Below are 249297 nucleotides of genomic sequence, written 5' to 3' on the forward strand. Positions count from 1 at the left end.
ATATGGTAGAGAAAGAGCCAATGCCATACCTTGTTTTCTCTTTCCCAAAGCAGTTACTTTAGTCCACATAACTACTGCACTTCTCCATTGGTCGTACGATTCCCTTTCAGAAAATAAGGGGGGAATAGTCATATCCAGCCATCTTTATCCTGGGTTCATCCATGTATCTTTTTTTTTTCCTTCTCACTCACTCCTTGGTTTGATCAGGAAAAGTTGTATCTTTCAAACCTTCACATTTGCACAGCAACCATCCTCTGCTACCATTGTTAGACGTTTTAGTTGCTGTGAAATGAAGAGTCTAAAGTTCTTGTTCCTTTTCAGCAAACACCATTTATTTAACTTCCACAGCCTCTGCACAAAACTCTTAACAACACACCACCTGACAGAGGCCACCTGAAGCCCCTTTACATATCAGTGTCAATTAATGGATACTTAACATAAATGAGACAACTAATTGCAATGTCTCTTAACCCATTACTAACACTCCCTACCTGTAGACTAGATAGTCTGCTATGGGGCTATGAGGCATCACCATATCATGTTGAGCAGCTCTTTTATGCATGGACTGCACAGACAATGCCCTTGCCACTGTAGCCCATGTCCCCTGCACAATTCAGTGAGGTGAGTGTGTGCAGTGGAAAGATCGTTTACCCTAGCAACACGTATGAGGTCATTCATGCATTTCCGGCACTGCTCATTGGAGGCCGTGGGCACTGACCACCCTGGCAACTTGCTCCCATGCAGGGTTGGTCACATGACTCGGCCTCCTCCTTCCATCCTTGGGGAACAGGACGCTCCTGGCCTCCATGGCATTGAGCAGCACATCAAGGGACATGTTTGTGAATCTAGGGGCCAGAGCTCCCTGGGGTCACTGGACCATGTCCTCCTTCCATGGTGGGTTTGGGAAAAATAAGTTGAAGTCCGGGCGCCCTTTAAATATGGCACCCGGATACGACAGCGAGGCATGCGCCATTCAGCCTGTCCCACCACATAAGATATAGAAAACCTCTGACTACAAAATTAATTAGCCCAGCATTGTGCGATTCAGCACAAATTCCCACAAGGCGGGAAATGCTCTAAATTCCCACCCCCACCACGGGATTTAGGCCCGGAATGGAAAATACTGGCTGTAATCTGTTTGTTACAGTGCACCTTTATGTACAATCCTTGCATCTACCTTCATTCAGGGTTGGCATAGGAGGCATATAGTTGCGTGTGTGATCACAGACATTAGTGTCTTTACGTATCTTCCGAATAATATTCAGATCACAATCAGAAGCAGCCAATGTGGTTGTTTTTTTTGTTCTCTCTGTTTTTTTAGCCCAGGGACATTGATGTCAGCTACAGTTCTTAAACGCTGCTGCAGCTGAAGTCAGCTCGCTAAACACAGGCCAGGGATTAAATTTATCTGAGAATGTTCAGTTAATTTTGTACCAAATTTGCCCCAAGACATTGCAAATCTATTATTCATTGTTGGAAGTCATGTTATCTGTGCATTCAACTCTGAGTGCTACCGGACATTTTAACAGAGAAATTGAGGGACAAAGAGTACTTGGGCACACACTGTACATTGCTATTTTCAGTTCAGTGACAAATTAAAGTGTGTCTGAAGTTTCTGTTTGGGGTTGTTATCAGCAGCTGTGGCTTTGTTATTTGTATAAATATTGGCCTTAATCCAAGTCCAAACCACATACATGTTTGTCATTCATCGTTATTAACCTTCCAATGAAAGCCAAAATGTTTCCTAAATCTTCATGAGTATTACTTCTTCACAAATTGGAAGATTACCTTGTGGCCTACCGTTTCGACCAGCATTACTTCTACATGGGAGTGCCGATGAAGAAGGATTAAAATTTGACACTTATTTGTGGTCTTAGAAATACATAAGATAATAATTTTAACTCTTGCTTTGCATGCAACTGTGTTTCTGGTTGGTAGGGTGGAAGTTGAGGTATAGGACTTTCAAATTGTGGATTCATTTCAACACAGCTCCCAGCCCCTTTTTGATGTTGGCACTGTGGTATTATCAGGTACTGCAGAGAGGCTGAAGACCATTGGTTAAACCTAGGAGTTTACCATTGGCTGTTTGGTATGTAGCTCCGCCCTGACAGGCGGGGTATAAGAACCGGTGCCGTCCCAGCAGCCCTCATTCTGTACCAAAGCTGCTGGGGAACAGTTCTAGTCTATTAATGCCTTCAGTTATGTTACTAGCTCATCTTTAATCGTAATTGATCGTGCATCAGGCACTATCTCTTAAAACATAAACTTTTGGGTAGTTATCTCCACCCTAGCAATTCTAAAGCTTCCTGCCTTTCCATTCTCGATGCATTCATCACCATTACTGCTTTCCTACAACCAAAGTTGGGTTTCAAACCTTGGAGAGCTTCAACTTTAAATGTTTCTCTTTCTGAAGCCCAAAAGATTAAGCACTTAACCCAAAAGTTGACATTCCACATGTTCAAATCCGCTGCCAGACCCACTTGACACTGAGTGTTGCCTTAAACCAAGTGAGAGTTTTGGTGAAGAAATGAGTCTACCAGGAGGCAGAGTCCACTTGGCACTTGCCAACCTGTGGGTTGGGGGAGTCCATACAAGGTAAGGTTGTGCACTGCATATCCAGCAAACAAAGCTAATTGAACGTTTTCTCAGTATTTTGGGTTGGAACACGATGATGGGTTCCCAAAGGCATCAAGTTGACTAGAAAATAAAGGAAGTTGCCTTCTTTGCAAACAATACTCTCAGGCGGTAGTTCTCCATTTATTTAATATGTTTGTTCTTGTTACCACTCATGCTAGTTATTCTGTAATTTATTGCTTTCTATTGCCAACATGACTAGTATCTTACACAGGTTTTTCAAAAAGTACTATCTATAGGTTAATTTGGAGAGTTTGCTGAACAGCTGATGTGTCTTCTACTATTCAATCCCATCGTCTAAGAAATAAAATGTTCTGCACTTTGGTACTTAGCTAAAGGCCATAAGGATCTTCAAAATAGACCCATTATTTGAAGTGTCAATGGCTTCAGAATTTAGGAGGAAACTAGTTGATAAACGATTATGGTATGCTGTAATCCTACTTTAAAGTTGAATGTTAATCATGAAATTGTCTTTCATTAGAAAAAGAATATATTATAAAGATTAGGAAACTCCAGTTCCAGTGGTTAATTTGTATTTCAATGCTGCAGAAAGTTGCAATTTATGTATGCAACATAAAGCATGTAGAAAATTCATAACCCAACAAGATTGACTAAAAACTCAGGCCATTGGTAAAATAAAATAAGAATCGATAATCATATTTTGTTATAATGTCCTTCTGTGGCATTACAAACACTGATATTTTCTTTTGTCAGTTTTTATCCTTCTTTCTTGCCTAAAGGTGACTTACACTGGTGTTTAGTTCTGTGGACTATCGGTGTCTGGACCAAATGGAAACCCTTCAGGCGGAATTTTGAGCCCGCCTTAGCTGTCAATGAGAACGGCAATGCTGGTGCAAAATATGGCGCGAATTGGGAAACGAGATCCCGCTTGCCGGTGAGAGTGCATTTTTCCCTTTTCCAGGTTCCTCACCGGTGACGTAATGTAAAATCTGCCACAGAAGGTCGGGAACTTCATTTAAAAACATTAGCATATCATTAGCAAGCCCTCCGGCAGGGATTTCTCCCTGACTGTATATTCATCATGCCGGCATGATTTACAACAGCTGTATAAAAACGATAACCTGGCAACCTCACCTCTGAAGAGGATATTGGAGATGAGCGCTCAGGTTGGCCATCAGCTTCCAGGGGGAACCAGTCGCAGAGGGGGCAGCAAAAAGCACATGGGGATCCCGTTAAGTTCAATGCGGGCTGTGGAGGGGGGACAGTGAGGAGTTCAGTATTGTCATTTCTGGGAGCGGAGTAACTCACAGGCCTTAGGGACCCTTCATGGCTTTGAGCCTCTCAGTTTAAAGGGGTCTGATGACTGGCTTGCAGGCAGAGCTTCACGTGTACCCCTTGTTGGGCCTGTGGCAATATTACCACTGATGAATTGCCCTTCCAGAGTGATAGCTGGAAATTGGAGAGGAGCAAGTGAATCCATAGGGTCAGCACTGCGGGCGACTGTGAGGTCCCTGGTTGGGGTCCCATTAAATGCAAGGCTTCATGGCAGATTCGGGGACTCTAACAAGGGGTGTTTCCCAGCCTGGTGGGCCTGAAGACCCTCACACAGGAGGAGGGCGACTGCAGTGAGAATTAACACCCACGCTCAGGCAGCACATTGAAGCCAGAGGGCATGTGTTGTATGGAAGTTCAAGGACATTGGTTATGGTTGGAGGCCAGGCTGTCAGGGATTGTGCATGGGTGTCTGGTCTTCAAGTTGAAGGTTTATTTAATGCAGCCCTTGTGAGCTAGGGAAATGAGAGTGCCCTTTAAGGATGAAGTTGACCTACTAATTTCAGTCTCCACATGCATCAGATGTGCCTCACCTGCCACAGGGGGAAGTCAGTTGCCTAATCAGGTCCCTGACCCTTCCTTGACGAGTCATTGGGCAATGTTAGTCAGAATTCAATGCATGAGTGTGCCTCTGTTTGTTACCCAATAGTTTACCCTTTGGAAGCTGAGCTTCCAAGCACTGAAATCCAAGTTGAGAGGGGTAACTGTGGGGAAGTGGCTATTGTGTGACAGAAGAGGCAGTGAGGCTCAGTGGAAAGGAACTCACATAGGGGGATGTGCATGGGTGGATGTCCCAGAATCTGAGAGGGCTGAAGGTCAAGGCATTGTCAGGAGTCCTCATCGCACACTTTGATGTTCTCTTCCTTTCAGTTTTTGATTCAGGAGAATCATGGAGCCAATTGAGCTGGTAATTCTTTTGATTACTATCGACCAGCAGTAGGGACAGCGATGTGTTGCTGTTCAAGGCCGGGACCCGCACCCTGCAGAGGAGGGGGAGGCAGGACCTGTTGGTCTTCCTGGAGTAGGGCCACGGATGGCAGAGACTTGGAGGAGACACTACCTGTCATGGGCATTCCGACACAGAACTTCCTAACTCCAGATGTCAGAGATTCAGTGCTGGAGAAGATTGCACCCATCCTGGGGGTTGCAAGAGTTGGCACCCATTGCCTGTGGCCATGAAAGTACTGCCGCTCTGAACTTCAATGCCAGGGGTTCGTTTCAGGGCTGCATGGGTGACCTGTGCAGTATATCCCAGTCAGCATTGCATAACGGAGGCCACAGATGCGCTATCTGCGATGGCCCACATGTACAATTTGGACCGAGACCAGAGCCATGGGCTTCGCCTGCAAAGCAGACATGCCACAGATGATGGGTGTCATCGACTATACCCCTGTGGCTTTGCATTCCCCATGGCAGCATCAAATGCCATTTTTGAACCGCATGGGATTACATTCCACTCCCTCAATGTCCAAATTGTCTGTGACCACAAGATGCGCATCAAGCAGATGTGTGCTGTTCTAAAGGAGCTTTCATGACAGGTGCATCGTGGGCCGTTCGCAGATCTCAGCCATTTTTGAAGGAGGACAACGGCTGGAGGGATAGCTCCTCAGGACAAAGGGTGACCACTCATGATGTCAGTGTGAAGGCCACAAACACCCCCTGAGACTCGCCACATCGAGGCTCATGCATCAATGCGTGCACTGGTCAAGTACGCGATTGGACTATTCGAGCCGTGGTCCAGGTGCCTGGACAGGTCAGGGAGAGCCCTCTAATACAGCCCCCAGAGGATATCCCGCATCACTGTGGTGAGCTGTGCTCTGCTCAACCTGGCACTGCAACAGGGCAATCAGCTGGGCAAGGAAGAGATTTCCTTCGATGTGGAGGAGGTTGACGAGGGTGGTGAGAAGAAACCCATGGAGGAGGAGGAAGAAACTTGGGCGATGGCCAGGGTCTGCATAGGGTGCAGGGCTATGGACACTTTCATTGACTCAGTTTGTTGACAACCAGGACCAGGGTGTGAAGGTTTCTCCTAACATGGAGTTTCACATCGTCTTTGTGGGGCCTGTGGGAGGTCATCAACGTTAGGGCGTTAAAGTGACTTAACAAACACTGCAGGAAAATGACTTACAATGAGGCCAGAGCGATGCTCCTCTTAACATCTTGCCCAACAGAGCACTAAACACGACGTGCTACTGAACGGGTGATCTTCGGGCCCATAGAGGGTGAATAACACATCTCAGCTACTTCTGCCTCCTCCAAAGTCAGGGGTGGGCACAGGGACTATTGGGGGGATTTTATGTGGGGGGTGGGTGGCACATGACATGTGCTGTGGCCCTGCACGGGAGTGAGATCACCTTGGAGGTTTGGCGGCTGTGTAAGGGGTGCTGTGAGAGACATGATGAAGCAGATTGACCTTGCCTGCACAAAAAAGGTCGTTCATGTTCATATGACACTGCAGCCCAGTGCTCTTTTAGTGTGAGCTGGCGCTGTCAATCACAGCCACAGCCTCCCATCAGGGCTGGACACTTTGCTGGCTGGACATCTGCCTGATCGAGGTAGAGGGTTTGCTGCCTTTGCTCAACCCCATCGAATTGTTTGGTGAGGGCTCCCTCTGTAAAACATGGTGCTGTTTTCCTGGCAGCCAGCCCTCTTACTGGAATTGGAACAAGTGCTGGAGTGCGTTTAAAAGGAGCATCCCACTGGTTGAAGAGATTAACTTTACATGGAGTGAGAGTATCAGAGGCAGACCATCACATGTGCGGCGTGAATCATTGGGGGGAAAAAATTGTTAAAGAGAAGGTTAAAAATATGGTGAGTTTTTCTACCATCGGTGCCAGTGAGATTCCCCATGGTTTTCTCACCAGAGCCAACACTTAGACACCATATGGCAAGATTTGCCTTCCTCGTCAAAATCCAAGTTACTTAACTTTGGGTGGCATTATAAAATCCGACAGTCACATACATGTAATTGCCAGTAGAGCTCAACAGCTAAATCTTTGGTTGGTTTCCTAGCTCAGGAAGCTGAGTCCTCACATTTTGTTACTTTTAATCTTGACTATTGCAGTGCTTTTCAGGTCAGCCTCCCATCTTCTATCCTCTGTAAATTGAGGTACTCAAAATCCTACTGACCATACCCTAACTTGCACTAAGTTCCACTTGCCCATCATCCCCTTGGTTTCTGCTCCAGCAACTTTCAAATTCTCGCCTCTGTGTTCAAATCACACTGTGTCTGTGTAGAACATAATTTTCAGACTCAGGCATTAAATGGTCCCCTGCCTCTAGTTGAGTAATTCTACACGTAGGTCACCCCATACCTTCTGATTAGGCACGGTACAGCCTTCCGGACTGAACATTGAGGTCAACAACTTCAGACTGTGAACTCTCTCCTCCACCTTCATCCCATTTTCACAGTAACTTCATTTGAAGCCCACTTATGACAATAAGCGATTTTCATTTCATTTCATTTTTATTTCTATCAATTTATTTTCATTTCTTCCATCGATCTTTTTTTCCCTCACCATTGTTTCCCCCCCCCTCCCCTACTCCATTTGGACCAACTGTTCCTAGTTGCCCTTTGACACACTGCTCAACTTTGTGCTGCCATTCACACATTCTAATCTCTTTATGTGCCACTATCATGGTTAGCACAATTGCTTTACAGCTCCAGGGTCCCAGGTTCGATTCCCGGCTGGGTCACTGTCTGTGTGGAGTCTGCACATTCTCCCCGTGTGTGTGTGGGTTTCCTCCGGGTGCTCCGGCTTCCTCCCACAGTCCAAGGATGTGCGGGTTAGGTGGATTGGCCATGCTAAATTGCCCTTAGTGTCCAAAATTGCCCTTAGTGTTGGTTGAATGGGGTTACTGGTTATGGGGATGGGGTGGTGTGGGCTTGGGTAGGGTGCTCTTTCCAAGAGCCAGTGCAGACTCGATGGGCCAAATGACCTCCTTCTGCACTGTAAATTCTATGATTCTATGACCCAGGGTCTGCCATCTATTGCAGCCTGACTCACAGAGCAGTCTAACTGGGATAGTTTTCAATGTCACTGTGACATTTTCTATGCCACAGGACCCTGTCAGTTCAGGGAAATTTGGCTGATAGGTCAGTTCGTTCTTGCATCCAGCATGTGAAAGCCATAATTGACCTGGGAAATAGTTTGCAGGAAGGGAGGAGACACGAACTGGAACAGGTTCCAGCCCTTTACCATTGGTAGGCTTCTCAAATCCACAAAAATGATGTAGTCATTAGAATTATACAAGGACAATACCAATGCATAAATGGACAGAAATGTCTGCTCCACTGCTGTGCTGGTGTCGGTGCATATCTACCAAACAATGTCATCCTGCAAGTTGATGTTCAGAATCTCTGAGGTACCTACATTTTAGCAACAATAAGTAATTCTGCGATTTTGAGTAAACAATTATGTCAATTAGTTTGATCTTTTTAAAAGTTTTATATATTTGTTAGCCTTCTCCGTAATAATCCATGTTGTGCAAATGGGTAGTAATAGTAAAGAGCTGCTTCCCCTACAATGTGGCCATAAGTTCTCTGTAGAAAGCAAGTGGACAAGGTTCCCTGTGCCATTGCAAATTCAAATCTCAATCCCTATTTAATTTTCAGGAAGAAATGAAACTCCACTGTCTCCAGGAAAGTCTCTTTAAAAGTTACATTTTGCAAAAGATTTCCGTGGAGTTGTGTATACCTTGTCCACTTTCAGCTTCCAATTCTCCCTCTGTAAAACTCTGTAATGATGTAACTTCTGAGTCGCTATGATGGATGTCATAGTAGGCATGTTAGCATACACTGATGCCACACATATACTTATTTTCTGAGGTACATCAGTAGTTTATGGGCTGGATTTAATGCATCACTCCACAGTGGGAATCAAGGTGGCTGGACCCATTTAATTGCTGGAGAGGCCTCACGTCAGTCTCCCGATGCCAGTGAAACATCCCACAAGTAAGTCAGAGGGCAGAAAGGGTTGGCATTCATGAGTCAACTGACATCCAATATCAATGCACCCACCACAATTTAATTGTAGTTCCAAGCTCAAATAGAAGTAGAAAGTCCACCCAGCAACTCCTATCAGGTTTGCTAGTGCCCAGGGGTATGGTTGCTGAAAGCCATCCTGCTGCAGTTGACGCCGATCCCCCTGTTCCTGCCTCATGCAACACTATTCCACAGTCCCCATCCCAACTTCATTCATCATTGGTTTGGGATCCCACAATTACGCTGGGCCTCTGTGGGTGCATTACCACCAGTTGCCACTGCATCTGCAAGCATTGGTGGCATGAAGACCTGCCGGTCAGTATTGGGCAGGAATTCTGTGGTTGGGGGCTTCAATCATGGGGAAGACCCAGTTGTGGCCACTCGAGTGCCTGAAAGCCACTTGATATTGTTAGGTTTCCCCCAGGTGAGTTACCATACTAAAAGTATCTTTTGAACTTGGTGCAGTTAAAACAATAAACTTTACTTCTTTATTTTTCGAGCAACCAGCAGAAATTTGAGTCCAAAGTTGCATTTCTGTGTGAATGCCTGCTTCTAAAGGATTAAGCAGCCACAGTGCATTATTGTTTTAAAGCACATTTGCGTCAAAGTTTCAAGAATTAGCTGCAATTGTTTAATTCTGAAAAAAAAACTTCTGCTTTATGTTTAGCTACCTAAGTAAAAAGCTACAAACATGATTATTAATGGGTTATTGACAATAAACAGAGTGTAAACCATGGTTCATTTGCCAGCAGCCTCTGCCTTGGAAGGTTCATTTAAATCCCACTCCAGGTCTTGAACACAGAAATGAAGGTTGACATTGCAGTGCAGCACTGAGGGAGCACTGCACTGTCAGGGGTGCTGTCTTTCAGATGAAATATTAAACAAAGACCCCAACTGTCGCCTTGGGTGGATATAAAGAGATCCCATGCCACTATTTTTAAGAAGAGCTGGGGAGTTATCTGGTCATCATCACTTTAATGTGTGTGGGAGCTTGTTTTGCGCAAATTGGCTGTCATGTATCCTACTTTACGAACATAGAGGCGAATTAGGAACAGGAGTAGGCCCCTCAAGCCTGCGCCGCCATTCAATAAGATCATGGCTAATATGATTGTAACCTCATACCCCCGCGGTGCCAGGTGCGCCATGATCCGGCAGATATGCCGTACAGTCCCCCTGCTCAGCGGGAGTCTTCGACGGCATGTCAGGTCCAGAAGGTCCTCGAAGGGCAGGCACTGCCAGTGCACACAAGGCCTAATGTAGCGCCTCCTTCCCAACTTCTCCTTGGCCTGTTGGGTGGCCGGCTCTCTATCCTCACTGGCTGCCACCTGTTCCTCTGGTCAAGCTGCACTGCTGCAGGGTCCTCCCTGAGCAACTCCTGTTCGTACAGCCTCAGTGCATCCCCCAGGGCTGCGGAGGCCAGGATGAAGGCCACCATTCCTGGTTGAATTCCGAAGTCTATTGTCTACAGGGGGTGAAAGGCAGACATGTTAGCATAGTGTGTACCCCCGTGCCCAACCAGGTCCAACAGGCTACACAATGGCCCTAGGCTGCACTGCCGCCCTGCCCCAACATATCCCCCTTCACCCTCTCTCCTCCCCCATTCCCATCTATGGCCATTTCCCCAGCACTTTGCACTCTACACCACACCCCTGGTCCCGTCAGGGGCCTCTGACCCCAGCACCCATCCCTGCCGGAAGGGGTACCAATGGCTGGCTCTACCCATGCCAGGAGTATGCTCGGCAGCCCCGATCCAGCGCCCTCCTGGAGGGGCTACTGTGGTCGCTGCCCTTGGGTGGCCGCGTGATGTCCCGCTGCCAGGCGGTGCCCGATTGTGGTGGGTTGGGGGCACCCATTTGGCCAGTGTCACTCTGCACAACCATGGGTCAGGTGGGGAATCAATGGGGTAGTCAGCAACAATGGCGATCCATGCCTGGACATCCCCGTCTAGAGTGGTTCACTCTGACCTCATGACCCATCCACCTCTACTCCCCCCCCGGCCTCAGCCCTGTCAGACACCCCCAACCCCAAACAGCCCTGCCAGTGGCAGGATCGGCAGCCCAAGGTCGCACCTCTGGGTACATGTCCTACCTCCTCTCTCTCTCCCTCAGCAGCCACTGCGCCTGCTCCCGATTTTTAAAACCACAAGTGAACCTCGCTGTCGGTAATTCCTCCTGGCTGAGGCGGACCATCGGGGTGCCCTGGAGAATGCCGCAGGGAGAGCCCCCAAAATCTCCATGAAGAGGGCCGTTAAGGAGCAGCACTGATCAGGGTGCCCTTTAAAGATAGCGCTTGGGTCTCTTTGGAGCTGATTGCTGGCTCTGAGGCACCATCCTATCAGAGTGATGGCGTAAACCACACCCACATGTTTGTTTTGTCTAAGAGGCTCAATATTTGGCAAGAAAACTGGCCTGTGCAATGTGAGAGTTACATGCCAGTTTTCTGTCTGAGCTTGACACTTTGCCAAATTCTGGATAAGATTCCGCCCATTAACTCTATTTTTTCTCCAAAGGTGCTGCCAGACCCTAGAACCATTGAATATAGAATCCCTACATTGCAGAAGCAGGCCATTCGGCCCATTGAGTCTGCACCGAACCCTGAAAGAACACTCTACCTAGGTTGACTCCCCCACCCTATCTCGGTAACCCCACCTAATCTGCAAAACCTTGGCACTAAGGGTCAATTTTATCATGGCCAATCCACCTAACCTGCACATCTTTGGACTGTGGGAGGAAACCGGAGCACCCGGAGGAAACCTATGCAGACAACGGGAGAATGTGCAAAGTCCGCACATTTACCCAAGGCCGCAATTGAACCAGGGTATCTGGCGCTGTGAGGCTAACCACTGTGTCGCCATGCCGCCACTGCTGTATATTTTCAGCATTTTTTGTTTTTTTATTTAGATTTCAAGCAACTGCAACATTTTGACTCTGTGTAAGAGTCAATGTTACTATTCTAAGTATCTAACCACCAGTTCTTTTCAGTGTTACTTAAACCTAACGTGAACTGCCTTCATGAAATAATAATTGGCGGGCACCTCTTATAAAAATAATAAACAATGTTCCTGTCGTTTCCCACACTCAGCATGATTTTGTTTACAATGAGCTTCTGCTTCTGCCTAGTTTACAATTGTCTTTTTTCTCTCTTTAATTCCACCCCATTCTCATTCCATACCTCTGATGTTTGCATATGACTTTATATGAAAACAAATTAAGGTGATCACGGCGTTAAAATGGAAAATGCTGCAAACTGTCAGTGAGGCGTGCAGATGCTGAGGAGTGAGGAAGGTGGGGTTAACAGTTCAGGTCTGTGACCTTTCATCAGGTGATTGTGTTACTGGAGATTCTCATGCTGGACGCCCAGAATCTGCATCCAAGCTGTAAATGTTGAAATTAGTCTTAAAAAGCGATTGGAACAATAGTTTAATGTGATTTGGCAAGTACTAAATTATAAACTGGAATCCGTTGGGATTTTTTCAGGCATATAGCTGAAAGCTGGTGATCCCCCTCACAGTTTCATTATATACCTATATCACCAGATTCTGCAGCATCTCACCAAAATATTGCTCGTCCCGAAGTTAGAAAGATTAAGAGACTGTTTTTCTGTCAGGAACTGTTCCAGTATTCAGCTGAATTGTTCAAGCACAAATTTAGCGACTTATGCTAATAAGAGAGGAGTGGACAGGAAGTAACACTTTCAATAAAGTAATTCCAGTGCTTTCAGGTTATGCAAGGGCTTATTTGAAGTCATCTCATACTGTGCTGGGCATAAAGAAACAAGTGGGCGCACGAAACAGGATTGCAGTTATTTCTAATGGAGGGAAATATTCTGAAAGGTCACCATGGTTTGCTGAATCTAGGAGAGGAAGGAAAACAGGTAAGTACATTTTTGAACAATATCCTTTGTGAGGGTATGGAGTTTAATTCTAAGGTAACGCATGTGTCCATAAATTTTCAATAACTGTGAGCTAGCTGCATGATGGAACAATCTTATTATAATTGCATACAATCCTCTTAAAGGTTACTGTGGAAAGTTAAATATTTTGTTTAGGATCGAGTTTAAAGCTGTTGAGGCTTATTTGTCAGCTGAGTTGAAGGATAAATTATAAATGTTGTGGCTCTAAATTTGAAGGAACAGATTAAATCTGAAAGGAATACTATCTGTTCCGTACTCTGCTGTGTGAGACAGAATTTCACCTGAAATATCATTTTTCACATCGGATAATATTTCCTCCCAGTCACAAGCGGGAAGATTAAAAAAAGATTGTCACCAAAAGTAAAGAGAAATGACTGAAGACAACAAAATAAATAAAAATAGAGAGGTTGTCAATTGGCTCCCAGTGTCCTAGAATACCATACAGTCCATAAAGTTCCCAGCTCAGTATATGGATTTTCAGTAGAGTTGATCCAGAACAATAGTTGATGATATAATTTCCTTCAGCATCCCGAGAGTTGAGGAATATTAGGTGGCTGTTTCCTCGGTGTTGTTGCTTGAAAAGTTCATATGTGCAGAAATAGGATAAGGATGATAATACATATGTCCAGGCTTCCCTGCGATATTGCTCCGACTACCTTCTTATAGTCATGTAACCTTCACATGTCAAGATCCCCACATGAAGAGGAGCCACTTGGGTGCTATACTTGCTGGTTGTCTGCCAGGACCTATGAAAATATATGTCACCTTCAAGAACAAAATGAAAAAAATGGGAGTGGAGAGAATATCGGAGCAAAAAGAGATCATGCATTCATTAAAATGTTTAAAAATCATTTCTGTATTCACATCGACCTAACAAGGACCAGAATCCATTCATTATGGCATCCTTGGTAGGTATACAACCTACAGGTATGATAGATCTATTTGGCTGCACTCACATTTGTTCTACTCCAGCAATACCATTTACAATTTAATTACAATCATATCTGCTCTTTTAAGTGCACAATTTAAAGGTATGGAAGGAAGAAAGAAACAATCTATCTTGTTTTCTATCCTGGTGAATTGTGTGCATTGAAACAATAGTGCAAAATCAATATTCTGTTCACAAATGTTAGCAGTGGTTTCCTGTTGTAAAGGTAATAGTGAAGAGCTATGATCTAAACCCAACTTTGACAAATACCAGCCAAAAATAAGTTATACACAGTTATTGCAAATATGAATCATTCATAACATTACAGAGTCTAATTAATGCATCTTAATCTATTCTGCATTGAGGCATGCTTTTCCTGTGAAACTTTAGTCCGTTTTAAATTTTGTTAATGTTCTTAATGTAAGGTAGCACGGTGGCGCAGTGGTTAGCACTGCTGCCTCACGGTGGCGAGGACCCGGGTTCGATCCCGGCCCTGGATCACTGTCCGTGTGATGATTGCACATTCTCCCCGTGTCTGCGTGGGTCTCACTCCCACAACCCAAAGATGTGCAGGGTAGGTGGATTGGCCAGACTAAATTGCCCCTTAATTAAAAGAATTGGCTACTCTAAATTAAAAAAAAGGGGTAAAAATGTTCTTAATATAAGGATCATCTATTTTGAATTGGTGACATATAACTTCATGAAATCAATAAAACACACATATATATTTGAATGTTACCTTGTGGCTGTAAACAATACTGATGACAATATCTCCATGATCAGTTGGATAGTTTTAGTCAGCTCTGAAGCTTGTTTTTCAGAACTTATTGAATATGGTAAAAAGAATAAAACTGTTGTTTTAAGTTAAAGTCATACATATTTGTGGCATTTCAAATTTGGAGAGGTTTACGTAGTAATTAAAACTCAAATGCTTCAAGACCTGCAATAAGTAATTCAGTATTTTCAATAAGATTGGGAACCAGTGTCAGGCAGGAATGCACTACAGCTAACCTTAGAAGTCCCTTCCAGTCAGGGAACACTTCAGCAGTCAAGGGCATTCAGCCTCTGATCTCCGGGTAAGCGTTCTCCAAGGCGGCCTTCAGGACGCGCGACAACGCAGAATCGCCGAGCAGAAACTTATAGTCAAGTTCCACACACATGAGTGCGGCCTCAACCGGGACCTGGGATTCATGTCGCATTACATTCATCCCCCACCATCTGGCCTGCGAAATCCTACCAACTGTCCTGGCTTGACACAATTCACACCTCTTTAACCCGGGGTTACTCCATCTCTGGATCTGTAAAGATTTAATCACCCGCTAATGCTCGCATTCCAAGCATTGTCTGGCATCTTTGAATTTGTCTATATATATGTTTCTGGAACATACCTCTTCATTCACCTGAGGAAGGAGCAGCGCTCCGAAAGCTAGTGACATCGAAGCAAACCTGTTGGACTTTAACCTGGTGTTGTAAGACTTCTTACATAGAACATAAAACATAGAACATTACAGCGCAGTACAGGCCCTTCGGCCCTCGATGCTGCGCCGACCTGTGAAACCACTCTAAAGCCCATCTACACTATCCCCTTATCGTCCATATGTCTATCCAATGACCATTTGAATGCCCAATGCCCTGGCGAGTCCACTACTGTTGCAGGCAGGGCATTCCACGCCCTTACTACTCTCTGAGTAAAGAACCTACCTCTGACATCGGTCCTATATTTATCTCCCCTCAGTTTAAAGCTATGTCCCCTCATGCTAGACATCACCATCCGAGGAAAAAGGCTCTCACTGTCCACCCTATCCAAACCTCTGATCATCGTGTATGCCTCAATTAAGTCACCTCTTAACCTTCTTCTCTCTAACGAAAACAGCCTCAAGTCCCTCAACCTTTCCTCATAAGATCTTCCCTCCATACCAGGCAACATTCTGGTAAATCTCCTCTGCACCCTTTCCAATGCTTCCACATCCTTCCTATAATGCGGCGACCAGAATTGCACGCAATACTCCAAATGCGGCCGCACCAGAGTTTTGTACAGCTGCAACTATCTTCCTTTGTTCCCGGAGATAGGCCATCCATATGCTAATGGGCCTACAGTTTCAATCTTGTCTGGGAGCTGCGGCTCCAATGTGCAGACAGGCTCTGTGCCTGCTTGCTTTCTTAACATTGTCCATTTTTTCATGCAATCTTTGCAAATGTCCATTTTGTATTCTGGAAGTGGCTATCCCAGATGGCTACATACCCTCCTTGTGATCCTCAACGCGAAGCGTGAAGGATCAAATAACCGCATCGTCTTCGGTCTCCTCCCAGGTTGGGCACCCGTAAGCACTTCATAGGCTCTACACTGCTCTGTCCTATGAATTTCAACTTTTACCTAAATTATTTATGTACATACACCATTATAAAATTCTACAGGGCGCTATGACATTCAGGCATGCATTACAAAAATAAAAAAACTGGAACCTCTAACTATCCTGAACTAAACTATCCTTACTCAAACAATGAAAAGAATTTACAACATTTTAAACTGTACAAATAGCAGCAACACAGGTCTCTCTGGCTTGGCAGTCAAGCACAGAGTTTTACATTTCTTTTTATTGGAACGAACAAAACACACACAAAAACGGATGCCCTTTAATTCACTTAAAGGGGTTGGGGGGTTTGTTGAATTCCGAAAATAGGGGATCTGAGGGTGTATATTGGAGTGCGAGTGCGGGAGGCTTTCCTCCGCTATTTCCTCAGTCTTCGAGTCTGAACGACACTGCAGAGTATCGCAAGTACTAATAGTGATTCCACAACGTAGGATAGGGAATACCAGGTGATGAACTGGTCACACCAAGTCGGTGTATCGGTAACTATCTTGGGGTTTAGTGTATGGCAGGGGTGGGAAACATTCACTGCCTGCGTGGTAGGGGTCAGGGGGGGTAGTGTCCTTGCGCAACTGGAGGGACCCGCTAAGATCCAACTGTAGAGCATGATGGTTGTCTTCATCTTCCTTTCTTTCTGTCTTCTTTTTTATTCTTCTGAGGTTTCCGAAGTTCCATGGACACAAGCATAATATCTGTTATTATCTTGCTTAAGATCTTGTATGTCTGTCTGTCTGTCCTCTTATTGCCAATTACCCATTATAATTGGTCACCATCTGTGACTCCCTCATTTTTTTTTTAAACCAAATATTTTGGACAAGACATCCGAGAAAAACTGACACAGTGCGAGCCATCTCGCAGCCTGTGCGATCTACCATCCCAGTGTTCGAGGATGTAAATAGCATTTGGAAGCAACCTAAGGGTTGCCATAAAGAAACAAAAGAGTTTTGAACGTAAAGAGCCAAAATGGGGTGCGTATGGGCTGCGGCGGGTAAAAATGGGTGGAATCCCCGGGTAGGACGGTGACCAGTGCCGTGTGTGCTCTACCAGAGCGTAGCTGACCAGAGGGGGGTCCTCAGGCAAGGCGGGGACCAGTGCCGTTTCTCCACTGCCCGAGCGACCGGCAAGAACGGAACGAATATGTGGTCATCTGGGGGGCTGCCTCTCATGATTACCTTCAAATCAGGAGAGTAGTTATGATTGATTGTCTGCCGACAAACTAGTTCCTCTGAACGGTTGTCTGTCGACAAACATGTTCCATTAACTGCCAGTGGGCGTTAAAAGAGTGGTGGCGTGGGGCCATGAAAAACTTTAAATTAACAAACAACATTTAACATTCACGATGACAAACAAACATTCATTATAAACTGTGGTGAATGTGAATACAGTTAATTCACCAGTTGCGTTCTATGTTTGTAAATACAGTTAATTCACCAGTTATGTTCTATGTTATTAACCCTGTGGGTTTTATCTGTGTCCCATTGTATGGCTTCACCCACAGGGGGAGATGTTGGAGGATGTTGGAGCATGTACGGTCTCAGCCCATGGCTCCGCCCCTTTGAAGGAGTATAAGAGTAGCTGGCCTGTGGGACTGTCCTCAGTATGTACCAGTCGCAGGCAGGCAAAGTTGATAGTTAATTAAAACCACTGTTCACTTACGGTTGCGGCTATGTGGAACTAAGTTGCACATTCGGCAGCTCCCGCTAAAAATGGACTTTTGGGCTCTTTTCAGGGCCCCCAACGGCATTTTTCGACGTTTCCCTGTGTGGGAAGGAGATTGCAATATTCCCCCGACAGTGTATGGCTTGGACCAGGAGCGGGGCGACTAAAAAGGTGGTGGTGAGCCCAAACAAGGTGTGAGGGAAGAAGAGCAAAATGGCGGCGGGCGGGGACCAGGCAGCATGGATGCAGTGGGCGCAGGAGCAGCAGGACGTTATCCAACGCTGCTTCAGGGAGATTAAAGCGGACCTGCTGGAGCCGATGAAGGCTTCTATCGACAAGCTGCTGGAGACACAGACGGCCCAGGGGGTGGCGATCCGTGAGGTCCGACAAAAGATCTCCGACAACGAGGACGAGATCTTAGGCCTTGCGGTAAAGGTGGAGGCGCATGAGGCGCTCCACAAGAAATGGCAGGAACAGGTCGAGGAGATGGAGAATCGACCATGGCGGAAGAATTTGCAGATTCTGGGCCTCCCGCAGGGGCTGGAGGGGTCGGACGTGGGGGCCTATGTGGTCACCATGCTAAACTCGCTGATGGGAGCGGGGTCCTTCCAGGGGCCCCTGGAGCTGGAAGGGGCCCATAGAGTGCTGGCGAGGAGGCCCAAGGCTAACGAGCCTCCGCGGGCGGTGCTGGTGAGGTTCCATCAGTTCGTCGATCGGGAGTGTGTGCTCAGGTGGGCCAAGAAGGAGAGTAGCAGGTGGGAGAACGTGGAGGTTCCGATATACCAGGACTGGAGTGCGGAGGTGGCGAAGAGGAGTGCGGATACAATCGGGCGAAGGCGGTGCTGCACAGGAAGGGGGTGAAGTTTGGCATGGTGCAGCCGGTGCGACTGTGGGTCACCTACAAGGACCGGCACCATTATTTTGAGTCGCCGGAGGAGGCGTGGGCCTTTGTCCAGACCGAGAAGCTGGACACAAATGAGGGTCGGGATGGGTGGTCGAGGATTGCTGTTGGGGTGTTATACTTTGAGGGGGGGTTCTTTGCTCTTATTTCTGTTTGTTTCGATGAGGGTGGGCAGGGTGGATTGGGCACTGTTTTGGTTGGGTCTGTCGGGTGGGCTCTTGGAGGGAGGTAAGTAAATGGAGTCGGGGTGGATGGCCGGTAGGGGGGAATGGGGCCCCGCGGGGGAGGGGGAGGCCCGAGTCGGGGGTGAGGGGTCTGGACCTGTAAAAGGAGCTGTGTCAGAGGTGGTGGGGCCGGGCAGGTGGAAAGCGCGGGCTTTTCCCCGCGCTGAAGGCTGGAGGTGGCGGGGCCGGAGTGGGGAAACGAGGGTTGTTTCCCGCGCTTGGGATGGAAGGGGGAGGCAGAGAGCCTGTGGATGTGTAATGGAGGAATGGGTATGTCCCACAATGGGAAGAGTCGAAGGAGAGGCGGGAGTAGCCGGGGTCAGCAGGAGTCAGCTGACTTGCGGGAGTGCAATGGGGGGAGTAAAGCAGCTAGGAGGGATCCTAGCTGGGGGGTTGGGGGTGTTGCTGCAGTTATGGTCAAGGGGGAGCTGGAGCGAGTAGAGAGGGTTGGGACGGGGGTCTGCCGCCGTGGGGAACGGGCCGGACGTGCGGTGCGGGCGCGTGGCTGGCCAAGGAGGGATTATGGCTAGTCGGCGGGGAGGGGGACGGGTAGCCCCCTGATCCAGCTGATAACCTGGAATGTAAGGGGACTGAACGGGCCGGTCAAGCGGGCTTGAAGGGGCTGAAGGCGGATGTGGTCATGCTCCAGGAGACACACCTGAAGGTGGCAGACCAGGTAAGATTGAGGAAGGGGTGGGTAGGTCAGATGTTTCACTCGGGGCTGGATGCCAAAAATCGGGGGGGTGGCAATCTTGGTGGGAAAGAGGGTGTCGTTTGAGGCGTCGAGCATTGTGACAGACAATGGCGGCAGGAACGTAATGGTAAGTGGTAAGCTGCAAGGGGAGAGGGTGGTGCTGGTCAATGTGTATGCCCCGAACTGGGACGATGCGGGTTTTATGCGGCGCATGTTGGGTCGGATCCCGGACTTGGAAGTGGGGGGCCTGATAATGGGGAGGGGACTTTAACACAGTGTTGGATCCGGCACTGGATCGCTCCAGGTCTAGGACGGGTAGAAAGCCGGCGGCGGCTAAGGTGCTGAGGGGGTTTATGGACCAGATGGGAGGGGTGGACCCTTGGAGATTTGCAAGGCCGGGGGCTAGGGAATTTTCATTCTTCTTGCATGTTCAAAAGGCTTATTCCCGGATCGACTTCTTTATTATGAGTAGGGCGCTGATAGCGAGAGTAGAGGATACTGAGTACTCGGCGATAGCCATTTCGGATCATGCCCCGCATTGGGTAGACCGAGAGCTGGGGGAGGAGAGGGACCAGCGCCCGTTGTGGCGCTTGGAGGTGGGGCTGTTGGCGGATGAGGAGGTCAGTGAGCGGGTCCGAGGAAGCATAGAGAGATACCTGGAGGCCAACGATAACGGGGAGGCCCAAGTGGGGATGGTACGGGAGGCGCTGAAGGCGGTGGTTAGGGGAGAGCTGATCTCCATTAGGGCCCACAAGGAGAGGAGAGAGCAGAGGGAGAGGGAGAGGCTGGTGGAGGAGATGGTGAGGGTAGACAGGAGGTATACGGAGGTGCCGGAGGAGGGACTGTTGAGGAAGAGGTGTAGCCTCCAGGCCAAATTCGACCTGTTGACCACCAGCAAGGCGGAGGTGCAGTGGAGGAAGGCCCCGGGGGCGATTTATGAGTATGGGGAAAAGGCAAGTCGGATGCTAGCGCATCAGCTTCAGAAGTGGGACGCAGCTAGGGAGATCGGGGGAGTTAAGGATAGGGGAGGGAGTGTGGTGCGGAGTGGGGTTGATATCAATGGGGTCTTCAGGGACCTTTATGAGGAATTGTATCGGTCCGAGCCCCCACTGGAGGAGGGAGGGATGGGCCGCTTTCTGGACCAAGTGAGGTTTCCGAAGGTGGAGGAGGGACTGGTACCGGGATTGGGGGCCCCGATTGGGCTGGAGGAGCTGGCCAAAGGGATAGGGAGCATGCAGGCGGGGAAGGCACCGGGGCTGGACGGTTTCCCGGTCGAATTCTACAAGAAATATGTGGACTTGTTGGGCCCGTTGCTAGTTTGGACCTTCAATGAGGCAAGGTAGGGGGGGGCTTTGCCCCCGACGATGCCCCGGGCACTGATCTCCTTGATCCTGAAGCGGGACATGGATCCCCTGCAGTGTGGGTCTTACAGGCCGATTTTGTTGGTAAATGTAGATGCCAAGGTGCTGGCGAAGGTCTTAGCCACGAGAATTGAGGATTGTGTGCCGCAGGTGATCCACGAAGACCAGACGGGGTTCGTGAAGGGGAGGCAGTTGAACGCGAATGTGCGGAGGCTCCTGTACGTTATTATGATGCCGGCGAGGGAGGCGGAGACGGAGATAGTGGTGGCAATGAATCTGAGAAGGCCTTCGATAGGGTAGAGTGGGGGTACTTGTGGGAGGTGCTGAAGAGGTTCGGGTTTGGGGAGGGGTTTGTCAGGTGGGTTAGGTTGTTGTACGAGGTCCCGATGGCGAGTGTCGCCACGAACAAGAGGAGGTCTGAGTACTTTTGGTTGCATCGAGGGACGAGGCAGGCGTGTCCCCTGGGCCCCGTGCTCTTCGCACTGGTGATTGAACCCCTGGCTATGGCACTGAGGGAGTCGAGGAACTGGAGGGGGTTGGTGCGGGGTGGGGAGGAGCATAGGGTGTCGCTTTATGCGGACGACATGCTGCTATATGTGGCGGACCCGGTGGGGGGAATGCCGGAGGTAATGAGGATCCTCAGGGAGTTCGGGGATTTCTCAGGGTACAAGCTGAACATGGGGAAGAGCGAGTTGTTCGTGGTTCACCCAGGGGACCAGGAGAGGGGGATTGGCGAGCTCCCACTAAAAAGGGTGGAGAGGAGCTTCAGGTATTTGGGGGTCCAGGTGGCCAGGAGCTGGGGGGCCCTGTATAGACTTAATTTCACGAGGCTGGTGGAGCAAATGGAGGTGTTCGAGAGGTGGGTGTCGTGTTGGGTGTTCCGCTATACAAACGAACCAACACGGTTGTAGATGGTACAGCTCTGTTTTAATATTCTTGATAACATCTACTGTATACTTCTGGCTGTGGTTCGTACTTTACCAGTTAACCTGTGGACCCAGCCCTTGCACTATCTTAGAGAGGCACTTAGCACATGGTGTATGTCTGAGTATGTCAGTATCTCCTGCTGGAATAAGCGGGAACTGTGGTGTTCCCCGTTTTATAGTGCGTGCTCTCACTGGTGATTGGCTGTGATGTTGCATGTCTGTTGATTGGTCCGTTGATCTGTCCATCAGTCTGTGTGTGTGTTTGCACCATGATATGTTTATATGAATATCATGACATCCCCCCTTTTTACAAGAACATGTGCCTATATGGTAATAAATATTGGTGTGTACTGAGTGCAGCTCAATATGTGTGTGCAATATCTACAACATGGACATGAGGCTAAATTATATACATAGGAAGGTGTCAGGTGCAACATAGCAACGAGGTTGTACCACTAACAAAACAAGTGCAATCATCAAACATCGAAAGAGAACTCCTGGAACGACAAAAAGAGAAATACATTAACATTTTTGCATAACAATTCAGTGAGTCCAATGTGCAAACAGGCTCATAAGTCCAGCCTAGTAGGTTGGCGACGAATTCGGGTTGACCGCCTCAAGGGTGGGTCAGGATCCACCGGCTGAGGAATGGGCCTGGCCACGGGCGATAGAGGAATAGGCAGAGTGGCAGGAAGCTCCACAATGTCAACATCAGGGGCAACAGGAGGGCGTGGCACCGGTGCATGATCACGTAACGAGCGCGGAAGCAGCCGAAGGGCCCGCCGATTACGCCGGCGAATGGAGCCATCAGGCATGTGAACCAGGAACGAGCGGGGAGCCACGCAGCGGAGAACTTCGGCAGTTGCCGACCAGCCACCCTCTGGTAGGTGTATGCGGACGTTGTCTCCACGCGCCAGGGCAGGAAGATCAGTTGCCCGAGTGTCATGTGCCACCTTCTGCTGAGCACGCTGCTGTTGCATCCTTTGCAGTCCTGGAGCATGGTCGGGTTTAGGAACATGAATGGACGGTACAGTGGTCCTGAGGGCACGACCCATCAACAGCTCGGCTGGTGAGAGGCCTGTGGACAGTGGGGCCGAGCGATAGGCCAGCAGGGCTAAACAGAAATCAGATCCGGCATCAGCAGCCTGGCAGAGGAACCGCATGACGATATGGGCGCCCTTTTCCACCTTGCCATTTGACTTAGGATGCAGAGGGCTGGGCGTCACGTGAGTGAAGCCATACGAAGCGGCAAAAGACCATTCTTGGCTCGCAAAACAGGGCCCTTTGTCCAACATGACGGTAAGCGGAATGCCATGGCGAGCGAAGGTTTCCTTGCATGCTCTGATTGCAGCTGATGATGTCAAATCGTGCAGGCGTATGACCTCCGGATAATTTGAAAAATAGTCAATTATGATGACGTTGTCCCTGCCGAGCGCATGAAAAAGGTCCACACCCACCTTCGCCCAGGGGGACGTTACCAACTCATGGGGCTTAAGCATCTCAGGGGGTTGCGCCGGCTGAAACCTTTGGCAGGTGGGGCAGTTGAGCACCATGTTGGCGATGTCGTCGCTGATGCCCGGCCAGTACACAGCTTCTTGGGCCCTCCACTTGCACTTCTCAACCCCAAGGTGGCCTTTGTGTAATTGTTCGAGGACAAGCCTGTGCATGCTGTGTGGGATCACAATCCGGTCCAACTTTAGGAGGACACCGTCAATGACGGCCAAGTCGTCCCGGACATTGTAGAATTGTGGGCACTGTCCTTTGAGCCACCCTTCCGTCATGTGGCGCATCACACGTTGTAGAAGGGGGTCAGCCGCAGTCTCCCGGTGAATACGGGCCAGACTTGCATCATAGCTGGCAGATTGGCTGATGTGAAGGCCACATGCGCTTCGACCTGACAGACGAACCCCCCCGATTCAGGCGGTGTGCTCACTGCTCTGGACAGGGCATCCGCGATGATAAGGTCCTTACCAGGGGTGTAGACCAGTTGGAAGTCGTACCTCCGGAGCTTGAGCAGAATGCGCTGGAGGCGAGGGGTCATCTCATTAAGGTCCTTTTGTATGATGCCGACCAGGGTGCGATGGTCGGTTTCCAAGGTGAACTGAGGGAGACCATATATGTAGTCGTGGAATTTATCTATGCCAGTTAACAAACCCAGGCACTCCATCTCAATCTGCGCATAGCGCTGTTCTGTGGGGGTCATGGCCCGCGAGTCATAGGCGACCTGGGCCCATGATGCAGTGTCGTCCTGTTGCAGGAGTACCGCCCCAATGCCGGACTGGCTGGCATCAGTCGAGATCTTTGTATCTCGAGTAGTGTCGAAGAACGCCAATACCGGGGCTGTGATGAGCTTGATCTTGAGCTCCTCTCATTCCTTCTGGTGTGCGGCCAGCCACTGGAACTCCGTAGTCTTCTTTACTAGGTGGCGAAGAGCCGTTGTGTGGGAGGCAAGGTTGGGAATTAACTTCCCCAGGAAGTTGACCACCCCGAGAAAGCGTAGCACTGCCTTCTTGTCTGCCGGCTGCGGCATGGCTGTAATAGCTGTCACTTTGTCTGCATCCGGACGCACCCCTGGCCGGGCTATGTGGTCCCCCAGAAACTTTAGCTCAGTTTGGCCAAAAGAACACTTGGCTCGGTTGAAGCGCAGGCCGTGTTCTCGTATCCATGCAAAGACGTGCTGCAGATGACAGATGTGCTCCTGTGCTGTGTGGACCAGATGATGACGTTGTCAACATAGACGCGCACCCCTTCGATGCCCTCCATCATCTGTTCCATGATCCGATGAAACTCCTCGGTTGCCGAGATGATGCCAAACGGCATCCTATTGCAGCAGTATCTGCCAAAGGGAGTGTTGAAGGTGCACAGCTTCCTGCTGGACTGATCCAGCTGAATCTGCCCAAAACCCTTTGAGGCATCAAGCTTTGTAAAAATTCTAGCCCGGGCCATTTCGCTCGTGATCTCTTTCCGTTTGGGTCTGGGGTAGTGTTCCCTCATGATGTTATTGTTCAGGTCTTTCGGGTCGATGCAGATCCGGAGTTCGCCAGCGGGCTTTTTTACGCACACCATGGAGCTGACCCATGGCGTAGGCTCCGTGACCCGGGAAAGCACTCCTTGGTCCTGGAGATCCTGCAGCTGTTGCTTGAGGCAGTCCTTGAGTGGTGCTGGGACTCTACGGGGTGCGTGAATGACCGGGGTGGCATCCGGTTTGAGCCGTACTCTGCAACTGTAGGGCACTGTGCCCATGCCCTCGAAAGCCTCCTGGTTGTGGGCGAGGAACGAGTGGAGCTGTGCCCTAAAGTCTGCATCCGGGAAATTGGACGTGCCTTCTGGAGACAGAGTGTGTACCCGCTGAACGAGGTGGAGAACCTTGCACGCCTGTGCACCTAGCAGGGAGTCCTTCGAGGATCCAACTATCTCAAAAGACAGTGTGGCTGCGTGTGAATTGTGTATAACCTCGAGCTGGTAGGATCCCATGGCCAGGATAACATTACCGTTGTAATCGACCAACTGACAGCGGGATGGCCGAATCGGTGGTTTGACCTACAAGGCGTAGAAGGCTGACCATGCAATGAGATTGGCGGAGGCACCAGTGTCTAAACGGAATGTGATTGGTGATCGGTTGACCATTAGGGTGGCACACCATTCATCACCCGGATTGATGCTGTGCACTGGCATCGGCTGGTGGGTCCTACTTGGGGACATACGATTTCTGTCAATTACCGCAACGCGGAAGTCTTCCCGGTCGTCAGTATCACCGGTTTGTACGTCGTCAGGGTATGACTCGGTGTATGGAGGCTGAATGGCCCGCACGTCCCTGCGATGCTGGCGGAATTGGGGAGCGTTGGCAGGTAGAGCTGCTTGACAGCAGACAGCGTAGTGGCCCATCTTGCCACAGCGGAGGCATTGTCGATTTTTCGCTGGACATTGCCTCTTTAAATGTGCGGATCCACAGTTGCCGCACGTCGTGACGTCATGGCGTTCGTTGTGCCACCGCGCATGCGCAGTTTGGTCCTGCGTAGAGCGCGCCTGTGCGTCACGTCCCTCTGCGTCGACATCTCTTTTGGAGCGTACAAGCGCGGGAGGCCACGGAAAGCACACGAAATGGCCGCCCTCGTCCGGGCCGCGGGCCAGGAGGAACTCGATGGAGTGGACCCGCTTGACCTCGTGGGATCCTTGTTGTGCCGATTCGGCCGCCTGGAATTGGGAGTACCGGCTGGTCGTGTTTTCGTGGAGGACGCAGGTTTCGATGGTGGTGGCTAGGGTGAGGCTCTTTATTTTGAGGAGCTGCTGGTGTAGGGTGCCCGAGGTGACCCCCAAAACTATCTGGTCCCGAATCATGGAATCGGAGGTGGCCTCATAGCCGCAGGACTGCGCAAGGATACAGAGGTGTGTCAAAAAGGATTGAAAGGACTCATCCTTACCCTGCATGCACTGCTGGAAGAGGCACCTCTCAAAGCTCTCATTCACTTCGACGCTGAAGTGTTGCTCAAGTTTTAGAAGGACCGTCTTGTACTTCGTCTTGTCCTCGCCGTCCGCGAATGCCAGGGAGTTGTAGATGTGGATGGCGTGTGGCCCTGCCGTGGAGAGGAGGAGGGCGATCTTCCTGGTGTCAGATGCATTCTCCCCATCTGTGGCTTCTAGGAAGAGCTGGAAGCGCTGTTTAAACAGCTTCCAGTTGACGCCGAGGTTTCCAGCAATTTGGAGCGGCTGCGGCGGGCTGATGGTGTCCATGGCGCAGGATGGCGGATCGCTGAAGATGTGCAGGTCGGTCTCACAGTTGCTGGGTTCCAATCCTGGTACTATGTCGTGTTGGGTGTTCCGCTATACAAACGAACCAACACGGTTGTAGATGGTACAACTCTGTTTTATTATTCTTGATAACATCTACTGTATACTTCTGGTTGTGGTTCGTACTTCACCAGTTAACCTGTGGACCCAGCCCTAGCACTATCTTAGCGAGGCACTCAGCACATGGTGTATGTCTGAGTGGCACGCTGTGAGCTCTGTGCTCTGAGCTATCTCCTGCTGGAATGAGCGGGAACTGTGGTGTTCCCCGTTTTATAATGGGTATGCTCTCACTGGTGATTGGCTGTCATGTTGTGTGTGTGTTGATTGGTCCGTTGATCTGTCCATCAGTGTGTGTGTGTGTTTGCACCATGATATGTTTATATGAATATCATGACAGTGGGACGCGTTGCCGCTGTCTCTGGCGGGTAGGGTGCAGTCAGTTAAGATGACGGTGCTCCCAAGGTTTTTGTTCCTGTTCCAGTGCCTCCCCATGTTTATCTCGAAGGCCTTCTTTAGGCGGGTCAACAGGAGCATAACGGGGTTTGTGTGGGCGCGAGGGACTCCGAGGGTGAGAAGGGTGTTCCTGGAGTGGAGTAGGGATGGGGGGTGGTTGGCACTGCCCAACCTCTGTGGGTACTACTGGGCAGCCAATGTGGCAATGGTGCGCAAGTGGGTGATGGAGGGGGAGGGGGCTGCATGGAAGAGGCTGGACATGGTGTCTTGTGAGGGTACGAGTCTGGAGGCGCTGGCAACGGCGCCGCTGCCGCTGCCACTGCCGCTGCCGCTCCCTCCAATGAGGTATACCACGAGCCCGGTAGTGGCGGCTACCCTCAAAGTCTGGGGGCAGTGGAGGCGGCACAGGGGGGAAGTTGGGGCCTCGGTGTGGACCCCAATACGGGGGAACCACCGGTTTGTCCCAGGGAGAATAGATGGAGTGTTTTTGGGGTGGCACAGAGCAGGGATAAGAAGGGTGGGGGACCTGTTTGTGGATGGGAAGTTCGCGAGCCTGGGTGAACTGGAGGAGATGTATGGGCTCCCCCCGGGGAACACCTTCAGATATTTACAGGTAAGGGCGTTTGCCAGGCGGCAAGTGGTGGAATTCCCGCGGCTGTTGCCACACACAGTACAGGACAGGGTGCTCTCGGGGGGGTGGGTGGGAGTGGGGAAGGTCTCGGAAACTTACCAGATGATGCAGGAGGAGGAGGAGGCCTCGGTGGTGGAGTTGAAAGGTAAGTGGGAGGAGGAGTTGGGAGAGGGGTCGTGGGCAGATGCCCTAGGGAGGGTGAACTCTTCCTCTTCGTGCACGAGGCTCAGCCTCATACAGTTTATGGTGCTGCACAGGGCACACATGACCGGGACAAGGATGAGCCGGTTCTTTGGGGGAGAGGACAGGTGTGTTAGGTGCTCAGGGAGCCCAGCAAATCACACCCATATGTACTGGGCATGCCCAGCGCTGGAGGAAATTTGGAAGGGCGTAACGAGGACGGTGTCGGGGGTGGTAGGATCCAGGGTCAAGCCGGGCTGGGGGCTCGCAATATTTTGGGTTGCAGGGGAGCCGGGAGTGCAGCAGGCGAAAGAGGCCGATATTCTGGCCTTTGCATCCCTGGTAGCCCAGTGAAGGATTCTTCTTCAGTGGAAGGATGCGCGGCCCCCAAGCGTGGAATCCTGGATCAACAAAATGGCGGGGTTTATTAAATAGGAGAGGGTGAAATTCGCCTTAAGGGGATTGGTACAAGCGTTCTTTAGGCGGTGGCAACTGTTCTTGGACTTCCTGGCAGAACGGTAGACAATGGTCAGCAGCAGCAACCCGGGGGGGGGGGGGGTGTCTATTTTATTTTTGTTTGTTTACCCTGGGGGATCTGAGCGGGTGTATATATTTGCTATGTTTGCTTTGTGTTAACTCAGGGTGTTAATTTATTATTTATGTATGGGGGGAGGGGGCATGGGGATTGTTTTACTTTGTTCTGTATTTAATTCTACTGGGTTTCTTTTTCATTCTGTTGTTGATATTTTGTGAAAACCCTAAAAAAAAAAATTTAAACCACTGTTTTACTCCGACACGAATCCTTGAGTGAATTGATGGTCGTATCAATTTAATTAACTATCTGAACAAAAACGATTATGGAGTCAACCCTCAAGCCTGACAGACTGAAGCTCGATCCACAGGCCGCGGAGGTGAGGGAAATGTTTTCACACTGGCTGCGGTGTTTCAAGGCCTACCTTGCCACGCGTCGACGCCATCGGTCACGGACGAACAAAAATTGAGTCTCCTCCACGCACAGGTGAGTCACTGCATTTCTGTGCAACTCGAAGAGGCCACCTCATATACCGCCACTCTCAATCCTCAAGCGCATCTACGTGCGGCCTGTGAACGAGGTCTATGCGTGACATATTCTCACTACTCGACGCCAGCGCCCCGGGGAGTCACTCTACGACTATCTGCGCGACCTCAAAGCCCTCGCGCACAACTGCAACTATCAGGCCGTTACGGCCACTCAGCACATGGAGTTCGCCGTCCGAGACGTCTACGTTGCGAGGGTCAGATCAAATTACTTGCGGCAACGACAGCTCGAGAAAGGGGCCCAGGACCTGGACGAGACGGTGAAACTGGCGACTTCACTGGAGGTCGCTTTCCAGAGCTTCACTGCATTTCCGGCCGAACACTCGACCCCCTCGTGGGCTCACGACCAGAGACTACCCCAGGCCTGTGCTGCGCGCCCACCCGCTCATCATGGGGGGTTGCCTTGTTATTTTTGCGGCCAGCCTCAACACCCTCGACAGCACTGCCCGGCCCGCAACGCGCACTGCAACAGTTGCGGCTGAAAAGGGCACTTCGCCAAGGTCCGCCTCGCAAAGCCTAAGCACGCGAACTCTCAGACCCGGACTACCGAATCTCAGGCCCGCAGACCTCGCAATGTGGCAGCGTGCCTGCCAACTCCGACTCCGCACAGTACATGCAACTCACGGGGGCCGCCATTTTGGCTATCCTCCCCCACGCGGCCGGCCACGTGCGACCCATGGGGGCCACCATCTTGGACGCCATCTTCCTCGACGCTCGCCACGCTTGATCAACGGGGGCCGCCATCTTGGACGCCATCTGCTACACCGCTCGACGCGTACGACCTGCTCGGACAGTCACCAGGGGGCCGCCCCAGCACAGCCGACCACGCCGCCGGTTACCCTCAACTCAGCGCAGTCACCTTGGACCAGTCGCGACCCAAGCACCTCAAGAGCTCAATGATGGCCGTCCGGGTTAACGGGTATGAGACACCTTGCCTGTTCGACTCCGGGAGCACCGAGAGTTTCATCCACCCGGATCTGGTAAGCCGCTGCTCGCTCCCGATATTCCCGGCGCAGCAAACAATTTCCCTCGCCTCCGGGTCGCACTCGGTACAAATCCGAGGGTGCACTACGGTAACCTTAGCGGTACAGGGCGCTGAGTACACTAATTTCCAGCTGGAAGTGCTCCCAGACCTCTGCACCTCCCTCCTTTTAGGGCTCGATTTTCAATGTAATCTCGAGCCTGACGCTTAGCTTTGGTGGACCCTGCCCCCACTCACTGTGTGCAGCCTAGCCACTCTGAAAGTCGAAGCTCGTTCCCTCTTTGCTAATCTCACCGCTGATTGCAAGCCAGTAGCCACTCACAGCAGGCGAGAGAGCATGCAGGACAGAATATTTATTAGGTCTGAGGTCCTGCGTCTCTTGCGGGAAGGAGTCATAGAGGCCAGCAATGGCCCCTGGAGAGCTCAGGTGGTGGTCGTCAAGACCGGGCAGAAGCTCCGGATGGTGGTTGATTACAGCCAGACCATTAACCGGTTTACGCAACTTGATGCGTATCCCCTTCCCCGGATTGCAGACATGGTCAATCAGATCGCTCACTGCCGCGTGTTCTCCACGGTGGATCTGACGTCTGCATACCAATTCCACTACATCGCCACTACACGGTGTTTGAGGCAGACAGCCGCGTTTTTCATTTCCTCCGGGTCCCTTTTGGCGTCACAAACGGGGTTTCGGTGTTTCAACGAGCAATGGACCGTGGCTGCGGGCCACGTTTCCGTACTTGGACAACGTCACCATCTGCGGCCATGATCAGCAGGACCACGACGCCAACCTCCACCGATTTTTCCAAACCGCCCAAAAACTTAATCTCACCTACAACAAGGAGAAATGCATTTTCCGCACAACCAGGCTAGCCATCCTTGGCTACGTCATGCAAAACGGAGTCCTCGGGCCCGACCCTGACCGTCTGCGCCTCCTCCTGCAACACCCTCTCCCTCACTGTCCCAAGGCCCTTGAAGAGGTGGCTTGGATTTGTTTCCTACTACGCCCACTGGGTCCCCCAGTATGCGGACACAGCCCGCCCACTATTTAAGGCCACCCTTTTCCTTCTGGCAGCCGAGGCCCGCCAGACCTTCAACTGCATCAAAGCGGACATCGCCAAAGCCGTGATGCGCGCGGTGGACAAGTCCGTCCCCTTTCAGGTGGAGAGCGACGCATCAGAGGTCGCTCTCGCCGCCACTCTCAATCAAGCAGGCAGACCGGTTGCATTTTTTTCACACACCCTCGCCGTCTCTGAACTTCGAGACTCCTCGGTCGAAAAAGAGGTTCAAGCCATCGTGGAAGCCGTGCGGCACTGGATGCACTACCTCGCTGGTAAGAGGTTTACCCTCGTCACTGACCAACGATCGGTAGCCTTCATGTTCGACAATACGCAGCGGGGCAAAATCAAGAATGATAAGATTTGAGATGGAGAATCAAACTCTCCACCTATAATTACGATATAGTATATCGTCCTGGGAAGCTCAACGAGTCCCCAGGTGCCCTGTCCCGTGGCACATGCGCCAGTGTGCAAGAGGACCGACTACGGGCTATCCACGACGACCTCTGCCACCCGGGGGTCACCTGGCTCGCCCATTCTATCAAGGCCCGCAACCTGCCCTACTCCACCGAGGAGGTCAAAGCTGTAACCAGGGACTGCCAAATCTGTGCGGAGTGTAAACCGCACTTCTGTCGACCAGATAAGGCCCACCTGATGAAGGCGTCCCGGCCCTTTGAACGCCTCAGTATCGATTTCAAAGGGCCCCTCCCTCGAATAATCGCAATACCTACTTTCTCAATATTATTGATGAGTTCTCCTGTTTGCCATCCCGTGCCCCGATATGACCACCCCCACTGTTATCAGAGCCCTGCACAGTGTCTTCACCCTGTTTGGTTTCCCCAACTACGTCCACAGCGACAGGGGCTCGTCGTTCATGAGCAACGAACTGCGTCAGTACCTGCTCAGTAAAGGGATCGCCTCGAGCAGGACTACCAGTTACAACCCCCGGGGAAATGGACAGATGGAGAGGGAGAACGAGACAGTCTGGAAGACCGTCCTACTGACCCTACGGTCCAGGAATCTCCCGGTTTCCCACTGGCAGGAAGTCGTCCCCGATGCGCTCCATGTTATTAGGTCCCTCCTTTGCACGGCCACAAACCAGACTCCTCATATTTTCCCGAGGGGGACTACCTCAGGGGCCTTGCTCCCACCCTGGCTGATGACACCGGGTCCGGTTCTCCGCCGGAAACAGCTTCGGACCCATAAGACCGATCCCCTGGTAGAGAGGGTCCAGCTCCTGCTCTCAAACCCGCACTATGCATATGTTGAGCACCCCGATGGTCGGCAGAATACTGTCTCCCTCCGAGACCTTACGCCCGCAGGCTCCGCCACCACTACGTCCACAGTACCCCCCGCGCTGTACCCCGCTCTTTCTCCCATGCCCAGCGCCCCGCGCCCATTTGGCTCCCGCGCTCCCTTCCACCTGGCACACCAGTCCGCAGGAATGAAGCTCAGGAAGAGCCGCTCCCGGAGTCCAACCCTGGGGCTGCACCGGACCCACTTCCCCAGCCACCTGAAGCGACTGCAACACCAGTGCTTCGGCGGTCGCAGCGTACGATCCAGTAGCCGGACTGACTGAACTTGTGACTCATCACCCCCGCCGGACTTTATTTTTTTACAGGGGGTGAATGTGGTGAATGTAAATACAGTTAATTCACCAGTTATGTTCTATATTATTAACCCTGTGGGTTTTATCTGTGGGCCATTGTATGGCTTCACCCACAGGGGGAGATGTTGGAGGATGATGGAGCATGTACAGGCTCAGCCCATGGCTCCGCCCCTTTGAAGGAGTATAAGAGTAGCTGGCCTGTGGGACTGTCCTCAGTATGTTCCAGTCGCAGGCAGGCAAAGTTGATAGTTAATTAAAACCACTGTTTTACTCCGCCACGAGTCCTTGAGTGAATTGATGGTCACATCACAAACAGGCTCCATCAGAAAGGACACCGTAACTCTCCATCGGTTCCTTTTTACCATCATCTGGACACCTCATTGCTCAGTAGCGAACAGAGTCGCAAAGGGATTTGTTTGGTGGGAGTCAGACTCTATGTCATCATCTTCTCCCGGCTGCCAGACTCTTGACTGGAGTAGGTTTGCTAAAGCTGCTTGGGGCGAATTGGGGTCCATCTCATCATTCCGGATGAGCCTGAACGAATTGTCTCGGTGCCAGAATCTTGTGTCGAGGTTGGAGCTGCAAGATTTTAATCCATAATTGTCGGGTGGTGGGTCTGGGTTAGGGGCTTTAATGTATGTTATCTCGAAGGGGTCGCTGGAATCATGTTCAGAATTGCTGGGAGTGGGGCTTGGTGCACGGGTGTAATCGTAGCGTGCTGTGCTGGGGCTGTCGCTATCGCTGTCGCTGCTAGTTGAAGGAAGGGAGAGGCGGAGTCGTGCCTCTGGGGGTGGAGTCCAACTCCTGTCTGAGGATGGGCTGGACTGGTTGGGGGAGGGTTGGAATACGTCATTCGTGGGTGGGGCGTGCTCATCTGCTGCTGCAAGCGAGATGTGGTGTGCATGGTTGTTCTGCGTGCCATAGGCCTTAAGCTGGTTTATGTGAAACCACGCAGACTTGCCATTGGGATATGTGATCTTGTATACAGAGGGGCTGATTTTGTCAGAGATGGAGTACGGTCTGGAAAGTTTGGGGGAAAGGAATGAACTGGGGTTTTATATAGGGATAGCATCACTTGCTGCCCTACTGCAAACACGGTGGCGTGTACCGTTTTATCAAAGCAAGCCTTGCTTTGCTTCTTCCGTGTCCCAAGTCTGACAGCTGCTGCGAGCTGGGCTGCCTTTACATTATCAATAATCTGCTGTACTGCTTTTTCATGTGTGAGGGAGGTGACTGTGGGGCTGGCCAAATTCAGTCCTAATAAATATTCTGTCCCTTTCATGGGGCATCTGGTCATGAGGATGTGGGGGGTGTATCCTGTGGATGTGGATACCGTGTTTCTTATGAACATTAAAGCAGATGGGAGAACTGAGTCCCAGGTGCTATTGTGCTGTTGCACCATTTTCCTGAGGGTGGCTTTTAGAGTTCTGTTCATCCTTTCTACAATGTCGCTTGACTGGGAGTGGTATGCTATGTGAAACTTTGCCTTTATTCCAAAAATTGTGAGTACGTTTTTCATCACTCGTCCTGTAAAATGGGAGCCTTGATCGGACTCTATACTGCGTGGGAGTCCCCATCTTGTAAAGATGTGCTGTGTTAGGATTTTAGCTGTCGTTTTGGCCATGTTTGTTCTGGATGGAAATGCTTCCATCCATTTTGTGAAGGTGTCGATGGCCACCAACACATACTTAAAACCATTTATGCAGGAGGGTAGGGGTCCTATATAATCTATTTGCAAATTCGTCCAGGGGCCATTAACGGGGCGGATGTGACGTAGCTGGGCTTTTCTTGCATATCTGTCCGGATTGTTCTGGGCACAGATTAAGCAATTCTCAATGCAGTGAGTTATCTTATTTTTTAAATCAGGCCACCAGCAGAGGTCTGAGGTGGGATAGGGTGGGTTCAATGCCCTGGTGCCCATGATTGTCATGGAACTGACAAATAATTTGATTCCTGTCCTGGCTGGGGACTACATAAATGCCGTCTTTTAAAATCACACCGTCATGTGTGGTTATCGCGTCTTTAAACTTATCATAAGGGGCTGGGAAGTTGCCTTTTAAAACCTCCCTGAGCTTCTCATCTTCTTTTTGGGCCTTTGCCAAATCTTGAATGTTGGTCTGTGAGACCTGAACCCCGTGTACTGGGGCGCTTTCGGGGGGGTTCCAAAAGTGACCATGTCTGGAACCTGCTTTCGCTAGGGCGTCTGCTTTAACGTTACTGGGGGGGGGAAGAACGATGATGACTGTGAACTTTAATAATGCCGTATTTCCTATCTTTAGCTGTCTCTAGGATATGCCGGAGTAATGGGGCTGAGGGTAGGGGCTTTCCGTCTGCGGAAACAAATCCTCTAGTTTCCCACAGGGATAAGTATTCGGTTAAACTGTTGCAGACATATAAACTGTCCGAATATATGTCGGCTGGGGTCGGAACCGAGTCGGGGTGATCTACAATGTATGCTATGGCTGCCAGTTCTGCTGCCTGCGAGCCTAAGTGTCCTGGCAATTTCAACAAAATCTCTTCTAGGGCGCGTCCCTGCACGTCCTTTACATAAATACCGCACCTGGTAATTCTTTTCCCACTTAAAACTGGAGGAGCCATCCACATAGATTCTAAGGGGTGCGCACGTGTCTGTGGCTGGGGTCTCTGGGGTGTAGTACCTGCTTTCCTGGGGACTGACTTTGGTATAAAGGGTCCTGTATTATGATTTGTGGTGATGATCTCACACTCATGTGGGGTACCTGCATGTTGTAAGTTATCGGCTAGGAAAGTGTGGGTCTTGGTTCTTTTAACTGTGATGTCCCGTCCCTGTAAAAGAAGGGTCCAACGGGCTGATCGGATTTGTCTGACTGTGCCATCCTTAAGTCGACCATCTAGTAGGAGCTGTGTTGGGGTGTGTTCAGTGAGAATGGTGATGGGGTTGAGTCTTGTAATGTAGGCGAAGTATTGTACTGCCCAAAAAACTGCGAGCAGGTGCCTTTCGCAGGCAGAAAATCCTTGCTCGACAGGATCTAACACGCGTGAGGCGTATGCAACGGGGCCTAATCGGTCATGGCGTTCCTGGCGGAGCACGGTCGAAAGGGTTCGGTCGGTGCTTGCAACTTCAATTGCATACAGGGAAAGTGGATCTGGGACCTGTAACGTGGGGGCTGTGCTGAGGGATCTTTTTAATGCATCCACGGCATCCGTGTGCTGTGGAAGCCATTCCCAAGGTGCCTGTTTCTTGAGAAGTTCGGATAGGGGCGCTGCTTTAGTGGCTAAACCGTCGATATGGTTTCTGCAGTAGCCAACCAGTCCTAGAAATGGCCGGAGGGCTGTTACGTTATGGGGAAAGGGCAATTTGACGATCGAGTCAATTCTCTTTTGCTCGATCTCGCGATTACCATGTATGATTACTGTACCCAAGTAAATCACTTTTTCCTGCAAAATCTGGGCCTTCTTGGGGTTCACTTTACATCCAATCTGTTGTAGGAGTCCTAAAAGTTCGGCGAGAAGCGAAATGTGCTCCCCCTTTGTGTCCGTCTGTAGTAGCAGATCATCTACATTTTGGACCAATCGGGTCAGGAAAATTTTGCTAATCCATTTGCCAGCTGTTGGTGGAAAATGGAGGGGGAGTTGTGGAAGCCTTGTGGAAGGCATGTCCACGTATATTGTTGTCCCTGGAATGTGAATGCGAATTTATATTGGCACGCTTTATCGAATGGAATGGACCAAAAGCCATTGCAAATGTCCAAAACCGAAAAATTTGTTGACTGGAGTCCCTGTTTGAGCATGGTCTCCGGACTCGTGGCTACGGTGGGGGCTGCTACTAGGGTTACTTTGTTTAGTTCCCGGTAATCAATGGTCAGTCGTCATGACTGTTTAGGGGCTGTTTAGCACAGGGCTAAATCGCTGGCTTTGAAAGCAGACCAAGGCAGACCAGCAGCACGGTTCAATTCCTGTAACAGCCTCCCCGAACAGGCGCCGGAATGTGGCGACTAGGGGCTTTTCACAGTAACTTCATTTGAAGCCTACTTGTGACAATAAGCAATTTTCATTTCATTTCATTTTCATGATCCATCGGGTTTCCCGATGGGCCAAATTGGTGCGTTATTCACGGAGGCTACTGATCGGAGTACGCCTTGATCAAGCAGACTCTCCATTACTTTGAAGATTTCTCCCTCTGCTTCTTGGGGAAAACCGTACTGCTTTTGGGGTCTGGGGTCGGGACCTGTAATGTTCACTAAGCCAGCTATCTTGCCACAGTCGTATTTGTGCTGTGCAAATGCTGCTTTGTGTTGCTGCAGGACTCCCCTAGCTTCTTTATTCTGACTAATGGCCCGGGGGTCGAACCAGAAGTCTCCTACTGCGCTAATTCTGTTTTCATAGTCTCCAACTGTGAGCGTGGCGGGGGCTCGTGCTGCCTTTGCCATTCTCCATACACGTTTATTTACCGGATCAGATGATAGATTGTGGGAGCTCATGAGGTCAATTCCTAAGATGTGTTCGGCTGTCTGTGGTAGATCGACCAGAACTACGGGGTGTTTAGTTTTAATGTTCCCTGCCTGGATTGCTACAGGGGCTGTGATGTGTCCCTGTTGTAAATGACTTGTAAAACCACTGAGTGTAATGGTGTCGGTGGTGGGCCACGTGTCTCGCTGAAACATCGTGGAGGAATTGAGCGTGGTGCGGGACCCTCCTGTGTCCCAAAGGAATTCTACAGGGTGTCCCTGGACTGTGCCTGCCACTACCGGTCTACCAGACTTGTCCCAGAGGGTGTCGCAGACCCAGGTTGGGGAGCCCGAACACCGTCAGTCGGTGCCGTTCATATCTACATTCTCAGAACGGGCGCTAACGCTGTGGATTGGCTTTGCCCTATTTTTATTTAGGGTGCCTGGCTGTTGGTTTCTCTGCTGCTTCTGGGGAGCATTGCACTCTCGTGCATAGCGTCCTAATTGTCCACAATTGTAACACTCCTGGGATTTGGGTTGCTGTTCCTGCCCTCATTTAGCCATGCTGGTGTGTCCTAACTGGATGCATGTCTGCCTGTTCTTCCTCTGTTTTAACAAATGCGGTTTTGCCTTGGATGGACTGTTCCCAAGTGCAGGACAATCTTTTCAAAACCCATTTCTCGTTGTGGGTCTCGTCTGAGGGGTCGTAATTTGCACAAGCTCTCTATCCTGCCTCTGTCGCATGAGAGACTAGGATGCGAGTCCATTTGGCCATATTATCTGGGGACAAATGGGCCCGGGCTAACTCTCTAAATACCGCTGTGAAATTAATCCACAAGCATCCAGCAAACGCTGTGGGGTGCTCTGTCTTTTTCTGCCTACATTTGTTTAGGCCTTCTACGGGGTCTCCTTTGTTATAACCGATCGCATCTAGGATCGCTGTATGCATTTCTTGGAGTGTGCCTCCTCCTACATTCTGTGGGTCGGGAAGGACTGCCTTGACTGAAGCTCGAGGCTTAAAACTGTGAGCTTCACTTGCTCCTTTTCATCCAGGCCGTACATGGTCGCCTACTGTTTTACTCTTGCAAAGTAATGGTGGGGGTCCAATGTGGGTAAGAACGGTGTAATCGTATCGCACGCGTGCCGTAATTGAGTGACTGTTAACGGGGTTGTCTGTAGGAAATCTGGGTCTCCTTCTGTTGTGGCCCTGCGCTGTGTGGTTACAGGGTTCATAGGATTGTGTTCTGCATGTGCAGTCGGGGGTTGGGGTGCTTTTCGTTTCTGGGGTTTTTACTGTGTACATGTCCCATGTACATATCTGTGGGCAGTCTCATTTAACTCCTGCCAATCGGGGCCGTTTTCCTGGTCTAACTGGGGTCCAAACGTGCTCTGAAACCCATTCTGAACTGAAAGCAGAGATTGCAATTCTGCAATTTGCTTCCGGCACTTTGCGTGTTCTACCGACGTGGAAGTGTGGAGTGCTCGTAGGGCTGCTTTTAAGTCGTTGCACTATTTCTGCAACTGCTCAACTTGTTGTTCGGTTTCCTGTCTTACCAAGACTGCGCGTTGCGTGTCTTGGTAGGCCTTATCATATTGGGTCTGAAAACTACTCAAATGGGCGAGACAAGAGCTTTCCCTAAGCTCTTCTTATGGATCTCTGTCAGGTTCTCCCACCAAGTATACCCTATACTCCCAGGACTTGTTTCGTCATTGGCGCAGAATTCACTCCAAAGGAGATATTTTCTGATCTCTTCTTCCCATACGGGACACTGTCCTACTCTACTGGTCGCTGCGACCTTGCATTCCTGGGGGTTCATAAGGCGTTCCATTGCCTTCATTGACATTTTCTCTATCTCTGGGTCCTCTACTAAATTTGGAACAGGGGGTGATAAAGTGGTGATGTAAACACGGGTACGGCTTATGCTAATTTCCAGCCTGCAAAACGCCCGACAGTTTTACGCAACAAAATCTCTCAGGTTTACCTTATATCCCTGTTAGTACGCATGCAATAACACACTTCCGAACCTCGGAGGTTTGATCGGTATCGTTCTTACACTTGTGGTTTTTCTGTTTCCAATTGGATTCCAATTCAAATTTGGGTTCTCTCGGAGTGACTAGGCCACTTTTAGGTCGAGTCCCGTCAGGAGTTGCCAGTAAATGTTGCTCTCTTTGGTTGGCTCTGAATATTGCGGTCAATATGATCGCCTTCCTTAATCCTAATTATGTTTGCTCTAGAGTTGCCAGGTATCTTTCAATACCGCCACAAGATTCAAACCCGAATACTGATCAAAGAGTCGGTACACCAGTTAGTTCAAAGTCAATACTATTTATTTACACACACAGTAATATCTACTCATGCACGAAACATTACAGACTAAACTATCACTGCTGCTAAAGCCTATACTTAGCTTCAGGCGCCCACTCAGTCAGAGGAACAACGGCCATTGTTCGGTTCTGAGGCTGCTGGGGTGGAAGTGGTGAAGGGGAAACAGCTAAGGTCGTCCGTCTGGTAGCGAGCGTTGACCTTGGACTTACTTGCTTCTGGTGCAGCTGGTGGAAGGGTCTCTCCGCTGTGAGAGCCGAGTCCAAGAGTGTGATTCTCTCTCGGGGCCTTCTTCTTATACCTGAAGGGGCTTTGTGCGCTTTTGGGCGGGCCTTGAACTTGGCCCCAATTAATTGGGCCGCATCTTGGTCACTCATATTGATCTTGACCAATAAAGGGGTGGGTGCCCTGATGGCTGGGCGTGTCCTAGGTGGCCGTTGGCCTGCTTTGTTTTCTGCTTTCGGTTTGGGGAACTGGCGCCGCAAGGTCTGGAGCCGGATCGGTTACTTAAGTATTTCTGTTTGTTCCCGGAGATGGGCCATCCATATGCAAATGGACCTACAGTTTCGGTCTTGTCTGGGAGCTGCGGCTCCAATATGCAGACAGGCTCTGTGCCTGCTTGCTTTCTTAACATCGTCCATTTTTCCCTGCAATCTTTGCAAATGTCCATTTTGTATTCTGGAAGTGGCCATCCCAGGTGGCTACAACCCCAGTACAGTGGTGACAATGCTGTATTATTAGAAATGTTATTCTTTCAACGAAGCATTAAACAAAGGCAATTTTCTGTTAGTTTTGAATGAATATTTGAGGTGCGGAGGGGGTGGGAGGAGGGGGAGTGCTATTTCTGTGCCCCCTGCAGTGTGTTTCGTGGTCATGGGAGGTGGCCCTTGATTGGCCAGCGACGGGATATTCTGGTTATGGATGCGCAGGTGTATGTTACAATTTGCTGGCCGATTCTGCAAACTGGTTCTGTCACAGGTGATCTGTTCTGCTGGATTATTCTCAGGTGATGACTGTCAATTGTATATCAATTGTGAGTCAAGATTCCTTTGTTTTTTTGCCTCTGTAGATAGTTCAGGTAGTGTCCTAATGTACCCCCCTCCACCAACATCCAACTCCCTCCCTCCCCACCACCCTCCCTGCCCCTCTCTCCCCAAACCCCCCCTCCTTTCCTTTCTGTTGTTACAAAGGCAACATACCTTCTGCACTGTAAATTCTATGTAAAATCTGGTCTCTCCAGCGCAAAGTTTAATGCTTGTACCATTTGTTTTTTGTACAACTGTGTTGTGAACTGTTTTAATACTCGGAGTATCCTTCCCCTCTCCCCGTACATTGGTACTGAGGGGAGGTTACCCTGTTTCTCCAACACAAAATTAGTGTTGTACTGTTTGGCCTTGTATATATATTTTTCTGTTTTAATAAAAAGATATGGGAGTTAATTGTATTTAACTGCCGAATATTAATAAGGGACACATCTGTGCTCACATATATAAAAGCAGGCTGAAACCTTGATTATTGGTGCACAATATGTTGTGTGTGTCTCTGTACTGGAAAGTTTCTCGGTGAGGACATGTGTCAGGAATTCGCCTTTCTTTCCCACTCCTTGATTGAATATAACAGGTTTTTTTTCTAATTTATAACCGTGAAGGTATTATTCAGTGTCAGTACTTAACCATTTACATGCCAATTGTAAAGAACTCAGTCTGACAGTCTTTCTTGAGTTTAAACACAAAGTGGTTATTTTATGAAGCTAAAATCCCACCCAGATAAAGATAGAAGGATATTTTAAAAGGTAATTTGTTGTCCTGACCTTTGCACCACACACAATCATGCAAAATTACAAGTAATACAGTACAGGAAATAACTTTTGGCCAAATTAAAATTAAATGATAAAAGGCAAAAAATAGATATTTCATATTTCAATGGAAACTGGAATCTCCTTAAAACTCTTAAAACTGTAATCTGTCTTTTCCAAAAGTTGATGCCATTGTACCTGAGGTTCCTTTCAACTGAAATTCTCCACCTCTCTGGTGGATTCCAAGATTTATCAAAAATAGGGCTCTGAACTTGAGAGAGAGAGAGAGAGGATGGTGTTAGTAGTCTATTTGCAGACTTATTCAGATTGCCAAAAGCAATGGGGGGTTGGTGATTCTGATCACATGACCTCTCAATGGTGAGTAATTCACAGAAGGTAATTGATTAATTCATGTCTGGACGAACCTTAGCTATTATGTTATGGCCTCGGTGATTAATTTGTTTAATGTCCTAGCCATCAATGCTGAATAGACCATTCTTCTCTATGATGAACTAGGAAGAACATATCACTACCTTCTGTACCACCATTGTCCTGACAGACTTTGTGATTCCACCTGAAAGGGTAGCTTTATAAAAATATAATTGGTGAGTGCCAGTTACAGGTTTTAGTCCATCTTTGATATAATTTTTGGCATCAGCAGGTGTGAAATTCCATAGGAGGTTTGCCTGGGCATGCCCAATTGATATTCATATTGGAATCTTCCAAACACTATCCAAGTTGTAATTCTACATTTGTCGATTGACCTGCTGTAGCCACTGGGCAGGATTTTCTGGCCCTTCCAGCTAGTGGGATCTTCTGGTCCTGCCGAAGGTGATCCCTTGCCATGGGCCCCCTGGCGGCGTGACCTTGGTGGAATAGAAGATCCCGCCTGCAACTAATGGCCGGAAATTCTGCCGCGGGGGGGGGGGAGGGGGGGGGGGGTGTCTTTCCTTGCTATAAAAGTTCCTTTAAGGAAGTTCAATATATTTTTGATTAGTTACTGAAATTGAAGATTAAAATTACACATGCACAGGTCACATCATCATTACAGTATATCCTGACTATGCTCCTGTCTAGTCACTGGCTATCTTGTTCGAAAGGAATGTTTATCTCTGCAGGAATAGATAACTACATAAAATTATACAGATTGGAGGTCATATACTGTTGCATAACTGTGGGTGTTACCCAACTGTGGGGGGAAAAAATGTTTCACATTTTTCAATTAGCATTTTTCTGTCACGTAGAAAAACACTACATGGGAAAAGCAACGTGCTTCTAAATGACCAGCATTATTAAGATTTAACATTTTTTTTTAAGAGTACCCAATTCTTTTTTTCCTCCAATGAAGGTGCAATTTAGCATAGCCAAAGCATCTACCCCGCATATCTTTGAGTTGTGGGGGTGCGACCCACACAGAGATGGGGAGAATGTGCAAATCTGCTTACTTTCTAACAAAGGGACAGGATAGTATCTGCATCTCACATATAATCCTTTAATTCAAGAACCCATCACATGTTAGGTAGGGACAACACACGTCTATTTACCATTTTATGTTAATCCTTTGAACTATTAAACATCATACAAGCTGTATTTACTGGAAGGAAGATGTCCGCCATGCCATTTGCATTTATTTGCAAAAGATATTTGCAGTCATTGAAAGAAAGGTCTTTCAAACCATTCTGCACTCCAAGGGGGTCAATGTTTATACAATGCCAGTGCCAGTCCTAACCCTGAACATATGTTTTAGGTGCACATCCCAAGACATCATTCTAAACATAGGTTGCTTTCCTCATGCATCGGCCATGAGGTCACTCATCTCATGCTGCTTTTGGAAGCTTACTCTGAAAAAAATGCCTGCTGCTTTTGCCTCCATGATAAGTGACAATAAGTCCTCACTCTAAATCACCCTATACAACATCACGTAATTATAACATGATTTATTCTTTATCGCTCGTTTTTTTGATTTGCATTGCCATTTTTGGTTTTACATCACCTGCAATCTGGCCCCGCTTTTCTCATGTATGTTTGCTACAATGACAGAGCAACTTAAAAATTAAAAGGCTTGTTTAATGCAATCAAATACAAAGTGAATGGAAAATGCAAACTGAAAAATGTAAAACATGTTTTCCCCCCCACAGTTGGGTAACCAGGGCAACAGCATATGACCTCCAATCTGTATCATTTTATATTGTTGTTATCTATTCCACACAGAGGTAAACATTCAGCTTTTCCTTTAGATCTATGATCGCAAGTGACTAGACAGGAGCATAGTCAGGATCTACTGTAACGGTGATATGGTATGTACATGTGTAATTTTAATCTTCAATTTCAGCAGCTAGTTGTCGTGTTGGGTGTTCCGATACACAAACGAACCAACACGGTTGTAGATGGTACAACTCTGTTTTATTATTCTGTACAATAATAACTATTAACTTCTGGCTGTGGTTCGTACTTCACCAGCTAACCTGTGGACCCAGCCCTAGCACTATCTTAGAGAGGCACTCAGCACATGGTGTATGTCTGAGTGGCACGCTGTGAGCTCTGTGCTCTGAGCTATCTCCTGTTAGAATGAGCGGGAACTGTGGTGTTCCCTGTTTTATAGTGTGTGTGCTCTCACTGGTGATTGGCTGTGATGTTGTGTGTGTGTTGGTTGGTCCATCTACCTGTCCATCAGTGTGTGTGTGTGATTGCACCATGATATGTTAATATGGATATCATGACATCCCCCCTTTTCACAAGGATATGTGCCTACATGGTAATAAATTTGGTGTGTACTGAGTGCATCTGAGTATGTATGTGCAATATTTACAACATGTACATGAGGCTAAACTATATACATAGGAAGGTGTCAGGTGCAACAGAGCAATGAGGTTGTACCACAAACAAAACAAGTGCAATCATCAAATATCGAAAGAGAACTCCTGGAACGACAAGAAAGAAACACGTTAACATTATTGCACAACAAATCAGTGAGTCCAATGTGCACACAGGCTCATAAGTCCAGTCTATTAGGTGGGCGACGAATTTGGGTTAACCGCCTCAAGGGTGGGTCAGGATCCACCGGCTGAGGAATGGGCCTGGCCATGGGCGAGAGAGGAATAGAGTGGCAGGAAGCTCCACGACGTCGACATCAGGGACAACAGGAGGGCGTGGCACCGGCGCATGATCACGTAGCGAGCGCGGAAGCAGCCGAAGGGCCCGCCGATTACGGCAGCGAATGGAGCCATCAGGCATACGAACCAGGAATGAGCGGGGAGCCACGCGGCGGAGAACCTCGGCGGTTGCCGACCAGCCACCCTCCGGTAGGTGTATGCGGACGTTGTCTCCAGGCGCCAGGGCAGGAAGATTAGTGGCCCGAGCGTCATGTGCCACCTTCTGCTGAGCACGCTGCTGTCGCATCCTTTGCAGTACTGGAGCATGGTCGGGTTTAGGAACATGAATGAACGGCACAGTGGTCCTGAGGGTGTGACCCATCAACAGCTCGGCTGGCGAGAGGCCTGTGGACAGTGGGGCCGAGCGATAGGCCAGCAGGGCTAAACAGAAGTCAGATCCGGCATCAGCAGCCTTGCAGAGGAGCCGCTTCACGATATGGACGCCCTTTTCCGCCTTGCCATTCGACTGGGGATGCAAAGGGCTGGACGTCACGTGGGTGAAGCCTTATGAAGCGGCAAAAGAAGACCATTCTTGGCTCGCAAAACAGGGCCCGTTGTCAGACATGACGGTGAGCGGAATGCCATGGCGAGCGAAGGTTTCTTTGAATGCTCTGATGACAGCTGATGATGTCAAGTCATGCAGGCATATGACCTCTGGATAATTGGAAAAATAGTCAATTATAATGACGTAGTCCCTGCCGAGCACATGAAAGAGGTCCACACCCACCTTTGCCAAGGGGGACGTTACTAACTCATGGGGCTGAAGTGTGTCAGGGGGTTGCGCCGGCTGAAACCTTTGGCAGGTGGGGCAGTTGAGCACCATGTTGGCGATGTCGTCGCTGATGCCCGGCCAGTACGCAGCTTCTCGGGCCCTCCGCCTGCACTTTTCAACCCCGAGATGGCCTTCGTGCAATTGTTCGAGGACAAGCCGGTGCATGCTGTGTGGGATCACAATCCGGTCCAACTTTAGGTGGACACCATCAATGACAGCCAAGTCGTCCCGGACATTGTAGAATTGTGGGCACTGCCCCTCAAGACATCCTTCCGTCATGTGGCGCATCACACGTTGTAGAAGGGGGTCAGCCGCAGTCTCACGGCGACTGTGGGCCAGACGTGCATCAGTAGCCGGCAGATTGGCCGATGTGAAGGCTACTTGTGCGTCGACCTGACAAACGAACCCCTCTGATTCGGGCGGTGTGCTCACTGTTCTGGACAGGGCATCCGCGATGGTGAGGTCCTTTCCCAGGGTGTAGACAAGTCGGAAGTCGTACCTCCAGAGCTTGAGCAGAATGCGCTGGAGGCGAGGGGCCATCTCGTTGAGGTCCTTCTGAATGATGCCGACCAGGGGGCGATGGTCGGTCTCCACAGTGAACTGCGGAAGACCATACACATAGTCGTGGAATTTGTCGATGCCGGTTAACAAACCCAAGCACTCCTTTTCAATCTGCGCATAGCGCTGTTCTGTGGGGGTCATGGCCCGCGAGGCATAGGCGACCGGGGCCCATGATGCAGTGACTTCCCGTTGCAGGAGTACCGCCCCAATGCCGGACTGGCTGGCATCAGACGAGATCTTTGTGTCCCGAGTAGTGTCGAAGAACGCCAATACCGGGGCAGTGGTGAGCTTGATCTTGAGCTCCTCCCATTCCTTCTGGTGTGCGGGCAGCCACTGGAATTCCGTTGTCTTCTTGACCAGGTGGCGAAGAGCCGTTGTGTGCGAGGCAAGGTTGGGAATCAATTTCCCCAGGAAGTTGACCATCCCGAGAAAGCGTAGCACTGCCTTCTTGTCTGCCGGCTGCGGCATGGCTGCAATAGCTGCCACTTTGTCGGCATCCGGACACACCCCTGACCGGGATATGTGGTCCCTGTAGCGCACAAAAGACTCCGTGAGACGAATAGAGTGAAGTCGATGAGGCTTTATTAAGCGTGTCTGTTCCCCCGCAGCTCGATAGTAAACTGGCCTGCTGGGGAAGACTCCGGCTTCTTATACTCCGCCTTCAGGGCGGAGCTAGAGGTCAACGGCCAACCAGGACCCAGGATCTGTCAGCCAATGACATTAGGGCTTCCAGTCCCACATGACCCCCAATACATACTACCACATTCACCCCTTGTCAAAAATGAACCCGGCGGGGTGACCCTTCGTATGGTGGTAAGGGTTTACAGGGCTGGTCCTGGGAGGAAAAAAAACATTCGCAAGGCAATACAGTATTGTACAATTTTGTCCTGTTGCAACTATTTACAGAGGGTATGGGAAGGAAAGCAAAATGTTCTTGTGAAAAGTCCATATTTAGTTTTAGATCGACGCCACGAGTCGGTCGGGTGGTCTGGTCGTCCGTGTCGATCGCCTCGGCCCCGGTGGTGGTGGTGCTTGTACCGGTGTTGTCGCCTCCAGGAGCCTTACGGTTTCAGCTTGGGCTTTATTCTTGGTCGGTGCTGAGGGGAGGGGAACCGATCCTCCTGGGAAGGGGGTGGTCGCGGGGTGCGGTGGTGGCAGGAAGGGGGGGGGTTGGGTTGATGGTGTCGGGGGGGTGTGCGTGTTGCCGGCGGGCGCCAGATCCCGTCGGGAGACCGTGTCCTGTCGGCCGTCGGGGTACTCCACGTAGGCGTACTGGGGGTTTGCGTGGAGGAGGTGGACCCTTTCGACCATCGGGTCCGCCTTATGTGCCCGCACATGCTTTCGGAGCAGGATGGGTCCTGGGGCCGCCAGCCATGTCGGCAGCGACGTTCCAGAGGAGGACTTCCTAGGGAAAACAAGGAGACGCTCATGAGGCGTTTGATTAGTGCTCGTACATAATAACGACCGGATGGAGTGGAGAGCGTCCGGGAGGACCTCCTGCCACCGTGAAACTGGGAGGTCCCTGGACCATAGGGCCAGTAGGACGGCCTTCCAGACCGTGCCGTTCTCCCTCTCTACTTGCCCGTTCCCCCGGGGGTTGTAGCTGGTCGTCCTGCTTGAGGCTATGCCCTTGCTGAGCAGGAACTGGCTCAGCTCGTCACTCATGAAAGAGGACCCCCTGTCGCTGTGGACGTAAGCGGGGTAACCGAACAGTGTGAAGATGCTGTTCAGGGCTTTAATGACTGTGGCCGCGGTCATGTCAGAACAGGGAATGGCAAAAGGGAAGCGGGAGTATTCGTCCACCAAATTAAGAAAATATGCGTTGCGGTCGGTGGAGGGGAGGGGCCCTTTGAAATCGAGACTGAGGCGTTCAAAGGGGCGGGAAGCCTTAATCAGGTGCGCTCCATCTGGCCTGAAAAAATGCGGCTTGCATTCCGCGCAGATGTGGCAGTCCCTTGTGACTGTACGGACCTCCTCTAAAGAGTATGGGAGATTGCGGGACTTGATGAAGTGGTAAAACCGAGTGACCCCCGGGTGGCAGAGGTCCTCGTGGAGGGTTTGGAGGCGGTTAATTTGTGCGTTGGCACATGTGCCGCGGGATAGGGCATCGGACGGCTCGTTCAGCTTTCCGGGACGATACAAAATCTCATAGTTGAAGGTGGAGAGCTCGACCCTTCACCTTAAGATCTTGTCGCTTTTGATTTTGCCCCGCTGTGCATTATCGAACATGAAGGCTACCGACCGTAGGTCCGTGAGGAGAGTGAATCTCCTGCCGGCCAGGTAATGCCTCCAATGTCGCACAGCTTCCACTATGGCTTGGGCTTCCTTTTCTATTGAAGAGTGGCGGATTTCTGAGGCGTGGAGGGTCCGGGAGAAAAAGGCCACGGGTCTACCCGCTTGGTTAAGGGTGGCCGCTAGAGCTACGTCGGAGGCGTCGGTCTCGACCTGGAAGGGGAGGGACTCGTCGATGGCGCGCATCGTGGCCTTTGCGATATCCGCTTTGATGCGGCTGAAGGCCTGGCAAGCCTCTGTCGACAGAGGGAAGGTCGTGGTCTGTATTAGGGGGCGGGCCTTGTCTGCGTACTGGGGGACCCACTGGGCGTAGTATGAAAAGAACCCCAAGCAGCGTTTCAGGGCTTTTGGGCAGTGCGGGAGGGGAAATTCCATGAGTGCGCGCATACGTTCGGGGTCGGGGCCTATTATCCCATTGCGCACTACGTAGCCCAAAATGGCTAGCCGATCGGTGCTAAAAATGCACTTGTCCTCGTTGTACGTGAGGTACAAGGCTTTGGCGGTCTGGAGGAATGTTTGGAGGTTGGCGTCGTGGTCCTGCTGATCGTGGCCGCAGATGGTTACGGTTACATTGTCGAGATACGGGAACGTGGCCCGCAACCCATGTTGATCAACCATTCGGTCCATCTCCCGTTGGAAGACCGAGACCCCGTTTGTGACGCCAAAAGGGACCCGTAGGAAATGGTATAATCGCCCGTCTGCCTCGAAGGCTGTGTACTTGCGGTCACTTGGGCGAATGGGGAGCTGATGGTAGGCGGACTTGAGGTCCACGGTGGAGAAGACTTTATATTGGGCAATCCGGTTGACCATGTCGGATATGCGGGGGAGAGGTTACGCGTCTAGTTGTGTGTACCTGTTGATGGTCTGGCTATAGTCAATGACCATCCTTTGTTTCTCCCCTGTCTTCACTACTACCACCTGCGCTCTCCAGGGACTATTGCTGGCCTGGATTATGCCCTCCTTTAGTAGCCGCTGGAATTCGGACCGAATGAAGGTCCGGTCCTGGGCGCTGTACCGTCTGCTCCTAGTGGCGACGGGTTTGCAATCCGGGGTGAGGTTCGCAAACAAGGACGGGGGTTGCACCTTGAGGGTTGCGAGGCCGCAGATAGTGAGTGGGGGTATTGGGCCGCCGAATTTGAACGTAAGGCTCTGTAGATTGCATTGGAAATCTAATCCCAGCAAGGTGGGGGCCCAGAGTTGGGGAAGGACGTTTAGTTTGTAGTTTTTGAACTCCCTCCCCTGCACCGTTAGGGTAACTATGCAGAATCCCTGGATCTGTACGGAGTGGGATCCTGCAGCTAGGGAAATCTTTTGTGCGCTGGGATAGGTGGTCAAGGAACAGCGTCTTACCGTGTCGGGGTGTATAAAGCTCTCCGTGCTCCCGGAGTCGACTAGGCATGGCGTCTCGTGGCCGTTTATTAGCACCGTTGTCGTCGTCGTCTGGAGTGTCCGGGGCCAAGCTTGATCGAGCGTGATTGAAGCGAGACGTGGTTGTAGTAGTGGAGTGGGGTCCGTTCTTGCCGTCCAAGATGGCGTCGGGGATGGACAAAATGGCCGCCCCCATACATCGCACGTGGCTGGGGGGTCACAAGATGGCGGCGGGGTGGACAAAATGGCCACCCCCACGCGTCGTACAGGTCTGGGGCGGTCCAAGATGGCGGCGCCCCTCCTCCCCTCGTGGTGGCCGGGACCCAAAATGGCGGCATCTGCGGTCGCACATCGGCGCCCCTCCTCCCCTCGTGGTGGCCGGGACCCAAAATGGCGGCGTCTGCGGGTCGCACATGGTGTGCTGGGGGGGCTGGGGAGCGCTAGGACCGCGAGCGCTAGGACCGCGAGCGCTAGGACCGCGCGGAGCTCCCTCACCGGGGACAGCGGTGGTCGGGGCCCAAGTAGGTGGCGCCGGCGGGTCAGGCGTGGGGCGCGGGGTGGGGGTTAGGGTGGCGTTAGGGACGCGCAAAACTCCCTCCTCTCCGTGGAGAGTGTTGGCCGGGACCCAAAGCGGTAGCGCCGGCGGCGGGTCATACATGGGCTGCGGGGAGGGGGGTTGGGGAGCGTAAGCGGCGTGCAGAGCTCCCAGTTCTCCCGGGACCGCAGTGGTCGGGACCCAGAGCGGCTGCGCCTGCGGGTCGTACATGGCGTGCTGGGGGGTTTGGGGCGCGTAAACTGCTTGCAGGGCTCCCTGTGCTCCTGGGACAGCGGCGACCTCGCGGGACCGGCACACAACCGCATAATGGCCCTTTTTCCCGCAGCTTTTGCAGATAGCTGCGCGGGCCGGGCAGCGCTGTCGGGGGTGTTTCGCCTGGCCGCAGAAATAACAGCGGGCGCCCCCGGTGTGACTCGCCGTTTGGACCGCGCAAGCCTGTGGGGTGTCCGGGGGGGGGGGGGTAGGGGGTTTGCCGCGACGGGTACGTACGGGGCCCAATGGGTTGCCGTGCGGTCGGGGCCGTAGGCGCGGGTATTACGCGCGGCCACGTCTTGGGAGGCTGCTAGGGCCCGTGCCTCTGAGAGTCCTAGCGACTCTTTTTCTAGAAGTCTTTGGCGGATTTGGGAGGATTGCATACCTGCCACAAAAGCATCGCGCATTAACATGTCCGTGTGTTCGTTTGCGTTCACTGACGGGCAGCTGCAGGCTCGTCCCAAAATCAGCAGCGCGGCGTAGAATTCGTCCATCGATTCTCCGGGAGCTTGCCGTCTCGTCGCGAGCTGGTAGCGAGCGTAGATTTGGTTAACTGGGCGGACATAGTGACTTTTCAGTGCTGCGAACGCCGTCTGGAAATCCTCCGAGTCTTCGATGAGGGAGAAAATCTCCGTGCTCACCCTCGAGTGCAGGACCTGCAGTTTTTGGTCTTCTGTGACCCGGCCGGTGGTCGTTCTGAGGTAGGCCTCGAAGCAAGTCTGCCAGTGCTTGAAGGCTGCTGCCACGTTCACTGCGTGGGGGCTGATCCTCAGGCATTCCGGAATGATCCTGAGCTCCATAGTCCTTTTTAGGCACGCTTAATAAATTGTAGTGCACAAAGACTCCGTGAGACGAATAGAGTGAAGTCGATGAGGCTTTATTAAGCGTGTCTGTTCCCCCGTAGCTCGATAGTAAACTGGCCTGCGGGGGAAGACTCCGTCTTCTTATACTCCGCCTTCAGGGCGGAGCTAGAGGTCAACGGCCAACCAGGACCCGGGATCTGTCAGCCAATGACATTAGGGCTTCCAGTCCCACATGACCCCCAATACATACTACCACAGTCCCCCAGAAACTTTAGCTCAGTTTGGCCAAAAGAACACTTGGCTCGGTTGAGGCGCAGGCCGTGATTTCGTATCCGTGCAAAGACACGCTGGAGACGATATCATGACACTAGTCAAATGAAAGAACAAAGAAGAAGAACAAAGAAAAGTACAGCACAGCAACAGGCCCTTCGGCCCTCCAAGCCTGTGCCAATAATGATGCCCTAACTAAAAAAAACTCTCTGCCCTTACTCGGACCATATCCCTCTATTAAAGAACCAAGAAAATATCTATTGAATTTCCTTACAAAGACTTCTATAGCAAGGAAAGACAGTAGCCCTCTGCACCAGCCGCTACCTTGTTCTGATGCTGAAGCCACTGCTGCTGTCACCAAAAGCCGATGGTGTGTGGAGAGAGTGAGGCATGAGACCTGGGAGTAGGAGCACATGGCAGATACGGGAAGCTACCAACCGCCGATTGGGTGGTGACCTGTGAATAGCCGGGTGAGGGGAGGGGGGAGGGAGCTGGTCCTCCTGGTTACATCCACATCCTGCCAGCCTCATCCTCAAAAGCACAAGAGAGAGAGAGAGAGAGACAAAGTGGAAAGGGAGAGATGAAGGGAGAAAGGAAAGAGAGTGAGAGAGAGAGATGTAATGATATGTATAATGCCAGTACAGTAAAGGGTTAATATGTGAATCTATTTGTAAGTCAAACACTAGATGGCATCACTAATTTACTGTATATAAGACAGCATCTCTAGGAATTCTGAAGCTGAAGAGAACATGAAGAGAGCAGAGTGAAAGTTGAATGGAGAAATATAGCACGAGGTCAAGTCATAGTATAGTTTAATAGTTAGATAGAATATTGAATACTGTACTACAGATTCAGTATCATTAATTTATTATCTGTAACTAAGTAGAGTGTGCCAACTTCATTTAGTTTAGTCATGTAAAATAAATTAGTTTTGATTCCAACTTCTTATTTGTATGTTCTTTGTCAACGCTACATATCTGGCTATCTCAGAGAAAAAGGCAATGAATATAACATGTTACCAGTAGTGGTAATATAACAAGAGAAAGACTGGGAACGGTGAGAGCATGAGAGAAAAAGAGTTGGAAAGGAGAGAGAGTGCAAGAGAGAGAGTGGGACAGGAAAGACAGTGAGAAACAAAATGGGAAAGGAGAGAGCTAGCAAGAGAGACACAGTGGGAAAGGAGAGCGAGTGCAAGAATTAAATAAAGAGACAGAGTGGGAAAGGAGAGAGAGAGACTGAGTGGGAAAGGAGAGAGGGAGTGAGAAAGGAGAAAAGACTGAGTGGGAAAGGAGAGAGGGAGTGAGAAAGGAGAAAGACTGCGAGAGAGAGTGACATAATGGGAAAAGAGCGAGAGAGTGTGGGAAAGGAGGGAGACAGTGAGTGGGAGAAAGAGGTGGAAAGAATAGAGATCGAGTGAGAAAGGAGAGAGATAGAGTAGGAAAAGAGAGAGAGCGAGAGATACAGATTGTGAAAGGAGAGACAGACAGACAAAGTGGGAAAGGAGAAAGAGGGAGAGACAGTCTGGGAAAAGGAGAGCAAGTCAGAATGCAAAAGAAGTCAAAGGGAGAGACAGACAGGGTGGGAAATGAGAGAGAGCAAAAGGGAGAGAGGGACAGGCTGAGCAAGGAGTGAGAGAGAGATAGTGGGAAAGGAGAAAGAGAGCAAAAGAGAGACAGAATGCGAAAGGAGAGCGAGAGAGACAAAGTGAGAAAGACAAGTGAGACAGACAGACAGATAGAGCGGGAAAGAAGAGAGAGGGGGAGACAGTGTAGGAAAGTGGGGCGAGAGAGAGACAGAATGGGAGAGCAGAGAGAGAGACAGGCGGACAGACTGAAAGAGTAAGAAAGGAGAGAGAGAGCGACCGAGACAGAATGGGAAAGGAGCAAGAGAGAGAGAGAGAGGATAAAGAGAGAGGGAGAGAAAGAGAGAGACAATCAGAGTTAATTTTTTCAGACTCGTCCGGACCATTTAAAGGTCCGTTGACATGGACGGGAATTTCCAGCCTCGGGGTGGTTGCGACTGATAATCCCACCAACAGAGTGGGAAAGAAGAGAAAGACAGCGTGGGAAAGGAATAAGAATCATAATAGGAAAGAAGAGAGAGTGGTGAAGGAGTGAGAAAGTGGCAGAGTGGGAAAGGAAATCAAGCAAAAAGTTGAGTTTAATTGTGTTTCTGGAGTGCTGTGGGTGAGAAACAGAAGCTGTGCTACTCAGGGTTTGTTTGGGTAATTCATCTTACCTAAATGTGAAGTGATACAGTATTTCTGTTATATTCAGAGATTTATTTTCTTTTGCAAATTATTCCAACTTGGAATGCATTGCTGCGTACGTATGGCACAGTACCTGTACATTGCTTTTTCTGGTCACGGAGGTTCTGAAGGAACGTAACTCCAGCTTTAACTTGGAGTTCCATGGGATCCCATGATTCACTTAAAGTCATGTCATTTACAATCTGTCATTAACTGGAATGTATCTATTACTTTAAGTGAGAAATGATTGTACTGCAATTCAAAGCAACATGCAGGTGAAGCACTTTGGGATGTTTCTGAGAGTTTTTATATAAATACTGATCTGTTTCCTTTCATATAAATTCCCATGGAGAATAAATATTTGACATTGTCATATGTACAATCAGAAAGTAGAAATTATAGAAACATAAATATCTTCCAAATAAATACAGTAACACTGTAAATGGATAGGTCATTTTTAAATGTATTTTTCATCTAATTTCTGATTTCTAGTAAATTGACTAACTAAATGATGCAGCATTTGTTTCTTTCTCAATGTGACACAAATGCAATTTAAGTACTTTTATTTTGTTGGACAAGTGACCAGTGCATGTCCGATGTGGGAGTATTTTTATTCAACTAGTCCATCAGATGAGATAAAACATTCATCATTTTAAACAGAAAGCAGGGACTTGAGCAGTCCCATTTTAAGGAAATATACTCCTGGAAGAATTACTTTGCCTTTCAGGAAAATATTACCAAACTAACGCTTTAATCAGGTATCGAATTTTAGTTAGTATGAAATGTTTTGGCTTCATTTATATCAATCATGTAAAGAAGGAGACAGTTTTTTAGATAACAGCTTGATTTATGTACAAAATATAGGAACAATAAATTCTTACTCAATATTAGAGTTGGTTTTCAATGTACAAATGGAACAAATTTGAACAAACGTAATAAAATGGGTTTAAATAAAGCACTCTGCTCAATTGAGACCTGAAATTAAACATTTTTGTTGATAATTGAAGATGTAATAAATTTCTCACCTTGTTGGTGTGAAATTGGGATCAGTTGGGCGCTATGGGTGCTGTGGTCACTCATACTTCTGAGGGCAAGCTGACCCGCGTGCCATCCTGATGGGGGCATTCATGCTCCTACCATGAGTGGTCGCTGAAAGTGTTCAGAGCAGCTAGATTGTGACGTTAATCATACAAAGCTGATTTGACATCAGACTTACATTTTGATGTTCAATGCTCCAGCTAACACCCCCCCCCCCCCCACCCCCCTTTCATGTTGTGCAGCTCAAGACACATTCAGCAGTGGGATGGGCCTCCACCAGCACTATTTAAATAGATTATCAATTGTGTAATGATTGGTTATTTTCTGCTGGCTGTTGTTTGTTGCAAAAGTCTAGAGGAAATGGTCTGGCAGGTTCTCAAGGAGCTTTTGATGACTTCAAGGCTATAACCCAAACCAGTTGCTCCCAGGCTTGACTGTTTGTAGCCACTACTCTTGGAATACAACATGACTTGGAGAATGAGCAGAGGCCACACAGAGCAGGGCAAGAGGAATCAGAGGGACAGTAGGGGTCACATGAGGCATTATCTGCTCAGCATATTCAGGAGGCAATTCCCCTATCTGAATCACAATATTGCAAATTGTGCAACAATAATGTTGTCCTTAGAAGCCCCAGTTACAGGCTGCAGTATATTGACATGGATGGCCAACAGACTGACAGGCAATGGGAAGGGCACAGGTGGACTGTGAGAGAATGAATGTGGCATTCCTGAGAGAGGACAGTTCATGATCCATGGAGCTACATTCACACCCCTGGGGCGTCATCTCAACAATCCAAGATTTTTAAAATTATTCATTCATGGGATCTGAGTATGCGACTTATTACCCATCCTTAATTGTCCTTGAGAAGCTAATCTATTGAGGACAGATTGCTGGACTGCTTTGGATGTCTTCCAGTCCCTTTTCACAATGCAATCCATAGCTATGGTGGCAACAATCTAAGTGTGAAAGATAGTAAGCTGTCCTTACATGGCAGCAGTCTGACTCCACGTCAACTGAATTCTGCTGGAAGCTGATTGTGCTGTAATGGGAACTGATACGTTGGCCATCAGTTTATCATATTTGGATCCACAAGAGTTCTGATGGAGTTGGCCATTATTTCCATTCTGAAAAGCTTTAAAATCATAGAAAGGTTACAGCACAGAAGGAGGCCATTTAGCCCATCTTGTCCATGCCAGCCAAGGACACCCAAGTGTCCTTTCTAATCCCACCTTCCTGCACTCAGTCCATAGCCCTGTAGCTTAGGGCCCTTAAGGTGCAGATCCAGGTACTTTTGTTTGTTAAATTTAGAGTACCCAATTCTTTTTTCCCCCAATTAAGGGGCAATTTAGTGTGGCCAATTCACCTACCATCTTTGGGGGTGAGACCCACGCAGACACGGGGAGAATATACGAACTCCACACAGACAGTAACCAGGGGCTGGGATCAAACCCGGATCCTCGGCGTCGTGAGGCATCTGTGCTAACCACTGCACCACCATGCTGCCCACAAGATCCAGGTACTTTTAAAAAAGAGTTTAGGGTCTCTGACTCCACCACCAACCCGGGCAGTGAATTCCAGACTCCCACTACCCTCTGCGTAAAAATGTTCTTCCTCATGTCCCTCTACATCTGCCACTTATCTTGCTTGAATCTATGTCCCCTGGTTCTAGAATTCTCCAAGGGAAACAGTTTTATCCCGGCCACCCTATCTCGTCCCCTCACAAATTTGTAGAACTCAATAAGTCACCCCTCAGCCTTTTTTGTTCCAAGGAAAATAACCCCAATCGATTCAATCTCTCCTCGTAGCTGCACTTTTCTAGCCCTGGCAACATTCTTGTAAACCTCCTCTGCACTCTCTCCAGAACAAGAAAGTCCTTCCTGTAACTTGGCGACCAGAACTGCACCCATTATTCCAGTTGTGGCCTCAGCAGTGTTTTGTACAATTCCAACATTATTTCCTTACTTTTATATTCTATACCTTTGCCAATGAAGGAGAGCATTCCATATGGTTTCTGAACAACCTTGTCTACTTGAACTGCTGTCTTTAGGGACCTGTGTACTTGTGCGCCAAGATCTCTCACTTCAACTACCCCTCTTAGTAAATTTCCATTTATTGTGCACTCTCTATAACTGTTTTACCTCCCTAAATGCATGACCACACACTTCTCTGTGTAAAGTTCCATCTGCCACTTTATCACACACTCCACCAATCCATCTATATCATTTTGGAGATTATAGTTATCCTTTACACTGTCCACCACTCGGTCAATCTTTGTGACGTCTGCAAATTTCGTAATCATACTCCCCATGTTCACATCAAAATCATTAATATAAAACACAAACAGTAAGGGTTCCAACACTGAGCCCTGTGGAACACCACTTGAAGCAACTTTCCAGTTGCAAGGGCAGCCATCGACCATTACCCTGTGTTTCCTGTTACTGAGCCAATATTTTATCCAGTTTGCCACATTGCCCTGTATTCCATGGGCTTTACTTGACTAATCTGCCACAATGGACTTTGTCAAACGCCTTACTAAATTCCATGTACACCACATCCACTGCACTACCTTCATCAACCTTTCTTGTCACTTCCTCAAAGAATTCAATCAAATTTGTGAGGCAAGACCTTCCTTTAACAAATCCATGCTGACTAACCCCGACTAGTCCACACCTTTCTACGTGACAGTTAATCCTATCTCTCAGGATTGATTCAACTAATTTGCACACCACTGATGAAAGACTAACTGGCCTATAATTGTTCAGCATTTGCTTCCATCCTTTTTTAAACAACGGGACCAAATTTGCATTTCTCCAGTCCTCCCGTACCTCCACTGTGTCCAATGAGGATTGGAAAATCATCCTCAGAACATCTGCTATCTCCTCCCTGACCTCCTTCAATAGCCTTGGAAACAATCCACCTGACCCTGGTGACTTATTAACTTGCAAGGATTTCAATCCCTCGAGAACTTCCTCTCTCTTCATGATTATCCCATCCAGTATTTCACAGTGTTCCTCCTGGACTACTATATCTGCATTATCCATTTCCTTTGTAAACACGGAGGCAAAATATTCATTTAAAACCCTTCCCATAGCCTCTGCATCTGGACACAAGTTCTCTTCTTCATCTCTGATAGGTCCCACTTTTTCTTTTTTTAAATAAATTTAGAGTGCCCAATTATTTTTTTTCCAATTAAGGGGCAATTTAGCGTGGCCAATCCATCTACCCTGCACATCTTTGGGTTGTGGGGGTGAAACCCACGCAGCCACGGGGAGAATGTGCAAACGTCACACGGACAGTGACCCAGAGCCGGGATTCGAACCCGGGTCCTCGGCGCTGTAGTCCCAGTGCTCCACCGTATTGTTCCCCCACTTTTTCTTTAACTAATTTTTAATATATTGGTAAAACATCTTTGGGTTTTCTTTAACTTTACTTGGTCATCTTTTTTCATGCCCCCTGTTTGATTTCCTTATTTCTTTTCTGATTTCGTCCCTGCACTTTCTGCGCTCGTCTCGGCTATCTGCAGTGCTTAGTCCTTTATGCCTATTGTTTTCTTTTTCTGTTTGATCTTCTCCTATATTCCTCTAGATAACCAGGAGGGTCTAGATTTAGCAGTACCACTCTTATCTTTGGAGAGGACATGTCTACTTTGTACATTTAGGATCTCCCCTTTTAGTGCTTCCCTCTGGTTTTCCACAGATTTATCCTCTAGCACTGTTGGCAGTCCACCTCAGCCAAGTCCTTTCTCATTTCTACAAAATTTGCCTTCCCTCAGTTCAAAATCTTTACTCCTGCTGAACTCTGTCCTTTTCCACGGTAATACTGAATCTTACTGAATTGTGATTACTATCCCTGATATGGTCACCAACTTTCACTTCACCCACTTGCCCTTCTTCGTTCCCCAAGACTAGGTCTAGAATTGCATCTCCTCTCGTTGGTTGAAACATCTTACCTGGACACACTTCATGAATTATTTCTCCCTCAATTCCCCTTATATTGTTTGATTCTCAGTTGATGTTGGGATAGTCAGTCTCCTAGTATTATTTCCCTCTTGGTCTTACAGGCAGATATTTGCTGACATATTTACTCTTCTATCTCCTTTTCACAATTTGGGAGTTTGTAGTATACTCTCAGTAGTGTGATTGTCCTTTATTTATTTATTTCTAAGTTCAACCCATAGATCTTGTTTCTTGATCCGTTTAGTATATCAGCACTTCTCACAACTGAATTGATTCTTTAGCCATTCGTGCTACTCCCCCTCCTTTTCTTAATCTCCTTCTCGGTCCTGCCTGAAAGCTGTATCGAGGGATATTGAGCTGACAATTTTACTCTTCCTTTAGCCAGGTTTCCGTTATAGCAATGTCATCCTGCTGCCATGTGTCTACCTGTGCTCTCAACTCATCTACCTTGTTTGTAATATTCCTTGCACTAAAGTATAAACAGTTTAACTCCACCATTTTCCCTGGCTGAACACCTTTAAAATTTAGCTTTGCCTGTATTTGTCTTGCAAGTCCTTATCCCTTAGTTTACCTATGTCATTGGTATCAATGTGTACCACAACCACTCGCTTTCAAAAGCTCCAAGAATTCTATTTGCAATACCCATCAGTCTTGTTCTGTAGGTGTACCATTAGAGTGCTCACCCCAGTCAACTGCAGCAGAACTCATGCGCTTTTTCCCTTGCTCTGATTTCAGGTCACTCATGCTTGGTGTCTTTACCTGTTCCTTTCTCTAAATTCTACACAGTTTCAGTGTCTGAACTGGTGGCTGCAAGCATGAGAGCGAATGACAGCATCTGAAAGGGTAAAGGCCCAAGGGTAAGGATGGAGCGTGGGACAAGTGAAGGGTGTAATATTTACACGTACTGCAGCTTGTGAATCAGAAGACATTGTGGGGTGAGGATGAAGTGGGAGAAGAACATAAGGAGTAGGATCAGGAGTAAGCCATGTGGCCTACATTTAATAATGTCATGGGCAATCCTTGACCACAACTCTACTTTCTTGTCTGATTTCTGTACTCCTTGGTTTTCCTAGAAACCATAAAAGATGTACCCCCGGATTATTAGTTGATATCCACACCACTCCGTAAAGAAGGGTTATCTGAATTTCTGTATGATTTCTTGGCAATTATCTCATTCTGTTGACCTCTTATTTTGTTCTTCCCACAAGTGTAAACACTCATCCTTTGTCTACTCCATCAAAACCTTTCGTGACCTCTATTAGGTGACATTGAGTCTTGACTTTTCAAGGAAAAGAGATTCAGCCTTTTCATCCTTCCAGATAGTTAAAATGGCCTGAATTATCATTCTTGAGGTGAGTAGAGGGAGCTAGTAAAATACCTATGTTAACCTCGGGAGAAAGTGGCTCTGGAGATCTGATCTTCATTGTTGGGAGGGGAAAGGGGGATGGGTGCAGGCTGCAGTCAAGTTGTGTGACCCGGGAAGGAATTCAGAGGCAGCTACATGGGCTGCCAGGTGCAAAGCTGTGTTGTGGATTTTGACCTAGTTAAAATAAAACACAAAGGCCGTCTGGCACACACCTGTCACAGCCTCTCACAACTTTCACATGATGCCCATGTCCCATCCATGTTACCTCATGCCTTTCCATGCTTGCCCATACCCCCTTATGTCAAGCTATGGCTCTTCCATGCCTATTCACCCACTTTACACTAGTGGCAGTAAAAGAAAAGCTTTAATAAAACAGTCATTCGTTACTTTTCATTTTCTTGAAAAAAACTTATTTTGCTACAATCCAATAAAAAGTGTCAATCATCCAGATCCTTTAAAGTATCAATAGCAGAAACTGAAAACTCTTAAAATGTTTTAATCTTGTATAAATTGATATTGTGCAATTGACAGAAGGGATCAGAAAGCCAGAGATATCAATCTAGTGATGTTTTCCCTGGGTTTCAGCTGTTTCAACAGACTAAAGGATTTCTGAGCTCTCAGCCAAGACTGCATAATGAGGCTGGCACTATTGGGTTCACTGGTTCCATATTGGGATGGCACATAGTGGTGTAGTGGCTAGCACTGCTGCCTCACAGCTCCAGGATACTATGTTCAATTCTGGCTTCAGGTGATTGTCTGTGTGGAGTTTGCACTGTCTGTGTGGAGTTTGCACTTTCTCCCCGTGTCTGCATGGGTTTCTTCCAGGTGTTCCGGTTTCCTCCCACAGTTCAAAGATATGCAGGTTAGGTGGATTGGCCATGTTAAATTGCCCTTAGTGTCCAAAAGGTTAGATGGGGTTACGGGGATAGGGTGGCAGCTTGGGTTTAGGTAGGGTGCTCTTTCCAAGGGCCAGTGCAGACTCGATGGGCCGAATGGCCTCCTTCTGCACTGTAAATTCCATGATAATATAGGGTAGTGTGGGTAAATGGACATGGAGATACAATAGCTTAGCATGTGGGTATGAGGCCATTGAGGTAGGCGGCAGTGCATAGTTTGGGATTGGGGCATGTGTACACCAAATTTATTTTTAAAAAAGCACTCCCAAAACATTGGAAATTAAAGGAATGAGGTCAGGAATCCCGGAATCAGGGCCTACCCTGAATTGGGTGCAAATCGAGGCCAACCTCTCAGTTCTACTCTCCAGGGATTGATAGGAGGATTAGATATGACCACTCCATCATCCTCAATGGTTTCAACCCATGTTATCTTTACATAAAAAACACTGAGAATGACATAATATCATAGGATCACCTTTGAGTATGAATACCTATCTTTGCTAGTTTAGATGAGATGTCATTGATGAGGTTTCCTCCGTGTGCTCCGGTTTCCTCCCACAGTCCAAAGATGTGCAGGTTAGGTGGACTGGCCATGCTAAATTGCCCTTAGTGTCCAAAATTGCCCTTAGTGTTGGGTGGGGTTACTGGGATATGGGGATAGGGTGGAGGTGTTGACCTTGGGTAGGGTGCTTTTTCCAAGAGCCAGTGCTGACTCGATGGGCCGAATGGCCTGCTTCTGCACTGTAAATTCTATGATATGATAATGTCAACCTGTTTAAATAGAAATAGGGCGTGATTTCTAAGTGTAATTTTGGGTGCGATTCAACATGGCTTATCACCATTCCTGGCTGTCTCGCCGTCTGATTTGCTGGACTCGTGCTTCAACATCTCGCAATTAAAAAGGGGGAGCTGCTTTTAAGCGCTCCCTCAACACTCACTCAGTCAGCACACAAGCATGGCAACACATAGACCTGCCCCTTGCTTTGGTGAAGCTGTGGAGGCAAGGTGGGATATCCTATTCTCCTGTGGGGGTTGAAGGGCTAGCAGCAGAGTCACCAATGCCGTCTAGGGACGGGGGCAGCTGCTGCCAATTTGGGCAGCATGACCAGGAGGGCCACCGTACAATGTGAGAAGAAGAAGACCAATGAGCTTCAGCAAGCTGCAAGGGGAAGTTACCACCTCTCTCCTGGCATCTCCGGGCCGGGAGAAGGCAGGAAAATGGAGATAAGGAACATTTCAGCCATGATCGAATGGCGGAGCAGACTCAATGGGCCAAACGGCCTAATTCTGCTTCTGCATCTTTTTTTGAAATAAAATGAGAGTACCCAATTTTTTAAAATTCCAATTAAAGGGCAATTTAGTGTGGCCAATCCACCTACCCTGCACATCTTTGGATTGTGGGTGTGAGACCTAAGCAGACGCAGAGAGAATGTGCAAATTCGACGTAGACAGTGACCCGAGGCCGGGATCGAACTCAGGTCCTGGGCGCTGTGAAGCATCAGTGCTAGCCACTGCACCATCGTGCTTCCCATTCCGCTCCTATATCTTGTGATCAGTTCCGCCTCAAATTCGAACTCCACCCCCTAAACACTGGCTGACACCTCACACCCTCCGCACATCTGATCTTCATGCTTGTTCCTCTGCACCTCCGGCACCTGCCAGCATAACCCCTTCATGTCCAGTTTCGGTACCCATATATGCCACCTGCCATAGACACCCCTAATCCATCAAGCGTGCACCTCATAATGTCCTTTCATTGTTCCCACAGGAGAAGATAGTTTATAATATGCATGAAAGGGTCAAGATGGGGTTGATGGGGTACCTGAGATCCAAGACCTCATCCCCTATGACGAACGGGACCTTGAGGACACGGAGTTGACAGAGGAGAGGGTAGTCATCGACAACAATGTTGGCCACAGCAGTGAGGATCCACTGCCTCTTCACCCAGATGACCTGTCTCAAATGAGTTATTCATGTCAGACAAAATGATCCTTCCCTCTCACTCACCGCATGTCCATTCTCTCGCAGGATCTCCATCTGATGGGTCCAGGCCATCCAGAGTTGTCCCCCTCTCCCCCGCCACCCAAGAGAACACCTCAGAGGAGAGTTCCAAGGAGACCATTATCGAGGCGTCACAGATGTCACCCCTACCTCTGGACAAGGTTATCCCAGAGCTGATGCAGATGCTACGACTTGGCTGTGAGATTCAGGAGGGGACGTCAGCAATAGTCCGGTGAGTGCATCGCTGATTAAAGGAGTCCCAAAGGCTACAGGCGCAAAAGATGATGCCGACAATGTGTGGCACCGAGGCCAAAACTGCTAGGGTGGCTGCAGTGGATGACCTGAAGCACAAGGTCAGCATCAAGATGGGGGTGGCGGGGTACTTCAGATCCGAATCTTCATCCCTTATGAGGAACGTGCCCTGGAGTTCGCAGAGTTGACTGAGAAGAGAGCAGTCAGCAACAGCGAGGTTGGCCTGTGCCACAGAGGTGAGGATCCACTGCCTCTTCACCCAGATGACCTGTCTCAAGTGCGTGGTGGTGTCCAAAGCATGGCTCAGTTTATGATGACCATGGCTGTGGGGCTGGTCATCATATCCCAGATGCAGGTGGGCATTGGCGAGGCATCCAGAGCATGGCCCAGTCACTGAGGACCATTGCTGAGGGCATCAACACCATGGTGCAGAGAATGGGAAGGTGGCAGGATCGGCGGAGCTAGATGGCGCAGAAGCCTCTGGAGCTCACTCCAGCTGCCCCTCCGTCCCATGGAAACCTCCCGGGCTCTTAGGGTACCATCAGGGAGGATTAAGGCTGGCAGTCTACCCAGAGTCTGGCACCAAGGAGACGACGGCAGTTGCTAGTTCTTGCGAATCCCTCTCCTGACACCGGTGCATCTGAAGGGCAGCGGGCAGAACAGTATGGCATGATGATGCCAGTGACAACGGTAAGTCGGCCGGGGCCCTCTGGCCTCAGGCCCTCCAGAATATGGGCATCAAAGGCCACAGGGCACGAAAAGCAGCAGGCTGGTTCCACCTCCAATGTACATCCTGGGAACACACCTAGACATAGCAATAGACCACGTAAGGTCAAGAAGATTGAGCTTCACCTATTGGACACAGGGGGCACTGGGGGTGGAAGGGTCACTAACTGCAGCTAGGGGGAATGGAAATGTCAAATGTTCACAATTAAAATATGTCACACCTGATACTTGTGAAACTCCTGTCACGTTAATCTTCACGGCAGACCAGCCTCCACCCCACCCGTTATCCTCCGCTCCCCCCACCCACTGCCCTCTGCCCGCAATGCCGCCAATGCAGTCCCCATTCAGAGAATGGGTATGAGCGCATTGTCAGCAGAAAGACAAGAGTCAGACTATGGCATGAATTGAGGAGCACTAGAGCTTACCTCACAGTGAGTGATTATCACTCTCCTGCCTTGTATATTGACCCAGTGACAGTGCCGATACAGGCCCATCACCCTGGGGTAATGTTACACAGACCTTTGGAGGGGGGATAGCGGGTTGAGGAATGGGGGGGGGGGGGCGAAGGAGGGGAATGGGGGGAAGCAGGGGAATGGGGAGGAGGGAGGGGAATGGGGAAGAAGGAGAGGAATGGGCTCGGCTGAAGGGGTGAGCTGACAGACAAAGTCTCATCCTATGAGAATCAGGCAATGATGAGTGCCTCCCTAGTCCTCCAATCCCTTGCCACCACCTGTCCTGCATCTTCCGACTCCTCGTGACGGTCCTCCCAGGCTCGTGCACCGTCCACTCCTGATCCGCCTCCTCCTCCTCAGGTGAAGCCCCATGTCCCTCCTCCATCTCCAGCATGTCGCCCCTTTGCTATGCCAGGTTGTGGAGGGCACAGCAGACCACACAGAGCGAGAGACCCTCTGGGGGTGCATTGCAGTGCCGCTCCAGAGAAGTCCAAGCATCGGAACTGCATTTTCAGCATTCTGATGCACCGCTCAATAACAGCATAGGTGGCAATATGGGCCTCATTATATCGGGTCTCAGTCTCCGGCCTCTGCACTGTCGCCATCAGCCAGGACCTCAATGGGTACCATCATCCTGGGTCCTCAAAGGCATTGGGGATCTTGGTGCGTCCTAGGATGTAGCTGTCATGCACGCTCCCTGGGAAGCGTGCACACATGTGTATGATCTGGAGGTGGCAGTCGCTCACAAGTTGAACATTCAGGGAGTGGAACCCCTTCCTGTTAATGAAGGGCACTCTCTGATGACCCGGTGCACACAAGGCAGCATGTATGCCATCAAATACACCCTGGATCTGGGGCAACCCATCAGTGGTGAAGAATCCTACAGACCGAGCATCTTGGTGGGCTTGGGCTCCCTGGGTTCCTGCTGGTCCCGATGGGGAGCTGGATCTTCAGGATGTGCGGTGGCCCCCTGCACATGGGGTGCATCAAAGCTACTGCCTTTTCCAGCTGCTGGCCGCCTGGGCTGCCACCAGCACTGCGGGGGCATCCTCTGCGGGATAAAGACCGCCACTTATTTTGGTCTGCAAGGAATTGGAGAAGGATAGAGACTAACAATCGATTAAGGTTTCCACCCTGGGATCCTCAAACCCCATGCCTCCCCCACCCTTCCGTGGCTTCTATTCTCTCAGAGTGCCATCCACTGAGCTAGTTGCACTGGAAAACCCCGCTGTGCACACTCACCACCGGCCACAGCAGGAGCCCATAGATCCCAGATTCCCGTAACAGCCTCCCCGAACAGGCGCCGGAATGTGGCGACTAGGGGCTTTTCACAGTAACTTCATTTGAAGCCTACTTGTGACAATAAGCGATTTTCATTTCATTTTCAGACACCCAGCGTCTTCTTATTTCAAACCGGATTGCCTTCTGGACTTATACGTCCCCTTGAGCCCAAGTTCCAGGACCCAAGTATCTTAGGAAAAAAATTGTCCTTCTTTCCGGCTGCTAAAATGGAAGGAAACAGCAGCCTCCAGGCATCTGCAGCCATCAGAAGGAGCAAGCAGCAAATACAACCTGCAGCTGTGAGGTGCTCTCACAACTAACAAGGCCAATTCCTTATTAGCAATAGCCTTTAGTTGTGAAGCTGGGGGCTGCTCACAGTCAAAGAGAGTTAAAGTGACCTTCAGCATATAACCAAGAACAGGGCTCTGTCCTGGAAGTGTTTGGTAGGACAGACCAGCAGCTGTAGTTGCCCCGGTTATGGGTATCCACAACATTTAAAGATGGCTTGAAGGCCTCATAGAAGAGAAACCCCTTGACACCATCCCACACCTCCCCCGACCCAGGGACGATCCCCGACCTGGAACGCTTCAGCCCCCCACCAGGCCCAACGCCCCTGAGGGGTCCCCTACCACCCCCAGCACTGGGGCAACAGCTCCAGTGCCCTTGAGCTACATGCCTGAAAAAGAAATGGCTATTCACTTCCTCACTTCCCTTGAGTAGCCATTGTGACAGCTTCAGGTTTTTAAAAAGGAGTACTAAACGACGTCCATGTAATTTCTCACTGAGGAGCTGGTTAATTCCCAGAAGGCTGTTACATTTGACTTCAATCTCACTAATGAGATGGAAATTGGTGATAATTGGGTTCAATGATATGCTCACCATATTAGGGGATGTTTCAGAACTCACCATTGGGAGGGGGCCGGTTACATGGCAAACTGATTCATACCTGGTGTGGATCTCAATTTTGGCCTTTCCCGTTATTTAACCGGCATGGATGGCGCAACACGGTGGTTAACTTGCGCCTATCGTCTCTACTAAAATAACAGTGTAGAGCTTCAGACAAGTATCTTAAACTAGTAGCTCACGGCATAATTCTGTAACACAGCATGTTCTATTCACTTGCTGACTGAGGAACAGAGTGATCAGTCACACTGAGTTTAACATGTTTGTATTTTTGGCAAGCTTTGTACTCGCTCAAGTGAAAGATATTGTATCGGGGTTGTAATTCTTTTCCACTTTGTCCATTGTTAGTATTGAGTATTTCTATGTCAAGTTGACTTGACTTCTGCAATAGTAAATTACTGCGCATGCTGTATATCTGAAGTACAAACCGAAAATGGTGGAAATACTCAACAGGTCTGATAGCATCATGGCAAAAGGAAACATAAACAATGGGTGGAACCCTATGCTGATCCCGGGAGGTCCCTGTGATTAGCCAGATATCTTCATGGGTTTTGTGTCTCTGAATACACAGCCAGTCTGTGATCACCACACTATTCAACAGGATGTAGTCTAGGTGGGAGTGTTTCAGGCTGGGCTTGTTTTTCTTGGACCTGATTGAGGTGTATAAAGTTATGACGGGCATTGATTGGGTGGATAGGAAATAACCTTTCTCCTTAGCAGAGGGGTCATAGATTTAAGTTAAGGAGCAGGAGGTTTAGTGGGAATGTGAGAATAAGCTTTTTCACCCAGACGGTGGTGGGAATCTGGAGCTCACTGCCTGAAAGGGTGGTGGAGGTGGGAACCCTCACATTTAAGAAGTATTTAGATGAGCACTTGAAATGCCGTTGCATACAAGGCTAAAGTGCTGGAAATGAGATTGGAGTGGATAGTGCTGGATGGCCGTGGCAGGATCGAAGGGCTGAAGGGTCTCTTTCCATGCTGTAAAGACTGTATGATTATGACACTGGAATCCGAGTGTGTGTGTGTGTGTGTGCTACCCAGGGAGCTCTCACAATTCACACATCCTCATTAACTTGCAGGTGTCACTTACTTGCTCCCTCTCCTCGAATGAAGTATGGCAGCTTGGCGATGGGGGGGGGGGGGGGGGGGGGGGTCTGAGGCGTCCTGTGTCTCCATTTTGGAGTCGGAGTTCGCTGCCTCCGTCATCTCAGCGTCTCTATCTCCATGCGGTTCTGCAACGACCTGCGCAGGCTTTGAGTGCGGCACCAGAGGAAGATTGTGAGGAATACTCTCCACTGTGTCTGGTCTCTGTGGCTGAAGAGGTGAGCTCCGGGGGCGGGGAATCTTTGGAAGAGATTGGCTTCTGGACTGAACGTGGTCTACATGCTTGCGCTGGAGATGACCCTGGGCTTGCACCTGGTAAGAGATAGGGCCCATTCGGCGAAAGATAACGGCAGGGACCCACTGGTTTCGAACAAACACTGGGTCACCGGTCGCAAACTGCCGAATCGGCCGATGCCGAGAAAAACCATGTCCCTGCTGTTCTTGAGTGTGGCGTACCTTTGCACCAATGTCCGGGAAAACCATGCTAAGGCGGGTGCGAAGTCTCCGGCCCATTAGGAGTTCGGTGGGAGCTACCCCAGTCACCGCATGTGGAGTGGTCCTATATGAAAACAGAAAACGAGCCAGTCTCGTGTCCATAAGAAGACTGCTTCTTTAGGCCTCGTTTAAATGTCTGCACTGCGTGCTCCGCCAACCCATTGGAAGCCGGGTGGTATGGAGCGGTGCGGATATGGCGTATGCCGTTCATCTTCATGAACCTCGCAAACTCCTCACTTGTGAACGGAGTGCCGTTGTCCGTGACCAGCACCTCGGGGAGGCCATGCGTACTGAAAGACAAATGCATCTTCTCGATTGTTGCGCAGGACGTTGTGCCTACCATCTTATTCACCTCTAACCATTTAGACTGGGCATCAATTAATAGAAGGCACATGGATTCTTGAAAAGGGCCGGCAAAATCCGCACCCAAGGCTGCGTTGGCCATTCCCAGTGATGTAGGGGCACGGCCGGCGGAAGCTTCTGATACTTCTGGCAAATGGAGCAATTTTGGGCCACCTTCTCAATGTGGGTGTCGAGGCCTGGCAACCAGACATAACTCCGGGGCAACATTTTCATTTTGGTCACACCCGGATGCCCATTGTGCAAGCCCTTTAGTATCAGCTCCTGTCCTTTTCCCAGGACAATCATACGCGTCCCCCGCAAGAGGATACCGTCTTCCACGCTAAATTCTGACAGCTTGGAGGAAAATGCCCGCAACTCGCCTGGGAGCTGTTTAAGCTGCCCACTGTACAGGACTATGTGCCTAACCTTTGACAGGATTGGTTCCATCTGGGTCCACTCACGGATCTGTGATGCCGTGACAGGCAAGGAGTCCATAAAATTTAGGGTTGCAACCACCTCACCAGTCGTGGGGGTCGACATGGGGCCGGTCGATAAAGACAATCGGCTCAGTGCGTTGGCATTCGCCATCTGGGTTCCTGGTTTGTGCTCCAGAGAATACTCATAGGCAGCGAGCAACAAAGCCCAGCGCTGGATCCGTGCAGAAGCAATGGGCGGTATTGGCTTATCCTCTTGGAAAAGTCCCAGCAGAGGCTTATGATCAGTCACGATAGTGAAGTGGCGGCCATACACATACTGGTGGAAGCGTTTCACCGCAAAGACCACCGCCAGGCCCTCCTTCTCGACCTGCGTGTACTTCTTTTCCGCTGCAGTCAATGTGCGGGAGGCGAAAGCTATCGGTCGCTCGGCCCCGTTCTCCATCTTGTGGGACAGGATGGCCCCAATACCAAACGGGAATGCATCACACATGATGAGCAAAGGCTTTCCAGGATCACAGTGGGTTAGTAACCCAGACGACGACAATTGTTGTTTTACCCGCCGGAAAGCGGTTTCTCGCGGCTGACCTCAAACCCAGGTGTGATTCTTCTTTAGCAGAAGGTGCAACGGGGCCAACGTAGTTGCCAGATTGGGGAAGAACTTCCCATAATAGTTTACGAGGCCGAGAAAAGAACGACGATGCGAAGTGTCAGTCGGGGCGGGGGCCTGTTGAATTGTGCGCACCTTCTCTGCGACGGGATGCACACCGATAACCCAGGTAGACTACTTCCTTCGCCTGAAAGACGCACTTTGTGTGACGTAAATGGACTCCAGCCTCTGAAAAGCGTCTAAGGACAGCCTCCAGATTTTCCAAATATTCCTGCTCAGACGTCCCTGTGATCAAAACGTTGTCTAAGTAGACAGCGACACGAGGTAAACCTCTCAAGGTGCCCTCCATGATGTGTTGAAAAATAGCGCAGGCAGAGGATACCCCAAAGGGCAAACGTGTATATTTATACAGGCCCAGGTGTGTATTAATAGTTACGTATGGCCGGGAGGCAGGGTCCAGCTCCAACTGTAGGTAGGCGTGACTCATATCTAATTTCGTGAACGAGAGTCCACCTGCAAGCTTCGCGTAGAGATCATCAATGCGAGGCATTGGATATCGGTCGAGCCGGGAAGCCGTATTCCCTGTAGGTTTATAGTCGCCGCACAAGCGAACTGTGGCATCTGGCTTCATTACAGGTACAATTTGTGCTGCCCAGCCAGCGAAACGGACGGGCCTGATAATACCCAGGGTCTCCAAATGAGTGAGTTCCCCTTCCACCTTCTCGAGCAAGGCGTAAGGCACCGGGCGCTCCCGGAAATAGCGCGGCGTGGCTCCTGGTTCAACTTGGATATGGGCTATGGCCCCTTTTACTTTCCCCAAACCGTGCTGGAATACATCTGGGTACCGTCCTCGCACTTCAGTCAACCCTCCAGAATCTGTTTGGAGGATGTGCTGCCACTGCAGCCGCAAATGGCGCAACCAGTCCCGACCCAACAGGCTGGGCCCATGGCCGCACACCACGATAAGTGGGAAACGCCCCTCCTGGCGTCCACAAACAACAGAGGTCATCGTAGTTCCTGCAATGTCCAATGATTCCCCCGTATAGGTGGCCAACCTGGCCTGTGTGTTAGTTAATGTAATGGTCTGTATACCCTGCTTGATGCGGTCGAATGTCCTCTGGCCGATCACAGAGACCGCTGCGCCAGTGTCCAACTTCATCTCAAGAGAGTGACCATTGATCCGTACTGTCACCTTAATGGGGGCCACACGGGGAGCTGCCACATGATGTAGCTGCAGGCAGTCGTCCTCCGTCTCCACATCCTCAGGAGTAGTTGCCGCAGGTTCTTCCAAATGGAAGGTATGGCCCCTGGGCTGGCCCCAGATTCTGTCGGAATGACGGTGCCTCTGGTGCCCCCAGGACCGGCACCCGTGACTGGGTCAGCGCCCACAAGTATGACACGGACATGGCTCCTCATCCATTGGTTCTGGAGAAGGCTCCCTTCGGGGAGGAACGTCCGACCGGCCACTGGCGTCGATCCGGACGTCACCTCGCCCAAGGTACCGCAGGGGTGCGGGGAGACACTTTTGGACGGAAGGGGTTGCATCCCAAGGCGTGCACCTCCATTCCCTGTAGCTCCTGCACTCCCCATTCTGCGCTCTCTCGAGACAATACTATTTGAATGGCCTGTTGAAAAGTCAATGTTGGCTCAGCTAACAACTTTCTCTGGGTGGCCGCATTGTTAATACCACAAACCAAATGGTCGCGTAACATTTCTGACACGGTCTCACCAGATTCACAGTACTCCGCAATCCTGCGTAGCCTGGATAGAAACTCTGCAAGGGATTCTCCTGGGGTCCTCTCAGCGGTATTAAACCGGCAACGCTGGACTATCGTGGCCAGGGTTGGGTTAAAATGTTGCCCAACACTTCCGGTGGTGGCTATGAAGGAGTAAGTCGCACATTTGGTGGCTCCCACTCTGGTCTGACTTTTGGACCTTTTCCCCTGATTTTTTAATGGACTTGAATTGTAGAATGGATGTCAGTGGCAATTTTCTCCTGAATTCCCACTTTGGTGCATGGAAAAAAGGACTAGATGTTCGTAAGGGCAGAAGACTTGGGCTGTAGTTGAACAGGGGACAGCATGGCGGAGGGGCGAACCTCTGGCTTGTCGACCCAGCAGTCTATGGAGCAGTTGATGCAAGTCATCCAGGAGGGCTTTGCGACACAGAAACGGGACTGCTTGGACCCGATAAAAGCATCAGTTGAGCGGCTGGAGCTCAGGTTGGACGCCCAGGATCGGGCGATCCAGAAGGTGGAGAAGGCGCTGACTGAGCAGGAGGAGCATCAGACTGCGGTGGAGCTGGAGGTGGGGATGCTGAGAGACCAGCGGAAGAAGCTTCTGGAGAAGGTGGAGGACCGAGAGAATATGTCCCGCCGGCAGAACCTAAGAATTGTTGGGCTCCTGGAGGGGTCCGAAGGAACGGACACTGGGCATACGTTGCAGGCATGTTCGAGAAGCTGCTGGGGGATGGGGCATTCTCCCGGCCCTTGGAGGTGGATAGGGCTCACAGAGCACCTGCGAAGAAGCCGCAAATGGGAGATCCCCCGAGGGCAATGGTGGTGAGATTCCACAGGTTCTCGGATAAGGAGCGTATTCTGCAGTGGGCCAAGCAGACACGGAGCTGGAAGTAGGACAATAGCATCCTGCGGGTTTACCAAGACCTGAGTGTAGAAGTGGCCAGGAGACGAGCAGGCTTCAATCAGATCAGGTCGATCCTTTTCAAGAAAAAGGTGAAGTTTGGACTGTTATACCCAGCCTGTCTCTGGGTCACGCATGAGGATCAGCACTTTTACTTTGAGCCGCCTGAGGACACGTTGGACTTTGCAAGAAAGAAAGGGCTGATGCAGGACTGAGAACTTTTGAACTTGGCTGCAGCGTTCGTGCTTCTATTTTCTCTGTTTTGTTTCTCTGTTTTTGTAAAAAGTTTCTCGTTTTGCTTGGAACCAGCAGTAGAGCTGAGTGAGTTTAAGTTTTCAATTGCACTCTTGGGGGATGGTGGTATGCTAGTTTTGATCTTGGTGTTTTTCTGTTGTGCAATTTTGTGGGGATTGTTTGATGTTGGAGTTTGTTTGCATGAGCGAGGGGGAGGGTGGGGAGGGAACAATAGGTGGGAGACTATCTGGCACCGGGGATGGGGACCACCAAGCTAGCTGGGTGAGTTAGCTCTTGGAAGCGCAGTGGGGTGTGTGCATATGTTTGGTTTAGGAAAGAGCTTGGGTAACAGGGTGTTGTTGCTAGGGGAGAGGAGGGGGGTGAATGTTCTGCTGGCAAGGGAGGGACTTGGGCTGAGGGCCAGAGAGGAGGTCGGGGGCAGCCTGGGGATGGACCGGTGGAGGCGAGAACTATGGGCTGGTGGCGGGCCTAAAAAAGGGGATGAATGATCGGCGGAGGGGGGTGGGCAATGAGCCCCCCAACTAGGCTGATCACCTGGAATGTTCGAGGGTTAAATGGGCCGGGCAAAAGGGCACATGTGTTCACGCACCTTAGGGGATTGAAGACGGACGTGGTCATGTTGTAGGAGACGCACATTAAGGTAATGGACCAGGTTAGACTGAGGAAACGCTGGGTCAGTCAGGTGTTTCACTCGGGACTAGATTCAAAGATTAGAGGGGTCGCGATCCTGATCAATAAGCGGGCAGGTAGAACAGTCTCGGATGTGGGACGCCGGTACATTCTGGTCAGTGGGAAGCTAGAGGGGTGCAGGTGGTATTAGTAAATGTGTATGCACCAAATTGGGATGATGGGGAGTTTATAAAGAGGATGCTGGGGAAGATACCGGACCTGGACTCGCACAGGTTGGTCATGGGAGGGGGCGTCAATACAGTTATGGACCCGGGCTTAAACCGGTCAAGCTCGAAAACGGGCAGGGTGTCAACAATGGCAAAGGAACTAAGAGGGTTCATGGAGCGGGGGGGGGGGTGGATCCATGGAGATTTGGGCAGCCGAGGGCAAAGGAGTTCTCCTTCTACTCACACGTGCATAAAGTGTACTTCCGGATTAATTTCTTTATTTTGAGCAGGGTCTTTCTGGCTGGGGTAGTGGACACGGGGTACTCGGTGATCACAATCTCAGACCATGCACCGCACTGGGTTGACCTGCAGGTTAGTAAAGACAGTAACCAGCGCCCGCACTGGAGGTTGGATGTGGGACCTTTGGCGGATGAAGGGGTGTGCGATCGGCATTCAGAGTTACCTGCAGGTCAATGACATAGGGGAAATTTCAGCAGCGGTGGTTTGGGAAGTACTGAAGGCGGTGGTAAGAGGGGAGCTCATCTCGATCCGGGTTCATAGGGAGAAGGTTGAAAGGGCAGACAGACAGACTGGTAAAGGAGATATTACAGGTCGATAGGAGGTATGCGGAGGCCCGAGAGGCAGAGCTCCTGAGGGAACGGCGGAGGCTGCAGACGGAGTTTAGCTTGCTGACCACAGGGAGGGTGGTGATGCAGCTGAGAAAGGCGAGGGAGGCGATTTATGAACATGGGGAAAAGGCCAGCAGAATGCTTGCACAGCAGCTTAGGAAGAGGGAGGCAGCCAGGGAGATGGGGACAGTAAAGGACGGTGAGGGGAACCTGGTTGGTGATTTGGTAGGGGTGAATAAGGCGTTCAGAGGTTTTTACAGCAGCGTGTACATGTCGGAACCCCCTACGGGGTCGGAGGGGATGTGGCGCTTCTTGGACGGGCTTAATTTTCCAACGGTGAACGGAGAGCGCGTAGAAGGGTTGGGGGCCCCAATCGGGTTGGAAGAGATAGTGGAGGGCTTGAAGGCCATGCAGACGGGTAAGGCCCCAGGTCCGGCCGGGTACCCAGTGGAGTTCTATAAAAGGTTCTCGGAGATACTGGGGACAGTGTTGCTGAGGATGTTCAATGAGGCAAGGGAAAGAGAGGTGCTGCCCCCGACGATGTCACAGGCAATGATTTCATTGATTCTTAAGCGGGACAAGAACCCGGAACTGTGTAGGTCCTACAGGCCGATCGCCATGCTGAATGTGGATGCCAAGTTGCTGGCCAAAATCTTGTCCTCCAGGATTGAGGAATTTGTTCCGGACGTTATTGGGGAGGACCAGACGGGGTTTGTTAAGGGTAGGCAGTTGGTGGCCAATGTAAGAAGGCTGTAAAATGTGATCATGATGCCCCAGGAAGGTAGGGAGGTGGAGGTAGTGATTGCAATGGATACAGAAAAGGCTTTTGATCTGGTAGAATGGGATTATCTGTGGGAGGTACTGGGACGATTCGGATTTGGGCAGGGCTTTATTGACTGGGTCAGGTTACTGTATCAGGCTCCTGTGGCAAGTGTGCGGACGAACAGGACAACTTCGGACTACTTTAGACTGCACCGGGGGACGAGACAGCGATGCCCCCTCTCCCACTGTTGTTTGCGCTGGCTATAGAGCCGTTGGCAATCGCTCTGAGAGCTTCAAGGGACTGGAGGGGACTGGTCCGGGGGGTGGTGGAGCACAGGGTTTCGCTTTATGCGGATGATCTGCTTCTGTACATTTCGGACCCAGGAGAGGGAATGGAGGAAATCATGAAGATTTTAGGGGTATTCGGACGGTTTTCAGGGTATAAGCTAAACATGGATAAGAGTGAGATGTTTGTGGTTCAGGCGAGGGGACAGGAGGGGCGACTGGGGGAGCTGCCATTTAGGTCAGTAGGGGGTAGTTTTAGGTACCTGGGCATCCAAGTGGCACGGGAATGGGACCGGCTGCATAAATTGAATCTGGCCCGGCTAGTGGACCAAATGAAGGACGATTTCCGGAGATGGGACGCGCTCCCGTTGTCGCTGGCCGGGAGGGTACAGACGATGAAAATATTTTTTTATATCTGTTTTTTTATTGGATTTTTGAACAAAGTATATTTGCCATTATGTACACAGGATATGATATATATGTATATAGAAGAGAAGGGCACACACACAGAAATCACAAAGGGAGAGGAGAAAAGAAAAAAAAAACAGTAACAACACGAGAGAAGTACAAAATAAAATAATGTAACTGGTGGGGTATAATGCACCCGCCCAGCCGCAACAACTCTGTACATTTGGCAAAATTATTTACACACGTAAGGAGGCATCTGTTTGTGGGGCGGGGGGGGGGGTAGATATACATTTGGATGCCGGAGAGACAATTCCGAAGGGCAATCCTCGAAGGGTCTGGTGCTGGTGTTGCCTCTTGCATTTCCCGGACGGATTTCACTGCCGTTGTCGTCTCATGCTCACTTCCGCTTCAGCCGGCCCTCCCGTCTTCCGCCTTTTTCTCTCTCCCTGTGGATGTTAAGTTAGTCAACGTTTCCCTGCCTCCCTGCCTCCCCCCCCCCCGCCCCGCACCTACCTCCCTCGCTCTCCTCTATTGTTCCCTGTCTCTTCCCTCCCCCCACCTCCCACCTACCTCCCTGGCTCTCCTCTATTGTTCCCTGCCCCTTTCCTCCTCCCCCCCCCCCCCCCCCCCCCCCCCCCCCCCCCCCGAGTGTGGTTCGCCTATCCTTCCTCTTAGATTTAGCTGTCCGCCCTCCCATCTCCCGGTTTTATCTCTCCCTCTCATGCCTTGGCTACTTTCCCCTGGTTCCTGGCTACCTAGCTATTCTTCTGCTTGTTTGTAGGCCACAAACAGGTCCCGGAACAATTGGTGAATGGCTCCCACGTTCTGTGGAAGGCGTCGTCTGACCCTTGGATGGCGAATTTGATTTTCTCCATCTGGAGAGATTCCGAGAGGTCGGACAACCAGTCTGAAGCTTTGGGTGGTGCTGCTGACCGCCAGACGAACAGGACTCTGCGGCAGGTGATCAGGGAGGCAAAGGCAAGGGCGTCCGCCCTCCTCCCCAGGAATAGATCTGGCTGGTCTGAAACCCCGAAGACCGCCACTTTTGGGCATGGCTCCACCCTCACCACCACCACTTTGGACATTGCCTCGAAGAAGGCTGAACAGTACCCTGCAAGTCTGGGGCAAGACCAGAACATGTGGGCGTGGTTGGCCGGGCCTCCTTGGCACCGTTCACATCTATCCTCTACCTCCGGGAAGAACCTACTCATACGGTTCTTGTTAAGTGGGCTCTATGTACCACTTTTAGTTGCGTCAGGCTTAGCCTTGCGCATGTGGAGTGGTAGAATTTCACCCTATGCGGTGCTTCGCTCCAGAGTCTCCACCCTTTATCGATCCCCAGGTCCTCCTCCCATTTCACTCTTATTGCGTCCAGTCCGGTGTCGGCCTCTTCTACCAGTCGGTCATACATGTCACTACAGTTTCCTTTCTCTAGTATGCTTGCGTCCAGTACCTCTTCCAGTAGTGTCTATCGTGGCGGTTGTGGGTAAGTCCTTGTCCCCTTTCGTAGGAAGTTTTTGAGATGCAGGTACCTTAGCTCGTTCCCCCTGGCTAGCTGGAATTTCTCTGTCAGTGTTGCGACCTTGCCGTCGGTATATAGGTCCCTGACTGTCAGTGTCCCCCCGTCCTGTCTCCACCTTTTGAAGGTGGCGTTAGTCAATGCTGGTGTGAACCTATGGTTGTTGCAGATGGGTGCTTTGTCCGACATTTTGGTCAGGCCAAATTGCTGCCGTAGTTGGTTCCAGGACTGGCGGGTGGCTATCACCACTGGGCTGTTGGTATGTTTTTTGGGCGGCGGTGGGAGTGCCGCCGTGGCGAGGGCCCGGAGGGAGGTCCCCTTGCAGGAGTCCCCTTCCGCACGCACTCACTCGGATTCTGGCTCCTTGATCCATCCCCTTATTCGCTCGGCCGTCGCCGCCGAGTGGTAGAATTGTAGGTTTGGGAGGGCTAGCCCTCCCCTTGATTTTGATTTTTGTAAGACCTTCTTTAGGATCCTAGCATTCTTCCCCCCCTTACGAACGCCATGATTAGTTTGTCTAATGCTTTGAAAAAGGCCTTGGGGATGTAGATCGGGATAGATCTGAATATGAAGAGGTACCTGGGCAGCACGTTCATTTTGATCGTCTGGACTCTCCCCGTGAAGGAGAGTGGGAGTGTGTTCCATCTTTGCAGGTCCTTTTTTACTTCCTCTGTCAGACTGGTGAGGTTCTATTTGTGGATCCCTTTCCAGTCATGGGCTGTTTGCATCCCCAGGTAGCGGAATTTGTGTCGGGCTTGTTTAAACGGCAGTCCCGTTAGTGCTGCCCCACCTATTTGTGGGTGTACCGGGAAGATCTCGCTTTTGCTCATGTTGAGTTTGTAGCCCGAGAAGGCGCAAAACTCTTTCAGGAGCGTGATGATTCCGTCCATGCTGCTTTGTGGGTCCGAGATGTAGAGGAGCAGGTCATCTGCATAGAGTGAGACAAACGATAAAAATGACGGTCCTCCCGAGTTTCCTATTTGTATTTCAATGTCACCCCATTTTTAATCCGCGGTCCTTTTTTAAGCCGGTCAACAGGGTGATCATGGGCTTCGTCTGGGCGGGCAAGACCCCACGGGTAAGGAAGGTACTGCTCGAGTGGAGCCAGGGAGAGGGCGGGCTGGCGCTGCCAAATTTTAATAATTATCACTGGGCGGTTAACATAGCCATGATCAGGAAGTGGGTGGTGGGGGTGGGGTCGGTGTGGGTGCGTATGGAGGCGGCTTCTTGCAAGGGCACTAGTCTGGGGGCGTTGGTAACTGCGCCTCTGCCGCTCCCGCCGGCACGGTACTCCACCAGCCTGTGGCGGTGGCGGCCCTAAGAGTTTCGGGCCAGTGGAGGCGGCATGTGGGAGCAGTGGGAGCATCGGTCTGGGCCCCAATTTGTGATAACCACCGGTTTGTCCCGGGGAGTATGGATGTGGGGTTCCAGGTATGGCGGAGAGCGTGAATTGAGAAGATGGGGGATGTGTTCATAGAGGGGAGTTTCCCGAGTAGGAGGGTGCTGGAGGAAAAGTTTGGGTTGGCCAGGGGAATCGAATTCAGATACTTGCAGGTGTGGGATTTCCTTCGTAAACAGGTGGCAACCTTCCCGCTCCTACCGCTGAGGGGGATTCAGGACAGGGTAATTTCCAGAGCGTGGGTAGGGGAGTGGAGCGTTTCGGACATCTATAAGGAGCTTATGGGGTCAGAGGAGATGAAGACCGAGGAGCTGAGGCCTAAGTGGGAGGAGGAGCTGGGAGGTGAGATCGAGGATGGTTTATGGGCAGTTGAGTTGAGTAGAGTCAACATGTCTGCAACATGTGCCCTGCTCAGCCTGATATAATTTAAAGTTGTGCACCGGGCTCACATGACAGTGGCTCGGATGAGCAGTTTCTTCGGGGCGGAGGACAGGTGCACAAAATGCAAGTGAGGACCAGCGAACCATGTCCATATGTTTTGGATGTGTCCAAAGCTTCGGGGATTTTGGCAGGGGTTTGCGGACATCACATCCAAGGTTTTAAAAACAAGGGTGGCGCTGGGTCCAGAGGTGGCGATTTTCGGGGTGTCGGAAGATCCGGAAATCCAGGAGGAGAAAGAGGCAGATGTTCTGGCCTTTGCTTCCCTGGTAGCCCGGAGACGGATACTATTGGCTTGGAGGGACCCAAAGCCCCCGAAGTCAGAGACCTGGCTATCGGACATGTCTAGCTTTCTCTGTATGGAGAAAATTAAGTTCGCCTTGAGAGGTTCACCCCGAGGTGGCAACCGTTCGTCGACTTCCTTGCGGAAAATTAATCGTCAGCAGACGGGGCATGAGTGGGGTGGGGTGGGGGGGGGAGTAGTTTAGGTTAGAGTAGGGGGGTAATAAGGGTGGGACCTGTACGAAAGGTAAACGGTTTTGCACTATCTTTATGGTTTCATGTATCTTGTCTATTTTGTTGTTGTTTCTATGCCAAAAATACCTCAATAAAATGTTTATTAAAAAAAAAGAATGTTGCCCCACTAAGTTCACAAGTTCATCAAACGCCTTGGTGTCCAGTGAAGCTGGGCACGTAAGGCTCCTAATCACCCCAAACATATGCGGGCCGCAGGCGGTGAGCAAAATGACCACCTGCCGCTCGTTTTCGGTGATGTTGTTTGCCCATAAATAGTCATCCGTTGTGCGTACTGGTTCCAACTTTCCAGCGCAGCATCAAAAACATCCAAACGTCCATACAGAGGGTGTAACAGAAAAATAACTTCCAACCTGTACCCAACAAAAATTCAGGGAGGTGGCTTCACCAACGTAGAAAGCCATCCACTTTACCCCTCGTCGACAGTTTTGTGAGGGCCACGAAGAATCCAGCACGAGTTGAAGGATAGAAAGAAAGAACATTTATTTACAATAACATATATATACAACAGCAGCAGCAACTCCCTTGCTGCTCACTCCTCTCTAGCTGGTTCCATACTGGCCAGCTTTATTTATGCAGGGAATCTGCTAATGATTTCTCCGCCCCCCTCATTGGGGAAGCTCATACTCCCAAGGAATTGTGTCCCCAGCCAGTGGTAAGCAATCAGGTTATAACAGTATTGTGATCCTATTAATGTGCCAATCTGAAATAAAGCATATCCTACTGGCACTAGATATGCCGCTCCAACAAAATCATAGCATCAATGACAGCAGGATGGGAATACTGCCTGTGTAACACTGTACATTCCTGCCAGACTTTGGGGATATGCAAGCCTACATGCACGCTGCAGTGGAAACCTTTTGCACTTGTAATTTAGCAGGCAGTCACACATGGCACAGTGACACATTGTCCCAAAATAATCATATAATTCACAGTACAGGAGGCCAATCAGCCCATCGAGTCTGCACCGGCTCTTGGAAAGAGCACCCCACACCTCCACTGAATCTCCGTAACCTAGTAGCCCCACCTAACCTAAGGGCAATTTAGCATGGCCAATCCACCTAACATCCACTTCTTTGAACTGTGGGATGAAACCGGAGCACCCGAAGGAAACCCACGCAGGGACCCTGGAGCTGTGAAGCGACAGTGCTAACCACTGTGCTATTGTGCTCGCACAGCAGCCTCAGAGGAATGATAATCAGGTGAATACTACATGCTGGTTTGTCAGACGCATTCCAGGCCCCCAACTTTCCAAATGATGTCCAAGGTTTAACCTTACACATGTCAGGATACTCAAAGATGCAACTACTGATGATGGGACACATTAAATGGTGTATCAAAAGATAAAATGCTGGAAAATCTCAGCAGGTCTGGCGCATCTGGAGGGAGAGAAAAGATTCAGTTTGGTACCTTCCCTCTGATGATACGATCAGGCTCATACCCAGGAAGGGCACAAGCCTTATTAGTATATTTTAAAATTAATTTTAATGTAATTATAGGGTCTAATGCCATTGCTTCTGCCCTCACTGTATTGTCCCACCCAGCCGTCGTGACATCACGCCAGTTCGAATTACTGCTAGTTTTCAAAAATGAAAACCACGCCGGAGGCACACAGGTAAGTATAGCCCACAGGTGGTGAGGGTCATGGCCGGGCAGTGGCACCCAGGCACTGTTCCCTGTGGGGGAAGGCTGATGCCTGTGAGAGAGGAGGGTGATGCCTGCGAAGGGGAGGGTGATGGCTGTGAGAGGGGAGTGCCTGTGATACTACCATAGTGGTGGGATGCCGGGGTGGGGGAGGGGGAGATTTCCCATGGTGTTGCTTTGGGCCAGGGTTTAGGAAACTCCAAAGTATATCATGGAGTTTCCCTGACCTACAACTTTTAATAGATTTTGATTATGAGGAGCACAAGGCCTACTTTCCAGGTGTTATGCAACAGAGACCTTAAGTATTTTTAAACAAAACAATGTTTATTCTATGAATTCAGGTACGATTTTATAAACACGCAGTAAACATTTTATCAACTACCAACACAAATACCCCCCACAGATACAGTACTCTACATGTAACCCTTAATAATTTTCCTAACAACATCCATAAGCCAAACACCCTTTTTAACAAAGCAGTAAGTATAAATTCTTTACAAAAGACAGTTATCACTTTTAAATTATCCAGTGATCTGGACAACTTTTAACATACAGAGAGAGAGCCAAAATGAACCTTCCTTGTCTGAATTAAGTTTTCAACTGCCTAAAACAAAAGTAAAACACAAAGCCACAAACAGCCTCCAGCTCAAAACAATGGTAAAAGCCACAGACACAACCCAGTTTCACCTACACAATGACATCCCTGCAGCTATTTGATAAACACCCATTTCTTAAAGGTACACTCCCATGACAGTATGGGGATGGAAAGAGAGTGTCCTCGATCTTGTGTGGTGTGGGAAGAGTGCCTCTGATACGTACGTGGTGGGGGTCACCCTGATGCTTATTGGGAGAGGGGGTCCTTCACATCTGTGGGGAGTGGGCGGAAGTATATTTTAAACACAGATCGGGGCACCCCCAATGCAAACAACTTTTGTTTTTATTAGCAGATTTTCAGTTTACAATGAATAAAATAGTCAAATTCTATATTTTCTAACTGGGATTTCCAGAATATTTTGAGGGGATCTTGCAGTTCCTTCTAATCTTCTGGGAAGCCACATATCAATGACCTTTAGTTATGGCTTGTATTGTACACCACTATATGGCAGTTGGGTTTTTAGAAACGTACTTTAACTTGTGATCACCTGTGGAATTTGATCCTGTTGGCTTGATTTGGAGATGTGCACTTCTCAACACTGAACAATTTGTAACCCTCCCTCAGAGATAAAGTAAATTTGACATCAGGCTTCTACTTACTCATAGTAACTAAACTTAATGGCTTTAAAGGGACAAGCAAGCTTTAATACAGTTTCATTTTTCTGGCAGAATTACATATTTCATCTTATATAGAACATAGAACATTACAGCGCAGTACAGGCCCTTCGGCCCTCGATGTTGCGCCGACCTGTGAAACCACTCTAAAGCCCATCTACACTATTCCCTTATCGTCCATATGTCTATCCAATGACCATTTGAAAGCCCTTAGTGTTGGTGAGTCCACTACTGTTGCAGGCAGGGCATTCCACGCCCTTACTACTCCCTGAGTAAAGAACCTACCTCTGACATCTGTCCTATATCTATCTCCCCTCAATTTAAAGCTATGTCCCCTCGTGCTAGACATCACCATCCGAGGAAAAAGGCTCTCACTGTCCACCCTATCCAATCCTCTGATCATCTTGTATGCCTCAATTAAGTCACCTCTTAACCTTTTTCTCTCTAATGAAAACAGCCTCAAGTCCCTCAGCCTTTCCTCAAGAGATCTTCCCTCCATACCAGGCAACATTCTGGTAAATCTCCTCTGCACCCTTTCCAATGCTTCCACATCCTTCCTATAATGCGGCGACCAGAATTGCACGCAATACTCCAAATGCGGCCACACCAGAGTTTTGTACAGCTGCAACATGACCTCATGGCTCCGAAACTCAATCCCTCTACCAATAAAAGCTAACACACCGTACGCCTTCTTAACAACCCTCTCAAATGATATGTCCTATCATTATAAATCTGCAAGATATCCAACATTTATAGGTGAGCCATTACTCTGCATTGAAATTTATCTCACAATACAATCTATGGCAGTTTCTTCATTAATAGTAAGTACTGATGGACCATTCCGCTTTCCGTTCTGTACAGGACATATTTGGTTATAAGTCCAGTCGCTGCCGCAGTGTCCTGTTTGTCATAGGATCTGTCCTGACCTGTGGATTTCTGCTGCTTCTGTTTTACTGGAAGCCTGAATGGGATGTCTGGGCTAAATGTATTCAGTGCACCCTGCAAGAAGCTGACATTATCCTGCTTAGAACAACGGTAAGTGTTACCCTTTTCTGTAACAAAATAATCAGGGTTATAGAGCCCCTCTTACACTTTGTAATGGATGGGGAGGAATGCACTTGCAGCCATTGGGTGGAAGTATCCCCACTGCAGCACAGGACATTTGAGCTGGTTTTCAGTATGAAAATGAAATGAAATAATGAAAATCGCTTATTGTCACGAGTAGGCTTCAATTAAGTTACTGTGAAAAGCCCCTAGTCGCCATATTCCGGCGCCTGTTCGGGGAGGCTGGTACGGGAATTGAACCGTGCTGCTGGCCTGCCTTGGTCTGCTTTAAAAGCCAGCGATTTAATTCTGCTAGCTGTGGCTGTTTGGCATGATGCCCCAAACCCTTCAAACTTAGAGGCAAGCATTATAATCAAATATCCATTCCCAGTTGCTCCCACAGCCTTGATAGAAAAGTAGAAGGTGATAGTGGTTATTTTTGCTCTTGGCTGTTTACTGCACACAGAAGACAATTAGAAATAATTTCTTCAATATAATAGTTCTCCTAATGCCTGGCCACCAGACAAAATGCTGGGCTCTCACACAATGTTTTGCTATCCCTACGTGACCTTGGTGAAGGCTTTGAAGAATATCAATCCAAGTGCTCTCGAAAGCGTTAATTGCTTTCAGTCAAGACTTTTTCCTTTTCTCAGGAGAAAACTTGCTTCAGAGAGGTGTTGGCCAACCCAATTGGTTGGCAGCCATGTAGTCCCAGAAGGGCACAGTAGCCATTGCTGGGACTGGCAGCCCTCAGTGCTGAGGAACCCATTCTGGCAAGTAAGTCTAGGGTTAGGTGTTGTGGGGAGGGAGATAAATGAGGGAAAGAGGTTGACTGCGGGTTGTGGGGGGCTGAGTTAAAAAGACTGGGGTAGATGGTTAAGTGGTGAAATGTTCTTGAGGTGGTCACCTCTGAAGGATCACAAGGCCTCATAAGGAGGTACCCGAGTGTAAAATACTGGAGGTGACTATAAGGGTGTCAATAGGCCCAAGGGTAGGCCGGAACATTTGATGCCAACCCCCCACCCCCACCACCTAATGTTTCAGGCCGGTCTGGGGCAGGCATAAAGGTGGCAAGAAAGCCACCTGCTTGATTTAATGTGCCCCACCTCTTCAAACCCACTGGTGATGGAGCATAAAAGCCTGCCCATTAGCAATTTGCTCCCAGCTCCAGTGGTGGAATTTGAATTCACTATTAGATTTTTACAAAATGAACACACACATTCGGTAAATATTATTTTTTCCCCTTCTTTTCTGTTCAGGATGAATTTAAAATCTGGACTAAGAAGAAGGTAATGTGGATTCACTTGTCTTTACTCAGGAACCCAGCAAGAGCTGATCAACAACATTCACTTCTCTCTGATGAGACATCACTGCTGCACAGAATCATCATGAAACCCGATTTAAAAGTAAGAGCCACCTTTTAAGTTCTGCATTTGGCCCAGTGGTGTATTTTTTATGTCGTTAAAAATATCACCGCAGCAACATCTCTGAAGCTCTGAATTTAATTAAGACAGAAGGGATCATTTATTATTGCCTGCTCAAATGTTAAATTTCGTTTTTCAAAATATATTTATTCTCTTGGCTGACATTTATAGGTACGGTACATTGAAATTCAAAAGATCAGGTACATCTGGGACCTTCAAGAAAAGCAGTTTGTTAGAGCTGAGTAAGTTGTTGCAAATCCATCTGTCTTTCTGGAATTAAGTTAATTCTAAGATTCTTCAAATGTATTCTTTAACTCATTGCTTTATTCAGAGTGCTGGAAGACAGCCATTCCTGTGCTGATATTCGTTATAAATTTGGCTCTGGATTAACAACCACAGAAGAAACTATCAGGTAGTTAGTAAAAAAAATAATAATTTGGCTTGATAATACATTCTGTTAATATGTGTGTATGAGACCGATTTGTTCTCTTATTTAATTTTATGCCTGTTCTGGGCCAGGGTTTAGAGAATCCCAAAGTGTATCATGGAGTTCACCTGACCCACAACTTTTAATGGATTAATAGCACACGGCTCACTCTACAGGTATGGTACAGCAGAAATGGAAAGTACTTTTTAAAGCAATACAATGTTCATTCTATGAACTCAAATTAACCTTTTTAAAACAAACAGTGAATATCTTAGCAACCATTAATTCAAAGATAACCCCCAAGGAAGTTAAGTAACCTGTAAGCTGTCATTTTAACATCCAAAAGACTTAACAAACCTTTAAAACTGGAGCACATCAGAGTTTACATTCAATACTAAAAACATTTACATTTCTGAATTCACCAAATGATCAAGAGATAGTCCTTCATGGCAGAGAGCTCAACAATACAGCTGCTTTGGCTGACTTCAGCTGCAACACACTGAAAAACGAAACCAAAAAGACAGACACACCCAAGCTGTTCTCAAAGTGAAACTAAAAAGCAGAACCAGAGCTCAGCTCCACCCACACTCTGACATCACTGAAGTAATATGAGCAACTAACAATTTCTTAAAGCGACATTCTCATGACATGCCCAACTAACTTTGCTCGGTTTCATTTCCATTATTGGAGCTGATAAATATTGATTTTGAAAATCTCGTCATAAATGCAAAAAGTAATTTTCCTAGAGAAGATCTTCTGAATGAATTGTGCAAGGTCAAGAAACTTGAATGGTCTACACAAATATTCTGCTGAAATTTTACAAACGTGTGCATGCAGAACAGAAATGAGTGAAAATCCACAAGATGTTCCTCATTTGTAATACCTTACATGCAAACTGCATAATTCAAAAAAAATCTCGAATTTTCAAGCCAGAATAAAGAGAATCGAGATGGGTGGGGTGGAAATCAGGTTGGGTCCTGGTTCCACAAGATCCCCAACTTCTTTCCCACTTATCAAAATTCCTTGATGATGAGGGGTGCGTGTATTGGAATGCTGTGCAAATGATGGAAATATATCACACAATAAAATTATGTCATACAATGTAACTCCTTCAATTTGCATCAACACAAGGAAAATTGGATGCACTGGTGTTCAGCAATGTTAAAGGGGTTTGAAAATTTTAAAGAGCAGGGATTGCCTATTGCAGTTGGTCACAGAGATATTGATTGTTGCAGGAAACCGTTTGATAAAATCATTCTCAGGATTGAAGCCAAGTTTCTAAAAGTTGTTGCTGTTATTGCTAGCTCACTGTGGTTGCGGGCCCATAAGGGGCGAGGTTTCGAAGGGTTGAGTGATCGGGGGGCTGACCATAGTCCTTCCCGGCAGAATCGATCCTGGATATGTAGAGGTTGGTTGCCCGACCGAACACTCTATATATAGTTATTCAAATAAAGAGTTTGTGGTTCTTCAAACACCGTGGTCACCAATCACACAGATATTACCTTGTCGATGAGGAAACTTCGGAAACACCTTCAAATTGCTGCACAAAAGAGGAACATAGAACATACAGTGTAGAAGGAGGCCATTCGGCCCATCGAGTCTACACCAACCCACTTAAGCCCTCACTTCCACCCTATTCCCGGAATCCAATAACACCTCTTCACCTTTTTTGGACACTAAGGGCAATTTAGCATGGGCAATCCACCAAATCTGCACGTCTTTGGACTGTGGGAGGAAACCGGAGCACCCGGAAGAAACCCACGCAGACACGGGTAGAACGCGCAGACTCCGCACAAACAGTGACCCAGCAGGGAATCGAACCTGGGACCCTGGCGCTGTGAAGCCACAGTGCTAACCACTTGTGCTATCGTGCTGCCCAAAGGAAACACACCTTGTGCTCAGATGTTTTAAAGATTTAAATTTGCAAACAATGAAGATAGTAAAAATTTTAACGAAGTAATTCAAAGATTTGATGCACATTAGTCCCCCAAAAATAATTAAATTTAAGAATGCTATGTGTTTAGATCACGTTTACAGAAAACAGGAGAGTCCATAAATCATTTCATCACTGATTTAAAGTTAAAAGCTAAAACCAGTAATTTTTCTGTGGTGGAATCTTCCATGATTCAGGACCAGATTGTGTTTGGTGTGAATGAAAATAAGCTGAGGGAACGGTTGCTGAGGGAATCGGAGCTGTCTTTGGAACAAACAGATAAGACGTGTCAGGCTCACGAGCCGGCAGCACAGCATTCTAAAATGTTCCTCAGTAATGGCTGCATCTTCTTGGACGAAAACACTCCAGTCGCCGCCTCTTTCCAAAAAGGCGGGAAACAAAAGAGGGTGGGAAAGTTCCTGCAATTCCTCGCACACCAACAAAGAGAGTAAAGATTAGGACGAAGTATATCTGTGTAAAAGATGTGGTCGAAGGCACAAATTAAGGCAGTGTCCAGCGTTTGGCAAGTTTTGTTCCAGATGCAAAGGAAAATATCACTTTGGTCAGAATTGTTATTCTAAGCTCAACCAGTCAGTACAGTGGAAAACACAGTCTCCAATGATGAAACATCATTGTTTGTTGGAGTAATAACAGAGAAGAATATTTTTTTGGAGACATCAAAAAATTCTCCAGCACTTAAGAAAATGCAAACTGATACTCCATTTAAAATAAATGTGGTTGATGAGGACAAATGGCTGCTACCACATGAAGTGAATGGTACTGTGGTCCAATTGAAGTTGGTAAGAAGCCTTACAACACCAGGAGCTAGTGATTCGAAACAAACCTGTTGGACTTTAACCTGGTGTTGTAAGACTTCTTACTGTGCTCACCCCAGTCCAACGCCGGCATCTCCACATCAATTGAAGTTAGACACTGGTGCCAAAGCCAATTTAATCAGCATGACTGATTTAAACATTTAAAGATTCAGCCGATTAGAAGAATTCACAAAACATCTCTGATAGATTAACGTGGTTCAAGCATTAAATGTTAAGGTGCTTGTGACCTGAGTGTGGTGGTGAAGAACACAGTTTATTCTGTCCCATTCTGTATTGTATCCGAGGGCTTGGATTCAATATTAGATGATCAGTCCTGTGAAGAATTAGGTCTAGTGCAGTTGGTATATAGCATCCACAAAGGATCAACACGCCAATGATTCTGAGAACATTATCAGCAAATTCAGCGATGCGTTCACAGATTTCGATGCACTAACATTCACCTACAAGATACAACTCAAAGAGGATGCAAAACCTGTGATACAGGCACCAAGAAGAGTACCTGCACCTCTTTGGGATCGCTACAAAAAGGAGCTAGACACAATGACAAAATTAATAGTAATCAGAAAGTTAGAAGAATTTACCGAATCTCAAGCTTTCTGACAACTAAAGCTAGAGAAACGGAGTACAAAATATTGCACTTTTAATACACTATTTGGACAGTATTGCTTTCTGAGAATAATGTTTGACATAATTTCGGCATCAGAAATTTTTCACTGTGCCATGGAACACATAATCGAAGGCATCGAAGGCATATGTGTGTACGTGGATGATATCATCGTTTGGGGCTCAATAATAGAAGAGCACAATACGAGGTTGCTTAAAGTTCTAATGAGCATCAGGAGAAATGGGCGGAAGCTCAACGAGCAAAAGTGCCAATTTGGAGTAACTGAGGTCACATTCCTCGGTGACACGCTCTCACCACATGGCATTGAACCTGACAGGGATAAAATTCAAGCAATTCTCAACATGCCAAAACCACACGACAAGAGAGCCATCTTAAGAGTGAAGAATATGATCAATTTTATAGGGAAATTCATTCCAAACCTGTCAGTAAAAACAACACATTTACGTGATCTCTTGCACAAGATAACGGATTTCACTTGGACTGTGCAACATGAGCAAGAGTGGAAGAAGCTCAAGACTTCATTCATCACCACACCGGTTCTCACATTTTTTGACACATCTAAGCAGATTAAAGTGTCAACAGACATGTCCAAAGATGGTCTAGGAGCAATTCTTCTGCAACTCGAGCATGACGTTTGGAAACCAGTCGTGCATATATCATGATCCATGATGACAAAAGAGCAGTTGCGACAGATCCTCGTCCTTTGGTTAACATCATCAAAATAAATCTCAACCAGATGTCTCCCCACATTCAGAGGTTGATGATGAAGTTACAATGCTATGACTTCAATCTCATCTACATGCCAGGCAAATATTTGTTCTTAGCAGTTGCATTATTGAGAGCACTGATACAAAGTATTAGTAGGGAAATTGCTGAAGATGTAGACCTGCATGTCAATCTTATTTCCACACTACTACCAGTATCAGATACAAAACTACGAGAGATCCAAGAAGAGACCAAGAAGGTGATGAGGAACATCAACTCACACTGGCCCAGAGGTCAATGTATGGAGTTCTACAATATAATTATCATAGAATTTACCGTGCAGAAGGAGGCCATTCGGCCCATTGAGTCTGCACCAACTCTTTGAAAGAGCACCCTACCCAAGCCCACACCACCCTATCCCCATAACCCAGTAACCCCACCCAACACTAAGGGCAATTTTGGACACTAAGGGCAATTTAGCATGGCCAATCCACCTAACCTGCACATCTTTGGACTGTGGGAGGAAACCGGAGCACCCGGAGGAAACCCACGCACACACGGGGAGAACGTGCAGACTCCGCACAGACAGTGACTCAAGCCGGGAATCAAACCTGGGACCCTGGAGCTGTGAAGCAATTGTGCTAACCACCATGCTACCGTGCTGTCCCAATAATATCTGAACTCAGTATCATTAATGGAGTGGTGTTTTGTTTGAACACTATAGTCATACCTCAATCTTTTTGCAAGGATGTACCAAAGAGGATACACTAAGGACATCTCCAGATTGAAAAATGTAAATGGAGAGCTTGTGACTCTGTTTACTGGCCAGGTGTAAAGATATTGACAGGATGATCAGTTATTGTGACACATGCCAGATGCATCATTGCAAGCAAACAAGAGAACCTATGCAAATATCTGATTTACCTACGGCACCATGGCAGAAAGTAGCTATGTATTTCTTTCACTTACAAGGGGAAGATTTTTAATGATCATAGACTATTTTTCGAACTAACCCAAAGTGGCTCTGCTGTCAAGCATAACGGCAAGCATTGTAATACTGCATACCAAGTCAATTTTTGCTCGACACGGAATTCCGCAAGTCGGCGTGAGTGACAACGGCCCGTGTTTTAGCTGTAAAGAATTGCAACACTTCGCAGTCACGTATGATTTCAATCACATCATTTTGAGTCCATTGTACCCTCAAGCCAATGGAAAAGCCGAGAAAGGTGTACATATTGTTAAGCAACGGACAGCGAATTTGATCCATATCTCACACCATTGAGTTACAGAGCATCACCATTGACACATGGTAGAATAGAAGGTTGTGCACCACACTTCCATACTTGGCAAAGAAGGAGGAGAATGCAGTGGTACTGCAAGAAATGCAAAACATTAAAGCAAAACAAAAGCAGTTAGATTATAGAGGGTCCAGAAATTTACCACCTCAGAATAGTGATGACATTATGAGAGTAGAAGATTCAGGGAATTGGTCGAGAAAAGCCATTGTACTTGAAGTAGCACCTCGTTCCTACAATGTACAGAAAGAGGATGGGTTGGTTTTAAGAAGAAATTGTCGCGCACTCTTGAAAACCAGAGAAGACTCTCACAACGTGATGGATGACGGATCTACGTCAGAATCGACGTCAGCTGCAGTGTCAGATAGTTCAGCAGTTCCTGAGCATGAGAATGTCATGGAGAACATTGAATCTACAAGTTCTGAACGGCAAGGTCAAACTTTGAGAAGATCAACCAGAGTCAGAAGAAATCCTGATCGACCCACTTTGTAGATTTGGACTATTTGTACATACTATGCTCGCTGTTCTAAATATATATATATTTTTTTAATTTAGAGTATCCAATTCATTTTTCCAATTAAGGGGCAGTTTAGCGTGGCCAATCCACCTACCTTGCACATTTTTGGGTTGTGGGGGCAAAACCCACGCAAACACGGGGAGAATGTGCAAACTCCACACGGACAGTGACCCAGAGCCGGGATCGAACCTGGCACCTCGGCGCCGTGAGGCAACAGGGCTAACCCACTGTGCCACCGTGCTGCCCTAATATATATATTTGTTGATCCGGTTTTAAAAATTAAAAACAAATTCATATTGTTAGACTCACAGGCTCATCATATCACATGTAAATATACTGATGATAATGTGTTAATTTATTCCTTCAAAGGAAAGGGGATGTGGTGATGTGTTGTAATTCTCCGACTGACCACTAGGAGTCTCATTAGTATATAAGTGAATGTTAGAGTCGGGAGGCCCCTCAGACTGGCAGGAGGGAGCTGGAGAGAGAGGTTGCTGTGAGTGCGGTGTCTAGCCCACTGACCTGACTGGTCTCTTCCAGTTCTCACAAATAACAGTTCTACTTATTATTGGCTGGAATACTGGCTGTGGCTTCCACAATACTACCAGTAAGAAAGGACAGATTATTTAAGACCGTAATCAGAGGTGAAAAATCGGTCTTCTAATTCACTTGCCACCCAACCCACGTGGAGAGTTTGATTTAATATTTAGCAAAATACTACCGATTCTGGAAATCTAAACTAAAAACAGAAATACTCAGCAGTTCAGGCAGAATTTGTGGAGAGAGAAACAGAGTTGGGAGTTGCTGGGGACAAAGTTTAGCACACAGGAATCCTGCCGCAAAGGTTTCCTTCAGGTCCTGTTGAATTTAACACTCATACCTGATTATCAGATCTGGAATTCATTTCCTGGCCACAACCTACCATGTTGACAGACTGTCAGGCAGGTAGGGCTGCAGAATCAATGACGCAATGGGCTGAGAGATTACGCGTGAGGATTTCTGGGGAGGGTGACTTTTGGGGGGCAAGGACGGGGGGCGGGTACAATGCAAGAATTGCAAAAATAATGCTGAGTTAGGCTGTATTAAAAATGTGGTGCACTGGTGGTACAAAGTTAATTACTTTTACAGTTATAGAAAATACTTCAGACGGTGTGAGGAGAGGATCACAGGCCTGGCAGGACATGGGGTGGGTGGGTGCGTGGCCAGGGATGAAATCGCAGAGAGTGAAATGCATCAGAAGGTATCAGGTTGAGGAGTAGTTGGGGGCATCTGATCACAGATGATGCTTACAGATTGACTTGATGGGTGGGGGCTTGTGCTTCTGTTCCTCCTAGCCCACAAGCATTGTTGGAAAGGCCCTTTCCTGTTCTATTGTATATACCTCAGGCAGCCAACACTAAAGCTGGAATACAGATACAAAATGAGGCATGTAGCCTCAGTTCAAACTGGGAGTGGACCCAATGCAGCTTTTTTTAAAAACAATTGTAAACTGAATGTTGCTGGCAATGTCACCTTTTACTGCCCATTCCTAATAGCCGAGTGGCTTCCTAGGCCACGGCAGATGGCAGTTAAGAACCAAGACATTATTGTGGCTCAGGAGCCGCAAATCAGCTAGACCAGACAGGATCAGCAGGTTTTCTTCCTGAAGTGACATTCGTAAACCAGATGGGTTTTTTTTGCCACAATCCAGTAGTTTCATGGTCACTAATATTGATACTGGGCTGGATTCTCTGGTCCCCCAGCCGTGTGTTTCTCGGCAGCGCGCTGTTAGCTGGCGGCGGGATTGTCTCTTCCCGTCACTTGTCAATGGGATTTCCCATTGAAGCCACCCCCACACTGTCAGGAAACCCATGGGCGGTGGTGGGGGGAGGGTGTGAGCTTCCAGCGGATACAGAAAATCCCAATGACGGGAGAATTCCGACCACTATCTTTGCAATTCCAGATTTAATTACTTAACTGAATTTAAATCCTCCAGCTGTTGTGGTGGGATATAAACTCACGTCTCTGGATTACTAGTCCAGTAACATTGAACAGGATTCTCCGGCCTCCCAGCAGCACGTTTCCCAGCAGTGGGAGGTGGCGCACTGATCGTTGGTGGAGGGATTCTCTGCTCCCGCCACTGTCAAAGGAATTTCCCATCGAAGCCACCTCACTCCGGCGGGAAACCCATGGGCCGGTGTATGCTGCCAGGGGGACCAGAGAACCACACCACCAGCGAATGGCCAGAGAATTTTGGCCAGAATTACTAAGCTAGCTTTTAAATTTTGGGGTTAAAATTACTCTCAATTTTTCAGGTTGTTAACCTTTCATCAAAACTGGCAAAAACAAGTAATATTTCAGATCATAACCATTACTTCCATTTTCTCAAAGCTGGCAATGGCTCTGCTTTTGCCATTTATGCCTCCTCTGGAACTCATTTTTTGTTCTTTACTTCCCCTATTACCACTCTTTGGCCTTACAACCATTATCTGTTTGCCACATAATGATGCCTGCCTTCCATTCTATCACAGGCTTTCCCTTCTGTTCATCCCCCTCCCATCCCCCAATTTTGCCGGTGCTCGCTTAAAGACTGTTACATTTCTAATTTCTATAGATCCTGACAAAAGACCACGGAACTGAAACAGAAGTTAAATGAATCGGCTTTTATTTATTTAACATTTTTTGGACAGAGGACAAAAGTTATATTGTATACAATTGATGACAATTTAAGTGTTTGTCTTAATTTTGAATTTGTTCAGTTTTTCACATTGTGTGAACCTATGTCAAATATGTTAGTGTTTATACCCCTCATTTCATAGACAAAGACCTAGCAATGTAGTAATTTATGTACATTTCCAACATCATTATTGCTTAATATTTATATGGCAACAAAATGGAGATGGGTCCTCTTTTTAATAACCCTATAATGTTTAAATGCAGGAGATTAATATTTGGACCTAATACAATTGAAATCCAAATTGTTCCCATTTGGAAGCTTCTTTGTAAAGAGGTAAATTTTGTTTTATGTGTTCTTTAATTACTACTTCCAATTTAAATGTAAACAGATAACCTTTTTGCCTTCTTTTTTCTTTTGTCACAGGTTTTAAATCCATTTTATACATTTCAAATATTTAGTGTGTGCCTGTGGCTTTCAGAGGACTACATAGAATATTCAGTCGTGCTCATAATTATGTCACTCATTTCCATTGCCTTTTCTGTGTATGATGTGCGTCAGGTGAGTTTTAAAGCAAAGATAGCATTTCAAGCTCTTCCCGGCGTTATTTTCATTCATATTTTACAATGCCGGTGTTGCGATCAATTCACCTGCCTGAATCCAACCATGCCTGAACTGTTAAACCTTTCATTTGAAATTTGTTAAGAAGATGCACATTTAATTGGCATTTAAACCTTCACTGCACCTTCTGAGATCTGACTAATTAAATGCAAAGATTTCATTGAATTGGAAAAGCCAATAGACTAGGGAGAGCAAATTCTTATGTAACTTTACTGTTTGCAGCAATCTATGAAGTTGTACAGACTTGTGGAATCTCACAATAACATGATGGTCACCGTTTGCAGGAAGGATGGAGGTGAGCCGTTTTCAGTGATTAAAGGCATACTTTTCTGACCATCTTCTACTTCATAGTTCAAGCTATACTTGGACATTCAAATAATGGCTCAGTTTGGCTTGCTTTTGCTTCATAATTCTTCACTCATTCCTTTGTACACATTGAAATATTATTCCTTTTAATGAACTACTCTTGGGTGTGCCAATTCTTTGTCCACCAATGTACCTAATAATGGGCGCGATTCTCTGCTCCCGCGCCGTTTCAGAGAATCGCCTGGGTCGCCAAATTTTCCCGCGATGCTAGTCCGACGCCCTCCCGCGATTCACGGAAGCGGCCAGAATGGCGATTCACCGGTACCCCCGCGATTCTCAGTGCCGGATGGGCCGAGCGGCCTGCCCAAAACGGCGGGTTCCCCCTGGCGCCGTCCACACCTGGTCGCTGCCGACGGGAACAGCGAAGGAACGCTGGGGGGGCGGCCTATGGGGTGGGAGGTGGGGATCCTGCACCGGAGGGGCCTCAAATGGGGTCTGGCCCGCGATCGGTGCCCACCGATCATCGGGCCGGCCTCTCTGAAGGAGGACCTCCTTTCTTCCGCAGCCCCGCAAGATCCGTCTGACATCTTCTTGCGGGGCGGACTCGGGGAGGACGGCAACCACGCATGCGCGGGTGGCGCCAGTTATGCGCCGCCGGCCGCGTCATGTATGCGGCGCTGCCTTTACGCGGCGCCAAGGCCTGGTGCGCGTAAATGAGGTGGCGCCGCTCCTAGCCCATTTTCGGGCCCTGAATCGGTCGGGATAGGGATCATTTCGCGCCGTCGTGTACCTCGACGCCGTTCACGACGGCGCGAACACTCTGTCTCCATTTCAGAGAATCGCGCCCAATAGCTTCCAAATAGCTGTTTTTTATAGGTTCCTGCAATGCATTCTGATTTTCTCAGGATCCTTCTCAATTTAGCACTAGAATCATATCACGGAATCCATATAGTACAGAAGGAGGCCATTCGACCCATCAAGTGTGCATCGAGCGCCTGAAAGAGTACTCCACCTTATCCCTTAACCTACACATCCTTGGACACTATGGGGAAATTGACCATGTCCAATCCACCTAACCTGAACATCTTTAGACTGTGTATGGGCAGAGGTATCCTGCAAACTAATACCAAGTAGTTTGATGAGACTGATTAAACCAATACGAGCATTCCCACTGCCAGCCAGCTCTCCCCCAGGTGTGGCTGGGAAGTGAATTGACTGTCTATGTTATAGATGCCAATAGCCAATTAAGATAGTTAAGGTCTAAACTAGGGACACTTTTGCAGCCTTGCAGGCATTTTCCACTGGCGGAACAGCCCCACACCTGTGCAGAGGTTACCACCTCACTGAAGGTGGACCAACTGTGGCAAGACAGGGAGCTATTGGAGTGAGAGGCTCCATGCTACAACAATGGGGCTGTCGGCCCAGTAAGTCACACCTATGGCCCAAATGATTCGTTGAGAGAATTTCCCCATTCTCTCCAAGGGACTGATTCAATTCTCATCATTTTTGATTTTGATCCAAACCGCTAAGTTAAGGCACCCTCGTGGTCTCCAACCTGCACCAGGAGCACTCAGTGGGTCTGCCAACGCCCATATCTGCCAGCCTCCTAATTGAACTGGCAGCATCGAGTCTCTTCAAGAAGAGCAAACTCTGTGACCAAACATATTCTAATTCTGAACAAATAACTTATTTCTTCTCTGACTCACCTTGGAAGTGGACAGGATCGAAAAGCCAAAGTGGATTGAATAGTTTACATTTTGTTGCTTATATTTACAGCATATGAGAAAGTGCCATCGAGCGAGCTGGCACCCGGTGATGTTTTTTTAGTTACGGGAAATAAGCAAATATTGTCCTGCGATGCCGTGCTGATCCATGGGGGCTGCATTGTCAACGAGAGCATGCTTACAGGTAGCAATCTCTCTTTCTCACTTGTGTGATAGCTCATCCTATTTGTTCTCCACTCTGTTATGGGCCAGGGTTTAGAGAACTCCAAAGCGTATCATGGAGTTCATCTGACCTACAACTTTTATTAGATTGTGGTATGGGGAGCACACGGCCCACTCTACAGGTGTGGTAGAGCAGAAATGGAAAAGTATTTTTTAAAAGCAAAACAATGTTTATTCTATGAACTTTTTAAAAAGATACAGTGAACATCTTAGCAATCATTAATTCAAATACAACCCCCAAGGACTACAACACTAAGTAATCCTTTAAGCTTTCCTTTTAACATCCATAAGACTTAAACCACCTTTTACCAGAAGCACATCAGGTTAAAGTCACTACTGTTATTAGTTTTAAATCACCAGGATCAATTTACAGTCTTTAGATTACAGAGAGAGACTCTAATACACCTTCTGGCTGTGATTGCAGCTATCCAGCTCTGAAAACGAAACTAATACACACCCTGCAGCAAACAGCCTAAAACGAAAGTAAAAAACTGACAGACAGCCCAGCTCCACCCACTCTCTGACATCACTGCAGTAATAAACACCCATTTCTTAAAGGTACTCTCACTACAGATACTTAAATACACACCCATTTATAAACACCCATTTCTTAAAGGTACTCTCACATGACAACTCTAAAAAGTGGAAAGTTAAATAATCTTGATTGTCTTGTACATATGCTCGTGGCCACCTCAAGAACAATAAAGCAGAGGACATTAAATGTCCTCAAGGATCGAAAAATTGAAGCAGTGGGGAAACTACCAGATTGAGTCGGAAATCCCTTTCTGTGTAAGTCAGACATTTTTGTCTGAAAGATAGATAGATGTGAAAGATCAGAAAAGTGGAGTTGAGGCAAATTCTCAGCTGTGATCATATTGAATGATGGAGTAGTCTTGAGGGCTGTATGGCTCACTCCTATTCTTATTTCTTATGTTCTCCCCTGAGAACAAGAGAAATCAGAAGAATGGTATTTGAAGAAGGAGGTTATCACCATATTGATAAGACAGGTGACAGGACTCTCCCAACAGTAAGTTGACAGGAGCCTCAAACTTATCATGTGGATGTTGGAATGGATTTGGCTCAGTATAGTTTTAATTTTCTTTATCTCATGTGAGTATTTTAATATTTTTGTTATTATTGAGAAGCGTGTGCCACTCGCAAGTAAGAATTAATTGGCCATCACTAGTTTCCTTGAGGACAGTCGCATTCAACCACATAATGTAGCCTAGAATCACATGTAGGTGAAACCGTGTAGGGGTGAGGGGGCCATTTACCCTGCAATTGTAATCTTTCAGGACGAATGGAGCATACAGTTTTCCCTCCATTTCAGCACTTCACCTCCCCACCCCTCCCACCCCACCACCACGACTGTGGTGATCTCCCACCTGTTGGCAAATCATGTCCGGACCTGGCCCCCCGCCCCCCCCCCCCACCCAATTGATAATGAACTGTAAAAGCCAGCAAACCTGGCACTTGGATAATTCTAGAAATAGAACATTTTCAAATATCTTTACTGCTTGATTGTTTTATCACAAATTTTGGAGTATAGTAATTAATTACTGTTGACTGATTATAACTTTGTTGATTTATCTATTATTTGGTCTTACTATATAAGGAGAAAGTATCCCTGTAACGAAGACGCCATTACCAAGTGTAGCTATCCCTAATTGCTGGAAGAGTTCGACAGGAGATTACAAGCGCCACATCCTTTTCTGTGGGACCCAAGTGATTCAGTCGAAGGCAACATGCCAGGGTGAAGTAAAAGCTGTGGTCTATCGAACAGGTCTGTCCCTTATGAGATAAAAGTAGAAATTATTGGGAGTGTAATTGTTTCTATATAAATGTTGCAGAATCACAGTGGGATTAGTTTCAGATTGATGCAGGGCTATGGGGAGAGAGTGGGGCAGTGGAAGTAGTTTCAGATTGAAACAGGGCTATGGGGAGAGAGTGAGGCAGTGGGAGTAGGTTCAGATTGATACAGGGCTATGGGGAGAGAGTGGGGCAGTGGGAGTAGTTTCAGATTGATACAGGGCTATGGGGAGAGAGTGAGGCAGTGGGAGTAGGTTCAGATTGACACAGGGCTATGGGGAGAGAGCGAAGCAGTGGGAGTAGTTTCAGATTGATGCAGGGCTATGGGGAGAGAGTGGGGCAGTGGGAGCAGTTGCAGATTGATACAGGGCTATGGGGAGAGAGAGGGGCAATGGGAGTAATTTCAGATTGATACAGGGCAATGGGGGTAGAGTGAAGCAGTGGAAGTAGTTTCAAATTGATGCAGGACTATGGGGAGAGAGTGTGGCAGTGGGAGTAGTTGCAGATTGATACAGGGCTTTGGGGAGAGAGCGGGGCAGTGGGAATAGTATAAGATTGATAGGGGGCTACGGGGAGAGAGTGGGGGCAGTGGGAGTAGTTTCAGATTGATACAGGGCTATGGGAGAGAGTGGGGTAGTGGGATTAATTTGGGATTGATACAAGGCTATGGGGAGAGATAGGGCAGTAAAATTGGTTTGGGATTGATACAGGGCTATGGGGAGAGAGTGGAGCAGTGGGATTGGTTTAGGATTCATACAGGGCTATGGGAAGAGAGTGGGGCAGTGGGATTAGTTTGGGATTGATACAGGGCTATGGGGAGAGAGTGGAGCAGTGGGATTAGTTTGGGATTCATACAGGACTGTGCGGAGAGAGTGGGGCAGTGGGATTGGTTTGGGATTCATACAGTATTATGGGAAGAGATTGTGGCAGTGGGATTTGTCTGCATTGATACAGGGACATCGGGAGAGTTCAATTCAGTGAGTTGAGTTTGCGGTTGATACAGGGTTATGGGAAGAGATTGAGTGGTGGCATTATTTTGCGATTCCTACAGTGCTATGGGGAGAGATTGGGCAGTGGGATTAATCTGGGATTTGTACGGGATTATGGGGAAAAAACCAAGCAGTTGGATTAGTTTGGAATGGTACATGGTTAGGGACAAGTGCAGAACAATGAGATTAATTTGCATTAATACAGGGAATTGGGAGAGTACAGGTGAATGGGCCTAGTTGGGGTTGATAGAGGGATATGGAAAGGGTGTGGGGCAATGGGTGAAGTTAGGATCAATACATGGATATGTGAATTTGGAGCAGGACAGAAATGAATGATTTGTGATTGATACTGGTTTATGTGGTTTGAGAGTGGGACAGTGCATTTAGTTTAAAAACATTTCCTTCTGAAATCCCTGGGGAATAAGGTGGAAGCCTTCAGAGATGAGGGCAGAATCACTCAGATTCCGATATGAACACTTTAAGATGTTTTTAAAATCAGCAGTGAAGGGGTTAAACTTAGAATTTCTGACTAGATAATGGGGAAATCATTCTCCTCTTGTTTTTCTGTCACATCACGTGGATGAATCCCTCTACAAATTCCTGAACGCTCGCCAGATTTTCATCTTCAATCTGACCCCCAGATCCAAGAATTACGCTGCCGTTATGTTCTGTAATGGACATTAAAAGATAGATTTTGTTTTGGCAGAAAATCTGGCTGGGTGACAGTGCCCCTTTAAGGGCATAGAGTGTGAAGTGGATCTCATGATATTCTGGGGAAATGAAACTGAAACCTAAGCGAATAACAGAACGAGGAGCAGTAACAGCGATGACCGTCAGTAAACACGTCTTAAACCTGAGCGAGGATTTAACCTGTCAGTCTCTGTTTGTGGAGCTGGTGCGGCTGCAGTATGAACACAACGTCTGTAAATCCTGTATCCAGAAGTTTTGGAGAAAGCAGCGTCAGGCTGTGTCCTGCCCGGAATGTTAGCAGGTTCTCCTCCGGAGAGGTTTCACCAGTAACAGGGGGCAAAATTCTCCGGTATCGGCGCGATGTCCGCCGACCAGCGCCAAAAACGGCGCAAATCAGTCGGGCATCGCGCCGGCCCAAAGGTGCGGAATCCTCCGCATCTTGGGGGGCCCAGCCCAACCTTGAGGAGCTAGGCCCGCGCCGGACTGATTTCCGCCCTGCCAGCTGGCGGAAAAGGCCTTCGGTGCCCCGCCAGCTGGCGCGGAAAAGACATCTCCGGGCGGCGCATGCGCGGGAGCGTTAACGGCCGCTCACGGCATTCCCGCGCATGCGCAGTGGAGGGAGTCTCTTCCGCCTCCGCCATGGTGGAGACCGTGGCGAAGGCGGAAGGAAAAGAGTGCCCCCACGGCACAGGCCCGCCCGTGGATCGGTGGGCCCCGATCGCAGGCCAGGCCACCGTGGGGGCCCCCCCGGGGCCAGATTGCCCCGCGCCCCCCCCCCCAGGACCCCGGAGCCCGCCCGCACCGCCTTGTCCCGCCGGTAAGAGAGGTGGTTTAATCCACGCCGGCGGGACAGGCATTCTAGCAGCGGGACTTCGGGGGGGGGGCAACCGGCGCGGCGCGATCCCCGCCCCCGCAGAATCTCCGGTGCCGGAGAATCCGGCAACCGGCAGGGGCGGGATTCACGCCAGCCCCCGGCGATTCTCCGACCCGGCCGGGGTCGGAGAATCTCGCCCCGGGTGTTGGTCAATCTCTGTGAGAAAACTCGACAACTGGGATCTAAAACTGGAGGAGGATCGCTCTCTGTGTGAGGAACAGGGGAGGAATCTGAAAGAGGACACACAGAGGCAGCAGTCTCTCTCTGTGAACAACACCGGGAGAAGTTTATTTTGTTCTGTGAAGTAGATGAGATTCTGATCTGTGCCGAATGTGTACATTGTTCCTCACATCCAGCCCACAAATGTCTGCCTCTACCACTGGCAGTTGTACAGTACAAGGACCATCTGAAATTATCCTTGGATTCCATGGCGAATGAAAAGAAAAATCAAAGTGAATTAAAACAGCAGCAGAGGACGAAGATTTCAGAACTGGAGGAACTCACTGGATCCCTGGAGAAAGACATCTCCGCACAATTTGATAAAATCCATCAATACCTTCATTATAAAGAAAAATGTTTAATTGAAGAGCTGCGGAGACAAAAGGAGCAAGATCTGCAACCAATGGACGAGAATCTGAAAAGAATTGAAGAGGAACTGGCTTCACTTGAGGAGAAGATATCGAAGCTTTGTGTAGATATTGACCAGCAAAACAGTGTCTCCTTTCTTAAGGAACTGAAAAGATTGAAGGAAAGGTACCTGGATATAGGGGAGAATGGGGAAGGTGCAGAGAGAGAAGATATGGAGATACTGATGGTTCCCAGACAGAAATGCACAGGAATTTGAGGTCTGTTACTGTACACAGTATGGAAGGGAATGAAACAGATCGTCTGTCCAGTTCCAGCCTCACTGACCCTGGATCCAAACACAGCTCACCGTCAAATCATCCTGTCTGAGGACCGGACAAGTGTGAAAACCAGTAAGGGGGAATCCCCTCTACTTCCTGATAACCCAGAGAGATTTTAAGCTGGTTCCATGTGTATTGGGATCACAGGGATTCACATCAGGAAAACATTGCTGGGAGGTGGAAGTCTGGGAGAAGACTGACTGGGCTGTGGGCGTGACTAGAGAGTCAGCCAGTAGGAAGGGAAAGATAATACTGCATCCTGACAGTGGTTACTGGGCTGTTGTGATTGAGAAACGGGAATGAATATGACGCTCTGGAACATTCATCTGTCCTCCTGACTCCAAGTGTTAACCCCAGGACCATCGGAGTTTTCTTGGACTATGAGGGAGGACAGGTGACCTTTTACAATGCTGATGACATGTCCATTCTCCACACTTTTACTGACACCTTCACTGAGAAACTCTTCCCTTATTTTTGGCCTGGGCCCTACAATGAGGGTAAAAACACTGCTCCTCTTAAACTGCAACATTTTAACCATAGATTCTCAACTGTGTCAGAAGCAAAGGGAAATGGTGTTGATTTAAACTCCCATGAGGGACGGGAGGGAACCAGAGGCTGCAGGGGGTGGGAATGGGAAGGTTACAGCTAAAATATTGTGAAACGTGACCCAGCCCATCCTATGTCAGGAACTTTGATGAATCTCTGCACTATCGTTGGTCCTGCCGACAGCTGCCTTGGCCCCAAACTCTAGAATTCCCTCCTTCTGCCTCACCGTCTCTGCTTTCCTCCATTAAGACACCTTAAAATCCAGCTCACTGACCAATCGTTTGGTCAAGTGATTAATATCTCCTCATGTGACTCAGTGCTATTCTCCGTTTCATAATGCTCCTGTGAAGTGCCTTGATCATTTTCACTATATTAAAGGTATTACATGAAAAAAAAAATGTTGCAGAATACAAGCTTCCCCGCCTGCTTCACTTCATTTCAGCAGGGACATGTGTTTGTCTTCACCATCGATGCATTAATCATCACCGAGGCAGAATGCATAAAGGAACTAATGGAAGAAAAATGACTGGGGTTTATTCATTGTGCACAATCTTACCAACCTGACTTTCCTCCTTGCACTCCATCCATGTGATGCTTAATGCCTGAGTGGTATACATGGAGATCTAACTCGATATGTCAACTTGTGTTTCTAAGATTAGATACTCAGGTTATTGATGCTGCAGCAATGTGTTCTGTTATTGAGGAGTAAGACTTTGGCTCTGCAAATTTCAACAGTAGGTTCAGCTACACTACTGGGTAGGAAGACTATAGGCAAAAGCATTGATTCTTCCTCAATGGAGAGAAGGAAATATAGTTAGGAAATTATTGAGATTGAATTGATTCATGTCCTAATAGTATTAACATTGTCCCTGTCAAGGTCTGGAAGAAGATGGCTTATCCATCCACTATGTAAAAAATCTTATTGACAGGAACATAAAGTAGTTTGCAGTCCGCAGTATCTTAAGTAATGATGAAAATAACAGTTCCTCAAGCCAATGGCAATTTATGAATATCAGAATAAAGTTTTGTTTCACCCTTCACAATCATGTTGCCATTGAGAAGAACTCGATAACTGATAATTTAATTAAATATGTCCTTCATAATTTCTCCTCTTTATTATCAATGAAATCACCTCACTTCAGGTTTTACTACGACCAAAGGGGAGTTAGTGAGGTCCATTATGTTCCCAAAACCAATGGACTTCAAACTGTACCAAGATGCCTTTCGATTCCTGGTGTGCCTGACAGTTGTTGCAACAATTGGAATGATCTATTCAGTCTGTATTCTTGTGCTAAATGGGGTAAGTTAACAACAGTTACTGTACATTAATGCACCAGAAATAACAAAATCAATGTTATATTTGTTCTTTTCCTGGATTGCTTTGTAAATTCTCTTCCTCGTTTTCAGATCACAGCCTTACCTGTGGCCTTTTCGAGTCATATATCTCAACTCATACTCAGTCTTCCCCTTATTCCAAATTCCATTTTTTAAATACTCTCATGGGTGATGGGCATCAATGGCTGGGCCAACATTTGTTTCCCATTCCTAATTGCCCTTGAGAAGCTGGTGATGACCGGCGTTTTCATACTCTGCAGTAGCTACATCCACTCTGGTTTTAGAAAGGGAGTTCCAGGATTTTGACCCAGCGACACTGAAGGCACGGCAATATAGTTCCAAGCCAGGATTGTATTTTGCACAGAGGGAATCTTGCAGAGGTAGTGTTCCCATGTGTCCGCTGTTGTTGTCCTTCTAGGTAGCAGAGGTCGCAGGTTTGGAAGGTGCTGTTGAAAGAACCTTGGTGAGTTGCTGCTTGTAGATTGTACATAACCTTCTGCCACTGTGCATTGGTGGTGGAGGGAGTGAATGTTTAACGTGGTGGTTGGGGCAATCAAGTCAGTTGCTTTGCCCTGGATCGTGTTGAGCATCTTGAGTTTTCTTGGAACTGCGCTGATCCAGGCAAGTGGAGAGTATTCCATCCCACTCCTGCCTTGGTGGACAGACTTTGGAAAGTCAGGAGGTGAGTTACTCGCTGTAAAGTTCTGACCTGGTCTTGTAGCCACAGTATTTATTTGGCTAGTCCAGTTCAGTCTGGTCAATGGTAACCCCAAGGAATTGATAGTGGGGCTTCAGTGATGATAATCCCATTGAGTATCAAGGGAGGACGGTTAGATTCTCTCTTACTGGAATAGTTATTGCCAAGTACTTGTGTGGTGTGAATGTTACTTGTAATTTATCAGCCCAATCCTGAATATTGTACTATATGTTTACACTGACTGCTTTAGAATCTGAGGAAATTGTGAATGGTGCTGATCATTGTGAAATCATCAGCAACCAGTTGTATAGTTTTATTTGTAGTGAAACAGCTTGGCTAGCAGTCAGCTGGTTCTGGAACACATGTCTTCAATACTATGGCTGAGATGTTGTCAAGGTCTATCAACTTTGCAGCATCCACTGCCTTCAGTTGTTTTTGACGAGCTGAATTGAATTGGCTAAAGGTTGGTATCAGTGATGCAGGGGGCTTTAAGACAAGGCTGAGGTGGATCATCTACTCGGTACTTCAGACTGAATGTGGTCGCAAATGCCTCAGCATTGTCCTTTGCACTCCTCCATCGATGAGGGGTAATTGTCCTTCTTTGTTGTTCAATTGTTCACTTACATTCAAGACTGGATGTAACAGGAATGCAGAGCTTAGATCTGAATTGGTAGTTTTGGGATCACTAGGCTCTCTCTGTCAAATGCTGCTCCTGCTGTTTGGCATGCAAGTAGCCTTGTATTGCAGCTTCAGCAAGTTGATACAGCAAGCTACTGCTCTGAGTATGCTCTACTGCAATCGTCATTGAACCAGGGCTGATCCCGTGGCTTCATGGTAATGGTAATGAAGGATATGCCGGGTCATAAGGTTACAGATTGTGGTAAAATACAATTCTGCTGCCGTTATTGGCCCACAGCATCTGATGCAGCCCAGTTTTGAGCTGCTGGATTTGTTTTGAATCTATACCATTCAGCATGGTGGCAGTGTCACACAACATGATGGAGGCTATGCTGAACATGAAGATGGAACTTTGTCTTCACAAGGACTGTGAGGTGGTCACTCCTACCAATATTGTCAGGGACAGGCAGCTTGATGAGGATATTCTATTAGTCAAGATAAGCACTTCAATCGATAGCCTTTGCTTTTGGAATTCACTGCAGAATGTACATTATTTCACTATGTTTCTTGCTGCCATAAAAATAAAACTATCAGTTCAAATTTGACATACCCCTTAATTTCCTGCTTGTAAAGATCTCTGAACTGTTTCATGTAAAGAGTATTATTCTAGTGATAGGGTTGGGAGAGAATTGAAACCCTTGTACCATTTTCCTTACCATCCGTAATCAGTGTGGTTTTGGAGAGGGAAATGTATGTGTTTATTGGCTCCCCAAATGTGTGCTCAATTTAAATGACAACAGAAAGCTTTTGTGGGATTAACTAAAGTGGATTATTTATTCGCACATTCATGTAAAACGTCCAAACATTATAATGCACATGTGTGAATGCACACCCCCCCAATGAAAGAATAGTGCATGTATCTGGCAAAGGTGGCATTTTCACTCTAAATGAGTAGTTAACATGGTTTCAGCAACTGTAGTCATATATCAGAGATTATAAGGAGTCCCTTGAAGAGAAGGATGTTCAGCAAGTTGTGAAGTTGGTAACTTTAGTCTCTTCTTATCAGGAGATCAAGTTTCCTTATGGGCTTCGAAAAGCAATCAGGGTTTTTAAGAAGGCAAGGAGTTATTACTTGAAGACAATTTGGGTCACGTGATCAAGTTCTATTGTCTGCCCAGAATCATCTAGAAGTCTGAAGCTATGGCTACACAATGGGATCATGGGTGCGTTTGTCACACTTACTCCGGATAAATTGGTTTCTGCCAGCTCTCATTGCTTGGGTTCAAAGTCAAAGACATGATGGAATCTAGACATTTGTCTTTGGTAAATCTATGAACAATAGCAAGTTGATGCTCGATCAATAACTCCAGAAGCGAGATTGGATGACAATTGAAGGCTTTATTGGACTAGATGTTTCCCCCAGCAGCGCAGGTACAGAATGCAGCTGCTCGGGAGACACAGACTCGTATACTCCGCCTTACTGGGCGGAACCAGCAGGCAGGCTTCACCAATGATCTTCCTGTCTCAGGTACCTCCCACACCAATGATCTTACAGACTCAACCTAGGTACCGTAATACCCCTAATACAGACTACCACATTCAGCCCCTGTTAAAAAAAAGAGTCCGGTAGGGGTGGTGGTCTCGCGTCATACAGTGGTAGAGGTTATGGTGGTACCCGTCGGTGGTACAGTGGTTTGCCTTATTACATGTTACAACTATTTACAGTATTCATTTTACATGTACATATCAGGATGAAGCAATTAGTCGATCGGGGGCCCTGGTCGTCCTCTGTGATTGTCGCAGTTTCGGCGGTGATGCAGGTGCCGGCTCGGGCATCCGTGACTCCGGGAGCGTGACTTTGGCTTCTTCTGTGGGGTGATGAAGAACCGATCCACCTGGAAAGGGGGCAGCCATGGGGTGCGCCGGTGGGAGGGAGGGTGGGGTTGGTGGGGGTAGGGGTGTGGGTGGGGATCCAGCGGGTGCCAGGTCCCATAGGGATACCGTATCCTGCCGGCCGTTGGGGTACGCCACGTAGGCGTACTCAGGGTTAGCGTGAAGGAGGTGGACCCTCTCTCCCAATGGGTCCGACTTGTGCGCCTGCACGTGTTTGCGGAGCAGAATGGGCCCAGGAGCTGCCAGCCAGGTTAGGAGCAAGGTCCCGGAGGAGGACTTCCTAGGGAAGACAAGGAGACGTTCATGAGGTGTTTCATTTATTGTGGTACACAGCAGTGATCGGATGGAGTGGAGTGCATCGGGAAGGACCTCCTGCCAGCAGGAGACTGGGAGATTCCTGGACCGTAGACCCAGTAGGATGGTCTTCAGACCATTCCGTTCTCCCTCTCTACCTGTCCGTTTCCCCGGGGGTTATAACTGGTCGTCCTGCTCGAGGCGATGCCCTTGCTGAGCAGGAATTGATGCAGTTCGTCGCTCATGAAGGAGGACCCCTATCGCTGTGTATGTAGGCGGGGAAACCAAACAGGGTAAAGATACTGTGGAGGGCTTTTATGACGGTGGCTGCGGTCATGTCAGGGCAGGGGATGGCGAATGGGAACCGGGAGTACTCGTCAATTACGTTCAGGAAGTACGTGTTGTGATCGGTGGAGGGGAGGGGCACTTTGACGTCCATACTGAGGCGTTCAAAGGGACGGGAAGCCTTTATCAGGTGCACTTTCTCTGGCCTGTAGAAGTGCGGTTTGCATTTCGCGCAGATTTGGCAGTTCCTGGTGGCGGTCCTGACCTCCTCGAGGGAGTAGGGCAGGTTGCGGGTCTTAATAAAATGGAAGAATCAAGTGAACCCGGGTTGCAGGGGTCCTCGTGGACGGCCCGGAGTCAGTCCACTTGTGCGTTGGCACATGTGCCGCGGGATAGGGCATCAGGAGGCTCGTTTAGCTTCCCGGGACGATTCAAGATCTCATAGTTGTAGGTGGAGAGCTCGATCCGCCACCGGAAGATCTTATCGTTCTTTATCTTGCCCCGCTGTGCATTATCGAGCATGAAAGCTACCGACCGTTGGTCAGTGAGGAGCGTGAATCTCCTGCTGGCCAGGTAATGCCTCCAGTGCCGCACAACTTCTACTACGGCCTAGGCTTCCTTTTCAACGGAGGAATGACGGATTTCTGAAGCATGGAGGGTGCGTGAGAAGAAGGCCACGGGCCTGCCCGCTTTGTTGAGGGTGGCCGTCAGAGCTATGTCGGACGAGTCGCTCTCGACTTGGAAGGGAAGGGATTCATCGATTGCATGCATCGTGGCCTTTGCGATGTCCGCCTTTATGCAGCTGAAGGCCTGGCGGGCCTCTGCCGACAGGGGGAAATCTGAGGATTGGATTAGTGGGCGGGCCTTGTCCGCATAATTGGGGACCTACTGGGCGTAATATGAGAAAAATCCCAGGCAGCGTTTCAGGGCCTTGGGGCAGTGGGGAAGAGGAAATTCCATGAGGGGGCGCATGCGTTCAGGTTCTGGGCCTATGACTCCATCATGCACTACGTAGCCGAGGATGGCTAGACAGTCGGTGCTAAACATGCATTTGTCCCTGTTGTAGGTTAAGTTAAGGGTCTTTGCGGTATGGAGGAATTTGAGGAGGTTGGTGTCGTGGTCCTGCTGGTCGTGGCCACAGATAGTGACGTTGTCGAGGTACGGAAACGTGGCCCGCAAACCGTACCGGTCAACCATTTGGTCCATCTCCCGTTGGAAGACCGAGACTCCATTTGTGACACCAAAGGGAACCCTTAGGAAGTGGTAGAGCCGCCCATCTGCTTCAAATGCAGTATGCTTGAGGTCGTCCGGGCGGATGGGGAGCGGATGGGTAGGCAGATTTGAGGTCCACCGTGGAAAAGGCCTTATATTGTGCAATCTGATTGACCAAATCAGATATGCGGGGGAGAGGGTACGCGTCGAGCTGCTTATACCTGTTGATGGTCTGACTATAATCGATGACCATCCTGTGCTTCTCCTCGGTCTTGACAACCACTACTTGAGCTCCTCAGAGGCTGTTGCTAGCCTCGATAACACCTTCCTTCAGTAGCCGCTGGACTTCCTACCTATTGAAGGACCGGTCCTGGGCACTGTACCGTCTGCTCCTGGTGGCGACGGGTTTGCAATCCGGGGTGAGGTTCGCAAAAAGGGAAGGCGGGTCGACCTTGAGGGTCGCGAGGCTGCAGACAGTGAGGGGGGGTATAGGGCCGCCGAATTTAAAGGTTAAGCTCTGGAGGTTGCATTGGAAGTCCAATCCCAGGAGCGTGGCTGCGCAGAGGTGAGGGAGGACATAGAGTCAGAAATGTTTTAATTCTCTTCCCTGGAACCCCTTGATCTCTACTGAGTGAGACCCGGAGGCCAGCAAGATTTTTTGGTTAACTGGGTGTATGGGAAGAGAACAGTGCCTTACCGTGTAGGGGGTGTATGAAGCTCTCAGTTCTCTGTGATCCCGGAGTCGATCAGGCAGGATGTTTTGTGCCCGTTGATGAGCACAGTCGTCGTCGCGGTCGAGACTGGTCCAGGGTCATCAAGGCGAGTCGTGGTAAAAGTTGAAGATTTTCCTCAGGCGGTGTGTGGTCATCCGAATCGAGGTCCTGAGACTCCAGCCAAGATGGCGGCGCCCACGGGTCACACATGGCTGAGGGTGGGCAAGATGGAGGCGCCCATGCATCGCACATGGTCCCTGGGGAACAAGATGGCGACCACCCGGGGCCCGGACATGGCTGGGGAAAATGAAGATGGCGGCGCCCGCACATGACCTGTGGAGAGAGTTGTGGTGGTGCCCCCGGTTCGCCCCCAGAGACAGCGGCGACCACCCGGGCCTGGCATACCGCCACAAAATGGCCCTTTTTGCCACAACCTTTGCAGGTGGAGGAGTGGGCCGGGCAGCGCTGCCGGGGGTGATTGGCTTGCCCGCAAAAATAACAGCGGGGCCCCCCAGGGTTGCCTGGTAGCCGCGCGGCACAATCTTGTGGGGGGATGGGGGATGCATCGGGGTCGGCCACGGGTGGGTTCCACGCTGCCCAAGGGGCTGCTGCGCGATTGGGGGTGTACGCGCGGGCGTTTCGGCTGGCCACATCCAGGGAGCTATCAAGGGCCGTGCCTCCTTGAGGCCTAGTGTCTCTTTCTCCAGCAGCCGCTGGCGGATTTGGGAGGACAGCATACCTGCAACGAATGCGTCCTGGATTAAAAGTTCTGCGTGGTCGCTGGCTGAAACTTGCGGGCAGTCACAGTTCCTTCCCAGTACCAGGAGCGCGCGGTCAAATTCATTCAGCGATTTCCCCCAGGATTTGCCTCGTCGCTAGCAGATGTCAGGCGTAAACCTGTTTTACTGGGCGAATGTAGTGTCCTTTCAACAGGGCCATCGCGGCCTCGAAATCATCCGCATCCTCGATGAGGGTGTAGATCCCTGGGCTCACCCTCGAGTGGAGAACTTGCAATTTCTTGTCCTCTGTGGGTGCGGTCGTGGCTGTCCTGAGGTACCCTTTGAAGCATGCCAGCCAGTGTTTGAAGGTTGCTGCTGAGTTTGCCGGGTGGGGGCTGAGTTCCAGACACTCCGGCTTGATTCGGAACTCCATTCTTTAAAATCTAGTCCAATAAATTGATGCTCGATCAATAACTCCAGAAGCGATATTGGATGACAATTGAAGGCTTTATTGGACTAGATGTTTCCCCCAGCATCGCAGGTACAGAATGCAGCTGCGAGGGAGACACAGACTCTTATACTCCGCCTTACAGGGCGGAACCAGCAGGCAGGCTTCACCAATGATTTTCCCGTCTCAGGTACCTCCCACACCAATGATCTTACAGCCTCAACCTAGGTACCGTAATACCCCTAATACAGACTACCACACAAGTAAATTCCACAAATAGTATTCGGGTGAAATCTATCTGGCTCACCGGCCCTGACGCGGGACACGACGAGGCTGGCTAATCTCGTGAGATGCCTCTCACGGGATTTATCGGCCTTGTCATGCCTCATAAGACCACTGTTTGGGGGGGAAGGCATGCTGGGGTGGTGGGGGGAGGACCCGCATACAGAAAACTCAGCATTCGCAGTGAAGGCTCCCATGTGCCTCACTCACCACCAATTCAACATTCAGCCAGGACATCATTTCTTGGAGTTCTTAGGCCCTTTTCTCACCATTCTCCAATGATAGTGCTAATTCTATAGCCCTTTTGACGTCTTGGGTGTGATTTGCCAACAATTCTGATGTATCACAACATTATTGATCCCTTCACACTAGCCAGACATGTAGCATCTCGGCCAGGGATGGGACACACTCGCAGTATTCAGCCAGCTTCCTTAACCTAACCATGAATTCTGCCAAGGGTTCCCCAGGGTTCTCCCAGCCGTGTTGAATTGGTAACGCTGGAGGGTAACGGACGGATTTGGTTCATAATGGTCCTTTACTAGATCCACAAGCTCATCGAATGTTTTAGTGTCGGGGGCTGCAGGATAAGTTAAACTCTGAATAATGCTGAACATTAAGGCCCAGCATGCTGTCAAAGGGATTACTTTATGTCTGTATCCCATTCTATACGTTGGCGCGGAAGGCATAGTACATGTGTTCGGTATACTGGGGCCAGTCCTCCGCATCATAAGGCTCGAGCTTCCCAAACAAGGGCATTTCGAGTCTTTCATTTTCATAGAATCACTACAGTGCAGAAGGAGGCCATTCAGCCAATCAAGTCTGCACCAACCCACTGAAAGATCACCTTAACCTAGGCCCAAACCCCCACCCTATCCCTGTAACCCCATCGAGGGGCAATTCAGCATATCCAATCCATCTAACTTGCACATCTTTGGGCTGTGGGAGGAAACTAGAGCACCTGGAGGAAACCCACGCAGACACGGGAAGAATATGCAAACTTCACACAGTCACCCGAGGTCGGAATCGAAACCAGGTCCCTGGTGCTGTGAGATAGCAGTGCTAACACTATGCCACTGTGCTTTGTTTCTTACCGGAGTTGTCGTTGGGGAGTTTCAAAAAGGATGCTCAGAATCTTGTGCTTGATCCTCGTCACCAATGTAATAATTCCTGGAGGTGTGGAGTGAAAAGCCAAACTGGTTTATCCTCAACTGAAAATAAAGTTACTACTGCAGCTTGGAAAACAAATGTCCCAGGACTAACACAAACTGCCAGTCTGGGTTTGGGAGCTATATTTAAAGGTCCCGCCAATGAGCCCCAGCTGGCAGGCCTCCGCCACTCACCATGGGAACTCGTATTCTAGATCAATCAGCGATACCCCATGGTCATCGTAAGGATTATCACAGAACTACACAGCAAATCGGAGAAATGGTGCTGTTGTAGTAATGTCACACCTCTAGTAACCTAGAGGCCCAGGCTGATGCTCTGGGGGAAAGATGCAAAACCCACCATGAAGCTGGTGAAATTTAAATACAATTAATTAAATCTGGAACATAAACCTAGTCTCAGTAATGGTAAGCATAAGGGGCAGCCCGGTGGCACAGTGGTTAGCACTGCAGCCTACGGCACCGAGGACCCCGGTTCGAATCCCGGCCCTGGGTCACTGTGTGGAGTTTGCACATTCTCCCCATGTCTGCGTGGGTTTCACCTCCACAACCCAAAGATGTGCAAATAAGGTGGATTGTCCATGCTAAATTGCCCCTTAATTGGAGAAAAAAATAATTGGATACTCTAAATTTAAAAAAAAAGAAATGGTAAGCATGGAAGCATCATTGATTGTTCTAAAGAAAACCCCATCTGGTTCACTAATATGATTTAGGGAAGGAAATCTTACCAAAACCTGATCTGGTCTTACCTAAACATGACTAGAGACCTACAACAATGTGGTTAGCTCTTTGAAACATTAGAAATGTCCAAGCAAGTTACTCAATTTTAGGGCAATTAGGGATGACACCCAAATCCCATGGAAGTTTAAAGAAAAAGTATTTCTGAATTGCGGTCCTAGTTGTAATGGAGGAATGGAATTACAGCAAGGCAATTTCTCACATTGCAAAGTAATTTTTACGCTGTGGAATTTCAATTTCTTCAGCTTTCAATTGTTTTTGGAGACCTTTAATTTTTAAAACCTTTTTCTTTCTAACTTTATCTCTCTCTCTGTTAATCTAATTTTTCTTTCTCTATTTTTACTTTGCTTTTCATACTTGATTTGACATTAAATCCTAACCAATATTTCTTGTTTTCGATTCTGTGCGGTTTATTAACATGGTTGGTTAAGGAAACTGAAGGCTGCTTGCACTATTTACCCAAGTTCCAGATGCTCTCGGGTATCACCCTGTTTGGGTCTCTAACGTAGAGTAACGTCCAGTGCAAAAGGTCACAGAAATTACATTGGCAGGAGCAAGATTAACAAAAGGCTGGCATGATCCATTCAGCGGCGAGAGAATAAATTCAAGCTCAAAATGAATTAAATCAGTCGTTGGAGTTTACATACTGTGTTTATTGATTAATACTTAGAAATCATTAAATGTGTTTTGCATAGCATCTGTTTTGTTGTAGAAATACTTGTGATTATCCTGATCTGCTATAAGATGACTGACAATATTCTACTCGGGTGACAGGTACCAGCAGGGAAAGTCGTGAGGAAAGCACTAGATGTGATAACTATTGCTGTATCTCCTGCCTTACCTGCTGCTGTGACTATAGGCATAATATACGCCCAAGAAAGACTGAAAAAGAAGGGAATCTTCTGCATTAGCCCACAGAGGATCAATATTTGTGGACAGTTGAATCTTATCTGCTTTGACAAGGTGTGCCTTCATTTAAACTTGATTCTGTTAATTCACCATTTATTGCACAGTAATCACAAAGTAATCCTTCCATTAACACAAATGTTCTTGCTGGCTTAAGCTTGTATTTCACATTGTATCACTGTCACTCAGTTAGATTTTATTTGTAACCATGAATGGACTGAAGAACAGCTGGACGAGATGTAACTCTAAGTTTTGATAAAACTGTAGTTGAATCTCTTCATATGTTTTTGTTTATATAGTTCAACAAATGTGGACAGAGGACAGAAGAATAAAACTAGATACCATTTTACTCCCAAACTCTCATTCCCCTGGTGGTGTTGATTCATGCTGCCTATAGTCTCATCCAGCGGTGCCTGTCTCAGGGAAATCCCTACTCATGCATGTAGGACTGATTTGAAATTTAAGTTGGAAAAAATGGGCAATGTCGCACTCACGTAACTCTCTTTAAATTTGGTGAAGCAGGTTCCCAGGTCTTTGAGGAGAGTATCTCTGCCACAATGTTAGATTGTGTTTTTAAAGTGGTTTAATTTTACCCCATTTTGTTCCACTTGCTGCCCCAAACCATCCTCAAATTGTCAGTAATTCAGAGAAAACTCTGGTCCTTAGTTTCCAGTTTCAGGGATGAAGAATGGGCATTAAAATAAGGCAGGTGGATTGGCCATGCTAAATTGCCCCTTAGTGTCAAAGGATGTGTAATTTGGGTGGGGTTGTGAGGATAGGGTGGGGGAGTGGGCATGGGTAAGGTGCTCTTTCAGAAGGTCGGTGCAGACCCGATGGACCGAATGGCCTCCTTCTGCACTGTAGGATTTTTGATTTCTCTGAATTAAAGGACCAGTAGTCTCAGTAGAGAGTAGTCTCACGACCTGAATTTTAGGTTTGATGGAGTGCAATTGGAAGCAGACGTGAAACAAGCTCGTGCCTGTGATTGGCTCCCGACAGCAATTCTGCGCCGGCTGACCAATTAACTGGCGGCAAGCGTGAAGCACGAGCTGGGAGAGGCTCAGCATTGCCGGCGGGGGCAGGCAACGGGACAAATCAGGGTGTGGGGGAGGGGGTGGTTAAAATGGAGCCCCCTGAAGACTGACAATCAATGTGCAATAGCCTCAGGAAGGTGTTTTAGCTTTCCAGGGGTTTAACTACTTTTCTCAATCATTGTGCTGTCTGTTTGCCTGCAATGTGTCCTCTGAGCCCAGAGCCCATAACAGGTTGCGATGGAAATGCCCAGTGCCAATCGGCCCCCCACTTTTCTGATGAGTGTCTGCAGCTTCTGCTGGAGGCAGTCAGTGCGCGTCAGGACATCTTGCTGTCCCGAGATGGAAGAGGAGGCCATCTCCCTTAGCAAAGAAGGTCTGCACAGAAGTGGAAGGTCAGGTCACTGGACATGATGATGTGCAAAGGACTGCATTCAGTGCAAGAAGAGGTTCAATTAACCTTTGTGCTCTGCCAGGGTGAGTACTGAATCCAGGTGTAACTGTGGAGCGATGTGTTTGTGGGTGGTAGTTGATGCTCATGGGTGTGAAATGCAGAGCATCATTTGGCACAAGTTTTTCTGTCCCGAAGGACCATGGCTGGCATGTTTGTAAGGGTGAGGTGCGGCAATGTGATGGGCACCTGAACCTGCAACTTTGGGGGGCGGCGGTTAGGGGGGGGGGGGTGGTGGTAGGTTGGTATGTTGTATCATGTAGAGGGGGGACTAATGAAAGCACTTTTGTACTTAAAGGAGAATAGGAGTCACAATGCGCAGGAGCGAGGACGGACACAATTTGGTGTCCCAAATCTTCCGTTATTAAGTCAGGCGGAAGAGCAAGTACAGGAGATGGCCTGTGAACATGGAGCCGTGTGCACTGGCCGTAGAGAGGCAGGGGTCTGGAAGGAGGGTAAGAGTCCAGTGAACACAGAAGAGATTGGGGGATGAGAGATGTAACACAGCGGTCGACATCTGACATAGAGAGTTACAGACATGTAGACATGTAGAAGTCTGACATGGGCCACAGTGGCACAGTGGTTAGCACTGCTGCTTCACAGCACCAGGGAACTGGGTTCAATTCCGGCCTTGGATGACTATCTGTGTGGAGTATGCACTTTCTCCCCGTGTCTGCGTGGGTTTCCCCCAAATGCTCCAGTTTTCTCCCACAGTCCAAAGATGTGCAACTTAGGTGGATTGGACATGCTACATTGCCCCTTAGTATCCAAAGATGTGCAGGTTAGATGGGGTTATGGGGATAGGACAGGGGAGTGGGCCTAGGTAGGGCTATTTCAGAGGGACGATGCAGACTCGATGGGGTGAATGACCTCCTTCTGCATGGTATGGATTCTATGTTTCTATGTGAGGTCCTCCAAACCTTGTTGCATTCAGAAGTCTTTGTTCAGCCAGATATCCATTCTGAGAAGTGACCTGATTGCATGCACTCTGAAGAATGCTATTGGAGACTGACATTCTTTCTTCCTCCCTTAGATGGAACATCCCTACGAATCCAGAAGGGCTCTCAAGGGCCGCCGCCCCTTCTCAGAAAATTATCGTGAGCCAGGTGCACATCATGCACCAGTGCAGGCACATCAGTGAGCATATGCATATTGGAGCAGATGGTAGTGTACACTGGTGAAGGTACATCACACTCACTTGAGGAGCTGGAAGAGGCAGAGACCAGGATAGTGCTGAGTCCGAGGCAGATGATGAGCCTCTGGAGTCGTCTATTAGATGGCAAATGCTGGATGTCCAGCAGGATGCAGGTGAAGATTGGAAGAGATCCCTGAGGGTCTGTGCCATGGCCACTGTATTTGAGGAGTACATGTGGAACATTGTATGAGCTTAGATCTTTGAAGATACAGGTTACTCTGTAGATAGAGTGGTGACTCTTATGGAGAGGCAGCTCCAGGAACTCAATCAGGGGTTTCTGGGGTTATATTCAGACCTGCAATCCCACACACTGGCAGTAACCTCAGCAGATGACTATTGACTCTGCTGACATGCCATGCTTCTCTGGTGAACAGGAAGGCTCAAACAAACCTCATGTTGATGGATGATTTGCAGCTTCATGCAATTGGGGTTCCTCTCAGGGCGCTCCTAATGATGGCATCAACTCCTCTGCCTCTCTGCCAGTGACTGTCACATCTGAGGAGACCCCGATAATTGAGGAATGCCCAGCCATGGAACTGGATTCTCTCACCCAGACAGGGCCTGCACAGGCCGCTGCGACCACAGGATGCCCGTCAAAGTCATCAAGGCCAGCAAGGCATTGGAGTCTGAAACCTGGGTGAAATTCTCTGCTTCACGACGCCACAAATGTGAACTGTAATCAGGTGTTCGGCCAAAATCGAGATCCGCGCACTGTGCTCGTCCCTTGCTGGTGGACTTGGTAGTGCTGCCTGCCTCCACCACCACCTCCCAGCCAGTGTTCAGGAGGGCAGGTTTGAGTCTGCGGCCCATCTGGGGAATAAGGTGTCCCTCCGCCCGTCACTGACATGGAGCTGTGGGTCCACCTCGGAGTCCTGATCACGGAGTTAGGTCATCTCTTATCCATCTTGGTAGCTCCAGTGAGTGTGTGGTCAGTGGACTGTTCAAAAACAGCTCCAGCTGCCAGACTCTTTGGCACTAACTCCGGCCCCAGCGGTTAGAACGCCCGCTGGGACGGATACTGCTCGGAATTCACGCTAGCAGAGTGCTGGCCCATTGGCATATCCTGAATTGTTCCAGAAATAGCGTTCCCAACGGGGTCATGAACCGCACGTAATTCAGTCCCGGCATCAACACTTTTAATCTCCCAAACGGAGAATTTAACTGCCTGCCTCCAATCCAGCTAACGGCGAGGGAAGCAGCAAGCACCCAAAAGAGATAATTTAAGTCACTGCGATCACGTAAGATGCCTCATGGGTGAATTGTTTTTCATTGACACATGTGTAATTGTGAATGTATTGAATACTTCAATAATAAAATCTGAGATCATCTGCAATTTCCTTAGTGTGCTTCAGGCAATTGTTGGGGAAGAGGCCTGGGAGTTGTGTGTCACACATAGAAGGGGCTCGAAAGTTTATTTCAGATGTAGAGACATGAGTGGATGGTGACAGGAATACCTCACCAGCTGCATCTCCCTTGCCATCACTTTGCCTCCTTGCTTTGGAGGCCTAACTGAAGTTCCGCTGAATCAAGGTCTCATTGCCTCCCGTATACATCCTCAATTTGGGATCTTGCTTCTTCCTGGACACCTGGTACAAACAAGAGCAGTACCTCACTCTTGTGGCCATACACAGTCTGGACGTTTAGAGAGTGAAAGCCTTTTCTATTCACAAAGACTCCTCCACTGGGTCCTAGATGGGCACACATGTGTAGTCAATGGCACCCTGAATTTTGGGAAGTCCTGCAATTGAACCAAATTCTCTGACTCACTCTGCCAGCTAGCCTCCTGACTTGAATTAAGTTGTTGGTGCTTTGTAACAGAGCTTATGTAACCAGCTTGATGCAGCTGTGGGCAGCGAGTTGCAAAACTCCACAGAGATCTCCCACTGACCACTGGAACGAGCCTAAGGCATAAAAGTCCAGGGTCACTGTTACCTTCAGAGCCACTGGCATAGGGTAGCCACCTACATGGTTTGAGGCTATTTTGGGGCTGATCATGTCGCAGATAGAGGTGACAGTGTCCCTGGAGAGGCAGAGCCTTCTTCTACGGCACTAAATTTCTGACACATCCTGTTGGCATGAACACTGCTTGTACACTCTATACACTCTAACTATTGGTTGATGCCACCTTCCCATGACCTTCTCCCTTTAAATCCTGCCCTCCACCCCTTCTGGCTGCACCTCTTGTGTCCAGATGGCCGACTCTGCGATGGTGCCTGCGGGCCTCCTCTCCCTACTGGCCCCGTCCTCCTCTTCTGAGAAGGTCTTTCAGCAGAGTACACAATCCCTATGTTTGTCCAAATGCTTGCACAGGTTTATGCGCTGAAGAGGCATTTCTGCAGACAGCCTCTGCAAATGTTTACCAATCCGAGAATGACCCAATAAAATCAAAAATTGTTGGAAGCAATCTCTAAACCAAATACAAATAACTCACAGCAAAACCCTTCATCTTACCAACATCTTCTGGGCCTTTTACTCCACCCTGGATGTAGAATGAATGAGAAACGTGAAGGTTGCCTGGCCGATTGGCCCATGCGCCGAGTGTAAAAGCACACAGGCCACTCCACATCCCAGTCAATTGGGCAATTAATGGGCTTAATTGTCGCCGTTGGCTTCCAATTTCTGTGCATGCCTGCCAACTGAAATATCGCAAGGTGGCATGCTGATGTCATCATGCCCCATACACCTGCACTGCAATCATAAAATTTTGACCCGTGTGTTTGTTATGAAGGGAATGCCTGGCTATTAGTCTGATCTTCATACAGTTAGTCTTCTACCCAAGTAATATGTAATATTAGCATATCAGCAGTAGATGGTGCTATTCGCATTGTTCAATGTTATAAGCAGCACATGTCCCTCAAACTAACAAATTGGTTATTTCTATTGCACAGTACCACAATATTCCCCTGAGTAGATTGATGAGGTCTGATTGCATACAGGTAGATTGGCTATCTACACTAACTTTGTGAGAGAACAAAGGGTAGCTATTGAAAGACAAACAGCTGGCTGAATCCATTTTTAATTAGACTTCCTCCATCTAGAATCATACAAAGTAAAGCTAAAACATTATATACATTATAAATCTCTTAATCTCATGTCTATTCTTCTTACAAAAATAAATGGATGGAGTAAACAATAATCAATTGATAGAAAGTATTATAGAAAGCCAACAACACAGGGGCGATTATCCTAAATGGAGCCCAAGTGTTCGCGCCGTCGTGAACGCGTTCAGCCTCCTTTCCCGGCGCCCAATGGGCGCCGCGCCAACCTGCTCTTGCGCGGGGGACTTCTTTAGCGCGCCGGCCCCGACTCAACATGGCGTCGGTGTTCAGGGGCCGGCCGCGCAGGGAAGTAGGCCCGGCGGGGTAGAGGCCGGCCCGCCGATCTGTGGGCCCAGATCGCGGGACAGACCCCATCGGAGGCCCCTCCGGTGAAGGAGCCCCCCCCCCCTTACAGGCCGCCCCCCCCGACCGTTCGCGCAGAGCTCCCGCCAGCAGCGACCAGGGGTGAACGGCGCCAGCGGAACTCTGTCGTATCCGCGCGGCCGCTCGGCCCATCTGGGCCCATCCGGCCCGGCGCGGGGCTCGGAGAATCGCCCCCCACATTTTCTAATATTTGCTTTTAGTATAAATACTTAATATGGTGTTGACGAGGGGCTTTTCACAGTAACTTCATTGCAGTGTTAATGTAAGCCTACTTGTGACAATAAAGATTATTATTATTCATCTTGAAATTCATCTCCACTATTTTGAATAAATTGAATGATGTTTCTACAAAAATAGCACAAAGGAATTTCTGTTAAATATGTTAAACATGAGTGCATAAGTAGCTCAAAGCATTACACAGGGCATAACATATTATGTGTGATGAGCAGCATATTGCTTTACTTCATACTGTTCTCTTCATTAGAATTATTTATTATTTTATGCTTTATACAGACTGGAACTCTGACTGAAGATGGACTGGATTTGTGGGGCTTAGTATCAACTAAAGGGAAAGGGTATGTTCACTTGAAATATAGAACCAAAAACATTTTTAAAACTTTAATTCCTTGGTGCAAGATTGTTTTTAACATCCACACGTTAGCTTTTGTGGGAGGTAGGTTTCTCTGCTGCCCATGGACCACAGGAAAAATTTCATATCAGAAGTCATAGTACTCCAAGGATTCTTATAGTGAGCGACTTCTATCCTTTATCTACATTGTTTGATATATTTGGCAAATGTAGTGATCTAACCAGTTTGTAATTACATTGTTGGACCTTTCACCATGTCACTTTTTAAAACAACATACAAGTTACATAATCTAAATTTTTCGACTGACACATCAAATTTTGAACTACTTTCGGACATGTTTGAGAAATGTTTTCATCTTTCAAAATACTTAAATGGCATGAATGATTTTGATGGTTCAATGTGGTTTTAGATTATTTATGAAAAATGAAGAGAGCTTTAAATTGTTTACCATAGGGGAACAAAACAGGTCAGATTGATGACTAATCTTGTGTGTCTAATAAGACCTTTCTAAATGTCCAGTTTACAGAACATATTCAAGTTTAGCAATGGAGACATGTTACCATGGGGGCCATTCTTTGGTGCTATGGCCAGTTGTCACTCACTGGTGCTCTTAGATAACACTCTTCAAGGCGACCCACTGGATTTAAAAATGTTTGAGACCACTCGCTGGGTAAGAGATAGATGGCACGTTTTAAAGAAACTGCATACTTTCGTTTTCACAATTCAAGACTCAGATTTATTTCTTTTCTCCAATGCTTAGCATTCTGTTTGTCCAAAAGCATTTTTTCAATTCTGTTTATTCCTATCTCTGCATCTCCTTTCTTCCTACAACCTTGTCTCTTGGACTCTGCATTCCTTCGACCTCTTGTGCATATCTCTCTACCTTTTGACCCACCATTGCTAACTGGGCTTTCAGCACCTAGCTGCTCTCTTTGGAATTCCCTTCCTAAACTCCTTCTCCTCCTTTAAAATTGCCCTTGAAATTAATTTGTTTGACCAAGCTTTTAGTTTCCCCTCCTAAAATGTTTTCTTCCTTCCTACTTCCTCAGCATGTATTTCTGATTTATGTCTGTGAAATGCTTTGGGATATTTATCTATGCTGAATTGTTCTGCATATATGAAACTATTGTTTTTGTCATTATTTCAGCATTGTGTTGTGTGACTTGTAAAGTTCCAGGGAGCTTTCAATGTCTTAGAACAGTCCAGTGATTTAAACATTACTTTGACATCTTGGAAGTAACTTAACCAAATTTGTTAGACAGAAAATTGGTGGGATTGAATTAGTTGCGGCTTTTACATCCCATCTGCATTTAAGTTCCATTGAAGGAAATAAAGTTGGGCAGGGTGTGAAACAGGGGACTGATGGAACCTCATCAGTGGATTAGGTCAAAATTCCTCCCAATCCACCTCACTTTGTTAACATTTTGATTTTTAGCCCAAATTCATCATGACGGTTAAGTTTGGCTGTGTTAATTACAAATTAATTGTTTTTACTTTTATGTAGATAGTAACTGTAGTGATATGCATCGATGTAACTGCATGTAGGCTAGCTAGAGGGAGCACAAGAGGCATCACACACACACACTCAACCAATAGATCAGTTAGATAGGACACGACCAATGGACATTCACGATACACACAGAGGTGACACCACTACAGGAGGGCATTACACCAACCCATATATAAAGGACACCACACACATGATCTGCCTTTTTCCAGTGGAGACAATCAGTGAGTAGAGACATAGGGTTGATTCAATATTACACCCACCACGTGGATTGCAGCAACTGGTTAGTTAGTCTGGGTAGCTATAGTAGGATTAGTAGTAGTGTCGAACCTGAGTAATAGAAGTGTAAATAGTTTAATGAACGTGTTGCAGTTATCTCCACGTCTGAACCTTCCTTTGTTAAGTGCACCACAAGGAAGCCGCTTATGTTACACCTAGAACAGAACAAATCATGGTACCAGGACTGAACTGTTTCAATCCATATAGCCATACCTCAGCATACAGTGACAACCAGCAACGATACCCAGGCAAGATGTTCGAGATCCGGGTTCCGCAGCAGCTCCACTGCCATGGCGATCTCTGCGAAAACTGGCCGGTATTCCGGCAAATGTTTGAAATCTTCCTGGTAGCAGCCGAACTAGAAGACGTGGCCGATGCTGAAAGGACAGAGCTTCTCCTTACCATCGCCGGTGCCAGAGCAGAAGAAATCTTTTAAAAATTCAAGTTCTCCAAGGGGCAAAACAGGAGCGACTTCCAGGCTGCCCTGGACAAATTCGACAAATACTGTGAGGAAAACACACTCCAACCAGCAAGAAAAGGTAAGAGAAGCGGCAGTACTCACCACGAGGCCGGGATCTCGGAGCAGAGGACAGTTTTGATCGGCAGCCATCTTTCTAAAGGGACTGCACTTGCGCAGTTGCGCAAGAAGCGCACAGAACGGGAAGGTCCGTTTGCGCATGCGCGAGAAGCCGCGCATGCACAAATGAGAACAAGGCCCAAAGTAAAGGAACAGCGATCTGCGCATGTGCAATCGCTTCCTACGCTCTACGTCACACGAATCATGATGTCAGAGGCCACGGACCACACCCATTTAAAGGGGCAACGTCCCAAATCAAAGAAAAAATCTTTTAAAGCAGTAAAACAACCTTCTTTCACTTGGAATGACAGCACAATGCCTCAAATTGGACCAGGAAATGAAATTGACATCTGAAGAACCCGCCAACAAGCAGTTACCTACGCCCAAACCAATGATTCCGACCTTGAATACTTCGATACCGACCTTTACATTTTCTCTGGACCTTGCGAGCCCAATGCCAGCTCCGACACAAACAGTGATGACATGGTCCCAGAAGACAATGACACAGACAAACCTTTCACCTTGGGAGGCTACCCCAGTACCAAATCCGAACCGCAACTAGACGTGTTGCACATTGACGACCCCGATGACGAGTTCTTCGGATTTGAGGCTCTTCAGCCCAGCAGATATGACAACCCGACTCATGAGTGCAGGATTATGCTGCGGCCTGAAACCAAGAGACAGAGAGCGGTACAAGCCCACAGAGAGTGGCCTGCTGCCACACAGAGCGTGGTCCATGCACTACTCAGGGTTCCCGACTCTACGAAAGGAGACATGCAAGACTCCACACCGCAGTCCTTGCATGAACAAGAAGTGACTACAGTGTCACAAACCTCCACAGCGAGCTCGTGGACAGACTCCACAATTGCAGAAATGCAAGACTCCACACCGCAGTCCTTGCACGAGAAAGAAGTGACTCCAGTGTCACAAGCCTCCACAGCGAGCTTTTGGACAGACTCCACGATAGAAGAAATGCAAGACTCCAGAGCGCAGTCCTTGCACACACAAGATGTGACTCCAGTGTCACAAGCCTCCGCAGCGAGCTTGTGGACAGCCTCCACGATAGAAGCAATGCAAGACTCCGACACGCAGTCCTTGCAGGAACAAGACCATGATGGTCTAGCAACCTCCTCTGACCAACTAGCGGCAGACGATGCAAGTCTGCCTTGCTCAAGTAAACAGCAAGAAGACTATGACAGTCTACCACGCTCCAGTGCACAGCAGGACGACCATGACGGTCTATCATGCTACAGTGAAGAACAAAGCGATGATGACAGTCCAAGCCCAAAAGCAGGACAACACAACGACAATGATAGTCCACCCACATTGTTTGCGCCATCAGATGAAGACTCTGACAATTTACCCAACCCAAGTGAACAACAAGCAGCTACTGAGGATCTACCCATGGTATGTGAGGCGAGTGACGACAGCATCCCACTTCCCATGCAAGATGTGCAAAGTGACAGACCTCAGCTAGTGTGTACAGAGGCACTCGACGATCCCTGTGAGACCACTGGTGACTCCGGTGACACCACGATACTTCCACCCTCATTCGCTTGAACCTCTCCACAAGTCAATGCATTCCTGCATGTTCCGACGCCAGACGTGCAGCTTCAAGAAATCTCAGCTGACTCCAATGAACCTACTAAGACTCCGGACGGGGAGCATCAACAAACCAACACTGACTCAGTTAAAACAGACCAGACTCCAGATGGGGAGCAACCAAACGCCGACTCTGATTCACGTAAGCCGGACTTTACTCCAGACAGGGAGTGCCACAACCTCAGTGATGGGACGCTCAGGGTGTCAGCAGATGCCACAACGACAGGAGATGGATCACTTAACAATTACACTGGGTCAGTAATAACAAGCAGTGGCTACAGTCCAAGAGGAATACACCAATATTTACCACAGCTATATCCACACATTTATTTCCACACCAGCAGTGCAGCCAATGACAGCTCATGATGGACAAACCCAGTATTCAGGCACGCAGCAGCCAGCAGTCTATGCAGCATATTCTCAAACAGGCCAGCACAACAGATTGCTCACTCATGGAATCAAGACCGAAGTAGGACTACCGCAAGCACAATCTGCACTACAGACTGGATGCCTTAGTTACAGCCCAGGATTTGCTGCACCCCAGCCTGGTCAGACGGCATAGTCCTATCAGATGCAATGTTCTAGTTTCACACCATCACCCAGGTATTTATGCGAGCAACAATTCTGTTTCCAATTCGCCAAGCTTCAACGGTTCTCAGCAGGATCACCCTTCCAGCACAGCATGTGGCCAGAACCAGTATGTACAGTCTTATCCAACTTCAACATATGGCACATCCATGACCTTGAATGATACTATTAATGGCACCTCTTCAACGTCAACACCTTATCAGCTACAAGATGCCATCCGACAGGGATCACAAACATCGAAAAAGAAAGGGACTCCAAATCAGACAGTGAAGTGATTTGACCACTTCTTGATTCCTGTGGCACAGGGATGTTGATGGCGTTCATAACCAAGAGAGACATATGACCATGATGATTGATGGTTTTTGGACTCACACAAATGATTTGGACTTATTGTTTAATTACTGTTCCTATGACTTGTATATACCTTACCTTATCTACCTGTTCTTTGTTCAATTTTCTCAAAGTGTACAGAAAATATGTAACATATAAAAAAAGGGGGATGTGGTAATGTGCATCAATGTAAATGCATGTAGGCTAGCTAGACACTAGAGGGAGCACAAGAGGCAAAACACACATACTCAACCAATAGATCAGTTAGCTAGGACACGACCAATGGACATTCACGATACACACAGAGGTGACACCACCACAGGGGGGCATTACACCAACCCATATATAAAGGACACCACACACATGATCTGCCTTTTTCCAGTGGAGACAGTCAGTGAGTAGAGACACAGGGTTGATTCAATATTACACCCACCACGTGGTTGCAGCAATTGGTTAGTCTGTCTGGGTAGCTATAGTAGGATTAGCAGTAGTGTCGAACCTGAGTAATAGAAGTGTAAATAGTTTAATAAACGTGTTGAAGTTATCTCCACATCTGAACCTTCCTTTGTCAAGTGCACCACAAGGAAGCCGCTTATCTTACACCTAGAACATAACAAATCAGTAACCATGAACTGCAGAATTACCCTGTAGCGCACAAAGACTCCCGAGAGACGAATAGAGGTGAAGTCGATGAGGCTTTATTAAGCGTGACTTGTTCCCCGCAGTTCAGTAACAGACTGGCCTGCGGGGGAGAACTCCTGGTTCTTATACTCCGCCTTCAGGGCGGAGCTAGAGGTCAACAGCCAACCAGGACCCGGGATCTGTCAGCCAATGACATCACGGCTTCACAGTCCCACATGACCCCTAATGCATACTACCACATTCATCCCTTGTTAAAAATGAACCCGGCGGGGTGGTGCTTCACATGGTGGTAGAGGTTTACAAGGCTGGTCCTGGGAGGAAAAACTTTTGCATGTCATCACAGTATGTACAGGGTATTTTTTTGTTTTGAACTATTTACAGTATTCGTAAGAGGGAAAAAGGTAAAAAAATTCTCGTTACAGTCCACAACATTCTAGTGTTACACCGATGCCACAAGTCGGTCGGGCGGTCTGGTCATCCTTGTCAATCGCCTCAGCCCTGGTGGTGGTGGTGCTTGTTCCAGTGTTGTCGCCTCCGGGAGCTTTACGGTTTCTGCTTCAGCTTCACTTCTGGTCGGACCTGGGAGGAGGACCGATCCTCCTGGGAAGGGGGCGCCAGTGGCAGGGAGGGGGTGATAGGTGTCGGGGGGGTGTGCGTGTTGCCGGCGGGCGCCAGATCTCGCAGGGAGACTGTGTCCTGTCGGCCGTCGGGGTACTCCACGTAGGCGTACTGCGGGTTCGCGTGGAGGAGGTGAACCCTCTCGACCAACGGGTCCGACTTGTGCGCCCGCACATGTTTCCGGAGCAAGGTGGGTCCTGGGGCCGCCAGCCAGGTCGGCAGCGACGTTCCAGAGGAGGACTTCCTGGGGAAGACAAGGAAGCGCTCATGAGGCGTTTGGTTAGTAGTGGTACACAGTAGCGACCAGATGGAGTGGAGGGCGTCCGGGAGGACCTCCTGCCACCGTGAAACTGGGAGGTCCCTGGACCGTAGGGCCAGTAGGACGGTCTTCCAGACCGTGCCGTTCTCCCTCTCTACTTGCCCGTTCCCCCGGGGTTGTAGCTGGTCGTCCTGCTCGAGGCTATACCCTTGCTGAGCAAGAACTGGCGCAGCTCGTCACTCATGAAGGAGGACCCCCTGTCGCTATGGACGTATGCGGGGCAACCGAACAGTGTGAATATGGTGTTAAGGGCTTTAATGACTGTGGCCGCTGTCATGTCAGAGCAGGGGATGGCGAAGGGGAAACGGGAGTACTCGTCCACCACGTTCAGGAAGTATGCGTTGCGGTCGGTGGAGGGGAGGGGCCCTTTGAAATCCAGACTGAGGCGTAAAAGGGACGGGAAGCCTTGATCAGGTGCGCTCTATCTGGCCTGAAAAAATGCGGTTTGCACTCTGCGCAGATGTGGCAGTTCCTGGTGACTGTACGGACCTCCTCCACAGAGTAGGGGAGGTTGCGGGACTTTATAAAATGGTAGAACCGAGTGACCCCCGGGTGGCAGAGGTCCTCGTGGAGGGCTTGGAGACGGTCTATTTGTGTGTTGGCACATGTGCGGATAGGGCATCGGACGGCTCGTTCAGCTTTCCGGGACGGTACAAGATCTCGTAGTTGAAGGTGGAGAGCTCGATCCTCCACCTTAAGATCTTGTCATTTTTAATTTTGCCCCGCTGTGCATTATCGAACATGAAAGCTACCGACCGTTGGTCAGTGAGGAGAGTGAATCTCCTGCCGGCCAGGTAATGCCTCCAATGTCGCACAGCTTCCACTATGGCTTGGGCTTCCTTTTCCACTGATGAGTGGCAGATTTCTGAGGCGTGGAGGGTTCGGGAGAAGAAGGCCACGGGTCTGCCCGCTTGGTTAAAGGTGGCCGCTAGAGCTACATCGGAGGCGTCGCTCTCGACCTGGAAGGGGAGGGACTCGTCGATGGCACGCAGCGTGGCCTTTGCGATATCCGCTTTGATGCGGCTGAAGGCCTGGCAAGCCTCTGTCGACAGAGGGAAGGTCGTGGTCTGTATTAGGGGGCGGGCCTTGTCTGCGTACTGGGGGACCCAATGGGCGTAATATGAAAAGAACCCCAAGCAGCGTTTAGGGCTTTTGAGCAGTGAGGGAGGGGAAATTCCATGAGGGGGCGCATACGTTCGGGGTCGGGTCCTATGATCCCATGGCGCACTACATATCCCAAAATGGCTAGCCGGTTTGTGCTAAAAACGCACTTGTCCTCGTTGTATGTGAGGTTCAAGGCTTTAGCGGTCTGGAGGAATTTTTGGAGGTTGGCGTCGTGGTCCTGCTGATCGTGGCCGCAGATGGTTACGTTGTCGAGATACGGGAACGTGGCCTGCAACCCGTGTTGATCAACCATTCGGTCCATCTCTCGTTGGAAGACCGAGACCCCGTTTGTGACGCCAAATGGGACCCTTAGGAAGTGGTATAATCGCCCGTCTGCCTCGAAGGCTGTGTACTTGCGGTCACTTGGGCGGATGGGGAGCTGATGGTAGGCGGACTTGAGGTCCACGGTGGAGAAGACCTTATATTGGGCAATCCGATTGACCATGTCGGATATGCGGGGGAGAGGGTACGCATCTAGCTGTGTGTACCTGTTGATGGTCTGGCTATAGTCTATGACCATCCTTTGCTTCTCCCCTGTCTTTACTACTACCACCTGTGCTCTCCAGGGACTATTGCTGGCCTGGATTATGCCTTCCTTCAGTAGCCGCTGGACTTCGGACCGAATGAATGTCCGGTCCTGGGCGCTGTACCGTCTGCTCCTAGTGGCGACGGGTTTGCAATCCGGGGTGAGGTTTGCAACAAGGATGGGGGCTCAACCTTGAGGGTTGCGAGGCCGCAGATAGTGAGTGGGGGTATTGGGCCGCCGAATTTGAAAGTTAGGCTCTGCAGGTTGCACTGGAAGTCTAATCCCAGTAATGTGGGCGCGCAGAGTTGGGGAAGGACGTAGAGCCTGTAGTTTTTAAACTCCCTCCCTTGCACCGTTAGGGTCACTATGCAGTAGCCTTTGATCTGTACGGAGTGGGATCCTGCAGCTAGGGAAATCTTTTGCGCACTGGGACGGATGATCAAAAAACAGCGTCTTACCGTGTTGGGGTGGATGAAGCTTTCTGTGCTCCCGGAGTCGACCAGGCATGGTGTCTCGTGCCCGTTGATCAGCACCGTTGTTGTTGTCGTCTGGAGCGTCCGGGGCCGTGCTTGGTCCAGCGTCATTGAGGCCAGACGTGGTCGTAGTGCTTCAGCGTCTTCCTCGAACCCCGTTGAGGCGTCGATGCTGGGGTCCATTGTTGCCGTCCAAGATGGCGGCGGGGGTGAACAAAATGGCCACCCCCATGCATCACACATGGCTGGGGGGTCACAAGATGGCGGCGGGGTGGACAAAATGGCCACCCCCATGCGTCGCACAGGGCTGGGGGTTCCCAAGATGGCGGCGCCCCTCCTCCCCTCGTGGTGGCCGGGACCCAAAATGGCGGCGCCTGCGGGCCGCACATGGGGCGCTGGGGGGGTTGGGGAGCGTTTGAAACACGCAGGACTCCTTGTTCTCCGGGGACAGCGGTGGCCGGGACCCAAAATTGCGGCGCCTGCGGGTCGTACATAGGGCGCTGGGGGGGTTGGGGAGCATTAGGAACGCGCAGGACTGCTTCTTCTCCTGGGACAGCGGCGACCTCCCGGGACCGGCACACAGCCGCGAAATGGCCCTTTTTCCCGCAGCTCTTGCAAATCGCTGCGCGGGCCGGGCAGCGCTGCCGGGGGTGTTTCGCCTGGCCGCAGAAATAGCAGCGGGCCCCCCCGGGATGACTTGGAGTCTGAACCGCGCAAGCCTGTGGGGTGGGGGGGGGGGTTGTCACGACGGGGGTCCATTTCGCGCGGCTACATCCAGGGAGGCTGCAAGGGCCCGTGCCTCTGAGAGTCCCAGCGACTCTTTTTCCAAAAGTCTTTGGCGGATTTAGGGAGAGTTCATACCTGCCACAAAAGCATCACGCATCAACATGTCCGTGTGTTCAATCGCGTTTACCGGCGGGCAGCTGCAGGCCCGTCCCAAAATTAGCAGCGTGGCGTAAAATTCGTCCAGCGATTCTCCGGGACTTTGCCGTCTCATTGCGAGTTGGTAGCGTGCGTAGATCTGGTTCACTGGGCGAACATAGATGCTCCTTAGTGCTGCGAACGCTGTCTGGAAATCCTCTGCGTCTTCGATGAGAGGGAAAATTTCCGGGCTTACCCTCGAGTGCAGGCTGGTCTTCTGTGACCCGGCCGGGGGCCGTTCGGGGGTATGCTTTGAAACAAGTCTGCCAGTGTTTAAAAACTGCTGCTGAGTTCACTGCGTGGGGGCTGATCCTCAGGCATTCCGGGATGATCCTGAGCTCCATAGTCCTTTAAGCACGCTTAATAAATTGTAGCGCACAAAGACTCCCGAGGGACGAATAGAGGTGAAGTCGATGAGGCTTTATTAAGCGTGACTTGTTCCCCGCAGTTCAGTAACAGACTGCCCTGCGGGGGAGAACTCCTGGTTCTTATACTCCGCCTTCAGGGCGGAGCTAGAGGTCAACAGCCAACCAGGACCCGGGATCTGTCAGCCAATGACATCACGGCTTCACAGTCGCACATGACCCCTAATGCATACTACCACATACCCCTACCCCGATAAATAGACGCAGCCTAGAATTGTGGCTGATGGGTTAGGAGGTGCATGCTTTAATGTGAAACTTTGTAAATAAATGCTTGTAAAAGTGTGCAAAGATTGACTTCAGTTCTATTTTTTACCAATTGACTTTCTGGAGTAAAACAAGCTGTTGGGAAAGAATTTGTGTTGGAGAGGAAACTGATATAATCTTATTCTGTGTGTGAAATAAAACGTCCTTAAAATATTCCCTGATGAAATCCTTGAATATACTATTAACAAAACAATATGAGTAAGAAATTGCGTTCAGCAAAAATAGACATAATGTGGAATTTTTAGCTGAAGTTGTGTTGTTCTGTTGGAGTTGCCGTCTTCAGTTGTGGCCATATTTGCCTGTTCCAGTGGGTTAAGTGAATATTTCAGATCCCAGAACAGTGTTTGAAGAGAATTCTCCCATTCTCCTGACCAACATTTTCCCTCTCATCTAAGGCAGAAAAACTGGTCATTCATCTCATTTACAGTTTGTGAAACTTCATGGTGTGAAATTGGCTATTGCACCTGCCTACAGATATGCAGTGGCTGCAATTCCAAAGTAATTATTAGTTTTGTGAAGTACTTTGGGATGTCCTCAGCATGCAAAGGCTTCTCCGCAAATACAAGCTCTTGCCTTCTTTTCATGTCACATGCTTTGAATCGGTCAGTCTACCAGCTGTTTTAAGATTGAACATCTAGTTACAAGAATGTAAGAGGTCACTGACCAAATATTTTCAGACTGTCTTTTTCCCAACATGCTGCTGGATACAAATATGTTAAGATATATGTGAATTTAAAGCAAACTAAAAGTTTAATTAGCCATGTATTTTTGAATTCATGACAGGAATTGAAAGAAAACACAATGTTAAAACAGCAAAATGAGGAAGCACATTCATTTATTGTCAAACCAGGACCTGGAGCTAATAAGGTACATGATTTTCTTCAACCGATACTTCATGCTTTCCTTCAAACCAGGAACTCAGTTCATCAGAAAATCTCCTGCTTTGCACTCTTAAAGCAATTATTTTCAACTCATCAATTTGTATGCAAATGTTGACAGAAGTTTGCCATTGTTACATGTACCGAGTGAGAAGTATTGTTCTGCTTACAGTCCTGGCAGATCATTCCATACATAAATACCTGGAACATACTCTAATAATTAATAATTATAGAACATACTATAATAACAGTTATAAAAAATGTAGGAAGAGGATCTGTAGGGGAGAGCTCGCAGAGAGTAGCCACGCTCCGGCGCCATAAAATAAATGTTTTAAATCCAGCTGCAGCCTGTTGTTTCTTTTGTGCCCAATGTCAGTCAGGAAGAGGAAGAGCTGGTACGATTCCCTTGTAGTTGTCCCCCTTGGCTCGGTACTGGTGTTTGGAGAAATGCTCAGCATAAAATCCCTGACCTGGGTGCAGGTCAGAGAGGGTGGCTCTTCGGGGAGAGGGGTGATAGTTTGATTATTGTTTGTACACCGGAATAAACCTGTTGTTCATTTCTACCCTACCGTGCTTTCCTGTTGTCCCTCCCATTCAGGTTCTACACAAGCTATTCGGCTACATGGAGAGAGTGTGTAATGGAATTAGCTTTGCATTTCTTTAACACTGACACAACAGACCGAATGGCCTCGTGTGCTGTAAAATACTGTGGGCGCAATTTACCCGAATGAGAACAGTCATAGAGCGTACGATCAGACGGGCGTTTTCTGGCATTCGGAGGGCCGAGAAACACCATGCTATCAAACGGCCATTCGGGTAGATTGGGGGCCTCAGTGTCGAACGTGCGGTTCTGTTTTCTGCACTGAGGATTTTTAAATGGTGTTCCGATCTCTCCAGCCCCCAAAATGACCCCAAACCCCCCCCAAGCACCAACTCACCGTGCAGGGCACCCACAGGCCCAATCTTCGTTCTGCAAAAGAACTGGCATCCTGGCAGTGCCAGGGTGACAGGCCGGTAGTGTCAGGGTGTCCAGGAGGCACCAGAAGTGACAGTGTACCACCCTGCCCAGATGGGAAACACCTGGGGTCCTCCGATCCCCTGGGAGTTCCCCACGGGTGCCGTTCCATTGGGTCAACATTTATGGAGATCAGCACTAAACGGTGCTCGTCCGAGGTCTCCAAGGTGAATTAGTTAGATCCGACACCTTGATTAGATCTTGGGAATGCATATTAGAGTGATTAATTAGTAGCTGTCTCATTCTAATATGCAGATTTGCCAGAAAGTGATCCCGCCCACAATGGGCGGGATTCACTTGTGACATCCCGTGAGATCATATTAGGTCTCGCAAGGTGTGGCAAGCCTGGTAGATACCGGAAGAGGGATTTCCCGGCATCTACCGGCCACGCCACGCTGCATATTGGGCGTAACGCGGCTGGTATGGTCACACCCTGTGATTCTAATACCAGCAAAGTATTAGTACACAAAATATATTTAAGAGTAATTCATTTGTCATATTCCTTAACAGGACCACGTTACTGTATATTACAGGTATCAAAGGAAGGAATTATAGTCCTGAAGCAATATCCATTCTCACCAGCGCTACAGAGAATGTCAGTTGTAACGCAAGTGATTGGAAAAGAAAAACTGACTGTCTACCTTAAGGGAGCACCAGAGACGGTTATTCATCTTTGTAAACCTGAAACAGGTTTGATTGGCTAACCATGAAAATGAAAGTATTTGATGAATCATTTATTGATATTATGATTAGTTCCTGAATGTGTGAAATTAATGATACGTATTGCTGTCAGCACACATGTTGGGAGAAAGTCAACACTAAATTTGATAAGTGCTTAATGATATTTCTCAAAAATAATTCTAACTGCCTCAAACACAATGAATTCCAGTGAAGTGCAGTAACAATAGTCATCAGCAGAAATGCAACAGCTATTTGCACTCAGTATGATCCAACAAATAAAGAGATATGATTTATACAAAGTGGCAAAGATTAATGGAGACTAGAGGATTGGGAAATCTTTAGGGGGCAACAGAAAGCTACTAAAAAAGTTATAAAGAAGAGTAAGATAGATTATGAGAGTAAACTTGCTCAGAATATAAATCAGATAGTAAATGTTTCTACAGATATATAAAACAAAAAGGAGTGGCTAAGGTAAATATTGGTCCCTTAGCGAATTAGAAGGATTTAATAATGGGAGATGAGGAAATGGCTGAGGAACTGAACAGGTTTTTTGGGTCAGTCTTCACAGTGGAAGACACAAATAACATGCCAGTGACTGATGGAAATAAGGCTATGACAGGTGAGGACCTTGAGACGATTGTTATCACTAAGGAGGCAGTGATGGGCAAGCTAATGGGGCTAAAGGTAGACAAGTCTCCTGCCCTGATGGAATGCATCCGAGGGTACTAAAAGAGATGGCTAGGGAAATTGCAAATGCATTTGTGATAATTTACCAAAATTCACTAGACTCTAGGGTGATCCCGGCGGATTGGAAATTAGCAAACATGACACGACTGTTTAAAAAAGGAGGTAGGCAGAAAGCGGGTAATTATAGGCCAGTTAGCTTAACTTCAGTAGTAGGGAAGATGCTGGAATCTATCATCAAGGAAGACATAGCGAGGCATCGGATGGAAATTGTCCCATTGGACAGATGCAGCATGGATTCATAAAGGGCCTAATTTAGTGGAATTGTTTGAGGACATTGTCAGTGCGGTAGATAACGGGGAGCCAATGGATGTGGTATATCTGGATTTCCAGGAAGCTTTTGACAAGGTGCCACACAAAAGGTTGCTGCATAAGATAATGATGCATGGTGTTACGGGTAAAGTAGTAGCATGATAGAGGATTGGTTAATTAATAGAAAGCAAAGAGTGGGGATTAATGGGTGTTTCTCTGGTTGGCAATCAGTAGCTAGTGGTGTCCCTCAGGGATCAGTGTTGGGCCCACAACTGTTCACAATTTACATAGATGATTTGGAGTTGGGGACCAAGTTCATTGTGTCCAAGTTTGCAGTTGACACTAAGATGAGTGGTAAAGCAAAAAGTGCAGAGGATACTGGAAGTCTGCCGAGTGATTTGGGTAGTTTAAGTGAATAGGCTAGGATCTGGCAGATGGAATACAATGTTGACAAATGTGAGGTTATCCATTTTGGTAGGATTAACAACAAAAGGGATTATTATCTAAATGATAAAATATTAAAACATGCTGCTGTGCAAAGTGACCTGGGTGTCCAAGTGCATGAGTCACAAAAAGTTGGTTTACAGGTGCAACAGGTGATTAAGAAGGAGTTTTGTCCTTCATTGCTAGAGGGATGGAGATTAAGGCTAGGGAGGTAAGGCTGCAACTGTATAAGGTGTTAGTGAGGCCACACCTGGAGTATTGTGTTCAGTTTTGGTCTCCTTACCTGAGAAAGGACGTACTGGCACTGGAGGGTGTGCAGAGGAGATTCACTATGTTAATCCCAGTTGAGGGGGGTGGATTACGAGAAGAGGTTGAGAAAACTGGGACTGTACTCGTTGGAATTTAGAAGGATGCGGGGAGATCTTATAGAAACATATAAAATTCTGAAGGGAATAAATAGGATAGATGCGGGGAGGTTGTTTCCACTGACGGGTGAAAGCAGAACTAGGGGGCATAGCCTCAAAATAAGGGGAAGTAGATTTAGGACTGAGCTCAGGAGGAACTTCTTCACCCAAAGGATTGTAAACCTATGGAATTCCCTGCCCAGTGAAGCAGTTGCGGCTTCTTCATTGAATGTTTTCAAGATAAAGATAGATAGTTTTTTGAAGAATAAAGGAATGGTGTTCAGGCGGGAAATTGGAGCTGAGTCCACAAAAGATCAGCTATGATCACATTGAATGGCGGAGCAGGCTCGAAGGGTCAGATAGCCTCCTCCTGCTCCTAGTTCTTATGTTCTTATTATGATGAGGTCATCTATTTTTGATGGTGTTGGGTTGAGGGAGGGATGTTACCCAGGACAGGAATAGAATGAATGAGTTCACAGAATGACTTGATGATGTGATGGAGAGAATTGATGAGACCAGTATGGTTGATGTTGTGCACTTGAAAAAGTGTCATATAATAGATCTGTTAGCAAAATGAAAGCCTGTGGGATTAAAGGGACACTGGCAATGTGGATCTATAATTAGTTAAGGAACAGAAAGAAAAGGGTACTGGTAAACAATTGTTTTCTAAAGGTTGGTACTGGGACCACAAGTCTTTTTAATATACATTAACAGCCTGGACTTGAGCGAACAGATAATTATTTCAAAGTTTTATGATAAAAACCTTCAAAATGTACTAAATAATGAGAAAGATTGTAGCAGATTTCAAGAGAACATTGACAGTTGGTGAAATGACAGATGTAGTTTTAAGCTCAGAAGTGTGCAGTAATGCAATTTGATAGGTAGAGTAAGGAGAAGCAATGCAAACTGAGGAGTACAATTTTGAAGGGATGCATAAAGAAAGAGACCTGAAGGTGTCTGTCGCAGCCCTTGATCAACCCTTGCAAAGCTGGAATAGGCAAAACGGACTAAATGGCTTCCTTCTGTACTGCATCATTGTATCAGCCTATCCCTATTCTTCTTTAAATTATGTCATATGAACTGCAATGTTCTTTGAGAATCTTGTTGCTTAGCGGATTGGACCTCAGTTTAACTGATTTTCTGTACATTTAGAAAGTTGGCCTGTGCAGGGCCAGTGTATACATGCCAATCACCGTAAGCTAAACATGTGTTCAGTTACACGAGAAAAGAACAGGCATGTAACCTGCAGCTGAAATGCCTTTGTGTTATTAATACTGTCGCAGTATTTGTGGGTGTGTTGTGGCTTATTGTGGTTGTTGTTTGGTGAGCCTGTGCATTCACTTGGGGAGGGCGGAACGGTTCATTCACTTATAATAAACCAAGTCTGCAAGAGTTATGGAGAATGTAGTTACAAAACTCTGGGAAACTCTAAAAAGGAGGCAAATGAAGGCTCTCCACGGAAGGCCCTGACCATGGCAGGTTTTCCGACCCTCACCTCATCCAGGAGCACTGGAGAGTTTTGAAGGTATTTTAGACTACTTACCAGAGCAGTTCTTCAACTTATTTGTGCTCTGTTGTGTCCTCTACAATATTGCATCATGAGTGCAAACATTGTTACCAGAAATCCTGAAGTCTCCTCTGGGGGAGAGGCGGAGGAGGAGTAGGCAGGGAGGATACAGCTAGAATCCTTCAGTCTTGATGGGCTGTCCAAGACTTACTGTTCATATTCCGCATCCCTCAGGAAATATCCTTTCACTGCCATAGATTCCCCATTCCTCACATTAGCAGCATATGGGACATCGCATCACTGCGACTCCTTGGCCAGGATCCTGCAATAAAGGCAATCACCAATAACCTTCCATTGCACCTTTATCCCAAAACACATCTTCGTATAAAAACAAGAATGAATTTCTCACATTTATGCATTACCCTAGTGCCTGCCTAGCTGATGCCATTGCCTGTCCTCACGTTCCTAAATAAAGGGGATCTCAGGGAAACTGATAAAATACGAACAGGACTAGACAGGGTGGATGCAGGAAGGATGCTCCTGATGGGAGTACCCCTGCTCCTTTTTCTATGTTTCCATGCTACCCCCTATTGGCTAATAGAAGGCTGCTGACTATCAATGGGGGATTCTGCAGTTGATCTTGGAGAACAATCTTGAGCTGTTCTGGCTTAGAAGGCCCAGCTTTGGACTGCACTCAGGATAGATGGCAGCAATCTGGGCTGGCTGACTGGCAGGCAACAGCAAAGCAAACACCAATGGAGTGGAAGCAGCGGGAGGATGAATGCTGTCATCCTGAGAGAGGGCAGTAGGTTTGTGTTTAATGGAGCTACTGTCATTCCCATGGGCTGCACTGCAGCAATCCTAGCCATCTGTTTGAGGGCAGAAAGCTGGACTGCTGTGAGAGCTTGCATACTCCTTTAAGCAATAAGATCTGCAGAACTGATGGCAACCGTCTGAATGCCCATTGCAGCACCAAGATGCTGACTGGTTTCTGTGTGTGCTGCAGTGGAAGCTGAGAGAGTAGTCACCAGTCACTGTGGCACAGCTGTCATCAAGTTGGCCACCATTTACCACTGGGAAAGGATGTTCTCTGACACATTGAGGCTAGACTCCTCCATGCCCTTTGACATTGACAGAAGGCTGCCTGGCAGGCAAGTCGATACACCAAGCATTTTGGTGTTTGAGGTCATCAGCATTCTCCTCTATGGTGCTCCATCAAAGTCCTCATCTGAGTTTCCAGCAGCAGAACCTGTGCATGGTTTTACTCCCAGAGAGCTGACATGTTCGCTACCCTTTCCCTTCACCTGGCTGCAACCAAGTCAAGCCCAGTGACTCACTCAATTCCCATAATTGTGACACTAATAAAGATTACTATTAGTATAACTTATTATTATAAAGCACATGCAACACCAATAGCTGAGCTTGTTGCTGTGGGTCTCAGAAGGAGTGATAGTGCTTCTTCATCAGTGTTGTGGAACGTATTTCTCTTTCTCCTAAACTGACGTGGATGGACAGTCAGCAGTTCCAGTGCCAAATCCTTGAACTTGGGATTCTGCCCTGGCGTTCCATTAGCTTTGTTTCCAATTGCAGCCTATTGTACTACTGGCAGTCAGCAGTAGCTTCCTTCCAATCAGTACAACTCGCCTTTAAGAGGGTGAAACTGCCTTTAAGAGTTGGGGACTGGCTGGAACACGTACTAATCGTGAACACGGTTGAGCATGAAACCATCCAGCAGCATAGATCACACTTGGCCGCACAATAAAATCAGGGACTAGGCATGGGAGTCGAAATCCACGTCCAAAATCAGGTGCATCTGGATTTTTATCTCTTTATTCTCGTCCTTATCAGTGAAGTGAATGTGTTGTAATAATGATAAGTTAACTTCTAGCACAAATTCACATATTTTGCAGTTCCACGAAGTTTCTCAACTGAATTGCAGCGCTACACAAAGCAGGGTTTTCGAGTTATTGGATTTGCATTTAAGTCTCTTTGGAATGGCAGAGACATCACAGTGGCCAATTTGAACAGGTGGGTCAGGTCAGCACACTCCAATCACTGTGGACGGGGTACTCCTCCTTCAGTGTATTGATCATGCCAGTTTATCATTGGAACAGAATACAATCTCAAAGACGCCTGTAAATTTTTTTTTTTAACGAACAATTTTATTGAGGTATTTTAGGCATATAAAAAAAGTGACATTGTACACTACAAAAAAAAGAAATCAAGACACAAATTAAATATAGTGCAAACCATGGCTCTGTTCACACAAGGATCTGCCTCAATATCCCCCTACTCTACTCTACTGTACCCTAGCCCCCCCCCGCTGACGCTTACTCCTCTGCGAAGAAGTCAATAAATGGCTGCCACCTTCGGGCGAACCCTAATAGCGAACCTCTCAAGGCGAACTAGACTTTCTCTAGGCCAAGAAAGCTTGCCATGTCCGATAGCCATACCTCAGCCCTCGGGGGCTTTGAGTACCTCCATGCCAACAGTATTCGTCGCTGGGCTACCAGGGAAGCAAAGGCCAGAACGTTGGCCTCTCTCTCTTCATGGACTCCCGGGTCCTCCGAAACTCCAAAGATTGCCACCTCAGGACTCATTACCACCCCAATTTTCAATACCCCGGACATGACATCTACGAATCCCTGCCAATACCCCCTGAGTTTAGGGCACGACCAGAACATGTGTACATGGTTAGCCGGCCCTCCGGCGCATCTAGCACACTTGACCTCCAGCCCGAAGAATCTGCTCATCCGGGCCACCATCATGTGGGCTCGGTGCACAACCTTAAACTGGATCAGGCTGAGCCTGGCGCATTTTGCGGTCATGTTTACTCTGCTCAGGGCTTCTGCCCAGATACTGTCCTCCATCTCCACCCCCCCCCCCCCCCCCCCCCGAGCTCCTCTTCCCACTTAAGCTTCAGGGCCTCGGTCTGCGTATTCCTCAGCTCCCATTAGTTCATTGTAGATGTCTGAGACTCTACCCTCTCCCACCTCTCCCCTCGAAACTGCCCTGTCTTGCCTCCTCTTCGGCGGGAGACGTGGGAAGGATGGCACCAGTCTGCGTACAAAATCCCACACCTATAAGTATCTAAAGTCATTCCCTCTCGCCAGCCCAAACTTCTCCTCCAGCGCCCTCATGCTCCAGGAACAGATCCCCATCCTCACAATCCCCGTCCTCCTCCAGTCGATAACCCCCGTCCATGTTCCCCAGGGCAAATCGGTGGTTGCCACAGATTGGGGTCCACACCGAAGCTCCCATCTCCTCTACATGCCTCCTCCACTGACCTCAGATCCGAAGAGCCGCCACCACTATCGGAGTATCGTGCCGGCGGAAGTAGCAGAGGCGCCGTGACCAGGGCTGCTAAGCGAGCGCCCCTGCACGAAGCAGCCTCCATCCGCTCCCAAACCGACCCCGCACCCACCATCCATTTCCTTATCATCGCTATGTTGGTCGCCCAGTAATAGTTGCTGAAGTTCGGCAACGCCAGCCCCCCTTCTCCTCTGTTCCTTTCAAGCATCACCCTCTTCACCCGCGGGGACTTCCCTGCCCATATAAATCGCAGAATAATTTTATATAGCCTCTTAAAGAAGGACCGCGGGATAAAGATGGGGAGACACTGAAAAACAAACAAGAACCGCGGGAGAATCTGCAATTAACAGTCTGCACCCTCCCCGCCAATGAGAGTGGGAGCGCATCCCACCTCCGGACCTCCTCCGTCACTCGTTCCACCAGTCGGGACAGGTTGAGCTTATGCAACTTGCCCCAGTCCCATGCCACCTGAATCCCCAAATATCAGAAACTCTCCCCCACTAGCCTGAATGGCCTACTCTCCTGCCCCCTTGCCTGAATTACAAACAACTCGCTCTTAGCCATGTTCAGTTTGTATCCGGAGAACCGGCCAAATTCCCTCAGGGTTGCCATAATACCCGTTCATCCCCACCATTGGGTCCGATACATATAATAGCAGATCGTCTGCGTATAACGAGACTCTATGTTCCACTCCCCCCGGACCAGCCCTTTCCAACCCCTAGAAGCTCTCAGTGCAATTGCCAGCAGCTCTATGGCCAGCGCAAACAGCAATGGGGAGAGAAGACAGCCCTGTCTTGTCCCACGGTGTAGTCTAAAGGAGTCCGATGTCGTCCTGTTCATCCTTACACTCGCCTCCAGGGCCTGATAGAATAGCCTAACCCAGTCGATAAACCCCACCCCGAATCCGAACCATCCTAGTACCTCCCACAGATAATCCCACTCTACCCGGTTAAAAGCCTTTTCAGCATCCATGGCTACCACTATCTCTACCTCCCTACTCTCTGGGGGCATCATAATCACGTTGAGCAGCCTTCTTAGGTTGGTCACCAGCTGTCTCCCCTTTCCAAACCCGGTTTGGTCCTCCACAATTACATCCGGTACACAGTCCTCAATTCTGGTCGCCAAGATCTTGGCCAGTAACTTGCCATCTACGTTGATCAAAGAGATAGGCCTGTATGACCCACAAGCCTCCGGGTCCTTATCTCATTTCAGAATAAGCGAGATGGTGGCCTGGGACATCGTCGGGGGTAAACTCCCTCTGTCTCTTGCCTTGTTAAAGACCCTGACCAGCACCGGCCCCACTATCCCGGCAAATTTTTCGTAAAACTCCACCGGATACCCATCCGGCCCCGGGGCTTTACCCGACTGCATGACCTTCAGGCCCCCCAATACCTTTTCGATCCTCACCAGGGCCCCCAGGCTGTCCACCAACCCCCTCCCCACTCTAGGGAAGGTCAGTCTGTCCAGGAATCGCGTCATCCCCCCCGATCCCCCGGGGGGTTCCGAAGTGTACAGCTGCCTATAAAAGTCCCTAAAGACCTTGTTCAGCCCTGCCGGGCACCCACTAGATTACCCTCCCCATTTACTACCCTCCCTATTTCCCTAGCCGCTTCCCTCATCCTTAGTTGTTGTGCAAGCATTCTACTGGCCTTCTCCCCATGCTCATAAATCGTGCCTTTTACCTTTCTAAGCTGCACTACAGCTTTGCCTGTAGTCAGCATCCCAAATTCAACCTGCAGCCCCTGTCGTTTCCTGAGTAACTCTGGCCTCGGGGATTCCGCGTAACTTCTGTCCGTCCGTAGAATTTCCTTAATCAGTCGGTCTGTCTCTACCCTGTCTGTCCTGTCCCTGTATGCCCGGATTGAAATCAGCTCCCCTCTCACCACTGCCTTCAGTGCCTCCCAGAGCACCGCTGCCGAGACTTCTTCAGTATCGTTCACCTGCAGGTTATTCTGCATGCATTTCCTCAGCTTCTCACACTCCGCCTCGTCCGCGAGTAGTCCAACTTCCAGCCTCTATGGTGGGCGCTGAAAGCTGTCCTTACAAAACTGCAGGTCTTCCCAGTGCGAAGCATGGTCCGATATGGCAATTGCCGAATATACTGCCCCCACCATTCCGGCCAGCAGGTCCCTACTCACAAAAATAATCGTCAATTCGGGAATACACCTTGTGGACGTGGGAGTAGTACGAAAAATCCCTCGCCGTCGGCCGGCTAAATCTCCACGGATCTGCTCCCCCCCCCCGTTTGCTCCATGAACCCTCTCAGTTCCTTTGCCATCGCTGGCATCCTGCCCGTTCTTGAACATGACCGGCCCAGGCTCGGGTCCAGGACTGTATTAAAGTCCCTGCCCATGATCAGCTTACGCAAGTCTAAGTCGGGGATCTTCCCTAGCATCCTCCTAATAAAATCCACATCGTCCCAATTAGGGGCATACACACTGACCAGGACTACTCTCACCCCTTCGAGCTTACCCCTCACCATCCCGAACCTGCTACCCCCATCCACGACTGTGTCCTCCACCTCAAATTGTACCCTTTTATTAATCTGGATCGCAACCCCCCTCGTCTTAGAATCAAGCCCCAAATGAAAGACCTGACTGACCCAGCCCTTCCTTAACCTAACCCGGTCTGCCACTTTCAGGTGCGTCTCCTGCAGCATGACTATGTCCACCTTCAGAACCCGCAGATGCGTAAACACACGCGCCCTCTTCACTGACCCGTTTAACCCTCTAACATTCCAGGTGATCAGCCTGGTTGGGGGGCACTTCGCCCCCTCCCCTTTGCCGATCAGCCATCCCCTTTCCTTGGCCAGCCCCCCAGCCATGTGTCGCGCTTCATCTGGCCCGCCTCCTGACCAGCTCCACCCGTGACCTCCTCACTGTTGCCATGCCCGTCAGCAGAATGACTCTCCCCCCTCCCCCCCTAGCAACACCATCCTATCACCTAACCCCTGCTCTAATCTAACTATATGCATACCCCCCACCTTGGCTTCCATTGACTAGCCCCATTCAGCTAGCCTGGGGCTCCCAGCCTCAGCGCCAGCACGTCTCCCACCCATTGTTCCCAGTCACCCCTGCCCAGACCCACCCCTACCACTTCCCCAGATCAGCCCTACTTAAGTAAACTCTCTATACAAGTCAAAAACAACCCCCACAATAGCACAATTCATGTTAAACAAGAAAAAAAAGAGAGATAAGAAATAACAGGCACTCTCAGTCCTTCCCATACAGACACAGAAAAAGATTGCACAAAGTTCCCCTGAAGCATCCATCTTCACCCAACCCTTTTTACTGTTTTCTTTATTATTTTCCCCCCAGCCAAACTCCAACTAATCAAAGAGCCCAAAATGGAAACATTCAGGTAAACCATGCAAAAAGCATGCAAACAAAACACATCTCTACCACCTTCCAACCCCCTAAAAAGGTCGAAAAAAGAAACGACAAAAACGGACCCAAACATACAGGCAATTTTCAAAACGGGAGCGACACCACATATACTTAAAAGTTCTAACATGAGTCCAAACGCCGTCAACTCAGGGCCAGCCATTGCTTCTTAATGAAGTCCATCGCCTCTTCGGGTTCCTCGAAATAGTAGTGCTGACCCTCATACGTAACCCACAGTCGCGCCGAAAAAAGCAGCCCGAATTTCACCTTGTTTTTATACAGTATATCCTTCACCTGCCTGTAGCTACCCCTCCTCCTGGCCACCTCAGCGCTCAAATCTTGGTAAACACGCAGGGTGGTATTATCCCAAGTACCGCTTTGTGTGCTCTTTGCTCATTGCAGCACCCGTTCCTTGTCCAGGTACCTGTGAAAGCGTACCACCATCTCTCGTGGGGGACCCTTGTCGCGGCTGCCTCACCTGCACTCTGTGTGCCCTGTCCACCACTGGTGGGCACGGGAACACCTCATTCCCCAGCAACTTCTAAAACATACCCTCCACATACGCGGCAGCGTCCAACCCCTCTGACCCCTCCGGGAGGCCCACGATTCTCACGTTCTGCCGGCGAGATCTGTTGTCCAGGTCCTCCAGCCTTTCCAGAAGCACTTTTTGCTGGTCCTTCAACCTCCGATTCTCCACATCCGTCATCATTTGAAAGTCAGCCTGCTCCTCCACTGACTTCTCCAACTGCTCGAGCTTCTCAGCCTGTTCATCCAGCCTTTTTTCCATCCGGTCAGTCGACTTCTGTAGCGGCTCCAAGTTGTCATGCTTCAGAGCCAAGAAGCCCTCCTGCATAGTCTGCAGCAGCTGCTCCATTGTGGGCTGGGCTGTCGGCGCCTTGCTCTGAAAACCAGCCATGCTGGTCTCTCTCACAGCCTCCACTGTGCCCTTACTCGACCACTTCTTCTGCTGTTTACGGTCCCTCCGGCTTTTTAGGTCCATACAATTCTGTATGGGTCCTGTGCCTGAGTGCTATTGCTTTCCAGTTCCGTGCTCAAAAGCGCAAAAAAGTCGGGGGAATAGGTCCAAAAGTCCGACCAAAACGGGAGCCACCAAATGTGCGACCGACTCCCTCATAGCCGCCTCCGGACGTCCGACACCTGTAAATTTATTAATTCAAACTTTCACAAAACAATTCAATAAATGTTAACAGTTGCTCACCCACAATCTGTTCCAATGTTGTTGAAGCATTCACACTGTTGGAGGACTATACAACTGACACATAACAAGTAAAACGTTGAGACTGGTAAATAGATTTTAAAAAGTTGATGCTAAATGTCAGGAGACACGATCAGTTTTCGAACATGTTTTTATTATTCACTAAGCTTCTCAGATTTTTTATCTTCTTTATAAAAGGTGTAATTTTTCAAACATGTGCTAAACACAAAATATTTACACATTTAAATGTAAATATCAAGTGTTATTGCAAATACATTAGCTCCCATTTTACATAAGGAATGAATTTCATATTTTTTTTAAAATGACTAACAGAGCGGTGAGGCTGTGTAGTTTAGCAAAGTACAGATCTGGGACTGGATTCTCCATTTAGGAGATTGTGGGCTGGATTCTTCGATTTTGAGGCTATCATAGAATATACAGTGCAGAAGAAGGCCACTCTGCCCATCGAGTCTGCACCGGCCCTTGGAAAGAGCACCCCACTTAAGCCCACTCCTCCACCCTATTCCCATAACCCAGTAACCCCACTTGACCTTTTTTTTTAAACATTAAGGGCAATTTATTACGGCCAATCCACCTAACCACCAAATCCACCTAACCTGCAAATCTTTGGACTGTGGGAGGAAATCGGAGCACCCGGAGGAAAACCATGCACACACGACGAGAACGTGCAGACTCCGCACAGACAGTGACCTAAGCTGGGAGTCGAACCAGGAACCCTGGAGCTGTGAAGCAACTGTGCTAACCACTGTGCTAACGTGCTTTGTCCGGAGGAAGTATCTGGTCATACAACCAAAATGCCAGTGCTGCCCCCGCCCAATGCTCATCTGAGGTCCTCCCCGATGCTCCGCCCCCAATGGGCCGACTTCCCGCCGGAGCTGAATCACTTTTGGCTTGAGTCGGCGCTGGGAGTGGCACTCAGAAGCGATTCACTCTCCCTAGCGAAGCAAGTTTACGCTTGGCGGGGAACACAAGGGATTCCATTCCGACTCCCGCTATCTAGCTACCATTTTGAGTGGCCAGCCTGTTAGCAAGGTCTGATGGCTGGCCCCCTTCCCCCTGCAATGCAAATCCTGCCCCCCTACTGACAAGTAGGGGCTTCCTCCCCCCACAACACCCATCCCCACAACACGCACACATGATGGTGACCCGCCCCCCTCACCCAGACGCCCCTGCCAGGCGCCCCCTCCAGACGCCCCTCCGAACCTCCCTGACAAACCCCCTGCCAGTCCCCCCCACCCCTTCATCAGAACCCCCTCTGGACCCCTACCTGAGATACCTCCCATATCAAAGACACCCCACCAGAAATCTCCCATATCAGAGACCTCCCCCACCAGAGAAGCCCCATAACAGAGACTCCCCATAAGAGAGACCCCCGCACCCCCTCCCTCATCAATGACTCCTGCCTGGAAACTAAAGAGCAGGATATATATAGGGGTCCCTCAGAGGAGTAGAGATGGGTGTAAGTGAGACAGGAGGAGACCTCACATCTCCTATTTCCATGGGTGTACAGCAGCAGGCAGAGGAAGACTCAACTAATTGGTCCCTGACTTCTCAGAATGCGAGGTTGACCTAGAATCGACACATATGCATATTTATATGGAATATTGAATCCAAATATCAAATGTTAGAAGTTAACCTCTTCAGGTGCATTACATTGTTGCTCCAATTTGATTTTGCACGCCAACTGTGCAAACAGTTCTGTTTAAAACTTCAGGGTGTGTGTAGAAAGCCATTTTGTACTTCTGAATGTGTGTAACACATATCTTATTGTTCTATATGAGCTGTGCAGAAAGTGAGTGATCCTTCCTTCCATTCATGGCTTTGATTTTTTGGCTTGTTTTAAATTTGAAATGGTGGCTGAGTTCTAATCCAATTGAGAATGGAACCTATCCTAACATATCTCCATTTGCAATTATATTGTTCCAGTTTGAAAGGGAAGCCAGAAATTTGAGAATTGTTCCAAGGGATTTTGCTTGAAATTGGGATACCTTTATATGCACATTGGGAGATCAGAATTCCAGTGTAAGTTAAGACTACACACGTTTCTCTCCATGCAAATACTTTTTGGAGAAATACCAACACCTCTTAACTACAGCTCCTCACACTCCACTTCCTGTAAGGACTCCATCCCATTGTCCCAGTTTCCCCACCTTCGCTGCATCTGTTCCAATGATGCCACCATGCAAAACAGCTTCAATGACATGTCTGCCTTTTTCCTCAACTGAGGTTTCCCTCTCATTGTGGTTGTGGTCTCAAGGGCACACAACCTTGTCTGACTCACCTCCCGCACCTCTGCTCTCACCCTTTCCCCTCTCTCTCAGATCATTATACGGTTCCTCTTGTCCTCACTTTTCACCCACCAGCCTCTGCATTCATGCCCTATCATTTCTGCCAGATCATACCACGAAACACATCTTTGCCTCACCCCGTCAGCATTCTGCAGCAACCACTCCCATCAGAACACCCTAATCCACTCCTCCATCAGCCCAACCTTCATCCCCTTCCCATGGCACCTTCCCATGCAATTGCAGAAGGTGCAATACCTGCCCTTTTACCTCCTACCTCCTCACTGACCAAGAGCCCAAACATTCCTTTCAGGTGAACAGCATTTCACTTGCATCTTCTTGAATTGTCTATTGTTTTCGTTGCTCCTAATGCGGTTTCTTCTATATTGGGGAGACTAAATGCAGACTGGGTGACTGCTTTGCAGAATGCCTTCACTCAATCCACAAGCATGACCCCAACCTTCCCATTGCTTGTCATTTCAACTCAGCAGCTTGCTCTCATGCCCACATTGCCATCCTCAGCCTACTGCAATGCTCCAATGAAGCCCAATGAAAACCGGAGGAATAACACTGCATCTTCCGATTAGGCATGTTACAGCCTTCTGGACTCAACATTGAGTTCAATGACTTTAGACTGCAAACATTCTCCTCCATCTTGATCCCTTTATTATCCTTTGTTTTCTTGGTTTGTCCCAACGAAATCCTCCTCCCCCACAGGACCATTTGTCATTTGTTCCTTAGTTTTGCTTTCACTTGTTCTCCTATTAACACTTTCTATTATCTTACCTTTATGTCACTATCAGCACCTTCTTTAGTCCTAATCCTATCAAAACACTCCCTTTGTCTTGTGCCCTTTACATTTTTGTAGCTCCCACCTATCCCTGACCTTCTATTCTGCTCCACCTTCTCCACTCCAGAAGAGTCATATGGACTCAAAACGTTATCTGTATTTCTCTCTCTACAGATGCCACCAGAACTGTGGAATTATTCCAAAATTTAGGATCTGCAGTAATTTGCTATATTTATCCTATAAATACCTAGTTTTTATTTTGCATAATATGAAAACTCCATTTTATGGATCTGTTATGCACCGGAAGAGATTATGGGATAGATTTTCACCTTTTTCTCATCTCTCATCTGACTGGAACAAAATATATTTTTGAAGAGTATTTTAATCCTTGAAGTGATGTAACCCTAAAGAACAGGCATGAAATTGACTTTTTTGTAGGTTTAAAGAGAAAGAAATGATAAATCTTTGTATTTCACAACACCCGAATTACTTACTCCTCAAAAACACACACAAGAAGAGTTGATTTTTAAAGATGTAATATGAATTACTTAAAGGGTAAAAACAGTCACTTCGAATCAGTCCTCAAGCTGATAGTTGAAGCGTTAGAGGCCTGAATGGTTCGCTCTTGATGTGCTGAAGAAAAATTAAGGTGGGAGGTGTCGTGATGGGCGTAGCACTGCCTTCTTGTCTGCCGGCTGCGGCATGGCTGTAATAGCTGTCACTTTGTCTGCATCCGGACGCACCCCTGACCGAGATATGTGGTCCCCCAGAAACTTTAGCTCAGTTTGGCCAAAAGAACACTTGGCTCGGTTGAGGCGCAGGCCATGTTCTCGTATCCAAGCAAAGACGTGCTGGAGACGACTGATGTGCTCCTGTGGTGTGGTGGACCAGATGATGACGTCGTCAACATAGACGCGCACCCCTTCGATGCCCTCCATCATCTGTTCCATGATCCGATGAAACACCTCGGATGCCGAGATGATGCCAAACGGCATCCTATTGTAGCAGTATCTGCCAAAGGGAGTGTTGAAGGTACACAGCTTCCTGCTGGACTGATCCAGTTAAATCTGCCAAAAACTCTTTGAGGCGTCAAGCTTTGTAAAAATTCTAGCCCGGGCCATTTCGCTCGTGTTCTCTTCCTGTTTGGGTATGGGGTAGTGTTCCCTCATGATGTTATTGTTCAGGTCTTTCGGGTCGATGCAGATCCGGAGTTCGCCAGAGGGCTTTTTAACGCACACCATAGAGCTGACCCATTGCGTGGGCTCCGTGACCCGGGAAAGCACTCCTTGGTCCTGGAGATCCTGCAGCTGCTGCTTGATGCGGTCCTTGAGTGATGCTGGGACTCTACGAGGTGCATGAATGACCGGGGTGGCGTCCGGTTTGAGCCGTATTCTGTAAGTGTAGGGCAGTGTGCCCATGCCCTCGAAAGCCTCCTGGTTGTGGGCGAGGAGCGAGTGGAGCTGTGCCCTAAAGTCTGCATCCGGGAAATCGGATGTGCCTTCTGGAGACAGAGTGTGTACCCGCTGAACAAAGTGGAGAACCTTGCACGCCTGTGCGCCTAGCAGGGAGTCCTTCGAGGATCCAACTATCTCAAAAGACAGTGTGGCTGCATGTGAATTGTGTATAACCTCGAGCTGGTAGGATCCCATGGCCAGGATAACATTAACATTGTAATCGACCAACTGACAGCGGGATGGCCGAATCGGTGGTTTGACCTTCAAAGCGTAGAAGGCTGACCATGCAATGAGATGGGTGGAGGCACCAGTGTCTAAACGGAATGTGATTGGTGATCGGTTGACCGTTAGAGTGGCACACCATTCATCACCCGGATTGACGCTGTGCACTGGCATCGGCTGGTGGATCGTACTTGGGGACATCCGATTTCTGTCAATTACCACAAAACGAAAGGCTTACGGTCGTCGGTATCACCGGTCTGTACGTCGTCAGGGTATGACTCGGTGTATGGAGGCTGAATGGCCCTGCGAGGCTGGCGGAATTGGGGAGCGTTGGCAGGTTGAGCTGCTCAACAGCAGGCAGCGTAGTGGCCCATCTTGCCACAGCGGAGGCACTGTCGATTTTTCGCTGGACATTGCCGCTTTAAATGTGCGGATCCACAGTTGACGCATGCGCAGTTCGGTCCTGCATAGAGCGCGCCTGTGCGTCATGTCCCTCAGCGTCGACGTCTCTTTTGGCGTGTACAAGTGCGGGAGGCCGCGGAAAGCACGCAAAATGGCCGCCCTCGTCCGGGCCGGGAGGAAGTCGATGGAGTGGACCCGCTCGGCCTCGTGGGATCCGTGCCGTGCCAATTCGGCCGCCTGGTATTGGGAGTACTGGCTGGTCACGTTTTCGTGAAGGACGCAGGTTTCGATGGCGGTGGCTAAGGTGAGGCTCTTTATTTTGAGGAGCTGCTGGCGTAGGGTGCCCGAGGAGACCCCAAAAACTATCTGGTCCTGAATCATGGAATCGGAGGTGGCCTCATAGCCGCAGGACTGCGCAAGGATACGGAGGTGTGTCAAAAAGGATTGAAAAGGCTCATCCTTCCTCTGTAGGCGCTGCTGGAAGAGGTACCCCTCGAAGCTCTCATTCACTTCTGAATGATGCTGAAGTGTTGCTCAAGTTTTAGAAGGACCGTCTTGTACTTCGTCTTGTCCTCGCCATCCGCGAATGCCAGGGAGTTGTAGATGTGGATGGCGTGTGGCCATGCCGTGGAGAGGAGGAGGGCGATCTTCCTGATGTCGGATGCATTCTCCCTGTCTGTGGCTTCTAGGATGAGCTGCACATGATGTACATCTTATTTTTACTGAACTCTTAGCAGAGTATTAGATCAAAGCACTTAACTGAAAAAGGTACAGCTTCGAATGTGCTTCCAGTTGACGCCGAGGTTTCCAGTGATTTGGAGCGGCTGCGGCGGGCTGATGGTGTCCATGGCGCAGGATGGCGGATCTCTGAAGATGTGCAGGTAGGTCTCACAGTTGCTGGGTTCCAAACCTGGTACTATGTCGTGTTGGGTGTTCCGCTTTTCATACGAACCAACACGGTTGTAGATGGTACAACTCTGTTTTATTATTCTTGATAACATCTACTGTATAGTTCTGTCTGTGGTTCGTACTTTACCAGTTAACCTGTGGACCCAGCCCTTGCACTATCTTAGAGAGGCACTCAGCACATGGTGTATGTCTGAGTGGCACGCTGTGAGCTCTGTGCTCTGAGCTATCTCCTGCTGGAATGAACGGGAACTGTGGTGTTCCCCGTTTTATAGTGCATGTGCTCTCACTGGTGATTGGCTGTGATGTTGCGTGTGTGTTGATTGGTCCGTTGACCTGTCCATCAGTCTGTGTGTGTGTTTGCTCCATGATATGTTTATATGAATATCATGACAGGAGGGTTCGGGAGATGAATTCACACTTGTTCACACCAAACAACAGCCAGCTTCTTGTTTTTCAATCAAAGGTGGGAAACCCCCTTTAGTGAAGAACTATACTCTGGCAGGTAAAATGAATAAGCCCTATTCTCTGCCTAAGGTGCCTTTTGAGGCAGGGTCCCCCCTTGTACTGGGAACGAGTTGGTTTCTATTTCGTCTTTGTATGCCAGACTGATTCCCTGGCCTGTCCTTGTGGATTAATAAGGTATTTACAAGTATTTCTTATCACAAACCAGTTTCTGTCACATGGCAACAGCATCAATGCTTTATTTCCATTGTCCACACAATAGGTTGATGGTTAGGCAGTTTGCCACACAGTGAAAGGTATCTGCCAACTCATCAACATTCCAGCTATGATTAGCCCCTGAAATGTTTGGAGTTCATCTTCACGGGGACAACAAGACTAACAGCGATTGTAATTTTAAAACTCCTCTGTTGAAATGGTGAAGGAAAGTCAATCAGCATGTAGGAAGGCCTTTTGCATTTCCAGTCACTATTTCCAGAGATATGGTCAGATATCTCTGACTCTATACAGAAGCCACAAAATAAGTCACCTTATCTCTGGAGTCCATTTTATGAAGGTACAGTGTCCGTATTCCATGTCTTTAAAGTAAAATGTACCTCCCCAATAAGCTTAAAATGTGATGTGATTACAACAGTATACAATACCTAAATCTTATTTTTACTGAACTCTTAGCAGAGTATTAGATCAAAGCACTTAACTGAAAAAGGTACAGCTTTGAATGTACATCATGTGCATAACAATTGTAATCATTGCTTTGTTTTTTCTCAATTCATAACAGGGAAGATGTGGAGTCTGACCTGGTATTTCTTGGGTTACTGATTCTGGAGAACAAACTGAAACCACAGACAATTCCTGTTCTCTCTGAGCTGTCCAATGCCAGGATTCGAACAGTTATGATCACAGGTGCTTGGGAAATGTATTATGGCTTACTCAATTTGTTGTAATTATGCTTGTAGATTACCTAATGGCTTATCTAGTTAGGGTAGCGAGCCATACAACTCAGAAAAGTCCCAAATTCATCCGTATGGAACTAGCCAATTCCAAACAATGTAGTGTTGTAATAATTGACTTGAGGTGAAAGGAGAAATTTGGCTGGAGTTCCCATTCCAAATTATTTCTCGTGATTGGTGTGGATGGGAGGTAAAATCACAATTGGCCTCCATGGCCCGGTCCATCGCTGACTCTCACAGCCAAGGCAAATACATTAGCTACAATTTATGTTGAACAGAAAACTTGTCAATTACAATAATTAATTAGTGCATTTCTTAAAATTAAGGCTCATCATGTTCTCCCAATATTGTAAGGATAAGATACATAACTTATTAGAGAAAGCTTTATTTTTACTTTTTCTAATTTGCACATTAATTCTGTGGGAGGAGGGTTTGAAAAGCATGCGACACTAGTGATAGGTGGATGAACTACTCAAGCAATTGGGCAATAATCGGATGAATTTTAGTTATATTTTCTCATTTAACAGTGAGACTGTTACAAACTGTTTTTAAATTGCAGCCACTTTCCACAGGTGATAACTTGCAGACAGCTGTTACGGTGGCGAGGAATGCTGGGATGATTCCACTAACTCACAAAATCATTTTAATAGAAGCCTCACAAACAAAAGAATCTGGTCCAGCTGTCATCAACTGGAAATTAATGGAAAATAACAAGAACGGTGGTCAGATTTGTCCTGATGTAAGTATTGACTGTGTATGAGGGGCTAGTACTCATATCAATGTTGCAGTTAATGAAAATTCTGTGATAATTAGCTGCCAGCGAGTCATCTGAGGAGCATTATAAATTTTGAGAACAATACCTAAAAAGCATACCAACGGAACAAATAATTTGAATTTCTGACTTATAACTCAGTCAGCTATTTCAAATCATTATGTTTGTGTACATACATTGGCCAGTACATTGTAAAATTGGCCTGTAGTTTATGGAATAACGTAACAAGCATTGTGATATTATGAGGATTTTTCAGCACTGGGTTACTGATTTATCAATTTTACGGTTCATAAAATAAATTACTTAGTACTAAACTGTAAAATTAAAGCTTTCAATTCATTATTTATTACTGTAGGAATTATTTGTTCAAATGTTATTTATAGACGACAAAAGTTTTAACTTCATTGCTGCTAACACCGTCTGAACAATTTCACTCTGTAACACACACCAAGGATATTATTATTTCGGTTCAATGATTTTGTCGAATAGCATTAAAAACAAAATAAGTATTTATATGTTCAAGGAAACTAAAATTCCTATGGAGAGGTTTGAGAAGAGAAACTTCCATTTTGTCATGACTGGAAAATCTTATGACATTTTAATGCAACACTTCTATCATTTACTACCTAAGGTAAGTCTTCTAATACAAAGGATATGTGTATAATTATATTATGCTTATTTTTCTTTAATGATTTCCTTGTGCATGTTTCATTCTCAATTGTATTTTTATTTCAGTTGCTTGTAAGTGCGACAGTTTTTGCCAGAATGTCACCAAACCAGAAGGGAAGCCTGATTGAGGAGTTTCAAAAATTGGAGTAAGTTTTATAAACGCATAGAGTATGAGTGCACTTCCGGTTCAATGGAGAATCTCGCCAGTGGAAAATCCAGCCCATAGTTTTTTTTTCAATTAAGGGGCAATTTAATCTGGCCAATCCACCTACCCTGCACATCATTAGGTTGTGGGGGTGAGACCCTCGCAGACATAAGAAGAATGTGCAAACTCCACACGGACAGTGACCCGGGGCCGGGATCGAAACCAGGCCGTCGGTGCTGTGAGGCAGCAGTGCTAACCACTGTGCCACGGTGCCGCGCGATAAAGGCATAGTTTTTGACTAAAATAAAGACGTGCTAAGTCAAAACAAAAAATGGCCTTCAGTGAACCCCATTCGCTGTGAACATTAATTTACCATGATTTTAACTGCATGGTTTTCGGTTGGTTTTCTGTCAGCAAACGCCAACACGGATATCAGATTATTTCATTTATAGAGCAATATAGTTGCAAGATAGATTACTCATTAAGTTTCTAATCTCTGCATAAAAGTTTAGTAAATACTTTACAATGGATTATTGGTTTTTTTAAAATAATATTTTATTAAGGTATTTGAAAAATGTTATAATATAACAAAAACAATGATATCAACATGGCAAAATAAACATTTCCCCCCCAGCCCAATCTTCACACACCTCAACCATACAACCGCCCCCCCCCCCCCCCCCACACACACACACACACACACTTTGGAATATGCATCTGCTGACATTTTTCATTTTCCCGAGAAAGTCGACGAACGGCTGCCACCTCCGTGAGAACCCTAACATTGACCCTTTTAGGCAAACTTTATTTTCTTGAGACTGAGAAACCCAGCCATGTCACTAACCTAGGACTCTACACTCTGAGGCTTCAAGCCCCTCCACATAAATAAGATCCGTCTCCGGGCTACCAGGGAGGCAAAGGTCAGGACATCGGCCTCTTTCGCCCCCTGAACTCCCGGATCTTCCGACACTCCAAAGATCGCTACCTCCGGACTTGGCACCACCCGTGTTTTTAGAACGTGGACATTGCCTTAGCAAAACCCTGCCAAAACCCTGTAAGCTTCGGGCATGTGCCCAAAACATGTGGACATGATTTGCTGGGCTTCCCGCGCACCTCGCACACCTATCCTCCACCCCGAAAAACTTGCTCATCCTAGCCACTGTTATGTGTGCCCGGTGGGCGACCTTAAATTGTATCAGGTTAAGCCTGCCGCATGATGAGGAGGTATTAACCCTGCTTAGGGCACCCGCCCATAGACCCGCCTCTATCTCTCCTCCTAGCTCGTCCTCCCACTTGCCCTTAAGCTCCTCCACCGGAGTTTCCTCCGCCTCCGAAAGCTCCTGGTAAATATCCGATACCTTCCCCTCTCCCACCCAGGTACTGGAAACTACTCTATCCTGTATCCCTCGTGGCGGCAGCAGCGGAAAGGCCGGCACCTGTTTTCTCAGGAAGTCTCGCACCTGCAAATACCTAAAACCATTCCCTGCTGGCAATTTAAATTTATCCTCCAAAGCTTTCAAGCTGGGAAAGCTCCCATCTATTAATAGATCCCCCATCATTCTAATTCCTGCCCTCTGCCAACTCCGGAACCCGCCATCTAGCCTACCCGGTACAAACCTGTGGTTGTTATAAATCGGGGTCCAAATTGATGCTCCCTCCACTCTCTTATATCTCCTCCACTGCCCCCAGGTCCTCAGAGCCACCACTACCACCGGACTTGTGGAGTATCGGGCCGGCGAGAACGGCAGAGGTACCGTTACCAATGCTCCCAAACTGGTGTCTTTACATGACGCCGCCTCCATCCGCTCCCATGCCGAACCCTCCCCCACTACCCACTTCCTAATCATGGCTATATTAGCCGCCCAGTAGTAATTGCAGAAGTTCGGCAGCGCCAACACCCCCTCCCCTTGACTGCGCTCCAGCAACACTTTCTTCACTCGCGGGGTTTTACTCGCCCACACAAAGCCCAAAATAATCGTATTCACTCGCTTGAAAAAGGCCGAAGGGATGAAGATGGGGAGGCACTGAAAGACAAACAGAAATCTGGGGAGGACCGTCATTTTCATGGTCTGTACCCTCCCCGCCAGTGATAGCGGGAGCATGTCCCATCTCTTAAAGTCCCCTTCCATTTGTTCTACCAACCGGGGTAGATTTAACTTGTGCAGTACCTCCCATTTCTGGGCCACCTGGATTCCCAGATACCGAAAGCTCTTCCCTACCATTCTAAGCGGCAGCTCTCCCAGTCTCTTCTCCTGCCCTCTTGCCTGGATCGCAAACATCTCGCTTTTCCCCATGTTCAATTTATACCCTGAAAAATTGCCAAATTCCCCCAAGATTCGGGTCTGAAATGTACAACAGCAGGTCATCTGTGTAGAGCGAGACCCGGTGCTCCTCCACCTCCCCCCCCCCCCCCCCCCCCCCCCCCCCAAACCAGCCCTTTCCAGTTCCTAGAGGCTCTTAACACCACGGCCAATGGCTCTATGGCCAGAGCAAACAGTAACGGGGAGAGGGGGCACCCTTGCCTCGTCCCTCGGTGTAGTTCAAAATACCCCGACCTCAGCCGGTTCGTACGCACACTCGCTACTGGTGCCTGATAGAGCAACGGCACCCAGTCAATAAAGCCCTCACCAAACCCAAACCTGCCCAGCGCCTCCCACAGGTAATTCCACTCCACCCGATCAAATGCCTTCTCCGCATCCATCGCTACCATCACCTCCGCCTCCTCTCCTTCTGAGGGCATCATAGTAACATTTAGAAGCCTTCAAACATTGGCCTTAAGTTGCCTGCCCTTAACAAATCCCATCTCCTCTTCCCCTATCACCCCTGGGACACAGTCTTCTTTACCTCAGCCAGCAGTTTGGCATCCACATTAAAAAGAGAAATCGGCCTGTATGACCTGCATTGCTCCGGATCCTTCTCCCGTTTCAAGATCAATGAAATCGAGGCCTGTGACATTTTTGAGGGGAGGACTCCCTTCTCTCTTGCTTTGTTAAATGTCCTCACCAGCAGTGGGCTCAATATCTCTGAAAACATCTCATAGAATTCCACCGGGTATCATAGAATTTCATAGAATTTACAGTGTAGAAGGAGGCCATTCGGCCCATCGAGTCTGTACCGGCTCTTGGAAAGAGTACCCTACCCAAGGTCAACACCTCCACCCTATCCCCATAACCCAGTAACCCCACCCAACACTAAGGGCAATTTTGGACACTAAGGGCAATTTATCATGGCCAATCCACCTAACTTGCACATCTTTGGACTGTGGGAGGAAACCGGAGCACCCGGAGGAAACCCACACACACACGGGGAGGATGTGCAGACTCCGCACAGACAGTGACCCAAGCCGGAATCGAACCTGGGACCCTGGAGCTGTGAAGCAATTGTGCTATCCACAAGGCTACCGTGCTGCCGTCAGGCCCTGGGGCCTTGCCCGACTGCATGCCCTCCAGCCCCTTGATTATTTCCTCAATCTCAATTGGGCTCCCAGCCCCTCCACCAGGTCCTCCTCCACCCGCGGGAACCTTAACTGATCTAGAAATTGCCTCATCCCCTCCACCCCAGCCGGGGGTTCCGACTCATATAATTTACTATAAAAGTCCTTAAACACCTCGTTCACCCCCGCTGGGTCCAGGACAGTATTGCCGTCTCTACTCTTTACTTTACTTATCTCCCTGACCGCCTCTCTTTTCCTGAGCTGGTGCACCAACATTCTGCTTGCCTTTTCCCCGTACTCATAGATCGCCCTGCTTGCCTTCCTCAACTGTTCTACTACTTTCCCTGTGGTCAACAGCCTAAACTCCACCTGTAACCTCCGCCGCTCCCTCAGTAGCCCCACGTCCGGGGCCTCCGAATATCTCCTGTCCACCTGGAGTATCTCCTCCACTAATTTATCCATCTCAGCCCGTTCCACCTTTTCTCTGTGGGCCCGTATCAAGATTAATTCCCCTCTGACTACTGCCTTTAAAGCTTCCCAGACCGTCGCTGCAGAGACCTCCCCTGTATCTTTTTTTTCCAGGTAGTTCTGGATGGACTTGTTAACCCGCCCACAGACCGCCTCGTCCGCTAGCAACGCCACATCCAGTCTCCACAGCGGGCGTTGCCCTCTCTCCACCCTAATCCGTAGATCCACCCAGTGCGGGGCATGATCCAACACTGCAATTGCCGAGTACTCAGTATCCACCACCTTCGGTATTAGCGCCCTGCTCAGAACAAAAAAGTCGATGCGAGAGTATACCTTGTGGACATGTGAAAAAAAGGAAAACTCCTTTGTCCTCGGCCGTGCAAACCTCAATGGGTCTACTCCCCCCCCATCTGTTCCATAAAACCCTTCAATTCCTTTGCCGCAGCCGGCCTCCTCCCTGTCCTGGATTTTGACCGGTCTAATTCCGGATCAATGATTGTGTTGAGGTCCCCTCCCATGATCAGATTATGTGACTCTAAGTCTGGGATCTTACCTAACACCCGCCTCATGAATTCCACGTCGTCCCAATTCGGAGCATGTAAGATCACAAGTACCACTCGCACCTCCTCCAGCTTCCCACTCACCATTATGTACCTACCCCCCTTGTCTGACACGATTCTCCCTGCCTCGAATGCCACTTGTTTGCTGATCAAGATCGCTACGCCCCTGGTCTTTGAGTCCAGTCCTGAGTGGAATACTTGGCTAACCCACCACTTCCTCAATCTCATCTGGTCTGTAAACTTTAGGTGTGTCTCTTGTAGCATTGCCACGTCCTCCTTCAGTTCCCTCAAATGCGCGAACACGAGAGCCCTCTTGGCCCTCTTGACCGGCCCATTCAATCCTCTCACGTTCCATGTGATCAGCCTGGATGGGGGGGCTTCCAACCCCACCCCTGCCGACTAGCCATCACCCCTACTCTACTCCCTGTACACACGACTGCGTGGCAAAACTTGGTTCCAACTCCATCTACAAGTTTGCTGACGATACGACCATAGTGGGCCGGATCTCGAATAACGATGAGTCCGAATACAGGAGGGAGATAGAGAACCTAGTGGAGTGGTGTAGCGATAACAATCTCTCCCTCAATGCCAGCAAAACTAAAGAGCTGGTAATTGACTTCAGGAAGCAAAGTACTGTACACACCCCTGTCAGCATCAACGGGGCCGAGGTGGAGATGGTTCGCAGTTTCAATTTCCTAGGGGTGCACATCTCCAAAAATCTGTCCTGGTCCACCCACGTCGACACTACCACCAAGAAAGCACAACAGCACCTATACTTCCTCAGGAAACTAAGGAAATTTGGCATGTCCACATTAACCTTTACCGACTTTTACAGATGCACCATAGAAAGCATCCTATCAGGCTGCATCACAGCCTGGTGTGGCAACTGCTCGGCCCAGGACCGCAAGAAACTTCAGAGAGTCGTGAACACCGCCCAGTCCACCACATGAACCTGCCTCCCATCCATTGACTCCATCTACACCTCCCGCTGCCTGGGGAAAGCGGGCAGCATAATCAAAGATCCCTCCCACCTGGCTTACTCACTCTTCCAACTTCTTCCATCAGGCAGGAGATACAGAAGTTTGAGAACACGCACGAACAGACTCAAAAACAGCTTCTTCCCCACTGTCACCAGACTCCTAAATGACCCTCTTATGGACTGACCTCATTAACACTACACCCTGTATGCTTCATCCGATGCCAGTGCTTATGTAGTTACATTGTATATGTTGTGTTGCCCTATTATGTATTTTCTTTTATTCCCTTTTCTTCTCATGTACTTAATGATCTGTTGAGCTGCTTGCAGAAAAATACTTTTCACTGTACCTCGGTACACGTGACAATAAACAAATCCAATCCAATCCAACCCTTTTTAGGCCAGCCTCGAGCTCGCGCCCTCCACTTCCTCGGGTCCCCACTCGGGCAGTCGCCATTCCCGACCTCCCATTTGTCCTCTAGTAACAGCTCCTCTCCTGTCAACAAAGCAGCTCCCCCCCCTCCTTCTCCCCTAGCAACAACACTAAAAACCCAATCCCCCAAGTCAAGCTCCAGCTTAACACCTGTCCACCCCCACTGCGCTTCCGAGAGTCAGCTGACCCATGCTGACTCGATAGCTCCCGCCTCTGCCACCAAGCAGTCTGTCTCCCTATTGTACACTCCTCTCTCCCCACATGAATAAATACTTTAAAAGCATCACATTCCCCAGTAAACAAACAACAGGAAAAAAATAGTGAAGAAACAATAACTTTAGAAAAATAGTCACCCAAAATGCAGAACTAAATTCAAAGCCCATCCCTCCCTCTAACAAGGTCCCTGCAAGACAGATCAACCTTTAACCATCCACACAGCCCATAATTTCACATAGAGCTACTTAAATTTTTACAATCCAGCACCACAAATTGCTGCCAAGGCTTAAGTGTCTTTTAATTCGCCTCCAGCTTAATTTCTTTAATAAAGGTCCATAATTCGTCTGGCGTTTCAAAGTAGAAGTCCTGTTCCTCATGTGTGACCCACAGACGGGCTGGGTACAGCATCCCAAACTTCACCCCCTTCTTAAAGAGGGTCGTTTTTGCCCGATTGAACCCAGCGCGCCTCTTGGACAAATCCACTCCCAGGTCCTGATAAATGCGCAACTCACAGTTCTCCCACTTGCTGCTCCGTCCGTTCTTGGCCCACCGCAAAACGTGTTCCGTGTCAATAAAACGGTGAAAACGTACCACCATGGCCCTCGGCGGTTCGTTCGCTCTGGCCTTCCTCGCGAGGGTTCTGTGCGCTCTGTCCAATTCCAGGGGCCGAGGGAATGCCCCAGCACCCATCAACTTCTCCAACATGTCCGTCACATTGGCCCTCGCATCCGGTCCCTCACTGCCTTCAGGGAGGCCAACAATTCTGAGCTTCTACCTCCTGGGCCTATTTCCCAGGTCCTCCAGCTTCTCCTGCATTCTTTTCTGGCAGTCGTTCATCATCTCCACCTTGCTTTCCAGCACAGTTATATATTCCTCGTGCTCAGACAACTTTTATTGACCTCCTGGATCGCTTTCCCGTGGGTTTCCTGATTCTGAACCACTTGATCAATCGAAGCCTTAATCGGGTCCAGCGTGTCCTTCTTCAGCTTGGCGAAGCAATCCTCGAAAAACTTCACCAGCTGCTCCGTCGACCACTGTGCCGTCTCCCCGTGGCCCTTGCCCTCCGCCATGCTGTCCCGTGTTACCAGCTCTGCTTGCGTCTCCCTTCTAGGACTTTGGCGTCTCACACAGCCACTTCTGGTCCAATTCTCCATACACCGGAGAGGGATTTCTCCTTACTGTCTCACTCTTCACTTCTTTATCCCACAAAATCCGAAAAAAACCGGGGGGAAAAGGTCCAAATGTCAGTTACAGGCGGGAGCTATCAAATGTGCGACTTACCCCTCCATGGCCGCCACCGGAAGTCTACAATGGATTATTGTTAATGTCCTTATATTCTCCTTATCATCAATTAGCTGTATTTACCTGTCTCTGGCAGAGGTCTATTCATAAATCTAAAATCAGAGTTAAAATCATTTATTTTCAATCATAGGCAATTCTTAGGCAAATACGTTTCCCATGACAATTCAGCAAATCTTCTGCATTTTTTTATGGCAATAATTTTGAGTTGCTGTTCTCTACAACTGTATTGTCAAACATAGGTTGAGAAAATATCTGCAGAATCAATATCACCAGATAGATTCAGATCCAAAAGACTATTAATTGCATGTTCACTCATCCATCTAGAACAAGCCTACTATTTAGCTTCATAGAATCAAGCTGTTTCCTCAATACGTCCAGAATACTTGCTCCATTATAGCCCCTGGAAGTATCAAAGTGTCCACTTACTGCTCAACGTTGTGTAAATTAGTACTTAATTATCCCCTAGTTATTTTTGCAGTAAACATTTGTTCTAAATGTTATTTCAGTGCAGAAGTGATATCTTTAGGTCTATGAGCATAATTAGTATCGAATATCTGAAGCAATGCAATAAATTAACTTTCAGCGCTTTCAAAAACCACACGTAAAATTTCAAAAGAGGCTTTGCATGTAGTTTAATAATCTAGCTAAAGTACATTCTTGAAAATCCCATTCTTCTGATAGGAATTGGACCTTTCTTGGAATTGACTGTTTTTTTATTTTCCAGTTATTATGTGGGAATGTGTGGAGATGGTGCAAATGACTGTGGGGTAAGTATAGTTGGAACTTTAATCAGCAGAATCAAGTTAACTTCCATTCATAAATGATTATCATTTTTTTGCTTTAGACCACATAAAATAGAATCTCTGTAAAATATCTTTAAAAGATACATTACAACCAAGGATAGACAGTAGTGAGAAAAAATATCACAGCAGCTATGCCAACATTAACCTGGAGCCAGTACACTGTAATTATTCTTTAAAATTGGTTTATAGGGTGGCACGGTGGTTAGCACTGCTGCTTCACGGCACTGAGGACCCAAGTTCGATCCCAGCGCCAGATCTCTGTCCGCAAGGAGTTTGCACGTTCTCCCCGTGTCTGCGTGGGTCTCACCTCCACAACACAAAAAGATGTGCAGGGTAGGTGAATGGGCCAGGCTAATTTGCCCCTTAATTGAAAAAAAAAGAATTGGGTACTCTACTATAAAAAAAACATTGGTTAATAAATTAAATGCATTAGTAGTATAAACAAAACTTGAAGATTGGTGCAACATGAACTATGCTCTACCTATAGGAAATAAATAACTTTCTTTTGTTGATTTAGTAGTTATAAAGTGAAGAAACCTGAGTAATATTTGGTCTTTCAATCTTGCAGTAAATGGTCTGTACTGATATGGATGGTATGATGGTGGATAATCACCTTGTTCAAGTTAAGTCATTCAAAGTGTGAATTGTTTAGGTCAAATTTAATCGTTTATCTAGAGTGCACATCTCAGTTTTTAAAAAACAAATTTAGCGTACCCAATTATTTTTTTCCAATTAAGGGGCAATTTGGCGTGGCCAATCCACCTACGCTGCACATCTTTGGGTTGTGGGGGCGAAACGCACTCAGACACGGGGAGAATGTGCAAACTCCACATGGGCAGTGACCCAGAGATGGGATCGAACCTGGGACCTCGCCGCCATGAGGCAGCAGGGCTAACTTCCTGCGCCACTGTGCTGCCCCACATCTCAGTTTTTGTGTAGATAAAGAAAATCTGTAAGAAAGTGAAATTATTCACAGCTAATACCTGTAAAGTAAAGACTAGTCAATTAGTTTTCCCTAATTTCATCATCCATCTCCCAGACCTATAAATTAATTGAGGGGCTGATTTTCCGGCCGCTCTTGCCAGTGTCATCTTTCAGGTCCCACTAACGGTGAACCCCTGCCGCGCATTTCCCGGTGGGGGGTGGATTCAATGGGAAATCCCATTAAAAGCAGCAGGACCGGAAGATCCTGCCGCTGGCCAAACGCGGGCTACCGGCATCAAGAACCACGCCACATGGGGGAAGGGCATGGAAAACCGCCCCCCTTTGAAGCTATAGTAATCCAACTCTCAAACCCCTGTTAATGCCTTTCAGTAAAATAAAACTAGAACTGATGTAAAATAGCAATCTAGAGTGAGGAATTTAAAGGAATCAGAGAAGTAATCAAATGAAAAGGCGCAGAAATTGAGGTTCCTCTTTTGAATACTCTTAAGGTTTGCCTGGTGAGACCTTGAGCTGTATCTGAAGCTTGTGAGATGAGCAGGTTAATAGGTAGGTGTGCAGCTTAGGCTGTCCTCGCTGACTGCCTTGCTTTATTTGTTTAGAGCTTTGATGGAATGAGTTAGAAATGTCATAAGTTTAGTTACCATTTAGTTTAGAAAAGTTTTAGTGGTGTGAGCCAGTCAATCTGAGGTGTTTATCATGCAGCATCAAATTACAATAGGTCAGCAACCTTTCCATATAGTTGATAGTAAACCTTAGTGTTTTCAGTGTGAGGGCATCATACCAAGCTAGAGCCTACCTTTGCCTCAAAATCATGTGTACTTGAAGGTGACTGAAGGGCAATCAAGAGTGGCAATTCTTGGTAAATGTCCTTTTTGTAGTTTGAGGTGTTTAAACCAATGGTAGCACTCCAAATTGAGAACGAAACGTGGGACCTTTCCATCTGGATACCTTAGTAACACAATAGTAATGATGGTTTCTTACTAAACTTCAGGGAAACCACAAAGTCTGCAATGGTCATTTGCCATTATTTAGTGAACTCCATTGCCTCATTTTGCAACAGCAAGCATGTTTTGAACAAGATTCAACCTTGAGGCAAATAACAAAGCCTCAGTTAGTCCGTAATATTTTCTCTCTCTCACTGCAACTTCAACAGTAAATTAGATCCCTGACTTTGACCAAGCTGAAAACTTTATTACTCAGAGGCCTTTGCTTGGTTGGTGTTTCTCAGATGGCTATTGATGCCATATTTTTCCACCTGTAATTTCACTTTGAATGTTTTGGATACACATGAGTTTTCTCTCCTTTGTAGTTTTGCTTTTAACCAATGAAACTCTTTTACCAATTATACGCCTTGCTAATCCATGGGTTCAAGGTCATTCCTTTATCCATCTCACGGTCCTTTTCAAAATGTCCAAGGTCTTTCAAGAATGAAGACGAGTGATTTGTATTAGCAAACAAGGGAAAATGAGACAGATAGCCATCACTAGACCATTATTGACTGAAAATCAGGGGCCAGAATTTTACATGTCTGGGCCGGGCATGAGCCCAACGTGGAAGTGCGCAAAATTTCGCGAGGTGACGTCGGGAGCATTTCCCAACGTCATCATGTGGCCGATTTTAAGATCAGTGGGCATGAATCGGATATGGGCCTGTCAACAATTAAAGGACCAATTAAGGCCATTAAAAGTCCAATCGACAGTGATTTTAAGATGCCTGTGCTTTTCATATCTCATCACATGGGGAAAAGAGGTGTGTGTCCATTACGTTCTTCGCATTTTGTCATCCAAGAGCGGGATAAAAGTACCCCGGAGCAGCAGCAGTTTCTCTGTGGTAGAGTCTGTTGGTTGGATTTTCTGGTTCCTCCTCTCTCAAGACCGGAAATTCCTGCCGAAGTCAACAGGCCTTTCAATAGTCCGTCAAATTGTCTGATCCAACCGCAGCGGTTCCTGATGTGAGCAGAACCAGAACATTTATCCCGGTAGCTAATTGAGTATGGAGTTTTGCTTGAGTCTCCTAGTTATAGTTTAAGCATTTGAAGTGTGACTTTTAGCATTTCAGGACTTGTGACACTAATAAATATTATTATAAGGAGACCAAAACTGCACACAGTCATCTTATAATCTTTATTAGTGTCACAAGTAGGCTTATACTCTGCAATAGATGCAATTAGGCAATGAAGTTACTGTGAAAGTCCCCTAGCCGCCACACTCCGGTGCTTGTTCGGGTACACAGAGGGAGAATTCAGAATGTCCAATTCACCGAACAAACACATCTTTCGGGTCTTGTGGGATGAAACTGGAGCACCTGGAGGAAACCCACGCAGACAGAAGGAGAATGTGCAGACTCCGCACAGACAGTGACCCAAGCCGGGAATCGAACCCGGGTCCCTGGCGCTGTGAAGCAACTGTGCTCGCTACTGTGCCACCCACGTACTTTGTAATTTGTGTTAAGCTGGTTTAGCACAGTGGGCTAAACAGCTGGCTTGTAAAGGAGAACAAGGCCAGCAGCACGGGTTCGATTCCCGTACCAGCCTCCCCGAACAGGTGCCGGAATGTGGCAAATAGGGGTTTTTCACAGTAACTTCATTTGAAGCTTACTTGTGACAATAAGCTATTTTCATTTCAATCCTAAAACCTGTTGTGTAATTGTTAAGCTAAGTGGGAAGTAAAGGCATATTGTATCATGATTTTTTTTAAATATTACTCCAGGTGTGGTCTCACAAAGGTCCTGTACAGCTGCAGTAAGACATCCTTGCTTTGGTACTCCAGTCCTTTTGCCATGAAGGACAGCATACTATTCGCCTTCCTAATTGCTTGCTGCCCCTGCATGCTTGCTTTAAGTGACTGGCATACAAGGACAGCCAGGTCCCTTTGTACATCAACATTTCCAAATCTGCCACCATTTAAATAATACTCTGCCATTCTGTTTCTCTGTCCTAAGTGGATAACTTCAGATTTATCCACATTATACTGTACCTGCGATGTATTTGCCACTCACTCACCTTGAAGCCTCTTAACATCCTCCTCACCACTTACATTTCCACCAAGTTTTGTGTCATCAGCAAACTTGGAAATATTACATTTGGTTCCCCAACCAAATTATTGATGGTTCATGTAAATAGGGACTAAGCACCGATCCCTGTGGAACCCCACTAGTCACCGTCTGTCATTCAGAAAAGTACACATTTATTTCCTATCTGCTAACCAATTCTCAATCCAATACATTATCCACAATCTCATGTGCTTTAATTTTGCACATTAACTTCTTACGTGGGAATTTATCAAAAGCTTTCTGAAAATCTAAATATACCACATCCATTGGTTCTTCAGTTACATCCTCAAAAAACACCAGTAAGTTTGTCAAGCATGATTTTCCTTCCATAAATCCATGTCAACTTTGCCCAGTCCCATTGGTTACTATAACTACCACTGGTGAGCCCTCATCATGATGGCTATTGCCAGATTTGCCATCAATTAACCTCGTTCGGCAATTGTTGTGCTAATTGTCTATTCATATGATTTTCTACTTAGACGTTTACAGCGAAGAACATTGAGGAAAATTGAGAAGTGATTTTACCAAGTGGTTTGGATGAGAAATTTAATGTCATTTTGCCTGTTTTATTGGTAAAAAATGAGAGTTAGGGGCCGTAATTCTCTGCCGTCGAAATTCTTTGTTTCCGTTATAACGCACCCCCACCCGTGGGTTTCCCAGCGGCATGGGGGGTGGTTATTTGGGAAATCCCATTGACAGGCTGGGAACAGAGAATCCCGCTGCCAGCGAACGGCGCGCCTCCGAGAAATATGTGGCTGGGAGACCAAAGAATCCAGTCCAGGATCACAAATTTGAGGTCATGATCTCAAGGCTCTTATTTCCCCTAACCTTCAAGGGCCTACCTACAGTTGTCTCAGCTCACAGAGCTGGCTGGTATTCGGGAAGCCCCGACTGGTGATGTGCACTTGCCACCTTATTTCCATTCTGAAACTCATTTGCTTAATTCAAATGAGGCTGTATTTTCATCAGGCTTCAGGTTGGCTGGGATCGGCACTCAAAGCAATTTCTTTGCTGCCTTGCTGCCCGTTTTGATCACAAGTTCAATTTCTCAGCATTATATTTGCAGTTCACTGCAAAGATGATCTCAATGAAATCACAACTCCAGCTTAAAAAGCAAAATTCCTACAAGAATAATCTGGGTAGGGTTGAAAACGTAAAGAGTTGCAGATTTCCAAGAGTTGAAATATTTTTATTTCTAGGCTTTAAAGACTGCTCATGCAGGGATCTCGCTGTCTGAACAAGAGGCCTCTGTAGCTTCACCATTTACCTCAAAAATTCCTAATATTGACTGTGTTCCGCATCTTATCAAGTAAGTCCATTAATATCTATTCAAATTGTAAGAATTCATAATTATCTTATTATGCGATTCCTCTTAAAAATCACAGGGCAGAATAAGCATTTAAGAATCCAGTTCATCGTGTAACAACACCACAGAAATTAATTTATACGGGTGACAATATAAGTGACAGGACATCACAAAGAATGAACATTGACCAAGATTTCGATCAATTATCTTGACTAATCAAAAATTAATAGAATGGTACAGAATTGTGAATTATATAACTTTGTAGGTTTTGGAACTAGCCTTTCTGCTTCTTTCCATTAAGTCTCTTGAAATACTGCATAAATCAGAAGCATGCTTTATTTGTAGTACCTTGATGGTGAGGAGTTATCTGCCTTTCAGATTGCAATCATCCCATCTGGAACATCTGGAAGCATGGGTGTGGGTGCCGTTTCAGTCTTCATAAATGGATCAGTCATTGGGCAAGGCACATTTAAGATGCAACAGATTTTTAAAAAGTCACAACTGTGCTAGTTTGCATTGTGTTTGTGATTTCTGTAGCCTTACTGACGGATCTCTGTGTCTATTCGGAACCCTGGATATCCGTTATCCCTTCTCAGTTCCCAAATAACAGAGGTCATGTCTGTGCTTTTTGGCAAAGTCCACTGGACCTTTATTTTGTTAGCTGTAGTGCCCACTGGTAACTTTATTTTCAATATAACCTTCAGAGAGTTCCGACTAGCCCTTTAGCAAGCTAGTCAGATTGATTGCCATTCGAGAATACAGTGGTTGAGTTTTAAAATACAGATCGTGGTAATTCTTCAAATCATAATACACAGTATAAAATGACTGAGTGATTTATACAAAAGAACAATAGCGATTTTGCAAAAGCAGCAAGGGAATAGGTTTTAGAAAAAGATAGATTGATTCTGGAATTAGTTTTTCCATCCCGGGTAAATTATTCTTCAGGAGATTATTACCTTAAGGTCTCGCCTTCTTTTCACCTCTGATTGGCTTTAATTAATTTATAATTCACTCAATTTGTCCAAACTATCTGTCTATCGATTTTAGGCGATATATGTATTTAAATATATTGGTGCCAATTTCTCATTCCATCGCCTGCCAATTTTCCAAATTATCCACACCTGCATCTAGACATTATTGGAGAAACACAGTTTTCGCTAAGAAATTATCAGCCCTAGACTGGCTGTTACTATAGAGACAGAACTACCAGTTCTTTACTGGATAACAATGGGGCCTTTTAGCTAGTTGATGTCACTGTTCTTACAATCTTAAGCAAGTCTCAAGCAACGTGCAAAATGTTCCCAGCTATTCGGCTTCCCTTACTCTCATAGTTAATATGATTATAGTTAATTATTCTTAATGAGTTCTCAATTAAACCTCTTATATCTGACCAGAATAGTCAATTTCTATCACTTACTGTCTAACCTCAAATGACCTTTTCACCATTAACTATTGACTCCAAGTGGTAAGATAATTAATAGCATCTGTATCCTGCCCACGATTTTCAGACAATTGTGATGTAGTCATTGCACATAAGTATGCCTACAAACTTTCTGTCGGGTTTCACACTGTGCAACTGGAACCAGGACAGTGGAGCATCAACTACAGGGACCTACGACCAAGAGCGAACAGGGCAAGCAACGGTCTGTCTCCTTAACCAATCAGAATTAAGAATCCTTGCTGAGACATGCAGTGGGTATCATTGAACAGCATCTCAAAATAAACAATGGGCTGCATGAATAATCTGTGACTGCTGACTGAAATGCTAACTTGTTGCTGTCCTGTTGATTTCTATTACGTGATTCTGCTGTTCATTGACTGCACACATCAGCAGGGGCCCAAAATTGTAATATTAAAGCATGGTTTTGAGATAGCTTGCATCTCTTAAAGGACAGGTGCATTGTAACTGGATCAGCTATTGGCCAGTCATGCGAGAAGCATATGTCTTGTTTGGAAAGTAGGAACAATACTCCAGAGACACACACAGGGCCGGCCACACAAATGGTCAAAAGGCAATGCAAGCAGCCAAACACCCTGGTGCATCAGGTAAGAACGTATTAACATTTGAAGTTCATAATGGCCTCGTGTGTGGTCAAGGTGCACCTTCAAATGCTATATCATGCCAACTGCACCGAGCGTTAGACACTGAACTGGCCATACCCCAGAAATTGATCTACCAACAATCTCAAACAGGACTCATACCAAACCTTCATATGCTTCACCATATCCTCACAGACTTAGCACTGCCACAAGACTTATACCTGCATCTTACAACTTGCACACACTGTCAGCTATTCAAATATGAAAAACAAATACATCACCCAAACAGATTATACAATAGCCACACACCTTCCTCTTTCTCTCTCTCTCTCTCTTTTTCTCTCTTGAATCACAAAGCAACACACGAATGGAAGCAACATGACTTGGTCATTCATTGAAAAAGCACCAGCTAGAGAAATATAATGAGGACAAATTACAGTAATTTGATTTCACACTTACAGACACCAGCTCATATTATGATTTTGCACGTATCTTAGGGGATAGTTTAGTGGCAGGATTAGTACATGATGAGACACTAGCACAAATCTGCTACTGACAGGACAGTGAACAAGGTTAGCACAAGTGCAAGCTCACCCACCAAAGGGCAAAGTGGACACCATTTACCCTTTAGAGACCCAGATGAATGTCTTCAACATAAGAATGCAGGTGGACCAGCACAGTTCAAGGCTTGATACATTAGGAAACCTTCCAAAATGTTTGCAGCCAACTTCAAAGAGCCCGAAAGAGTTCAGCACCAAGCTTCTGCAAAGCTCAGTGCTGGGTTTGAAGTCCAACCTTCCCAGCATGCAAGTTATATGCTATTTGCACACTTATGGACCCAACCATGATGCAACATCTGATGGCCATTGTTGCAACCGCCATTGCAAAACAAACATCAGTTATACGACGTCCGGGTGCTTCAGCAGAAGTTCAGACTGAAGTCACACAATATGGTGTTATTAAGCTCTGGAAGGGCTGCATGGCGGTGCATTGGTTAACACTGTTGCTTCATGAGGCCAAGGACCTGCGTCCGATCCCGGCCCCGAGTCACTGTCCGTGTGAAGTTTGCACATTCTCCGCATGTCTGAGTGGGCCTCACCCCCATAACTCAAAGATTGCAGGGTAGGTAGATTGGCCACTCTAAATTTCCCCTTTATTGGAAATCTTGAAAAAAAAATTAAGTCTTTGGATGACAGTTCTTGTGCAAAGGGGCTTGCAGGGTGTCACAGCAGTCCAGCAATCTGTCCTCCAGCAAATTACTAGGATTACATGGCACTGCTCTGGGGTGAGAGGTCAGTAGCACAACCTTTCTGTCCTCTCTCAGGTTGACAGCATTTATCCTCCCTTCATTGTAATTCCTCCAGTGCCCTTGTAGTTGCATGTCAGCCCGCCAACCAAGGTGTTTGCTGCCCATGCCAAGATGGTGCAGTCTGAAGCTGGGTATTCTAGGGTCAGAGTTGCTTGGGATCATCCTCAAAGACCATCTTACACCCATGGAGTTAGCATTGAGTAAGAATACTAAGATACGCCAAGTTACACAGAAGATAGTGAGTAAGAGAATGCATAAGAATGATTAGTTTATGTTTGTGTATGCTACCAAGGGCCCTTCCCATTGATTCCCTTAGTTCCTATTTCTTTTATTTTGTCTTTATTGTTTTTGGTTCATGCGTCATTAATGGAGATGCATCTTTAAGTTAAGCAGCGTAAGTAAGGAAGTGTCAAAATAGTACACTGTGTTATAAAATTTTGTATTTTGGGCAGAAGAACCCAGACTTTATGGCACCCAAGAGATTGGAGGGGTTCATTTCTATTGGTTGGCTGGTGGCCAATGAATTGGCCAGAGACAGTAACTCACAGCAATTGATTTGTGTCAGGTGGGGTTTTCAGAGAGAACCCAGGAGAAGCCACTAGACCGTCAAGGTGAAAGCAGCTCTCGCTCTCTGCTCTGTTGCCTATTGTCTGAATGCAGAAGCTTCTATACCCTGAAAGAAGAAGCTGTCTCTCTCTCTCTCTCTCTCATGCTGGCTGCCTGCTATTTCTGTAGGTACGGTGGCAGGTGGGTAGGGTGGGCAGGTAGGTCAGGTCTGGATGCATTGTCAAGTTAGGGGCTAGTCAGGTCAGGTCACTGAGATGGTGGTAGCTAGTTAGATCAAGTCAGGGATAATTGGAGTGTTGAGAGGTTAGACATGGTATTGCCGGGAGGTAAGGTCGGAGCAGGATATTGTATAGTTTACACATGAGTTAGACTTATAATTTTCTGGCTAACATTGCCTGGATAAGTAAATAGGAACTGTCCAAAGTCTCTGACTCTATTCTAATTCAGATTTGGAGACTTTTTTTGATCGGCCCTGGAGAGCAGTGGAATTGCCCATAAGCAGTTCAAACTTCCTGGGAAATTTCAACAGTCAGTACATTGGGATTTCTGAGGGATGCGGTTGTGCATCTTCTGGATGCATTCGGTCTCCAAAGATCCAGAGACCAGCAGAAGATGTGGACTAATGTTTCAGCACACCACTAGACTGCTCTGTTGCATTTCTTGTAGCAGTATGGCTTTCATTGTTAGCAAGCTGCGCATGTGTGCATGAATTAGGCACCAAATCCATTAGCTATATTATCAGAAGATAGCCCTTGTCACCCATTACCCACTATTTAGTTTGCCAAAGTGACCCAAATGGAGCTGGCATAAGGGACTGTCACAAAATAAATACTCCAGGAAACAGACTTTCTCCTGCATGGTGCACTGCCTATGATCACCCAAGAGCTGGAGGCTGAGGGAGTGGAATCTCTCTCGATTATGGTATAGGGCAGTGGCATAAGTGGCTCCTGCAAAGCAATGTGTGTGTCGTCAATGAAACACTGCAACATGAGGGTGGATTTTACAGAGGAATGAATTACCCGTGGCATCACGCCCCCCCCCCCCCCCCCCCCCCCCCGCGCCAACCTAAAAGACACTAGGCACCTCGCTGACGTGAAATCCAGCTGTCGTACAGTGATGTTACACTGAGTGAGCATCAATTAGTTAAGAGTGGGATTTCTGCCCTTCAGGGAAGAAAGTCATGGCCAGAACGCTGTCAGTCAATCCAGCAGTGCCAGAAGGTAGTGGCCACTGCTGGGACCACAACACGTCCCAAAGAACAAGTGAAGATGGTACTCGACTTGAGGTAAGTCTGTGGATTTTGGGCAAGCATGACTGCGAGACCCCAAGCAAGGTGCAGAATGGGGGTGGCCAGTTTGTGTGTAGAGACTGGTGGGAAGGCATAAATGTGGAAAGAGATGGGCGGGAATGGGATGTCCATCCTCGCCCTTCCTGTCTGCCTCCCCCACCTCCCAGCTGGCCTCTGGAGGGGTATTAAATTCTGCCACTGGCTCACGTTTGCGCGGGCAGAAAAAAAATGCATTGAGCATGTATTGAGGAAGCTTTCCAAAATGTACTGCTGCCCAGATGATTGCTTGTTATCTCATGAATCGCCTTAATGGCACTTATCACTATATTTAAAACCTGTTTGCATGTCCATGACGTTAGTTGGGGTGGGGGAAGGGTGTGGTACACCCTTCAGCGAATAATCTGTAATTTTTCAATGTTACTATCACATTGCCCTGAATTATGCCGGGTTTCAGCCTCATGCCAGAAATAATTACTCGGCTTAAAATTCTATTGATTTTAAATGTGGTACATAAGTAGCTCCTTCAACATTGTAAGTCATTGTCGTTCTTGTATTTAATTCAATAGAACCACAAGATATCTTGAAACACTAATCCAGGATCTCGCCCTGCATGCATATCCATTACTCTGCCTCAGAAATACATTCCAGACAAGTTTTAAGCAGTGAGAAAAAGCCTCACATTGAAATGGCTAATTTTTCAAAGTGTACCCACCTTCACACCATTAGATGTGCAGTGTTTATGCTGAAATCAGCATTGTAAATGTGCCTTCATGGGCTACGATACAGTGGATGTTACATGATATAGAACTTGTAACTCAGACGATGAGCATCTTATGTCTTTCAGTAGCATGACGTCCAGAAAGACGTAATCACTGACTGTCCCTGAGAAGGGGATGGATTCAGGCTAGGCATGCAGGTCGGAGAATGAAAATCATTAGACAAGTCATAGATCATAGAATTTACAGCGCAGAAGGAGGCTATTCAGCCCATCGAGTCTGCACCGGCTCTTGGAAAGAGCACCCTACCCAAGGTCAACACTTCCACCCTATCCCCATAACCCAGCACCCGACCCAACACTTAGGGCAATTTTGGACACTAAGGGCAATTTATCATGGCCAATCCACCTAACCTGCACATCTTTGGACTGTGGGAGGAAACCGGAGCACCCGGAGGAAACCCACGCACACACGGGGAGGATGTGCAGACTCCTCACAGACAGTGACCCAAGCTGGAATCGAACCTGGGACCCTGGAGCTGTGAAGCAATTGTGCTATCCACAATGCTACCGTGCTGTATAATGTTTTTATTAACAGCTTAATGATAAATGTCTTTATATTGTCTTTCTTTTCCCCAACAGGGAGGGAAGGGCAGCACTGGTCTCCTCGTTTTGCATATTTAAGTATATGGCTCTCTACAGCTTGATCCAGTATGTTGGGGTTTTGTGTCTGTACTGGGTATGAGTATTTTTTTAAATTCACTTTTCCTGATTTGGAAAATGTTCACGCTTTAATTTCACTCGGCCAAATTTTCTATATACATATTTATGTGTGGATTCTAAAGACCTTGGTTAAAACTCAGACCACCATTTATGAAGTGCATCAAATCCGTTCAGATTTGAAAGACTGGAATTAAGAAAAGACAAATTTATTTTTCTGGAACAACAGCAAAACACTCCAGATGCTGGAAATCTGAACTGAAAACAAAAAACTCTTGAAATACTCAGCAGGTCAGGCAGCATCCATGCAGGCAGGAACAGAGTTAACATTGCAGGTTGATCACCTTTCATCAGAATGTTTGGTTGCTGCTAAAAATCATATTTGAACCAAGAAAATCTGAATCCACTTATTTAATGCGACATTACATTGACTTTGATTTTTCTTAAAATTCTAATTATTCACCTGACCTGCTGAATATTATTTCTAATCAAGAATCTCGATTAAACAAGTTTTATACATTTTCAAAACTCACTTGTTATCTATATCCTTCAACCTTATTTCTTTCTGCTTCTGAAGATGTTGAATCACGTTTATGGTTCCATTAGATGTTGTCAGTCTGTGTAATTGTGTACAATTTCCCAGTCTTTTTTGTATGAATCCAGGGATTAAATTCAGTCAAAGCAAATGTACATTTTCGAGCCAGGATGATTGAACGTCAGTCAAGAGTTGAAGCATCGGCCCATTTTTTCCTCTCCAACCAAGAATATCGAGGCTTACTGTCCTGGCCACTCCAGCTGAAATCCATTAACACTCCAAAAATTGAACCAAAGCTCCTCCAGTCTACAAAATTCACATAACATGATACAAAGAATAGAATCATAGAATTTACAGTGCAGAAAGAGGCCATTTGGCCCATTGAGTCTGCACCAGCCCTTGGAAAGAGCACCCAACTAAGCCCACACCTCTACCCTATCCTCGTAACCCAGTAACCCCACCTAACCTTTTGGACACTAACGGGTAATTTAGCTTGGCCAATCCAACTAACCTGCACACCTTTGGACTGTGGGAGGAAACCGGATCATCTGGAGGAAATCCATGCAGACACGGGGAGAAAGTGTAAACTCCACAGAGTCATCCGAGGCTAGAATTGAACCAGGGTCCGTGGAGCGGTGAGGCAGCAGTGCCGCCCTAAATGTGCCAATTAGGCTTTCATCCTGGCCCATTGAAATCTCACAACTCCAACTATTTTATAAAGCAACATATATAAAAGTTTCAATCAAATTGAGCCATTATTTTTGGCTGTCACCTGCATGCTAATGTAGTAGAGAAATGTATTTTGTGTTACTGTTACTTCTGTAGTGTACAACCTACTTTCTGCCCAGACACACTGGCAATAGTCTTAGCAGCTGCAGAGTCTGTAGATATTGTTCTAACATTAAATTTACAAGCTACAAATCTTCAATGTATTGATATAAAATTAATTTTTCAATTTAGGAAGCAAATACTTTTGGGAATTATCAATTTTTGTTTGAGGATCTGGCTATTACAACCATTATCGGTATCACAAGTAAGTATCGTTACTGCTGTGTCTCAGTGAATTTTATAGCTGATACCAATGGATTTTGGTTTTTGGCATAATTTGTTTTTCAACGTACTTCTGGAGCAGCTGAGCAAACAACAGCATTACCCAGAGTTTCTGCTTGATTGTGCTGGCATTTTTGTTTGCAATTCCCTTGATATTATTGCAACTGATGCGAAAGCTTGCGGAATTTTAAACACAAATTGTGTTTGCAACAAATTGAGTTTTAGCAACTTTTCTATTGTGCTGGTTTTCAAAACATTGACTCTAGAGGCAAGCTCTTGACATAACACTAGTTCCAGTGTGAATTAATCACTATTGGGCGTTTCCGAATTGTATGGATTTCTGGCATCAAGGAGGCTCTAAAAAACTTAAACTACAGCTTTTGGGCAGAAACTAACTAAAGTGCTTTATGCATGGTTTTGAATGAAACTGTTAATCAATTTACTAAGGAATTGACCACTACCACAATCTATACAGTATTGTAATTATTTTTTTCAGTCACGCTTCGCCATTATATTTCAATGGTTCGATTCCCGGCTTGGGTCACTGTCTGTGCGGAGTCTGCACGTTCTCCCCGTGTCTGCGTGAGTTTCTTCCGGGTGCTCCGTTTTCCTCCCACAAGTCCTAAAAGACGTGCTTGTTAGGTGAATTGGACATTCTGAATTCTCCCTCGGTGTACCCGAACAGGCGCCGGGGTGTGGCGACTAGGGGATTTTCACAGTAACTTCATTGCAGTGTTAATGTAAGCCAACTTGTGACACTAATAAGAATATTATTAAAGGTAGTAGATTGACACTGATTTATTTTTTGTGGTAAAACCATTTTCAGCTGTATTCAAAGTTTACCAAGTTAACATCTTAAAGAATTTTTTGAAACAATCTTCTTTTAAACCCCCCTCCCCCCACCCTATTTCTGCCCTTACACTTAGCAGCTGTGAGTATCCCATTGGATGCCAACCCAGAATTAAGAACCATTGTTCTGGTTTTTATCACCAGGATTGTCTGGCCTGGAATTTTAACCCTACACATTCAAATACAGAGGTGGGAATGTTATCACTTAGCCAGAAGCTTGCTCCAATTTGGGAATGACAGTGGAATATGTTCCACCTGCAAACTTCACAAAAATCCAAATTTGGTTTGTTGGTGTTGTGAGTCATAAAATGTGTATTCAACAGTGTAATGTACACTCAAAATTCTTTGCTTTTCCAGTTTAAAATAGTGAGACCTGTTGAATATGTTGCAGCCCTGTGACTCAATCGTAGATTTGTTATTCTTTATAAAAACTGCACTGCCAGTTCATTAATTCTTGAATATTGTCATGGTGATGGCATATAATTTTTCATTAAATATTTGAGAATATTGTTGAATATTATTGAATACATATTGAATACATATTGAATACATTGCCCAAAGATCTGCTTTTCAGCAGATCTAAGATATTTTTGTAAATGAATGGACAGGAGCTAATTCAAATGTTTGTTTGTATTTCAGTGAGCTTCAATCATGCACATCCGCAGTTGGACTCGAATCGACCCCCTGGCCAGCTTATCTCTCCACCTTTACTGCTGTCAGTTATTCTCAATGTTGTTTTTAGCCTGGTATTACATGTGTTTGGATTCATAATGGTTCAGCAACAACCTTGGTACACACACAGAGATATATACAGGTACAAAGCATTAACCTGCTTTACGTTATTAAAGTATTTGCACCGCAGAAACAGGCTATCTGGCTCAACAGGTTCACATTAGTATTTATGCTTCACAAATGTTTCCCCCTAGCCTTCTTCGGCTTATCCATATCCTTCTATTCCTTTCTCAACCTAGTGCATTCTAACTGCTCCTTAACTGCATTTATGTAATTTGCCTCAACTATGTTGCTATATTTATTTGGTTATGAATATGGCGGTCAATATGGTCACCTTACTTAATTCTAATTACATTTGCCCTAGAGTCGCCAGGTATCTTTCGATACCGCCACAAGGGTCAAACCGAATACTGGTCAAAGACTCGATACACCAGTTAGTTAGCTCAAAGTCAATGCTTATTTATTTACACATACAGTTAAATATACTCATGCACAAATACTACAGACTAAACTAGCACTACTGCTAAAACCTATACTTAGCTTTGGGTGCCCACTTAGTCAGAGGAACAGTGGCTGTTGTTCGGTTCTGAGGCTGCTGGGGTCGAACTGGTAAAGGGGAACAACTAAGGTCATCTGTCTGGTAGCGTGCGTTGGCCTTGGACTGACTTGCTTCTGGTGCAGCTGGTGGACAGGTCTCTCCTTGGTGAGAGCCGGGTCCAAGAGAATGACTCTCTCTTGGGGGCTCCTTCTTATACCCAAAGGGGCTTCACGCTCTTTTGGGCGGGCCTTGGACCTGGCCCCAATCAATTGGGCTGTTTCTTGATCATTCATATTGATCTCGTCCAATAAAGGGGCGGGTGCCCTGATGGCTGGGCGTGTCCTAGGTGGCCGTTGGCCTGCTTTGTTTCAGCCTCCTCTGGCGTCGGGGTGTCTGCCTTAGTATCGGTTACTCAAATGTTATTCTTTTGTTCCTGGAGATGGGCCATTAGTATGCTAATGAGCCTACAGTTTTGGTCTTGTCTGGGAGCTGTGGCTCCAATATGCAGACAAACCCTGCACCTGCTTGTTTTCTCAGTATTGTCCATTTTCCCTGCAATCTTTGCAAAGTGTCTGCATGACACTGCAGAGTATCGCCAGTACTAAGAGTGCTTCAACTATGTAAAATAGTGAATACCAGGTGATAAACTTGTCACACCAGGTCGGGGTGTCGGTAACTGTCTCGGGGTTAACTATCTCGGGGTTAACTATCTCGGGGTACCGTGTATGGCAGGGATGGGAATCATTCACGGCCTGTGTGGTAGGCGTCAGGGGGGTAGCGTCCGTGCACAACTGAAGGGATCTCGCTAAGATTCAGGTGAAAAACATGAAGGTTGTCTTCATCTTTCCTTTTGTCGGTCTTCTCCTTTTCTTCCTCTGGGGTTCTGAGGTTCCGGAGTTCTGTGGACACAAGCATAATATCTGTTATTATCTTGCTTAAGATATTGTATGTCTGTCCTTTGATGCCAATTACCCATTATAATTGGTCACCATCTGTGACTCCCTCATTTAAAAAAACCCCGAATATTTGGACAAGACATCCGAGAAAAACACTGACACAGTGCGAGCCGTCTCGCAGCCCGTGCGATCTACCGTCCTAGTGTTTGAGGATGTAAATAGCATACGGAAGCAACCTAAGGGTCGCCAGAAACAAACAAAATAAATTTCAAACTAAAAGTGCCAAAATGGGGTGCGTATGGGCCGCAGCGGGAACAAAATGGGTGGAATCCCCGGGTAGGATGGTGATCAGTGCCGTTTGTGCTCTACCCGAGCTGACCAGAGGGGGTCCTCAGGCAAGGCAGGGACCAGTGCCGTTTCTCCACTGCCTGAGCGACCGGCAAGAACAGGTAAGAATGTGGTCGTCGTGGGGGCTGCCTCTCGTGATTACCTTCAAAGCAGGAGAGTAGTTATGATTGGTGTCTGCCGACAAACTAGTTCCTCTGAACGGTTGTCTGTCGATAAACTTGTTCCATTAACTGCCAGTGTGTTGATTCCCAAATTTCTTTCTCCGTCAGTCTGGCCTCAATAAAAGTCGAGATGGATTTGCACGTAAAAAGAAGTTATTTATTTAGCTTGCAAGCTTAATTCATCTTACAGAAACATAAGAGACATCCAGTCTCCTACACTCCAGAAAGCGTATGAACAAAGAGACAAAGGGATCTCTGCAAAATCAATTCAAATGGTATCAAGTTTCACATACTCGACGCCCATAGGTCAGCCTATATCCCTCCTGACCTGTTTGATCTATTCTGATTGTCTCACTTCCAATCCCTTTCTCTGGCCCCTATCAATGCAGCATCACTCTCATAGACACACCTCTTCCTGCTTTTTCCATGCGGTCTCAAATCCCTTTGTCTCTATCTGCCAGAATCAAAGTGGCTTATTTCTACATTACATTAACTAGTACCTCTAAAGTAACTATTTTATATCACATTCGTCATTCCCTCCTTTTATCATTCCATGATAACCGAACTATCCAATCCATAGCTACGGTTCCTCATCTAAAAAGATCCGTCGCTGCATTTCCAATTCCTGTCTTAGCCCCCCTTCATCTGCCTCACCCTCATGGATTTTAACAGTTAAATTTTTTTTTCGGTGATTGGGGCGGTGATCTGATCCAGTGCACCCCGCATTCTACCCATCACACATTTAAGGATGGCCAGGCCCACAAAGATGCAGCCGATAGCTACCACTAGATACATGGCCATATTTATCAACCAGTCCTTCCATCCTCCAAATCCCCAGTTACCCCAAGAGCCAGGATCCTGCATCCCGTCCAAGTGATCCCGTATGCGATCCATAAATTTAGTGATGTTAGCGGTCAAGTCCTGAACTCCCATGATACACTTGCCCTGTACTATGGCGCATACCCCACCCTCACGGGCCAGAAGATAGTCAAGAGCATACCGGTTCTGCATTGCAAACAACCGTAGCTGAGACAACTCCTTAGTTATTGCCCCGAGGGCTCCCAAGGTTTCATTTCCCAAGATGGTAAGGCCGCAAATAAAATAATTCCGATCACTGACTACTACCCGGGTTTTCCTCAGTTTGGCCTTTAATTAACTTAAGTGTATCTCCCGGTAACCTACGTTCTAGCTGTACTTCCCTTCTCATACGCCCCATCCTCTCTCTAGTCCCTTTCTCTTTCTCATAGCCTCTTCCTACACTCTTCTGACAGCCTGATTTTACCTTTATTGTACCACTCTTAACACATCCAAAATCAAATTTAATGTATTCCAAAAACAAGGCAATGTCCATATAATGTTCCCTTCCCATCGCCGGGACCGGTGCAACTGCTTCATGACTCCTGCATTCTCCTTAACTTTGATGACCTTCCATGAGTCGATACCATGTCCTCGTATATGGGGGCAGCGAAGAACATCACCTTTGCATAGGTGATGTATCCTTGTAGATTGCTTGGGACTACACAGATACATAATATTCCCCTTTTCCATGTCCATCGCCAATAACACGCCAAGCGAAGTGAGGCCAAATATCAGACAGACGATGCGTAGCCACTCCATCATGCTCCACACCTGTAAAATAGCACTGGAGAAGGGAGGCAGGTTAGTATCCGACCTTTTACAGTAGTGAAGATAGACTCAATTTACAGTGATGTAGGTGGAAGGCGTTAAAAGAGTGGTGGCGTGGGGCCATGAAAACTTGTAAATTCACAAACAACATTTAACATGTACATTAAACGAATAAACATACATTACAAAAATGGGGCAGGTTCCATCAGAAAGGACACCGTATCTCTCCATCAGTTCCTTTTTACCATCATGTGGGCACCTCATTGCTCAGTCGCGAACAGGGTCACAAAGGGATTTGTTTGGTGGGAGTCAGACTCTATGTCATCATCTTGTCCCGGCTGCCATACTCTTGACTGGAGTAGTTTGGCTAAAGTTGCTTGGGGCGAATTGGGGTCCATCTCATCATTCCGGATGAGCCTGAACGAATTGTCTCGGTGCCAGAATCGTGTGTCGAGGTTGGAGCTACTAGGTTTTAATCCGTAATCGTCGGCCGGTGGGTCTGGGTCAGGGGCTTTGATGTACGTGATTTCGAAGGGGTCACTGGAATCATGCTCAGATTCGCTGGGAGTGTGGTCTGGTGCAGGGGTGTCATCATAACGTGGTTGCTGTGGCTGTCGTCATTGCTATCGCTATCACTGTCGCTGTCGCTGCTGGTTGAAGGAAGGGAGAGGCGGAGTCGTGCCTCGGGGTGGAGTTGAAGATGTGTCTGAGGACGGGCTGGACTGGCTGGGGGAGGGTCAGAATGCGTCATCTGTGGGCGGGGCGTGCTTGTCTGCTGCTGCGAGCGAGATGTGGTGTGCATGGTTGTTCTGTGAGCCATAAACCTTAAGCTGGTTTATGTGAAACCACGCAGACTTGCCATTGGGATATGTGATCTTGTATACCGAGGAGCTGACTTTGTCCAAAATGGAGTATGGTCCGGAAAGTTTGGGGGAAAGGAATGAACTGGGGTTGTATAGGGAAAGCATCACTTGCTGCCCTACTACAAACTCGGTGGCGTGTACCGTTTTATCAAAGCAAGCCTTGCTTTGTTTCCTCCTGGTCCCAAGTCTCACAGCTGCTGCGAGCTGGGCTGTCTTTATATTCTCAATAAGCTGCTGTACAGCATTTTCATGTGTGAGGGCGTTGACTGCGGAGCTGGCCAAATCCAGTCCTAATAAATACTCTGTCCCTTTCATGGGCCGTCCGGTCATGAGGGTGTGGGGGGTGTATCCTGTGGACGTGGATACCGTGTTTCATAAGAACATTGAAGCAAATGGGAGAACTGAGTCCCAGGTGCTGTTGTGCTGTTGCACCATTTTCCTGAGAGTGTCTTTTAGAGTTCTGTTCATCTTCTCTACAATACCGCTTGACTGGGAGTGGTAGGCTATGTGAAACTTCTGCCTCATTCCGAAAATTGTGAGGACGTTCTTCATTACTCGCCCTGTAAAATGGGAGCCTTGATCGGACTCTATACTGCGTGGGAGGCCCCATTTTGTAAAGATGTGCTGGGTTAGGATTTTAGCTTTTGTTTTGGCCGTATTCGTTCTGGATAGAAAAGCTTCCACCCATTTTGTGAAGGTGTCGATGACCACCAACACATACTTAAAACCATTTCTGCATGGGGGTAGGGGTCCTATGTAATCTATCTGCAAATTCGTCCAGGGGCCATTAACGGGGCGGGTGTGACTAAGCTGAGCCTTTCTTGCATATCTGTCCGGATTGTTCTGGGCACAGATCAAGCAATTTTCAATTAATGGGTTACATCGGCTTTTAAATCAGGCCACCAGCAGAGAGGTCTGAGGTGGGTTAGGGTGGGTTCAATGCCTTGGTGTCCATGATTGTCACAGAACTGACAAATAATCTGGTTCCTGTCCTGGCTGGGAACTACATAAATGCCGTCTTTCAAAATCATACTGTCATGTGTGGTTATTGCGTTCTTAAACTTATCGTATGGGGCTGGGAAGGTTCCTTTTAAAACATCCCTGAGCTTTTCATCTTCCTTTTGGGCTTTCACTAGATCTTGAATGTTGGTCTGTGAGACCTGAACCGTGTGTACTGGGGGGGTCCAAAAGTAACCATGTCTGGAACCTGCCTTCGCTAGGGTGTCTGCTTTAACGTTACCAGGGGGGGAAGAACGGTGATGACTGCGAACCTTAATGATACCATATTTCTATCTTTAGCTGTCTCTAGGATATGCCGGAGTAATGGGGCTGAGGGTAGGGGCTTTCTGTCTGCGGAAACTAATACTCTAGTTTCCCACAGGGGTAGGAATTCTGTTAAACTATTGTAGACATATAAACTGTCCGAATATATGTCTGCTGGGGTCGGAAAAGAGTCAAGCTGATCAACAATGTAAGCTATGGCTGCCAGTTCTGCTGCCTGCGAGCCTAGATGTCCTGGCAACTTTAATGAAATCTCTTCTAGGGCGCGTCCCTGCGCGTCCTCTACATAAATGCCGAAACCGGTGATTTCTTTCCATTCAAAACTGTGGAGGAGCCATCCACGTAAATTTTCAGGGGTGCGCACGTGTCTGTGGGCTGGGGTCTCTGGGGTGTATTACCTGCTTTCCTGGGCGCTGATTTAGGTATAAATGGGCCTGAATTATGGTTTGTGGTGATGGTCTCACACTCATGTGGGGTACCTGCATATTGCAAATTGTCGGTTAGGAAAGTGTGGGTCTTGGTTGTTTTAACTGTAATGTCCCGTCCCTGTAACAGAAGGGTCCAACGGGCTGCGCGGATTTGGCTGACTGTGCCATCTCTAAGTCGACCGTCTAATAATAGCTGTGTTGGGGTGTGTTCAGCGAGAATGGTGATGGGGTTGAGTCCTGTAATGTAGACAAAGTACTGTACTGCCCAAAAAACTGCGAGCAGGTGCCTTTCGCAGGCAGAAAATCCTTGCTCGACAGGATCTAACACGCGTGAGGCTTATGCCACGGGGCCTAATCGGTCATGGCGTTCCTGGAGAAGCACGGCCGAAAGTGTTCGGTCGGTGCTTGCGACTTCGATTGCGTACGGGGAAAGTGGATCTGGGACCTGTAATGCGGGGGCTGTGCTGAGGGCTCTCTTTAAAGCATCCACGGCATCCGTGTGCTGTGAAAGCCATTCCCAAGGTGCTTATTTCTTGAGAAGGTCGAATAGGGGCACTGCTTTGGTGGCAAAACCGTCAATGTGGTTTCGGCAGTAGCCAACCAGTCCCAGAAATAACCGGAGAGCTGAGACATTATGGGGAAGGGGCAATTTGACCATTGAGTTAATTCTCTTTTGCTCGATCTCACGTTTACCATGAGTGATTACTGTACCCAAGTAAATCACTTTTTCCTGCAAAATCTGGGCCTTCTTGGGGTTGACTTTACATCCAATCTGTTTTAGGAGTCCGAGGAGTTCGGCGAAAAGCGAAATGTGCTCTCCCTTTGTGTCTGTCTGTAGTAGCAAGTCATCTACATACTGGACCAGACAATCGGGTCGGGAAAATTTTGCTAATCCATTTGCCAGCTGTCGGTGGAAAATGGAGAGGGAGTTGTGGAAGCCTTGTGGAAGGCACATCCACGTATATTGTTGTCCCTGGAATGTGAATGCCAATTTGTATTGGCACGCTTTATCCAATGGAATGGTTGCTAATGTCCAAAACCGAAATTCTTTTTGACTGGAGTCCCTGTTTGAGCATAGTCTCGGGACCCATGGCTACGGTGGGAGCTGCTACTGGTGTTACTTTGTTCAGTTCCCGGTAATCAATGGTCAGTCGCCATGATCCATTGGGTTTCCTGACGAGCCAAATTGGTGCGTTATTTGTGGAGGCTACTGATCGGAGTACGCCTTGATTAAGCAAACTCTCTTTTACCTTTGAGATTTCTCCCTCTGCTTCTTGGGGAAAACTGTACTGCCTTTGGGTTCTGGGGTCGGGACCTGTAATGCTCACCAAGCAAGCTACCTTGCCACAGTCGTGCTTATGCTGTGAAAATGCTGCTTTGTGTTGCTGTAGGACTTCCCTAACTTCTTTATTCTGACTAATGGCTCGAGGGTCGAACCAGAAGTCTCCTACTGCGCTGATTCTGTTTGCATACTCTCCAACTGTGAGCATGGTGGGGGCTCGTGATGCCTTTGCCATTTTCCAAACACATTTATTTACCGGATCCAAAGAGAGGTTATGTGAGCTCATAAAGTCGATTCCTAGGATGTGTTCAGCTGTCTGGGGTAGATCGACCAAAACTACGGGGTGTTTAGTCATAATGTTCCCTATTTGTATCGCTACAGTGGCTGTGATGTGTCCTTGTTGTAAATGACCTGTGAAACCGCTGAGTGTGATGGTATCTTTTGTGGGCCACGTGTCTTGCTGAAACATTGTGGAGGAATTGAGTGTGGTGCGGCACCCTCCTGTGTTCCAAAGAAATTCTATGGGGTGTCCCCGGACTTTGCCTGCTACTACTGGTCTCCCATGCCTCTGTCGCATGAGAGACTAGGATTCGAGTCCATTTGGCCATATTATCCGCGGACAAATGGGCGCGGGCTAACTCCCCAAATACTGTTGTGAAATGTATCCACAAGCGTCCAGCAAACGCTGTAGGGTGCTCTGTTTTCTTTTGCCTACACTTGTTTAGGCCTTCTACGGGGTCTCCTCTGTTATAGCCGATCGCATCCAGGATCGCTGTGTGCATTTCTTGGAGTGTGCCTCCTCCTACATTCTGTGGGTCAGGAAGGGCTGCCATGACTGAAGGGTCGAGGCTTAAAACTGTGAGCTTCACTTGCTCCTTTTCTTCCAGGCCGTACATGGTAGCCTGCTGCTTAACTCTAGCGAAAAACTGGTGGGGGTCTGATGTGGGAAGGAATGGTGTAATTTTTCCACACGCATCCCATAATTGGGTCATGGTTAACGGGGTTGTATATAGGAAATCTGTGTTTCCTTCTGCTACGGCCCTTCGATGTGTGGTTACAGGATTCATGGGGGTGTGTTCTGCCTGTTCAGTCGGGGGTTGGGGTGCTTTCCTTTTCTAGGGTTTTTCTTGCGTACATGTCCCATGTCCGTATCTGTGGGCAGTTTCATTCAACTCCTGCCACTCGGGGCCGTTCTCCTGGTCTAACTGGGGTCCAAACGTACTTTGAAACCCATTCTGGACAGAAAGCAGAGATTGCAATTCTGCAATTTGCTTCCGGCACGTTGCGTGATCTACGGAGCTCTGCCTTTTTTCTGTCTTGGAAGTGTGGAGGGCTCGTAGGGCTGCTTTTAAATCATTGCACTGTTTCTGCAATTGTTCTACCTGTTGCTCAGTTTCTTGTCTTACCAAGACCGTGCGTTGCGTGTCCTGGTAGGCCTTATCGTACTGGGTCTAAAAACTACTCAAATGGCCGAGACAAGACTGGTGTGCCCACTTGGCATCATCCACCTCTTTGTCCCTCACTGCTAATTGTTCTCTTACCTCCTTATTCTCTTTATCAAATTCGCTCACATCTCCCTCACTATTTCTGTCTCTCTCCTCAATCTCTCTACGGAGCGTCCTAACGACCTCCTCTGTGCCTCGCAATTGTGCCAAGCAGGACACGATTGCCATCGGCTTGCGAGCTTTCCCCAAGCTTTTCTTATGAATCTCTGACAGGTTCTCCCACCAAGTATGTCCTATACTCCCGGGACCTGTTTCGTCATTGGCGCAGAATTCACTCCAAAGGGGCCATCCTTTCCCTTTGAGATATTTTCTGATCTCTCCTTCCCATACGGGACACTGTCCTACTCTACTGGTCGCTGCAACCTCGAATTCTTGGGGGTTCATAAGGCGTTCCAATGCCTTCATTGCCATTTCTCTCTCTATCTCTGGCTTCTCTAATGAATTTGGAACAGGGGGTGATAAAGTGGTGATGTAAACACGGGTACGGCTTATGCTAATTTCCAGCCTACAAAACTCCCGACAGTTTTGTATCTCTCAGGTTTACCTTATATCCCGGTTCGTACACATGCATTAACACACTTCCGAATCTCGGAGGTTTGATCAGTATCATTCTCACACTTGTGGTTTTTCTGTTTCCAATTGGATTCCAATTCAAATTTGGGTTCTCTCGGAGTGACTAGGCCACTTCTAGGTCGAATCCCGTCAGAGGTCGCCAGTAAATATTGCTATATTTATTTGGTTATGAATATGGCGGTCAATATGATCGCCTTCCTTAATTCTAATTACGTTTGCTCTAGAGTCGCCAGGTATCTTTCGATACCACCAAAAGGTTCAAACCGAATACTGATCAAAGACTTAATACACCAGTTAGTTAGTTCAAAGTCAATGCTTCTTTATTTACACACACAGTTAAATATACTCATGCACAAATACTACAGACTAAACTATCACTACTGCTAAAGCCTATACGTAGCTTCGGGCACCCACTCAGTCAGAGGAACAATGGCCGTTGTTCGGTTCTGAGGCTGCTGGGGTCGAACTGGTAAAGGGGAACAGCTAAGGTCATCTGTCTGGTAGCGTGCGTTGGACTGACTTGCTTCTGGTGCAGCTGGTGGACGGGTCTCTCCTTGGTGAGAGCCGGGTCCAACAGAACGATTCTCTCTTGGGGGCTCCTTCTTATACCCAAAGGGGCTTCATGCTCTTTTGGGCGGGCCTTGGACTTGGCCCCAATCAATTGGGCCATTTCTTGATCATTCATATTGATCTCATCTAATAAAGGAGTGGGTGCCCTAATGGCTGGGCGTGTCCTAGGTGGCCGTTGGCCTGCTTTGTTTCGGTCTCCTCTGGCGCCGGGATGTCTGCCTTAGTATCGGTTACTCAAATGTTACTCTTTTGTTCCCGGAGATGGGCCATTAGTATGCTAATGGGCCTACAGTTTTGGTTTTGTCTGGGAGCTGCGGCTCCAATATGCAGACATACCCTGAACCTGCTTGTTTTCTCAGTATTGTCCATTTTCCCTGCAATCTTTGCAAAGTGTCCATTTTGTAATCGGGAAGTGGCCATCCCAGATGGCTACAACTAGCAGGCTATTCCAGACCTGATCATGTGCAATGAGACAGGATTAATCTATAACCTCAAAGTAAAGGAGTGATGAATCCAACAGTAATCGTAACATGATAGAATTTCATGTTCAGTTTGAAGGCGCGATGTGTGGGTCTAAGACAAGTGTTTTAAACCTAAATAGATTAGTTGGGTATGGATGCAGGGTTGGCTAAAGTGAACCATGAAAATAGGTTAAAAGATGGGATCGTAGAGACTTAGTGGCAAATGTTTCAGGAGATATTTAATAACTCTCAGCAATAACTCCTTGAGAAGGATGCATCACTGGTGGCTAAATAAGGAAGTGAACGTTAGCCTAAAGTTGAAAGAAAGACTCTAATTCAGTGAAGATTGATGGTTGGTCTGAAGATTAGACAGATTTTAGCAAAGAAAGATTTAAAAAAGAGTGAGAAAGCTAGCTAGAAATGCAAAAACTGATAGTGTGAATTTCTACAAATATTTCAATTTTTAAAACGTAGCTAAAGTACGTTTTGGTCCTTTGGGGAGTGAGCCTGAGGAATTAACAATGACAAACAGGGAAATGGCAGAAACACTAAAAAAATATTTTGTGCCAGTCTTCACTGGAGAAGATTGAGAGAACTTCCCAAATATACTTGAATATCAAGAGATGAAAGGGAGGGAGGAATTTAAAACAACTGCCATCACCTGGGAAACATACTGGAAAAACTGCAAGACCTAAAGGTTGAGATGTCCCCAACACCTGATGGCCTGTACTCGACTGCGGAGCTGGTAAGAGGCATTGGTTATAATCTTCCAAAATTCCTCAGATTCTGCAATGGTCCCAGCAGATTTGAAAATGACAAATGTAACACCTTTATTCAAGAAAGGAGAGAAACAGAAAGCAGGAAACTATAAGACATATGTCACAGGGAAATTGCTAGAATCCATTATTTAGTCGGTTATCGCAGGAAATTCAGAAAATCATAATGAGATCGGGCAGAGTCAACATGGTGTTATGAAAGGGAAATTGTGTTATTTGAGGAAGTGACAGGCAGGGTGGGTAAAGGGGAACCTTAGATGTGGATTTCCACTGGGGGTACAGATTAAAGGTGTTTGGTAGAAAGATAAGAGAGGGTATGAGAAAAGAACTTTTCACCCAGAGGGTGGTGGATGTTTGGAATTTGTTGCCTGGTTTGGTAAGAGAGGCAGAAACCCTCATCTTATATAAAAGGTACTTGGATTTGCAACAAAAGTGTTGTAACCTGCAAAATTACGACTGGGTGCTGGAAGGTGGGATTAGAATGGATGACTAGTTTATTATATTTCGGCTGGTGCAGAAAGGATGAACTTGAATGTTTTCTTACTGTGCCTAACATTTCTATAGTTCTATTTCAGACCCTGAGAGAACTTGTTAAGATGTTTTATTCTGTTGGGGGAGACTAAAACTAATGCACACATTTTAAAATAAGTGGTCTCCTTTTCAATATGGAAATGAGGAGGATGTTTTTCTTAGTAGTAGGGTAGTCTGTGGAATTTCCCGCCCAGAAAGCAGTGGAAGCATGTTAGTTTTTTTGGGGGGTGTTTAACTTCCAAATCTGTGAGTCTGCACACACAATATTAATTTATTCCTTTGAGAATTTAACCATTCAGGCAATATGAGACGATCTAGCGATGTAACTCAAGAAATATTTATTCAGCACAAAATTTATACTTAGCAAGCTAGGCTTTATTGGCTTGCTGCAGTTCTTGCTTCCAGATTCAGTTTAGAGAACAAGGTGACACAAAGGACGCGATTTAACGGGAACAGTACAAAGTGTCATCTCGGGCGTAACTTCCCGCCTGCCACCCCACTGGCCTCCGGCAACCCCTCACACCTCCCCTCCCAACAAGTCAGTGGCTGGCACCTCGTAACCCCTTTCCATATCTGATCATGGTGATGGTGCATCAACATACCCTGGCACCCACCAGCATAGCCCCTCCATGCCCAGGGACGGTGCCCACACATGCCACCTGACATAGACATCCCTTGATGCATCAAGCATAATAATCTTTATTAGGATCACAAGTAGGCTTACATTAACACCGCAATGAAGTTACTGTGAAAAGCATGCAGCTCACAATGCCCTTTCTCTGTCCCGGCAGGAGAAGTTGGTCCATAACAGGCAGGAAAGGGCCCATATGGGTGGTAGGGTTCCAGACATCAAAGTCCTCACCCCCATTATGAGGAAAAGAGCCCGGAGATCACGGTGTTGAATGAGGAGACAGCAGTCACTGGCAAGGTTGGCCTATGCCACAGCAGTGAGGATCCACTGCCTCTTCACCCTTTCTCAAGTGGGGTTGTCAGAGGAAATGGTCCTTCCCTCTTACTGACCACATGCCCATTCTCTCGCAGGAATGCCACTGGATGAGGCTGGGCTATCCGGGGTTGCCTCCCCTCCCAACTTTCAAGTTAAATATAAAAAACAATGACTTGCATGATCAATAATAACATGGGTGGCACGGTAGCATAGTGGTTAGCACTGTTTCTTCACGGCGCCAAGGTCCCAGGTTCGATTCCCGGCTTGGGTCACTGTCTGTGCGGAGTCTGCATGTTCTCCCCGTGTTTGTGTGGGTTTCCTCCGGGTGCTCCAGTTTCTTCCCACAAGTTGAGAAAGATGTGTTGTTAGGTGAATTGGACATTCTGAATTCTCCCTCGGTAACCAGGCGCCGGAATGTGGCGACTAGGGGATTTTCACAGTAACTTCATTGCAGTGTTAATGTAAGCCTACTTGTGACACGAATAAAGATTATTATTATTATAATCAGCTTTGATGTTGGCTTTGTTAAAACTGTTGCAAATTCTATATGAGTATAGTTGCCTTACCTAAACTTTTATTACATCAAGAGCCACTAATATTTTTGATATTTTCACATTAACTATAAATAAGTTATGAAGCAACCCATTCCACCACTTCATTGACATAAGCTACACAGGTTGAGCATCCCTTATCCAAAATGCTTGGGGCGGATGTGTATCGGACTTTGGAATTTTTTGGATTTTGGAATATAATGGTTGAGGGGGCGAAATATGTTGTGTACTTCCCAAAGATCAGTGAGTAATATAATTTAATGCACTAACATCTGACTATGATCAGGTTTGAATTGCCAAGGCAGCCCCGACTAGGGTTTGTAACCGGCTGCAGCGCGTTGAAACCTGCGCATTACCCGGGGAACCTTATCAGAGCCGTGTGGGATTTCCCACTCGTGACATCACGTCGGCGTTCGAAAAAAGGTGCAGATTTCAGAGCCTTTTGAATTTCGGATAAAGGATGCTCAACCGATGTTTTGATATTGTTACAGTGCTATGATTTTAAAAATTGGATTATCATTAGATAACTTAATTAATCAGAATACTCAAATCCTGACTCCCCAAAACCAGTCCAACATCTACAAGGCACAAGTACCAACTCTCCAACTGGCTGGATGATTGTAGCTCCAACAACACACAATAAGCTTAACATCATACAGAACGAAGCAGCTGCTTGATTGGCACCCTATCCATCACCGACGCACAGTGGCAACGGTGTGTACCACCTACAAGATGCACTACAGTCCCACCAAGGCTCCTTTGGCAGAATCTTCCAAACCTGCAGCCTCTACCATATAGGATGACAAGGGCAGCAGATACATGGGAACCCACCACCTGCAAATTCCCCTCCAAGTCACACACCATCTTGACTTGGAAATGTATTGACTTGGAAATACATTGGAAATGTATCGCCACTCCTTCACTGTCACTGCTTCAGAATCCTGGAAATACTTTCCTAACAGCACTGTGGGTGCAACTACACCACGTGGACATCAGTAGTTCAAGAAGGCAGTTCACTACCACCTTCATAAGGACAAATAGAGATGGGCAATAAATGCTGACCTCTCCTACTGCTATCAAATTAGTTAAACTAAAACCTAATCGTTTCTCTAAATGTTTCAAGGCCCCAATTGCTAAGCAACACCCATGTTCCCCCGCTGACCTACTTATTCTTCATTCTGTAGCCCTCTCTAAGCACAATAGAAACACAGTTGGAACTTAACCAACCCCACACAAACAAACACATTTGTCCAGCATGAATCTAACTATAGGTTTTATCCTTGTAAGCATAGAAATATTAAATTAAACACACTTAAAACTATACCTCTTTTTCTAATGTTTACCAATATAAATCTAATTCCCTTAAAAATACCTTTGTTTTCCTAACGGTACGATCAACTGATTTCATGATCATCTGTCAGTCATTCCTTTTCTCCTCCTGGAAGAGACAAGAAATTCGAGACTTGTAACCAAACCTGAAGCTCTTCGTAAAAATATACTCTCTAACCCCACATGGATGATTAAGGAATTTCCAGGAGATTCCAATTTCATATGTTATTTTATAGAATTATTAACTCTCACCCTCTTAATGAGTAAAAATTCAAGGAATCAAGTCTATCTTTATAATTCAATCCCATCAGGCCAGGAATCGTCTATGCTGCCCTCTATGCTTAATCTGTAAGTACAGCAACTAATTAGGAAAGTTGATTGAATATTATCATTTCTTGCGAGGGGAATTGAACTCAAAAGTTCAGTTGTATAGGGTACTAGTGAGACTACATTTGGAGACTGTGCACATCATTGATCTCCTTATTTAAGGAAGGATGGTAAATGTGTTGGAAGCACTTCAGGTAAGGTTTCGTAGATTAATACCAAGAGTGTGTGGGTTGTTTTCTAAAGCGAGGTTGGATAGGCTTGCATCCACTGGAGTTTAGAAGAGTAAGTGGTGACTTTATTGAAACACATGTGTTTCTGAGGGGTCTTGACAGGGTAGATGTAGAGAGGATGTTTCCACTTTTGAGGAAATGTAGAATTAGGGGTCACTGTTTAAAACAAGGGTTTGCCCATTTAAACCGGAGATTAGGTGAAATTATTTCTCTCACAAAATCATGTCATAGAATCATAGAATTCCTACGGTGCAGAAGGAGGCCATTCGACCCATCACTTTGGAACTCTCTTCCTGACGAAGTGGTGGAAGCAGAGTCTTTGAATATTTTTAATGCAGATGTGGATAGATTCTTGTTAAGCAAGGGGGTGATAGGTTATTGGGGTCAGCAGGATGCAGATTTCAGTTGAAATGAAATGAAATGAAAATCGCTTATTGTCACAAGTAGGCTTCAAATGAAGTTACTGTGAAAAGCTTCCAGTCGCCACATTCCTGCACCTGTTCGGGGAGGCTGGTACGGGAATTGAACCCGTGCTGCTTGGGCTGCTTGGTCTGCTTTAAAAGCCAGCTATTTAGCCCTGTGCTAAACCAGCCCCTAGTTTACTATCAAATCATCCATGAATGGCAGAGCAGGCTCAAAAGGCTCAATGGCCTACTCCTGTTCGTTGTTCATATGCCTTTTTTCCAATATCAAATTGTCCTTCCTAAGGACATAAGGACCAAAAAGAAATATAGTCACATCAAAGTATTGTATAACCGTATAATTATAATCCTGGCTGGGAATGAATTGGCCAAATAATATGGACCTGTTAACATTGGCAGTGGCCTCCGCATGCTGAACTTGATGCTTGAGGAAACAGCCAATGATCACTTCCAATTCTTCCTCCCTTACATTCATTTATAATTAACGCCCATTCACATTAAATTCTTTACCCTTATTTTAGGTATATATGTTTGTAATTTTCCACTTCCCTACATTGACAAATATTTGCCACACTTGCCCCCCCCCCGCAATTTATCCATATCAACTTTCAATCTATTTTCCCCTTTTACTGATTTAGCTACACAATTTGGTGTCATCTACCAATTTAGTTATTATATTGCCTTGCTCTCTTCTTGGTTATAAGGCATATAATGAACAGAAGGGGCCTGAACAATCGAGCATTTCATTTATTAAGTAAGCTCATTCGGAAAGATCCATTGAAAGGCCCCTTTTCGTAATCCTTTTTAAAAATATAATCTTTCTATCTCATTTTCTACACCATGAGGTATTTTATTTTCACTTAATGCCTCATTATCAAAAGCTGCCTGGAAATGCAAGTAGCCAATATTCACTCAGTCTCCCTAATTCTCCATTCCCACCAACTGTTCAAAACATTGGATAGGTTTGATCTCTGCTTTCTAAAGCTGTATATGGAACTACCTTATAACTACCCTATCTGCCGAGTGTTTATTTGTACCATCTGCAATGATACATTCTGTTCACTTCTCCAGCACAGAGGAACCCTATGCAAAAACTGGGTGATTATCGATCAGCAGCCTGCTTAATGCTTTGTTTGATTTTCTCTCCCAGGAATTTACTTTAATGCCTTTTTGAATAATGGGACCAAGTGTACCTCTGACACTAATCCAGCTCTAATCGAGCTATTGCCAATATATACTAACCTATCGCACAAGACTTTTTATGCTGGAGTACTCAAGAAATGGCAATGAGCCTGATCATGTTTCTTTTTCTACCTACCTCCAATGGTTATGGGGCATTAAAGAGGGACAGACGCACTTTAATATTTGGCAAAAATCCTTTGTATGATCAAAAGTACTAATGAATTCATAATTGTATTAAAAATTATTCAGTTATTTCTCTTTGCAGAGCTTGTAAACCCACAAATCTAACCAATGACGACGTAACTACAATTAACAAGACGACAAACGCTATTGCCACCACACTGGCAAAAAATGAAGATAGCTATCGGAGTTATGAGAATACCACTGTGTACCTTCTATCCCTTTTCAACTGTATAACAACAGCAATTGTATTCAGCAAAGGAAAGCCATATCGAAAACCAATCTATACTAACTGTAAGGAAGTTTATTATTTCAATTATTTTCAATTAAATTATTTTCTTTTCTGATTTTCAGCTGAATATAGATGCATGTATGTATTTAATAATTGTTTTGAAGCTATTCTTTAGAAGCTAGCATGAAGATATGGATTTTCAGAAATCCAGAATGCAGTATTTGATGTGCCAATTTATTACATTTTATGTCCTATCTAAGTGCACTAAATGCCTCTGAAAATATTAATTACACCTCTCCTGGATCATCAACTTACAGTGGGAACTCTCAGGTTTGATTCCAACTCTTTCTGCTCAGTTAGCCAATCTCATCTGAGGAAATAATAAGATGCTACAATTAGTTGTCCTACCATTTGACTAGGGAGAGTAGAATTTGCAAATATTCCTATAATAACTCAGAGCAACGGTGGATTTATTTACATATTTACAATCGTCTGCATAATGCAGCATCTCACTCCCAGTACAATCCTAGCTGGGAGGACTAGGCCCTGAGTTGCGCCTGCTTTTATACCTTGCTCATAACGAGACCCAGGCGGGTGGCCTCCACCACCTACCTGAGGAGCTCGTACTCCACGAGTCCCACGGGGAAATCAATGACAATTCCCATTATTCAGCAACCTCCGCTCGAAGTGCGTGTGGGTGTGGGTGTGTGTGGTGACAGGACGGATTGACCTAATTGATTGGTAGAATACCTACAATGAAAATCCACCATAATAACGGCACTGCCATTAGAGGGAATGATCAGCATCCGCCTTTCGTTTTCTTGATCCTTATCTGTCCTGGCAAACTGAGGTATTGTCTCGTAGGGTGGAGAGGCAAGTAGTTCATTTTTCTTACTATCATCTTATTCTATACAACCTCTCCTTTGCCAATCACCAAGTAATGACTATACTTCTCACCATCATCCTCTAGTTTCAGATTCAGTTCCTTACCTCAATTAATAATTTGTTATCAGTTTGTTTTGCCAGCTATGTTTCTTTTGAAAACACGCCGTGCACAGGCTTCTGATATGTTATCCCAATTTGCGACCTTCGAGTCCAAACTTGCTGGCACAAGAAATTATTCCTGCAAATAGGGGCTAACAGCGATAAGGAGCCGAGCTTAAAATGTTGTCTAAACTGCCTCTAAATCCACAGAATAGCCACTACTACCAGACCGGAGGTAAATTGTGCAGGGAACAGTTACCAAGGCCTCCAAGCTAGGACCACGACAAGAGCTCACCTCCATCTGCCTCCATATGGAATTCGGATCCTTGAGTCACCCCAGTACCGTTTCAATATTAGATGCCCAGTAATAAAATAACAAATTAGGTAACCCTAAGCCATCCGACTGTCTCTCTCTCTCTCTCTCTCTCTCTGAAGAAACGCTCTATGAAACCTTGGGGTCTTGCCCACCCAAATGAAGGAAGGTGTCACTTTGTTGACTCGAGCAAAGAAAGATTTGGGGAGAAAAATGGGGATACACTGAAAAAAAAAACCTCAGGAGGACAATCATTTTAACAGTCTGACTCTTGCCCACCAAGGACTGGGTAAGTTATCCCATTTCCGAAAGCCAGATTTAAACTCATTCACCAGACCCGCATCATTTAATTTCTGAAGTGAGGCCCACTCGTGGGCCACCTTGATTCTCAGCTAACGAAAGCTAGATCTGGCAAGATGAAAAGGCAACGTCCCCAGATCAGCTCCCCTCCTTGGGAGATTCACCAGAAAATATTTGTTCTTGTCCAAATTCAACTTGTACCCCAAGAAGGAGCAAAAACTCCTTAGTAGCCTCATTATCTTATTCGTGTTGGAGGCTGGGTCCGAGATATAAAGAAGCAGATGATCTGAATACCCTGTGATCCCTCCCTCCCCACCTTATCCCTTTTCACTCAGTAGAAGATCTTAAAACTATGGCCAGTAGCTTGATTGCCAAAGCAAACAAAAGCAGAGATGGATATCCCTGCCACCGACCCCTATTCAACTGAAAGTAACCTGAACTCAATGCATTTGTGCGACACTTACACTGGATTCCTCTACAGAAGACAAATCCATGATTATAAACTTTGGCACAAAATTAAACCTCCCAAGAATCTCAAATAGATAAAACCACCCAACCATAACAAATGCTTTTTCAACATCCACTGAGGCAATCGCCTCCGATTTGGGCACTGGAGAGGGGGATAGAACAACATTTAATAATCAGTGCATATTGACCGACAGCTGTTGACCCTTGACAAAACCTGTATGTTCTTTCGAGATCATCCTGGAAGGCAGGGCTCCAACTGCATTGCCTACGCTTTAGCCAGCAATTTAGCATCCGCATGCAACAAGATAGGCTGAGAAGACCACATTCTGTAGAGCCCTTGGGCTGCGTTCTCCGCCGCGCCACGTTTCAGCCCCGACCCGCCATCGGGATTCTCCGTTACACTGGCTGGTCAATGAGCTTTCCCATTGTAGGGCAGCCCCATGGCGTCGGGAAACCCCCGCGGCCGGCAAAACGGGGAATTCTGCCGGCGGAGATCCTGCCCCTTATCCTTCTTCAAAATCAGGGAAATCTAGCCCTGCACCAGTGTAATTGGCAATACTACCTGGGACAAGGAATTATTAAACAGGTTCAAAATCAATGGGAACAACTGCCCCACAAATTTCTGATAGAACTTGATGGAGAATCCATCTGGGACCGGAGCTTTACCCGAGTGCGTTAAGCCAATACATTTCATAATCTCCTTGGGACCCAACAGGATTCCAACTCCTCATTTCTCTCCCTCTCTACCACCGGGAAGGACAAGGCCTCCAGAAACTGCATCATGGGCGAACTCTCCTCCAGGTGTCCCGATCTATAAAGGATTTGATAAAAGGCTTCAAATGCAGCATTAACCTTCGATGGGGCGGAAACCAACCTGCAACCTGGGTCTCTTACCTGCACAATCTCCCAGGAGACCCAGCTGGTGTTCTCAAAGTCAACTGGCTTTCTTCCCATGTTCATTGAATCTGCCCCTCGAGCATTGCAGCTGGCTCACGGTTGAGAGTAACTCAAATTGCATCTGCAACTTTTTCCTAGTTGCCAGCAACTCCTGTGTAGGGACAAGCGAGAACTGGTGGTCCATCTCAAGGATGGAATCCACCAGCCTATGCTGCTCCACTCTTCCAATCCTTTCCTTGTGTGTCTTGGAGGAAATGATCTCCCCCCTAATGACTGCTTTAAGGGCCTCCCACAGCGTAGAAGGTGAGATAGACTCACTCTTATAAAACGTAATGTACTCCCCAATGGCAGACGACATGCGCTCACAGAATCCTTTGTCAGCCAACAACTCCGTGTTCAATCTCCACTGCGAGCATTGAAAGGGACCCGGCTCTAACGCCAGATCCACGATATGCGAGGCGTGATCTGAGATAACAATTGCCGAGTGGGTAGGTCTCACCCTAGGAACGTGAGACGTTCCCACCACAAAAAAGTAAATCCGAGATCAAACCTGATGGACATGGGAGAAAAAAGAAAAATCCTTCGAATGCAAAATCTGCCACGGGTCTGCCCCCCCATTGGCTCCAAAATAATGCTTTGCCACCCCGATGGAATCAGAGACTTAGGTCTAGATCGGTCAAATTGAGCGTATAGAACTCAATTTAAGTCCTCCCCCCCTCACCCTGCCCCCTCAACCCCCCCCCCCCCCCCCCCCCCCCCCCCCCCGGCAAATTAGCTGGTGTGAGTCCACGTCAGGAACAGAAGATAATAGCCTGTTAATCAAAGCTGTATCATCCCAATTTGGAGAATACACATTAACTAGAACCACCAAAATGCACACCACTGATATCTCCCGTTCGGGTATGCCAGGATCTTAACAGCCGAAAAATGAATCCTTTTATTAATCAACACTGCAACCCCCCCCCCTACGATCAAAACCTGAGTGAAACTACGATCAGAACCTGAGTGAAACGCCTGTCCCACCCATCCCTTCCATAACCTTTGATGCGCAATCAATTACTCTCAAGACAAGGTGTGTCATAACTAATAGGCTTTAATCTGCTAGAACTCTTCCCCAGCAGCTTCCATACAGAAAGTGAAGGCTGCTGGGATGGCATTGGTTCTTATACTCCGCCTCTCAGGGCGGAGCTATGTACATCAGCCAATGGTAGACTCCTGGGTCTAACCAATGGTCATCCGCCTCTCAGGTACCGCAATACCTGGTATTACCACATTCACCCCGTTAAAAAAGAGCCCGGCGGGATGATGGCCAGCGTTAATAGTAGCCTTTCGCATGGTATGACCAGGTATGGAGGTACCGTGATGTCGAGGGTAATAACAAAGTGTTCATGGTGCAGCAATCAGTCGATCGGGTGGCCTGGTTGTCCTTCTGGAGCGTCTGGGCTTGGGCGGTGATTCTGATGGGGGTCCTGGCGGTTGTGACTCCGGGAACATGATGTCATCCTCCCAGGCAGCTTCGTCATCCCTAGGCAGCGCTATTGGGGCAAAAGGTGGACAGGGGGGGAAGGTGCCTGTATTACCCTCGACATCACGGTACTTCCATACCTGGTCATACCATGCATTGGTGTGTGTTCGGGCCTAGGCAGGGGCGGCGGGAGTACTGACCCTCCAGTTAGGTGCTGTGGGGAGGGTGGGGGTGGGGGCAATGGTGCGTGTGCGCGTGGGGCTCCGGCGGGCGCCAGGTCCCGAAGGGAGACCGTGTCTTGGCGGCTGTCAGGGAACGCTACGTAGGTGTACTGGGGGTTGGCGTGCAGCAGGCGGACCCTCTCGACCAACGGGTCCGACTTGTGCGCCCTCACATGTTTCCGAAGCAGAATGGGTCCGGGTGTCGCTAGCCAGGTTGGGAGCGAGGTCCCGGAGGAGGACTTCCTGGGGAAAACAAGGAGACGTTCGTGAGGTGTCTGTTTCGTGGTTGTACAGAGCAGTGACCGGATGGAGTGGAGGGCCATCGGGAGGACTTCCTGCCAGCGGGAGACTAGGAGATTCCTGGACCGAAGGGCCAGCAGGACGGTCTTCCAGACCGTTCCGTTCTCCCTCTCTACCTGCCCGTTTCCCCGGGGGTTGTAACTTGTCGTCCTGCTCAAGGCAATGCCCTTGCTGAGCAGGAATTGACGCAGTTCGTCACTCATAAAGGAGGACCCCCTATCACTGTGAATGTATGCGGGGAAACCGAACAGTGTCAAGATACCCTGGAGGGCCCTGGTGACGGTGGTTGTGGTCATGTCTGGGCAGGGGATGGCGAATGGGAACCGGGAGTACTCGTCAATCACGTTAAGGAAGTACGTGTTGCGGTCGGTGGAGGGGAGGGGGCCTTTGAAACCCATGCTGAGGTGTTCAAAGGGACAGGAAGACTTTATCAGGTGCGCCCTCTCTGGCCGGTAGAAGTGCGGCTTGCACTCCGCGCAGATTTGGCAGTCCCTGGTGAAGGTCCTGACCTCCTCGATGGAGTAGGGCAGGTTGCGGGTCTTGATAAAATGAAAAAAACGAGTGACCCCCGGGTGGCAGAGGTCCTCGTGGAGGGATCGGAGGCGGTCCACTTGTGCGGTGGCACAAGTGCCGCAGGACAGGGCATCAGGAGGCTCGTTCAGCTTCCCCGGGCGATACAAGATCTCGTAATTGTAGATAGAGAGTTCTATCCTCCACCGCAAGATTTTGTCGTTCTTAATCTTGCCCCGCTGCGCATTATCGAACATGAAGGCAACCGACCGTTGGTCCGTGAGGAGAGTGAATCTCCTGCCGGCCAGGTAATGCCTCCAGTGTCGCACAGCTTCTACTATGGCCTGGGCCTCCTTTTCGACCGAAGAGTGGCGAATTTCGGAAGCATGGGGAGTGCGGGAGAAGAAAGCCACAGGCCTGCCCGCTTGGTTGAGGGTGGCTGCCAGAGCTACGTCGGACGCATCGCTCTCGACCTGGAAGGGGAGGGACTCGTCGATGGCGCGCATCGTGGCTTTTGCAATGTCTGCTTTGATGCGGCTGAAGGCCTGGCGGGCCTCCGTCGACAGGGGGAAGGTTGTGGACTGGATCAGGGGTCGGGCTTTGTCTGCGTAATTGGGGACCCACTGTGCATAATAGCTGAAGAACCCGAGGCAGTACTTTAGGGCCTTGGGGCAGTGAGGGAGGGGGAACTCCATGAGTGGGCGCATGCGCTCAGGGTCGGGGCCTCTGACTCCACTTCGCACTACATAGCCTAGAATGGCTAGACGGTCGGTGCTAAACACGCATTTATCCTTATTGTATGTCAGATTGAGGATTTTCGCGGTCTGGAGAAATTTTAGGAGGTTGGTGTTGTGGTCCTGCTGGTCATGGCCGCAGATGGTGACGTTATCCAGATATGGGAACGTTGCGCGTAAGCCGGACCGGTCAACCATTCGGTCCATCTCTCACTGGAAGACCGAGAGCCCGTTCGTGACACCGAAGGGAACCCTTAAAAAGTGATAGAGCCGCCCGTCTGCTTCGAAGGCAGTGTACTAGCGGTCATCATTACGGAGGGGTAGCTGGTGGTGGGCAGACTTGAGATCCACCGTGGAGAAAACCTTGTATTGCGCAATCCTGTTCACCAGGTCGGCTTTACTGGGGAGAGGGTACACATCCAGCTGCGTAAACCTGTTGATGATCTGGCTGTAGTCAATGACCATCCTATGTTTCTCCCCGGTCTTTACCACCACTACTTGAGCTCTCCAGGGACTGTTGCTCGCTTCGATGACCCCTTCCCTCAGCAGCCTCTGGACCTCTGACCTGATAAAGGTCCGGTCCTGGGCACTGTACCGTGTGCTCCTGGTGGCGATGGGTTTGCAATCCGGGGTGAGGTTCGCAAACAGGGAAGGCGGGTCAACCTTCAGGGTCGTGAGGCCGCACACAGTAAGGGGGGGGTATAGGGCCGTCGAATTTAAAGGTCAGGCTTTGCAGATGGCACTGGAAATCCAGCCCAAGGAGAGTGGCTGCGCAGAGGTGCGGCAGGACGTACAGGTGCAAATTGTGGAATTCCCTGCCTTGGACAGTGAGGCCGCTAGGCAGAACCCCTTTATCTCCACCGCATGTGACCCGGAGGGAGATCCTTTGATTTACGGGATGGGTGACAAGAGAACAGCGCCTTACCATGTCAGGGTGAACAAAGCTTTCCGTGCTCCCAGAGTCGATCAGGCACAACGTCTCGTGGCCGTTGATGGAGATCATCGTTGTAGCTTTCGCCAGCGTCCGAGGCCGACTCTGGCCCAGAGTCACCGAGGCCAGCTGCAGTAATGGAGAGTTCTGGTCGGGCAGCATGTCGTCGGCTGTGCTGGGGGCCTGGGGCCCCATCCAAGATGGCGTCACCCATGGTGTCCGGGGATGAAGAAGATGACGGCGGCGAGGGAAAATGGCGGCGCCCACCTGTCTAGCGTGGTGTCCGGGGGGCAAAATGGCCACGCCCGCGGGTCGCACGTGGCCTTTGGATAGGGGGGTGGCGGTGAGCGCTGGGCGGTCGAGGCCTGAAAGGGGGGTTGCCGATAGTTGCTGGAGACTGCGGCCATGGCGCGCGCGGGCCTGGCAGACCCCCACATATGAAATGAAAATGAAATGAGAATCGCTTATTGTCACAAGTAGGCTTCAAATGAAGTTACTGTGAAAAGCCCCTAGTCGCCACATTCCGGCGCCTGTTCGGGGAGGCTGTTACGGGAATTGAACCGTGCTGCTGGCCTGCCTTGGTCTGCTTTCAAAGCCAGCGATTTAGCCTTGTGCTAAACAGCCATAGTGGCCCTTCTTGCCGCACCCTTTGCAGGTGGCGGTGCGGGGTTAATTGCCAGCCCGCAGAAGAAACACGGTGTCCGGCGGCGTTAGCAAGCCGTCTCGCCGCGCAGGCTTGCGAGGTCAGGGGAAAGGTCTGAGGGGCTGCCACTACATGGTGCCACGCAGCTCACGGGGCCGTCACGCGATCAGGAGCAAAGGACAGCGTGTTTTTATATGCAACGTCCATGGACCCCGCCAGGGCCCGTGCCTCTGCAAGTCTCAGAGTGTCCATTTCTAGGAGCCTTCGGCGGATATCGGGGGAGATCATACCTGCCACAAAAGCAGCCCTGATCAAAAGCTTTGTGTGCTCGTTCCCCGAAACTGGCGGGCAGCCACAGTTTCGGCCCAGCACCAGCAGCGACCGGTAGAAGTCTTCCAACGTGTCCTCGGGGCTTTGCCTCCTAGTCGCCAGCAGGTGACGAGCGTAGACCTGGTTCACAGGGCGGATATGATGTCCTTCTAGCAGCTCGATCGCGGCAGCATAATTCGCCGCCTCCTCGATAAGAGGGTAGATCCCAGGGCTGACCCGTGAGCGTAGGAGATGCATCTTTTGCCCTTCCATGGGGGTGTCGGCGGCCGTGTCGTGGTAGGCCTTAAAGCACGCCAACCAATGTTTGAAAATAGCAGCAGAGTTGTCCGCGTGGGGGCTGAGCTGAAGGCACTCGTTTGATACGGAGATCCATCCTTTCAACTGAAGTTCTAGCAGATTAAATTGATGTGCAATCAATTACTCTCAAAACAAGGTGAGTCATAACTAATAGGCTTTAATCTGCTAGAATTCTTCCCCAGCAGCTTCGATACAGAAAGTGAAGGCTGCTGGGACAGCATTGGTTCTTATACACCGCCTCTCAGGGCGGAGCTATGTACATCAGCCAATGGTAGACACCTGGGTCTAACCAGTGGTCATCAACCTCTCAGGTATCGCAATACCTGGTATTGATGGAATCAGAGACTTAGGTCTAGATCGGTCAAATCGAGCGTATAGAACGCAATTTAAGTCCTCCCCCCCTCACCCTGCCCCCCACCCCCACCCCCCCCCCCCCCCCCCCCCCCCCACCACCAAAATGCACCACCACTGATATCTCCCGTTCGGGTATGCCAAGATCTTAACAGCCGAAAAAGGAATCCTTTTATTAACCAACACTGTAGCCCCCCCCCCCCCGCCCCCCCCCACTTCCCAGGCCCTACGATCAAAACCTGAGTGAAACTACGATCAAAACCTGAGTGAAACACCTGTCCCACCCATCCCTTCCCTAACCTTGTCTGGGTTCCGTAACCTTGTCCCGCAAATGGGTCTCCTGCAGAAACACCACATCAGCATTCAAACATTTCAGGTGAGCAAATATCCTCAACCCTTTTACTGGGCTGTTAACCCCCCAAAGAACAAGTTGTAGTCACCACCATAAAACTACCACCACCCTCCAACCCCTCCCCCACCTCCCGCCTCCCACTCAAGTAAACAATCAAACAACCAAAAGGCAAATAAAAACCTTTATCCTCTACCCAACTACCCCTAACGCTAGACAGAGCAAAAACCTACACTCATTATCTAAAACTACAATGAAATAATGAGCTGCAGTTACCCCCACCACTTCACACCGTTTAGATAATTCTTCAGCTAGCAGGGCAGCCCCCACAGAGTAAAGACAAATAAATAGCCATAAGAACCAGCCCCCCACACACATCCAACTTTAATAATCAAAGAAAAAAAACCAATCCCACACAAGACCAATAACACACAGTAACGCGCAGTAACCAATAACGCGCAGTATACGGAACAAGGTAAATGAGCTTGTTGCGCACATTGAAATTGGCCGGTACAATGTTGTGGGCATCACAGATTCGTGGCTGCAAGGGGATCAGGGCTGGGATCTAAATATCCAAGGATATATGTCATATCGAAAGGACAGGCAGATGGGCAAAAGGGGCGTGGTTGCATTGTTAGTAAGGAATTAAGTTAAATCTATAGCAAGGAGCGATATGGGATCAGAATGCATAGAATCTCTGTGGGTAGAGTTGAGGAATCGCAAAGGTAAAAAGACCCTGATGGGAGTTATGTACAGGCCCCCTAGCAGTAGTCAGGATGTGGGGCAGAAAATAAATCAGGAGATAGAAAAGGCATGTAAAAAAAGGCAATATTACAATAATCATGGGGGACTTCAATATGCACTTGGACTGGGAAAATCAGGTTGGTAGTGGATCCCAAGAAAGGGAATTTGTGGAATGTCTAAGAGATGTTTTTTTGCAACAGCTTGTGACTGAGCCTACTAGGGAACAGGCAATTCTGGATTTGGTGATGTGTAATGAGGCAGACTTGATGAGGGAACTTAAGGTGAAGGAACCCTGATGTACCGTCAATTACCACGAGACGAGAATGGTGAGACAATCGAGGCTTTATTGCACAAGATGTTGTGCCTCCTGCAGCTGGAACCAGAATGGGAGCAGCGCAGGAGAGCATACACTTTTATACGCCGCCTGCTGCGAGGAGCCAGCAGGCGGGGATTTACTGTGGTACCTGTAATACAGGAGCAGTACCGTAATACATGCAATGTGTTTCTAGTGGTGTTTACCACATTCACCCCCCTGTTTAAAAAAAAAGTCTGGCGGGGGTGACGAAAAACATTACAGATTGAGTCTGTCGGGGGCTCTGATCCTCCTCTGCGATTGCCTCAGTCCTGGTGGTGATGTGGGCGCCGACGTGGTCACCTGCGACTCCGGGAGCGTGTTGTCATCTTGCTCGTCACCCCTTAGTGGATCCAGTGGGGGGACGGATCCTCCTGGGGCAGGACTGCGGGGAGGTTCGCTGGTGGGAGGGTGGGTGGCGCAGGGGTGAATGAGGCAACCGGGGGGGGAAGGAGCGGTATCAGGCCGGGGGTTGTGGGTGGGGACCCAGCGGGTGCCAGGTCCTGGAGGGAGACTGTGTCCTGTCGCCAGACGGGGTGTGCCACGTAGGTGTGTCGCGGGTTTGCATGGAGGAGGTGGACTTTCTCAACCAAGGGATCCGATTTATGGCTCCACACATACTTCCGGAGGACGGGTCCAGGAATTGTCAGCCATGTTGGGAGCGAGACCCCGGAGGTGGACTTCCTACGGAAGGCAAACAAACGTTCAAAGAACAAAGAAATGTACAGCACAGGAACAGGCCCTTCGGCCCTCCAAGCCCGTGCTGACCATGCTGCCCGACTAAACTACAATCTTCTACACTTCCTGGGTCCATATCCCTCTATTCCCATCCTATTCATGTATTTGTCAAGATGCCCCTTAAATGTCACTATCGTCCCTGCATCCACCACCTCCTCCGGTAGCGAGTTCCAGGCACCCACTACCCTCTGTGTAAAAAACTTGCCTCGTACATCTACTCTAAACCTTGCCCCTCTCACCTTAAACCTATGCCCCCTAGTAATTGACCCCTCTACCCTGGGGAAAAGCCTCTGACTATCCACTCTGTCTATGCCCCTCATAATTTTGTAGACCTCTATCAGGTCGCCCCTCAACCTCCGTCGTTCCAGTGAGAACAAACCAAGTTTATTCAACCGCTCCTCATATCTAATGCCTTCCATACCAGGCAACATTCTGGTAAATCTCTTCTGCACCCTCTCTAAAGCCTCCACATCCTTCTGGTAGTGTGGCGACCAGAATTGCACACCATACTCCAAGTGTGGCCTAACTAAGGTTCTATACAGCTGCAACATGACTTGCCAATTCTTATACTCAATGCCCCGGCCAATGAAGGCAAGCATGCCGTATGCCTTCTTGACTACCTTCTCCACCTGTGTTGCCCCTTTCAGTGACCTGTGGACCTGTACTCCTAGATCTCTCTGACTTTCAATACTCTTGAGGGTTCTACCATTCACAGTATATTCCCTACCTGCATTAGACCTTCCAAAATGCATTACCTCACATTTGTCCGGATTAAACTCCATCTGCCATCTCTCCGCCCAAGTCTCCAAACAATCTAAATCCTGCTGTATCCTCTGACAGTCCTCATCGCTATCCGCAATTCCACCAACCTTTGTGTCGTCTGCAAACTTACTAATCAAGATGAGGGGTCCCATTAGTAGTGGTGCACAGGAGCGACCGGATGGAGTAGAGTGCATCGGGGAGGACCTCCTGCCAGCGGGGGACCGGGAGATTTCTAGACCGAAAGGCCAGCAGGACGGCCTTCCAGACCGTCCCGTTCTCCTTCTCCACCTGCCCGTTTCCCCGGAGGTTGTAGCTGGTCGTTCTGCTCGAGGCGATGCCCTTGCTGAGCAGGAACTGACGCAGCTCATCACTCATGAAGGAGGATCCCCGATCACTGTGGATGTAGGTGGGGAAACCGAACAGAGTGAAGATGCTGTGCAGGGCTTTGATGACCGTGGCAGAAGTCGTGTCGGGGCATGGGATGGCGAAAGGGAACCGGGAGTACTCATCAATTACATTGAGGAAGTACACGTTGCAGTCGGTGGAGGGGTGGTGCCCTTTGAAGTCCATGCTGAGGCGCTCAAAGGGGCGGGAGGCCTTCACCAGATGCGCTCTATCTGGCCGGTAGAAGTGCGGCTTGCACTCTGCGCAGACTTTGCAGCCTCTGGTTACGGCCCCAACCTCCTCAATGGAGTAGGGCAGGTTGCGGGCCTTGACAAAATGGAAGAACCGGGTGACCCCCGGGTGGCAGAGGTCATAGTGGAGAGCCTGGAGTCGGTCCACTTGTGCGCTGGCACATGTACCGCATGATAGGGCATCAGGGGGCTCATTGAGCTTCCCTGGGCGATACAAGATCCCACAGTTATAGGTGGAGAGCTCGATCCTCCACCTCAAGATCTTGCCATTCTTGATCTTGGCCCGCTGCGTATTGTTAAACATGAAGGCAACCGACCGTTGGTCAATGAGGCGAGTGAATCTCCTGCCGGCCAGGTAATGCCTCCAATGTCGCACAGCTTCCACAATGGCTTGGGCCTCCTTTTCGACAGAGGAGTGCCGAATTTTGGAGGCATAGAGGCTGCGGGAAAAGAATGCCAAGGGTCTGCCCGCCTGGTTGAGGGTGGCGGCCAGAGCTACATCTGATGCATCGCTCTCCACCTGAAAGAGGAGGGTCTCGTCGACTGCGTGCATCGTGGCCTTGGCGATGTCCACCTTGATGTGGTTGAAGGCCTGGCGGGCCTCAGCCGTCAGGGGAAAAACAGTGGACTTGGTGAGTGGGCAGGCCTTGTCCGCATAATTAGGGACCCACTGGGCGTAATACGAGAAAAACCCCAGGCATCGTTTCTGGGCTTTGGGGCAGTGGGGGCGAGGCAGTTCCAGGAGGGGGCGCATGCGGTCGGGGCAGGGCCCTAGGACTCAATTTTCCCCTACGTAGCCAAGGATTGCTAAGCGGTTGGTGCGGAACACGCATTTCTCCTTATTGTAGGTTCGGTTAAGGAGTTTGGCGGTATGGAGGAATTTTTAGAGGTTTGCGTCGTGTTCCTGCTGATTGTGGCCGCAGATGTCGACATTATCTAAGTACGGGAATATGGCCCGCAGCCTGTACTGGTCAACCATTCGGTCCATTTCTCGCTGGAAGACCGAGATCCCATTGGTGACGCCGAAGGGAACTCAAGGAAATGATTGAGGCGGCCATCTGCTTCCAGGGCAGTGTATTGGCTGTCCTCCGGGAGGATGGGGAGCTGATGATAGGCGGACTTCAAGTCTACTGTGGACAAGACTCGATAATGCGCAATCTACTTGACCATGTCAGATATGCATGGGATGGGGTACGTGTCGGGCTGCGTGTACTGGTTGATGATCTGGCTATAGTTAATGAACATCCTGTGCTGCTCCCCAGTCTTCACTACCACCACTTGAGCTCTCCAGGGGCTGTTACTGGCCTCAATGATCCCCTCCCGCAGGAGCCGTTGGACCTCCGACTTGATCAAGGCCCTGTCCTGCGCACTGTACCGACTGCTCTTAGTGGCGACGGGCTTGCAGTCCGGGGTGAGGTTTGCAAACAGTGTAAGTGGATTGACCTTAAGGGTCATGAGTCCGCAGACGGTGACGGGGGGCAGGGGTCCGTCGAATTTTAAAGTAAGGCTTTGGAGGTAGCATTGAAAATCAAGACCTAGTAACAGGGCAGCGCAGAGGTGGGGGAGGACGTAGAGCCTGAAGTTGCTGAACTCTACGCCCTGAACGGTGAGGGTCACGACACAGTACCCCCGGATTTCCATGGAATGAGATCCGGAGGCCAGGGAGATTTTCTGGGTGACGGGGTGTACCATGAGGGAGCAGCGCCTTACCATAGCAGGGTGGATGAAACTCTCTGTGCTCCCGGAGTCAAAGAGGCAGGTCATCTCGTGCCCGTTGATCTTTACTGTCGTTGTAGCGGTCGCGAGGTTGCGGGGCCTAGACTGATCCAGGGTGATGGAGGCGAGCTGAGGAAGATGTTGGGAGGTCTCGGGCTGATCAGCGGTCGCGGAGGTATCAGCGGGCAGCCCTGAGGCATGGTCCAAAATGGTGCTGAAGATGGCGGCGCCCACAGGGCGCACATGGCGGGTAGTGTCAAAGATGGCGGCGCCAATGGGCCGCACATGGCTTGTGGTGGAGAAGATGGCGGCGCCCCAGGATCACACGTGGGGTGTGTAGCAATGCCGGGCGACCGACCGGGCCTGGCAAACGGAAACAAAGTGGTCCTTCTTCCCGCACCTGTTGCAGGTCACGCTCCGGGCAGCACTGCCTGGGATGTTTGCTCTGGCCACAAAAATAACATTTGGGCCCTCCGGAGTTGGCTGGCTGCCGCGCGGCGCAAGCTTGCAGTGTACTCGAGTTGGGAGCTGGTGGAGCCCACGATGCCCACGAGGGTGCCGCGCGGTCGGAGGTGTAGGCCTCCAGATTACGAGAGGCCACTTCCAGGGAATTGTCAAACAGCACAGTCTCTGCAAGGTCGAGAGTACCACGTTCCAATAGCTGCTGGCGAACATACGTAGATTTAACGTCCGTGACATAAGCGTCTCTGATTAGTAGTTCGGTGTGTTGGACTGCCGAAACTGCCTGGCAGTCACAGTTCCTACCGAGAATCTGTAAAGCCTGCAAGAAATCGTCCAGAGTTTCCCCCGGGAGTTGCCGTCTCATGGCCAGGAGGTGCCTGGCATACACTTGATTCACCGACTTAATGTAGTATCCCTTTAGTAGCGTCATCGCTTCTGTGTAGATGGGCACATCCCGGATTAGGGGAAAAATTTGATGGCTCACCCGTGAGTAGAGAATGTGGAGCTTCTGTGGGTCCGAGAGTTCTTCAGTGGCTGCTCCGAGGTAGCCTTCAAAGCAGGCTAGCCAGTGCTCGAAGTTGGACATGGCATTGGCTGCATGAGGGCTCAGCTCCAGGCGATCTGGCTTGATTAGGAAGTCCATCTTTTAAAATCTTGTGCAATAAATTGATGTACCGTCAATTACCATGAGACAAAAATGGTGAGACAATCGAGGTTTTATTGCACAAGATGTTGTGCCTCCTGCAGCTGGAACCAGAATGGGAGCAGTGTAGGAGAGCATACACTTTCATACGCCGCCTGCTGGGAGGAGCCAGCAAGCTGGGATTTACTGTGGTACCTGTAATACAGGGGCAGTACCGTAATACATGCAATGTGTTACTAGTGGTGTTTACCACAAACCTTTAGGGCGCAGTGACCACTATATGATAGAATTTACGCTGCAGTTTGAGAGGGAGAAGCTGCAATCAGAGTAACAGTATTACAATTAAATAAGGGTAACTACAAAGACATGAGGGAGGAGCTGGCCAGAGTTGATTGGAAAAGGAGCCTAGCAGGGAAGACAGTGGAACAGCAATGGCAGGAGTTTTGGGGGATTATTAGGGTGGCACAACAGAAATTCATCCCAAGGAGGAGGAATCATGCTAAGGGGAGGACAAGGCATCCATGGCTGACGAGGGATGTCAAGGACAGCATAAAGGCTAAAGAAAAAGCATACAAAGTGGTGAGGATTAGTGGGAAACCAGAGGAATGGGAAGCCTTGAAAAGCAAGTAGAGGACAACCAAAAAAGCAATAAGGAGGGTGTTATAACCTGCCTACTTACCATTGGCTGGGGACTAATGACAATCCCACAATCCTGTGGGAGTATGAGCTTCCCCAATGAGGGGGGGCGGAGAAACTCCAAGTATAAATAAGCTGGCCAGTTCAGGAACCAGGAGGAAGGAGTATGTAGCAAGGGAAGTTACTGCTACTGTTATGTATATATGTTATAGTAAATAAATGTTATTACTTTGTATCCTTAAAACTTGTGCTGGATTCTTCGTGGCCCTTACAAAAGAGGGAGAAGATGAAGTCTGAGTGCAAGCTAGCTAGTAATATAAAGGAAGATAGGAAGAGATTTTCTCAATATTTAAAAGGTAAGAGAGAGGCAACAATAGACATTGGACCACTAGAAAATATGGCTGGAGAAGTAATAATAGGAAACAAAGAAATGGCAGATGAACTGAATAGTTACTTTGCATCCGTCTTCATGGTGGAAGACACCAGTGGGATGCCAGAGCGCCAAGAGAACGAGGGGGCAGAGGTGAGTGCAGTGACAATTACTAAGGAGAAGGTTCTGGGGAAACTGAAAGGTCTGAAGGTGGATAAGTCATCTGGACCGGATGGACTAACCCCAGGGTCCTAAAAGAGATTGCTGAGGAAATTGTGGAGGCATTAGTGATGATCTTTCAGGAATCACTGGAGGCAGGAAGGGTCCCAGAGGACTGGAAGGTGGCTAATGTAACACCACTGTTTAAGAAGAGAGGGAGGCAGAAGATGGGAAATTTTTGGCCGGTTAACCTGACTTCGATCATTGGTAAGATTTTAGAGTCTGTTATTAAAGATGAGAGCGCAAAGTACTTGGAAGTGCATGGTAAAATAGGACTGAGTCAGCACGGCTTTGTCAAAGGGAGGTCGTGTCTGACAAATCTGTTTGAGTTCTTTGAGGAGGTAACAAGCAAGTTAGACAAAGGAGAACCAGTGGACGTGATTTATTTAGATTTCCAGAAGGCCTTTGACAAGGTGCCACATAGGAGATGTAAATAAGTTAAGAGATCATGGTATTCAGGGTAAGATCCTGGCACGGATAGAGGTTTGGCTGACTGGCAGAAGGCAGAGAGTGGGGATAAAGGGGTCTTTTTCAGGATGGCAGCCGGTGACTAGTGGTGTGCCTCAGGGGTCTGTGCTGGGACCACAACTTTTTACAATATACATTAATGATCTGGAAGAAGCTACTGAAGGCACTGTTGCTAAGTCTGCAGATGTTACAAAGATCTGTAGAGGGACAGGTAGTATTGAGGAAGCAAGGGGCCTGCAGAAGGACTTGGACAACCTAGGAGAGTGGGCAATGAAGTGGCAAATGAAATACAATGTGGAACAGTGTGAGGTTATGCACTTTGGAAGGAGGAATTTAGGCATAGACTATTTTCTAAATGGGGAAATGCTTTGGAAAGCAGAAGCACAAAGGGAGTTGGGAGTCCTTGTTCACGATTCTCTTAAGGTTAATGTGCAGGTTCAGTTGGCAGTTAAGAAGGAAAATGCAATGTTAGCATTCATGTCAAGAGGACTAGCATACAAGACCAGGATGTACTTCTGAGGCTGTATAAGGCTCTGGTCAGACCCTATTTGGAGTATTGTGAGCAGTTTTGGGCCCCATATCTAGGGAAGGATGTGCTGGCCTTGGAAAGGGTCCAGAGGAGGGTCACAAGAATGATCCCTGGAATGAAGAACTTGTCGTATGAGGAACGTTTGAGGACTCTGGGTCTGTACTCACTAGAGTTTAGAAGGATGAGAGGGTATCTTATTGAAACTTACAAGATACTGCGACGCCTGGATAGAGTGGATGTGGAGAGGATGTTCCCACATGTAGGAAAAACTAAAACCAGAGGAAACCATCTCAGACTAAAGGGACGATCCTTTAAAACAGAGATGAGGAGGAATTTCGTCAGCCAGAGAGTGGTGAATCTGTGGAACTCTTTGCCGCAGAAGGCTGTGGAGGCCAATTCACTGAGTGTCTTTAAGACAGAGATAGATAGATTCTTCATTAATAAGGGGATCAGGGGTTATGGGGAGAAGGCAGGAGAATGGGGATGAGAAAATATCAGCCATGATTGAATGGCAGAGCAGACTCGAGGGGCCAAGGGGCCTAATTCTGCTCCTATGTCTTATGGTCTTACAAACTTGGACAAGAAACCACAACAAATCCTCATAATCACATGCCCTCCACAAAAATACAAAGGCCTCATGAAAATTACAATTAACTCACCCCCAGACCATGCTTCCTGCCTCATCTGGTGCATCGAAATAATAGTCCCTTGAATTCTAATGACTCAGAGGCCGGTGCAGAACATACCACGCCAAATCGAATCTTACTTTTATATAACGCAGCCTTGGCCTTGTTAAACGCCGCCAGTGTTTTAGCCAGTTCCACGCCCATGTCTTGATAGAGCCTGTTGGCGTGGCCTTCCCCTTGTAGTCTCATAGAGTTTACAGTGCAGAAGGAGGTCATTCGGCCCATCGAGTCTGCACCGGCCCATGGAAAGAGAACCCTATTTAAGCCCACGCCTCCACCTAATCTGCACATCTTTAGACTGTGGGAGGAAGCCGGAGCACCCGGAGGAAACCCACGCAGACACGGGTTGAAAGTGCAAATTCCCTATAGACAGTCAACTGAGGCCTGAATTGAACCCGGGTCCCTGGTGCTGTGAGGCAGCAGTGCTAACCACTGTGCCACCGTGCCACCCAGCTCAGGACTCGTTCCTTCTTCTGAAAACTATGGAACCTCATGATGATTGCACGTGGTGGCTCGCCGGAACAGGGCTTCTGCCTGAGTGACCAGTGAACTCGATCCAGCTCGACAGCAGACCCCAATCCACCTCGACAGCAGACCCCAATCCACCCTCCCCACCACCTTCCCAAACATCTTTGAGATGTAATCAGCCGGGTTTGGCCTTCCATTCCCTCTGGCAGTCGCATGATTCTGGCCTGGATTCTCTGCCGCCCAGCGCCGCTAGCGAGGTTCCCGATGTGGTGGAGAATTTGGCGACAGGTGTAAAAATGGGATTGGTGCCAGGTGCCGATTGGTTTGCGATACTCTCGCCGCCCCCCCCCCCCCCTGCTGGCGGTGGAATAGATGTTCTTGCCCACGCACCATTAAGACCCATTTGTATCCACTTAGCGGGCTGGGCACCAAATTCTCCGGGCCGTCTCTAGTCCTCCAGGCTGGCAATCATGTGGGCGCGGATTACAACAGGACAAAGGTGGCCCTGATATGATGGACCTCACCATGGGCCGAGGGGGTAACCCCCAAAATCCACCGAGGACCACCCTCCCTCTCTTCTACAATTTTAGACATGCCCACCCCAACTCCACCAGACCACCCCTATTAGAGACCCCCCCCCCGAGGCCTCCTAAATAAAGAGACCCCCCCCCGTCAGAGACACCGTAACTAAAGGGCCCCTCCCCCTCACAGACCCTCCCAGAAAAGAGACCCCTGTCTGGGAGCTAGAGAGCAGTCCAGTCAGCGGCAGTGAAAATAACTACTGCCACTGACTCACCTGGGCATACACCTGCTGGTTCAGACAGAGGACCACGTGTCCATTCTTGGAAAGAAAAAGCATTGGCCTGTGTTCAAACCCCTCAGATCCTTTAGCTGCAAACCATTCAATAATTTCTCCTAGTAGGTTGTGATTGACAACTTCCACAAACACAGGTATCAACCTTGCTTCATTCATCTTCCTTAAACTCTAAGTCCTGTAATCCCAATGTTTACAAACATCAACCACATCAAAGAGAGTTAAGTGCTGTCAATTTTCAATGCAACGCTTCAAAATCACTTAAGCGTTAAGGGGGAGTGATTGGAATCCCACCAGGTGTACGTCTATGTTCACTGCCCCTATCTGTGGACCATGCATCTTTACCATCTCATCAGTCTTCATTAATGACGACTGATTGGGAGCTAGGGCCTCCTCTATTGATTTGTGAAGGTCCTCAAGGACAGCTTGATGCTGTTTGTGAAATGTCATTGCCAAGATGCCTGTAAGCGTTGGGCTGTCAATGGAGTGGCCAGAGACGTGGTAGTGGCCTGTGCCATTTTCTCAGCAGAGCCTTGAGAAGCTTCTGAAACCATCAACAAATCTTGATTTGCTGGCTTCCTTGTCCTGGATTTTCTGGGCATTCATCTTATGTGGGAACCTTATCCCATCGAATTAGTGAAGTTTTAACCTAAAAACCTCCAAAAGCTGGGCAAAAAGGGCCAAAAATAAGGTACGCTGGTGGGAGCCACATCATTTGCAACTATTCCACATATGCCGCCACTAGAGGTATGGTTAAGAGTTTTATAAAATTTCAGTCTAATCTGATGATGCCACTGTTGCTATATTTATTTGGTTATAAATATGGCGGTCAACATGGTCACCTTTCTTAATCCTAATTATGAGTGTATTTTCAGAGTCGCCAGATATCTCTCGATACCGCCACAAGGTTCAACCCAAATACCGATCAAAGAGACAATACACCAGTTAGTTAGTTCGAAGTCAATGGTATTTATTTACACCCAATAAGATCTACTCATGCACGATAATACTACAAACTAAACTATCTCTATCAGTAACACCTATACTTAACTTCGGATGCCCACTTAGTGAGAGGAACAATGGCCGTTGTTTGGATCTGAGGCTGTTGGGTTCAAACAGGTAACAGGAGTACAGCTAAGATCGTCGGTCTGGTAGTGAGCGTTGACCTTGATCTTACTTGCTTCTGGTGATGCTGGTGGATGGGTCTCTCCGCTTGAGAGCCGAATCCAAGAGAGCGAATCTCTCGTGCGGGTTCCTTCTTATACTTGGAGGGGCTTCGCGCGCTTTTAGGTGGGCCTCAATGAAAATTGCTTATTAACTTGGTCCCAATTAATTGGGCAGCTTCTCGATCATTGTTCTCGATCTTAACCAATAACGGGGTGGATGCCCTGATGGCTGGGCGTGTCTTAGGTGGCCGTTGGCCTTGCTTTGTTTGTGTCTTTCAGTTGGGGTATCAACTACCTGAGTCCTTTGTTCCTCGGAGATGGGCCATCAATATGTTAATCGATCCAGAGTTTTGATTCCGTCTGGTAACTGCTTCCCAAATATACATTCAGGCTCTGTGCCTGATTGTTGTCTAGTATTGTCCACATTTCCCTACATTCTCTGTGAGCATCCATTTTGTGTTCTGGAAGTGGCCATCGCAGATGGCTGCACACCCTCCTTGTGATCCTCAACACGAAGCTTGAAGGATCATATTAGAACATAGATGCGACATAGAAAAATACAGCACAGAACAGGCCCTTCGGCCCACGATGTTGTGCCGAACCTTTGTCCTAGATTAATCATAGATTATCATTGAATTTACAGTGCAGAAGGAGGCCATTCGGCCCATTGAATCTGCACCGACTCTTGGAAAGAGCACCCTACCCGAAGTCAACACTTCCACCCAACACTAAGGGCAATTTTGGACACTAAGGGCAATTTATCATGGCCAATCCACCTAACCTGCACATCCTTGGACTGTGGGAGGAAACCGGAGCACCCGGAGGAAACCCACGCAGACACGGGGAGGATGTGCAGACTCCGCACAGACAGTGACCCAAGCCGGAATAGAACCTGGGACCCTGGAGCTGTGAAGCAATTGTGCTATCCACAATGCTACCGTGCTGCCCTTAAGAACAAATAAATCTGCACTATATCATTTTACCATAATCCGTGTACCTATCCAATAGCTGCTTGAAGGTCCCTAATGTTTCCGACTCAACTACTTCCACAGGCAGTGCATTCCATGCCCCCACTACTCTCTGGGTAAAGGTTAGGTGGATTGGTCATGATAAATTGCCCTTAGTGTCCAAATTGCTCTTAGTGTTGGGTGGGGTTACTGGGTTATGGGGATAGGGTGGAGGTGCTGAACTTGGGTAGGGTGCTCTTTCCAAGAGCCGGTGCAGACTCGATGGGCCGAATGGCCTCCTTCTGCACTATACATTCTATGATAATCTATGATAAACCTACCTCTGACATCCCCCCTATATCTTCCACCATTCACGTTAAATTTATGTACCCTTGTAATGGTTTGTTTCACCCGGGGTAAAAGTCTCTGACTGTCTACACTATCGATTCCCCTGATCATCTTATAAACCTCTATCAAGTCGCCCCTCATCCTTCTCCGTTCTAATGAGAAAAGGCCTAGCACCCTCAACCTTTCCTCGTAAGACCTACTCTCCATTCCAGGTAACATCCTGGTAAATCTCCTTTGCACCTTTTCCAAAGCTTCCACATCTTTCCTAAAATGGGACGACCCGAACTGTACACAGTACTCCAAATGTGGCCTTACCAAAGTTTTGTACAGCTGCATCATCACCTCACGGCTCTTAAATTCAATCCCTCTGTTAATGAACGCGAGCACACCATAGGCCTTCTTCACAGCTCTATCCACTTGAGTGGCAACTTTCAAAGGTGTATGAACATAGACCCCAAGATCTCTCTGCTTCTCCACATTGCCAAGAACTCTACCGTTAACCCTGTATTCCGCATTCATATTTGTCCTTCCAAAATGGACAACCTCACACTTTTCAGGGTTAAACTCCATCTGCCACTTCTCAGCCCAGCTCTGCATCCTATCTATGTCGCTTTGCAGCCGACAACAGCCCTCCTCACTATCCACAACTCCACCAATCTTCGTATCGTCTGCAAATTTACTGACCCACCCTTCAACTCCCTCATCCAAGTCATTAATGAAAATCACGAACAGCAGAGGACCCAGAACTGATCCCTGCGGTACGCCACTGGTAACTGGGATCCAGGCTGAATATTTGCCATCCACCACCACTCTCTGACTTCTATCAGTTAGCCAGTTTGTTATCCAACTGGCCAAATTTCCCACTATCCCATGCCTCCTTACTTTCTGCAGAAGCCTACCATGGGGAACCTTATCAAATGCCTCACTAAAATCCATGTACACTACATCCACTGCTTTACCTTCATCCACATGCTTGCTCACCTCCCCAAATAATTCAATAAGACTTGTAAGGCAAGACCTACCACTCACAAATCCGTGCTGACTATCCCTAATCAAGCAGTGTCTTTCCAGATGCTCAGAAATCCTATTCCTCAGTACCCTTTCCATGACTTTGCCTACCACCGAAGTAAGACTAACTGGCCTGTAATTCCCAGGGTTATCCCTATTCCCTTTTTTGAACAGGGGCACGACATTCGCCACTCTCCAATCCCCTGGTACCACCCCTGTTGACAGTGAGGACGAAAAGATCATTGCCAACGGCTCTGCAATTTCATCTCTTGCTTCCCATAGAATCCTTGGATATATCCCGTCAGGCTCGGGGGACTTGTCTATCCTCAAGTTTTTCAAAATGCCCAACACATCTTCCTTCCTAACAAGTATTTCCTCGCGCTTACCAGTCTGTTTCACACTGTCCTCTCCAACAATATGGCCCCTCTCATTTGTAAATACAGAAGAAAAGTACTCGTTCAAGACCTCTCCTATCTCTTCAGACTCAATACACAATCTCCCGCTACTGTCCTTGATCGGACCTACCCTCGCTCTAGTCATTCTCATATTTCTCACATATGTGTAAAAGGCCTTGGGGTTTTCCTTGGGGTTTATGAAGACAGACATCATGGTTTATATTACTGAGTCTTCTTTGTTCTCTGCCTAAGTCGGGCACCCGCAATCAAGGACAGGCTCTACTCTACTCTGTCCTATGGATTGGAACTTTACCTAAATTGATTTAAATACACATATTATTATAAAATTCTACGGGGTGCTATGACATTCAGGCATGCATTACAATTAAAACACGCGAACCTCTAACTATTCTTATCTAAACTATCCTTAGTCACTTAAAAGAATTTACAACAGTATAAACTATACAACAGCAGCAATACATGTCTCTGTATCTTGGCGGTCAAGTACAGAATTTTACACCTTTCTTTTATGATAACAAACAAACCAAAAAAATTTGGCGATGCGTTTTATTCACTGAAAGCGAGCGGGGGGTTTGCTGAAGTCCGAAAATAGGGGGTCTGAGGGTATAGACCAGAATGCGGGAGGCTTTCCTTCGCCATTTCCAAAGTCTCAGTGTCTGGATGACACTGTAGGGTATTGCAATGATTAACAGTGCTTCTACAATGTAGGACAGGGAATACCAGGTGATAAATTTGTCACACCAGGTTGGTGTATCAGTTGCTGTCTCTGGGTGTGGTGTATTGCAGGGATGGGAAACATTCACGGCCTGTGGGGTAGGGGTCAGGGGGTCGCGTCCGCGCGCAACTGGAGGGATCCCGCGAAGATCCAAATGTAGATCATGATGTCTGTCTTCATATTCTCTTTTCCTTCTTGGTCTTCCTGTGCCTTCTGTTGTTCTGAATTTCCTGTGGACACAAGCATAATATCTGTTATTATCTTGCTTAAGATCCTGTATGTCTGTCTGTCTGTCCTTTTATTACCAATTGCCCATCATAATTGGTCACCATCTGTGACTCCCTCAGTTTTTTTTTAAACCAAATATTATGGGGACAAGACATCCGAGAAGAAAATACTGTCACAGTGTGAGCAGTCTCGCAGCCTGTGTGAGCGATGCGGTGAGTGTACCATCCAAGTGTTTGAGGATGTAAATAGCATATGGGAGAGCAACCTAAGGGTCGCCAAAAACAAACAAAACTTGTGGCAAAGAACATTCTTGAAACCAGACTAAAAGAACAGTAAAAGAGTTTCGAACCAAAAGTTCCGAATGGGGTGCGTATGGGCCCGCGGCGGGGCAAGAATGGGTGGAATCCCCAGGTAGGACGGTGACCAGTGCCATAAGTGCACTACCCGAACGTAGCTGACCAGATGGGGGTCCTCAGGCAGGGCGGGGACCAGTGCCGTTTCTCCACTGCCTGAGCGACTGGACAAGAACGGAAAGAATTTGTGTTCATCGTGGATACTGCATCTTGTGATTACCTTTGAATCAGAAGAGTAGCTATGATCGGTTGTCTGCTGACAAACTAGTTCCTTTAACTGCCAGTGGGCATTAAAAGAGTGGTGGCGTGGGGCCATGAATAAACCATACTCGTGACTGGGGTATTCGTGCCAAAGCTGCTTGGGGCGAAGTGGGGTCTATCTCATCATTCCGGATGAGTCTGTAAAAATTGTCGTGGTGCCAATGTTTCGTTGAAGATGGTAGGGGGCAATCCATAGTCGTCGGGCGGTGGGTCCGGATCAGGGGCTTTTATATACGTGGTCTCAAAGGGGTCGAACAAATCCTGTTCGGAGTCGCTGGGAGTGGTGCTTGGTGCAGGAGTGTAATCGTGTCACGGTGCCAATGGGCTGTCATTGTCACTGTCGCCGTCGGTGCTGGTTGAATGAAGGGAGAGGCGGAGTTGTGCCTCTGGGGGTGGAGTCACAGTAGTGTCGGAGGATGGGCTGGACTGGTTGGGGGAGGGTAGGAATAGGTCGTCCGTGGGCAGGGTGTGTTCGTCTGCTGCTGCAAGTGAGATGTGGTGAGTGGTTGTTCTGTGTGCCATAAGCCTTAAACTGGTTTATGTGAAACCATCCAGACTTGCCATTGGGATAGGTGATCTTATACACGGAGGGGCTGACTTTATCGGAAATGGAGTAAGGTCCTGCAAATTTGGGGGGGAGGAATGAGCTGGGGTTGTATAGGGATAGCATGACCTGCTGCCCTACTACAAATTCTGTGGCGTGTACTGTTTTGTCAAAACAAACTTTACTTTGCTTCTTTCGTATCCCAAGCCTAACAGCTGCGGCGAGCTGGGCTGCTTTTACATTATCGAGAATCTGCTGAATGCTTTCTCATGGGTGAGGGCGGTGACTGTGGGGCTGGCCAAATCAAGCCCGAACAAGTATTCTCTCCCCTTCATGGGTCGTCCGGTCATGAGGGTGTGGGGGTTGTACCCTGTCGAAGTGGATACCGTGTTCCTTGTGAACATTAGTGCAAAGGGGAGAACTGTGTCCCATGTGGTATTGTGCTGTTGGACCATTTTCCTTAGGATTGCCTTAAGAGTCCTATTCATTCTCTCTACTATTCCGCTTGATTGGGGGTGATATGCAATGTGGAATTTTTGTCTGATTCCAAAAATTGTGAGGACGTTTTTCATCACTCGTCCTGTAAAATGTGAGCCTTGGTCTGACTCTATGCTGCGTGGAAGTCCCCATCTTGTACAAATATGCTGCGTGAGGATCTTGGCTGTCGCTTTAGCCGTGTCCATTCTAGATGGGAAAGCTTCCACCCATTTTGTGAAGGTGTCGATGACCACCAACACATACTTAAAACCATTCTTGCAGTGGGGTAGGGGTCCTATGTAATCAATCTGCAAATTCGTCCAGGGGCCATTAACAGGGCGGGTGTGACTAAGCAGACCTTTCCTTGCATATCTGTCCGGATTGTTCTGGGCACAGATTAAACAGTTTTCAATGTATTGAGTTACATTGGGTTTCAAATCGGGCCACCAGCAGAGAGGTCTGAGGTGGGCGAGGGTTGCCTCTTTGCCTTGATGTCCATGGTTGTCATGGAATTGGCAGATAATTTGGTTTCTGTCCTGAGTGGGGACCACATAAATACCGTCTTTTAAAATTATACCGTCATGTGTCGTCAAAGTGTTCTTGTATTTATCGTAGGGGGCTGGGAAGTTGCCTTTTAAAACTTCCCTGAGCTGTGCGTCTTCATTTTTGGCCTGAGCTAGATCCTGAATGTTGGTCTGTGAGACCTGGACCGCGTGTATTGAGGCACTCTCGGGGGGGGGATACTGGGGCACTCTCAGGGAGATACTGGGGCACACTCGGGGGGGGGGATTACAAAAGTGACCGTGTCTGGAACCTGCCTTTGCTAGGGCATCTGCCTTAACATTACCGGTAGGGGGGTGGGGGGGGGGAGGAGAACGATGGTGGCTACGAACTTTAATAATACCATATTTCCAATCTTTAGCTGTCCTTATATGCTGGAGTAATGGGGCTGAGGGTAGGGGTTTTCCATCTGTGGAAACGAAACCTCTAGATTCCCACAGGGGTAGGAATTCTGTTAAACTATTACAGACATATAGACTGTCGGAATATGTGTCGGCTGGGGTCGGGAACGAGTCGGGGTACTCTACAATATATGCTACGGCTGCTAGTTCTGCTGCCTTTGAGCCTAGATGTCCAGGCAATTTCAAAGATATCTCCTCTAACGCGCATCCCTGCGCGTCCTCTACATATATGCCACAACCAGTCATTTGTTTACCGTTAAAAACTGTGAAGGAGCCATCCACATAAATCTTCAGGGGTGCGCCTATGTCTGTGGGCTGGGGTCTGTTGGGTGTAGTGACTGGTTTCGGGGGAGCTGACTTCGGTACAAAGGGTCCTGTATTGTGCCTGGTGGTGATTATCTCACATTCGTGTGGGGCGCCTGCGTAATGTAAATTGTCTGTGAGGAAAGTGGGTGTTTTAGTCCTTTTTATTGTAATGTCCCGTCCTTGTAAGAGAAGGGTCCATCGGGCGGCGCGAATTTGGCTGACTGTGCCATCCTTTAGTCTACCGTCTAGTAGAAGTTGGGTTGGGGTGTGCTCTGTTAAAATAGTGATGGGGTTGAGTCCTGTTATGTAGGCGAAGTATTGAACAGCCCAAAAAACTGCGAGCAGGTGCCTTTCGCGGGCAGAAAATCCTTGCTCTACTGGATCAAGTACTCATGAGGCGTATGCTACCGGGCCTAAACGATCGTGTCTTTCTTGGAGGAGCATGGCCGAAAGGGTTCAGTCGGTGGTTGCAACTTCTATTGCGTATGGGGAGAGTGGATCTGGGACCTGTAATGCGGGAGCTGTGCTGAGGGCTCGTTTTAATGCATCCACGGCATCCGTGTGCTATGGAAGCCATTCCCATGGTGCTTGCTTCTTTGGGAATTCGGAAAGAGGGCTGCCTTTGTCGCAAAACCGTTTTTGTGATTCCTACAGTAGCCAACCAGACCTAGAAATGACCGGAGGGTTGTGACATTATGGGGCATGGGTAATTTGACAATGGAGTCGATGCGTTTCTGCTCGATCTCGCGTTTGCCATGGGTGATCACTGTTCCTAAGTTAATCACTTTTTCTTGTAGAATTTGGGCCTTTTTGGGGTTTACTTTACAAGCAATTTCGTGAAGGAGTCCTAATAATTCGGTGAGAAGCGAAATGTGCTCTCCCTTAGTGTTTGTCTGTAGAAGCAAGTCGTCTACATACTGGACAAGGCAATCGGGTTGTGAAAATTTGGCTAATCCATTCGCCAGCTGTAGGTGGAAAATGGAGGGGGAGTTGTGGAAGGCACGTCCACGTGTATTGTTGTCCCTGGAAGGTGAAAGCAAATTTATATTGGCACGCTTTATCCAATGGAATTGACCAAAAGCCGTTGTTAATGTCCAAAACTGAAAACATTTTTGACTGGAGTCCCTGTTTTAACATTGTCTCGGGACTCGTGACTACGGTGGGGGCTGCTACTGGGGTTACTTTGTTTAGTTCCCTATAATCGATGGTCAGTCGCCATGATCCATCGGGTTTCCTGAATGGCCAAATTGGGGCATTGTTCGTTGATTCTACTGAACGGAGTACGTCTTGGTCAAGCAAACTCTGGATAACTTGGAGGATGCATTTCTTGGAGGGTGCCTTCTCCTACATTTTGTGGGTCGGGAAGGGCTGCCACGACTGAGGGGTCGAGGCTCAAAAATGGGAGCTTCACTTGCTCCTTTTCATCCAGGCCGTACATGGTCGCCTGTTGTTTCACTCTTGCGAAATAATGGTGTGGGTCCGATGTGGGTAGAAACGGTGTTATCTTATCGCACGCGTCCCTTAATTGAGTGACGGTTAATGGGGTGGTGTACAGAAAATCAGGGTCTCCATCTGTTGTGGCTTTGCGCTGTGTGGTGACGGAGTTCATAGGGTTGTGCTCTGCCTGTGCAGTCGGGGGTGGGGGTGCTTTTCTTTTCTGTGGTTTGTCCTGAGTACAAGTGCCATGTACATATTTATTTGCAGTCTCATTTAACTCCTGCCAATCGGGGCCATTTTCCTGATCTAACTGGGGTCCAAATGTATTCTGGAATCCATTTTGTACAGAAAGCAGGGATTGCAGGTCTGCAATTTGCTTTCGGCATTTGGTGTGATCTACCGAGCTCTGCGTTTGTTCCATTGTGGAACTGTGCAGTGCTCGTAGGGCTGCTTTTAAATTGTTACATTGTTTCTGTAATTGCTCGACTTGGTGTTCTGTCTCTTCTCTTACCAACACCGCGCGCGTTGCGTGTCTTGGTAGACTTTATCGTATTGTGACTGAAAGCTGCTTAAATGGCAAGACAAGATTGGTGTGCCCGTTTGACATCCGCCATCTCCTTGTCCTTCGCCGCTAACTGTTCTCTAAGTTCCCTGTTAACTTTCTCGTACTCACTCACATCTCCCTCACTATCCTTATCTCTCTCTTCAATCTCTCTGCGGAGCGTCCTCACGACCTCCTCTGTGCCTCGCAATTGTGCCAAACAGGACACGATTGCCATCGGCTTACGAGCTTTCCCTAAGCTTTTCTTATGAATTTCGGACAGGTTCTCCCACCAAGTATGCCCTATACTTCCGGGACCGGTTTCATCGTTTGCACAAAATTCGCTCCAAAGGGGCCATCCTTTCCCTTTGAGATATTTTCTAATTTCCTCTTCCCATACGGGACACTGCCCTACTCTACTGGTCGCTACGACCTAAAATTCCTGGGGGTTCATAAGGCGTTCCATTGCCTTCATTGTCATTTCTACTGCTATCTATGGGTTTTTACCGAATTTGGAACAGGGGGGAATAGAGTGGTGATGTAAACACGGGTACGGCTTACGCTATTTTCCAGTCTACAAAACTCCCGACAGTTTTACGCAACAAAATCTATCAAGTTTACCTTATATCCCTTGTTAGTACACATGCAAATAACACACTTCCGAATCTTGGTGGTTTGATCGATATTGGCCTTATGCTTGTGGTTTTTACTTTTTCCAATTGGATTTCTAATTCAAATTTGGGTTCTCTCGGATTGACAAAGCCACTTCTAGGTCGAGTCCAGATGTGGCCAGTAATGTTGCTATATTTATTTGGTTATAAATATGGTGGTCAATAAGGTTGCATTTCGTAATCCTAATCATGCGTGTACTTTCAGAGTCGCCAGGTATCTCTCGATACCGCCACAAGGTTCAACCTGAATACCGATCAAAGGTACAATACACCAGTTAATTAGTTTGAAATCAATGGTATTTGTTTACACACAGTAAGATCTACTCATGCACAATTATACTACAAACTAAACTATCTCTATCAGTAACACCTATACTTAACTTCGGATGCCCACTTAGTGAGAGGATCAATGGCTGTTGTTCGGATCTGAGGCTGTTGGGTTCAAAGAGGTAACAGGAGTACAGCTAAGATCGTCAGTCTGGTAGTGAGCGTTGACCTTGAACTTACTTGCTTCTGGTGATGCTGGTGGATGGGTCTCTCCGCTTGAGAGCCGAATCCATGACAGCGAATCTCTCGTGGAGGTTCCTTCTTGTACTTGGAGGGGCTTTGCACGCTCTTAGGCGGGCCTTAAACTTGGTCCCAATTAATTGGGCAGCTTCTCGATCATTATTATCGATCTTAACCAATAAAGGGGCGGGTGCCCTGATGGCTGGCCGTGTCTTAGGTGGCCGTTGTCCTTGCTTTGATTGTGTCTTTCGGTTGGGGTACTGGCGCCAGGATGTCTGCGACAGTATCAACTACCTGAGTGTTAGTCCTTTGTTCCTCAGAGATGGGCCATCAATATGTTAATCGACCCAGAGTTTCGATTCCATCTGGTAACTGCTTCCCAAATATACATTCAGGCTCTGTGCCTGCTTGTTGTCTAGCATTGTCTATATTTCCCTACATTCTCTGTGAGCGTCCATTTTGTGTTCTGGAAGTGGCCATCCCAGATGGCTACACCACCAACTTAGTGAACACAGATTGGCTGGTTTATGTGGGTGATAGGATGTTATCACACTGCTCAGTTGCTTCTGTATTCCTCATTTGAACCATTTTCTTCAGATTGCACAAAGAACAAGGATTGCTGGACATGCATGTGATCATTTGCCAATTATAAGGAATTAAAGGGGCTTGTTTTCCATTCCCGATGAGGAGTGCACCATGGCGACACAGGCTTCGATTTTCAGTGTACCTGTGATGTTCCATGATATGATTTTGACAAGGGCCGCTCTCTGCTGGGAGCATTGAATTAACCCTGAAAATAAATGAGCTCACTGATGGTGGAATTTCTGTAGTAAGATCGGATAATGCTGGATACAAATTGCTGATTAATCTACATCGAAAATAGGGAAGAAGATTGTTAGTTCCCTAGCTTTTTCATTTATTGCCTGTCCTTCTCTCTTTGATTCCAGATATTTTTATGATTGTCCTTTTGGCTCAAGTTGGAACGTGTCTGTATTTCCTTTTCGGTGAACAGGATACTTTATACAATGCACTGGATGTAAGTATGTAAAGCCATAAGGTGTAACATTCAACTTAGCAGAAATGGAAAATAAATGGTTGCAGAATAGCCTGCTTTTCCCCTTCACTAAAATTATATTCTCTCCCCTGTTGGTACAATAATTGTCAGTATTTTACGAACCTACGAAGATATGAAATAGGAGAAAATGTTGGCTATTTGGTCCCTCAAGCCTACTCCGCCATTCAATATGATCATGGTCGGTTTGTTTCGAATTCCGCATTCCCATCTACCCTGATACCCTTTGATTCCCTTGCCTAACAAGAATCTATCTGCCTCCAGCTTAAAAATATTCAGTGACCCTGCCTCTACTGCCTTCTGAGGCAGAGAGTTTCAAAGTCACAAAATCCTCTGAGAGAAAACACTTCTCTTCAACTGTTCTAAAAGGGCAACCCCTAATTTTTAACAGTGCCCCCTAGTTCTGGACTCACCCCTAGTTCAGAGGAGAACGTGCAAAGTCCACTCAGACAGTCACACGAGGTTAGAATCGAACACGGGACCCTGGCGCTGTGTGGCAGCAGTGCTAGCCACTGTGACCCTGGGATGCCCGTCAGCAACTTGCCAGTTGGAGAGGAATGAAGGACCATTCTCTACAAATCAAAGCTTTCTATCAGTTCCTTCAGATGAAGAGTGCTCAGGAGTTAACTGTGAAGTTAATATTAATTGGAGGTTGCCGTAACGCAGATGATGAAGAGCGAGTTTCTTGCCTGAAAGAACTGTGTGAGAATCTGGGAGTTACAGAAAACGTTGAGTTTAAGATTAACATTTCATTTGAAGAACTTAAAAAATAATGAGGAATGCACAGCTGGAAGAACTTGTTGGTGAAACTGACTAGCTGGGAAGGCTTTCATCAGTTATATTGAAGAGCTGCAGCCATGGCCATTAAGAGACTGCTGCTCAAAGCAGTTCCACTCAGAGAGTACTATACTTGTCTGGCAGGTGATTTTCAACTTACTGGAAAGCATTTCATGTACCTACAGATAAGTTGCAAGTGCAGAGCTCACAACACCACCCTAGCTTCAGCAGCAGCAGGAACAATACCAATGGCAACACCAGCTGCCTTCTCAGTTGCATACCACTCCACAGATCCGAGGAAATGTACACAGATATCCAGCTCCAACGAGGTGATGTCCCCAACATAGGGTCTACAGACAGATAATCTACTCTGCTGACATGTATGAACACCAGTACCTCAGGAGGTTCAGACTTTCATTGGAAGTCACTGCTGGTATCTGCAGTCTCCTGGAGCAAGACTTCCAGCTCAGTGGAAAAGGGGCACTGTCTGTCATGGTAAAACCACAACTCTAGATTGCTGCCCTGCATCAAATGAAATGCAAAATGAAATGAAATGAATGAAAATCGCTTATTGTCACAAGTAGGCTTCAATGAAGTTACTGTGGAAAGCCCCGAGTCGCCACATTCCGGCGCCTGTTCGGGGAGGCTGTTACGGGAATTGTGTGCTCTCTTCGCCAGAAAGAAGAGAAAACATAGAAGTGTGAGTGTTTGTAATGGCTTTTGTGGAGAGGAAGGTAAGACAACATTTTAAAGGGTATTTTGGGCATGGCTGTGAGTTTGAATGTTGCCTATTCAGATGCATGCAGAGAGAGAAATAACTGGAGCTGCAAGATGTGTTGACCTTAGTACCGCTGTGCAGGAGAATGCTGGGAAACTCAGAGTGTATGGCTTGGCACCTGAAACCTATTACACTCACCTGCCAGACCCTCCTGAGGTTCTGGATCCTCTTGGTGCACTATCTGCAGGTTGGAGCGATCACACTTCTGCTGCTGAATTCCTCGGTCACTTCCAGTCAGGCCTCCTTGAATCCTGGTCTCTTCTTCACCCTCCTTGCGTGAGTTCAACTCACTGCACCTCCTCCGACCTGGCAGCCAGATCTCCAGGTAAGAGTGAGGCCTGGCGAGTAGCATTGCCTGGTCATCTACATTCCTATAACTGAGCTAAAAGAGCTCTGGCTAAGCTCGCCCGTTACCTGATCCTAGCTTGTCCTGCTCTTCAGGCAGAGATTAAGTCCAAAAGTTTCCACTGATGGTCTTTAATTCTCCTTCACCATTCTTCCCTAGAATACTTTCAGATCCTCACCTTCCAATTATATCTTACTCTACCACACACTAACACCCCTCTCCCCACCCCACTTCAATCCACTTCAGGATTCTACTCCCCTGTTATTCAGTCCCTTCCCCATTCTTTGGTGTCATATATCCAGCCCCTTATTCCAATTCACTATTTGCCGCAGAATCCAATATCTTATCCACTACTCCCAAACCTTGGGCGGGATTCTCCGCAATCTGCGCGATGTCCGCCAAAAACGGCGCGAATCAGTCCGGCATCGCGCCACCCCAAAGGTGCGGAGGTCTCCGCATCTTGAGGGGCTGAGCCCTCACCTTGAGGGGCTAGGCCCACGCCGGACTGATTTCCGCCCCACCAGCTGGCGGGAAAGGCCTTTGGTGCCCCGCCAGCTGGCGCAAACTGACTTTGCCGGGCGGCGCATGCGCGGGAGCGTCAGCGGCCACTCACGGCATCCCCGCGCATGCTCAGTGGTGGGGGTCTCTTCCGCCTCTGCCATGGTGGAGCCCATGGCGAAGGCGGAAGGAAAAGAGTGCCCTCACGGCACAGGCCCGCCCGCGGATCGGTGGGCCCCGATCGCGGGCCAGGCCACCGTGGGGGCACCCCCCGGGGCCTGATCGCCCCGCGCCCCCCCAGGACCCCGGAGCCTGCCCGCGCCACCTTGTCCCACCGGTAAGAGAGGTGGTTTAATCGACGCCGGCGGGACAGGCATTCCAGCAGCGGGACATCGGCCCATCCGGGCCGGAGAATCGCCGGGGGGGGGGGCCCGCCAACCGGCGCGGCGCGATTCCCGCCCCCGCCGAATATCCGGTGCCGGAGAATTCGGCAACCGGCGGGGCGGGATTCACGCCAGCCCCCGGCGATTCTCCGACCCGGTGGGGGGTCGGAGAATCCCACCCCTGATTAGCCATTTCTTGTTTTTTCCAGACATTGCAATACTACTTTTATTGTTTTATAAACTTACAATGCTTCTCTCACTGTTCCCACTCAAAGCACCTCCCATTCAGTACCCCTAAGCTGAGAAAGAGTCCACTCCAATATCACAACGTCCGATTACTCTCATCTGAGTATCCAAGATCATAAGAATACTGTCCTACAACTTTCAGATTCCCACTGAGCACTCACAGTGCTCCAAGAATCGTATGGCTCCCAACCACTACTTTGAGGCCCAACGAGATTCCTCCCCAATATTTGAAGACTGTAACACCATTTCATTCTTGTACACCTCACTTCCCCTTCCAACTGTCCAAGACACCAATACTATCAAACCACATGTACTCACCCTCATTACTGCTACAAACCTCCTGGAACACCCTCCCCACCATGATCTTTTTGTTCCTGCACTTTAACAAGGGTAATCATAAAATCCATTGTTGGCATAAATAAACAAATGTAATAAAAATCATGGTCTCGAGTATAACATTTCCACAAATATAAAGGAATAATCACATAATTTGACACAGAAAATGCAGTGAGCTCTCACAAAGCATGAATGATAAAATGCAATTTCATTTATTGCATCGCAGTAAGTCATTGGAACAAAGAGCCATAATGTTTTATTTTAACATTGTAATGTTAAACCTCTTTTCTTTCCTTAGCTTGTTTGCACTCCAAGAAGCTGGAGGGTTTACCTTCTAGTTATGGTTCTTGTTCACTTTTTTGTTATGATGGCCATCGAGGTAAGTAGTATGCATTATTGATATTTATGAATCTTACATAGAATTAGAGAGAATTCATAGAATAGGCCATCCTGTCCAACAGGTCTATGCTAGCACTTGTGTTACTGCAGAAACCTCCTGTCACCCCACCCTGTCTACTCCGATCAACATATCCTTCTGTTCCTTTCTCCCCCATGTGCTGATCTCTTTTTAGGCAGTCTCTTGGGATTGAGGATAGAACGACTTGCTTCCACTCTAGTTCACTGGATTCTGAGATGGTGGTTAAGTCCAAAGTAAGATTCCCGTTTAGGGCAGGTGGTGTTCGAAGAGTGGATGAATTGTTTGGAGTTTTGTGCGCTCTTTCCAAGTTCTAACATCCACTTTTGTTTTGGAAACTCCTTTTGTAAAACTTGTCAGCCTGTGCTTGCACCTTCTCCCAGTGGAGAGCACCGTGCCACCACTAGTTACTGTGGTTACAACATGATAAGTGTTACATAAGCAGTTGTCACTATCATTGTGAACAGAGGAGTTTGTAATGGAAACAAAAAAAAAGGACAGAAAGAATGATTTGGAAGGTGGTCCGAGTTGTTGCTTAACCCTCACATGCTTTATCTCAAAGCTAGACTTGGGCCTGGATTCTCTGCCTCACCGGAAACACAAATCGTGATCAGGCGGAGAATCAAGTATCCGGCAAAAATCGAGGTTTGCGCCTGCCGCTGATTCGGGTGCCATGCTCCAGTCCATCCTTGACAGTGAAAACGAGGTTTGCACTCCGCACCGGGGAAGGTGGGTGGGTGCAAAACAGGCATTTGCCTGCTTTTAAATGTGATTGGCAGGTTGGCCACTTCATGCTCTGCCCTTCCGTGATTCTCCACCTCTCTCAGGTGTAGAAGTCTCACGGGCACGAATTACTTCTGGCTGCTTATATTGCAGAGTGCTGCCAATGTCCCTTGAATCCTCAGAAGGCCTCTGGTCATCTAGGAGCCCACCCAGGCCACCCTTCTGGAGACCATACCCCAGTAGCTGCATCAAGAGTATAGGTGTGGCCTAGCTCGATAAGGTGGCAACCAGGTGTTGGAACTCCTCGGAAATGCAGCCCGACTGCAGAGGAAGCAGGGGCATAGCAGAGTTCATCCCAACCAGAGGACAACTGCATGCGACCTTTGGAACCCTCCCTGGTTCCCTGCCCCTCTCAGGGCAAAAGCCTCTCCAATGCCCCCACCCCATCCGGATCACCAGCTGTCTCCTCCAGGTGAGATTGGCAGCACTGGCTGCCTCTGCCACCATCTCCCAGGCGGTGTTCGGGAGGGCAGGCTTGAATCTGCGTCCCATCCTGGGTAAGAGAGTTTCCTTTTGGTCCGCATTGACATGGAGCTGTGGGTCCACTTCAGACGCCCAACCTCGGTGGGTGTGGGGCAGGTCTTCTCTGAACCATCTTGATGGCTGCAGTATGTGTGGGAAGTGAAGCACTTAAAAACAGTTCCAGCTGCCAGGTTCTTTAGCGCTAACTCCAGCCCCAGTGATTAGAATAACTGCTGGGCTGGAAAATGCTATGAATTCACGCTGGTAGTCTGACCAATTTGCATGTCTGACTCTCTTACCGAATAGCGCCCTCAACGGGAATATGAACTGCGTGCAATTCAGTCCCGGCATCAACACTTAAGGCTGGATTCTCCGTTTCAGAGACTAAGTGCTGACATCGTGACTGAATCGCTCTGAGTTCTACGGCCCTGAAAGTGGCGCCAGTCCTGGAGTGATTCAGGATATCCTAATGGGCTAGCGCAGGCACCAGTTGGAACTAGAATAATGCCAAATGCTGCCATGTGATTCAGCGGTGTTGGGAATAGCACTCGAGAGCCTGATAAGCAGGAGCTGCATGTAGATACTCCGCTCCCCACACATCTTCAACCCAGCCAAGAAGATGGCACTGGTTGTGCTGGAGCACGCCCACCCTGTTGATGGGTCGGCTGGGGCCAGAGCATACCGGGGTGGGTGACCTGGGGAATCACTCGTACGACACATGGTGCTAGGTTCACATTGGGCAGCCAGCGGCATGTGCAGCCGCATGGCTGCTTTGCAGGCTGCGGCAATGGTGCTCCTTGCCTGTCCACCTGACCCCACGGCCCACCAACTGGCCACACTCGCTACTCCCCCAGCCCTGGCAGAAATCCCCCGGCCATCAGCACAACTGTCAGCACACATTTCTGGTACCCCTTCTCTCTCCCTCAGCAGCCACGGCACCTGTTTCCCAAATTTAAATACCATAAGTGAACCTGGCCATTGGTAATTCCTCCTGGCTGAGATGGAGCATCATGGGGGGCACGGAAATTGCCGGGTTGGGCTCATTAATGATATGCCAATGGCGTTTAATTTACAATTTTCATGCCCACACCGGCGTGCGGTGTGGAACACATTCACACCACTTTTGAGGCACTAGATCATGATATTCTGTCAGGGGCCTGGCGCGACCTCGATTTTCAGCTGACTTGCGATTCTCCACTCGATCACGTTTCCTGATTCCGGCGTCACTGGTCATAGAATCCAGCCCTTCGTCTCCCAAACAGAGAATCCAGCTCTTGGTCTTGGCTTCCTATATGCAATGCCGCAAGTGATTGAGATTAATATCAATGTTACATTTATAACACTAAAGGTATGTTGTTACAATGGGATCTAAATTATGCATATATTTTATAGGTATTTTTCTATTCGGTATCAGAAAGCTTACAGCTACGTACTCAACACAACAATGGTGAAAGCCAATTGGCTATAATTTAATATTTTTACATTTTAATTTTTCCAATTAGGGGGCAATTTAGCGTGGCCAATACCACTATCCTGCACATCTTTGGGTTGTGGGGTGAGACCCTTTAAACTTAGGGCATTCAGTGTGAAAAGTGACAGATTTTCATAGAATTTACAGTGCAGAAGGAGGCCATTCGGCCTATCGAGTCTGCATCGGCTCTTGGAAAGAGCACCCTACCCAAGGTCCACGCCTCCACCCTATCCCCATAACCCAGTAACCCCACCCAACACTAAGGGCAATTTTGGACACTAAGGGCAATTTATCATGGCCAATCCACCTAACCTACACATCTTTGGACTGAGATTGAAATAGCCACACCTTTTTTTAAAAGAACACGGTACTTGATCTAAAAGGAAATAAAATCTGCAGGTTAATTGAAGAAAAAATAATTAATGAAATAAGGCTGATGTTGTTTTAATAGGAAATCATAATAGAAAACAGATGCATCAGGGTGTTCCTAAAAAGGTGTTGTAAAGTAAAATCTACCCAGCGTTACAAGAAGATGCAAAGAATAATAAAGAAAGAGCCAAACTGGCCTCCAGAAGATGATACAGAGTATGCAACATTTTGCATCATGGATGAAGAAACAAAGAACAAAGAACAAAGAACGTTGGAAGTATATTCTAATAAGAGTTATGAACATGACAAAATCTCTAAAGAGGCGCCAAATGGAATTGCAAATTCCACTTCAAAACAAAATGAGGAGGAAGGCTGCAAGAAAGAGGGCATTTAAAATACTTTTGATAACAATACAGTAAATTTTAACTTGTCATTGAGGCATAATTCCACCTGCAAACATTTTCGACTGACGAACAGTCTTTGGTAAACATGTTTTATAATGAACTGCAAAAATGAATGTGAGATTCATGTAAATGATTTTTAAAGTAGTTAAATTAAATTTCATATTATATAGATACTCTGAAAATTATCTGAGCATTTTGGGCAGTCCTCATTTATCCTGTGACAAAGGACTCTGTTTACTGCTATTACCCTCATAATGTCATTATTCGAGTCAAAATACACCATCATTTCATTCACAAACTATTGAATAAAAACTTACACACCACAGCTTCTTGGAAAAAACAATATTGTACTCACTGGTTTCTATTGCTTTTCTGAAACAAAGTTTAAATCTGCCTGGAAGTTGAAGAACACAGTGCAGATTGGTTGGGAAGACTGAATAAGCTGAGTCTTTACTTCCAATTGCAATGTTGTCCGAGATCATGAATAACTAATAGCAAATAATCTACATAGTTCATGTTCATTGCTTAACCATTTCTGGTGCTCCCGATATCAATTCATACATGTGGGAACATGTTCTTCCAACAATTATCAGAGTTTTTATTGACTTAATGAAGGAAGCAGCAGTCTTGTTATGCCTCTCAATTTTAACTGCTTTCCATCTCATTGAAAATTGTGAAAACCTTACTCTTTGCATGTGCAACATTTCAAATAAAAATTGTTACAATTAGAGTGTCAATTATTCAATTGCATTTGGATAATTGCTGAAGAAATGTAAACAGTGATTTTGGCATCTTAACAGTGGAATATTTTTATAATCATGATGTGGAGATGGACTGGGGTGAGCACAGTAAGAAGTCTTACAACACCAGGTTAAAGTCCTACAGGTTTGTTTTGAATCACTAGCTTTCATAGCACTGCTCCTTCCTCAGGTGAATTCCTCACCTGAGGAAGGAGCAGTGCTCCGAAAACTAGTGATTCGAAACAAACTTGTTAGACTTTAACCTGGTGCTGTAAGACTTCTTACTTTATTTTTATAAGGTAGCGATAACAAAGATATTTGAATTTGATCTGTTGACCCCATAATCTTACTGATAATGCATTCCTGCAACATGACAGCCTGAATTTTCATCCTCAAGGTGGGAGTTGGGAAAGTTTCCAACTCGGCTCGCTCACCTCAGGAGAAAGTATCTGCAAACCAGCTGGGACCTTCATTGCCAGGGACTGGGTGCAGGCTGGGGTCGGGCCCAGTTCCAAAGTGCAGAGGTCAGCTGTTTGAAACATCCACCTTGGTGCTGTAGCACTCTATCCCAGTTAAAATGAAAACACAAAAGCCCTTCAGCCCTTGCCCCGCTTCACTCCACATATACCCTTACCACCTCATGACCGCCTCCAACCCCTGATTGCCCCCATGCATCCTACCCAGTCTAGGCCCCTCCAGTCTATGCCCCTTATGACTCCCATGACTACTATGCCAAGTTATACGCCCCGCCAGCCTCCATGGCCTCTCATTCACAAATGCCAAACTATGCACCCCTCACCTATCCCCTATGGACCATCATTAGGCTCTCTGATCTCAATGATCAATTTCACAATGTTTCTTTACACAGGTTCATTGGCTTCAAGTTCTTGCTGTTTCTGTTACTGATACTTTAAAGGGACTGGATGATTGATACTTTCATTGCCTTGTAGTGAAATTACTTTTTAAAATAGTAGAAAGTTAAAAATGAATCATTTTTAAAAAGCTTATTTTTACATCACTGTTAGTGTGGAGTTTGCACATTCTCCTTGTGTCTGCGTGGGTTTCACCCCCAAAACCCAAAAAGATGTGCAAGGTAGATGAAATGGCCACACTAAATTGCCCCTTAATTGGAAAAAAAAAGAATTGCATACTCTAAATGTATTTACTTAAAAAGCTTATTTTTACACATCCTGCTGTCATTACGGGGTTCTTCGGTTCTCTGCAGTGTATGGGCATGGAAGTGCCATAGCTTGGGAGTATGAGGTGGAATAGGAGGGGTTGAGGGACATGGCTTGTGAGGGAGTATGAAAGGCAACGGTTGGGTGAGTGGAAGGGAAGAGCTTGGCTTTGAGATATGAGGGGCCATGGGAAGGTGAGTGGAAGGGTATTGCTTGGTATTGGGGGTAAGAGGGGGCATGGGGTTGAGTGGGGACATAGCTTAGCACAGGGAGAATGAGGGCTATAGGGTATGGGTGGAAGAGCAGAACTTAAAATTGGGAACATACGCAGAACCTTTGGGACTCATCTTTTAAAAGGTCCCCTTATTCAGATTAAGGTTCACCACTGCTCTGAGGGGCTGTGAACCACAATTCTTTAAAGCCCTGGCCCAACCCCATGAAAATTGCAGAGGACTAGGACATGCCTATCCCTCAATGGAGCTGATCACGTCAGAGTGCTGGGCGCGTGCTTTTGACAGGAACCAGCCAGCACCCATTTCCAAAAGTCAGACAGTCTAGGAATGGGACTGGGAATCCTGGAATCAGGACCCACCTGTCACTTTCAAATGTCTTCCAAGTCATCACGACTCGGTGAAACTTCAACTCGCTCACTTGATCCCACCTGAGAGTTTCTCAGATTCCATGGTGGGGATTTTTTCCATAATAATGAATACAGGGCTGGATGGACTTCTGGTCGTGGCCTTGGTGTGAACGGTCGCACACAGGGCAGCTCCTACTTGAAGGCATAGAAAAGAGCTCTTTTTACCCGAAATGCGGTGCAATGTCGACAGAAAAGTGTAGCTCAAGGTCAGAGGAGAAGTTCCCCCCTGGGTGTGGTATGCCCAATGGTACCAAACCCGGCAGAAGAAGGTGAAAGACCTGGCCAGGGGGTTGGAAGAGACCTGTGGCACAGCAGCCAGTGGAAGGATGGCGGAGGGGGAAAGGCTAGTGCAAGTTGAAAAGCCGCAGATGGAACAGTTGATGGCCTTCATCAAGAAAGAGTTCCGCCAGCAGAGGAAGGAGATGCAGGAAGATCACCCAAAGGCCATCGCAGGGGCTGTGGCACCCCAGAAGGGCTCGATGGAGAGGATGGATATCGAGATTGAGAGGGGATGTCGGCCCACAGCGATCGGGTGCTGGCACTGGAGGCAAAGGTGGGGCTCTAAGCAGACCTTTGTAAGATGCTGAGAGCAAAGGTTGCAGATGTCTGAGGCAGAAGCCTAGAGCGGGGGAGCTGCCATGGGTGGTGGTTGTGAGGCTCAATAAGTTCGTGGAGAAAGAGAAGATTCTGCAGTGGGCCAGGGAGAAGCGCAACTGTGAAATGGGAGGGGAACATGATCCGAATATACCAGTACATTGGAGCTGAGCTGGCAAAATGGCATGCGGGATTCAACACAGTCACAGCGATGCTATATCAACAGCAGATCAAATTTGGGGTGCTCTATCCGGCGAAGCTTTGGGTGATGTATGAAGGCCGGAATGCTATTTTGAGACCCCAGAAGCAGCCAACGACTTTATCAAGGAGCATAAGCTGGGGTAGAACTGAACTGAACAATTCTGGGAGACTGAGGCACTGACACTTTGAAGTAATTGGGAATATGGGTAGGGTGGGGGTTGGAGAGAGTGGGATTTTCTTTTCCTCTAATGTGGAGGGTTTTTTCTTTTATTACTGTTGGATTGACAAAGGATAGCAAGGGTGAAAAGTTTGTAGGGGGATGGCTGTCCCCATCCCTCCTCCTGCCTGAGGCTAGGCTTTTTTTCTTCTTGTTTATTCTCGGGAAAGGTGACCTGTGGTTGGAGATGAGTCTTTGTTTGGATGGATGAAGGTAAGGTCAGTGGGAGCCTTCTTCACAGAACAGAGAGGTGAGGGCAGGGGAGGGCTGGGGGGTCAGTGGGAGAAGCCTTTGGGCAGGAGTTGCCAGGCTGGCAGGTAATGCTGGTAAATGGAAGTGAGGTGGAGGAGAAGGCCGAGGGAGGTGGCCGTAGGGGTAAGGGGGGGGAGGAGGAGTGTAGGGGGGGGGGGGGGAAGAGGGGGTACACGATGAGGCGAAGTTGGAGAAGAACCAAAGGGGAGGATGGCAAATGGTAGTGGGGAATGGAGGCATAAGCCCCCGGTAACGCTGATAACATGGAACATGCGAAGGCTCAATGGACCGGTTCAAAGATCTTGAGTCTTTGCGCACCTCGGAGCCTGAAAATGGAGGTGGTCTTTCTGCAGGCGACACATCTCCGCATGAAGGGCCAGGTTAGGCTAAGGAAGGGGTGGGTGGGTCAGGTTTTCCACTCGGGTTTGATTCAAAGTCGCGGGGAATGGCTATTTGATGATAAAAAAACAGGGGGCGAAATTCTCCGAAAACGGCGCGATGTCCGCCGACTGGCGCCCAAAACGGCGCAAATCAGACGGGCATCGCGCCGCCCCAAAGGTGAGGAATGCTCCGCATCTTTGGGGGCCGAGCTCCAACCTTAAGGGGCTAGGTCGGCGCCGGACGAATTTCCGCCCCGCCAGCTGGCGGAAAAGGCCTTTGGTGCCCCGCCAGCTGGCGCGGAAATGACATCTCCGGGCGGCCACTGACAGCTTCCCACGCATGCGCAGTGGAGGGGGTCTCTTCCGCCTCCGCCATGGTGGAGCCGTGGCAAAGGCGGAAGGGAAAGAGTGCCCCCACGGCACAGGCCCGCCCGCGGTTCGGTGGGCCCCGATCGCGGGCCAGGCCACCGTGGGGGCACCCCCCGGGGCCAGATCACCCTGCGCCCCCCCCAGGACCTCGGAGCCCGCCCACGCCGCCTTGTCCCGCCGGTAAGGTAGGTGGTTTAATTTACGCCGGCGGGACAGGCATTTTAGCGGCGGGACTTCGGCCCATCCGGGCCGGAGAATCGAGCGGGGGTGGCCGCCAACCGGCGGGGCGCGATTCCCGCCCCCGCCGAATCTCCGGTGCCGGAGACTTCGGCAACCGGCGGAGGCGGGATTCACGCCAGCCCCCGCCGATTCTCCGACCCGGCGGGGGGTCGGAGAATATCGCCCAGGGTCTGTGAGCGTGAAGGAAGTGAGGGATCTGGGTGGGAGATATATGATTGTGAGTGGGGTATTAGAAGGGATGCCAGTAGAGCATCACGTTGGCACTGTGGGTTAGCCCTGCTGCCTCACGGCACCGAGATCCCAGGTTCGGTCCCGGCTCTGGGTCACTCTCCGTGTGGAGTTTGCACATTCTCCCCGTGTTTGCATGGGTTTCGCCCCCACAACCTAAAGATGTGCAGGCTAGGTGGATTGGCCATGCTAAATTGCCCCTTAATTGGAAAAAATGAATTGGTTCCTCTGAATTTATTTAAAAAAAAAGAAGGGACGCCAGTGGTGTTGGTGAAAGTGTATGCACCGAATTGGAATAATGTAGGTTTTATGAGGGGGTTTCTGGCAGCAATCCCGGACTTGGCTACGCACCAGTTTATTATGGGAGGAGATTTCAATTGTGTCCTAGAGCCCGAGGTTCGATAGATCGACCCCTAGGTCAATGGGTCAGATTCGAATGACAAAGGAGCTGGGTGTTTTATGGAAAAGATGAATATGGTGGACCCGGGGCGGTTCAAGAACCCGGGGGAAAAGGAGTATTCCCTATTTTTGCATGTGTACAGGGTATAACGCAGAATTGCCTTTTTTGAGGTGAGCCGGGAGATTTTGGTCGGAGTGGAGGGGGCAGAGTACGCGGAGATAGTAATCTCGGACAATGCACCCCATTGGTTGAAAATTCGGCTTAGATCGGGATGGGAGCAGAGGCCGGGGTGGAGGCTGGATTTGGGATAGTTGGCAGATAGAGGATTTTGTGACAAAGTGCAGGCTTTGATTAAAAATTATGTAGAATTGAACCAAAATGGGGAGGTGTCTGCGAGCACATTTTGGGAAGCGCCAGAAGAGGTGGTCCAAGGGGAAGTTATCATGTTCGGGGCTCATGCAGATAGGAAAAGGAGGGAGGAATATGAATGGCTAATGAACGAGATAGTGGAGGTAGATAGGGAATGCTGGAGGGTGCCCACCACGGAGGGATTGGCGAGGAGGAAAACATTACAGGGACAATTTTATAGGCTGACAAGAGGGAGGGCGGTAGGAAAACTGCGCAGGACAAAAGGGGTGCAATACGAATACGGAGAGGAGGCGAGTCGAATGTTAGCACATCAGCTGCAGAGGCAGGTCATGGCCAGGGAAATATTGAAGATACGGACTGGGGCAGGGGATGTGGTGTCGAAGGCGGGGAAGATAAACGAGGTGTTTAGGGATTATTATAAGGAGCTGTATAGGGGGGACCAGGGGGGTGAAGAGGGGGTCAGAGGACAGTTTTTAGATGAACTGGAGTTTCCACAGTTGGAGGAAGAGAAGGGGCTGGTGCTGGAGGAGCCCCTGGGACTGAGGGAGATATTGGACAGTATCAGGGATAAGAAGTGACTTCCGGGTGTGGCTATGCAGAGCTAGGTCGCATATTCGGTAGCTCCCGCTTGGAACGGACTTTTGGGCTCTTTACAGGGCCCCCATAGCATTTGTTTGACATTTCCCGGTGTGGGAAGAAGACTGCAACATTCCCCTGACAGTGTCCCCCAGGAATGGTATGTCTCTTGGTTACCAGACCCGGCAGAAACAGTAAAAGATATGGCAGTAACTGCAGGGGAGAGAGGGGCCTCTTCCAGCATGCAGGCGGGGGAAGGGCAAGCTTAAAGCTGCAAGCTGACTTGAGGGCCTGTATTAAAGGTGAATTCTAGCAGCAGAGGGAACAACTGTGAAAAGCTCTACCAAAGCCATTGAAGAAGCGGGGACGAGGCTTCCGGTGGCGGCCATGGAGGAGTAGGTCGCGCATTCGGCAGCTCCCATCTGGAACGGACTCTCAGACCTTTTTCAGGAGCTTCCACAGACATTTTGGGGCAGATTGGTGAAGCAAACACTGCCAAAAGGATTCCCTCTCGAGACTTCCGCTTGCGGCCATGCGGAGCTAAGTCGCACATTCGGTGGCTCCCGCAAAAACGGAATTTTGGGCTCTTTTCAGGGCCCCCAAGGGCACTTTTTCGAAGTTTCGCGGTGTTGGAAGGAGTTAATAATAGCTCCCCGTCTGTATATGGCTTTAACTAGGAGCGGGGCGACAAAAAAGGTGGTGGTGGACCAGAAGAAGGGAGGGAAGAAGGACAATATGGCGGCGGGCGGAGACCAGGCAGCGTGGAGGCAGTGGGCGGAGGAGCAACAGGAGGGTATCCAGCGCTGCCTTAGAGAGATTAAAACGGACCTGCTAGAGCAGATGAAGGCTTCTATTGATAAGCTGCTGGAGACACAGACTACCCAGGGGGTGGCGATCCGAGAGGCTCGACAAAAGATCTCTGACAATGAGGACGAGATCTTAGGCCTGGCGGTAAAGGTGGAGGCGCACGAGGCGCTCCACAAGAAATGGCAGGAGCGGTTCGAGGAGATGGAGAATCGGTCGAGGCGGAAGAATCTGTGGATTCTGGGCCTTCCGGAGGGGCTGGCGGGGCCGGACGTGGGGGCCTATGTGGTCATCATGTTGAACTCGCTGATGGGAGCGGGGTCCTTCCAGGGGTCCCTGGAGCTGGAAGGGGCCCATAGAGTGTTGGCGAGGAGGCCCAAGGCTAACGAGCCTCCGCGGGCGGTGCTGGTGCGGTTCCATCGGTTCGTCGATCGGGAGTGTGTGCTCAAGTGGGCCAAGAAGGAGAGGAGCAGCAGGTGGGAGAACGCGGAGGTTCGGATATATCAGGACTGGAGTGCGGAGGTGGCGAAGAGGAGGGCCGGGTACAATCGAGTGAAGGCGGTGCTGCACAGGAAGGGGGTGAAGTTTGGCATGTTGCAGCCGGCGCGACTGTGGGTTACCTACAAGGACCGGCACCATTATTTTGAGTCTCCGGAGGAGGCGTGGGCCTTTGTTCAGGCCGAGAAGCTGGACACAGACTGAGGGTCGGGATGGGTGATTGGGGACTGCGGTGGATATGTTATGCCTATTTTTGGTTCGGGGGTGGGGGGGCCTTTGCATTGTTTTGGGTTTCTTTTTCTCTGTGTTTTTCTCTTTCGGGTTGGGGAGGGTGGATGGGGCGGGTTGGGCACTGTTTTGGTTGGTGGCGGGGCCTGATAGGTGGAGAACTGGGACGATGCGGGTTTTACGCGGCGTATGTTGGGTCGGATCCCAGACTTGGAAGTGGGGGGCCTGATAATGGGGGGAGTCTTTAACACGGTGTTGAATCCAGCACTGGATTGCTCCAGGTCTAGGACGGGTAGGAAGCCGGCGGCGGCTAGAGTGTTGAGGGGATTTATGGACCAAATGGGAGGGGTGGACCCTTGGAGATTTGCAAGGCCGGGGGCTAGGGAATTTTCATTCTTCTCACATGTCCATAAGGCTTATTCTCGAATCAACTTTTTCAATTTGAGTAGGGCGCTGATAGCGAGAGTAGAGGATACCGAGTATTCGGCAATAGCCATTTCGGACCACGCCCCGCATTGGGTGGACTTGGAGATGGGAGAGGAGAGGGACCAGCGCCCGCTGTGGCGCTTGGAGGTGGGGCTGTTGGCGGATAAGGAGGTGAGCAAGCGGGTCCGAGGAAGTATAGAGAGGTACTTGGAGACCAACGACAATGGGGAGGTCCGAGTGGGGATGGTATGGGAGGCACTGAAGGCGGTTGTGAGGGGAGAGCTGATCTCCATTAGGGCCCACAAGGAGCGGAGGGAGCGGGGGGGAGAGGGAGAGGCTGGTGGGGGAGATGGTGAGGGTAGACAGGAGGTATGTGGAAGAGCCTGAGGAAGGATTGTTGAGGAAGAGGCGCAGCCTCCAGGCCGAATTCGACCTGGTGACCACCAGGAAGGCGGAGGTGCAGTGGAGGAAGGCCCAGGGGGCGGTCTACGAGTATGGGGAAAAGGCAAGCCGGATGCTGGCGCATCAGCTTCGGAAGCGGGACGCAGCTAGGGAAATTGGGGGAGTTAAGGACAGGGGAGGGAGCGTGGTGCGGAGTGGGGTTGGCATCAATGGGGTCTTCAGGGACTTCTACGAGGAATTGCACCGATCCGAGCCCCCACGGGAGGAGGGAGGGATGGGCCGTTTCCTGGAACAATTGAGGTTTCCAAAGGTGTAAGAGGGTCTTGTGGCAGGACTGGGGGCCCCGATTGGGCTGGAGGAGCTGATCAAAGGGATAGGAAGCATGCAGGCGGGGAAGGCACCGGGGCCGGACGGTTTCCCGGTCGAGTTCTATAAAAGATATATGGACCTGTTGGGCCCGCTGTTAGTTAGGACCTTTAATGAGGCAAGGGAGGGGGGGCGGGCTTTACCGATTTCCTTGCTAAATGTAGATGCCAAGGTGCTGGCGAAGGTCTTAGCCACGAGGATTGAGGATTGTGTGCCGCAGATCATCCATGAAGACCAGACGGGGTTTGTGAAGGGGAGACAGTTGAACGCAAACGTGCGGAGGCTTTTGAACGTTATCATGATGCCGGCGAGGGAGGGGGAGGCGGAGATAGTGGTGGCGATGGACGCTGAGAAAGCCTTCGATAGGGTAGAGTGGGGGTACCAGTGGGAGGTGCTGAAGAGGTTCGGGTTTGGGGAGGGCTTTGTCAGGTGGGTTAGGCTGTTGTATGAGGTCCCGATGGCGAGTGTGGCCACAAATAGGAGGAGGTCCGAGTACTTTCGGTTGCACCGAGGGACGAGACAGGGGTGTCCCCTGTCCCCCCTGCTCTTCGCACTGCCGATTGAACCCCTGGCTATGGCACTGAGAGAGTCGAGGAACTGGAGGGGGTTGGTACGGTGTGGGGAGGAGCATAGGGTGTCGCTTTATGTGGATGACCTGCTGCTGTATGTGGCGGACCCGGTGGGAGGAATGCCAGAGGTAATGAGGATCCTTAGGGAATTCGGGGACTTTTCAGGGTACAAGCTCAATATGGGGACGAGCGAGCTGTTCGTAGTTCAGCTAGGGGACCAGGTGAGGGGGATTGGCGAGCTCCCACTAAAAAGGGCGGAGAGGAGCTTCAGATATTTGGGGGTCCAGGTGGCCAGGAGATGGGGGGCCCTGCAGAGGCTTAACTTTACAAGGCTGGTGGAGCAAATGGAGGAGGAGTTCAAGAGGTGGGTCGCGTTGCCGCTGTCCTTGGCGGGTAAGGTGCAGTCAATCAAAATGACGGTGCTCCCAAGGTTTTTGTTCCTGTTCCAGTGCCTCCCCGTGTTTATCCCGACGGCTTTTTTCAGGCGGGTTAACAGGAGTATAATGAGGTTTGTGTGGGCGCGAGGGACTCCGAGGGTGAGAAGGGTGTTCCTGGAGCGGAGTAGAGATAGGGGGCCTGGCGCTGCCCAACCTCTGTGGGTACTACTGGGCTGCCAATGCGACGATGGTGCGCAAGTGGGTGATGGAGGGGGAGGGGGCTGCATGGAAGAGGCTGGAGACGATGTCCTGTGGGTACGAATCTGGGGGCGATGGCAACGGCGACGCTGCCGCTCCCTCCAAGGAGGTATACCATGAGCCCGTTGGTGGTGGCGGCCCTCAAAATCTGGGGGCGGTGGAGGCGGCATAGGTTCGCCCCAGGAAGAACAGGTGGAGGGTTTTCGGGGTGGCACAGGGCAGGGATACGAAAGTTGGGGGACCTGTTTGTGGACGGGAAGTTCGCGAGCTTGGGTGAGCTGGAGGAGAAGTGCGGGCTCCCCCCCGGGGAACACCTTCAGGTACTTACAGGTAAGGGCGTTTGCCAGACGGCAGGTGGTGGAATTCCCGCGGCTACTGCCACACACAGTACAGGACAGGGTGCTCTCGGGGGTGAGTGGGTGGGAGTGGGGAAGATCTTGGAAACTTACCAGGTGATGCAGGAGGAGGAGAAGGCCTCGGTGGTGGAGTTGAAAGGTAAATGGGAGGAGGAGTTGGGAGAGGAGATCGAAGAGGGGACGTGGGCAGATGCCCTAGGGAGGGTGAATTCTTCCTCTTCGTGCGCGAGGCTCAGCCTCATACAGTTTAAGGTGCTGCACAGGGCACACATGGGGGTGAGGACAGGTGTGTTAGGTGCTCAGGGAGCCCAGCAAATCACACCCATATGTTCTGGGCATGCCCAGCCCTGGAGGAATTTTGGAAGGGCGTAGCGAGGACCGTGTCGAGGGTGGTAGGATCCAGGGTCAGACCAGGCTGGGGGCTCGCAATATTTGGGGTGGCAGAGGAGCCGGGAGTGCAGGAGGCGAAAGAGGCTGGAATTCTGGCCTTTGCGTCCCTGGTAGCCCGGCGAAGGATTCTCCTTCAGTGGAAAGATGCGAGGCCCCCAAGCGTGGAATCCTGGATCAGCGATATGGCAGGGTTCATTAAATTGGAGAGGGTGAAATTCGCCTTGAGAGGGTCGGTACAAGGGTTCTTTAGGCGGTGGCAACCGTTCTTAGACTTTCTGGCAGAACGATAGACATTGGTCAATGACAGCAGCAGCTCGGGGGGGTTTACTTTATTTTTGTTTATGTTATTTACACTGGAGGGTCTGAGGGGGTGTATACACCTATTGTGTTAAGTCGGGGTGTTAATGTTAATTTATTATTTATGTACAGGGGGGGAGGGGTTTGGGGGGTTGCTTTTTTAGATTGCGTTTTGTACTTAACCCTGTTGGGTTCTTTTTTCTTTCTCATTTTGTTATTGATATTTTATGAAAACCTTTAATAAAAATTATTTTTTTAAAAAGGGATAAGAAGTCAGGGATGACCCCGGGGCCCGATGGCTACCTGGCAGAATTTTATAGGGAGTTTGCGACAGACCTGGCACCACATCTCTTGGGCGCGTTTAATGAGACCGCGGAGAAGGGGGAACTGCTGGAGACGATGACGTAGGCAACGATCACGCTAATACCAAAAAAGGGGAAGGACACATTGGAATGTGGGTTGTATAGGCCCATAATCGCTGTTAAATACAGACATGCAAGTGCTGGCTAAGTTGGTGGCAGGAAGGAAGGAATATTGTGCCCTGGGGATGGTTGTGGAGGACCAAACAGGCTTCGTAAAGGGCAGGCAGCTTTCTAGTAAATGAAAGGAGGCTGTTAAATGTGATTATGACCCCATTGGGTGCTCAGGTACTGGAAGTAGTGGTGTCCATGGATGCGGAGAAGGCATTCGACCGGGTGGAGTGGCGATACCTATTTGAGGTCCAGGGACGATTTGGGGTTGGGCCGAAGTTTGTGGCATAGGTGCGCCTGTTATATGTGACACCGAAGGCGAGTGTGCGGACCAATGACATGGGTTCACGGAACTTTGAACTACAGAGGGGGACAAGGCAGGAGATAATCTAGGGAGTATGGAGTGAGGTGCTATGAAGGGTAAATGCGACCTCCTCATGCGCAAGGATGAGCCTGATACAGTTCAAGGTCAAAAACAGGGTATATATGACGCTGGCAAGAATGAGTGTGTTTTTTCAGGGGGTGGCAGACGAGTGTGAGAAGTTTGGGTGGGGAGCAGTGAACCACACACATATGCTCTGTGGCTGCGAAAAGTTGGAGAGAATCTGGACGGGAGTGTTTGCGGCGCTAGCAAGGATAGTGGGGGAGGAGGTTGAGCCGGACCCTTTGGTGATGATATTTGGGATATCAGGGAAGCTGGAGCTGATGGAGGAGAGGAAGGCCGATGTTGTGGCCTTCGCTTCTCTGATTGCTTGGTGATGAATTTTATTGGAGGGGCGGTCAACAACGCCACTGGGGAAAACCTGTACAAACTGTATAGTTGTGTATTGGGAAGTATGTTTCCTGAATTGTTTATGTGTTGTAACTTTTCATATACGTTTGGAATAAAATACGTTAAAAAAAAAAAAGAATACAGGGCTGGATAATGGATCCTCTGAGCCCTGGGCCCCTCCACACCCCATACACAACTTATCGCGTGTCATCAATTCCTATCCAACTGGATCCTACTTCAAACAAATTGTACCTGTTATTATTGATTTTCTTTTCTTTGGGAAGTATTTTTAATTTAAATTCAACCAATTGATAAATTTGGAATAAAATTGCTAGTCTTATTAAAAGAATGATGATACTACCAGATAGTCAGAAAAATCCACTTTCTTCATTATGCCCCTTTAGGGAAGGAAATCTGCCACACTTACTTGACCTTGCTTACACATAACTCCAGATCCACAGTAATGTAGTAGACTCTTATCTGCCATAAGACCATAAAGAGCAGAATTAGGCCATTTGCCCATTGAGTCTGCTCCACCATTCAATCATGGCTGATATGTTTCTCATCCCCATTTTTCTGCCTTCTTCCCATAACTCCTGATCCTCTTGTTAATCAAGAACCTATCTATCTCTGTCTTAAAGACACTTGGCCTCCAAAGCCTTCTGCAGCAATGAGTTCCATAGATTCACCTCTGGCTGAAGAAATTCCTCCTCATCTCCGTTTTAAAGGATTGTTCCTTCAGTCTGAGGCTCTGCCCTTGGGTTAGAGTTTCTGCTACTAGTGGAAACATCCTCTCCACATTCACTTTATCTAGGCCTCTCAGTATTTTGTAAGTTTCAATCAGAAATTATCCTTCTAAACTCCATCGAGTACAGACCCAGAGTCTTCAACTGCTCCTCATACGACAAGTCCTTCATTCCGGGGATCATTCTTGTGAACCTCCTCAGGGCCCTCTCCAAGGCCAACACATCTTTCCTTAGATATGGAGCCCCCAACACTGCTCATAATATTCCAAATGGGGTCTGACCAGAACCATATACAGCCTCAAAAATACATCCCTGCTCTTGTATTCTAGCCTTCTCGACATGAATGCTAACTTTGCATTTGCCTTCCTTACTGCCAACTGAACCTACATGTTAACCTTAATCTTATTTTGCAGCCTGTTGTACGGCACCTTGTCAAAGGCCTTCTGGAAATCCAAACAGATCACATCCACTGGTTCTCCTTTGTTCACTTCTCCTCAAAGAACTCTAACAGATTTGTCAGGCATGATCTTCCCTTGACGAATCCTTGCTGACTTAGTGCTATTTTATCATGGACTCCTGAGTACTCCGCAATCTCATCCTTAAAAATAGACTCTAAAATCTTACCAACAACTGAAGTCAGGCTAACCAGCCTATAATTTTCTGTCTTCTACCTCCCGCCCTTCTTAAACTGGGATGTTACATTAGCCATTTTCCAATCCTATGGGACCCTTTCTGCCTCCAGTGATTCCTGAAAGATCACCACAATGTCTGCATAATCTCCTCAACTATCTCTTTCAGAATCCTGGGGTGTAGTCCATCCGTTCCAGGCGATTTATCCACCTTCAGACCTTTTGGTTTCCCTAGTACCTTCTCCTTAGTGATGGCCACTTCACTCACCTCTGCCCCTTGACTCTCTGAACTGGCCTAGTAAGTCACTCAGTCGTATCTTACGGCTTTAGAAAAAAACACTGCGGCTGTATCTAGACCAGATAGACTGCAACGGTTCAAGAAAGTAGCTCCCATCACCAGGGGGATGGGGGTCGATGCAGGAGGTTGGAGGGAAGTAAGGTGGGGACAGAAACAAAAGACAGTAAAGAGGAAAGCGGAAAGCAGAGTAACTAAAGACAAAAATCAAAAAAGGGCCACATTACATCGGAATTCTAAAAAGGCAATAAATGTCAAAAAATCAAGCCTGAAGGCTCTGTGTCTCAATGCGAGGAGCATTTGGAATAAAGTTAATTAATTAACTGCACTGACAATCATTCACAGATATGATGTAATTGGGATCACGGAGACCTAGCTCCAGGGTGACCAAGGATGGAAATTCAACATTCAGGGGTATTCAATATTCAGGAAAGATAGAAGGAAAGGGAGATGGGGTAGGGTTGCTGGTTAAAGAGGAAATTAATGCAATAGTATAGAAGGACATTAACCTGGACGATGTGGAATCTGTATGGGTGGAGCTGTGGAACAACAAAGGGCAAAAAATGTTAGTGGAAGTTGTGTACTGTTGCTCTCTTTGGTTGGCTCTGAATATGGCGGTCAATATGGTAGCCTTCCTTAATTCTAATTACATTTGCTCTAGAGTCGGCAGGTATCTTCCGATACTGCCACAAGGTTCAAATCGAATACTGATCAAAGACTTAATACACCAGTTAGTTAGTTCAAAGTTAAATGCTTATTTATTTACACACACAGTTAAATATACTCATGCACAAATACTACAGACTAAACTGTCACTACTGCTAAAGCCTATACTTAGCTTCGGGCGCCCACTCAGTCAGAGGAACAATGGCCGTTGTTCGGTTCTGAGGCTGCTGGGGTCGAAGTGGTGAAGGGGAACGGCTAAGGTCGTCTGTCTGGTAGCGAGCGTTGACCTTGGACTTACTTGCTTCTGGTACAGCTGGTGGACAGGTCTCTCCTCGGTGAGAGCCGGGTCCAAGAGAACGATTCTCTCTTGGGGGCTCCTTCTTATACCCAAAGGGGCTACACGCTCTTTTGGGCGGGCCTTGAACTTGGCCCCAATCAATTGGCCCGTTTCTTGATCATTCATATTGATCTCGTCCAATAAAGGTGTGGGTGCCCTGATGGCTGGACATGTTCTAGGTGGCCGTTGGCCTGCTTTGTTTCGGTCTCCTCTGGCGCCGGGGTGTCTGCCTTAGTATCGGTTACTCAAATGTTACTCTTTTGTTCCCAGAGATGGGCCATTAGTATACTAATGGGCCTACAGTTTTGGTCTTGTCTGGGAGCTGCGGCTCCAATGTGCAGACAAACCCTGAACCTGCTTGTTTTCTCAGTATTGTCCATTTTCCCTGCAATCTTTGCAAAGTGTCCATTTTGTAATCGGGAAGTGGCTATCCCAGATGGCTACAGTATAGTCCTCCAGACAGTAGTTGTGAGTTTGGGGATGGCATCAAATAGGAAATTAGAGATGCTTGCAGTAAATGTACAGCAGTTATTATGGGTGACGTCAATCTGCATATTGATTGGACTAATCAAATTGGTAGCAATGCGATGGAGGAGGATTTCCTGAAATGTACAAAGGATGGTTTTCTCGACCAATATGTCAAGGAACCAACTAGAGAGCACAGGTCATCCTAAATTGCGCAATGAGAGAGGATTAATTAACAATGTTAATTACTTCACTAGAGAGGACACAAATAACCTTCCAGAAATACGAGGGGTCTAGCAAGAAGGAGGAACTGAAGGAAATCCTTATTAGTCAGGAAATTGATTAGATTAAAACCCGATAAGTCCCCAAGGCTCTGCATCCCAGAGTACTTAAGAAAGTGACCCTCGAAATAGTGGACGCATTGGTGATCATTTTCCAGCATTCTATAGATTCTGGAAGAGTTGCAATGGATTGGAGAAGAGCTAATGTAAACCCACTTTTTATAAAAGGAGGGAGAGAGAAAATGGGAATTATAGACTGGTTAGCCTGACATTGGTGGTGGGGAAAATGCTGGAGTCAATTATTAAGTTTGAAATAACTGAGCATTTGGAAAGTGGGACAGGAGCGGTCCAAGTCAGCATGGATTAACTAAATGGAAGTCATGCTTGACAAATCTTCTGGAATGTTTTGAGGATGTGACCAGTAGAATGGACAAGGGTGAACCAGTGGATGTTGTATATCTAGACTTTCAAAAGGCATTTGACAAGGTCCCATAGTAGTGAGCAAAGTTAAAGCTCATGGTATTAGAGATATTGTATTGGCATGGATAGAGAACAGGTTGCCAGACAGGAAGCAGAGAATGGAAATAAAAGGGTATTTTTCAGAGGGGCAGGCAGTGACGAGTGGGGTACCGCAGGGTTCAGTGCTGGGACCCCAGCTGTTCACAGTATACATCAATAATTTGGACGATGGAATTGCATGCAACATCTCCAAATTTGCCGGTGACACTAAGCTGGGTGGCAGTATGTGCTGTGAGGAGGATGCAAAGAGCTGCAGAGTGACTTGGACAGGCTGGCTGAGTGGGAAAATACTTGGGAAATGCAATATAATGTGGATAAATGTGAGGTTATCCACTTTGGTGGCAAAAACAGGAAGACAGATTATTACCTGAATGGTGGCAGTTTATAAAAAGGGGAAGTGCAATGAGACCTGGGTGGCATGGTGGAA

The 249297-nt window shown here is 48.1% G+C and overlaps 1 protein-coding gene and 1 pseudogene across 1 annotated transcript; both read left to right on the forward strand.

Annotated features, from left to right (window-relative positions):
• Positions 1-12620: 12620 nt before the first annotated feature.
• Positions 12621-232678, forward strand: LOC140389788 (probable cation-transporting ATPase 13A4). Its single transcript, XM_072474309.1, has 30 exons — positions 12621-12784; positions 82814-82987; positions 84256-84402; positions 84592-84662; positions 84752-84832; positions 93678-93747; positions 93838-93972; positions 94255-94327; positions 96115-96246; positions 97900-98067; positions 103240-103397; positions 113269-113457; positions 120013-120074; positions 120608-120758; positions 131107-131190; positions 132750-132906; positions 138159-138276; positions 151480-151604; positions 152224-152390; positions 152947-153054; positions 153159-153238; positions 161350-161392; positions 166624-166733; positions 173292-173388; positions 174865-174937; positions 176443-176617; positions 193627-193835; positions 224943-225031; positions 228730-228810; positions 232014-232678. Exons 1-30 carry the CDS (start codon positions 12722-12724, stop codon positions 232323-232325), a joined length of 3702 nt encoding a protein of 1233 aa, XP_072330410.1. The 5' UTR covers positions 12621-12721; the 3' UTR covers positions 232326-232678.
• LOC140389453 (zinc-binding protein A33-like) lies at positions 99909-102200 on the forward strand (annotated as a pseudogene).
• Positions 232679-249297: the final 16619 nt, after the last annotated feature.

Source organism: Scyliorhinus torazame, chromosome 14, assembly GCF_047496885.1.
Source record: "Scyliorhinus torazame isolate Kashiwa2021f chromosome 14, sScyTor2.1, whole genome shotgun sequence".
Taxonomy (NCBI): Eukaryota; Metazoa; Chordata; class Chondrichthyes; order Carcharhiniformes; family Scyliorhinidae; genus Scyliorhinus; species Scyliorhinus torazame.

Coding starts and splice junctions, on each gene's coding strand:
- LOC140389788 (XM_072474309.1), top strand. CDS start 12,722: ATGGAGGGAAATATTCTGAAAGGTCACCATGGTTTGCTGAATCTAGGA. Junction 225,032..228,729: donor CTTTATACAATGCACTGGAT/GTAAGTATGTAA, acceptor TTCTTTCCTTAG/CTTGTTTGCACTCCAAGAAG. Junction 228,811..232,013: donor TTGTTATGATGGCCATCGAG/GTAAGTAGTATG, acceptor TTGTTTTAATAG/GAAATCATAATAGAAAACAG.